At 28.3% G+C, this 288358-nt stretch overlaps 1 protein-coding gene across 1 annotated transcript; it reads right to left on the bottom strand.

Moving 5' to 3' along the window:
- Positions 1 to 83224: 83224 nt before the first annotated feature.
- On the bottom strand, positions 83225 to 211637 carry LOC129984688 (uncharacterized). Its single transcript, XM_056094626.1, has 3 exons — positions 211559 to 211637; positions 87916 to 88178; positions 83225 to 84459 (listed from the first exon to the last, which is right to left on the bottom strand). Exons 2-3 carry the CDS (start codon positions 88114 to 88116, stop codon positions 84172 to 84174), a joined length of 489 nt encoding a protein of 162 aa, XP_055950601.1. The 5' UTR covers positions 88117 to 88178; positions 211559 to 211637; the 3' UTR covers positions 83225 to 84171.
- Between the last annotated feature and the right edge of the window lie 76721 nt (positions 211638 to 288358).

Raw genomic sequence — 288358 nt, forward strand, 5'->3', positions numbered from 1 at the left:
CGCTGCCATCGAGGTCTCAGCAGGTCCATCAACGTGTTAACCTGTTATAATATTTTGAATGTCACAAGATAACTTTGATTTAAACTGTACTTAGTTGTCAAACATTTTTTTTTTTTTTTTAATAAGAGACTGCATAACTTTTAGCCTTCCATTTCTAGAATTAATTGCAGTTGCTTTAAGTTGTTGAAATAAATAAGATTGTATAATGTTAATTACATAATTCTGTGTAAGTTTATTATTTGTATTTCTCTCCTTTCTTAGAATATCAATTTTGTTTTAGGTTCAACAGTCTGTTCACATGACTATTATTTAAGCATTTTCCTATTTTGGCATATATAACAGTACTATTTAATAATGAAAAATTGACTTAAAATGTTGCAGCCATGTCTAAACGTAACTAAAATATATTATTTTAATATTCACCATCTGCGCATTCTTAATATCGACATATGCCGGTAATAGTTCGAATGTATAAAAGTATAACAAAATATTCGGTCATTCAGCGACGTATTTGGTATGTGTCAATATTCAATGGCAAATTCAAACATTCTAAACTTTTGGACATTCATAGTAACGTACATACTATTTAAATCATGGGAAATCGATTCATAAAGAGAAAAGTTTGCATTTTCACTATCGGGAATAAATGTTGCGCTTCAAGACAAATTTTAGCTAAAGTATAATTTTTTAGAAAATGCCTATTAGTTAATTGATTAACATTTAATGGATAATGTAACACAAAAATATTTTTAAAATTTGCATTGACATTTTTGCGAACTATGTGAATTTCTGTTTACCTTGTCATTTGCTGTTTGTGCTCACCATCTTTTTTTATTTTTAAGAGAAATCCGGAAAGTACAAATTAACTGAATAATTTTAATTAGATAAATTTTTGACTCAGTTAATTAGTTTCAGCCTCTAAATAAAATATTTAATGTACAGATTTCGTCACCTTTTCATTCCACATGAGATTTAATGACAGTCGAAATATGTCATTAAGAATCGTCCGTCCCCTTATGTTTCCTTATTTTGAAAAATGAAACAAAAATAATACTTAGATAGACCCCCCTCCTTTTCCCACCTATCAAGAAATGAACTGTTTTACTCAACTAATTTTGCCATATTGCTAGCATATTGTACATTTCTGCATGCTTTATCATCATTATGTTATCATAATTTAAAACACTACTTTCCTTTATTTTGATAAGATGCATTTCATCAAATTATATTGACATCATTATTTGATGTTATTATATTGACATCATTAAAATAATCATCGAAAACGGTTAATATTAATAAGATTAATTCAGCCTTATCAACCATTCTATAATGCATAACATGTTATGAAAACAAATAAATAATTTTAAATTATACTAAAAATCATTTCTTAATTCACAAAATATAATACTTCGCTGAAAAAGAAGTAATAAAATTATCTTTTTATTCGTAAATACATAAGTATTATCTGGGAAATTATTACTTAAACGAACTTTATAAATAGTACTTTATTACCTAAAACCGAATTTATTACTTAGTATTTATGCCTGCAAAATAAGTTAAAGTAATAATTTCGGTTCCATATCTTATAGATATTTCCAAATCTCTGAAAAACTTCACGAGAGTGAAAATTTCTGACGAAGGAGAATTGTATGTATCATGTGGGATATCTTATATTTTAAATGAAATATGTCACCTGATAGCGTAAACGTTCTTTTACAGTCAGTGTATTGCAGAGAAATAGATATTGCTGTGTTGTCATCGATTCAAAACTAATCGATTGCCAACATTCAGAAAGGCTCTCTTCGGTCAGATTCCACGCAAAATGTGATTCTCCAACAGATCTCCATCCTCATCTTGAAGCCAAGACTGATAAATCGGGTTATTATTTATTCAATCAATAGTGTAATGGGAAGCAAATTGTATTTTATGGGTGAATTAGTTTAGTTTAGTTATATTAACTTCTCCTTGTAAAGTAACACTAGGGCTATTTTGGGACGGACCTTGTAATTTTGATCCACGGTCAGATGACGAGGAGGACTTGCTTTTTTGCTTTTGTATAAAAAACGCATTATAGCAATGTTTTATGCTGTTTTTTCTTACAAAATTGAGTAATCCGTTGTATATAAACTTAAATTTAAACATTATAATTGAATAAAAAAGTTTTCTTCTTTTCAAATTCAAACCTAACAATAGTGATGAGATTCATCTAAATATGTTAAGGTATTTTTCAAATGATAGAAATTAAGAAATCTATAAAAACTTTCTGTTATATGAATATATTGCTAAAAAATCTTTTATTTCAAATTATTTTGATTTCATACTTTTTATGATCATTATCGGATATAGGGGACCTTTCCTCAGCGAAGTATTTTTGCATTGTTCGTGAGTACATACCATGCACTCCTGTTTGCAAGAAATAGAAGATTTTAAGCAAGAAAAATCAGGAAACAGTTTTCTTGACCAATCATCCTTTTATTCACATCTACCCACTTTTTGCTTTTATAAAGTTTTTGGATATGCAATTCCATATCACAGTTATCAATATTTTTAAAACACAATAAAAATTATTTTCTTCATAAATTACTAATTTTACGAGAAACTCGCCGAGTTTCAACCTGATCGTTAAAATAAATTTGCTCTACTTTTCCTGGACAGTTACTCATCGCTCACACATCACGTGAGCCTCTCATTTCCTTGACTGCCAAGCAAAATAAGAAATATTTTTTTGCATAACTTTAAAGACAACGGGAATTCGCTGCCGTCTGGGTTTAGGAGAGGGGAGTAATCCCGACAACCATATTTTTTATTCACGGTGCCCTTTTCTGGAGAGCAAAGTCTGCTCTGTATTTGATATTATATATATATATATATATATATATATATATATCGACTCTTTATTAAAAAGTATTAATTAAAGACATAATATTTTCAAATAAATACATTTCATAAAGTTCGAAACAGATTTTAACTTGAACTATGGAAATTTCGTCAAAATATTCTACTTTTATATATATATATATATATATATATATATATATATATATATATATATATATATATATATATATATATATATATATATATATATATATATATATATATATATATATATATATATATATATATATATATATATATATATATATATATTCTTTCTCCTGCTGACATTTTAAAATTTAGTTGTACTGACAACATCACTATCTCGGAAACTAAGATATGAAAGGAAATTGGCCACATTTCCATGAACAAATGTTGGCATAGCAACATTCCACTGATTTCTACCAAGAAATATGGAAATGTTCCTTATAATAATAATCCTTCTTGGAATGCCTCGGGATTTTGCATCTCATTATTATGAGGTAGATATTTTCCATATATATATATGGTTCATTAAAGCTACCTCAAAAACTTCCAGCCTGGATTTGCGGAAAAGGGATTTAGTGATGTAGTCGATGTTTCAATAATTGTCTTCCAATTCATGGTGAAAGTTCAATATTAAATGAAAATTACTGAATAGCATTGGTTTGGATACACATAAAAGAGAGAAATTCGTTAAAACTTTGATAAAAATGAAAATTATTTATGATAGATTCTTTAAAAACTTAGAATTTTGAGTTTGTCTGTATTGATTCGGAATGTTTGATTTATGAATCGTATTCTAAAAATATAGAATCATAAAAAACGAATAAAAATAGCTTATTGGACCATCAGATTAAATAATTTTTTAGAAATTTCATATGTATCTATATTTTTATTGTTAGATTTGTTACGTTTATTTTCTGCTGCTGGAAATGAACTGTCATAGAAATATCCAAAATCCTTCACGCATCTTGATGGTTGGGTTGACGGGGCGCCTAGCCCCGGCAGGGGCTTATCCCCGGTAAGGAGAGACTTCACAGTGCTTTGCTGTCTATACTTTGCCGTGGCCGTCTTCGACGAAATTTGGAGATGACGAGTGTCAGGACTCATTGTGATTGTCTGATATTAGGGTGAAGGGGGGGGGGGATACGCTGCCGTTGGGCTTAGTAAGTTTTTACTGCTCGTGAGCTAGAATTGGCTATTGAGATACAGTATAATTTGAGTTTGAAAAAATAAAAGTTAGGAAGAAAAACTAAGGGGCTGAGATAAATTAAAGTAGTATATTACGGGGTCTTCTAGAGTTTGTAGATGGTTTATATTTAGGGATTTTAGCTATTGCTTCATTTTCATTCTTATCCATGTTTTTAAAGAAGTTAGTGGCTAGATTTTTAATGAATTTTTTAAGAGGGGGATAGTCTAGGCATAAGTACATATTTGTATTGGGCATGTAGTATTTCATATTGCAGAAATTTCTAATTAAGTTATTTTGCTGGCGTTCAATAAGTCTAAGATTAGTCTTGGCAGCATATCCCCACACAGGGCAGGCATAAGTTAATACTGGACGCAAGTAGGCAGAGTAAATAAGCATTTTATTTTGTCTACTCATTTTGGAGTTTCGAGAAATTAAGGGATAAAATTTACGAGTTAGGTCTCGAAACTTTTTAGCTGTGTAAATAAAGTGGGGTTTCCAAGTTAATTTACTATCTAGAATAACACCTAAATATTTGCATTCCTTAGACCACGGGACAGTTTGATTTTTAATTTTAACTGGGGAGAAATTCTTTTTACAGTTATTTTTATTAAAAACTATAGCTTCAGTTTTACTAGCATTTATTTCAATTTTCCATTCGACGAACCAGTCCTCAAGAGATTTAATATGTCGGTTCAAAGCTATGGTAATGAAATTTTGATTTTTGTTTCTAGCTAGTATTGCAGTGTCATCAGCGTACATGCACAACATAGTGTTAAATTGCTTGGGGATATCATTAATAAACAAGGAAAATAAAATTGGCCCTAGTTTAGATCCTTGAGGTACACCTGCAAGAATAGGTTTTACTTCCGAAAATTCATTGTTTATCTTGATTTTAAAGGATCTGTAACTGAGGTAAGAAATTATAATTTTGATAAGGTGTGGGGGTATGTTGTAATTAATTAGCTTGTATATAAGACCATCTTGCCAAACTCTGTCAAAAGCTTTCTGAATGTCAAGGAAAACCGCTGCAGTTTTTTGTTTATTTTCAAAACCTTCTTCAATGAATTCTACTGCTCTAATTAATTGGTGGGTTGTAGATAGGTTACGGCGAAATCCAAATTGTTCAGGTGTTAGTATATTATGTTCTTCTAGGTAATTATTTAATCTATTGAGAATTATCTGTTCAGCAATTTTGCTGACAGAAGAGAGTAGGGATATGGGTCTATAACTGCAGGGATCAGTTGGGTCTTTTCCTGGTTTTAATATGGGGATAACTGCAGCTGTTTTCCATGACATGGGAAAATATCCTAATTTGAGAATGCTATGAATTATATTAATTAAAAATTTTAGGTAATTGTCCGGAAGTGTTTTTAACATTTTGTTGTTAATACTGTCAAGGCCAGGGGCTTTTTTGATATTAAGTTTTTTAATATGATCCTTTAATTCATCAGTTGAGGGAGGGGGAATATCAATAAATTTTTGTGGCAATGAGTCGAGAAAGCCTTTGACTGTATTATTTACATTATGTTCTGTGGTGAAATTGCTCAATTCATTAAGTTGAAATTGTTTCTCAAGGCTAGCCGCCAGGCAGTTTGCTTTTTCTTTATCAGTTATTGCAATACCAGCAGGGCCTTTAAGGACCGGAATTTTTTGTTTTTTACTTTTAAAAGTTTTGACAAGTTTCCAGATTGATCCGTCTTCTGTGTTAACACTAATTAATTTGTGTATAAATTCATTGCTTTGAATTTTATTGTTAAGTTTTTCAATTTCCTTATTAATTTGGTTCATTAGTCTCTTGAAGACTGGGTCTCTGGTTTTTTGAAAATTTTTCCTGGCAAAGTTCCTGTCCCTGATTAGGTCTCTAATTTTAGGGTCAATAAAATTTTGACTATTTATAATGGGGGTGGAGGCTAGATTTTTTGCATTAATAATTTGCGATTCGAAGATGTTTACAAAATGGTCAAGTTTATCTGGGTTTGTAAATTCATCAATGTTTGGGGTTTCTGATTGACTGAGGGTTAATTTAAAATTATTCCAGTTTGTTTTAAATTTATTAAGATTATTGGGCAGGGAATATTTAAAGAAAAAATTTAATAAGATGGGATTATGGTCAGAGCTAAGTTCAGGTAAGGAGTGAATTTCATATGGGTACAGGAAGTCTTTAATTAAGGTGAGGTCTATTGTATTGGCTGACTGAGGCCCAAATCTAGTGGGGGTGGACGGTGCTATAATGTCTAATCCGGCCTGAAGGGCGAATGATTTTAGGGAATTACCTTTTGGGCAGTTACGCTTACAATCCCAGCTAACGTGGTGAGCGTTAAAGTCTCCGCAAATTATTTGATTAGGTCCTGTTTGCATCAGGTTATCCTTCACGCATCTGTTCCTTACCTTTCTTTTATATATAAGAATTTTAACATTGCGATTTATTCGCTTTATGATTGGTAGATATCGAGTCTCCAGACCTATGATATTTTATGTTTATTTTGCCAGTATTGATTGAAATATGAAATACAAATTATTGTTACGTCGTAATAAGTATTTACATTGCGTCCGAAAGTGAAATGGTGATAAAAAAAGGAAAAGTAAAGCCTTAATTAACAGCAAATGAGTTTAATACAGTATTTATTGTTAATATTACTTTTAGGCACATCGTCTGTGGCAACACTTAATGAATAGCTTTTCGATTTGTTTGTGTTTTTCAAATACCGGAAATTTTTCGTCTCTCGGTAAAAATCGTTTGAATACCTAAGCAGAATACATATTAACCCTACATTGTCTTTTTGAATAATATTGGTGTGATGAAAGATAAAAGAAGAAGAAAAAATCCTAGGAAAGACCGAGCGGCAATCTGCCAATTTGAAAAGAAAAGTTGTTCTTGAAGCTGCTATGTTGGCGGCAGAAAATGTTAAATTAAAAAAATATCGATTAAAGATTCTAATTTTGTTCTTTATTATAATTAAAAGTTTATTAAATAAAAAAAGTTAAGCTTAAAATTAAAAGTTATTTTCTTCTTTCCTTTTTTTTAAATGTTAATACGAACAGAAAATATTTATTCTTTTGCAATTTTTTATTATCAGTATGCGTTTTAAAAAATCGTCTGAATTCTTAATTTACGAAATCGTCTGCATTCTCACTTTAAAAGAGAGCTGCAATGGAATTTTTCTCAGTTCTCGTAATTCTTTTGGTGCTCTAACGGTTGGTTCCCTTGATAATTTTTTATGTCGGCAATTGTGGAAGAATGGATGTCAGGTAAATGGGATGGAAAACAGTATTTCAAACCTGCAGAATGGATGAAGGGTGAGTGGAATATATATATTTTTTACCGGCTGTTGAAGTTAAGAGAAGATGCTTGTTTGAAATTTTGTATGGAGAATGGCTTGATTGCATCTAAGTGTATATGTCCGGTACATTCTTTCTTTTCTTTTGATTATGTACTTTTCTTGTTATCCACACAATCCTTATGTTCAATGTGCTAGCGAAGCTACTAGGTTCCCGCTCCCGCTGCGAGCGAAGCCGTAGGATGTGTTTTTAAGTTAAAAAATTCTGCCCGGTGTCTTTTACAGATTCCGAAGGCATCTGTAGAAGGCACCGGGCAGTCTGAAAAAAAAAACAATACTTATCAGTAAAAGGTCCTAATTATATGACGGGAAATGGTAACCGTAACTGTTCCGCGGAAGTATTTGTTTATTTTGTCCGCTATCTTTATTGGCGACTTGGCATCGTTGGCGCAGCAAGGGGCACACTAAAATTCACTCTTACCAGTTTTCGACATGGAATCAATAATTTCAGTCAGTCAGACGAAGGAAGATGTAAACGAAAAAGATAATGGATATAGGTATCAAACAAATGTTTAATCGAGCGTGAAAAGTCATTTTGTCAACCAATGAACAACTTGGAGATTGTTCAAAATCACGAATTTGAATTCGTTGATAATTACCGTATACTTGCTCTTTGTATACTTCATATACGAAAAAGTGGAAATGAAATTAGTTCATTTTTTAAAAATAAGGGTACTTATAAAATTTTAATATATCTTTCAATAATTTGTAAATAATAGCTTTAATTATGTTCATACAAGGCATAACACAATGAAATCGGCACTCTACCCCAATAAGAGCCAAATGGTTGAAATTTCTCTCAGATTATGAATTTTTAATGCAAATCGGAAATAGAAAATGTCCATTACATCAAATAAAACGTCTATAAAAGTAATTATGGAATCCGACTTTAAAACTAGAATAAATTTATATTATTTTTATTTCAAAATTTGATTGCTTATAATGCAAAAACTTGGAATAAGACTGCTATAAATATTCAGATCTAAACATGCAGTCTTCATATATCCCTAATTTCGGCGGTATCTCGTTAAAAAGTTCCGCCATTTATCATCCCTGCTAAAAATAAACACGTTTCAGTACGGTTATTTGGCTGCGTTAAATTGCTTCCAGCTCAAATATTTGCTGAAGGAAAGGCTTTTTTGAAAGACTTGGATGTTTAAGAATAACTGATTTGGGAAAATCTTCAAAGGCATTAGCAAAAAGTGATTAAATTTACATTTTTGGACATGCATTTCAGGATTTCCTATCATTACTTTGGGAATATTTAAATCTTTTATCTTCGCATAACGGATAAACTAACTTTAGTTCTGCTCGTGATATTTTCATCCGGAAAATTGTGAATATTTTTCCTTTATTGAATGCGTGTTTTATTATTATTTATTTATCAATATTTCTTTTGAAATGAACAGGTGTATGTAACATAGATTATTAAAAGGCATGGCGTAGTAAGAAAATCAATTTTTTACATGAATATGTCATTATTTGTAAGAACATTCTACGAAGAAAAGAAACGCTGAGATGAAATGTGCGTATGCTGTTTATATTAGGACAAAAAACAGGCTTTATTAGATAATGATACACCTGCGTATACATACAGAGAATTCTAACACAATAAATTAATTTTTACTTTCTCATATAATTTTTAATTTCTTATATACAATGATATTTTTTTATTGTTGTAGATTTTAAGAAATATCAATACTTCAATCTCCTTCATATCTTTTGAATAATGGATTGTCTTTTTGCCAATGAACACGAATTTCAAAAAAGTGTTAAGCTACGGAAATGGAACAAAATTTGCAGAATTCTATCAAATTTCAAACTAAATACATTCAAAGTAATGTATCTGGAGTATAGCTGTGCACACTATACATCCACAGGAATGTATCTGGAGTATACATGTGCACACTATACATTCACAGGAATGTATCTGGAGTGTAGCTGCGCACACTATACATTCACAGGAATGTATCTGGAGTGTAGCTGCGCACACTATACATTCACAGGAATGTATCTGGAGTGTAGCTGCGCACACTATACATTCACAGGAATGTATCTGGAGTGTAGCTGCGCACACTATACATTCACAGGAATGTATCTGGAGTGTAGCTGTGCACACTATACATCCACAGGAATGTATCTGGAGTATACATGTGCACACTATACATTCACAGGAATGTATCTGGAGTGTAGCTGCGCACACTATACATTCACAGGAATGTATCTGGAGTGTAGCTGCGCACACTATACATTCACAATAATGTATAGCGTGCCGAGTATAGCTGTGCAGAAATAACCATACAATGTGCAGAACTGATGTACAAGAATTTTAAAATGAAAAATGAAAAATTATTATACATAATAATAGCTAGAATTACTATGCAGTAAAAATATACACATAATTTAGATTGAAACATCGCATTTGCAAATTTCTTGATGAATGTTTCATAGGTGTAAGTAAAGCATAAAATTAGATTCTAATAGACACAGTACGCAACAAGCGATAGTTGTTGAAGCGAGCAAGACGCCTAGAATATGTGATTATATATAACACCAAAAGGACATTTAAAACATGTCTGTGACATTTTATATTTTTCTTAGAAATTAAACTTTCTTATTAATGAAAATTGACATTGTGCTGTACAAAATTTAGGTAAATTTTTATCGATTCTTTATTTTTATTTTTTAAAATTAATTATTGCAATAATTAAATTGCCTATTTAATTGTTGCAAAAATATCTTTTTTTCTTCAGATTTTTAAATGAGTTGATTCAGCTATTTTTTTAAAAAATATATCCTGTTTTAGTGATTAACAAATTTTTATTTATATTTCTTTTATATACAGCCTTAAAAATCTTATTTTAATTCTCTTAGTGAGGAGCCAGATTTATATAATTTTATGATTATTAGTAACTTTTATTCCGTTTCTCTTAGTCTTAAAATAATTTCATGTAAAATCATTATAAATTTGTAATGATTTGAAGTCAAACTTTCCTGTTACTTTATGCAATTAATTTTGGGATAAAAAACTAGGATACCATATTAATGTTCGCATTAAATAAGATAATCTTCATAAAATATCAAGGAAAGTTTAGTCTCTACTTTCGTATATACTTTCTACTTCTAAATTAATTTATAGCATGTGGTTGGTAATAATTAGATTTATGTATTATTCATTCACATGTTTTTGATAGATTTTAAAAATTCAATTAGCATATTCAAAATTATTCGCTAAAGATTGATGTTACTGCTTTTCGACTTCATAAATTTGTTTTTCTTTATTAATCCTTGTATGCTTTATGTTATTTAAAACACAAGAGATGATGAAAACAGAAATAAAATACAGGACCCATTTCATTGCTATATAGAATCGGTTTCTTTTACATCAAATTGTATTGCAATGTCTATTAAAACTCTATGACGCCATTTATATTCGAACACTTTACCTATTAATCCGTTAGAAAGATCTTTTAATTTAAATTTTAAATAAATGCAATTTGTAGTAATCACGTTGAGTCAAGAACAATGATCACTACATCTAATTGATCTAACAGTGATCACTGCACTAAAGTACAACAGAAATGCTTTAAAACATTTCAATTTTATTAAAAGAAAGGGCACCATGAAAATCAAAACATCATTTATATTATTCATTTTAATTAGATAAATTGACACAATTTACAAAATTGAAAAATTAATCATGCACAATTTATACGCGTTTTGTTAAAGAAATAGTTATGTATCATTTAGAATTATGCTATCATGATTAATGTAATGAATCAATGCAAATGGATTGATCATTGCATTTGTGATCACTATAAGCGACTACTACTGTTAATATTATCGCAAAAATTGTGCAGACTACTCCATAAATTGATAAAAGATCCAATAACATTGGCACCTCAATAATCGTCATGGGCTTTTTGCTTTTTCATATACGAAATATAAAAATAAGAAATATAATCATCATCAAATAGTTCGACCTCGTGAGTCTGATGACTCTCTCTGGGTTGGGAAAACACATTTTTGGAATTATGTCTGTCTGTCTGTTCTTTTCCCTCAGTCTCAGAAAACAATAACTCTAAAACGCTTTCATCTGGGCTCATCAAATTTAGTATACGATTTCTTCACTGAATTTGCAATTTTCTCTGAAATTTTGAACGAAATATCGTGTGTTGAAATTTATCTGTCCGGTTGTCTAATAGTAAATTAACTCGATAACTGTAAAACGATCAGACTTCAATGAATAGTATTTGGTACGCAGATTTAACATTTAAAGTGCAGATATGATTCAAATTTGGCATCACATCCATTACATGCATGTGAATGAGATAATGTGTAAATGGATTGATTTAAATACAGAAAATTAAGCATGTGATTTTGTCACTCTAAATATAACTATATATCGAATGTTGCTTTTAAATGCTTGGAAAAAGAATTCCAAAATTACACATGTGGTGTTCTGGTTCCTACGATAGCAATTAATTGCTAAAATATTTGACAAAGTTCACACGCTAACGGGATTTTTCGTAACTGCTGTTTAACAAAGGGGCATGGTTAATAACATACGTATACATTTATAAGAAAAGCGTTTCCGGGCGACCACTTCCACTGGGTTTAGTTGAGAAAAATGAATATTGACTACAGAAATAATGAAAATTTCTTTCTTGATGGTGAATAAAGATATACAAGAGAATAAATTTAATAATTTAAATGTACAATAATTTTATTATAAGAAATCCCATAAAGTTATATACGTTTTGAAGATAATTTAATCAGGATTTTAAAAAAATAATTTTCAAGGGATATTTACATTGGACCATCACTTTTAATTGAAAATGAGAAACATAGTAATAATGGCATAACTATCCTTATTTATAGCAGTTAATGCATAATTGAATAGCCTTTAACATCAATTACGGTCTTATGACTACGCCCTATGGAGTTCACCGATGCTTTTCGTTTTTCAGATATTATAATAACCACGATATTTTTTTCTTTAATTAATGAGTTAATAATCAGAATGCATAAATTATTTTTAATGCCTCTGCCAATTATAAATAATTCACGAAATCCTTTATAATCAAATCAAAATAAGGAATTCTACAATCTTGCCTAAAATTAAGTTAGAAATTGCAAAATGGTTTGCACTTGCATTTTTAAGAGGGGTATACCATAGAAAGAAATCATAAACAAGGTTTGAAAAACATAGTATTGATTGTCTCGGTAATAAACAATAAAAAACTCTATTTTAAAAAAATAATTTAATTTTTGATAAAATTGATTGGAATTTTATCTCAAAATTAGTATGAAAAATAAGTATATGATTGCAAATGATATTTTAGAATACAGTACACTCCCGATTATCCACGGAATTGGGTGGTGCAGCCGCCGCGGATAACAAAAATCGCGGATAATCCGAAAAAAGCTAAAAACGGGTATAGCAAAAGAGAAAACAGTCATTCCAACTTTGAAAAATCGTTTTATGTACAATAAAACGTAAAATAAACAGCAGGAAATGTTTAACTAACGCTTAATATTTTAGTATATCACTCAAAACGAACCTAAAATGCATTTTGTTAATGAAAACAGAAAAGTGCTTTGTACTTACGAGAGGCGTCACGAATACACAGAAAAATTAATACATATGTACTGTTTTAATACTGTAATGTATTATGTAATTACAAAAGCATAACTGTAAAACTACACCTTTTTGAAGAAATCAGTCATTTGTGTTTGTTTCTTACTTTGGAAGCATTTTCTCTTTGCTTAGAAGGAAAAAAAAAAAAACTTAGTGCTGCAGGCGCGGATAATCCTCTCCACTGATAATCGGGAGTCTACTATATATGTAACTTTATCTGAATAACAAGGGGTAGAACTAAGAGCAGATATATTATTATTATTCATATTACTCAACCTTATTATTATATTATTATTATTAATTATTATTTCATAAATTTTTGTATTATGAAAGTAAATGACACATGTGTATTGATTTGGGAATTAGAATTTTTTTACTTATTTCCTTTTTTATATGAAACATTTTAGTTTTAAAAATTGAGCTTTTCAACAACAAACTTTGCTTGAGCTTTGAATAATTTGAAATTACATTATATGTTTTCATAAATCTGAAATATATTTTATTTATAATAAAACTATATTTTCTTTATAATAAAACTATATTTATATATATTATATATATAAACTATATTATACTATATTTTCATCATAATTAATTTTTTTTATCAAAGTTATTGATTAAATCATCTCATACTCAATCGAATACTTGCACATATTAAAAGTATTGCTTCAATGAAGTTTGAGTTCAGCATACAAAAAAATCTGGAACAAGGGCTGAAAATGAAGGAATAAAAATAACATTGACTGTCCTGAAAAACGCATAATTTGTTAAACAATGCGCACTTTTATTTTGGAAATGTTTGAAAATATTTTTTAATATAATCTATTGGATCCTCATTTTTTCTTTATTTGGATTTTCTTACTATTTTTTCTGATCAATCATCTCTTATCAAAGCAGTTATCAGCAGAAAATGACCAAAAGAAGAATAATAGGGTCTGCTTATCAGTAGATATTTTTGCGGCAAATCACAGAACATTCAGGGACTGATGATAGTCACCCCAAAGCCTATATAATAAGAGGGGAGTTTTTATGACATTCCCCAGGATAATAAAAGGAAAGTAGAGAAAGAACAGAGAGAGGACGAAGCCATCCGAATGTATTGGGAATACTGCATCTCGTGACGATCGAAATTCTTTTTCCACTGAAGGAGAAAATGTCAGTTGTCGAATAATTGAGACAACGCTTAAATCAGTTGATTGCTTGAAGTATATTTAATTCATCGAGCCTTGGAGATATGAATTAGACAAATATTGGTTGACGATTCTTTAAATTTCTGTATAGGCAAGAGTAGATAAATGCTTGTGATTTTCCTGTTTTTTCAATCTTACGTACCTATCCATAAAACTATTTTGAGATGTATGTTTACATCCAGAGATGAATTTTAAGATATATCCAAATAAAGTCTGGGTTATTAATTTCTACTGATAAATTTGATAATAATTTTTCTGTTTGTCATCAGTATGCTGTTGAGTTTGTGCAGGTTGAGGTTCGAACTCGCAACGTTACGGTTCATAGACGAGTAACAAAGCCACTAGACAAAATTGTACACTCTTCTCCGGAAATTGTTATCTGGCTTATAATGTTACCACCACAATAGTCCCCCACCAGTGAGTCGGTAGAGTTTATCGCGCCAGTTATGGCGAGCGACGAACGTGATTATCACGCCAGGCGTTATGGCGGGCGACGGCGAGCGTGTGTGAGTGGTTGCTGCCGGTAGATGGAGCTACGACAACTGAATGAAGGATGCGATTGTTCACAACCAGGGTCACCAATGTGCAGGTTGAGGTTCGAACTCGCAACGTTACGGTTCATAGCCGAGTAACAAAGCCACTAGACAAAAGTGTACACGCTTCTCCGGAAGTTGTTATCTGGCTTATAATGTTACCACCACAAGTTTAGATTATGGGATAGAATTATTTGCTATCGCTTCAGAATTTAAAAAGGAAAGGCCACTCTCATGAATAAACTTTTAATACCTGTCGTTTCATGTAAAACTAAAATTTTCAAGAAATTAAATCTTAAGTTTTTAACCATTTGTATCATCAATCTGTCAATAACATGGTATAAAAGGCAATACTTTAGAGTATAACATCTTCAATTATGGTAAGAACTGTATGCTTTATATAAATAAGAAACCATGAAATTCAATTTGAATTTTGCTGCATTTAAATGAATCGCATACTGCAAACATCTACAATAATGTTTAATTATGTTTCCAATAAATTCCGGCATATGATAAAAGCTTGTTTTTAAGTAAACTTACAAATTGTTCTCACCTCTATATCTAAGATTGTTTTCAGACTTGATTAAGTGATGAAATTTGATGAAGTAAATAATTTACTTTTCAAGCACGTTTATCTGAATCAAAAGTATATATAAGCACACGCAAAAAAAATTCTAAAACTTTTCTTTAACATATTGGCTATAAGTCTTTATTTGAAGAAACCAAACCGTAGCGAATGATATTGTATTCCCTATAAGCCATTATATGGTTTGCTATATCATTGAGATTGCAGAAAGATAAATTGCCACCAAAGGAAAAAAAATGGGCCTGAGGCAGCTGGAGATCCCAATGCTTTCCCAATGTGTCACTTTTGATGAAGTTAGTGGCCAATGGCAGATAATATTTTAATCAGTTCAAGGAACATTTAACACTTCTAATGCAGTAATCCTCTATAGGGTGGCATGAAGAAAAATTCGTGTTTTACAACATAAGATTTTTCTTAACTACTTTATGTAAATTGTTGAAATTGAGAAATATGAAAGCGATATTTTACACATACATTCATGTTTGCCAATCAAGATAATGGAAATGTTGGTATAAAACGGCATGTAACAACATACGTTTTCAGTAATATATCATTATTATTCCTGGAAAATAATATAAACATAGACAGCACATCTATTTTTGACTTCAGGAATTTCGATTCTAATTTGTAGTTCATGCGAATATGAGTTGAAAAGATACTCAGGATAGCAGGAAAACATATCGAGTCCTGAAACTCTAGAGTAGTTACAGTCCTATAATCAGACTGACGAAGCCAGTATATGCATTATATATAAGCCATTGAAATTACGTGTCCAAAGCTGGCCGTGAACTATTAGTAATAGAATTTAAGATCATGTTGAACAGAGTTGAGATGGTAACAAGTTTTAAGGAATAATGATGGTGATAATTCTTGATTACATGTTCTAAAATCAGTAGATTTCGTAACATTCGTAATTTTTTTGAAATTTCACATTATATCAGTGGCGAGTGTTGGTATAATAGGCGAGTTTTGGTTGGTTTGACTAGAATTTTTTTCCCAAATCTGAAATCGGATTCTCCAATTTTCCAAAAAAAAAAAAAAAAAAAAAAAAAAAAAGATGAGACTCAATATTTTCAAAATGAACAAAAATTAAAATACAGTCTTTTCAAAATGCATATGTATAAAGAAACACGAAAAAAACAAACAAATAAAGCCCAAGAATTTTAAAATAAAGAAGCAAACATATATCATAATAACAACTAATATTGCTTGCTATCCGAAGAAAAGATATAGAGTATTTTGAAGGATGTCTAATATTTATAAAGTTTTCGATAAGTGTTGCCTGGATTTAATCAAGGCATGAATTTTGAATTTAATCGATTGTATATAGCAAGCGATAATTATATGAAGAGAATAAAATGTAACTTTGAAAGTACTTTTGAAAGCAATCTGTTGCATTTTATATTAATCACAGCAGAACTATTTTTTCTTGTAGAAATAATCAGGGAGTAAAATATGGGAGAAAAGATCAAATAATAATAATAATAAAATTAGCTGGAAACTTAAAAATTTTATCAATTCCAATTGAAAAAGTATAGATGTTTAAAATTATCAAATTCTATTTATACCACTAGATGGATGTCCACGTTTTTCTAGTAGAATGAAATCTTGCTTCAACTTTCGATAGTAAAATCTATAACTAAGCGGTAACATAAACTTACTCACTGATAGCTATTCAAAGAAGTCTTTAGATGTATATAGTTAATGTGATAAGGAAATGGATATCTGTTGACAATTATGAATGTTGGCGCAATTCTATATTGCTATTCGTTGATTAATGATGAAGGTTGCTAGAATTTAGCCTTTCTTTTTTCTTATTATCCTAAAATTTCCGTAGTTCAATACAAATATAAGTTGGAATTTACTTTAACAAGTTCCTTAAGTTTATAATGGTAATTCAAAAAGGTAAGCAAAGTAGATCATCTAGCAACCTTATTGTTGATTTGATTACTAATACTTGCATTTTTGAGTGTACACCTACAGTTTTGGCAACTTGGCGTTGTTGATATCTTTACGGATATGAACAGGCACATTAAAATGCTGGAACAATTAGGTTTTAACCATGACTAAAAAGAGCCAAGAAAAAAATTTCGCCAAATTATAAAAATATATTCAAGAGTATTATTATTTAATATGAAAAATTTCGAACGTACGAATCACATGCTGTATAGTTTGACGATTGAAATCACTAAATTGGTGGAACTTTTTCTTGTCGATTTTTGGTCGCCGTTACAACTAGTAAGTCCCAAATAAATTTCGATTCATATATATGTAATTTGTTATTATTATCATTATTAATGCCTTCTTATGCTTCCAATGTCTATAACCCGAAAAGACATCTAACTGATTGAATGAATATGTGATGGAAAAAGCTTAACCCTTTAAAGGGCCATTTTTTCCTAGTCATATTATGTTAAAATATTTTTAGGCTTGAAATTAGAATAAGAAAAGGGATTCATTTAGCTTATTAGATAAATTTAATTTGATTAATTAATTAATTTGGTTAATTAATAATTAAGTAATAAATCAAGACACATAATTTTGCCTGAGATAAAGAACTGAAGCATCTAAGTTTCTGAATTACTAAAAAAATTTGTCAGAACTTATGTCAACCTACATAATTTCATACAAAGATTGGTAAATTTGGTGGGAAGCATATGTGGTGAATCGCATATAAGCCAGTAACAGCGCTACTGCCCGAGCAACTGTTTTGGCAAAATCGGAATGTTACTGGACTGCTAACCCAAAGGTCCCAGGTTCTATTCTAACGCGTCTCTTACTGTTTCACATACTTCCCACGGCCCTAGAAAGGGTTAAGCAAACTCGTCAAATCTGACGAGACTCCTAGTCAACCTGATCTATGACGAGCAATATTTGTTGAGTTATAAAATTGAGTTGTACATACAAAACTAAAAAAAAAATTAAATATGTTTAAATTTTAACAAAGATTTACATCATTGGCGACAAATGTGGCCTCTCAGCAGGACGTGAGGCCTTTCTTTTAAACAATGACAGAGTCATCAACTTGAAGCAAAAGGAAGAGTTTTTCTCGTTTTCTAAGAAATATTTTAAAAACATGAAACATTTAAAAAAATGAAATGTATCAGAAATGTATTTGAAAACACAATGAAATATAATAAGTAACAAAATGAAAGAAAAAGAAAAAAAAACAAAGGATAAACAAAATTAAAAATATTTTTCAGAGGAAAATAATTGCAAATGGAATTTGTGAAGAAATAATATTTTAAATTTTTACAACTATTTACATTGAGAACAATCAAATATCGACTTTACTAGAAAATTAACCATATAAGAAGAAAAGCAATGTAGATAATATGCATTTGAATTAAAAAAAAAAGAAACATCGAATAAAAAACATTATTTATATACTTATCAAACAATTGCAGCCTCCAAACAGGACGTTATCTTTGTTCATTAGTGCGGTGCACTTCCTTATTTCTCCATTGTTTGTGGAGCGGGGTTGATACTGGCAGAACTAGGCGGTACCAACACTTGCGAATTGTATAAAAAAGAAGTTGAATGAACAACCGAATGAAGTTTGGAGAAATTGAAGAAAAGACTGAAGCTAACAATAGAAAATTTAGTTTTTTTGACGAACTATTAAGGATTTAGATAGAAATTGACCAGATGGGACTTAGAGATTGGTGAAATTTGTAAAGAAAGTTCAACAATCATCTATATACTTATAATAAAGCTCAATGTGTGTGTGTGTGTGTGTGTTGGCGCTCTACAGGCCAGGTCATTTGACATACAGCTATCAAATTTGGTACATGTATACCTTAGAGGTCGGGAATGTGCACCTGGGGTCCCTTTTTTTGAAATTTTAATTAGAATTTTAATTATTAATTAAAAACTAACTTTCCCGCCAAAAGAATCTTCCATTTTCCCCACCGCCAACTTTTCCGCCAAAAAAATCTTCCATTATCCCCAGCGCCAAACGAGAAAGGCTTCCGTTGTTTTTTTTCTCCCAACAGTCATGAGGCTAGGGTTAAAATTTTTCGGCGGATTATTTCAATCGGTTCTGCTTATTTTCTTAATGTTTGATGCATTTAAAATTAAACATTGTTAATGAATCAATCTTTCAGATTCATTCTGAAGTACTTTTGAATTAAAATAAAACAGAATAAAGGAAATTAAAAATTTCTAATCCGCATAGCGTTACCCCAACTGGCGTAGAAAAAATCACGTATTTGCGTTACGTAACCGGCGAAGAAAATTCACGCATGCGCATTTCTGATTGTTCTGTTCTGATTGTTGCCATGACAACATGTATATGCTTATAGTTTTAAGTACAACGTTTTTTAAGTAGTTTTTTTAAAACCTGTTTTCAACCGTTTATTTTAAACGATTCGTTTTATTTTCTTAGTGTTTGATGCATTTAAATTTAAACATTGTTAATGAATCGATCTGCTCATAATGAATCTAAGAAAATTTTGTTGACCAACTCTTGAGATATTACATAAATTTAAAAAAATATTCTTTAGTGCCCATAAAGTTTAAACGCTGAGTGACTCTATTTTCAGTAATCAGATTATAAAAAAATGCTTTGTTTCAGTAAAAAATATTATTATATTAATTGAAGATAAATTCTTTCCACTTTAATTTAAAGCATAAATTCTACGGGTGCTAACAGAAAATGAGAGAGATACATATTACGTTATGACTGAAGGCCTTTATAATATTATGAATGAATTATATGATAATCAAAATTTGAAGTTTTAAAATATTTTGATGAAGAAGCTATTAAAGTAGAAATTGCATAAAATATTTAATTATTAAAATTTTAACGAACATTAAGATTGGCGAACCGGCTGGTCGCCAAAGGCGGCTAGTTAACAATAAAATGAGCTTTAAAGCTGTAATCCGTCCCAGACAACTTCATTAGTGTTAAGCTTCGAATAAATATGTTTATATTGCAACGAGCTATTAAATTAAATATATTAAGCATATTTATCCCATACTATTAAAGTATGCCTTTGTAGGCATTTGAAGTCTATATCGTTCTCAAAAGCATTAAATATCATACTGATATTAAATTGAAAATTTAGCTGGACTCAGTGTCGTCACTGAACTTGTTTTCTCGATTAAAGTTTTGCAAAGTATTGTATTAAAATTAAGAGGTTTAAAATTGTTACAATGGAGATAAACATAATGACGAAAGAGCCAATTTTCATAATATACAACGTTCTTCTGTGAAAATTCAAGTAGTTGCATTCAGTTAAACATTTAAAATATAGAGAAACTTTTATTGCTTATAAATTTATTATAAATTATAAACTTCGAGTTGAAATTTATTTAAGAGTGCCTCTTCATTTCGCCAAGTCGCCAATCAAGATGGTTGATCAGATAAACAATAAAGCGGTTATTGTCAGTCGTTTTGATTTTTAACATTGGCTATTTGGCATTGCTGGCATCCTTGGCGAAGTGAAAGAGCATCCTAAGCTAGATTTCTGTTCAATTAAAGTTTAATTAACCCAACACTACTTGAACTTTTAGAGTCTTTGATAGTGACTCGTTACCAAATGGCATATATACTCAATTTATTATACATTTATTAGAACTTCAATTACAAATCATGTTCATCTTTAAAACCCTCGACGAAGTCGTTGCCTGGACCAAAAGTAAGAAGACAGAAAGAAAACAACCATGCAAAAAAGTGGAATTAAAACAAACAGAGTTACCATTACATGACCTTTCAAAATTCCATGTGTAATAATTATAGAGCATGATGCATCTCCATCAGTTATTTCATCTGAATTATCACCACAGTTGTTGTGAGTATCACATCGCAAATACTTGTTGATACAAAATTTGTTGCTACATTGATAAGTTGAGTTGTCACATGTGCGTTTTGTCACTGCAGTGAATACTATCTTCATAGAACTATATGAGTCATATATCGGCTTAGATACTGAGATTTTGACGACAGGTTCAGAAAACATGATGGCATTCGATTCCACAGCAGTTCTCGGGCGAAAGGACTGGCAAAAACGCATTGTAGAGGAATTGCTCGAAATTTCCAAGAATTCCCTACAATATAATGGCAAAATTAAATCTTCTATGCTGATTACAATAACATGATTTTCTGGGGCCACTATCGATAAAGAACACGCGTTTTGGTTCTGGTTTAAATATCCTCTTTCAAAATTGAGTATGCCGGATGAATTGGCATATGCTACTTCACCTAGATGCAAAGCATTCGTTTCTTGTCCACATAAAGAATATTCAACATATGAATAGATCTCGCAAATACAGAGAATCGAAATAAATAGTTTCAAAATGCGATGCATATCGCCGAGGCTTTACTATAGATACTAAATCATAAGGTTATCTTCAAATGCAAAACAATCTGCTTTTACCAGATAATCTTTTTTTTAAGTTTTATATGCAATCTATTGCTTTAAAAGATGTGATAAAATTATAGCATGCTGTTTTCAAGTTTTCGTAGTTTATATATATATATATATATATATATATATATAACGCTAACGTACGTGGCACAGAAATTGAACTTATTACTAATTGTCGTATGACAACAGCCAAATATAAATCAAACATCATACAAATTTCAGACTGTTTCATTCACTGAACATTTTTTGCAACTGTACTGAATCAAACGCTTCGCTTAGTTAATTAATGGATCTTCAAAAAATATTATTAGATGTGTTATATAGAGATAGTTCGCCATGTCACCAAAAAGAGCATTCAGTCAGAGGAAAGAAGGTATAAAAGAAATCAAGAAATAGGCTTCAAACAAAAAATTCAATCTAGTTCAAAAATAGGCTTAACCCTTGTCAGATAAATAATCATAGTAAGACTTAAGATTTATGTCCGGAATTTTGCCAAGCACGTCGAAATCGTGGCAATCATCAAACGCTCTAGAATAGTCTGCAAGTCTTGATGTATACCAGAAATACTAACAAATGGATTTTAAAGTTGCAATAAAAAACTGTCACGTTTATATTAGGCAGGAAGTCTCTCCAAAATTGATATCATGTGTTTAAGTCTCATCAAATTACAAGGTGAAATGTTTTTTAAATTCATCTCATATTAATAATTAACAGCTGAAAAACTAAATAATCTTGACGAACAAACTGGTCGCCAAGGGCAGCTAGTTCCATTTAAAGAAAGATCATTGCTTTTATGAAATTAAAGAATAGGATTGATTTTGTAAAATATGAATCAAAATAATCATAAGACAGAAATACGCTTATACCACTGGAGTTCCACTGGAAACAAGGATGAGGAAACATAGTGATGTTGTTCATACTTTATATGAAAAAAGCCATGATTCAAAATATAACCGCAGTTGAAGGTAATCTTAGCTTCACTGAATATTATTAGAAAGTGTTCACTTTAGTTTCACTTTAGTTCATATTAGTTTTATAAATATTACCTCCATCTGCATTCGGCGAAAGTTAGACTATTTCAGCTATATTAAACGATTATCACTGATATAATTCAACTAAATTTCCAGAAAAAAGATAATTTCCTTCAATATTAAATCGCAATGACATGGTGCTAGATTTCTTGTCTAGAGCTGTGTTGGCGTTTGAGTTATATCAATCTGAATCGATTTTCATCCAAGTCATGTGATGAGAAGCTTTGAGAAACGGATTCTTATTGAGGCATCCATTGCTTGAATCTTTAGAGGAAGCCTTTTGAAACGGGACTATAAGTCGAATGAGATCAGAATCTTTCTCCCAGCTATTGTCTCAAATTTAGAAGTTTTCCTTCGGAAGTCATAAGGTTTTCTAATTTTCCTTTCAAAGGTCCTAGTATCCCTAACAGAGACTTTACAGACTTTCTTTTAGACATGTTTTTCCCAACAGTCTGAAAAAATTTTATACAAAAGCAAAATTACACTTGTAGTTACAAAATCCCATACCAAATTTGATTTATTTAAGCCATTGCATTTTCGAGTTATTGAATTTATGTTTCTGAAAGTACAGAATAGTCAAGAATAGTACAAGTAAAAGAATAGTCAATCTCTTGTTAGATTTAGCTTAAAATTTTACAGGTGTATATAATATCGATGTTAAATATGTCTATCAAATTTATTCTATCTATATCTCTTTATTTTATTATCGAGGTCACTAGTATTCGAATAGACGGAGATCCTCTAGAAGGAATTTGCACAAAATTTGATAAAAATATACAGATTTGGTGTAAAGACACATATACCAAATTTCACCTGTCTAGCTCAAAACGATTTTGAGTTATCTTTGTGACAGATAGACGGATACTCAATTTTCAAAAATTGTATTTTACAAACTCAGATTGGTATAGAGGTAGAGATTCGTTAAAACTGGAGTTCGTATTATATATATATATATATATATATATATATATATATATATATATATATATATATATATATATATATATATATATATATATATATATATATATATATATATATATATATATATATATATATATATACCAACTAAAAGGAAATAAAGGACTTCTGTATGCCTCTATATATATATATCCCAACTATATATATATATATATATCCTAACTAAAAGTTTCCAATCGATGTTACCTAAGAAAACAAGGTAAAAAACAATCTATTGTCTTTGATCCTGTCTATAAATTATATGTAAATTATTCTTATATATTATTTACATATCACACATTCAAAATTATAACTCGCGCATTTTCGTTAATGACATCTTGGGGAGACGTTTTATTGCAATCTCATTATCTTCCTCTTCTCTCCGCATTGTTCGGTCGTAGCACCAGAAGAGATGTCCAAATAGTACTTCAGGGGAATAAAGCAATACCTTTCTTCTCTATCTCTTTATTTTCTTTTTCATTTATTTTCTGTCTTTATCCATTCTCATAACCAACGCGCACATATTCCATAGCGAATAATGGATGGCAAGACTGACGAGATATTGCCTTTGAAACAAGAAACGCCTTCTTTTTCTTACAAATAGGCTAGAATTTCTTGAGTTTGTTCTTAAATAGATATGTTGTTTGTTATGCTGTCTTTCTTCAGCAGTATCCTCTAAATATACACATATACAACTTTTTTATGAGTTCCAAGCGATCATAAAAATGTTGCTCTAGAGCATAAGGGTGAGAATATTTTTGCGTTTTGTCTGAATTCTGGTAACTTTGGTTAGCGAAAGACCCTTCGTATAAGTTCTATTAAATCATTATTCATATTCAATCTTAAATCATGCCAATTATTTTGGAAATTGATATATAAAAGTATTTTAAAGAATTGACGTCCAAAAAGTTCTATACTTCCTTTCTAAAGTTCTAACTTTCCAAACAGCTGCTTTTGTACATAGTTGTTAAGCGATCGTTTCTCTGCGCAGACCCATCTAATTTTTGCGATTGAGTTTCCGCCCTTGCATTGTTGTTTTATCCTAACGAGTATTTGCATTTTCGACAGAGGTTAATACTCGTGGTAGCGAATTTATTTCTTACATCCTGTTGCAATTGTTAATGAAATGTGCATACAAATAAGCAAACAGACATAATTCTGTTTTTAGAGTCATGCCATTGAAAAAAAAAATGTAAATATTTATCGAATCTCATGTTTAATTATTTTCCAATTTCAATATTTATTCTCTGTATATTTTGTACACGATAAAGTAGGGAACAAATGACGTAGTAAATTTTTAAGTAATCATGCTTAAAAATAATTAATTTTGTAAAAGTTAAATGAAAAATTCTTTATTATTCAAATTTTATTCAAAAATAAAGGAAATATTGTGAAAAAATATAAAAGATCATATTAAGTATTATCCATCATCATGGATTATTACAAGAGCATTATTAACCAAGTAAAGATTTTCAAAAGATCTAAAAGATTGATATGATAAGTTTTCTTCATTTCGATCTGACGCCAAAGAATTTATTGACAGCACAATCAAAAATCTTTTCTCAGAACTACTACCTAGAATCTATCTTCACATGCTTCAATATGTCGTCCATTATCATAAAGCAATCTTTTTAATACGGAAAAGGCATTCTTTTATCAAAAATAAGACGTGGAAAAATCTTTAAGATGGAGGAAATGAAAGTTAATGCTAGAGAAGGAGCAGACAAAATTCTGATGGAATTTTTGAACTTTGCCCTCTAATCCAGCGTAGATTTGTTTTCTGTCTGGAAGTTTTAACTTTTCAGAAAAGAGCTTTAATTCTAGATTCCCTAGGGGTAAAAAGTGAAGTTAAAACTTCTCTTTATATCGCAAATTGTTTTTTGTTCGTTGCTGGAAGATTTTGATTAGAAATGTTGCTGGCATTTCTAATCATTAGGATATATTAAGTTTTAACTTTTACTATGAAGCGGTTCTTTTAATAACAGTCTTATATTTGAATCTCTACTGAATAGTGATATATTTATTTAAAACATTTCTATCTTCGTCATTTTTTTCGCATTCGTTTGGAATTGGTACTTAATTGATTAACGATGATTTATTAATACAGTTTTGATTTAACAAAAATGAAACTATTAAAAGGAAATTTTAATTACAAAAGACATTGACTTTAATTGCTTTAAATTAAAATGCTAATTCAAAATTAAATTTGTTATTTATTTTTCACAGTTTCTTAAACTTAATTATTCAGATTTACATAACTCTTGTGGAACTGTAAATAATCATGCAATGCAGAGATATGTCTTAATTTCAGTCTGAACAACCTTTTTTTCATTTCATATAACCGTGAAATTTCTTCATTTGGAAGTTAAAGGAAATGACGTTTCAGGTGCCAAACAATTGAAAAAATATTATAGACAGTAGAAAAAAATTGATTTGAACACAATATAGAATGTTTATAGTTTCATTTGAGTATTTAATAATTGCTTAGTATGATTTCACTTTGACATTTTGGCAATGTCCATCCATATTTGAAATTGGTTATCAGTAGTCGCATTCAATTAAGACACTAGTGTGTTCTACACTCAAGAAACTGCCTTGAATGAATTGCAATTCAATAAAGATACTATGAAGCTTGTATATAGTTTATAGTGAAGTGCATTTGACAGTCTCATACATATGAGCATCTAAAAGTAATAAAATTACTTCTGGATTTTCATTTCGTTAGGATATGTCGAGTATATTGTACTAATGCCTGTTTTACATGCAACAGTGACCGAACTAAAAGTGAGCATAGAATAGAGCTTCACATATTAGCTTGCTGAATTAACGCATGAGCGATGCTTGAATCACTAAATGAAGTCATATAACACAATTACTAATTTCGAAATTTAGACTTCCTTCATATTATGTTCAAGAATTTGAAATGATAATGAAATAGACTATGACATGAATGATAGATACCTTATTGGCCAACAGAAGTCACATACTGCAATTATTACATATCAAACTTTAAGCTTCCCTCTTATTGTGCTTAATCTATCAACACTTTAGTAAAATATACTACCACATGGACGTTACCTGAGGAGCAATGTGATGTCACATAAGACAATTAATTCAGATAATAAGCATCATTCTGTGTTCAAACACTTGACTTGTAATTGTATCACACATGAATAACATTGGAGTCACTAAGTGAAGTCACATACAACTATAATTATGTGATGAATATCATGCTCTGTTTTTTTATCGCTTCTATAGAGATATAGTTATTTCTAATCAGTAAAATTGTTTGGAACTTATATTGAAAGTAATTTCTACAAATTATAAAGCACCTGAAACATTACCATAACTATAGATCACTGTACACAAGTAAATGTTGAATACAAGTAAATGTTGATTATTCTATATGAAAAATCAAATAATTCATAAAATTAGACCAAAGTTATTTTTTACAAGAAAAATCTGAAGTTATTTTAAAGGAAAATAATATAAGTGATAAATCATTCTTTTTTGATCTTGAATACACTAAAAATTTACAGTAAAAATATTTGCTTTATATTTTTCTCAAGAAAGAGTTTCCTTTAGTAGCCTCGAGCACGCCATCACCAAGTTTGTGGGTGGATGATTTTTTCCCCTCTTTCTTTATTGGAAAAACATTTCGCCTCCAAATGCAAGAAACATTTTCTCATTCCTAACTTACTTCCTCAACTTACTGACTTTGAAGAATAATATAAAATATTTTCAGCGTTCCACTATTTATGCGAATACATATAAAAACAAATATTTCTATTTATTCACAGATGCGGCGACACATTTGGAATCTGTTTTCGAAAGTCACATTTGAATGGTTTTGCATTCTACTGAATTGCTCCGACTGGCATAGTAAAGTATTAGAATTTTTTGTTACTGGGAGTAAATACATGAAATATAAAGGTAACGGAATAGTGATATTGTATGTATGAAATTCTTCAGATATTTTACATCCTACGTAGCATGCCTTTTACGAAATCATACTGAAGGTTTGAAATATCTTTTTTTATTTATTTTACATGATGCCAGTCTGTGATTGCAAACAATTTAAAACTATAGGAAAGAGGGAACAAAAAGCTTTAATCCTATAATAATATAATGCATATCTTGATTTTCTGAAAGAATTTGTTACATTCAGCATATTTAATAAATTACTAAACTAGAACTAAAATACTAAAATTTTCTTAAAATGTCACTTGGCTATAATGAAATGCAATTCATTTATATTTAGAATCATTGGGATTTCAAGGAAAATATTTTTCCGTTTGGCACGGGTAATTGCTCAGATTTCTAGGTACATTTTTCTTATTTCATTGAAATCAGTTAGCCATTAGTTAGCAACTTTTTCTTTAAATTCCGAGGGGAAATGAATGAAATTGAATTTGATTTAATTCTGTCGGATTTAATTTTGGATTAAAGATTCAATTTAATTCTGACAAAAAGGTGGAAGATTATATCCGAATCACTCTGATCTCTCGAACAATTTCTTTTCTCGTTATACTTTTTATACTTATCTTACGTTACTTACTAATACTATTATTTCATATGAAATAAATTAAGCAAATGAAATAATTTGATCCCCAAACTTGAAATTTTGAAGTGACTTTCAAAAATTTCCATGGCTGATTCTACTCCTTCTTTTTCGATTTTCGTAATTTCCTCAAAAGATTGAAATTTTCTCAAAGAAAATGATTTACAAGAAATTTGAGCTTTGCTTTTGCAAGTTAGTAGAAATAAATTAACATAGACAAAAATTAATGTATTTCACATAATGATAGAATTTAAGATCACGATAATGTAGATAAGAAAATAACGGATCATCTGTTAAACTTTCTATTTTGTACGAGAGTTACTATAGATCCTAATAATTAGAGGAAGAAAAATTTCAGGATTTTGAGAAATGTAAATAGAATTTCAAAATATGGAAGTAATAAAATACTGATCTTCCTATAATCTAAAATGAAATAGGCCATGGCACTGTGATATATATATCTACTTGAATTTCTCTCGATTAGTAGCATGTGTATATTGTGTAATCACACACACACACACACACACACACACACACACACACACACACACACACACACACACACACACACACACACACACACACACACACACACAGACAGCTAAATAGAGTGAAAGTGGAGAGAGAAACCATAAGAAGGAACAAATAAATAAATAAATAAATAAATAAAATAAAATAAAAATAAAGGAAAAATTGTTGTTTTATCAATTTCGATACATGTTTTTGAACAAAAAAAATCGCATCATTTGAAATGGTTAGATATATTATTTTATTATAAGATTTAGAATCTCCGGAATAAATGTAGATATAATTCATCTTCTCTATTTATCTAAATTTCCCGCAAACAAACCAAAAAGGAGAAAAATTAAAACAATCCGCTCTTTAATTGTATTCAGTAGGGATCTAAAAACGGTTTAATGAATTCGAAGAAGAATTTCAAATGTTAGTTCAGCTGTGATGTGCTTTAATATATGTCTCAAAAAACAATAGATACATCGTTGTTATATGTAATGAGAAATTGAATGCAAATGAGGATAGAATAATGCAAATGAGGATAGAATTCCTTATATATCCAGACAAATGATTACACCTTTGCCTTTGGACTTACTGATATAATTTTTTCATGAATTCGCTAAAAAACTTTACTTTCCGTAACAAAAATGGGTCTTAACACTTTCATATTGTAATTAAATAAAATACAGCTTTGGAATAAACCTTCTTATACATAGTATTTATTTTTCTGACTAAAATTTTTGTTAAAAACAATCTAAAGTAGTTAAACATTTTCATTTTATTCAATCCCAGTATTGAATAATATAGACCAGGGGTCGGCAACCTATTGAAACGGAAGAACGAAAAGCAACAATTTACAAAATTTTCCAGTTTTTAAAGTTACTAAAATTTTCGATTAATATTATAGTATTAGTTTACATATATTTGATTTTTGATTGAAAATAAACGGCTTTAAATACGAATAATCTTTATTCATATAAAAACACAATTCATATAGTCACATAAATGGGAGCATTGGTTTTGAAAGTTTGATTCATGCTGGCTTATAGCTTGTTGTTTTAAGTTTCAATCACGACTTTAGATTTTTATTTGTTAGTTGACTTCTAAATTTACTTTTCATTATATTCATGCAAAAGAACGCTTGCTCACACGAATATGTCTACCCGAAGATCGTCAGCACTCCATATGCCAATTTCTTCACTCACTGTAGCATTCTGGAAGACTATTCCATGCGTCGAATATGAGGGCCTCAACTAGCCGAATTTCTTTTAGAGCTGTCCTGCGTTGCGCGATGTGCATGCATTTCTGGACCTCCAACTCTTCCAACTTGCTTTTGAGTTCTGTGAACTTTCCACTCCACAAGTCTTTGGTTTCTCAAATCTAGCAATTGCATTTGAAGCGATCCATCATCAATTCCAAATAGCTTAATGTTGATCTCATTTGTATTTGTGTTGAGAGGATTTACTATGAACGCGAGAGTTCTTTTGTTTGTTTTGAACTGCTCGAATCTCTCAGCGAAATAATCCTTCATGTTTTTTAAAGTTATGCTGAAGTAATTCGTTTCAATAGTTGCATTGTTATCATGGCTATATTGCTTCAGATTTTTAAAATGAAGTAATTTACTGCTCTCCATGTCTTCAACAAAAAGAAGTAATTTTTTTTCGAAACGAACTACTTCTTCAAGCAAGGCGTTGGCTGAGTTGCCCTTTCTTTGCAGTTTTAGATTTAGTTTATTTGGTTTCATTGGGATATCTACCATGAAGTTGAAGAGATTACATACTTAAAAATATATTTTCTTATTTTTTAAAGTGTTTTTATAATAAATTATTAATTTTTCGTATGGAAGCGAGTCACAACTTTACATCAAAAGAGCTGCATGCGACTCGCGAGCGGCAGGTTGCCGACCCATGATATAGATTGATCCATATTGCTAACAAGACTTACATTAGTACATAAATATCATATGCATGCATATAAATATATTTTTATAAATAACATGCATAAGGGTTTAGATCCTAAAGATAAAAATTATAAAAGTGTATTGATATTTTATCCAATAATGATATTTCAAAAATATGCAATTTATATAAAATCGCATGCATTTAAGATATGCTATACATATTTCATCACCTCAGAGATATCTCAATGAATTCCTGTATTATATGTCGTTAAAGTTTAAAATCATTAATGGTTTCAGACCTGACGTAAGAATAGAATATTCAAAATAAGACTTTTCAATAGAGTATTAATAAAAACATGCCAAAAGATTTTTTTTTAATACTGTTTAATGGCATTCATTTTAGCATTACTTGCTAGTTCAGTCACTTGTCATCCAATGCCATTGGAATTCGAAAAGAAGTTATCTAAATTAGTGATACTATATCTTTACGGCAATTAATAATATAACAATTTAATCAAAGAAGAAATTCATGATTACTCTTATATGCCATAGAAAGACATGGATAAAATAATTAGGATTTCGAAATTTTATAACATATAAGTATTTAACACTTTCAACGCTACCGACGGGATATCTCGTCTTTCAGATACTTCCAATTACAGATTTCTTTAGGCTAAAATTTGCCTCTTATGCCAATTTAGATAGTTTGAACTTTCTAGATAGGTTGAAGAAGAAAATTTGTCTCTTATGCCAATTTAGATAATTTGAACTTTCTAGATAGGTTGAGGAAAAACATTTGTTTCTTATGCAAAGATTGAACTCTCTCTAGATTGAACTTTCTTCTTCAACCTATCTAAATCGGCATAAGACACAAATTTTAGTCCACAAAAACCTGTAATTGGAAGTATCTGAAAGACGAGATATCTCGTCGGTAGCGTTGAAAGTGTCAATTTTTAGAGTAAACATATTCGAATAAATATCTCCTATATTTCTTTTGAAAATATTCATTTTGTTCCTTAAAATTTTTTAAGTCGGATATCATAAATCAATTTTTTTTTTAATCATCAGTTATTGCATAAAAATATTGGACACTAAAAATATAAAATGACTGAATTTTAAATGTTGCTAATTTCTAAGAAATTTGTAAGATATTATGTTGAATTTGTAGACAAATTACTTATACTGAGCCACAAAAACTGTTACTTTTATTTACATTCATTTAATGATCATCTTCAAAACACTGGTTATAATCTAACTTTTTGGGGCCAACGTATATCAACTTAATATAAACAAAAAATATTTTTATTATGAAATAAATTACTATAACATGATGTACTATTATAAATGTATGAAACGGATAAAAGTTTCTCCGATTGAAATTAATTGCATTTAATGAAAGAAAATGGCCTTCTTTTTAGAAGGCAATCATCTCTAAAAAAATAACAAAATGTATTTTGCCGAGAAAATAAAACTAATTTTTCTGCCTCATAAAGATGTGCGGCAATGCCATTTTATAAGTAATAGATATTATTATATAATTCATTACTACAATTTAGATTGTAACATAAACGGATATACCCGACATAAACGTATATATTGAAAATATTAAAGATAACTTTAGTAGAGTGCAAAAATACAATTTTTAAAAAAATTCATTCTTGTTTATTTTTTATAAAATCTGTAATTGTGATTTATTATTTCAAATATTATGGGCTTAGGAATCAATTTTTTTTTTATTTCCAATTCTGTTCCAGTTTGCATTCTACTAAATGATGACCGTTCACTACTACTGTGAGACTAAAGAAAAAAAGAAATTAATCGATTTGATAATGAATAAGTTCTAAAACTATTAATTTACTGCCTTGTTCTATAACAAAAATTCGTACAAATTCCACAAATGCAAAAAATTGAAAACTCAAATGCAACAAACTTTAAACATAAAGTAGACATCGAAATTCAATTTTTAAACTAACCATTCAAATTACATAAAAACCTGAAAAAATAAGATTCGATAAAAGACAAGCTTTAGAATTTTCAACTTAAGTATATCTGTTAGTTTTTATGTTCAGAGATTTTTCCAGTACGATTATTTATTCTTCTTAGAGCAAGCAGAACGGAATTGGGATAGCTTGATGGTAGGGCGTCTCTTCGGTTGCGAGTTCGAACCCAGCCGACCGGAGACTCTCCTTCGTGCGGTGGTTGGCACATATAAATCTGTCACAAAGACCTGCATGTCGAGAGTAAGGCCATTGAGGGTACTAGATCAGGGGTGGTCGTTCTCTGATTCAGGTCTGAGTTACGATCAGCGGATGAGTAAGTGGAATGCATGCGTGATGTCCGCCTCGTAAAAAGGGTTGTGACGTGCTTGTAGTTAAGTCGTACTCTTGGCGCTAGCTGGCGCTACTGTAAAAACAAGAGACGCACCCTTCACTTAAAATCATTGATTTCTAAAGGCAGTGAGTTTTTTCTATTACAAGTGTCATTAGAAACAACAACAAACAAAATATAAAGAAAAAAAATTCTAACGAATAAAATATTCAGCTTGTAAAACCCTGAAAAAATTCGAATTAAAACAAATTATTATAGAAAATAAACTTAATAGTGAATGATGTTTGAAAAAAATGGGATATTACATCTTAATCATTTATAGAGGAATAATCAGAATAAAAACTCTAGATTTCATGTTATGCTTTTAAGGCAAAAAAAAAAAAAAAAAAAAAAGAAAAGAAGGGATGTCACGCCGAAAAATTCTTGTTTATGAAAAGTATTTCTTGCAAAAAATTTCCTGAGAAATTAATCGAAATAAATTGTTATAAAGACAGATGTTTTTTTTTTTTTTTTGCTGTTGTTGTTGAATAAGTTTATGTAGTTGATATCCTTGACACAATCCTCTGGTTGAAAAATATGTGCAGTCGTAACAGTTTATGTCACAAGTTTGCTAAAGGATGATAGCATCGAGAAATACTAAAGATCTCCAATCTTTTGGAGTACTTGGCCAGCCATGAAGCAATAAACTTATTTTATCGACCATCACTATTTGAGAACATACTTCATGTTGAGCAAAGCTTGACTTTATTGACTTTTTGTAGAATTCGAAGGATAGCAATTCCAGTAGTTTTTGCTGAAATTTGGTCAGCGTTACATCAATATTCAGCTGAATGTAGGTGAAGGGTATTTCCTTGCGTTTTTAAGGTGAATGGAGATTTCAGTCAGTCTTTTTGATTTGAATTCACTTATGCTGAAAAAACATGTTTTTATATTTGCATATTCCATTTACTTCAGAAAGTTAAATTGCGTTTTCAGGCTGTGATTTATTTGTTATTACCCAGTTTAGAAGTTACGCAAGATATATTTTGGGAGGGATTATAGTAGGTTGTTTAGGGAAATTCTCATTCTTTGTTTATAGTTATAACATTTTAGGTGGTGTTAATGGACGTTAAGACAGTGTATTTTGATTTTCTATTATTTAGTGAGAAGTGGTTAACCCATTCCCTACTTCAATGTGAATTATCTGGCAGATTCAAAATTAACAATAATGACTCCATTCCTATCTCGAAAACAACTTTATATTGGGCTGATATTCATCCAAGAGGCTCTAAATGGGACCAGAACTACCTGATACATATCCTGAATGATATGGAAAAAGTTAGAATAGTAATTCTCAAAATAAACTAAGAACTACACGGTAACTAACAACATTATGAAATTTTCTATTTATCATACACATGACTATTTTATTGCTAGTGAATATTGATGTTTTAGACGATTTTATGCCATTTCAATGTCACCTTGAAGAGGATTCGCCACTCAACGGACAGAACGCCCTCGAAGCTTACATCAATATTCAGATGAATATAAGTCAACAACTGGTTTTTACTTTTGTGAATACAAAGTATAAATCAAATATTGTAATCGGATCTATGAAGATTATCGAATCGCAATCCTTCTGGCTGGTTGACATATCAGTGGCTTACATATGCTGATCTTTTATTGTGAATTTATTTGTACATGTACTATAATTTTCTGATTAAGAAAAAAAGAGATTAATCGAATAAACATTAACTCTCATTGTGATGATAAAAAAAAAGGGAGTGCAAAGAATTAACAACAGGAAAATTCTATAATTGTGATGGCATGATTTACTGAACAATGTATACGGTATAATTCTTCATCACGCTCCATGATCGATGTTAAGTAACATCAGTTAGAAAGCCATTCTTTAATTTAGATTGTCACAAATCAATTGGTGAATGCTATATACGTACGAATGTTTATCTGCCAATAATTTATTTTTTGTCAAAACCAACACTTTCACAACTATTTCAAACATAATTTATTAATCTGTATTTAGAAATTATCATTAGGATATTTTAGCAGTTATTTGTCGATTTTATTATGTATTTTATTGGGCATCAATTGATAATTTTTTCTTTTTTCGTTTCTTAAAATAAAAATTAAATATTTTCATCTATAAAATTATTCCTTCAGTAAATTTATTCCTGTCATTTATTTGCATTTTTTTATTACGAACCCAAACTCTGCGACCCCTTATGAATTGTTCAGCAAACGCCTGTCTTACTAATTATTCATTAGCTGTAAGAAAAATAAATTAATGCAATATTGTTGTGTTCCGATCACGTAATGAAACTTCGCCTTATAATGAATTAATTGTCACTGTTATATGATATTTATTATTATAATTAATGCTAGTAATTATTAAAAAGTGAAATGCACCTTTTATCTAAAATGGAATAACAAGGTAAAATTAGAATAATGAATAGTAAAAATTAATTTATAATCGGAATAAGGTATATAATTTTAATTTTTAATTGCAATCTTATATACTTAATATCCAAGAAATTTAATTAAAAATTCAAATTCCTGCATAAGCGTGGTCTTTGTGTTAATTGTTATAAAAATTAATTTTAATAGATTAATTTTTCTTTCAGAGAAAATGACCCTCTCATAGGCGATGGAGTCGCTTAGAAAAGTTTATGTTAGTATAAAGAGGTTAATTGCCCCTAAAGATAAGAAAATAAAATGAAACTCAACAAGCATATCATGACACCATCTCTTCGGGCATTAATAATGCATTACAATTAACCATTACCTTTGTATGTATATATATATATAGCTATGAAACATTTTATTTCCTTCAATAATATACAAATTCGGATTAATCAGTATTCCGAACCGAATCAGCATATGATCATAGCTAGTCAGCGCCGATCATAATGCTGACTCATTAAAGCCATAAAAATGTAAGTTTGAAAAACGAAACTGTCGATACTATCGATAAAAATAAAATTCCTTTTTATACATCCCCCCCCATATCTATAGTCACTTTTCTTCGTGTGGATATTATTGCAATTTTTTATATGTTGTTTTTTAACAATTACCTGCTGTTTTTTAATATTACTTTTAAATCAGTCTTGATTCTATAAGCATTTTCTAAGCCTATAGAGACAGGAAAATACTTTTAAATAAATAGTTGAAATTTCATAAACTATTATATTTTATGCTCAATAAATGGAATCAATAAATGTAAATTTTTTAAGCTTACATTTTAAAATAGTCTTTTTATTCTATTAGTCATATTTAGTAAAATATTCTTATCGTATTAGCATTTTAAAGCAACAGTGACACGCCCCCCATCACCACTTCTGTAGTTAAAATTTACTGAATTAGAAAACTTTAGACGACTTTATGTCATTTAAAATTTCAGCCTAGGAGGAGGATTCGCTAGTCAACAGTTGCCTGCTTCTTGAGGTAATCGCTCTTTGTGTGATTTCTAAAATGATAAATTTATAATCGCTGTTTCTAACGACGATTCAGAAACTTTTTATAAGTTAAAATAATAGTATGTGAACAATATTTTATTAAATAATAAAATTTTGACTTTAAAGAGTTTAAAAATCAAGAAATTGAATTTTTTACACGGTTATATTTATTGCCTCAAATAATATTACATATAATTATTTATATAAATCAAGGTATTTTTATTATTGAAACTATATACATATTCACTGACAGTTTAAAAAGAAGCTATTTGGTCACAATTACTATGGACATCCTCTAGATTGTGAACATACTGTGCTTTTTTTTTCTTTTTTAATAATCTTTATTATTCGGAACTAGTATATGGAAACTGTAAAGGAGTATATAATCGTCCATTTGTAATCATTGTCCATAAAGTTGATATGAGTTAAGAGATAATATTGGCCAATTTTATTTTGTATAAAATGTTCTTTATATTGTTTTGAGAGAAATCTCTACTATACAAATTTACTAATTAATTTTATACAAAATTATTGCTACTTGGTTTCAAGAAAAAAGAAATAAATATTTATTAGAGCAAAATTTTGTCCTTCCTAACTAGTATTTAATGATAAGTATTTTTATCTATAAAATCTATTAAGAAGTTTGTGCTACTGAAAAACTAAGAAGTTTGTGCTTGCGTTTTCAAATTTTCTCCACCTTTATGAAATAAATCAACAGAAGTCTATGTCTATATCAAAAAGTCGTACATGATAAAATATAATTTTTTGAATTCTTATTTTAAAATTAAGTTTTTTCTTCAGAAGCATAGTGAAATTAAGCAGGGCTCAAAGTAGAATAGTTGTAGAATTAGTCATTATTAAGAATAAATAGTACCTGGATATGGTATTTTTCTTTCTTTTGTTTTAAAAAAGATTAAATTGGTTTTAAAAAAGGGAAATAAAAGCAGTAAGATTTCGTCATAATTGTATTCCTTAAGACTGACAATCGTGGTATCTGTATTCCCACTTTTGCCGTCTTTACGCCATTGGAGCTTATGCTGAAGAAAAAGAGCGAAAATGGTAGTATTTTAACTGGTTTCGAATTTTGTTGTATGTTTTCGGTGATAATGCACGATAATGGTTTACAAGTTACACAGCAATGTTTCAACTGTCGTTTTATATGACATCAAAATTTTTATGCTTTTCATTAAAGATCTTATTTATTGGTAATTCATCAAAGTTATAAAATGTTCTTTTAAATATAAAACAAAAATTTTTATAGATGTCTTTTAGCCCTTTACTGTTAAAAATTATAATAATTCTTTTATTACATCCGGAAATATGTGGTTTCCTATTTCAATTATTTGTACATTGACATCATTTTAATATTCATTTAAAAGTAGATGTTCAACTTCGGAACGATACTTACTTTTTCATAATGCATTTATTTTAAACTAAAATCTACATACATCTTCTATAAAAGACTGTTTATTAAATATTAGTAAGTATATATATATGTAAGTATATGTAAGAGCATATATCAAAGTATATTGTTCTTTTAGTATATGTAAGAACGTCGTATATCTAAGTATATTGTTCTTTTAGTATATGCAAAAACTTCGTTTACATTTCATAAAACGAAAGATATTCACACATTTATTTTTCTTTGTATTCTTTAATTTAATGAAATAATTGAATTTCTTATTTTCCATTTAACATTATTATCATAAAAGGTATATTTAATGAAATAAAAAAATAAATAAGCTAATATGTATAATTACCGAAATGAAGGAAATAATAACCAAAATCAAAAGAATGGTATCTTAGAAAACAGAGTAAGAAAAAAAAATACTTATTCTCTTCAATTCCTTTTTTTAAACGACTCCTTTTAAGAAATTATACTTATATATTATTTACGTCAAATGTTAAAAAGAATACTTAGTGCATGTCCAATCACGATTCGCCTGGGGGATGTTCTCATTATCTTCCTCTTCCAACTGAATTTCTTCGTCGTAATTCAAGATGAGATGTTCGAATATTCCCTTGGGGAAGAAGAGCAGTTCCTGTCGTTCTCTATCGCTTTCTCTTCAGTCCTTTTTTATTTTATGTCTTTAGCAATTCTCTCAACACACATGCATTCCCTAAAAAATAATGGATGGAATGATAGACGAAATGTTGCCTCTGAAATAAAAAACATCTTCTTTGTCTTAAACTTGGCTTCGAATTTTAAGAATTTGCTCTTCGACTGATATGTTGACTGTTATGTTATTTTACTTTTTGTTAGTATGCTCTAAAGAGTTTTAAATTCGAAGGGGTTATGTTCTAACGTTTGAAGAGTTTATAAAATGAACACACTCGAACATAAGAAAAGAGAACATTCTTTGGTTTTATTTGTGATTTGACAGATTTAATACGTGTTGAACTCCTTTATAGTAATTATTAAATTGCAATTATGTTAATTTTTTTAAAATTTTTCCTGAATAAATACATACCGGAGAGCTGACCATTTATTATTTTCTGAATTGTAATTTTTTGAATGCCTTTGAAAAATTAAAAATTTGGAAGCAAGGCTGAAAAACAGAAAAAATCTCCAAAAATAAATTTGGCCTTATAAGAATATGAAGAAAGCATCGTTTGTAAAGATTGAACTTAAGAAATTTGATTAAATGTTTTGAAACTATCTTACACGGCTGCATTAAGTAGCAGAAATCTTATTATTTTAATTATTTTCTACATTTAAATCTCGAGATCAATTATTTCTCCTACTCATTATCAGGTATTGACTCAAATACAAAGTTCAAATCTAATTCAGTTAATGAGAATTGATAACTGGTAATTCAGTTATGAAAGTTAATACTTTCAGTAAGAAAAAAACAAAAGAAGAAAATGAACAATATTTGATAGCTTATGCCTATCAAAAAGACAGTAAAATATTGTGTAGAATTTCTACTATCCTAAAGAGAAATAGGACAATGAAAATGGAAATATTTAAGAGAATCTTAAGTATTGATCTATGTTAAGATTTAAATAAAAAGTTGCATAAGACGCCTGAAATGCTTTCCATGTCTTCAGCCAACTAGGAATGTTTGGTTTTGAATGTATCTTTTGTGTCCATTCTAAGATTAAATTCACAGACTTCTTTTGTAATAAAAAGGCAACGATTTTAGCCCAAAAATATCTCGTGTATTCAGAACCTTACTAAAAAAATAGAATTTTATATAATTTCGAGATTATTTGATAATGTGAAGTTAGCATTTTATTTACGCAGAAATAAGTAGTTCTCAGGATTTAAATTTCCCCCTCAGGATTTAAATTTCCCTAAAAGTTTGCTTCCATTCTCAAATAAAAAAATAAGAAATCAAAACTAAAAATGACAACGTTGGACTGTAGGATGAAGAACATTTAATTCGCTGCTTTCTTCCACTAACACTATCAATTAATACTTCATAGTTAATCATTCTCTTTCCAAGAATACCACCAGTGAACACTAAGATTAATCTAAAGTTGCTTCAACCCTGCTCTAAGAAAGAGAACCACATTATACTCAGACAAAAGGGTCTAAAAACCACAGAAAAGCTCTCCCAGGGGAGCCTGGCAGCTGCTTTCAGAGATAAATCCCTCAACAGAGGTGGAACAGGCATCCTCTTCATTCTTCCACATGGTGAAAAAGTCAATCTTAAAATTAACACAGGTTCGTTTTCCCCAGCAAATTTTCTGTATTCAAAAAAGCCCTAACTTTTTTCCCGGCTAATTCTCAAGCTATGGACCTTGCTGATGGCTATTGAGTGTGCGGATGCGTTGGCCAATGAGGCACTTGCCCAGCCTAGTTCCACCATCCCATTTGCAGATGTGAATGAACGCTGTGGTCAAATGTAGATGTATAAATCAGCCCTCTAGAAAGCCTTTAATCACTGACTTTGATTTCCCTAGAAATGTAACAACTACACTGGCTAGATTAAGAACAAATCACCATACGGGAATGAAGATCCTTCCTGATGGGACAAAACATATATTTACTGAAAAAACTACCCGGAAATTCAGCTCCCACTGAGACTTCGAGTTCCCATCTTTTACCGCAGTTATCTTAAAGCTCGGCTGGTTGTCGCTGATGGATCCACTTCGGGAGATCCTTTACAGTCCTGAAGCAACAAAGTTGACGGCAGTGGTTCTCTGGACCTTTGACAATATCTGATACTTTCTTTCCTCGCTTTTTGCATTTCCATGGACATGAAAACAACAAACGTCAACATCAGTTAATCATTAGTCTACATTAATTTTCCTATTTGCAAATTGCTCTATAGTAATATCTTCAGGATATTATATTGTGTCATTAAGAACATAGAATAATATAGTGCAGATACTGGCAGAATTCTCCAGATACAATTAAAGATGAAAAAGTTAGTAATGCAAAAAGGCTACAATGCTGGTAGAATTTTACTATGGAGTATTCCCTTAAAAACTTGCATTCTTGCCATTCTGGCACTATGATGATTTTCTTTAATGCAGCCTGCAATCCTGTGCTGGTTTGAGGCAGATATGGTTTCCCTAAGATGAATACCGACACTTCTATTTCAATTGAGCCTTTCATTCATTCCGAAAGAATCTGCTATATTACAGCATTTACTAATTTCATTTTCCAGTTTATCCATCATTATTTACATTTTTGAACTTAGTTTTACCATGGTGAAATCAGGTCCACGATGGCACTACATGTCAACATAAAAGCAGCTAGAAAAAGGCTCTTATAGTTAGTTACAAAAATGGTTTTATTTTGTATAAAATTGGGTTTATTAAGAAAAGACACCTATATAGACAAACTTAAAAAGCAAAACTTTATCCAAATCGTTTGAGCCGTTTCCGAGATACACGAAATAAACAAATTTATATATAAGCAAGAATTGCTCGCTTAAAGTTATAAAATAACTGCTAACTCAAAATTTAGGTGATAGCCAATTTTTGTAATTCTGTGATGAAGAAATTTGTTTTTTCTTCACTTTTCATAACACTCTCTCAAACTCGTAATGATTATGTTTCCTAATTGTTCTTTGATTTGACCCCAAGAGAAATAGGCATATAGTGAATCATTTCTTTATTAGCTTCCAGCAGTTTTCAGCTACTGCAATCACAAATATGCAAATATAATACATTGTAACAAAAACCTTTTTCTTTCAGACTCCTAAAAACCTAAAATATTAAAATCCCCTTTTGAAATTTTTGTAGATTCCAGTATACTCTTTGTAAACATTATGTATGACGGCTTGTAGACAAATAAAAACACTATACATTATATAAACTATGTTTGAATACCATTTACTTTAATTATTTTAATTTCAGAAAATTTTATTCTTCTAATTTTATTCAAGACTAAACAAAAAAACATTATAGAGACTTCAGTAAGATATTTTAAGCATTTGTTATTCATTTAAATAAGCATTTTATAAGAGTTAATAGAATTGCAAAAGTTTCCTTGTTTCTAAAAAAACTGATGGAATAAAGTTATTTAACAAAGATCTAAGACTACACAATATATTGATAGCACAATCAAAATTCATTATCCGAAATATTATCTAAAATCCTCCGTATTTTAAGGTTCTATCAGTTATCAAATAGGAATCATTTATAATTGAAAACGCCTCTATAGCTCAAAATTGGAACCTGGAAGAGCTTTTAAAATGTAGCAAATGAAATTTAATGGCATAGAAGGATCAAACGAAGTTATGACAAAATTTCAAAACTTCGCCCGTAATCCAACAAATTTCTCCGTAGGCTGGTATTTTCTGTCTAGAAGTTTTAACTTTTCATGAAAACAATTTTAATTGAAAACGCTGTTGTGACTCAAGTGAAATCAGATTTTCTTCTTGTGTAATAGGCTTCGTCCTTGCGATTGAAATTCTTTCGATTTAAAATTACACCCATAAAGTTTAGATTGATACTTTTGTTGAATAATAATCTTTCATACAAATCTGTATTGCGTAGTGATTCATATTTGAATCATTTTAATATTTGCCATTTATGCCATTAATTTTGAATTTTTAAAAACACTGTTGCGACTTAAGAGAAATCAAATTTTCTTCTGGTGTAATATGCTTCCTTGCGATTGAAATCCTTTCGCTTTGAAATTACACCCATAAAGTTTAGATTAAGACTTTTGTTGAATAACAGTCTTTCATACAAATCAGCATTGCGTAGTGATTCATATTTGAATCATTTTGATATTTGCCATTTATGCCATTTATTTTGAATTTTTAAATATTTGGTAAATAAGAATAGTTATTTGTATCTTTTGATTTAAAAAATGGATATTTTATGGAATACATTTTAATAGAAGAATACACTCCCGAAAAGAAATTATTTTAATTAAAATGTTAATTTAAAATTATATCTGGTAATTATTTTTCATTGATGTTTAAAATTATTTATTTATATTTACATAATTTCGGATGAAAAGTAATAAATCATGACATGCATAGTTAATTTTGATTTCAATTATCTGTATTGTTCATTTGATCATGAAATGACTTGAATGTAGGATTAGAAGTAATTTCCTCAAAACTTTCTCTCATACATTCTAATAAACTGGCCATGCTAGAGAACGCCTTGAATGACATTGGCTAACAATAGTTATGAAACATAAACTTTTTTCGAGATTTTAACATTTTTACTGAATAAATTGCATCATACTTCGCGGATTATTTGGTGATTTACCCGCGGCATATGATTAATAGTATCCGAAAAACGAATTTGTACTTTTGGTATGTTTTTCTAAATCGATTGAAATAAAGATTTGACACAAAACTGCAATAGTAGGCACAAAATCCGATGCCTAATTTGATATATTAAGTCATTGAAAAATTGAATTATCGTGTTTACATGTTTCTGAAAGTACAGGCACACAGTCAGTCAACATATAGTTAGTTTTGGCTCAAATTTTCACAGGTGTCTACAGTATGTTTGTTAAATCTGTGTACCGAATCTTATCTATTTAGCTTTCTTCGTTTTGTAGTTATTGTGTTAACGTATATTTGAACATCCGGACAGACGGACTTCCTCTGAACAGATTTTTTTCAAAGTTTCATGAAATCTGCAAATCTGCGTAGTTTAATTCAGAACGTTTTTGAATTATCTGTGTAACACACGTTTCCAAAAATGTGTTAGACTGAGGATGGTCTAAAACGTGGATATTCATCACAATCTTATATGATTTTTTTTACGTTTACTATACTTTCTCTATACTACTTATATGAGAAAGTTAAAGCAATCAGATCATGTGATCATGATATGATCATTATGGAAGATTAAAGTAATTCAAGGTTTTCATGACAAATAATTTATAAAATCTGCAGGATTATTTAAAATAAATACATCTATTTTATATCACTTTAATATTTATATAATCAATGAGAGATAGCAAAAAAATTAATCCAATGCAAGAGAATGCTTAAGCCTTATTTGAGTGGATGATGATTATTTGTATAATTTTCCTTAATATCGCTGGCAACAGTAATTAAATAATCTATCTCATTCTAAAATTACTATCACTATAGTGAAACGTATCTTACAATTGAATGTACATGCGTATATAAGATTATATAAAATTTTTGTAATTACTTTTTGTTTCTTCTTATCATTAGATGCATCCCTAGAATGCTTGTTTTGCATACAAGATGATAAAACAGAAGATATAACAGTAAAGGCTTGATATATTAATGCATGAACAATGACAACAAATAACCATGCAGATATCACAATCATTATGTTTAGAATTTAAAACTTCCTCCTCATTGCATTCAAATGCTTGACATGTTAGTGAAATGAACTACAGTTTGGACGATATCTGAGTGACCCAGAGAAGTTGGAAATGGGAATTACATTTTTGTAACTTAAAACTTCCTTTTTACTGGGTTGAAACGCTTGATACATTAATGAAACTACCACATGGACGATACTTCAGCTACCAAATGAAGTCACATAGAACAATTATAATATATCGAAATTTCAGATTTTTTTTCTTAATGTGTTCAGCTGTTTTCTTACAGTAAGAAGGATAAAGCTATCTTTATGTGAGTGACCCAGTGAATTCGGAAATGGTAGTTATATTTTTCGAAGTTAAAGAACTTCTTATTGGTTTAAAACACTTGACACATTAATAAAACTTACAACCTCATGGACGAAAACCCAGTCACCGAGTGAAATCATATAGAGGAATTATTAACATAGAAATTTCAGCTTTATTCTTAATGTATTCAACTGCTTTCTTACAATAAGAAGGATAAAGCCGTCTTTATGTGAGAGTGACCTAGTGAAGTTAGAAAGGGCAGTTACGTTTTTCGAACTTATTGGGTTAAAACGTATTGGGGAATTTCCGTCTTATTGGGTTAAAACGTTTGATACATTAATGAAACTGGCTACCTCATGAACGATACTTCATTCACAAATGAAATCTTAACATATCGCAATTTAAGCTTTATTCTTAATATGTTCAACAGTTTTCTTTATTAAGAATTTCCTTCCTTTATTTCGGCCAATTGTGTTGAATAGCCCCGCATTTAAAATAAATTCTGAAAATTAGAATCCTATATATATACACTTGTTATTTTAACAAATATAGTGTATAGTAAATTACACTATGCAATTAACATAGAATTATATATACAATTCTAGTTTTAAAGTTTAAATAATTCATAAAAGTAAAAAGCAGATTTTTTAAACAAATTGAACATTGCATACTATATTACTTAAGGAAAAATATATGAAAGCACCTGATCTTTCTTTGTACTTGAATCACATAATTTTGTTGAATTTTTGTTTTCATGTTATTTTCCAACAATAGTTTCCTTAAGTAGCCACTGGCAATCTATTACAAAATTTGTGGCTGAGTGATTTTTTTCTTACTGTAAAATCATTTTACCTCTTGGTCCTAAGAATTTTTTTTTTCATTCCTCAATATACTACATTTGAAGACATTTTCGATTTTCCAATATTTATTCGAATAGATATAAAAAAATATTTTTTTTATTTATTTATAGAAGGAGTAAAATATTTGGAATCCATTTTCAGAAGTCACATTTGGATGGTTTCGCCATCAGCTGAATTGCATGGATTCACATTTGCAGTGTTAGAAAAATTTTCCGCAATATAACAAGCCAGACTAAAATACAAAAAAAAAGAGAGGAAACGAAATAGGGGGATTTATGTAGGATTTCCTAGAAATATTTTTTATTCTTTAAGCTCATCGAAAAGATTACTGAAATCTTCAATATCTTTCCGAATTTGTTTCATGTAATGTTAAAAACTTAAACAATGTAACACCTATCACAAATAGAAAACAGAGTATTTTAATCTTGTAATTATATAGAAATTATTCCGATTATTTTGGAATATTTGGTTATTTCTCAGCAGATTTGATACGTTTACCTAAAATTTCAAAATTCTATTTTTTTCTATGTAATCCTTTTGTTATAGGAAACATATCTCTCTTACACTGAATTTCGTTAATATTTATGAAGGCATATCACTCAAAGTGCTTGTGTTACAATTTGTGTTCCACATTGAAATTTACTTACAACTATTTTAAGTCGCTTTTTAGGTTTAATTTTTTTTCGAGGAAAGGAAATTTAGGAAGGCTTGGAAATAATTTCATTAAATTTCTAAAATAGCGAACCATTTGATTGAGTTTCTATTAAAGACTAGAAAAAAGAAGAAAAGCAGGAATATCCGATTCAAATCACTAAAATCGCCTTGATCCAAGTGACGAACTTTTCTTTTCTTGTTGTATGTTATTTACATATTTTATATTGTGTAATGCACAACTTAACAGTTATTTTGTACTGAATTTGTATTTTCTTCATACTAAATTAATTATGAATTCAATTACTGAATGCCTTAACTTATCTTTAAAAATTGAAAATGAAGAATTTTTCCCGAAATTAGCTTGCTCCATGTTATTCTTTGAAACTGGTTTTATCATATCCTCTGAAGAATTCAATCTTTTCAATGAGAAGGATTTACTAGAAATTTAGGGATGGTGTTACAAAAATATAAAAAGAATATAACATTTCTAAAATTAAGTATATTTCATGTATTTTAACGATATCTATTAAAATTGACTGCATTGAAAAGGAGAAAGGAAAGATATATAAACTAAGAGATTTCCCCATGGATATGAGACTTATAATGGACTATCCTAGTTAAGAGGTATCACTAACTGACAATTCCGACCCGTCCGTAGGCACACGATGGATCAACACTGGCGGAAGCTGTGGTTGAGTCCTAAGGACCATCAGCGGTTTCGGTTCAACCCTTCCCTTGGGAAGAACATCCCGTCATCATTTGGAGATAGTCAATCCCCACCTTTTTCTGTATCAACCAGGGAGTTGAGAACAAACCACTAGATCAAAAGCTTCTTATCCTCATTTTTGAAGTGCCACCCAGTGAAAGTAGTTAAGAGCTATAGAAATACGTGGCGTTGAAAAAATCTAAACAGAGCAGGCAATGACATATTCATAATATGAGGCAATTACATATTCATAAAATGTGCAAACATGAAATTGTGGCCAGAGGAAAAGAAAATGGCGAGATAATACTTAACAGAAGACAAATATTAATTAACAATATATAGATAGATAACAATATATAGAAAGAAGAATAAAAAGAGGTATTTTCCTTCAATTTATATGAATTTTGCAAAATAAAGAAATCACGTCAGATAAAACTGCAACTAATTAGCTTGACTGTGATATATTGAGTTCCAGAATAATGTTATGGAAATTTTTATATTTATTGAAATAATTGGAGTAAGATAAACCGTGGTTATTAATATTTAGAATCATGCAAAAAAGCTGCTTGATTTAGTTGAATGCAAATATTGACAATTAATCTAGTATGTGGCTCTTGAGAATAAATTAGGATTTAATTGGTCTTTTTCATTTATTTAACTTTCCTGAAAATTAATTTAACTTTGAAAATTCAAAATAATCCATTCATTATTAACATTCAGAAGATTTATTATTATTCTTTTCAATGTGGACGTTCAAATGTAAATGTTACTGTGATATACTTAAATATATATATTCCTATTATCATTAGATGATTCATTCGTATTTATAATGAGACAACAAATGCAACAGGGAATAATAGTATGTTGTAAAAATCTTTGTGTGTTTAATGAAAGAAGATTTGAGTGCAATAATCCGTATGAATTGAAAGAATCCGAATATTAAAGTGTGCTTATGAAAGATTGCTCATGGTAAAATATGCAATTACAAGTAGAAATAAAAGAAGAAAATGCAGATGATTTATACTTTAAAATGAATTTGAAGCATATATTAAAATATATTTCTAGTTTGGTTTGAATTTTTTTTATTTAAATTCTCATTTGAAACGAACAATGATTATGTTGTTTGAACAATTAAATATTCTTGCACTGATGTACTTAAGATTCGTGTTTGATATAATATGTTACAATAGTTTTTCTTCATCTTATAATAGATTTTTTGTTCTCTTGCAATTCGATTCGATTTTATTTGAAAAAATTTCATGTAGGAATATTGAAACTACAAATTTATTTAAAAGAATAATTAGATTTTTTTATTTAGATTATTATTTATTATTAGTTTTGTTATTTAGATTATTACTTATTATTAGATTTATTATTATTATTCAGATTTTATTTAAATAGATTCATTGTAGGTAGATTACAATGACTCTTATGACAGGGCTTAAATATAATGTTAAAGAAATTTTGAATGAATTTGAACGAGTTGTATTCGTGTAGAGAATATAGATAAGATAATTATAAGGAAATTCATTTCTTCAGAACTCGCTTGATAAAATAAAAAGAAAGTTGAAATTAGGGGAATTATAACTCCGTCTTAATCAAAATATTCGTATATTTTTTTAACTGCGAGGTAGAGTGTTACTTTAAAAATTAGAGACTGAAAAGTGATTTTTACTGCTAAACATTGACTACTTTTTTAAATCTATGATGGGTTTCTCTTATCATTTGCATTCTTTCTTTATTCTTTCGAATTTATTCGTTTATTGAAATTTCTATGTAGTGTCATTATAATATTGCTTTAGAGTATATATTTTAGAGAATTATCAAAACATATTTTCAGTGTAGATTGAAATATTGAAATGACATTCACAAACTTCCTAGCCATAACTGTGAAGGGAAGTAGAGAGTTCAGAATGACCATGGCAAAACCTGTGATGAAAGTATGTCCAAAGCGTTTTTAGTTAAAACATTTTCTATGTTTTCCAATCCCTGAAATGTTTCAATGCCAGGAAATGTCACTTTTCTATGTTTCCATACCAGGAAACTCCATATAATGTCACTGTAGTTTTAAGTAAATAAAATGGTCTCCACGTTCAAAAATTAAGGGTGTAACATGATTTCATCATCACCAGATGCACTACTTTTATCCTCCTAATTCTAACCTTTATAAAATTAGAACAATAATTTGTGAAAGGAGGAAACATTTACTTTTCTTTATATCTTGGTATTACTTTTTAATATCTTGACAAATGACATTTTGTTTCACCAACCGATCTACCAACATGATTTTATATTTACACATTCGTCAGTAATCATTACTTCTTATGATCAAAAATTGTAACTGCCATTCCTCATTATATGAAAATAATAAACAGATGTGAAATATAATTTGATTTTTTTTTTACACATTCGTCAGTAATCATTATTTTTTGTAACAAAATTTTGTAATTACCATCCCTTATTGTGTTAAAATAATAAACAGAAATGTAACATAATCTGATTTTGTCACACATTCGTCAGTAAACATTACTGTTTGTAATAAAATTTTGTAATTATCATCCCTAATTGTATCAAAATAATAAACATAAGTAAAATATAATCTTATGCAGAGTGTTGATAATATTTCAGCCCCCTGATTTTTTCTAAATTTCAGTTTGCAACTATTTAAAATAATTTTAAAATACAATGTAAATTTTTAAATCTTTTTTAAATTACTTTTTTTTCGATCTAATAGTAATTATAAATGTTCAGTACAATCTCCAAGATCGGTTTGTGTAGATTTATCAATAAAACTAACAAAATTTACATCAGCACATCGATTTACGATTTAATTATCTTTTTTTGATAGACAAAAGTGAACCACACATTTTTTTAAGTCCAAAAATTATAAATTTTCACTGATATATTAATCTTTATTAATATTTGAAAAAATATATTATTTTTTTATAAAATTAAATGTACTGAAAATATTCTATAAGTCTTTCATTATTAGTTAAAAAAAACTAATTTGACTCCGCATCCTGTATTTAAAAAAATGCATCAAATCATTAATGAATCCAAAGTTATTTAAGTGTTTAAATATATTTTAAATATCAAGAGAATTTTTCGATCGAATACCGTTGGAAATCACAGCAAAAATTCTGTGCAGTTTATTTAGCTTCCAATTAAGTAATCCAACTAGTTTAAAAGACAGGGCTCAACAATCCTCTCTAGGATAGCTTAACAATCTTCTTAAGTATTTATAATTCATTAAATCAATTAGTTCATTGACACTGTTGCCTTGGGCTCTTATTCTCTGATCGTAAATATTTAAATATAAGATTGAGTGAATTAGAAATATAATTATTTGCAGTTAGATATAGTAACATTTTATTTTCTTGAAAAACAATTTTATAGCAAAATACTTACCAGCATAATAAAATCTTGTAGTAACTCTCTTTTGTGATGTGAGAAAAACCACGAATAAATAGCTTAATCGTAAGAAATTTTTGTTGCTACTAAATGCATGTTTAAAAGGACATGCAATTTCTTCATTCTTTTTCGGTTGCTACATTTCATTGCACTGTTGTTGTTTTTTAAATTAAGTACTTTTATTTATGCTATTAAATATATCTCACTATGAATACTAAGCAGTAATTGCATTTTTAAGAGCTGAATTTCTCTCTCTCACTTTTTCTTTCTCTTTTTACTATACACGAAAGAATTTGTCTCCATTTTTCCTAACCATCCCTCAATTTAGATTGTTGAAATAACTGAATTTCCTTTTTATCATGTATGACAATTATCATAATCATTCATGACAATTATCATAATCATTCATGACAATTATCATAATCATTCATGACCATTATCATAAAAATTCATGACAATTATCATAATCATTCATGACAATTATCATAATCATTCATGACCATTATCATAAAAATTCATGACAATTATCATAATCATTCATGACCATTATCATAAACATTCATGACAATTATCATAATCATTCATGACCATTATCATATACATTCATGATAATTATCATAAAATCTGATTACGAAAACTTTGAAAAAACATGTGTCTCAAATGTCAGGGAAGAAAAGAGATACAACCTATTCATCTCATGATATATATAGACTCGCCATTCGCCAGGGGAAGTGGAGAGGTATGTTAGTGGTCTCACAATCTTCTATTCGAATTTCTCCGGCATAACTCGAGATGAGATGTTCGAATATTGCTTTAGGGAAGAAAAGCAATTCCCTGCATTCTCTACTTCTTAGTTTCCTTTTCCATTCAGTTTCTGTATTCAGCGATTCTTGCAACACAAATATACATTCCATAGCCAATAATAGATAGCGAGGCCGACGATGCTGTTGCCTTTGAAACAAGAGACACCACCTTTGTCCTCACAAGTGGCGTGGAGTTTTTTGAATTTGTTTTTCGTCTGATATGTTACCTGCTATGTAGACTTTGTTTTCAAAAATTTGTTTTAAATATATAAATCTATAATTTTTTTAAGAGTTCGAAAGTGTTATAAAACAGTTAATCTTGAACAAATGAAAGAAAACTTTTTATTTGTTTTCTTAGTTGACCTGGATACTTTTATTTTAGGGACGATTCATATTAACTTTCAAACTCACATCTTGTTCACGCATTAATCCATTCTATATAAATATACACCAGAGAATTTAACTGTTGTAGCCGCCCTCGTAACACTAACCACAGAGACAGCGCCCTCTGATGCCTGGAGGCGATGACTCAGTTCAGATCAGGCGATGGCATGTATTGCGTGATTTGATCCATGCTCTTATTTGTATGTCTTTAAATCCTTCTACTTTTAATATGTATAATGTCTGTGTGTAACGAAACCTAAAAATAATTAACTGTTACACTAAATCTTACTTTACTGAATCCCTTATTGACTCCACACTGTTAATATTTTCTTAATTCTATATTTGTGAACACTTTTTTCACTTCTGTGAACACAAACTCAAAATTATTACAGTTGGAAGTAGCAAGAAAGGTCTTTCAAAATAAAAGCTTATTTATACAGAGATAATGACCGTAAAACAAACAATAATCATTGGTGAAATTTCCTCATTAAATAATGAATGAACTGAAAAAAATGAATAAAAATTTCAAAAACATACATTTTTTAATGTATTTACATTCATGTTTTTTTATTTTAATGTTTTCTTCTAATAAATTTAAATCAGTACCTCTACAAGGGAATTAAAATTTAATTTAAGAAATGGCAATTAAATTCTAACAATTTAGCTCTAATATTAAATATATTAAAGTCCTTCATTGTCACCGAGAATAAACAAGTGAACAAATTAAAAAAAAATCTTATAAACTAGGCAGATAATAAGAAAATCTTTCTACAAAATTCCTTTTCTAAAGGGAAAGTAGGATAAAGTAGAAATATAATTTTTAAAGACTATTAAGTTCTAATCTTTTTAGAATTTATCAGTTTAAAGATTTAACTGATGTAGTGAATTAAACACCGAATGTACTCTCAATTTCTTCACCAAACCAGGATATTATTCGATTATGAAAGAATTTTTATAACTATTTTCAGATTAAACTGATGGTTGTGTCCAAATATTAACTATGTGATTATGTGGGGATGGTTTTTTTTATTTGTAAATATCTAATGCATTAAAAATTTTACAAGGAAAATCGATTTTCATTAAAATCTGGAAACTATGGATTACATGATGTTAAGGTTTTATTTGAAATGACTGAAAAACTCTCCAGATTTAAATTTTTCTCTAAAGTATGCTTCCCTTCTAACATAATTACAAAAAAAATGACAAAAAATAACTGTTCCATGGGATAGATGGCGTCCTCTACTTTCACCGATAATACCATCAAGTAAACAAAAACAACATGATAATCATTCGTATGCTTTAGTTGTTCCTATCAACATAAAATATTCTGTAATATCTTTCTGATGTTATTGTGCTGCATTCTGAATATAGTACATTATCATGAATATTTCGCTTCAAAATTGAGGCTTCCCAGATATTAATTAACTGAAAACTGCAGCGAATAGCAATTAATAATGTATGAAGCTGCTTTTTTATAAAGAGGAAACATTTCTTCCATCTTAAAGACATTGGTTTGCCCCCTTATATAATAGTCTGACTTACTAAAGATAATCTTTGATGTTGTGAACAAATATATGCTGATGTACCGGCAGATAGATCTTCTGCATGATTATCCTTTCCATTTTAGGGAACCTTACTTCGTTCCCCATTCAAAAATCATCATTTACGAACAGTTGGAGAAATTCTGATGCAATTTCAAAACCTCTCCCATATTAAAACAAATATTTCTGTAAGTTGTTATTTTCTGTTTGAAAATTTAAATTTTTCATGGAAAACCAGATTCTCTAGTGCATCTACTGAAATTATTATTTCCCTTCCAGTTGCAACCTCTTTTCTCTTCATGACTGAAATCCTTTAAATTTGAAATAATATTCAGAAAGTTTAAATTAAAACTGAAATTTTGCAAGTAATCGATTCGTTTAATAACAATCCTTTGTGTAATTCTGTACTGTATAGTAATTAATATTTGAATCACTTCTATTTTGTCATTTCGCCCGTTTATTTTGTATTTTTAAAGCTTTACTTTAAGTACATTTTCAAAATTTCAACGAGGCAACAAATAATCATGTAGAGTAGGGTGAATTTTCAATTTGAACTTGGAAAGTTATTTATGTCTACTTGACCCAGACAGTATTCCAATTAAATGTTAGGAAAGTTGATATTTTTGGTGTTAGATATTCGTTGAATTATTCATGTTTGTTCAAAACAATTCTATCTGTTATAAATTGATATAACATCATCGTAAGCAACAATGAGAAGGAATATTTTAACACGAATTTTTTTTTTGTTATTTTATACATTTCTAATATGACTTTCTTTGACAACATCTATTAAGAGTCTAACTTCAATAACAGCGAAACATGCACATCAAAGAAAACTGCGTTCGATTCTGATATATATTTTATATGTAGCTATATAAAACTCATGATATTACTTTGTTTAAATTGCGATTGAATATGTTATATATATTATACATATTAACACTTACTTGCATGCAACAGTGAACAAACTGAAGGTTCACCTAGAAAATAATTGGCTAATTATTAAATTGGGTTACCGCATGGACGATGCTATACCTACGCAACTCAAAATTCATTAACGTCGATTATTATTACATATCGAAATTTAAGATTCTAAACACTGTGTTGACATTCTTAGAATGCTATTAAATTAGAATAAAGCATAGTGAATTCCCTAACATGTAAATGAAATTTCACACAAAATTTGTCAGGAATCAAACTATAAACTTGTTTCTTCATCCATTTATGAATAGAGGTAGTCTATTTCCCTAATATATGAAGCATTTCAAAAGAAGAAAAATATTTAATGGACTCCTTTTTAAAAAATTGTTTTGCAGTTATATTGCTATTTTTAAATATTTGTTATATACTGTATTATTATATTTGTTGTGCATATTATATTCTTGTAGATATTAAAATTAATCTAAATGTATTAAATTCTAAGCATTTCAAATTTTTTTTTATTGATTTTCTACCAGAATCTTTTTATTCCCTGTTATATTGCATATTTTATTATTGTAATTTAAATACTTCGCTTCATTAATTCTCTCCTTATTATATTGGAGTGTTTGCCTCCCAAGAGGCCCAATTAATGTGCTACAAATCTGAGGCTTGAGTTGGGGCTGCTGGGTGTTTAATGAATGAAGCTTGTTTTTTATTATGCTTTAATGCTTGACATTTTAATGAAATGGACTATTGCAAGTGCACTACCTAAGGTATTGAGTGAAGTCACATGCGACAATGGCCGTGTATTAAATTAGAAGCATTTTTAGTATTTTATTTCAATGTTTTTTGAGATCATTGATCATAAGGGTGCTTTGATCATTTGTAATCGACAGAATAATTTTAAATAACCATACGTATAAGCAAATTATAGAAGTTTTAATATATTTCAAACCTGCTTGTTACTATAAAAATATGATATATGTATATGTATAAATAATTCTGGATGAGGAAAAAAAGAATTATTTCATAAAAGTGAATCATAGTTTTTTTTTAAAAGCAAATTCAATGTAACATCAAGTCTTTATTTATGAGAAACATGGACATCAGTCTCTTCTGCATTAGAATTCCAGAACTACAAAGAATTTCTCTCCTTATATAATCATCAAGGAAGAGTTTCTTTTTATAGCCACAAGCATGCCATCACGAAGATTGTAATTTTTTTTCTTTTACTAAAATAACATATCTTATGTTTAATACTGGAAATGTTTTCTCAGTCCCTACTTATATCAAGAACTTCAACCTACCTTTGAAGATGTTTTAGGTTTCACAATATTTATTCGAATAGATATGAAAACATATATTTTTATTTATTTATAGAATCTATGAAATATTTGGAATCTATTTTCAAAAGTCACATTTGGATGTTTTCACATTCTGCTGAATTGCGTCGATTGGCGTTTGTAAAATGGTAAACTTTTTTTCGCTAGACTACAAGTGAGGTGAAAATATCAGAAAAATAGAGCCAACGAAATAGTGATATTTATGTACGCTTTTCTTCAAATATTTTATATATTTTAAAGTATGTTGTTAAGAAAACTTCAAATATCTTTTGAATTTCGTTCCGTGTGATGTCAATTCGTGATTGAAAATAATTTAATAGCTACTAGAAATAATAAACAGAATGTTTTAATCCTTTAATTTATATATTGATTACTTATTAGTTAATTAGTAACTAGTTAACATAATTGGTTTGTAATTGGAGATAACATACATTAATTAGAGATAATTGGTTGTTCTTCAAAAAACTTTGTATACCCAAAATATCAAAAGATTAGAATTTTCTGTATAAAATACTTAAAATATGATTTGTTGCAACAGTCATTGAGTTCTTAATTATCTTTCATCATTTTTTTATTCAAAGAAATCGTCAATTTTTTGCATTTTTTTTCTAGACTCTTTGTTCAAGCTATGGTGAAGTCCTCACAGCTTATAGAAAAAAATACTTAAAAACAGGAAAGGGAGAGAAATAGAGTATGAGAAAGTATTTTGTATACTTATATGGTTTTTGGAAGGAATTTGCTGAAGCAACATTTCAATTCCATGGGAGAATTAACAGCCTGCGCGATTCAAAAGTTAAAAGTACATACATACTCGCATACACGCACACGCATAGACATACACATACCTACATACACGCACACATACACACACACACGAGCACACATGCATACAAATATACACGCACACACACATGCATACACGCACACGCACACATACACATACATACTCGCAGACATACAAATACACATACATACGCGCGCACACACACACATACACACACGCACATACTCACATCATACATGCACACACACACGCATACGAGCACACATACATACAAATATACACGCACACACACATACATACAAACACGCACACACGTACACATACATACACGCGCGCACACACATACACTTACATACACGCACACATACACATACATACACGCACACACGCATACATACACGCACACACAAACATACACATACATACACACATACACACACATACATACACACATACACACACATACATACACGCACACACACATCAATTAATTGTTAGGCAAATCTTATTTCAGAACTCTAAGGATTTTTCTGATACTCCTCTTCTAGACGTGGCTAATCCCTGAGATCCCGTATCTATATTTTCCGTTCCTCAATGAATCAATTAGAAATGTCTTTCTCCATAAGCCTTCGAAAGAGGATTTAACGATGAGGAGGAGGAAGAGCCTTCGAAGAGGATGAGGTATCATAATTGGACTAGAAAGTCCAATTATGATTCCTCATATATGTTTTCCTTTCTTGTTAGATTTCATTTACATATTTTAAGTTGTATGTCAATAGAATTATTTTGTCCAAAATGAACTTAAAGAATTAAGTGAATTTCCTTCAGAAACTGAAACCTTAGAATAATTATCTGAAACCAGCGTTTCTAATTATATTCCTATTTTCGCTATTTTCACAATTCTCTCAAAATGGGACTATTTCTGCAATAAAAATGATTCATACTTGTTTACGAGTTGTGACTCTATTACTTGACTATATTCTTTAGGATTATATGATTCATTAAAAAATTAACTCATTGGACTTATTGTTATTCCTTCTTATTTTTAAAAATTCAATGCTGAAATATAAGAATGAATTAGATATAGGATTATACGAAACTTAAAAAATTAGCTATCGTTCATCCTTATAGTAACTACTCTTTTAAGCAAACACCAACCAGTTTAAGAAGAAAGTTACAGTAAAATATTAAGGATTAGAAATTTCTATTGTTAGATATGAATATTTTTTAGAAAATATTTCACTTTTGAACAATGTTTCGATATTTTCTTCACAATGTATTTTTTAAAAATCAAACATTCATACATGTGTTATAAAAAATTGCTTATGGCAAATATTTAACTGCAGATAAGTATTTATAAAATCCTTTTTTTTATTTCACAACATTAAGGAATTTCATATAAATAAATTCCTACTAGTCCCTAATTTCGGTTAATGAAACAATTGAGTTTCCTATTTTTCATTTAACATTATCACAAAAACATCATTAGTAGGATAATAAACATAAATAAAATAATATGACAAATTACCAAAATTCTCAAAAGAAAAATATCCTAGAAAACAGATTAAGAAAAAATATAATTTATTCTGTTTGATACCGTATTTAAATGACTCGGAAATGAATTCTTACAGATTATTTACGACACATGTTAAAAAAAAATCTTACTTATGAATATTCATGATTCGCCTTGGGGGTATTCTGTCACGATCTCATTATCTTCCTCTTCTATACGAATTTTCAGAACGTAACTCGAGATGAGATGTTCGAATATTCCCTTAGGGAAAAAGAACAGCTCTCTTCATACTCTTAACTCTTTGTTTTCTTTCCCGCTTATTTTCTGTCTTCGCCATTCTCACAACACACATACATTCCATATCAAATAATGGATAGCGTGACCAGTGAAGGACTTTGAAAAAAAAAAGACACACTTTCTTTGTCTTACAATTGGCTTCGATTTTTTCAAGTTCGCTCTTCTACTGATATGTTATGTGTTGTGTTGCATTCCTTTTTTAGTTGTATGTCCTATAGAGAATAATCACTAACTCTTTTTAGGAGTTCGAAGAGGATATAAAAATGTTACATTCGGCGGCAAGAAGAATCTTTTTTTTTTTTTTTTTGCTTTTTTATCTGTGATGTGGAGTTTTTATCTGATATTTTTGTTGGAGGAAGACTCCTTCATATTAATTCTTATGATCACGCCAAGGTCATATTTACTTTCTTGCATATAAAGAGAAAATATTGTACTAGTCAAAGAATTCAAATTTTTGGTGAATCCCCTTGGTTTAAACCTCTCTGAGTCTGAGAAACGCATTTTTAGAATTATGTCTATCTGTCCATCTCTTTGACTGGCCGTTGACACTATGATTTATAAATACTATGACCTACATACATGAAATTTGATTTCATCTTTACACCAAACTCGGAGATTTCTATTAAATTTTCAATGAAACCCATCTAGAAGTCTGTCTGTCCGTTCTTGCCGAAAATAAATTAACACGATAATTATAAAAGGAAGACAGCTGTATGAAGACAGATTTAATACATAAATCTGACAAACAGATTTAAATTCAAATATATTAGATATGTATCAAATTTGGAACCAAATCCGTGAAGAGTTGACGTTAGTCAGTGTGTAATTTCATAAGTTTGTAAGCGCGTAACATAATGTTTTAAATATATGCAATTTACTATGCGAATTTGTGACTGAAATTGCGTCTAATTTCAGTTTCAAACAGTCAGAATAAACTATCCAAAATACATATTTGGTTTTCTTGTATAAGCTGCTTTCCAGCTATTAATGCTTTAAAAAAACCCGCCAAGGATAGCACTCTAATAAGCGTTTTTGTAACTACTGTTCACCAATGGCACGCATTTAATAATACATAAATACATTTATTGGAGATTAAATGTTAGAGAGACCATTACTCTTGGTTTAAAATTTTTCCTTTATGAATACATATCATAGAACGTATAAATTAAAGCTTTCTTCATAAATTCTTTTGAAAGAGAATAAACTTGAAATTAAGGGGCAAAAATTTAAAGCAAATACGAAATAGATACTTTCATCGACCAATTCCTCAATAAACATATAAAAAGAAGTGCAAATCCTCATCGCCCAGACTCATCTATTTCAATCGATTTTGCAAACTGTTATTTTGTATGTTTAATTCCACAAATGTACATATAAACTACATGTGAAATCAATGCTCTCTCTTAACTATCGTTCAGTTTATATGCTTATTTCACTACATGTTTTTTCGGAAAAAAAATCTCTTGACAGATTTAGACAGCATGACTAAATAATTGACAGATTCAAAAGTGCAACGTCCCCCACTATAATCTGTAAATAAAAATAAAAATTAGTGAAAACCCTTAATGTCTGAAACGAAATCATGAGTTTCTACGCATTGCTAATTAATCATATGCTGTCATTACTTAAAATAGTATTTTCTTCTGTTTAGATAGTTATTTTATAAAAATTCGTTGACATTTTTCTGTCAATATGAAAATACGATCACCCAAAATGGCCAGTATTCGCACTATTAGATTAATTTGGTCATGTAAATCAACTTTAATAAACCATATCGTATCACAAAAATATATTATTTTAAATTATAATCTCCCAATAATGTTAGAGAATTCTGATTAGTTTGCTATATTTCAAAGACAAAATTAATTTATATGACAAAATTAATTTATGATGAAAATCGACAAGATTGTCCAGTTGTTGATGTTGTGGGCTTTGTCTTATTTTGAAGTATATCTCAAAAATATAGAGGATTGTGTTAGACAATCAGGGTTAATACATCTATAGGCGATGAGAATTCATATGATTTAAAAAATTTCTACATGAGAGCAATGGTTATGGATGGAAAATATCACTCGCAAAATTGTCTGGTTGATTCATTGATTTTATTTATTATTTAAATAATAAATTATTCAATAACAATTACTGGAAAAAAATACCAGCAAACAATATAATAAATATCTTCAGAATTTCCATAACTAAGCAAAGAATAAACTCAAAAAACCTTCATAAAATTTCTTTTTGAAACATGCATTTATTAAAGTGCTGATTATTGTAACTTTTGTTAACATTGTTTTATTTTTAAATCCCGAAATCAATCAGTTCTCAGACTTCGTGTAGATTAATACCTCTACCACAAAATTAAAATTTAATTTAATTAATGACAAGTAAGTTCTGAAAATATGTATTAATGGCATATCGTCGATATGAATAAACAATTAAAAAATTCAAAACTCTTACTGGTCAAGATGCGGGAGAAAAATCACGTATAAAATTCAATCGTTCCTAGTATGAATCAATACAAAATAAATAAAAGTATTCAATAAAATCTCAAAAATTAATTAATGAGAAGATTTAAATAAAAAGTTGAAAGTGAAACAGGAAACACATCCTGTTTTCAATTGAGGGGTATATTAATTGGTTAAGAATGTAAGAATTTGTTCTATTCTTGGATTAAATTTGGCTGTAATATTTTTTTTTACAAAATTAAATGTTAAATGAGCTGGACCCTAATATCCTGTGTACCCAGAAGCTTATAAAAATAAAATAAATAAATAAATAAAAAATTAAAAAAAACATTGCCAGATAAACTTGAGAGTCATTGATGATGGATAGAGACATTTAAAAAAATAATAATCTCAGAATTTAAGTTTTCACATAAATAAGCTTCCACTTCCAAATAACATATAAATAAGTAAAATGCGAAAAATAATCACAATATGACTTTTGGATGGGAAAATTACTTTCGCTGCTTTATTCCACTGACACCACAAAGCAAATCAAAATTCCATTGATAACCATTAGTCAACATGTGTGGCCTATTGCCACAAAATGTTTTACAATATTGTAATCTTGATATTAATTTTCTGCATTCAAAATATAGAACAATATTGTACTGATATCGGTGCAATGCAGGATCTTCCATATCAATCTTGAGAAAGCTGCGATTGCCATTCTATTGACATGTGACTTTACTTTCTTTGATGCAATACAATTTATCCTGATTTCGGGGAAATTTTTGTAAGTCAACAATTCATACAAGACGTCTAAAAATATAATCTTTGTTGCTGTTTGCAAATACATGTTGGTGCACTGTTACTTGCATTTTCTGCATGATAAGAATACCGTTTCTTCCATTCTAGTCTACACTGCCATTTGTTCCCAACTCACGGCGCTTCTGTACAAAGAAATTATTAAATTATTCTTTTGTGCAACCTGCAAATGCATGCTTGCAAGTGGACCGCCTTTTTAAATATTGGAAGCAGTGCTGTTCATTCCATATTCATGGCAGGCCTTCTAACCCTTTCTAGGGCAGTGGGAAGTATGCTTCCCACCAAATTTATCAATATTTGTATGAAATTATGTAGGTTGGCATAAGTTCTGACAATTCATTTTAGTAAGTCAGAAACTTAGAGGCTTCAGTTCTTTATCTCAGACAAAATGATGTGTCGTGATTTGTTACTTAATTATTTATTAGCCAAATTAATTAATAAATCAAATTAAATTTATCTAATAAGCTAAATGAATCCTTTTTCTTATTCTAATTTCTAGCCTAAAAATATTTTAACATAATGTGACTAGAAAAAATGGTCCTTTAAAGGGTTAAAAAATAAAGGCGTCTTTCGAAATAGAATCGTTGATTAAACCAGCAAATTCATGTTGGTATGTCTGCAAGTGGACCACCTGTTTCAACTTACGAATCGTTTTCGTTCGTTCCCAATTCATGGAAAGTCATATATATACATGGAATATATATATATATATATATATATATATATATATATATATATATATATATATATATATATATATATATAGTGGAAACCATCCAACTAATTATATTCGTTTATCTCCGTAGAACCTTTACTAACAACCTTCTCAAACCTCTTTCTTAACAATTGTGTTTTCGATCCTAAATTGTCCTCTGAACCTAATTCTTCAAAAATTTTACCTATCCTAAAAGTTAGTAAAAGTGGTATAGAAACAACTCGTGCATAACTCGTAGCAATTTTCAGTTAGTGCAATAACATATAAACAAATAGAAATACCTGTTTATAAAAAAGGGCTTTAAAAAAATAATTTAAGTATGAAATTCAGATATTCATAAAAATCTCTTTCGAATTTTTAGACGATTTCATTGGCTTTTTTTATCATATTTCATGAGCAATAAAGTAAAGACAAATAAAAGTATAATTAATTATGTAATCTATGAATAAAGAATAAGAACCTCACATTATTTAAATTAAAATTCTTTGTTTTTCAAGAATGAAAAAAAAAAATATAGTGGAATGTTCATGAAAGTTATCTTGAGTAAATTCAAATTATCACGTAACACAAATATTTTATAAGGCCTAAATATCTGGCAGCTTAAAATTTGAATTTCATAGTGTTTTTTGATTTCTATTTCTTAAATATACCGTGAAGAAGTTGTAAATATTTATATTTTGTTTTAAATATGGTTTATGGCTAAAACACAGTTTGTTAACAATTGGCAATACTGAGCTTACAGTATTGAATGACAATAAATATTTTTAAAAAAATTCTGCATTCAGGAATAAAATATGATAATCTAAATCCTAAAACAAAAAAGATGTTCAGTGTTACAGATGAAATGCATAAATTTATTTTTATTTTATGCTATCATTTATTCTTCAACGAACGTAATGTAAATTTACTTAGTAATATTTTCAGTCGGAATCTCATTGACAATAAGGTAGTATTCACTTCTTCTAATATTTTATTAATATTTTTAGTCGGAATTCCATTGTCAATAAAGTATTAATTATCCATGATTATTCACTTCTTCTAATAATTTTGACGATCAAATTGGATATGATACTCCAAAGCTACATACATTGACTAACAGGGAAAAGATTCTCAAAGCATATGACATGACAAATTTTATTCATTAAATTTTAAAGCTGAAAATTCAATTGATACTAAAATCAAGAAATATTACTTAAGTACATCCTCGCTATTCCATGGTAGTATGCCCTCTATATGATGGAATAAATGATCAATTATGAATTGTTTTATAATGGAAAATCTCCTTTTTTAATCAAAACTAGAGTTTGGAAAAATCATTAAAAAATATTAATTTCTTTAAAAAACAATTTAAAAAATCAATAACGTTGTAAAAATTTCCTATAATTCTTCAAAAAGTGATACTATTAATTTTTATTAATTAAGATTTGATACTGTACAATCTATTGAAAGCTTAACTACAAACTCCATAACCGAAATTTTATCTGAAATCCAATATATTTCAAGGTTCTGCCAGTTATTAAATCGGAATACTTTTATGATGGAAAAGCTTCCTTGTGATAAATTTTGAACTTTAAAGAACCGTTAAAGTGTAGCAAATTAAATTTAATGCCAGAGAAGGATCAGACAAAATTCTGGAGAAACCTCTCTTCTTCGCCCACAATCCAACAAATCCTTCCGTAGGCTGTTATTTTCCGTCTAGAAGTTTTAACTTTTCTCGAAAACAATTTTAATTCACGATTCTCTAGTGGTTCGAGTATAGTTCAAATGTCTCTTCACGTCACAAGTTGTTTTCTGCAGATGATTGGAAGCCTCCGCTTCGAATTGGCGTTTCGATGGTTGAGATTATAACTTACATTTTGTCAAGAATTCATTTGTTTAGTCATAATATTTTGTTTCACTCTCTACTGAGTAATGATGTATATTTAAATCCCTTATGTTTTCTTCCATTTATTTCGGATAATTTAAATTATTTACTTGATCATAAAAGTATTGATTTTGATTTTTAAGGAGATGTTTTATAAAAGGAAGCTTACATAAGTAAAACTTATAAATTAATTAATTAAAAATGATGGTTTGATAATAAATATGTTAATTATTTTTCTAAATTTCATTTACTTAAAAAAAAATTAGATTTATATAAATTCAGTGGAACGGTAAATCTTAATGCAAACTTGTGTAAACTTATGATTCATTTGGAAGGTAAGAGAAGATGATGATTTAAATTTTAAATAATTAATAAGATACTTAGAAGTTTTAAAAACAGTTTCTCCAGTTATATATCCTTGCGATCAATGATAGAAAGAAAATATTTGAATATTGTACAAAAGAAGATGAATAGCTTTGTTTCAGTAGATCTAAATTGTCCTGCATGACTTGACTTCATCACAATAGCAATGTCCTTCAATAGTGGACTTTTCTAAAGACATTATAAAGAACATTTTCGCACATTATGGTGAATCGTGATAATGTATGAATGTGAATGAATAATTCCATGCATATTCAAAATGAAAATCAAAATCATACCATCTAAAACTAATTAAATTTTTCTTGCTCTTTAATTTGGTTACAATATTTTGAAAATCGTAGTGACATCTTCTATGCGAACAGCAGTGAAATAATTGAAGATATAAATGTCAAGCAGTTTTGTGAAATGGATTAAAACATGGTCGATGTCCGAGTGATGAAGTGAAGTCACATACATCGATTATTAAGTATCGAACTGAAAGCTTCCTTCGTACTGTTTTGAATAATTTTACATTTTAATGAAATGGTACACTATGACTTCATACACTATGCCCAAGGGAACGTGTGAAGTCACATACTGCAATAATTATCAGTTAAAAGTTATATTTCTTTCGTGTTTAGCCATTAAAGTTGTTCATTAAGTCATTAAAAGTGTTATTTAAAATCGATGAAATTGTTTTGAATAATCTTGCATTTAAATTATATTGCATAGATTAGAATGTATCTTAAACAATCTTTGTTTCAGAAAAGATTTCAGTGTATGTGTAAATGCAGACTATTTTATAAGAAAAAAATTAAATTATTAATAAACTTAGGGCACAGTTTTAATTAAATAAATCAGTTAAAAATCTGATTTCATTTTAGAAAAACTTTGACTTGAAAGATATATAATTCTTTTTCTTTTATTGAATAACATAATTTTTTAGAACTTTTTTCTTTCCATTATACTGAAGCAAGACTTCTTTTAGTAACCTCGGGCATACCATCAACAAGTTTGTGGGAGAGTGATTTTTTGAATTGAAAAAATATTTCACATTTAAAGTAAAAGTAGTATTTTTCTTATTTTTCACTTACTTCTTCTAAATGCATTTTCTGTTTTCCAATATTTATTAGAATAGATACGTAAACAAATATTTCTATTTATTTTAGGAATCAGTGAAATATAGAGAAACCAGTCTCTAATGGGTTTTTTAGAAACCCAGATAAAATATGTTGCAAAAAATGTTATTATTATACAGTATAAAATGTTATATATATTTTTTATTTTTAATTTAATTAAATATTTTATAAAATCTTCAAACTGATAATTTTACAAACAATTTAAAATTACACATGAAGAAAGACACAATTATTAGTTTATTTTATATCCAAATTGCAGAAAAATTATTTGAAAAAAATCTGTTAATTTTGTTTACTTAAGTTTTGATGAAAACACATTTGAATAGATGTATATTTCATACCATCTAATGAGTTCAGATGTTCCTCGGAAACATTTGGTTCTGATTAAAAAATCATAAAGAATGCACCCCAGGAAAAATATGAGATTGGTTTCGAGAACAATTAGCTGATTTTCTTTATTAATCTCATCGTCTAGTTTTCAAGATGTAGCAAATATAATCCAATGGTTCATACATCTCAAATTTCCTTCTCAATTATCTATTCATATCATTAATGAGTTCAGATGTTCCTCGGAAACATTTGGTTCTGTTTCAAAAAAATCATAAAGAATGCTTCCCAAGAAAAATATGAGATTTGTTTTGAGAACAATTAGCTTATTTTTCTTTATTAATCTCATCGTCTAGTTTTCAAGATGTAGCAAATACTATAATCCAAACGTTCATAAATCTCAAATGGCCTTCTCAATTATCTATTCTTAAAAATTACTTAAAACTCTATTCACTATGTACAGTAAATTTACTTTGGGTGTAGATTATTATGCCACTGCGTCGCCTTCTATGTTCTGTTGTCTGGCAAGCAAGTGAAGCAAAGTGTTCCAAGCTAGTTTCATAGTACCCATTATACAGTATAATCTTTACATTGATTTAAGAGCTTAAAGTATGCCTTTTTTTTGAAGAAAAGAATAAAACCAGAAAAAAGTAACATATTTCAGATTTTAAACACTAAAAGTTAAAAACCAAAGCATAAGAGGTAAGAAAATGAAATGCATATAATCTTGGAAACTGTCTCTTTAGAATGAGATTTACAACTGTCCCTCCTAATGGAGGTATATGAAAATCCGTGCCTCTAAAAATTCCAAACAAAATTTCAAGGAGTGAAATCAATAAACTGCTGTTATTTAAGTAGCCCAAAAGAAACCAATCAACCAATCTCATATAAATAACCAATCTCTCTCGTTCATTCGTATTTTTCTCTTTTTTTTAAGTGCCATGCATATGTCATGAAATTTTGTAGGTGTACTGAAGAAAAATGAAATTTGATCCCGAAAGGCAGAGAGTGGAGATTCAGGATTCAGAAAAAGGAATGATTCTTGGTGAGCTGTCAGTTTTCGTAGAGGTATTTTTTTAACATAAACCGCATCAACTGAATGGTTCAAATGTGGTTTCAAGTCCCATTTTGAATCTAGATCAATTAAAAAGTTGGTATACTTATATTGGTTTTTGTAATTTTACTATGAGAATTTTTAAGAAATATTTGGAAGAAAATTAGAAATTTGGAAGAAATATTAAGAAATATATGCAGTTATAAATATTTACATTATAAAGAAATATTCATAGAAGTTAAAAGAAAATAATTCATGTGTTTATGATGGCAGTAAATTCAATATCCATGTAATCCAGTTGAGAATAAATCAGGAACTAACTGATCTTTCCAATAATTTAAATTTCTTGAGAGCCATTTTCTCAAGGGAAATTTAAAGTATTCTCCTCATTACTAATATTTAGTAGATATCCAAATAATGTTTTAAACATGAAACTTCAAATGTAAGTCGAACTGCGATTTATCTGAATATAGATTGCAAAATGCCATTGATGAATCATTAGGATTTATAATGAGGAATTGAATACAAACGGGGATTGAGCATTTTAATAGCAAATAATTTATTTTTGTTAAATCGTAGGTTATTATTCCCAAAGAATGAAAGAGTTCAATCAAAAATACTCTAAATATCTTTAAGTAAATTTACACAAGAAAAATACGATTTAGTAGCAGAAACAAAAGTGCATGAGTACGATTTATAATAAATGAAAATTGATTTCAGATTTCTTTTAAATTTTCTAACGATAAAATTCTTTTTGCAAACAGAAGAATATTTATGTCATTTTGAGTTTTTGATTATTCGTGTATTAGAGTTTCGAGATTCGAGACTAATATAATATTTTGCAATTTTTTTACTTCAAAAAAAGTTTTTTTTCTCTGAGATTCCATTGGATTATGTTTAGAGAGATCCATCTTTGGAGCATTAGATATTGTAAAAGCTCTCATGACATGACTTCGGAAATAAAATGTTAGAAAAAGTTTGAATGGATTTGAAAATGCTTTATTTTACAGGAGAGTATGGAAAATTTCTATGGAAAAGTTTCTATTTTCTAACGACGTTCTTATTGTTGAAAATATAAAGGTACTTCAAATTATCCATGTTATTACATTTCATAACATGCATATTTTGAACAGAAATTGTCTAGAATGCTAGAGTTCCTAAGAAATTAGAAACTGAAAAGATATTTTCAAATCTGAAATAGGAAATCTTAAACATGCAGATCCTTGATGGAAAATTCTCATGAATTGTATTCTCTTTTATACTTTGCTACATGTCCGCGCATCGAATTCTCGCAGTTAAGAATTTATACAAAAGAACATTTACTATACATTCAACAGACATGATTTCAGCTTTACCGAAGGAAGTTACATCTCTGTCATCCGCATAGCCTCAAGCCGTATAAAATTAGAGAAGGAAAAAGTGAAAAGAGGTGACATTTTTTTTCTTTATATCACCGGGCAAAAGATTCTATCCTTAACCTTTGGACTTCGGTATTTTTTTTTATGTCAGAAAACCTTACTTACAGTTACAAAAATGTGCCACAAACACTTCATATTATAATTATATAATACATAAAAGTAAAAGAATATTCTTGCATAGCATTTTTTTCTGCCTAAAATTTCTGTTAAAAACTGTCTAAAACAACTTTTATATATAAATTTTTTTTTAATGTAAACTTGCAAATTTTATATGCATATATGCAAATTTGTTCTATCTATTTTAATTAATCAACTTTTGAGGTATTTATTAGGTTTCCATATCTACCCAAAACCCCGGTTGGGGTGCACTGCGGATGGCCAGATGTGGGAATATCAAGCGACTGTTACATTTCTGCGTTGATTAGAATAGATTGATCAAGAATTCTAGAGAAAAATATAAGGATATATAGATTGTAAGATATATTTCTATTTTTTTTATAAATAAAACAACTAAATATGGGCTTCAGAGATTAAAAAAAATAACTAAATCGCATAGGTAATTTATTCAATATAACCAACGCAATTTAATTATTCATTGGTAATATTAAATAATATTTTTGAATATTTCCAGTATACAAACATATACTAAATAGTTATATAAATTGTATATATTAAACATATACCATAAATATTTCGTAAGCTATTCGAAGAGTTAAATTATCTCAATGATTTCCAGTCACATATGTAAATAATTTCATTAAGTCATCTATGAATTCAAATATTAGTTAAACGCAAGACATTCAGAGTATTATTTATGGATAGAGTAATAAAAAAACTGTGGCGGGTTTCTAAATAATTACATTTAAATTTATGAAGATACAACTGTTAGATATAATTTCTTTCTGAAGAAAACGAACAAATCAATTTTTCGAGAATAAAAATACAGATTTCTGAATTTTCTATTTTATATATATGCGTGGCAGTGCTATTTTATCGTTCTTATATATTATTATCTTCTTGAATTAATGAACTTGAAGTCACATTCTATTGGCATATGAAAAAGTAGAATATTTTTTAAACTGTTGTTTATCATTTATTTGCTCTTTCATTATAATTCATTATTATAAATCTTACGGATCACAAAATAAATTTTCTCTATTGGGTTGCTAGAATGAGATAATAGTATAAAATCCATTAATCGATTAGCTCATGAATTCTAAATATATTAAAATAGACAATTTTTTACTTGTATTCAAGTGGAAAAATTCAGAAATTCAATCTCATCAATTAATAAGAAAACAAAAATCTGATTCTAAAACTGCATTTTTACAAAAATGAAAGTTCGATGAAAACGTGAAAGAACAAGATCCAATGCAAGACAACCTCCAGAACAGGATGCCAACGAAAATTTTCTATTTTTGTAAGTTTGAATTTTCCCTAAAACTTTCAAACAGATAACTTATTTTGAATACTAATAATAGGTCAGGTAAAAAAATGATATGAGTTAATAATTTCTCCAGGTATTTAAAAATTTTAAAAAGAGGGCAGCAAAACCAATCACAGTAAATTATATTTATTTGATTCAATCATTTCATTTAAATTACGATTTATTTGCGGGCGTCCTGGCATAGGGGTAGCACGTCTTCCGCTTGATCTGTGAGTCCCGGTTCGGACATGGTTGTTCTTCTGTGTTCTATGTGTGAATGTGACGCATGAAGCAGCTAAGTCGTACTCTTGGCCCTAATTGGCACTACTGAAAAAACAAGAGAGGCTCACTCGGCTTAAATCGCTTACAGATAACTGTCAGCGGGCTTGTAAAGCGCCATAAGTCACAACGCAAATATTCTTTACCCCTAAATCTTTTCCAAAACGGTATTTCAAATTTTAAAAAAATCTCAGAATAGACATACTACCTTTCATTTAATATTAGTAAAGCAAATAAATAAAGATGCCATGCAGAGAAAAATTTCCCGTTAAACAAAAATATTTAATACTAAAAAGTTCTCAGTAAATTCCTTGAAAAATTAATCGAAATAAATTATTATAACGACGGATGCATATTTTCAGTTGATTAATTCGACGTAGGAGATATCCCTGACACAATCCTTTGGTTGAAAAAATATATTCAGGAATATGGCAGTTAATGGCTCTGGTTTGCTAACGGATAACGTCTAGAGTACTAAAGATTTTCTTCAATCTTTTGGAGTACCCGGTCAACCATGAAGCAATAAACTTATTTTATCGACCATCACTATCCGAGAACACACTTTGTATTAAGTAAAGTTTGACTTTAATACGCTTCTTTGCAGAGCTCGGGGAATAGCAATACAACTATTTTTTGCTGAAATTTATAGGGAAAGTGATTCCTTTGGTCTGCGTCAATCATATTCAGCTGAATGCAGAAAGATATTTCTTTGTGTTTTTAAGACGAATGAAGATTTCAGACAATCTATTTAATTTGAATTCGTATTTTTTCAAAAAATAACATGTTTTTATCTTTCGCATCTTCCAGTTCAAAAAATTATATTGTTGAAATTTATTTTCAGGTTGTGATTTATTTGCTATTTCCCAGGTTATGTGTTAAAAAAGAGCTATTTTGTTGACAGCATTACGCTGTTTAGGGACATCATATTTCATTGCTTATAGCTATAACATTTTAGTTGGTGTTGATGGACGTCATGACAGTGTATTTTGATTTTCGATTATTTGGTGAGAAGTGGTAAACTTATTCCATGATTCAACATGAGTTATCAATATAAATTTCCAGGTTTGCAGATTCACAATCCACTATAATTATTCTATTCCAACCTCGAAAACCGTCTTATATTGGGTTAATCTTCATTTAAGAAGTTTATAAATGGAACCGGAACTCCGGTACGAACCCTAGGGAATGTGGAAGAAGCGATTCTCAAAACCCATTCATCTCTACTCTGAGAATGCCGAGAAACTTCAATACATACAAGAAAATGGACATTATTCGGATTTTACTCCATTAAATACTATGTAATTGTAAATATTTGCTTTTAAAAATTTGTTTCTTGCCAAATCTAATATTTTTTTTGTTACAAAACATTTTACTGTATATTATGTTCTGTCTAATATTGTTTTTTAATAATTGTCATAAATATAATTTTAGGTTTCGTCCATATTGTTATATAATTTAGTGGCTCTAATTCAATAATCTTCGCTCATCCATTTCAGAGAACGTCGAATTTGAAATTAAATATTTTCAGCCATGTAATTATTCCTAATGGTTTGTAAATTGTATTCAATTAAATTTAGTAAAATTATTCAAAATTCCATTCGTTATACTGTTTTTTTCGATTCAAAACAGTATCGCATGTAATTATTCTTTAGCACACTTTTGTATTGATAATTATTTAACGTCTGTAAGAAGAACAAATAAATTTAACCCCTTTCTGTATTTATCAGGTAGTGAATATTTACCTAACAATGCTTTAAATGAACGCATTATTACTAATATATAAGGCTTATGGAAATAATTAAAAAGAGAAAATAGTTTAAATTCGAAATTCAATTTTAAAGGAAAAATAGCCATAATAAGAAGTAAAAAAAATTATTAATTTCCATAATATGCTTCTTCGTTTTTAATTCCTAATTTATCAATATTAAATTTATAAATTTAGGCCATTAATTTATAAATTCAGTTATTTATTACCTTGAGTTTGAAAATGAATTTTTACATAAGCGCGTATATATATATATATATATATATAAATTATGTAAAAATTCATTCATTTCAAAGAGCTAAAAAGGTATATAAAAATAAACACACACACACACACACACATATATATATATATATGTTTATTATTTTATATACCTTTTTAGCTCTTTTTTATGTGTATTTTTCTTTTTGTTAACATTTTATTCAACAGTCTTAAATCAATTAATAATTTCTAAACCAACAGAGAGAAACTTATATTTATAGTTAGAATAATCTTTGAAATGTCATAAGCAATTATATTTTATGCTAATTGAATCAATAAAGGTACTTCTGAAAAAAAAAGCAAAATATTTACATTTTTAAGTATTTATCCTTTTAAAAGTCACAAAATATTTATACTTTTTATATATATTATTTATTAAAGCTTTCTTGTTATATTAGCATTTGATTCAAGACAAATCCGGCGTTTTTTAAAGTATAGCTAAATTTGTTTAAAAATTTACCATTTGTCATGTATATATATATTTTATTGCTAGATAATAAGGATTTTTAAAGGATTTTACGCTTTTTAAAATGTCAGCTTGAGAAGGAACCACCAGTCAACTGATGGAGCTTCTTCGAGGCAGCTGTTTTATTGCCTGTGATTTTCTAAAATAACGAAATTAAAAGCTTAATAACTTGTCAGTTTGTGTCGCAGGAATGAGAATGTTTTTTAATGTATCCGTGTGTCAAGAAAATTCTAATAAACAGACAAATATAAAGGAGGAAATATATAAACAATATGAAAATGATATTTTCTCTAAATTATGTTTATTAATTCAAGCAAAATAAATCATAATCCTTTGTATCAATCGTAGTATTCTTTCAACTAGATATATGCTTCTATTTCCAAATAATTAAAAATTAGCTGCTGGGGCAGTATTAATACAGGCATCTTGTATATTGAAAACAGATTGCGTTCTGTTATTATTTTTAAATAGTTATCTTTATTCAGTTTATATTGTGTAATTCTTATACAGTTCAAATGAAAACATTTATAATAACTTATTTATTAGTTGATGCCTGACTATAGTTAATTAATTTAAAATATATTTTAATTTATTTTGTGGTAAATGAAAACCGTGGCTTCTTTTCTTTTCTTTTGAGAGAGATAGAGAGTGAAAGAGAAATCCATCTTACCCTAGTTTCAAGGAAATGAAACTAAATATTTTATGTAACTAAATCCTATTTTTACGGAACAAGCATTTTTTAGAGGATTCTTTATTCATAAAATATAACATTAATTAATTAAGACATTTTAGTGCTTCTTTCTTGTCGTAATTTTTTTCATCTTTATGCTGCCACTTACAAAACATCTAAACATATATCCACTCATTAATTCGTATACATAATTTAACGGTATATTATCCAAACAATGCTGATAAAACTATAAAAGGAGAGTTCAAAGAATCTTTCATACTGTCCTTCCTCCCCAACTCATGATTGAGATGCTAGTAAAATTTTTATGATATATATTTCTTACTTTTTCATACCATGGAACTTTTCCAATTTTGAAAGAAGCACTTTGGAGGAAAAAGAAAATAAAATGGATATTTCCTTGTCGATGAATTTGCCGAATTAGTTTTTGCGCATGTATATAAGTAAGACTATGAATTACATACATATAAACTATACATAACTATAAACTGTGTGTACTAGCTAAAGGTGAGAAAAATTGAAATTAACTAACGCTGAAACGAATTTTACGAAACTCTTCGGTTATAAATTTTTTGTTGAACAGTTCAATGTCTGTGATATCTTTTAATGACGTAAAAGCTTTCTAAAATTGGATGCGTGGATTGAATCGCGAAATTGCACATCATTATTTAAATGTAAAATGTCGTGTGTAGTTAATTCATTTAGGTTGGAATCTATTTGTCGATATCCCTTCATATTTCTAATATTGTAATTCGCCAATAACAATTCTGTCATTATTGTAAACAGTATATCTTTTATATTGTCTTGAAATAATAGTTTAAAGATGTTTAGCAACATATATCATTATCTTCATAACTTGCATAATTTCTCAGCTCAAATCTAATTTTTAACAGTAAGAATCATTTTACCAATTAGTTTGCAAAAATATTCATATTAATATGGTTGAAGTGTGTATCTCATAGAATGTAACAGTGAAATATTTACTGTGTATAATTCCTAGTGATTAAACGTTATCAGAAATAGTTTTAACCTATTTATTTCGACTAAATAAAAAATATTAAATTAAAAAAGTATGCAGAATACGAAGAAGCAGTCTAAACAGTGAGCAATTAGATATTCCATTTTAAAAGAGCAAATCGCCTTGGTCTGATAATGGAGGCGAAAGCCAGGATTCTGTGTGTGTGTGTGTGTAATGATATATATATATATATATATATATATATATATATATATATATATATATATGTAATGATATTTTAAACTCTAATTTAAACTTAATTGATTTCTTAACTTTTAGCTCAATTCAACCCATATTAACTTCATTCTAAAAAATATTCTCTTATTTCCTGATCCCATTTATCTTTTTCTATCTAATTAATTCAACAAACGCGTTGTAAAATTGCTGAATCGGCTGAAAGACCGACATGTTTCCACACTCCTAGTGACAGGATAAAATATTGCTGATATAAACAAATCCCCTAAAAGATCTCTGTGTTTCATTTACTTGTGAGTGACACGTGATGGAAATCCCTATAAAAATCTCACAGTATATATTCACAGGGATAAAATTTTCATCAGCTTTTCCTCATTTCGGTTTGTGTCGTTCTGCGTTGTGTGTCTGCTCGTCGCTTCTGCTTGTACATAATGCGTACCCCCCCCCCCCGACTGAAATAAAATGATGTCAAAAAATAGAAAGTCGATTGAAAAATCGATCTCTTTGAAACTGCCTTTTGATTCAAAAATTATATATATATATATATTATAATATTAAACTTTCCTTATTATGCAAGAGACGCCTTCACGGAATTTCGAATATATATATATATATATATATATAGATCCAAAATGTCCACCAGAGCAAGCCTTTTCCAGAAAAATATTAAATTTAATAAAATAAGCGACCAAAACAGAATACAAAAACAATATCAACTATCCAGAACAAGAATTATGAGTAATAAAATTCAAAACTTGGAAAATCTATCAGTTATGGGGAAAAATGTCGTGATTAACATGCTTGCGAAGAAAAGGAAGCTTTATGATAAACAGAAGGGTTGGAAACGTTTGCAGTCGTTGACATATTTTATGTCGAGGTTTTCGGCTGTAATGATGACGGTATCTTGTTGCGACGTTGAATGACTTAAAGGACTCCATAACGCTCCAAGTGCGAAGCATCACAGCTGATCAGTTACGATCTGCTGTTGAACACACTGTCCATCGACTTCAAATTTTGCAATTGAATGAGGGTGGTCACATGGAGCACCTTTTCCTACATCATCCTGGACATGATTGACAACTGCTCCTCTTGTGCAGTTTCGTCCTAATCTGTTTTTCTTTCTGCAAACTAAACTTTTTTTTTTCTCAAACAGCGTACTGTTATTTTTTCCAGCCAATAAATGTTAATATTGTTTCTGTATTCCATTTTGGTCGTTTATTATGTTAAATTTAATGTTTTTCCGGAAAAAAGCACCCTCTTATGGACATTTAGGAACTAATACTTTTTTTTTGAAATTTTGTGAGCGCGTCTCGTGTATAGTCTATATACCAAATTTCGTTGCAATCCGTTAACTCGTTTTGTTTGTATGATACTATTTATAGGCGAAGTTTAATTATAACAACCGTGTATATATTAAAAGTTTGTTCACCGATTTTACCACATATTCTTCTGCTCTTACAATTCTTTCATTGAGGATGGGTATATAATTTTTTTTCTACATAAGAATCAAGTGTAATAATTCATTATTTTATAACTGAAAGGCAAATTGGAATGTCAAAACAAGTGAGTGCTAAACTTTTAATTATTAAAATATTTTAACTTGCAAGAATACTTTATTTTAAGTTTTTAATTGCCATTTGTTCAATTCCTTCTCTTCTATAAAACTTATTTTATAGAAAATTTAAGGATTTTATTTTGCAATTGATTTTTAGCAATTCCTATTTATGATCAACGAATTATTCTTATGTATTTATACAAAACTTTGGTCTATATTGCTCTACATTGTACAGGTTTTATATTTCCTTAATTCTTTGAAGAAAAAAAAATTAAAAGAAATGTGGATAAATAATAATATACAAACCATGTCTTCAAATTAGTCGAAATTTGGAGTTCAATTTGTTTGATAGCATTTTGATTGGTCTTAAAAGTGAAAAACTAATTTTACGATGTCAACTTTTAATAATGCATTATATAATCAAATAAAAGACACAACTTACGAAATTAATTTCAAATACAAATATTTAATATGAACATAGATTTAGGAAGAAAAACTGTACAACAATAATTTTCCATAATTGTACACATGATATCACAATACTAGTCATGATGGCTTTTTCAGTGCCGCGCTCTTTATTGCTTGTGCATGGTCACAGTTTTGTACACAACCAGTAAAGCAAAGTGAGAATGCATACTTCTGACTCATATCAGAACATACATAAACATATATATATATATAGGTATATACATTGATACAAATAGTGACTTCATTTGCTTTGCCTTGCGAGTGCATGGATACGACTTGCATGGAACAAACCATGTATATTTTTGTACAGAAGTGATGTTTCTGTTAAAAGTGTGGAATAAACTCGTTATAACACTGATAAAATAATAAATATAAATCAAAAGTTAAATAACATTGTGCAATAAATATTTACATTCTAGAGACCTTTGTCTGGTGCTATTGAAGCTCGGCTTGACTAAGCCTAAAATCATTACGAACAATGGATTTAATTAATGGTGAATGGAGATCTTTAGAATTATTTCTTTCCTCGTTATTATATAGAAATCGGTCGCAATAATGATTTTTCGATGATTAGTTTTTATTATTGCAAGATAGCTGATTTAGAATTCATTACTTTCATTTTCCATATTAAAAATGAAAATAAAAAAAAATCGAAATCTATTAACTAGCATTAATGGCATCTTATTTATTCATGGCAAGGGTGGGGAATTATTTCATTATCTTTTTAGAAACATAAGGGGAAATAAAATAGTTCATTCACTTTCTCTGAATTAAAACATTATTTTTTTAATTCAACTATTTTTTTTTTTTTTATTTTTTTTTTGCGTTTATAAGCATTTTTTCTCCTGAGTGGGAAATAAAAAAAAGTCCATGAAGTGTAATAGTTAACATTAATTAAATTGAATTTTTTTTAAAGAATCGATATCTCTTTCCGAATAGAAACACTGGTTTCCCTTGTTAGCAACAAAGGAAAAAAAAAGATTCATTAATTTTTTAATAACTTTACATTTCGGTATTTTTTCTTCCACAAAATTGTTAATAAAACATGTTTATGATATTTATTTATTTATTGTAACAAAATCTTCGTATTCATTTCAGAATGTAGAAGAGTTTTAAGTTGATCATTAGATATTTAACCATTTACTAACAGAAATGGTAAAAAAAAAATCTCTGTGACAATTTCCGTTAATAAATGTTAAAAAGAAACCCACTAAAATCGTTTATTTCCTTAAAAAAGAATTATTTTTAATATACGTTTTATTTTGATCACCACAACCTAAGCAACACGAAGGATACATTTACTTCATTTCAGACATTAAAGCTATCTTGGAAAAGCATTATAAGATTTTAGTTCAAAACATATTAAGGTGTACGTACACACTTGAAGACTTTTTTTTTAAAAAATCCAGTTTTTTCACATTAGGTTATTAATATATGTTTAAACTCATTTCAGTGAGAAAAAGCCATATTAGACTAATTATTAATTAATTAAACAATATTTAATGAGCTAATTAGCTTATTTTTTGAAACATGATATCTTAAATTCTAATTTGTACAGACGCACAATTCTAGTTGGAAATTATACCTAATATTAGTCTTCATGTTGTCTGCCTCAATCAAGTTATAAGAATATATAGTTTTGTTTTACAATTTTTTCATTAACGATGAATAGAAAAAGCCAGATTTTTTCTGTGATTTTTACTTTTAAGCAGCTATTAAAAATTTATTTCTATAAATATATCTTTGATTGAAGAACCAAACATCCGCTATTTCCTACAGATTATTTTGATATATAAATAACTGTATTTGGTTAATTTCTTGTTGAGTTATAATTGTTTGAATGAAGCAACATAGTGGAAAAATATCATTCTTCATAAAATGAGTTTTAAAAACACCGTAGCTAGAGTTTTCAATGAAAGCACCTCAACAAAAATAATTATAACTCTATAAATATTTGGAATATTGGAAACATCTTGGTATCGTTTGAAAGCTAAAGAATCAGAAAACATTATTAAGCAATAAAAAAATATTAGATATTTTGAACGATTTTCGACGTTTCAAGTGTGTACATACACCTTAAATCATTATTAAAGAAAAAAAATTAATAAATATTCAGAATACACTCATTTGTTGACTTGTATGATAGATTAGGACTATTCCCTACATGCTCACACTAAGCATGTCCGAATTTAATTAAACGACAAGAAGATATTAAAAAAAATTATAACTTAGAATTCTTTAAAATTCTTAGAATTCTAATTCTAAGAATTAGAATTCTTAGAAATTCTTTTTCCCATTTTCTCTTTGTTATATAAAAGGAATAAATTCGTTTATTTTGAAATAATCTTTATTGTATTTGCACTGTATAACTTTAAGTAAATTGCGGATGAATAGTTTGATGGAATAGATAAATTGTCAATGAAATGTATCTTTATCATCCAAAGCTTTTCATAAATAAAAATGTTGCACAGATTTTTATATTCTATAAATGATACATGCAAAATAGTTGTGTTAGCTTATTTTTGTATTTGATCAGTATTGATGAAAATTTGGATGACAGTTATAGACTGAAATAATAATGGTTTTTTTTATTTCTTTTTATTTAAAAACAAATGCTTATAATTCATGCAAATTCTTTTAAGTATATTTATCTCTTAAGTATATTTATCTCTTAAGTATATTTATCTCTTAAGTATATTTTTCTTAAGTATTTATGAGTAAAAATTAGAATTTCTTTACTTTGAAACAATTAATAAAAATTCATCCGAGTTAAAAAACCATCAGCTTTAACTTCCTTTTTAACATACCATATCAAGTCCCATCTCGTAGAATTCGCAACAAAATTACTGAACTAATTATGTATGCGTATAAATAAATATAAGAATATCAAAAATTTAAATTTTTTCATGTTATAAACAATTTAAACACTTCAAATTATATGAAAATTATTTATTGACTTTAGTATATTTAAAAAAAATGATTGATTTAATTGCTTGGAACTCACTCATTAAAATTTGAACAATCCAGAATTTATTTCTTAAGTTATATCTTCATAAATAAAAAGGAATATTTTTTCTCAACTTTTATTTTTTGTAATATTTTACAGTAAGAAATGTCAATGACAAATTTAAAGTTCCCAAATACTGCATAAAAATTAATCCAAATTAATTTTTTTAGTAAAAAAATTAATATTCTGAAGTACTTCAAAATAACCTTAATAAGAGTAATTCGAAATTATTATTAAAGTAATTAAATCATTGATTAAAGTAAATTATATGTGTCATGCTTACATTTCTACAATTAATTTCCCATATATATTCGTAAAATAATCTATAAAATAAATTTTAACGACGTTTTTAATTATAAGTATTAAAAGCAAGAAATTCATTCAAATAACACAACATTTAATAATAGCCTAGCTGAAAAAAATTAAGTAATAAAAGTCCTACCAGGTGAGAGTGACTTTATTTATTAAAATACCCTGCATTTTTTTTCATTCATTTGAAGGCTTGTTTTAATGTCAACAGATTTTTAATTGCATTCCAACGAAGACAGATTATTGTATTATTAAATTTCATTATACTTAAATCATTGTACGAACAAAAAAGTGATTAAAGAAATAATAAAAAAAGACGATTTTAATTAAGGATTGCAAATTCTTTGACATTCATTTTCCTAAATAATATTTATTATGGTCAAATCTCAATTATTTTCTGAACTGAGGGAAAATCGTAATTTAATTTAAAACATATTTGCAGAATTTCCTCATAAACACATTTCCAAAGGCTGAAATACAGATGAATGATTTATGAGACAGAATTATAAATTTTGTCTGCAGCCATGCATATTTCCTGTCTCCGAAAAATTTTATTTTGTATGTTTATTTTGCATAAAATAAATTAAAAAATATATATTTTTGCAAAGAATTGTATTCCACCTTTATTTTTGATTTAAATTATTTTGTCTCCATTTTAAGATAATTTTTGAAATTGGAAAAAAAAAGTTTTCTTTAAATGAAACTGAAAAATACATCGTGATCCAAATACAACATATTGATGCTGCGTAAACACCTTCATCTACTACACAAAAGCTATTTGTTAAAATACAATCATATTTTATACACATATTCTATTGAGTATGGTTTCAATTTCTTAAAAAAAATATTCATATTTTGATCATTAGCAGAAAAGGGATGCAACTAGATTTTGTAAAAGCATTAGCATATTTTTGGAAAAGCATTAGCAATAGTTCATTACAAGAATTTGAACTTCATTTTTTCCCCGCATTCAATCTATTTGGTCCAGTAAAGGTTTCATAGGAAACGTTCCAACCTCTTCAAAACGCAGAAACATTTGCTGAAGATTTGCATATTTTGAATGAAGATTTGAATGACTTGGAATCAAACTTTTCACCTAACGGAACACTTTGAGGGCAACAAAAGCATTGAAATTTATCCGGTCAAAAATTTGACTGGAAATGTGTCATTTAGAATAGTTAGGACCATCATCTATAATATTATTTCAGTAAAAAAATAATCTATGCTTATTATTTAATATTGTTTTTTGTAATATTATTTTATTATTTATAATATTTGTTTTTTTCCTTCTGAAATTGAAACAACATATTGAGGTTAGGGGCATAAAATTTTAGTTGATTATATTTTGCACATAAATACATCCTAATTTGGATCATATTCTCATATATATGAAGATATGAACATACTCATTTATTACTATAATCAGATTTTTATTCACTTTTCGTGAACGAATGTATATTATCATATTTTTACAGGTTGAATAAAAATTCCCGCAATTCAAGATTTTTTTGGAAAAATTTAAAATTGAATTTACGAGTAAATAAAACCATTAGATAAAACTGTATCATACATAACTCAAAACAATGAGAATAATAAATAATTTAAAACATAAAAACATTTCAGATATTTTCTAAGTATCCACCTTCCTTATTCTATAGTATGTCTCAGGCATACTCTCGCTCAAGGTCAATATGCCAAAGCAGTTGGTTTAATTATATATGGTAGCAAATAATCAGGACGTTTAATTTATAAAGATTTACGTTTAATTTATAATGCCGACCGCATTTCATTCATAGCTGCCTTAAAGTATATGCAGGAATACCATTCTTTAACACTTTTTAAAAGACCAGGGGGAAAATGGTGTAAACTGCGAGAAAATATAAATCCCGTGAAACAATATACATAAATAAAAATGCTCTGATGGAGCAAAAAAAATAGTTGTAAGTAACTGAAAAACATTAAAGATGGAATTAAATAGTGGGTAATTTTGTATCAATAAAAGATACATTATTACACAATTACACATATTTAGAACAGATATACACATATTAGAAAAATTAGAGCTTATATTCCTCGTAACAGATTCTACTGAATTTAGTATGAAATGTGAAAGCACAATAATACAGTAAATATATATATATATATATATATATTCATTTAAAGGTTTTCTTTGTCATTGTTTTAAAGGATAATCAATGAAGAATTAATTTGAAAAAAAATATTGAACTAAAAAAAATTGTAAAGCGATATATTGTTTAATAATAACGTTTTCAAATCTTGCTAAATCCGCTCGAATGTGAGAACCTATAAATGCAAAACACTTACAATTCTTCCGAAATAAATATTAATTACTCTTTAATTAAAATAATTTGTAATGTGTCTTGAAACAATGACAGTATTTTGAACATCAAAAAGCTATGCAGTGCCTGCTATTAACAGCATGTAAAGGGCAATTCTATGAAAACAGAACACCAAGAATATTTTTTGTGCTATCTTAAACATCATGAATTGGTTTCTTATATACTCCAAATTCAACATTGTGCAGGTGCATTTACTATTCAAATAAATGCTTCAATAGTTTTAGTGAGTTTAAAAGCGCCACAAGTGATTCATATAGTAAATGCAAAGCTTCTGGAAAATGTAACCATCTTCAGTATTGTTAGCATAAATAAATATAATTTGCTTTCACAGTAAAACGTAAAAATTCTGATATTATTTTAAAAAGCAATAATTATTCATAAATAACCAGGAGTAAAGTGGATAATAGTATAAGTAAGCAAATACTATTTCTAGATGGAAAAAACTGTTATGAAAATCATAATTAATTGGATATGTCCTCATATATTCTATTTACATAATTTAAAAAAAAGGTTCTATATTTGCAACTTCCTAACACAATTTGAATTTTTTTTCTAAAGGGTGTCCCAAAATTTGAATTTGCTACTATACGGGTAATGAAGAGTTGGAAACCCTTTTAAAAAACCAATTGACAAGCTGATAGTTTAGAAATTAGTAAAAATGGAGCGTAACTTGATAGAACAACGTTTTTCCATTAGCGAACAATATTTCAAAAATATTGATATTTTAACGGCCACGGTTCGAAAATTTGAAAATTGGCCCTCTAGGAAGTGTGATTTAACACCATTGGATTTCTTTTTATTTGGTTATTTGAAATCACAGGTCTAGGCCAACAATCAAGTGTGCATTGAAGAAGGAAATTCACCGTTGCACCAACGAAATTTAACCACATTTATGCAAAATGGCCTTGTAAAATTTCGACGGAATTGTACTTAATGTGCCAGCAAAGCCGTGGAAAGAATTTGCCCTACGTGCTACCCTGTCCTCTGTAGTTTATGATTAAATAAAAATATAACAATTTAAAGAAAAAAAATTGTTTCTTTTAAATCCAAATCTTGTGTTAAAACGTAAATATATCGTGTAACGCTTTATAACCCTAACGCTTACTAACCCTAGTTGTCAGATGGTATGTTTAATAGGTTGGCCAACACTTTACAATACAAATGGTGGAAAATTCAAATTTTGCGTTAATTTTGGGACATCCTTTAGTAAGGAACACAATGTAACAAATGCACTGAAGTTATGAAAATTACATGACAGTAAACATAAGAAAGAATGCTTTAAAATTTATAATAAGCTGTACATATCAATAATAAGTAATTTTATGGATCTTATAACAACTACTCTACTTTAAGAAACAGCAATTGCTTTAAAATTTTATAACATAATTTAAATATAAACAATGGAAACTACAAAAGAAATATGTCGCTTGAAATATGCCTTTTTTCTGCATCAATGAATTTATAACACAAAACTCCTGCATCAGAAATTGCAATTAAAAAAAGAGTTAAACTTCATTTGAAATTAAACAACCATAGATAGTATTTAAAAATATTTAGTTCCAAAAAGTGTCACAGTTTCAGTTTAAACTCATGCACATAATATTATCTCCTCTATTATTAGTATAAATTCTATTGTTATGTACCATAAGCTGCCAATTATCATTTTGATAGAAAACAGGTATTCACTTTCGAATACTTTGAAAGAATATGAGTATAAATTCATTTAATTGCACGTATAAAAATACAGCATTTAATAACTCTTCATCAATTACTTGTATAATAGTTGATAAGATTTCTCAATATCTTTATAAATTGATACACATTACAAGCAATTCCTTTAACAAGGATACTGTGAATTCAGTTCGCTATTTTACCAAGTTTGTTCGTTGTTCATTTCAAGATCTTCTCAAAGTTATGTATTTCATAGCGTCACAGAATATTGTTCCCTGGATAAAAATACTTGTTGAAAAGTTTTAACATGATATATGCAGCTTTCTGATGTTCTAAGAAAGTTGTTGGAAATATAAGTGACAGACACGACACATTTTAAACTCTCTTTGATACTCATTAAATTCTACTGAAAGCAAAACAGATATATTTTTTTAAATATTCATGCATATTAGTAGCCTAAGTATTTGTTCGATTATTAAGTGAGGAAAATTCAGTGGAATAAGTATGCTACTTTGTACAAAGTGATTGGACGGGATAGTGAGCCAGTTAGAACTGGTTTGGTGAGGGTGACTGTGGTACAGTGACATCAAAAATCCATCGTATATTAGTCTGATGGAATGCATTTCAAAAAAGGAAATGTAGTCCTCGGGGTTTACATCAAAATGCGTTACATCAAACGCAACACAAGAATTAAACAATTATTAGATATGGCATATCCTTTAATTCCAGTCTAAACAAGCTTCCACCATTTGCAAACAGCGCTAGAGTATTTATCTAATTTTGGTAATAATCTGATGTTCAGAATCTCTAAGTGTTTCATAACCTCTTGAACAAATGCATGTTCTTTTCATCAAACCTTGCTTTCTTCTTCCATGTGATCACTTATGTCCGGTGTTGGTATCGTGGAAGTGATATCTGGTATATGAATGATAGGAGAGAGGGGAAGGTCGTCCTCTATGTTCGTTGGTATTCCTGGAGCACACTTAGGAAGGGATGACCGCCGTCTAGACAGTCTGAAAAAGTGGTCCCTTTGCACAAGGTTGTGAAATAAACGGGTGAGTCGTGCTTCATATCGTTCTGTGCGGATGTACTTGATAACGACGATACTCATTCCCAGAATGTAGAGACCCAAGACTACCTAAAAAAAGGCAAAGAGATTTCAACTTTTATCCGATTTTTTTAACATTTAAATTCCAGGTTTAAATCGTCTAATCTTCCTTAAGGTAACGTTATTTACAAAAGAAATATCAGAATAAATCATCATATTGAAAAAACATCCAATATTTTGAAATATGTTAAATCATCAGTTAGTGACAAATTGAATATTTGCTATTTATTATCACTATTTTGTACCATATGGTTGGAAAAGGGATGATACAAAATTACGATTAAAACTAATTTTTAATATTTCGTAAAAACAATTTCAAGAAAAAAAAGAAGTAATATCGCTGAAAAACAATTTTTTAGGATTTATATGTAAATATATTTTTAAGGATAATACAATTCAAAGTTATTAAGAAATTATTTAAATTCATTCAGTTTTTAATAAAGTAAATATTTAATTAAAATCTTTAAAAAAATTTCAAATTGTTCTCTTTAAATTGTTCAAGTGTCAAATTGTTCTCTAAGTACAAAGGTCTGTAGCGTTCTATTCTATCTGTTAAGCTCTGTCGAATATTAACGATTGTAGAAGAACATGTTGAATGATTTTTTTCACCATGCTTGTAGCACTACACATCACGAAATTTATTGTTAATATGCCCGTCTAAAAATATCATCATGTTATAATTATAAATAAATCTATTCCAAATGCTAGTTATTATTTTTGCTGGAATTAAAACTCTTAAGTAAATTATCATACGATTGTGACTGCACCGAAAATGAATTAAAGTCTTGATATCTCGATAGTACCAAAAGATTGTAAAATACTTTGTGTAGTATTATAAATATTGAGAGATACCTAAGAAATACAGATACAAAAAAAAAAGGAACGCAGGTTCTCAATGGTGACAAAAATAGATTCAAGAACTAATAACTTATAAAACTGATATTTATGATTAATTGCCCAACAAGCAATGGTAAATAGATTTTACTAAAGATTTTATGGTATTTACATCGAAAATAAGTCTTTAGAATTAAAAATAAAAATGAGTATAATTTTAAATCAAAGGTAATATTTGTTAAAATAATAATATTGATGCCTAATTGAATTAATATTTAGATTAAGAAGTAAATAAAATTTATTCATATATATATATATATATATATATATATATATATATATATATATATATATATATATATATATATATATATATATATATATATATATATATATATATATATATATATATATATACGAAAAATAAAATTTATAATTAAAAAGCCTAATTCGCATGCGCATTTAAATATTTTACTCTATGAATATTAATAATAAAACAGAAGTTCTTAATTTTTGCTTGTATTTTGCTTGTAAAGTGTAATGCAAAGTAAATAAAATGAGTAAAAACATATTTAAATGCGTATATGAATGATTTGACTATTAGGACTGGTCATTGAAATACGTAATAACAACAGTTCAAATGTCAAATAGTTATTATATTACTCTAGTCTTCTCTTGTTGATAACAAATGATTAGTTCTAATGAATATATTGAAGAATTCATTTTTATCTTCTGAAGACAGAAAATTTTACATAAAAAACAATGGTCTGAATTTGAAGAAAGAAACTTGTTAATTTGTGGAATCTTTTCCTGGTGAAGTTATTTGCCATTACTCCTTTAAGACATTCTTGCATTTGATTGATATAGGTTTCCTTTGATGGATCAAGATATAAGGTTTCCTTGCAATAGATGCTATTGATGAATTCACTATCATCTTTTAAAGAGAGCAGAGTTTATTGTGAACGTTTCTTGTTGTGGTAAAGAAATTGATTATTTTATGAATTCTTTATCTGAAGAAACCCGGTGCAACTATTTTAAACCATTCGTGTATCAGGTTTAGTGTAGGTCTCCTTAGATTGATCAAGCTAGCAGATTTCTTTATACCAGAAACTATTGGAGAATTCACCATCATCTTTTAAAGAGAGCAGAAGTTTATATTTGTGGGTTTTTTTTTTCTGTTTCAAAGAAAGAAATACATTGTTTTATGAATTATTTATATTCAAAAGTTGTTGCCTACAACACTCTTAAGCCATTCTTGGGTATGGTGGTTTGGATATATCCTCATCCTAAATATCCTCAGGTGGATCATACTAGTATATAAAGATATATCATACTAGTGTATAAAGACCAGGTAGATCATACTAGTATATAAAAATATATCATACTAGTATATAAAGACCAGTTAGATCATACTAGTATATAAAAATATATCATACTATATAAAGACCAGGTAGATCATACTAGTATATAAAAATATATCATACTAGTATATAAAAATATATCATACTAGTATATAAAAATATATTATACGAGTATATAAAAATATATCATACTAGTATATAAAAATATATCATACTAGTATATAAAAATATATTATACGAGTATATAAAAATATATCATACTAGTATATAAAGATACAGGTTGTAACATTCCCCGTTTCTCAGTACTGATAAGACATTTACAGCCAGCTGTGTCGACGCTGTTAAATACTAAACTCCTCGAGATAGCCAGATGGTGGATCTTTTCACCTGGGAGGTCTCGCATCTGTTCATTAGCGACTACAGTGAAAGACCACATGTGGAATTCCTCGTTCAAGAGGTATTGATCGTACCTTCAAAGAGAAAGGGGTGTCCAAACATCTGGATGCTAAATGTTTCTCATTGTGAAAGGACTATGATAACTCCGTGTTCCAGAATAGTCAGTTGTGAAAGGTGCGTCACACAAAGGACCTTCCCACGACCGATTGGTGCCGCTGAGAGAGCATATTGCTGCACCCCGATTGGCCGAAAGAGAGCTCAAATGACCAATGTAAATTAAGAGGTGAAGATTGTCGCCGAAATAAAGTGCGGAGATTTTTTTTAAGAAGAGAGAAGAAACGAATTGCAGGCGGACTGTTGGACTACGCCCACGAGTTCGGAATCCGAGAACCAACTGAGTTTCAAGAAAGCCTTTGACTGTTGTATCTCTTACTACAGGTGTAAATAACTATTTATTTAACCAAGATTAGAACAAGTTGTTCTTTGTATATATAGGGCTGTAAAATAAAGAATTGTCTGTAAATTCTGCTTCGTTATTTGATCAGTCTAGATCAAGACATTACAAGGTATATAAAGATCAGGTGAATCATACTAGTATATAAAGAACGATGCTTTGTCATTTCTATAAGCAAATAGAAATCCATTAAAATATAAAGATCTGTGTACATCTGGACCTGTTTTACAGAAGAAAAAATCAGATGATGTTTCTTCAAGGCTGTGAAATAAAAGGAAGGCTTTTATCATAGAAATAATATGCTTTCCAATAGGCTTATAGAATTTTAAGCTTTTAAATAGATGAATATAAGTCAGTATTAATTTTTAATCCTACATAAAAACTTTTGCATGGAATTATTTAATAAATTTAAAAGTCTTGAGATAATATTTAATTGCTTACCATAACATAAATTATAGCATTTGACTGGCTGTTAGCATGCATTTCCAAGATGGCTGCATGTCCAGGAGATAGAGTCGAAGAGGGTCGCTTAAACAGCGGGGAAAGGTATAAAGGAGGTCCAGGGGATGTGCCCAATAGGATGTCATCTGTGATATTTTGGACTGTATCTGGAAGTTCACTGGCTTCAGTGATTGTTTCCATGGTAACATGGCTGAGAAAATGACTCTACTTTTATGACTCTACGTGTTACACAGGAATCAGACCTGAAAAAAAATACAGAAAAATGAATTTGATGCCGAGAAATTTGGAAATATTATAAATAGGTTCTGTAATACAGAGTAAGCATCTTTTTAACATGAATTTCATTCTTTTTTAACGTTTTTATCAGTAAAATTAACGCCATTAAATAGTGAAGGCTATACTCTTTTCGTTAGTTTATTTTCCAGGTTTTTATCTTATCTTATACATATGTGTAATCTTTTTACATCTATTTTTAATTTATTTGATTATATCTGTTTATTTAATAATTTTCAAAAGATTTTTTGAAAATGATCATTGTCAAAAATGAATTTAATATTTAATACACGAAATTTGTTGGCATTATCTGTTGAATAAAAATTCGAGTAAACGATGAATCACTTCACACTATATTATATATTTAAAACCCACTTTGAAAAAATACGTAAATTAAATTTACTTTCAACTGTAAAGAAATAAATTTCGTTCTATTTCAGCTGGGATTTAAAATGCATTTACTTAAAAATGTTTATAAGAATATATACTCGCTTATGATAATATGGATTTATTATTTCATCAGTTTTCTCTTAACATCCTCATACAAGCACAATAAATTATTAAAAGACACTATTTAATAATATTTAAAGAAGAAATGCTCCTGTAAAAGCTTTAAACAATATTTATACGAAATTATCCGTATAGGGAATAATTTCCTAAATTAACTCTCAATATTTTTTTAATGCATTTTCATAACAAAAGATTTTTAAAACAAATTCTTCCTTCCTTTATTCCTGATAATTTAAAAGGCTTTGTTTTCTTTCAATTTAATTATCTAATCTAAGGATAATGTTTAATTTGAAGATCAAAATAAGTAGCGTTTTCTATGTTTGGGGAGATTTATCATACAAGAGGACTAAAAATTTCTAAATAATCATTATTTAAACCATTAAGTATCTTTTATTTTTTTCATATCTGCACATTTTTGCTATTTCATATGTTTTGATTGAAGTATCTATATCTTTGATTATTATCTATGTTTTTATTCATGATTCTTCAACGCTATTATTACTAATTGAAGCAAATTATTTTGCTATTGAAACTAATTATTTTCTTTACAACTTATATATATATATATATATTAAATATATATATATATATTTTTATAGACATATATATATATATGTCTATAAAAATTGTTTAAAAATTTGGAGATTTTTTCAGTTGTCTTAATTAGAAACGTATTTTTGATATGGAACATGTAATTCGAACAAATGTTGGCAAACATAACTTTTCGAAAATATGGAATTCCAACCTTAATTAAAATAATGTCTCCCGTTTTAAAACTAGACATCTTTAGTGAAGAGCTGGTTTTCAGGCCCTATAAGTTGTGTTCAATTTGAATAAAATCTCTTATGAAAATTTTTGTTTATTATTCTCTCAATATAATACATTTAATTATCGAATGTTGATAGAAATTAAAACCATGACATCTTCGCAACCTTACTCATGTTCTATTCTGTCATGTACATGAACATTCCAATGGAGTCTTTTCAATTACTTCAAAGTATCATATAAATATTATTGAGGTTCATTTGTTTAAGTACCCAACAATCTTGCACGAAAACGTAATTTCCTTTTCTTATTTTTCTCAGAAAATGCAAGTCTTCTTTCTTTGTTTTTAACTGTGGGAAAAAAATCGCGCATTTAAAAAAATTGATACAAAAAATAGAGCAGTTTGAATGATAGGGCAATCATGAAAATTATTGTCAAAATGTAACAAAAAAATTTTTAAGCATATTTAAAAATGAGCAAAATCCATTCATGAAATGAATGCAAATCATAATTGATATCATAAAAACATATTTTTTTATTTTAATATGGTGTGAAAATCATCTTTGATGGGAAATATTTTTTGAAGTTCTTTCGGGAAAATGTTAAAAAAATCATTTTTAATTAATCAACATTAAAAGCTAATCGTTCCGAAGTTCACATCTTCATCCTCAAAATATTTGTACCGTATTTAATAACTATATATCAAATTCTCTGACTAGTAGAGCGCCAACAAAGAAACAGGTGCTACATATACACGTACTCCATTACAATAAATAGGGATAAAATTTCCTTTTTCCCTATTGCAATAATGGTTCAGTTTATTCTACTGATACTAAAGTAGAACCTGTGTATATTCTGTATTACAAATCTTTTGACATAGAACTGCCAAACTTAGCTCATAATACATATTTTGGATATTGAAAATATACATATAGGAGTGACATTTTGTTAAAGCTCTTGTCTTCAGTTCTCTCCTAATGTAAAAAGTTAAAGTACATTTAACATATTGAATACATTTTTAATGCTTAACAATTTAATATGTAATTTTTTTTCTGGACCAATATGTGTTTTCACTACAGGATCATTTGCTGTTTGCAGGTGCCCAATATCGTCAAGTGTCTTTTGTTCCTTCGATCTAGGTGGGGTTGCTCTTCGGTGTTTCCCGCATGGCCTCTGGCTAGGTGAGGCTAAAACTTTGAATCTAGGAGTAATTTTTGCTTTGAAACTCTAATTAAAACTCAAGAGAGATCTCGGCCTTTTCCAGCAATGATCCTTGAAGTTATTGTAGCACGAAACTGATTTTCAAGTCATTTTAAAGTTCACAAAATTGTCTTTTCAATAATATCAATTCAATTGCAGCGAAATGTTTTCCTAAATTTCGGCAATTGTTTAAACGGATTTTTTTGTTGCTTAGTGTTCAACAACAGCATGGCTGCTCTGAAACACAAATCGTTTTTATTTTTTAATCAAATATTATTTGCATTACTTTTTCCGTATTAAAATGTTAGTTTTAATGTCTATCAGAATTTCAGTAAATACATTAATTAGCAAATCATAAGCATCAAGCTATGTATGTGTGAAATTAAAATTACAAATAATATTCCTGGCCAAGTATTTGGTCACCAAAGATTTAGATTTTTATAAATCGTAAAACGTTGATTGTGTTCGTGTATATTTGATCAGAGTACGACCTATTGTTGCATGATTAATCAAGGATTGATAATGTTCTCGCAAACAAAAATATATCTATCGCCTAGCTCGAATAAGAAGTAAAGAACTTCAAGAGTTTCTTCAGAAAAATCCCTTACTAATGAAAGATACAAAAGTTCAGATATAGGTAAGTCAACCAATTGACTCACCGACCCGCCAAGAAGGCACACGGATTTAAATCATAAGGCCGAATGACCGGACCGCCGCAACAACAACACTGGAGGAAACTGTGGTTGAATCCTAAGGGCCATCACCGGCCACGGTACAACCCTCCAAGAAGGAAGTACATCCCGTCATCGATGGGAGGATTCAGATCCCCCACCTATTTGTGTACCCTCCAGGGTGGTGAGATCCAACCACCGTGCCGGAAGTATCTCATCCTCATTTCGAGGTGCCCCACGGTGGTTCTTAGATATAGGTAAATGTAATTGCAAAGAAATAGAAATTCTGTAAAATCAGAATACCTCTTATATAATATAGAGATTCTATATATCATTTTCTAAAAAATCAAATTCTTTATGACACCAAGAATTTATTACTTTTAAAAGAAATTTCACAATAATGAGATTTAAAATAAGACTTAGGAAATGTAATAATACATTAAAACATTTTTACATTATCGCACATTTTCAAAAGACAAAATTTGAGACTTTTGGCTGAATAATAAATGCAAATAAATATGCTGGTATTGATATGGAGATAAAAATGTCATGAATATGAAAGTATATGTAATAAGTATCCCGATATTTTACAAATATGATTCATTGCATTATATATCAAATGATTAGCATATTTTTTTGAGTTGGTTAAATTATTATCGACAAGCTGTACTCTCTGATATATATTTTGTAATGATGAACTCAAAATCTATAATAATTTTCTGATTGGCTCTTGCATCTATAATCTTACTAATTTCATAAGTTAAATTATCAGAATGAATTTATCTCTGTGATCCAGCGACAATCCAAAATTATAAATGCAGGAATTTCAACATTCTTATGATATTCAGTAGATTTTAAGCATATAAATTACCATTGCGAAAACAATTTCATTGATTCATAAACGTTTAATAGACAAAAAGGGTGTGTTAATTTAAAAATAAATTGCACATAATGCATAGATAAATAGCTATAGGACTTAAATAAATTTGCATTCTATTTTGATTTCATTCCTTTGAATAATTTATAAATTCTCGGTCTACAGAAAAACACGGCAATTTAATAAATAAAAGATATTTTCAGCGTAAATGAATAGGTTAAAAATTCATATAAATTTTTATCCTCCACCAATTTATTTTTTCAGAATTGCACTTATTTCTCTTTTCAAGTTAAATGGCGCGGTAATACTTGGGAATAAAGATTTAAAATGCATCAATCACTTTAAATGGACGGGAAATGATACCACATTAGAGAAGGGTTTTTTTTTTATGATTTTGTAAAGTTGAATTACACCATTGATGCTAACTCTTCCTGATAAAATGAGTAGGACATAATGGTTCGTATAGAAGGTGCTCTTTCAATGTGCTGAATTGATTGAATGTAGAATCATTATGCGATATCGATTACAATAAAAAAGATTACAATAAAAAAGAAATTTGAAATTGAGCATTATCATTTCGTATCTATGCAGTGATATAAAATTTTAAGTTAAAAATTATGAAATAGAACTCAGTTATTTTTTTCCTACTGTTAAATTTTTCACTCAATAGAAGCAAAATGATATGTAAATTAAACACACGCAACTTCCAAATAATATCACTATTCCACTATATAGTTTCCCTTTATATAGTTTCCACTGTATAGTTTCCCTCTGACATTGTTATAGAATACGGGAAAACTATTATATAATCCAAAATCCTACAACAGTCTAACACGTTTGAGGACCTGAAAATAAATTAGTGCATCATGGCGTCTTAAAGCGCTACATACAGCACGTTTGGACCTGGAAAGATACTGGTACCATCCTAGAGAACTGTTTCACCGGAACATCTTCTATATTTGGAGAAAAGCTAGACACAAAAAGAGGTCCTGGTTACAGTATTACTCTAACATGTTTAGGAATATAAAAATAACCATAGATTTTAGAACATGATTTCAACCTAAAATGTTTATGGAAATGATATAGAAATATCCTCATATAACGTAGAATCCTATAGCATGTTTTCAGTTTAACGTGTTAGAATTTCGAAAAGACCCTTATATTAATTATAGAATAATTTCTCACGTAGTATATTCAAAGGTCTAGAAAGATAATTGTGCCTAGAACAATGTATCACTTTTAAGTCTGGAAAATCGCATATAAAGCACGTGATGATTGACATATTCTATAACTTAACCCCCTCGAGAATTTGGAAAAAAATGTCATATAAATAAGATCTTAGAACATGGTTCCAATTTAATACTTTCGGATTTGGGAAATTCTCACAGTTCATCTTAACACGTTTGAGGATCAGAGAATTCCATAAAGAATAAAGAGTGTCATATGGAAATTAAATGCAACACATATCTCATTGAAAACTGGAGCAATCTCCGGAATTTTCGTTAAACATTTTAAGCAAAAGATTCGGCTGACAAATAATTGGTAAAAATTGAAACAAATTTGATGGAAATGACACTGAAACTAGATGATTCATAAATGGTACAATACCTATACATTCGGAATGGAGAATGTTTTGATGATAAAAGCGCACAATTATGAGAAAAAAACTCCATAAGTGCTTAGCTTTATAAAATAATAATCATAATTATTTAAATGAAAAACAAAAACACACAATAACTGACAGTTTATGTAAAATAATGTACAGTTTGCAAGAATGGAATCCAAAATAATGCTGAAAATTTGCAGAAGTAAAAAATATCAAAGAGGAAACCAACTTGGATAAATGTGTTCCGTAGCAACATCGAAGAAAATTTTAATCTTTATAAACAAACATGTCTCTGAAAACTGCTTTAAGGTATGTGACTACGTTGAAGATGATTCTTTTTGAAAAACACAGTAAAATATCTATATACTTCAATTTTTGCGTAAAAAAATGAAAGATACATCTATGAAAGCCAAAATAGATCAGTTAAAGGTCCATGTTTTCTAAACACATAATTGAAAAAATAAAGTTTTTTAAATCTATAAATTTTTATAAAGCAATAAAAAAAACATAATGGTTTTTGAAGTTTTGTCGAATGCTTTGTCAAAAATCCTGTAGATAACTTAATAAATTTATTAGATAATTCTTGAACAAAAAAATAATTTATATTTGTACCTATTTTTAAATATAAAGTTTCTGCTGATATAAAATATGTAGTTTTCAAACATTTTTTTACATTCTAAAAAATTAAAGCTACCATAGAATATTTTTAAGTGATCAGTTTGTTTATTCTGTTGTTCAGGCAACGCTGAAATTATCATACCGAATTTGAACATAAAATTGCATTTCATTTAAATTTATCAGAATTTAGCGAGGAAATCTGACTGAAATTTAGAATTTGCGAAATTGAATTAAAAATTTAAAATAGCTGCAAAACGCATTTTATGCAAATTTAAAAACCAATGTAACTTTTCTAAAAAAAGGAAATTAGAAACAAAATTCGAAAGATGTAATGAAGATGAAAATTTAGGAAATATGACTCGCATATTTGATATATATGAAAAAAAATCAAAGTTGAAAATTTGGCAAAATATCTACATTTTATATTAATAATTTTTCTAATTTTAGATATAGAGAAAAATCGTCGTGTAACATGAGTACCTGTTTTCATGAGAGGGAGCTAAACAATCGTTTTGTATTAGGCTATCAATAATTAAATTTAACAAAAAGTAACTTCGAAGACACTGATCGCGAATTTATATATATATATATATATATATATATATATATATATATATATATATATATATATATATATATATATATATATATATATATATATATATATATATATAATGAAATATATGAAAAATAAGGTTTTAAAGTCCTCACGACACATAAAACCTCAAAAATAACTAATGTTCACAGGTATTTTTGCTTTTGCCTTATTCAAAATCTGCATAAACGTATATTTCATTCATTTTTAATTTAATAAATAAGTCTTCATATCAGGTATATTGTCTTCCTCATTTTGCACTCAATGAACGAATGCCTTTTTTATTAATTCTGATATATACTATATAAACGAAAAAAATTATGTAAACCTTTAGTCACAGTCGTCATTTAATTATATATATATATATATATATATAATTTACAAAATTAATTTTATAAAGGTCTATAAAGCAAATAGATTATATATTGAATATCTGCATTTTAGTACCCATTGTGAGTTTACTTGATACCATACTAGAAATATAGAAAGATAATTATCTACAAGAATTTTCGTTTATATTCTTTTATTTTTAACCATCTTTTTTAACTTTTTTTTAACTTTCTTTTTGGGTCAAACTAGAAAATAATTCAAGAAAAGTCTTTGATACAAAATAGTATATACAAAATAGCAAAGGTGGAACGAAAAACATATCGAGGTGGGGATTTTTATAAAAACATTCTATAAATGAAAACAAAAATACAGTACTTTTAAATGTCAATTTATTATGTCAGTGCAAAAAGCATACGGATGTAAATCTTGACAAGATAACAGAAACATATTGCGAATTTAAAAAGCTGGAACATTAAAAAAAATCTGCAAAAGTTTTCAATTTTGCTTCCATGCGTAGGAGGAATAAGTAAACTGACACAACGATAATAATAAAAAATAAAACGCTTTCGCTAGCAAAAATCGAATTGATCTACGTCTCTTCGGTCTGAACCAACAAAACTCCACTTTATCCATGGACCGTGTTCAATTATTGTGACATTTCTCTTCCCCTCCGCCCTCCCATGCCTTGGCATCGATTGGATCGTCCTTCGATCTCTTGTTTCCTTTCTGACTACGCATATTTATCCACCAAAACAAAGTATGGCAATCTGTCTTTTGTTTTCCTTAGTCGCAGCTGTCCGGCAACTGATTAGAAGGATCTAATTACATCATCCCAGTAATCTTTTTGCCGGTTAAGGTAATAGAATTTTTTTTTTAATAACTAACAACGTTCTTGTGGTTTCCAGTACAAGTGTCTTGTATTATTAAAACATATATATATTTTTCTTGGTTGAAACTTGCATGTTATTCATTATTTCATTGCGCAAATAATGCTCTTGTTAAGCAAAATAATCGTTAAAAATGAAAAAAATGAAAAATATTTAATTATATCCTTTGTTATTATCAATTGCAGTTTACGTTGACACGTAATTAAATTGATTAATTGTTTACCTTAAGATGCATATATGTATTTGATAGTTTATTGTCTACTCTAATGGAAAATTTCCAGTTGGTTTAACATCTAATCTATAAAATTGGTTGGACTCAGTCAAAATGATTGTTTGAGAATAACTGTCTACTTTTGGAAAGATCAGATTTCAAAGACTTAAAAATTGTCTATCAAACTATCGTCTATCAAAACTTCATATTAAAAAAATTAAGGAACACAATATTAGTGGACATCTAAAATAGAACTTTTCCAATTCAATTGATTTTTACACATGTATACTATTTTTCAATGACATACATGCTTTCTGTTATGCACATTACAATTTATCAAAAATTATCGATAAATGAGTCCCTGATGATCTGAAGAGAATGAAATTAGGGGTAAAAGTATTCTAAGTTATGTTTTATGTTAGGGGTAAAAATATTCTAAGTTTCGCTCAAGAATGGCGCGAAAAAATAATTTATCTCTCACAGTTACAGTTACAATAAAATGTTTCTGATAATTTTAAGTTACCCTATTTTTTTTATTATTGGAATTTGATTTTCAAAACTTATACCAATGTTACAACGGTACTTGCACTTTAAAAAATGTTGAAACAAGGCAGAGACTAATAAAAAACGAAAAAAACAAAAGCATATTGACCGGGAATGAAGTGAAAACAAAAATATTATATTATGCTCACAAAATTTACTTATTTCTAAACTGTCGCTTGTGAAAGTGGCGACTCATTTAACAATCATGTTCTTATTATACTTTTTGCAATTGTTATTCTACTTCTGCGATATTATATTTGTTTTGCTGCAAATATTGTCAGATCAAAAATTCTAATCAATATTGTTATTCTATTTTTGAAAAATTATGTTTATTTTATTTAAATATTGTCAGATCAAATAATTTAAACTCCAAATAGTTTTGTAACATTTTCTAAAATTTAAAAATTATCCAAAAAACGTATTATATATTATATGAGCATAATGTAATGGAATTTAAAAGCCTTTTGCGTACGGTTAATTCTACCACTTTGAAAAAGGAAACAGTTGGATATAAAAAAAATTGCTACAAGAGATGTGGATAACATAAAAATATTATTATCTGTATAAGCAACCCTTTTATTATATAAATTTATGTTCAATTCTAGCATTTTATTTTTTAAATTCATTAGTGATATGATATTAAAGCCATTTCGGATTAAAAATAAGAAAACATGTTCATTTAATTTCCTGAGATAAAAATTTATTACCATGAAATATCTTTCATTGGAAGCATATTTTCTGCCTCACAAAGTAAAATACTGGCGAGCAAAGTAAAGTCGAGTTTCTAAAAATAACGGATGCATTATAATGGAACATTTATAAGAGCACATCTATAAGATTTTGTCAGTCGATTTTATGACCGATAATTGACTCTTGTCTAGAGGCTACTGGATTGAGGATTATTTGGTTTAAGAGAATGTTCGATGATCATTAGTCTGTTAGGTCTTCAGATCTAATTCTTATTAATTTACTCATAATGAATCTCGGAAAGGTAAATCCAAGCTCACTAATCCTCTTAGAGAACCTGCATCAGTGGTATCAAATATCAGTGAGAATTCCTGAAATGCTTTTGCTCTTTATTATTTTGTGCTTGTGAAATAAATAGCAGTGAAATGAGATCGCATCCCATATTGGACTTATTTCATGTTCTGGTCTGATACACGAGTAATGTATATTTTTGAAGTAATAAACATTACTTAATATAATGAGTGTATATCATGATATTACGCAATTTTATCTGCATGGCATGCATTTTTTAAATTCAGAATGATTCAGTTTGTATATTGTGTTAAGGCATTCATAGGAGTAACAAAGATATTCATGAAAGAATTTTGAGGATTAGATTCTGTTTTTATGTTTTGTTCATCATTTTTAATACAGATAATTCAACTTTTTTATATTAGGTTCATGGTACCGGAATTTCTTCTTTTCCATCATATATATGCCTCAGGGATATTTTTATGTTTTTTTTTTTACATCATCTAATAGTTTACGCATTGAGTTTCTATTCTTGTATTATAATTAGGCATCCATACATAGTTTCTTAAAAATATGCTGATTATATTTCAAAATTGTGTAAAAAAATGTAAATTTGGATACCAGAATGAAATAATTCAATGTAACTCTTCATTAAAAATAAAAATTGTAAACTATATTAGTGGTTTTATTTATAGAGGTTGTGATTTTTTAAAAAGTATTAGTTTACTTTTGTTTTAACTGTTGAAAAGTTTTAATCAATTCTAATCTAATTCTAATTTAATCAATTCTTCTAAAACATATTATTATAGCACTTTAATGAGAAGTATATTTTTTGGAACTTTAATAATGATTTATCCAACCTCTACGAATAAAAGTTTGCAAACTATCATTAACCAATTACGATAAAACTGAGGAATGCCTCCAAATCTGAACAATCAATTCAAAAGTAAATCTGTGGTTGAAAAGAACATTTCTCTTACTTGTGTTCCGTTGCTTTTTTATTCTCTTCACGACTCTCAGTGAACCAATGAATAGCATCTTCCGCGCTTACGAACCTCAAGATTGATCTTAGTAACCTAGCAACGGAAGCTATCGACATTCGAAAGAGGAAGAAGGTACCCCCAAACAATAGCCTGCCTGCTGCTTAATGTCTTAGCAGGATGTTATGGTTGGTCTGTGAGATGATTTGTTCATGGAGAAAAAAACGCACTAAATCATGTACAGCATCTTCCGCATTAGTCGGATTTCGATATTTTAGTACAAATCTCTCTGCCATGCTGAATGTCCCGTAAGAAGATAATACTGATATAAACTCGTAGAGTTTATAGGATTTTAAATGTATGCAATGTTAAATGTCGGTTTTGAAATGTTTAACATTGTAACTGTTAAAAGCATGCATATTATGTGTAAACTACGACATACACAAATAAAATGAACCATTTATATAGAACTATTTAGAGCTATCGATCTCGGCAGGCAGTTATTTCATTAATAATAGCTGATTATTAAGAAATGTTTTTTTTAAAATTTTAATTAAATTCTTTTGAAAAATGAAATTTTAATGTTTTTTATTGATAATAATATCGAGCAACAACACTTTAAACTCTTTTTTTGCCCAATTTCAAATAGATGAATTAAAATTTTCAGCTCTATGGATTAGCTTTTCTTATAACACCTTTCTTATTTTTTCTTTATTTCAGTGCATTTCACAGTAATAAATTAATTGTGTTAGTAGCTATACTTATATGCACTTGCAATGCCACTGTATTGAGCATAGTGAGTGCGCGTTATTGTTATTACTAATAAGAACAAATTTTTAATATATAATAAAAAATCGACTTCTATCCTAAAAATTCGTTGCGAAATGATGTTACCCATTAGTCTCAAATCTTCTTTAATTTTTCAAAATATTTTTCTTTAATTTTCTTATGCTAAATTTTTAAGACTCTTTATATAACAATTAATTGTACTTTAATTAACTAATTAATTTAAAAAAGCATTGTTGCCGAAAAATCCATCCAGCTGTGTGCTGTGGTTCAGTACTAATAACGGTGTTATATGGTAACATGAAATTAAAGTAACAAAACATGGACGAAGCATTCACAAATCAGTGTTCGCAAAAATAAAAAAAATAAAAAATAAAAAGCAACAAATTTTTACTAAAAAATTTTAACAGTAAAACGCGTTTAGATATAACTTGATTGAGATCAGTGCTCCTGACGGAATTTACTCCCGACTACAAATTCCCTCAAGAAAAACTGACTCTTATCTCGTTTGTACACCTTCGCTTTTATAGCTCTATGACAGGGCATCGAATTTTTTTATAACGAAGGAAGGATTTCAAGTACTACTTGAATTATCAAGATCATCTTCGAATTTTCGGACTCCTCCATTCTTATTGACAAATTCATCGCCAAGTTGACAACTTTGCCGCCAAGACCGAGAGTCAGTGACGTGAATCCATTTAACAACCATTACTTTATCTGTGAAAAATCTTCCTAATTAAGAACTGCACTGGAAAAGTAATTTTACAGATTCTTATCACATGTTATTTATTATTCTTAGTTATATAATTTTTTAGAATACATAAATTTAACAGTTCCAGCAGCATTTATTGTTTCAGCATGTTTAGGAAATATTTATGAGAATTTTCATAATTAACATTTTCATAAGTAAATTGAATAATCTTATTGCTTTTTGATTGTTTTATAAGATAAGTATTAAGGTAATGAAGGTGGGCAAACTGTTAAAAAATTATCTATCTATTAATAAGATTTACACTGAAATTCGTCAAAATGTAAAAATAGTTAATAGTTTCTCATATTTAGTATTTGAAATTAAATTATAATTGGTTCTTAAATGTTATAAAACAATTAAAAACTAGAAGAATTATACATTTTTTCTTACAATATTATTTTTCAAGATTTCAACCCTTTATTATTTAAAAAATTAGCAATTTTATGATAACCATTATTTTAGAAGATAATTTCCACTTTGCTGATATTCTGAAGGTTAAATCCGGTGGTCAATGTTTGAAATAACAAAAATATTTTCCCAAAAATTATTCGAAGATTAAAATAATCGTTCTTATTTAGCGCAATAAAAAAATATCGATGATAGAAAAACAGTTTTTTTAAATTCATACTGTTACGGTTTCACATACAACTATAATTAAATTTTCTCTTTTATATTTTGATTTCTTCCCAAATAACAAAAAACTATTTCACTTTTCGCTCTCTATAAGATTGTTTTATGTTTACAGTGGTTATAATTCCTCTTTGCTTTCAACTCAATATATTATAACTTTAATTTTTTATTTGTCATTTTTTATTGATTCTACCTGTAATTTTTTGATTTACTTTTAAGATTTCCCAGATAGATTGATTATATTGAACATTTGTAAAGATTACACTTAAATGTAAAATTATACAGAATTATAAAATTCATATGCTAACCTTCAATTTTGTTTTTATTTGAATCATATAATCGTTACAGTAGAAGCCTTGATATGTAATAAAACAAATTACAGTTAATGCGTTTTTAAATTCTCAGCAATTTACTAGCGCCTAAAAATACAGTCATTAAGTGCATACTTAAGAAGGTATTAAGTATAAGTTCATTGAATTTTACCGCAACCAAAGCCAACTAATATTTATCTGGATGTATTTATACTTATTCGTTAAAAGGAAATGGGATTTTTAAAAGATTATTATAAAAACAAATAAGAAAAAAAAACATCATAAATTATGTTAATCTTGAAACAAAATAATTTACATTTTTCTCCTTTATATCTTAGAAATTACATTCTAAAGAAAGAGAATGGAAACAAAATATGCGTATAAAACTAAAGAAATAAATAACTCACTGCTAACTTTTTAAAATTATTAATAATTTAAAATCTATATTGGAAAATACTGCATCAGCGCAATGGAACAAAAAAAATATTCCAGGAAAATCAATTTCGCTTACAGTAAGCGACTATATCAAGGAAGGAATTCAAATTCTAATGAACTAAATATTTTAATGAAAAAAGGATGAAGTAATCTTCTCTTTGCTTTACTGACATAAAATATAGAAATTCTTTTCTCAAAATTGCTATAATTTTATTAAATAATAATAAAAATTTAATAAAGAAAGATTAAAGTATAAAGAAATTGTGTTGACCTGTTTCGATGGAATTATTTTAGCGAAAAAATAGAATTATTTTCAACGCTTTTGAAATCATAACAATTTAATCCAATTTAAATTATTTTTGAAAAAAACTGTATCAATTTCTTCTGAATGGAAAATTTGCATTCAAATGAAAATTCTGTTTTTAATTTCGTAAGAAGCAATTTTTTCGGTAAGTGTTAAATAAAATTTAAATAGAATATCGATGGATTTTTAAATAAAATCAAAAAGATCATCCATATATATTTATCTTTCTTTGGAGGTAATAATATTATCTGTAATTCTCTCTTTTTGATGAGTTTCAGAAGTTGAGTTCATTAAAGTTTGCGTGTCTCAATTTGCCATCTAAAAACATGATTTCAATAGAATTTCATAATAAAAGCTTTTGAAATTTTTGATGGCTTAATGTAAGTGAATCTGTATATATCTGAATATTTTTCCTCTGATTATATCATTTTTTGTAAAATTCATTGTGTGTAATTCCTAAAAATTTAAATATATTTTTGAATTTTGCATTACTTAAATAAAAACTGAAGAACGAATTTCCAATTTACTTTTTGTTCGTATTTTATCTATATAAGATAATGCATTTATATGACCAGTTTATCTGTTTACGAGACAGGTATGGATTGTTGTTTTCTATTAAAGAAGAGATTTCAATGACACAGTTCTATTCAATTGCTCTTAGAATTTTTGATGCTATAGTGTATTTCGCGTTATCGAATCTAAATATATTCCATTCACTTAAAAACTAGTTTTGAAATTTTCATTTCAAAAATTCAAAATTTTTAAATAATTACGAGAAATTTTGCTTCTTTTAAATGAAAAATAAATTTCATATTTAGTTTTCTGTTGCTGTCTTGCGATTCATTTCAGGCGTTGAGTCATTCTCTTAGCAATTCTATGGAATGGGGACTCGAACGAGCGACATTTAAATTTTTTATTTGTTTTTGCTACTCTGCTACCGTACCGTGAAGGAAGAGACTGAGAGAGGAAGAAAAAATTTTTTTTTGTCGTGTGACTATTTTAAGTCAAATTTTGTGCAGTAGCTTCTGAGGGTAAAGACCCTGAGAATCCGAGGCCAGAAGTCTGACTTCTAGCTCAAATGAAGAATGCACAACCCCGTTTCACAGGGGGGCTCATTCACGCACATCATAGAGAGAACAAAAAGAAGAGATAAACCATGCCCGAACCAGGACTCGATCCCAGAACGTCTAGATCGCGGGGAAAACGCGCTACCCCTAGGTCAGGACGACGGCAGTAAATGAAATGAATATAGGAATGAGTAATGCACCTTAATGAAGAGAATTGATAGAAATATTGTACGACATTGACATGCTTATTGTTCTTCCAGTGCTACGGGCACTGATATCGCCATAAGCATAAAGTAGATTGTTATGTTATCAAATGTGTAAGTTATCTAATGTGAATTAATAAAAATGTGATCTGTCATTCAAATTAATGCATTCAGACTTTCCCTTTAATTTCTGAGATGCGCCGACTCTTATTTTCCCTCACTGGCTAACCGCATTCTGAAATCAAAACTGCTGTTTCTGCAAAATTTCACTCTCAAACTCTATTACTTTCTAATTTTTCAGACGATCTTTTTTATTACATCTTATCTTCTTTTTCGGACTACGTCGATACTTTGTTTGCTTCTAATAAAAAGAAATTTGAAACGCCTCTTGAAGACTGAACCCTTCATCTACTAATAAAGCTATCCTTTCCTAAGAAATCCATTTCATATACAAATACAAAGATGTAGATAGATAGATACATTGATATGACTATATATAATATCACATACTATGTCATATAAATTTCTAGGTTTACATTTTTGTCGATGTGTCTAATATTCTTGGGAAATCAACTCCATGCATCCACATATTAATTGGTTTAGTATTATCAATAGAATGAATTGTTACTAATACATGTCTTTATATTTTCGCCTTATAATATTCATATTTCCCATTCTAGGAATCATTGAGTTTATACTATACTAAATTTTAAATGCGTTTATTAGCATTCATTAGATGAAAATCTTTGTTGGCGTCTTTCATTCTGTTAATAATTACGATAAAAAAGTATTGTGATGAAAAGAGTTGTATTAGAAAGTGAAAAGAGTTGTATTAGAAAGTGAAAAGAGTTGTATATTTCCCATTCTAGGAATCATTGAGTTTATACTATACTAAATTTTAAATGCGTTTATTAGCATTCATTAGATGAAAATCTTTGTTGGCGTCTTTCATTCTGTTAATAATTACGATAAAAAAGTATTGTGATGAAAAGAGTTGTATTAGAAAGTTCAAGGTGTAAAGATATCTCTTCAAAAATTCATTTATATTATTTATGTAAAAATATCATTATATTATTTATAAAAAATTCATTTATATTATTTATGTAAAAATATCATTATATTATTTATAAAAAATTCATTTATATTATTTATAAAAATTCATTTATATTATTTATGTAAAAATATCATTATATTATTTATAAAAAAATCATTTATATTATTTATGTAAAAATATCATTACATTATTTATAAAAAAATCATTTATATTATTGATGTAAAAATATCATTACATTATTTATAAAAAAATTCATTTATATTATTTTAGTAAAAATATAATTATATTATTTATAAAAAATATCATTTATATTATTTATATAAAAAATATCATGTTCCGTGATAATAATATTGAGGATTTTTAATACATTTATGCATTTATCTAGCCTGAAACAAATCTGAATTCATATAATTTAAAATCAAAAGAAGGAACTTTTCAAATACAGGATAAATATAAAGAAACAATTTAAATTACAGAGAAACCTACAATAGAAACAAAATCAGAATTTTTCTATAAAAAAAAGGAAAGAGGGAGAAATCTCAAGGAATGAAAACTCATAAATTATTTCATATATTGAACAAACGACGCTTTTAGAAGTGCTTGCGTTTGAGTAGATGCATGATTCAAAAAATAAAAGCGCCTTATTTTCTCAAGTGCTCAACACAGATATGAATTTCCTTTCTGTAATAAGAGTTTTTTTCCTCAATATAGTGTTTTATGAACAAAAAGAAAATTGCTACTCATTTTTTTACACTAATTAGTAGCAGACGGGAGAAAATGAAACGCATAAAACAATGCATGTTGTTTTTTATGATAATTATGAAATATCAGGAATGAATAAAATGAAAAACAATTGTTTGCTATTAATAGAACCTTTCTTTTCTTTGCGTCTGGACTGTTTATCTGTTCCAGATTCATTTTTAATTGGTATTTGAGAATAAAAAATGATTCTCTATGCAAATTTAAATAAAAAAGTTTATTTTAAATAGGTAAAAAATATTTTTTGAATGTTATGAAACATAATTCAATTAATTAGTTTTTTTAAAAATATTTTTCGATTTTGCTTCTTTAACTTTGAAAGACTTTCTAATTCTCTTTTTATATATATAAAAAAAATAAGTTTTATTCAAATAATATAAGGAAAAAAATATCTGATAGAGGAAAGATAATAAAAAATGTGTTTATTTATGCTTACTTAATAAATGTTATATCTAAATGTTTGCTGCTTCAACGTAGATACAGTGGAGCATTTGAATACATTTGGTTTTCATATAGTATTTAATATAAAAATTAAGGTACTATTTGTAAAGATAATTTCATACGTCAAAATTTATAAATGCTAATCTTGAAGTTTGGAGTCAATAATTCCGGTAACATAAATCTTTAAATGCAATATTTTACTTTTTCTTTTTTTCGTTCTTTGATGTGTTATTATCGATTACGTGAAAAATAGTCTAGATACATTTTAACTTATTTAATGAATTATATTATGGCTTAATTTAATATAAAATAATGAAAACAATTTATTTCTTTTTTTTAATATTTATTTAAAAAATCCCATTGGAATATAAGTTAAGAATTGGTTGAGATAAAAAATATTCTGTATATATTGAAGATATTCTTGAGGTTAAAACAAATAATTGTCAATTACTTGAAAAACCGTCTAAACAGATTTTTAAATTTATTTAAATAATTATTTAATTAACATTTAATAAGAGAAAATGAAAAAAAACTATTTCGTTTCATATATTTAAAAAAATAATGTAATATAAGTTAAGCATTTTCTAGGAGAGAAAAAATATTCTTCATATACTGTAGATATTCTTGAGGTTTAAAAAAGTAAATAAATCATCTTTCACTGTTTTTGAGGTTAAAAAATAAATTTATCCTCTTTCACTGTTTTTGAGGTTAAAAAAATAAAGTTATGCTCTTTCGCAGTTCTTAAGGTAAAAAAAGGTAAATTTATCCTCTTTCACTACTCACGGCGTAATATCTCTTTTAAAATCTCCAATGAAAGTACTTATGTATTATTAATCAAAAACCATTAACGAACAACAGTTACAAAAAATCTTCTGGTGCAACGAAGAAGCAAAAATAAACTCAGTGCAACTTAAAACATTTTATTATTGAAGTTGTGTAGTAACTCAATTCTGCTCTGTTGATTGACTGAGTTCGAAAGATTTGATATATGATTATAACGTTAGTTCTGTTCTAACTTGAGAGAGCTGATTTCGAATCTACTCCAGCAGAACTTCTTTATGGTGAAAGCATTCGTTTACCATCCGATTTCTTTGAGAAAGCCAAGTTTCAACCCCAATCAGAATTTGTGAAAATACTTAAGGCTACCATTGAAAATGTTATATTTCTTTCTCAAACCACTGTAAACAGAAAACTTTTATCTTCAAAGACCTTCAAAATTGTTCGGATGTGTTCGTCCGCACTGACTGCGTTTGCCAGAGCCTGCAATCACCTTATCATGGACCATATTAGGATTTTAAGCGAACTGATAAATTTTTTACATTTCTTGTGTAGGGTAAAAACTTCAATATTTCCGTAGACAGACTGAAACCATGCTTCTCCGATAATGTTTCTTTAGCTGACATCGCACCCAAAATTTTGAAAATTCAAATCGATAAACCCCCAAAAATGATAAAAAAAGAAGATCAGGTTTGCACCATTACTCACTGCTCCCTCAACCAGCCTGACAAGACTAGGCAAGACGTTTACCGGCACATTATCAGTGATATACATTTTTTTTCACAGTATCTCACTTGGAGGAGGGGGTAGTTGTGGTGGCAACTCATCATACTCGGCAAAATCAGATTTAAATGTCAGAGACTACTCAACTCTTGTTTCGAATCTTGAATATTCAATTTACTGCATACATTTCGTTTTTGTTGTGCGTCAGCTAAGAATCTAAATATGTCTCATGTAATCGCATCATCAAGATGGATACATAAACCATATACAACCCACCACTCCCCATTAGCTTATTAAAGTGTGATCTTCGGCGATTAATTGCCGAGATGTTGCTACTAAAAAAGATCAGAAAATCGAATGTGTATATTGGATGTCATTATTCTGACGGATTAAAACCAAGATTTGATATAGAATTGGAATTATAATCACAAAATTACATATCAAAAATCATATATTTAAATAATTTCTCTTTCGAATTATTGCTTCTATATGCTTGTGGAAGTATAGATATCTAGATAGTCAGTCTCTTGAAGGCTTTTGTATAAACTTTTATAATTATCAACACTTTGTATGATAAATCTGTGTAAAAAATTTTACCTATCTAATTTTGTAGCTTCTTTTCGGTTTGTAGTGTCAATTTAGATTAAGATAGACAGTACACAGATAGTCTCCTAAATGGATTTATTCCAAACTTTGGCAAAAAATCTACATAAATTCATATGCAGAGACAGATGGTAAGACAGACAAAATTCCAAAAATTCACTTTTCGGATTCGGGAAGTTTTAAAACGTTAGAATTCAACAAAATCGCGAATTCAAATTTTTCTATGATTACAATACTTTCTTTTTAATAAATACACTTCGTATAGAAGAGAAATGAAAAAGTAAATCTTTTCGAATGAATATGAAACGATATAAAAATAAGCTTGCGAGTTTCCCATAATAAAAGTAATTGCATAAAAAATCCATAAGCTAAATTATTGTGATTGAGTGGTAAGTGATATATTACTGGAGGTAAGCAGACTTGTATAGTGTGGACAAGAATGCCGTGAATTGATTGCTCAGTTGAGCTTATGGTGGTTATTCACGACTGTCAAAACAAAGTGACAGGCGCTGAGGGTATAGACAAGATCATATTACCAATTCTAGTGGGACCCCTTGTCAATCTTGCTGCAGGGTAACTCTTAGCTCAAGAAATGAGAGACAATGGAAGGTTTATCAGATGTCTGTCCATGTATAATCAAACAACTTTTTTTACTTGTTTTTCGCTTTTCTCTTTCTCTTGTTTAATATTTCACATAAAAAATTATTAGCACTAATTTATAAAATATTTTGAATATATATTTTTCTTAATTAATACTTTTTTTCAATTGTTTTAGTCTTTTAACGAATTCTTGTTTTATTTAATGAACAATCTCTATATGGCAGAATTTGGATTTTATAGCATTATAAATATTTTGTTTTGCTAAATCTAGGTAAAATTTTTATTTTGAGTTTCAGATTGTAAAATATTTGGCAAAAAATTAGAAAAATCCTTTCACTCATAAAGGAAAAAGAAAATATTTGTTTCTTAATGAAAAAATAATTATATATATAGTAGAAAAAATAATTATAATATTAGTTAGAAGGCAAACAAAAATTCAAACCAAATACAGTATATGATGGTTTTTTTTTCTTTAATTATTATGCTTTTATTTATTTGGGAAACTTATTTTTCATTTGAATTATTGTTTTTGATTTAAAAAAGTTTCTCGAAATTAACACTTTTGTTTCTATTTTCATACTTTTTTATACCTGGTCAAGAATTAATTGGTGAACTTAAATCGTCATAAATGTAAATAATTTTTAAATTAAAAAACATTATTTCAAATCGTCAGAATCGTTAATTATAATTATCTTTAAGCATAACTTTATATTGTAATAAAGATTATTTAATTGTCCATCACATTTTTTTTATCAACATGGCTATTACTTTTCTATAATTATTTACGTACGAATTGAACATTTATTTCTATTTTTTTATTGTTATAATCAATAACAAAAAATAATAATATCACTTTTATTCAAATATCGTAATTTACAAACGTTTCCTTAAACCCTTTTTGTAAATTAAACAGTTTTAGTTTGGTCGCTTTCAGTTATATAACAATAGGTTATCAACAATTTGTTTCTAAATATGACTGATAGAACTAAGCGATTGTATTGTTTATAGCGCTTTAATTTTTTTCTGAAATAAATTTATTAACAAATTATCTAAAATATCATTCTTTACGTAATTTAGAATATTTACTGAACTGGAATTATGTCTATCTCTAAAGGTTTAGGAATTCTCAATTGGGCCACAGTAAAAAGTACATTGTGTATGGGGTTTTCTTTATATATTAAATATATTCTCTTCCCAATGGCTTTCATTTAGTTACTAAGGAATATTTCATTTAAACTGTCATTCTTGAAAGTGACCTTTCACATTGATTAAAATGATTTAATCATTTTAATCAGAGTGTAAGGTCATTCAAAGATACTAAGCTCCTTTGCAACTGAGGGGAGAGATATGGTGGGAGATAGATTAAGCGGATTTTCCCTGTTAGGAGCGCAATCTATCCGATTATGACATGGTTATTCCGGTCATGACATTAAAGCCCATAATAATATATAGAAACTTTTATGGTTACCTTAGCAATGATGACGGAGAAAAATTAAATGTCAAACGGCACAATTATTTCATCGCATTTATTAGTTATAGAAATTCATATAGAAGGTTTTAGTGAAGGTTCTTGAAGAATTCTTGACGATGTATTAAATATTTAAATTAATAATTATTAATTAGGATTTATATTTCCATTTGCAAAACCAAAACAGTGTTTAAGATGGGAAGATTCCTATTTAATAAAAATAATGTAAATATTCAAACAATTTTATTAATTTGCCTTCTAATTATAATTTGTAAATTTTAATTACATTTTATATAATTGCTTAATATTGATTCAATTGATATGTTTTTTTTTATCTTAAAAATAACATTTTAGATGATAAGAAGTTTTGATGTGTGATATAATATTTAACATTAAAATAATTTTAGGGAAAAATATTAGACATCTTGAGTAATGTTCTGTACATCAGCTTGTAAGAAATTTAATTCCTCTTTATCTGCATTCTTTAAGGATATTTTTAAACTTTCTCACTCCAGAAAAAATAAGTTTAAAGGAATATAATTTTATCTAATACTAAACGTCGATTTAATGCAATATTGCCAATAAATTAATTCCTAAAAAGTGCAATGGCTATTTCTTTGGCTTCAAAACTGACAAGTAATAGACTGTATAACATTAATTTTCACAACCCTTTCTAACATAATATTTCATTTCTTACAAATCCTGCTCATATTTAATATGGCTTCATATACTTGGAAGCAAATCTGCATTTGTATTTTCATCTATAACTACGAAGACGAATAACTTTATTGCTTTTCCAGAAATAACATCATCCATCACATTGAACTGGATTCTGAAAATTCCATTCTTATTATTTCTTCGAACAGAACAACTGTCATTTGTAAGTCTTCATATTGAGAGATTCTCCGAATTCCAGAAACATTTATTCGGAGTGGAAATCTTTCTAAATTTGATCGCTTGATACATTTTGAAATATTGTTACGTCAGAGAAGCAGAAGAACTTTCTTGCTCATAAATGGTTTATTTCTTTTCATGTACCGTTTGATAAATTGTATAATATGGCAGTGTCGGGATCTTTACCCCAAAGCCATTTAAAGTTTGATTCAATCTGTCTAGTGAAGCTTTTTCAAGATGTATCATAAAATGAATTATCATGAAAAAAATTAACGTAGCATTAAAGATGCATGATTTTAGTTTTCTAAAACTAAATGGAGCCATAAAAATTCAAGAAAATCGAGAACAATTTATTCTTTTTCTTACTTCCTCTTGTACGTAATACTGTAATCGGCAAAAAAATGCGAACTTGACATTTAGAAGTATCTCCATGTTTCAGAGCTCCCAGAGTTCGAAACACACATTTTTGCATTATACCGAAATCTGTGAACACAGTAAATCAAAAACACTTTAGGATAGATGGGTGTAATTTGATATATGAACATTACAACAAATTTGTTAATTTTTATCAAATTTTTAATGAAATCCATTCAGAGAAATTCTGATTGGTAGATTGATTCCATTACTACAAAACGAAGAAAGGTCAGATAAATAAAATACGGTGTATGTCGGCATTCATGCATAGGAGTAGCGCGTCTTCCCCGTAGTCTGGGAGTCCCGGGTTCGAGTCCAGGTTTAGGCACGGTTCTTCTTCCGTTGTTCTATCTGTGAGGTGTGAATGTGTCCTCCTGTAAAAATAGGTTGTGCAAGCGAATGAGTGATGCGTGAGTATCAAAGTCGTACTCTTGGCCCTAGTTGGCGCAACTATAAAAACAAGAGATGCTCCTCCTCCGGCTCATATCACTGTCTTCGTTAACAGCGGGCTTGTCCGCGGCAAGTGCCATAAGAAACAACAAATTTGTGTATGTATTAAACATCTAAGATGTCGATTCTTATCAAATTTAGAATCAAATCCGTTAAGAGATAGAACATCTGTTGGTTTGCACATTCGTCTGAATATAAACTCTGCAACTCTTAAACGCAAGAATCTAAATCAACGAAATTAGACATGTGATGTGATTTCAACTGCATTTTTGTGAAAATTTTGATATCAATGAGTTTCAAAAAAGATGTCCAAAATACATATTCGTATGATGGATTAATTAAAAATATTATATTCACACTATGTATCTATATTTTGTAATTATTGTTCGTATTCTTGTAGGAAAGTAAAGCTATACATTTTGTTTGCGGCCTTACACAATATACACAATTTCATGTTGGGAAAGGTTATAAAACCTTTATTGCATAGAATGTGAGAAAGCGTGGAGGAGACTACTCTTTCCTGGTTTTGTTTCTAAATTCGACAAAAGTTATTCCTACGAAATCAAATAGACTATTAATATCAGAAAAGAGTAATCCAGGATAAACAGTCTTCTCGTATGTTAGGTATGTCTAAAAATTACATATTTTGGTGTCATTAATATTACTTTATTCGAAACGCATTCTTTTTTTTCTACATACTGGGTAACTATAAAATAACTCTTTGTATTTGGAGATATCTGAAGCTAAACCAAACCAACGGAATGAAACCAAATTTCAAGCACAGATCATGGAGATTGATTTCAAAAGTAAATAAATAATAACAGACGTTAGTGATACGCGAGATTACAGCAGTTTCGAAATGGAAATGGGTGATCCTTCGAGAAATGAAAAAGGGATTATGCAAGGTTTCAATAATGTAAAGAATGCACAAATATGAAAGATATGCGCTATTAAACTTGCAGAAAATAATATTCGACATATCAATATTAGAATTTCCTGTTAAAAATGTTTGAAGCTCATCTTCTTTTGAGTAGAAGACATCGACATTTGACAGAAGGCATCGACATTTATTTTAAATCTTTTTTTAATTCTTTCTTATTGTTGGTATTTGTGGAATTAATTTCCCAATCTAGATATAAAATTCTGTTTCGATCTGTTGATTATTTACAAATGCAAATGTCTATAATTAACAATTTATTGCCATCTTGTATCTGAGCTACTGTATTCAAATTCAGTATATTTTTCATTAGATTTTATATTGTAATTAAAATCATCCGCTGATGATATGGCGAAGATACCAATTCGATTACGAATAACCATGTTTAAAGTACAAAATTCAGGTTCCAAAAGCATAGCAGTGATGCACACAGAAAAAAACACTGGTAAAAGTCAATAACATACACGTAAGCATCATAAGCATGATAAATTTCAGAATATAACAAAACAGTTCATTGTAAGGAAAATAATTCATTATATGCACACTGACTAGCTTTAGAAGGCTTTCGTACATATATATATATATATATATATATATATATATATATATATATATATATATATATATATATATATATATATATATTTATGTGAAAGGGTAGAGAATTTTTTAAAATAAAAGCGGGATCTCAAGTCTTAATGACGATAACAACAAAATTCTTGTATTTTCTAGAACGTCAGTGATCTGACATCCATTCAGCCTCTCTTAAGGGTATTTGTATTCTCTATTCCTTACTACTAGTCTAACTCCGTTACAAACAAATACAATAAACAATATAGAACTCTGCAATAATATGTTGGATGATAATTTTCTAGAAGAAACATGGATTTCAAGTTTTAATAGATAGAGATATAATAGATAATGATGTAATAGATAGTAATAAATAAATAATAGATAATAATAAATAAAGAGAGAGATATTGCCATAATTCTTGTATTTCCTAGAAAGTTTATTTCTGCCTCTAAATTCGTTTCCAATTCTGATATTAATTCAGTACCCCTTAAGAGTCATTTGTAAATCTCTTTCCTTACTATGAATCTTAGTGACCGCGAAATAATATTATAGTTCAACAAGGATATAATTTGATGAAAATACTATTGTGAAAATATAGTGATGTTTTTCCTTTTTTGTAAACGACACGAATTATTAAATTCCAGTGCAAGAAAATTTTTAAATCAGTTGTGAGAAAAGGTTAATCAATATGGTTTTATTTGGTTTAAAAGAGAAATAAAATAACATTCTACCCGATTTCAAAACAGATTTCGATTGCCATCAGAATAACTAGACAGTTCTAAAAAGATTCACTATCTTCAAAATACTCTACTTTATTCTACAACTTTCGGACTTTTCAAAATTGGTTTCGTCCTGAGAAGATACTGTCTGAACCCTCAAATACTTCTTTTAAACTATTTCACTGAAAACTAAATCTTTTCAAAGACAATTCAATTACTTTTACTTCCAATGCATTTACTTTAGTATTTTATATTTTTCTTTCTGTCGAACAGAACTCTTTTATTCCGTCATACCTCTCATTTGTCGATGTTGTTTTTCCTCTTGTTAAAATATTTTTTTGTAAACTAACGAATTTAACTCATTTCTGTTCGCTTTAATACATGCTTCTGTGAACAAGAAAAGAATTCTTTGTAAGTTCAAACATATAAGTAATAAATAAGAAAGATGATAGAAAATATGGCCAAAATAAAGTAAATTGGGCATGTTTTAAAGCCAAATCCTTTCATAAACTAAGACAATGGCATATAATTTTTCTTTCTTGCACAAGTGCATTCTTTTCAATGTCTTGAAAATAAACTCGAGTATAAAATTTATTCCTAGTCTTTGACATTTTTAAATTTAATTTTTAGAATACTACAATGACTTTATTCTGCATTAGATCGCTAAATAAAGTTTTTTTAATCGTATTAATAAATTCAAAAGTTATATATATCGTTCACCTTTTTAAGGTTTTTTTTTAAAAATGTTATTTTTAAATATTAAGAAAGTGTTCGTTTGCATAATTGTCGTTATTTCAGTAGAAAATAAAAGTCCATGTCATTCTTTGTATTTGATAAGATTTATTTAATCTATATCAAGCAAAGAATTATTTTTTTTAAACTCCACAATACCAGAAATGTGGAATTTAAAAGAATGTTACTTGAAATTACATAGTAATGATCAATAATATTATTACAAATATTTTTACTTCTTAAAAGGGAACCAATTATATAACGTATTATTTACATAATTATTCTCTGTCTACTTTAAGAATTAAAATTTCATTCAGATAACAAAATCTGGTTTAATATTTGTACAAAATTTATTTTTAAATATCAAGCTTCTGATAATATTGAAGTCAAACATTCTTTAAAGGATAATTTCATGAAAAAAAAAAGAAAGTAACCATTGCTTGCGGATGATTTGATGGAATATAATAAATTTAATATCAAGTCTTATGAAACTAATCATGAGTGCAGTTTTATAAAATGACAATAATTCGACCGATAATGAAAATCTTTCGTTTTAAAGGAGTCTCATTCACAAACAATAAGGCATCAAAATAAGTGAATATTAGGAAATATTATTTTTTAACAGACTAGAATTTATTTAATTGATTATTAATGCTTTAACAGTTTTCAATTTACGTATAAAAATATTTCCAATATAATTTTTAAATAATATTATAATAATAATATCTGAAATTCGGATTTTTCTTTACTTTAAAAAGATTATTGTACTGTTACGGTATCTTATCTGGTGAGTATAATATGTATTAAGGCTAAATAATTTGACAAAGGATTATGACGATTTTTTTCTCTACACAAAAAATACACAATAGGAAAACATAGATGTTTATGTTCTATTATGGAAAGAAAATACTTGTGGGAATCAAGAATGCACTATTTAATAGCAAATCGTTTCTATACACTAGCAACAGTACAACTATAGAGCTCGAAAGAGAAAACTAGTGTGTATGCATTCTTTTATACAGACTCCATAATAGAACATAAAATTTTCTATATGGATCTCGACTGCTAGTAGTGAAAAAACCGCCTAGTAGAGAGTAGACCGCCAAAATTATCTTATTTTAGAATTTAATAATTTAATTAATTTTAGGTACTTAATTGTTTTATTAAAAGTATCGAGACATTGAGTTAATAAGCATTAGGTAAATAAACCCTTCCTATAAAAATGTTCAGTAACAAATTCAAATTGCATTGGATTTATCGTCTTATTTCAAGAGGGTTGGTAGAATATTATGAGATGGTATTGGATTCTCCTGTGACTCCTCTTCACAGTCATTTTCCTCAGGCTGTATGTCACCCTCTCTTAGATTCCTCCATGCGTGATAAATTGTTCCTATTTTAATTATTTAATTTTTCTGCCAATTTGCCTCAAAGTTAAACCAGGTTTCATTATCTTCTTTAGAAAGATCTATTGAATTCTTGATAAATCAGAGTCTACTTGTTAATCTGTCATTGTAATAAAAAACCCGTAGCTAACAGCTTGGATATTGAAACTCATCACCACATGGTGATCTCCTCCCTCCTCCTGCATATAAATAATAAACTTATTTAAAGTCTTGAAACCACGAAAATTTTTATTTTCCGAATCTACCCCTTGACATATCTGTGCTTCAAAGTATAGGAAAGAAATCTAAATATGTATTTTAGATTATTTTTTTCCACTGATTGAAATTAAAACTGGACAGAGGACTACAACTGCAATTGCAAGATCGCATACCAAATTTCATTTATTTAAACAATCGTGTATTCGACTTATTGTGTTTTCATTGCTACATTAGTGCAAACTGATATTGAAATATTTGACAGAATTAGTTCAAAATTGAGCATGCGTTTATACTTTAAATGCTAAAAGTATATTTTATGTTGTTGTGACTTATAGCACTTAATAAGCCCGCTGACAGTTATCTGTCAGTGATTTAAGCAGAGTGAACATCTCATGTTTTTCCAGTAACGCCAACTAGAGCCAAAAGTACGACGTAGCTACTTCATGCGTCACGTTTGCTTTCACAACACCTTTTCACAGGAGGGCACATTCGATCTCATGCAGAGAACACAGAAGAAGAAAAACCATGCCCGAACCGGGACTCGAACCCAGGGCTCCCAGATCACGGAGAAGTCGCGCGACGCACTACCCCTAAGCCATAACACCGGCTGCATGTATTCTATATTTTATATAACTCTTTGCATTTTGTAGCTATCATGGTCACTTTTACTCGGACAGTCTGATAGGCAGGCTTCCTCTGACTGGATTCGGTCTAAATTTGATAGTAATTCAAACATCAATTTTTCAATTGTATAACTTATATAGTTCAAAGACAAAAAAAAAAACAGTCTGAGTGACAGGTGGGCATAATTCCATTAGGCATTATTTTTCGGATTTGGAGAGATTTGAAACGTGAAGATTCACCAAAAACTCAAATTTGAATGTTATTACAATTAAATTATTACAATAATTTCCATGTATACTTCGCATTTGAAAAAAACACACCTCTATTTGCTATAAAAATGATGAAAATAGCAATTATTTTAATATTTTCAATAAAGAATTAAGACAGATTAGAAAGTATAAGCCTAGCCTTTAACCAATCAAGAGAACGAGCTCAAATCCCTTAAGCGATGCATGAATTCGAATTGTTGTCGAATTGATTATGATAATTATTTATAGGTGGCTGATTGGCTAATCTGACACATAATGCCGAAATGTGACTGGATAGATTTTGACCAAAGGACCTACACAATCGGAGCGATGGGGGGGGGGGCACAGAATTACGTAGGATGGAATCACTGAGATGTTTAATCGTATTATAACGATATGACTTTATCATGCTTTAATAAGCATTTGTAGAAACTGAAATGCGTGGGTGAAGATATAAATAGCATTATTAATGAAATCCCATATATATTTAATTCAATTTTAATATTGAATTAAATATAAAATATTTAATTCAATTTTAATATTGAATTAAATATAAAAGTGATGGAGTAGAAGTTATTTGGTTATGTATAAGTATTAAGTATCAAACTTCTACGACAAAGTTATTGGATTTCTTGTTGGTCTCTGAAGAAGCAAATATAAATAATTTTTTTATTTGTAACATTATTTTGGCTGATTTTCCATGAAATTAGAACCCATTAGCCATTCTCAATTGTTTGCATTTTGATATCATTTAATTTGTAAAAATTTCTTCAGCTAGGATACCTTATTAATACTAACATAATTGTTACAATATCTTCAGATATTGCCTGGCATTCAGAATATCTAACCGTAAGACACCTTAAAATATCTTGTGCTCACCGAGATAATATTAATATGCTATTGTCTCTCATTTCCATTCTAGTGTTTGATGTTTTCCTATCACTTGTAAGTCCCTTCAGATTTCTATTGTTCACTTTGTATTTTCGCCCTTTATATAATGCCAAAAGTTTCGAGCATGAAAAATCGAAGTGAAATGTCATCGTAACCAGACAGAAACGATCCATGCCGTCTGTAGAGAGAGCGATAACAGTTTCGGTAACCTCTCTGATAAATAGAGGACATGACGAATAAGGATGAATTATAATAACACATCCATTAATAAATGCATCCATAATAGATAAATATATTTTGGATTACATAATTTATTTGGAAGCATAGATTGTGGGAAAAAAATAAAGGATCCAAAATAAAAATTTGTTAATATTGTGAATGCAATGCTAGTTATTAAAATCTAAATGTTTCGGTCAAAGAATAAACCTTCATAGCATCTTAGATATGTATATTATCATAACCAAAGATATGCAGTAGACAACATGTATTTAGATAACCAAAGCAGAAGAATATATTATTTAATATTTTACGTATATTTTCCTATGAATTGCAAGATTGGTATCAGCAAATAATTTGCATTAAATATTTGAGGTACTGGGAATAAGTGCGTATCCTCTATAACATAAATATATATATATATATATATATATATATATATATATATATATATATATATATATATATATATATATATATATATATATATATATATATATATATATATATATATATATATATATATATATATATATATATATATATATATATATATATATATATATATATATATATAAGTAACCAATCTAAAGTAAGAAAAAGTTTGAAAACGAAACTAAAATGAAAACGAAACAAAACAGTTTCGAAATCGCAACTAAAATTTATTACCTATTTAAACTAAAACCAAAAAGGAACTTCATAGTATTTAGAGAGCGCAATTGCAGCTACTTCTAAAACACAGATGAATTGATACAAAAGTATTAGAATCAAGTTAATAGGAAAAACAAAAACCAAATAAAAATTAAACCAAAAAAATTATTAAAAAATATTAAAAAAGAATCCGGCCTGAAGACTTTTTCAAGGGTCACCCTCAGGCAGGGATTCAAATAAAGGGATTTTTTTCTGTGAGGACATACAGACATTAAGTCTAATAATGATTCCTCGTGACCCGAAAATCCCCCGAAATTATGCTCAAGAGATATACCATTTTAACAGAAAGGAAATACAAAATAACAAATTAGAAAAAAACCACAAAGTAAAAATACAATAAAAACAATAACAATAAAAACAAAAACAGCATTAAAATTAAAATTAAAATTAAAAACGAAAAGGCCAAGACATACCATCCAACAGTGAACGAAACTTTAAACAATCGATTGTGATTTCCTGTTTTTGAAAGTTAACGGTTTGGGATTAATCTTTTGGCTTAAATAAAAATAGAAATTTACTTGCATATTGGATCACTCAATAGATGGCGCTGGGTGCCTACCTCTGTTTACATAATTTACCGTTAACTTTCAAAAACAGGAAATCACAATCGATTGTTTAAAGTTTCGTTCACTGTTGGATGGTATGTCTTGGCCTTTTCGTTTTTAATTTTAATTTTAATTTTAATGCTGTTTTTGTTTTTATTGTTATTGTTTTTATTGTATTTTTACTTTGTGGTTTTTTTCTAATTTGTTATTTTGTATTTCCTTTCTGTTAAAATGGTATATCTCTTGAGCATAATTTCGGGGGATTTTCGGGTCACGAGGAATCATTATTAGACTTAATGTCTGTATGTCCTCACAGCAAAAATCCCTTTATTTGAATCCCTGCCTGAGGGTGACCCTTGAAAAAGTCTTCAGGCCGGATTCTTTTTTAATATTTTTTAATAATTTTTTTGGTTTAATTTTTATTTGGTTTTTGTTTTTCCTATTAACTTGATTCTAATACTTTTGTATATATATATATATATATATATATATATATATATATATATATATATTGAAACATTTTCCAAATTGGATTCTGCTCTTAGGACTTCTAGTGATTTATACTCATGTTCATAAATTAAGGATAATGCAAGTTCAGGAAAAGGAACAGTCAGGGGCAAAACAGATGTGACTTATTTGTAAAGCCTATTTATTAAACAAAAGGTAAAGAGCAAAACTGATGCTATATGTTTGGTATCATTAAGAAAAATTGCGATTTTTTACTCCCTGTAACAAATTGAAAAAAAACTATATACAAAAACCAATATTACATGGTTGTTATGATGGTTAATACATAGTTTGTCTCCCAGACAATGTAATATAATCCGTACAACGCCTAGGCATGTTGAGTATCAAATTACCGATCAAATCTTGGAGAATATTACACCACTCATCCAGCAATGCTCTCCGAAGTTCCGGTAGACATGTAGGAGGTGGTTGACGGGCTGCAACTCTTCGGCCAAGTATGTCCAAGCATGCTCTACTGGATTCAATTCCGGTGAGAACGCTGGCCACTCCATGCGGGTGATATCCTCCGATCTAAGGCATTCGTTTACGATGTTTGCACGGTGAGGACGGACGGTGTCCTCCATAAACACAAATTCTGCGTCCATAGCGCCCCTAAAAAGCGTACATGTTGTTCCAGAATGACGTCCCGATAGATTTGGCCTGTTATGGTTCCAATTTGAACATGCAGATCAGTTCTGGAACCCAGAATAACTCCTCCCTAACGGATAACTGACGAGACAAGGACGATTGCTGTGCTCCGTTTGTTTCTTTTGGCAGTTACTGCTAAATACCGGTTCTTATTCCGAGTTGTAACTCAGGGGCGACCTGTGCTGTAACGTCTACTCACATTAACATCAACTTGGAATCGTTGCCAAAGCTTGGATATGACACTCTGGGCTTATTCCAAGTTCCTCGGATACTTCCAGCTGGGTACGCCCACATTCCAGATGGCTGATAATTCTCTCAAGTAAAAAAATAATCCAAATGCGTCCTTTGTGTCATAACTATGCGATTTTGCAGTGAAAGGCATATAAAGCGCTTGCGAACAATTTTACTTCTTTGCCTGTATTCCTTACACATCACTCTCTTACATTCTCGTCATTGTGACGTACTATCGGTGTCATCTGGTGGCTTGCTGCAATTTGCATATGATTTTTGAAGATTTGTGTAGTCATTTTACGGGTGTTATATATAATTTAGAATTCGATTTCCGCGAGATTCTGAATTACTTAATTTATGGACATAAGTGCATATATTCCTGTCATTTAAATCACTATAATCTTTTTCTTAAAAACTTCAGTATCATGGTGACATTGTACTTTCATTCAGGGTAATATTAATATTTTAAGTTTAATTTTAATAAACTAGCACGCTGTACTTTTGAAACACACACACACACACACACACATCTATATATCTATATCTATATCTATATCTATCTATCTATCTATCTATCTATCTATCTATCTATCTATCTATCTATCTATATATATATATATATATATATATATATATATATATATATATATATATATATATATATATATATATATATATATATATATATATATATATATATATATATATATATATATATATATATATATATATATATATATATATATATATATATGTATATATATATATATATATATATATATATATATATATATATATATATATATATATATATATATATATATATATATATATATATATATAAAAGTAAATAATAAGAAAAATTAACATTTAATTTATTAATTAAACCACTTGTTAGAATTTTCCATTTTTATTTATGTGAAATCTCCTAAGTGTATCATTGTTGATTTTATATCAACTGCCACTATCCATTTTCAACAGAAATCTCTGAAACATAATTTCGCTATGAATTATCTCATATTCCTCAATTCCCAACCGCTATATCGATTTCACCAGTTTTTTTCAAATGAAATCTCATGGTCCCTCCATAAATGGTTATCAGTATCCAACATTTCAGAGAAAAATCTCAAAAATGCTACTTTACAGTACATTCTTTATGTAAGAAATTATCAACGAAATACCCTTGTCTCAATTAATGTAATGACTTTGCTAGTTATTATTCAAATGGAAATTTCAGTCATCAATTTTTTACATACGATATCGATGGCTGCATATTCTTCTCCTTCGCCTTTCATTTTCGAGAGATATTTTCAAAACAAATTTTAACAGCAAGGATATCATTTTACATTATCGCTAACCAATTGAAATTATCTCTGTTTATCATACAAGCATAATTGTAAATATTGTAGCGAAAATTGCTCCTTCCGGCCAAGCGCCGATGGCTCAGTCGGCTGAACGTCGCATCTAATCGCGGAACGGAAGGTTGCGGGTTCGAATAGAGCGAGGCGAAGTGACAAAAATTGGTTTTTAATTTCAATTTGCTTTATCTCAGACTTATGCAAATTTATGTTAATTATTCTAATATGTTATTTATGTAAATTCCTAATTTTCTGCGGGCCTTCAAATTCTAGAAGGTTTTTGAACTGTATATAAGTAGTTTCACAATCGGTTAGATTGTTATAAAACTCTTCAGTTGATCTTGAGTGTGTTCATTTCTATTGGACTTACTATATTCACTTCATCTACGTGACAATATCAACTTTTACTACAATATGACACAATTCATAACAGCCGGTTGATATAACAGTTAATACTTTTAATAAAAGCCATAAACTGGTCGCCGAAGTCGGGTAGATCCGTTAATAAATTGCAATAAAAGCTCTGCGCTATCTGAGATTTTTAATAATATTTTACATAATCTATAGTTATTGATCCCTGAATAATTGTTTTTTATCTCATTAAATTATTTATTAATTCAGAATTTATACTAAAGAACAAAATTATTTAAATATTATGAAAAAAATAGTTTTGTTACTTGTTTTGCATCAGAGTATGCTTTAGTTTGATTTAATATCTTATTTGGCTTATCAAAAAATTTTGTGTGGAACAGTGCTTAATCAAGCCTAGGCCTCAAGGCAAAACAATCTTAACAAATTTCAATTTAAACGCTGATGTGTTTTTTTTTTAAAAAAAAGAAAGTTTATCCTCTAGGCTCTAGAGAGATGTCATGAGAGAAAAAAAAATAATCCAATGAAATGATTAAATTTATAAAATATTTTGCCTTTAGTTAGATAAATATTCTGTCAGATAAAAGAGGAAAATATTTCTATAACATTTCAGACAAAAAGTTACGAATTAAAAGAATTATTTCATGAAAAAAAAATATAAAAAAATATACATTAATTAAAAAAAATCACAACTGTCACTTTAACATCTTAGCAAAGTTAGCTGCAGTTTATTTCGATTTCGCTTTCTATTTTGTTTTTATGGTACTGTGACTTCATTTCCATGCAAAATTAATATTTAAATCCAAATAAATTGAAATTAATTTATTGAATGTTTATTTAAAATCCTGTATATGCCATAATTTTGCCTTGTTAAATTTACAGCTTACTAAAAAAACACAGCTGTGTTTTTTTTTGGAACGATTCATTAACAACAAAAAATTGAATATGTTCTATTCAATAATTGAGAAATTTTATAAAATTCCCTTGATTGTCATAACGATTGAAAAGATAGAATAAGAGTCGCATAGTATGCAATTAATTTGATCAACTTTAAAACAATTCCCTTTTCTTTGCTATGGTTTATTTTCAGAAAACAGTAGAGAAGTGTAAAACCTTGAAACCTAGACCTAGGGATGGAAAAGCGATTTTCAAGCCCTAATTTTGAGTGTTTCTAACATTAACCATTTATGTTGCCAGATAGTAACATAGATATAAAGGAATCTACCTTTTACTTCCAGCTTACCGAGAGGTATGTTTCTTATTCCTATTTGTCTCAGACTGAATTATAAAGTACAGACCAGCGTAAAATGCAAAATTTGGGCAAAAATACTATAAATTTTTTCTCCACATATCTGTGCTCTATTTAATTAAAGTGGAATTTAGCAATTCCTCAGATTAACATCAATTAGCATCAGAATTATTAACTGTTGGCTTTAATTATTAATATTGCCACCTTTCGGCAAGCAGTGCTTTGACACATAAACACCGGACCTTCCATTATTTTCTATCCTTTACTAATTCAAAACACAGGAAACATTTATATTATGCTTATTTAAAAATTCAAGCAACAATAATGTATGTCAAATTTTAAATTTTGTAAGTTTTTTTTTAGTAGAGAGTATATTTATAAAAGTTTCTCTATTCAAACTTTTAACAAGGGAATATAAATGACCTCCACTCTTAAAGTTATAGGCTGTTTGGGTTTCGCTTATATTAGATACTTGATGAAAACTATTTTTTTCCAGTGGGTAGGAATCCACATAAATTACTAAAGCCAGCTTGCCGGAACGAGATTGTTCGCCTGTTGACAAATGAGGTAATTTCCTGTTGAAAATTCGGAGACGATACTGATAATTTCCGGCAGCGCAGAAACAGCAAATGAATCAAGTTTGTTTTCCTTTTTCGGCTAAAGAAGTTTTAAAGAAAGTGGCTCAAGCAGATCTCCCATTTTTCAAAGACAACCTGAAGCGGTAATCCATTTGCTGGAAAATGGTTGCCTCACTTCTCAGACAATCAACAAGGCTCTGCCGTGTTTTCTTTATTTTTCTTTCCTGATTAACCAACAGCCTATTCTCTAAGGTACACAAAAGATGTGCAGAACATAAATATAGAATAACGTTCAAGAAGGGGAAAAAGTTTATATAAAGCATGTTCAACAAAAATTTGAAGATTAAGTAAATGAGATCGAAATATTAAGTGTTTATGCTAAAATCTTCATTTTTTACATTACGTGATGGTAAACATTGTAAGATTCTTTCATGCTTAACTTTACACTTATTTCTTAACTATTTTGAACATAATTAAGGTAATATTTGCGTTTCATGCATAAAGTTTGCTTTCTCTGGATTAATGGAAAACAATAAGTGAGTGTCTTGATTTTTGTTTGACAAAATTAATGCGCGAAACTGCTTTAAATAGCGGAATAATATTTTGAAAGAAAAATAATTTTGTATTAGTATTTTCAGTAAATTAAAAAAAAATAATTATTATTTCAAGCTTATGCGGATAACTGAGATTTTGGTAAACATATTACGCTTGAAAAACATTAACTTAACGAGCTGGAACAAAATCAACAAAGTCCAAACCTTTTAAAATGGCAAATAATTTAATAATAATAGTTCTTGATAAAATTATCTATCCCGTATTTTTTAAAACAAGCTATGCATAGTATTTTTATGTAAACCATCGGGTGGGTGTATGACAAAGAATACAGCAAGCTCGATCATGGATAAGAATGACATTTATTGCATAAGAAAACACGAAACCAAAACAACAAAGCATAGCCGAAACTTAAAGAGGCAGCAATTGTAGAACTCAGAAACAAACATTCAAAGAGAAAACCGTTATCAGACATTAGCAATAGCACATCAAAACTTAAAGTGCATTAGAGAGCTCGCTATGCGATCAATACTGCAAAGAGAGAATTGAAACGCATGTAAGCGCCTTTCCGTGGCCACTTGTAGAATATTTCTAGATGGATAATTTTATTCTTAATAAAAATATCGTCATAAATTTTGTATTTCCTGGAATCTTTATCTTTGTCACTAAAGTGCCTAGTTTTATTGCTTAAGTTGAGGTTATTGAGTTGGCATCCATTTAGTATCCATTAGGAAAATCTTTAAAGCTCATTTCTATACTTTGAGACCAACTTTGCGAAGACCTTTCAGATTCTTAATAATTTCATAATCTAATATATTTGATTAATTTTTCTTTTACATACTTAAATTCAGTTTTTTTGTTATATTATTTGCATATATATTTGTTTGTGATAGTATCATCTGCAGTTAAGAATTACAGGAAAGAAAATTAAATCTGTTGACAGTAAAATTTCAAGCTCCTTATGCTGATATATTTATTTATGCATTCTCTTTGTTTCCGTAGATATTTTCTATTCAAGTACTTTTTTTTTCTTCATTCTCTGTTTGTGTCTGATTTTTTTTTCTTTTGTGAATTTGGAAGGATCTTCGAAAAAGGTTATGAGCATTTCAAAATATTTTAACTCCAAAAGGGATAGATGAAATTCAAATACACCCGTGGTCATCTGAGGATTTGGAGAAACGCTGCGTTGTGCAATAAGAAAAATTTTACTTTCTCTCTGTTCGACGATTTAGAAAAAGATGGGAAACTTGTAATTTTCGGACTAGAAATAGTAAGAAGCCATTAAATAAACTTTTCGATTTATTCATTGCAAATATTCGCTTTCTGTAAGCATAATTAAATAGCAGAATAAGTTTGAGTATCTAACATCAATTTATAGAAACTTGTCTTAAAATTATAAAAAAAGTTTTTCGACAGAGAGAATTAAATCCTTATTTCTAGATTTCATAATGTTTATAAAAAATGAGTTAAATATTCTTAGCAATTATGTATTAAAAAGAAAAAAAAGTATATAAAAGTATAAAATAATATAAAAAATATAATATAATATCTTAATATTCTTTAATATTAATAATAATTATAGATTATTAAAAATAGTTCTAAGCTTTAAAGTTGTAAAAAATGATTTAAAAAAATCTTCCTTTATTAAATTATTCTTTTGATTTACTTATTTTGACTAATACAGCTTTAACTGTGAGAAATAACGTTATTTTTTATATTATTCATATTTTCAAAGATAAACACTATGATTCTAAATAAAAGTTTATGGTACGCATATTGCGTATTCTTATTCTATAATTCTTAGAAATAAAAATCAGGTATAGAAGGAAATATGACAAGAAAAATAAGTCACATCCGAAATGTTAGTTCTCTCATTCAAGAAAGCTTGATGATAACTCTCTTATCTAAGCTAATCTTAATCTTTATATCTAAACGAATTCTTTTAAAATTGCGGTTATAGAATTCTCACATATAAAGTAATAAATAATATAAAGCAATAATATTTTATATTATATATTACATAATAGATTAGTAATGTTTGTACATAAATTCTTTCCATTTCTAAATACGAATTCTGCTCTAGTTTTCTTAAAAATGCAATTAACTAAAGTTATAATTAAATAGAAACCATTCTTTTGAAATTTCAAGTTAATTCCGATAACTGCAAAAATTGATATCGCTGTGATCTCTGCCATTAGGAGACGTCCATATTAAACCATAAATTTCGAGATCTGAAATGAATTTTTCAAATTTGTCTATGCCATGTGGCTTGATAAGAAAGATAATAATTATCGCAATTGTTAAATTTCTTACCCCATCCCTATTCTTTAAAAATTGAGATTAATAAAGGTACGGACATCAAGAAATATATTCTTGTCATTTCCAAAAAATTTCGTTAAATTACAATTCATTTTAAATTTCGTTGCTAAACTTTCCAATGTAAATGAGTGAGATTTATCACCAGAATATCCTCAAAGCCTCTGCTTTTTCTCAAATTCTATTAAAACTGCGAGTATCAGAAGTTTTATATATATAAAAAAACAATTCCTTCAAATTTCGCAAGTTCCTCAGAAAATGTAAAAGCTATAGCTATCACAGATGCTTATATAAAGACACATATTCCATGACCACATTTAGCATCAACTCAATAGCGCAATGTGGCGCTGTAAAACTTTTATTCTGTAACTAGGGGCCCATCACAAGCAGGCTTCGTCTAAAGCCTGAACAATGGGGCTCCACCTCGACAACTTGACAAAGATGACATTGGCTGGATTAAATTTCCTGCTAATGGAAGAACACGCCGCCATCCCTTGAGAGTGCTTTTGTGTCCATGAATAAAACATGGAACCCGCCTTGAACAGAAGCCAAAAATTCACCATTCAGCATTTCATTCCTTTTTTCCTCAAATGCCATTCCTGCTTTTCTTGTTTAAAAAAGAATGCTTGTGGTGGTATGGTATCAATATTCGGTTACTTTTAGAACGGCTGTTATTTCTGGGAAAATATTATCGTATTTTTATACAAAAAAAAAATTCAAAGAATAGTAATGCATTTCTTTTTTTGTAATTTTGAATAATTCGAGTGAATTCAATTCTAGAAATACTTAACTTAATGAATTGTTGTTGTTGTTACAAACCAAAGTTACGGATTTGTGGTACAATTTTTGTTTTATTGAAGAGAATATGTTATTGTATTTTAAATAACTTTGAATAATAATGCCATTCTTGTATTCCTTCTTATCAAATAAATAATATATATTTAGCTATTTTTAATATTCCTTCTTTGTTGAATAAAATATCTGGTTTAATAATTTTCTTTTAATTTTAATTTTATTAGAATAAAATATCGTAAAGAAGGGATAAAATAACACGAATTTTTAAGCAATATTTTAGTTTTTGTTATGAAATGTAGAAGAATATATCAAAATATGGTATAGATATTAAAGGTTAAATTTAAATAATTAATTCAGATGTAATTTAGGGAAATATTTAAAAAATTCTATTAAAATTATTATCGTGCCGTATTGTGTGTATATTTTCGAAATTTTAGCGGTATTTTTCTATATAATTCATATAAAAAGCATTTTGAAAATTTCATTCATAAAGGGTTTTTCTATAGCAGCAAACTTTTTTATTTGCATTTATTGGTGAATTCAAATGTATCTTTAATAAGAAGCGAAAAATAAAATAATAGCATTTGAATGCTCATAACAATGCTATTACTCAAACATTCATTTAGTGTAAAATTCCATGGAAAAAACTGCGCTTAAAAACAACATCCCATTTGAATTTGTCCTATTAATATTCTTTTGGGTGTGGTTCGAAATGTCACGAAAGTTTAAAAGATGAGGAATTTTTAATTACATTAATACTAGCTTTTAAAATATTCTCTTTTCATAAACAGAACGTGGATAAGCTTAATAATTCATGTTCAAAATTAATTAAAAATGATCCATCAAGAATTTCAAAAACATAACGAAAGCTCAAAGATATCCATTAATTACTGCAACATAGCTAATGTTTTTAATAAAATTTCAAGTATACTATTCGATTCAATTTCATTTATATTTCAAGCAAAAATTTGTTATCCTATTGCTAGATTTGAAAATTCAATTATAATCTCAATATATAGTGTTACACTTTTTTAAATATGGATTTTTAGGCTTCACTATTGCGAGGGCAAGTCCAAAATGATCTTCATTTTTTCACAAGTAAAGAATTGAGTAAGAATGGCATCTCTAACACATTCTCCTGCAGAAGAAAGTTGGTCAGCAACTGTGGCCAGTGGGTTCTATTTTTCACAAAAGCATCATATTTGTAGTACTTCTTGGAAGATGGTTCGTTTTATTTAGTACAAAAGCAATACCTGCGCAACGCACCTTGGAGGTTAGTAACTAATCAATAGTTCACAAAATACGGAACGTTATATTCCGTAGAAAAGCAATGTCTGCATAATGCACGTTACAAGATAGCGACTAACCCTTAGTGCACTGCATTTAGTCTGTTCTATTTCGTAGAAAAGCAATGTCTGCATATTGCAGTTTGGAAATCAACGGTTAACCATTAACTCATCACATTTGGCTTGTTCTATTTTGCATAAAAACAATGTCCACATAACGTACTTTCGAAGCTAGCAAATAGCCCTTAATTTCCTGTATTAGGCCCATTTTTCTTTGAAGAAAAGCAAAGTTTGCATAATGCGCATTAAAAGGTAGCGACTAACTCTTAGTCACCGCATTTGACCCGTTCAGTTTTGTAGAAAAACAACGTCTGCATAACGCTTTGCAAGGATAAGAGACTAACTATTAATTTAACGCATCTGTAACACCTTATTTTGCATAAAAGAAATGCCTGCATGACGGGCATTGAAGGTATGAGACTAACCATTAACTCACAGCATTGGTCGGTACTATTCAATGCGAAAGCGACATCTTCGTAATACATCTTTTAGGGACCCAAAGTATTGAGCCGAATGGCATTTGAACTGCAGTGAGAGTGCTTCAAGATTTCAAAACGTAAAAGGTTGCGCATAGGTTTGTTGCAAGAAAGACCTTTACATTACTACTGATTGTGGATTTTATCATTTTTTTTTTCTGACAAGAAAAAAATGACTCACTGATCTTCATGGTGTACACTTTTTTCCAGTTAGGAATGTTTACTTCTTAATATCCCAAAGAAAGGTGAAACTATCATTAACTAAAATTGTTGTTGTTGTCACTTATGGCCATTTACAAGTCCGCTGACAGATCTGACAGCGATTTAAACCGAGTGAGCGTATCTTGTTTTTGCACTAGTGCTAACTAGGGCCAAGAATACGACTTCGCTACTTCATGCGTCACATTCGCTTGCACAACCCCTTTTTAAAGTGAGACACATTCACACACCTTGCAGATAGAACACAGAAGAACAACCATGCCCGAATCCGGAACGCCTAGAATCTAAAATTGTTCATTAGAGAATAATAATATATTCTGAATGCACCACGCATGTGCATTCAGAAATTAGTCTTTTAATTAGAGCAGGCGTAATTGTTTTGTTCAACTTTTGACAAACCTTCCTGCAATTTTTTAAAATCATACGATGATAAATCATTCTTTCAGAAATAATTTTTTTCTCCTTGGCTAAATTTCGACTTTCTGTGAAAATTTAAATTTGAAAAAAAATCTACAATTTTATTAGTAAATACAGTAATATTACATAATAAAGTAAACAGATTAAAATGTTTTTAAAAGTTTTGTGATTTTAATAAATATGTATAAATTATTCAAAATACCCAGCTTTAGATAATATAGCAGCCTTAAAAATATATAAAATTTAACATAAAGAGCTTTCTTTTCTTCTTAAATCTTATCTTAGGAATTTGAATGCAAATACAACTTCATATCAAAAATTAACAAGAGGGCACAAAATATGCTCTTACGGGTATATGTTGCATTCATGAATGCTTTCAGCATTCATAAAAAACTGAATTATATTGTTACAAATCTGTAATATATTTTCCCAGCACAATTAGTTCCATCATAACAAAAACACTTTTACGTAGAATTTTATTGGATGGTGAATGCATGTCGGATTAATACCCCCGGGCTTGGCGATTTGGCGACGAATTTGATGACTTTTTTGGCAATTAAGTTATATTAGAATCTTCAAATATTTTGGCAATAGGAGCAATAGGAGGTGAAGTTTGAAGATTCTTCAAAAACTTCCTGTGCCCTGCTCCTGAAGCTATAAAAGGCCGGCAGTCCGAGCTGGAGTTTGCATGCATTGATTCATATAGTTAGTCAGAGATGAGTCAGCGACGAAATAGTTGGATCAGTGCAGGGCAGAGCAAGTGTTGAGTTTAACTCAAGAGATTTGTGGATTAGGAGGGGGCCGTGCGGAGACAAATATTGAAGCAGCTTCGAGTGGCGTGTTGAAAAGCCAGTCGTATAATAGTGAGTCGGCAGTTGAGTGCAGTTAAAATGAGGAGAACAGTGCAAATTAGCAGGTGTTTGGAGAGAAAATGCTTAATTATCTCGTTCTGATCTGTCTTGCCGCTTTATGTAATGTTTTTGGTTGTTTACTATCGATTATTACATATGTCTGTTTCAAATGCTGCTGTGTATCACTGGTGTGCGCCTCTGTTGTATTTTGTTAACTGTCTTCGTATTTATAAACGCTATTATTCATTATTGATGCCGGTTGACTGTGTTATCATACACCCATTACAGTAAACGCGTTGAATCGGCGGAATTTTCGTTGCTGAATTTATTTTCGTAACAATATTAACACATATCATGCAAAAATTCCTAAACTTGATTTAACACGCTTTATGTTTGTAGACAAGAATTTTGAGATAATATTTTTTAGGAGCCCTTTAAAAATTTATCTTTAACAGAACTGTATTATTCATAACAAAACTCATGATAAAGTATACTCATCTGGATATCAACATATCTGCAAAGCATAGCTGGCTAGAGACGAATTGTAATTAAAATACTGTCAAATTTTATGTCAGAGATACAGAAAATTAAAAATAAAATATGTGTTGTATAAGAAATATAATCTATATTGCCTATGTAAGAAATATAAAGACAGAACTCTTGAAACTGAGAATAATTTCATATTGATAAACAGAAAACTACATTTGTAAATCTTAAATGTGAACATTTCCACGAACGGCAGACAAAAGCAGTTCCAAAATTACAGTTTCCATTATAAATCTGTCAGTCCTGCATTTTACAGATGTAGAAAAAAGAAATATTGACTTTTTAATGGACATATAGACTGAAAATACTACATTCTAACAGGAAAAAAACCCGAATTGATAAAAAGAAACTTTTCGAGCCCAGAAAATGGAAACTCAAATGAACCAAAACCATGAGGCAACGTCAACAAACACGAGATATCATTGGCATCTCAACTTGAGTGACATTTCAATTACCATAACCAGACCCGACTATTATCTCGTAACTCTCATTCCGCGGAATCGTAAGAGTTCTCGAAAAAGGATTTGTGCTGCAATTACGTACGAAAAGAAATTAAAAACGTCACATTACACCAGGTAGATACAAAAGTTTTCTTTACAGTCAGAATAAACGATAAAAGCCACTTGTCTGATTTTCAGACCATCTCTCTAACTCGCTTATTGCGTTTCTATGGCAACTAAAGAATAATTCTCCAGTGAGAAGTGAAATTATGCTATACATCATGTGATGCGGGGATGCTCCCATGATTAATATACCTTCTCTATAGATTTTTAAATTCTGAAAATGTATCTTTTGAAAAGTGCAACCCTTGAATCGCAATTCTAGCAACTAGTTTTTACTTCGTCATCTTATGAAATGAGAATAATGTTATCTTAAAAAATAAAATATTCTTTATGTAGTAGAATTCGTTTATATTTTATAACTTGAAAGACTATTATTCCCTTGATATAAATGTATTTGGAAGAAATTCTATAATCCTTGTTGCATTTCTTAAAACAAAAAAAAAACAAATGTTTACTTATACGGAGCTTAGAAATAAAATTTAAGGCATCTTATTACCTCACTGTTTATTTGTTCAAGCTAAAAGTTAAAGTTTCTTTTAAAGAATTGTGGAGGGAAAAGTGTCGAGAATTTTGTTGCTGAATATTTTTTCAGTCTATATTGTGAACGAAAGATAAATTTTGAGCTTATAAAATTTACTTTTGGATTTTTGCACAACGGTGATATGAAATTCTTTTGAATTTAATTTAAACATTGGCTTGTTCAGTGACATAATGCAAAAAGATATGATGTTTATCTAAATATTATAAAATGGATTATGTCATTAATATTCAGGTCTGCTACATTCTAGGATGGAAAGGTTTATAAAAATGGGTAAAGTAAATTTTTCCCCCCAGAAATTTTATAACATGAAATATGTAACGGATTCATTTTACATTTTAGCACTTTTAATACAAGTTAAATTACTTGAATTCCTTATTATGTCACACTGGAATTCGGTTGTCGAAAGGCATATTTTTCATATATGTATAAATTACAAAAATTGTACTTCGGTATACAAGTAGTGTTAACTGCGATAGCTAAATATTTCACTCACTCTTCATGCTCAGTATTTTTTATATTGGGATTTTTTACACAATTATTTACAAGAATATAAATTATCAATAAGTCTTTTCAACAATATATAATTATTTTCAAACATATAAATTTGAATGTCAGCAGATACTCCATAGCTTAGCACTTTACTGTTTAGCCTGAATATTGTCAATGCATAGAATTATCCTATTTTTAAATGTAGCCTTCAAGCCAAAATAAGTTCTAAATACTAAAAAATTACAGTGAATTCATGAACTTATCAAGTCTTCAAAAGAATCTTATTTCAATAAAGATGCCAACACATTCAATTCAACAATTTTTAAAAAAAAAATGGGAGATTAAAGAGAAGATAAACAAAACAATTTTACATGTTAATACAGTAATAATATAGTAAACTTTGTGTCTAAGAGAGGAACAGGTCTTCAGCATCAAAATTTATGGAAAATCCATTTCTAGTGATCAACAATTCGCTTGTAGTGATCAATTTTTATGTTTTGCATGAATATTTTATTAGAACCAATCAAAAGAATTATGCTTATGAATTGAAAAGTCAGCAACAGCAAATTCTTTACCTAATACAATATTGGCTTAAATTCAGATATTACTACAGAAGGAAGAATTACCATGTGCCAATTATTTGAAGAGATAATGGCATGCAGCAAGAGGACAATGACAGTAATAATAAGCCAGAAAATAAATGCATCGATAATTTGAAAAGGTGACGGCAAACATCAGGTGGAATCCAGAAGAAAGATGCACGTATTATTTGAAGAAATGCCAACATAAAGTAGGAGAGCAATGACTGTGAGGAAACGCCGAAAGAGAAATGCACAAATTATTTGAAGATGTGACGACATACAGCAGGAAGATAATGACAATGATAAGAAGCCAGAAGAGAAATGCACGAATTATTTGATGAAATATCAGCATACAGCAGGAGGCAATGACACTGAGGAGAAGCCAGAAGAGAAATGCACGAATTATTCGAAGGGTTGACAGCATACAGTAGGAGGACAATGACGGTGATGAGAAGCCAGAGGAGAATTTTTGAAACACTGCCAGCTCTTCAACCTTTAAGAAGATCAGTCCAATACCAAGTTGAATCATATGGTGAACATTATTTATATAAAAAAATATCTAACGAAGACTCGATAATTCAACAGTCTAGATAACATTATAAAAAAAGCTTAAAAAATGAAATAAGAATCACTTTTTTAAATCATTCTTTCAATCGTTTCCTGTTTTTAATTAAAACTAATGGAAAATACGAAGTATATCGTATGGTCTGTTTTTTTTTCTGGCATCATTACATTCCTGCAGAATTGTATTATTTTTGAATTAGTGAATTAGCAATAAATACATGAGGTGGAATTAATCCACATAATTTCTGCTATGCGGAGACGGAAAAAAATCCAATACAGAGTGTCTAAAATCGAATAACCATAGCTAACCATTTTTTTTTAAAATCCGTAAACTGTGAATGTGAAATGAATATGATCTTTTTTAAATCACTTGAACTTTAGAGACACGATTGTGAGTTGAACACATATTCTTTAGTTATTATTTTTCCCGAATTAATTCTTAGGTATTACGCTTATGTATATAGTTTATTTTTTATTTTGTATATATTTATGTTAAAAATTTTTGTTGATATTTTTTTCCAAGTATCTTTTCACTAACATTTTCGTATTACTTTTCATACATTTTTTTACTTTTATTTTTTTTATGTTTCAAAGTTAAAATAATAATCACTTTCTTATTCTTTTAAATCCATTGCTCTATTTTCAATATAAAGCCCGTTTAAAATCCTATAATTCTAATAGTCTTCATAGATTTTCACAGTCTCATATAGTCTCTAATATTTTTTGACCTTCCTCATTATATAATTTCAAAATTCTTTTTTTTTGTTTTGTTCTAATGAACCATTAAGTGTTGTTTTTGAAATTCGTTCTTTCCGTCATCCAAATACGTATTTTGTATCCAAAAGCGTAAAGTACGATTTATAGCGTTATTTTTTATTATTAGAATGAAATTCAAACGATTTTTGATTCATCAAATCTATCACTTTTATATTTCGACGAATATTGAAGTGATAAAACAAATTCTTTAATTGGATATTATCTACAGAACAGAATTTTCTATTAAACTTCAGTGAATGCAATAAATTTTAGCATGGTGTTATTTTTTTAAATAATGTTAATTAAAACTGACCACACAGAAATTGCAACGGCTGATGCAAACACGTCTAAAATGTCTTCATACATCGATGGATGTCGAATGCGATTATCATTTAATTTTCTTATTATTATTCCTTTTATTTCATTTTATTATTTCTTTATTATTATTATTTCTTTTTTATAGATCATAACAAATTTGGGGAAAATCACAGCTTTCGCTTTTTATCACATAAATTATATATTAATTTATTATTTTTTTCTTGCATGATATTTGTCATTTATTTCTTCATAAAATCTGAAAAATTTAGGCAAAATCTGTCATTTTGCTTTTGAATCATATAACAACTATTTTTTTCTATCTTTGAACTTAACTTAAGATGAATTGAGCTTAAGATTTGAACTTTGAAGTTTCTTTTTTCATAGGATTTTATAAACTTAGGAGTGCAAAATGGTTTATTTCGCTTTTGTATTATAAAATTATCTTTCAAAACTGATAACGCTATTGCTTCAACAACATATTGAAAAGATAATTCTATTGAAAAAAACAAATTAATCGAATATTTCATGTAAGTAATTTAAATGTAAATGCTTACCAATTATTCTCAATTCATCCATTACTTGTATAACTAATGCATAACTTCTCGCAAAAACTTTGTTTAACTTAAGATTTGAAAAATAGAGGGCTGACTTAATTTTAAACAGTAAATAAACTTTAATAAAACTGGAAGCTAGTCGCTTTATAATCCTTATCAAATATTTTCCTTCGGAAGATACTCGCGAGGTTTAATCTCTGTGTTTGTTTACTTAATTTTAAGATAGATAGCAAACACATCAAGAACTACCATCTGTTTCTCAGGAAAATATTACACAAAATGTTTGTCGACAGCAACTTGTCAATTCGGGGAATATTACTTCGCCTAAAGGAAATTTTAAGTTAGAAAGCTGTCATTAAGTAGTTAGTCAGTTGGCGAAGGTTTGCCTTAGGATGTTCATTTTAGTTAAAATGGGTTTCGATATCCTGAATTATTAAATGTCAAAGTACCTGAGAGCTCTTAATGACATCAACAAGATGAAAATATGGAAATATGAGATGAAAGGCAATGCTCTCTAATTAAGTTGTTTATAGATGTATTAAAGAAAGTTGTTTATAGATGTAGAGTTACTTTCATAGACTCTGTTGACATTAAAAGAAATGTGCAAATTTCATGATTTTTTTAAATTGAAATATAAAATTCTAATTCTACTGTAATTCCACTAGAAATATAAAATTTTAATGTAAATGAGATTCCTGAAAGTTTCCGGTGTTGACTCTATGAAAATGTTTTTGATATCATGAAGATATAAAAAAATTAATGATTTAATAAATATAAAACTTTAGAACTGCTTTTGAGGAAGTTTTCAATGAAATAAATTATGATTTAAAAGTCATCAATTATTCTTAGTTGTATACATACAGAAAAATTTAGCATGCTTAATTAGCACAAATATGCTAAATTTGCGAACGTTCTAAGTTACATTAAATTGTATTTATGAAGTGAATATTATAGAATATTTTAATATAAAGGAAATACGTATTAGAATTGTTTTGTTTGCTAATAAATGAATTTGCTATAACCAATTCCACGAATGCAATAAATCAATGATATGTCTACGTCATTGATTTTCATAAAATCATTATAATCAGTTTTATGAGAGGAATTATTAGTTGTTATCTTTCATTTAAAAAAACAGTTCATTCCTCAATAATATTCCCATATTCAAATTATGAAAATTAATGATTCTTCAGCAATTTTTCGAAACCACATACACTATGTTAAGCAGCTATGAATATTTTTTTTCATTAAAGAATCCTACCCTATCACTTCTTTCATCTCTCTACGCACTATATCCCAGGTAGCATATCTTGTTGCACAATATTATACAATATTGTGCAATATTATATTGTATAATTTAATATTTAACAATAGTATGCAATAATGTTAATATTGTTTAATGTCATACTATATTGTACAATATACATGTGCTACTTGGAATATATGTAAGCCAAATCGTCAATACAACTCTAAGATATTTCTTGATTATCCATGTAATATGCAAAGTATTCTTTTAAATTTTCGTACCAGACAAGTTGTGATAATTTTAAAGACAAATGAAAACCTATTTTTTACTTAAATTTTAAAATAAGGATGTCATAGTGTAAATTTACGTAAAACGCATGCATAAATTATAAATTTAGTAGAATTTGCGAAAATTGTATTTCTATACTTATCAAGTTTAATTTTTGTTCTTGCACTGCTTCAGTTCATATCACAAGTTATAAAACGGTCCATATTCAGGATGCCAAATTTCAGTTAAATATTAATGAATCAATTTTAAATATACAAGTATGAAGTTTTCTGCATTGATCCAATGTAAAAAAAAACCCTTCGTATATGAGATTAAATGCAAATTTAGATGTTCTTTTATAAGATAAGTAGTAAGATATTTGGTTAATTCAACCATAGGTTGTAATATTTTTATAATTTACAGTACCTGTTTATTTCTATTTGATAAAAGTTTGAAAGGCGTTTCTCAGTTTATATATATTTCTCACCTGGGTTTGTTTTTCATTGAACCTCGAGACAGAGAATTTGAACGTACTTCCTAACACAAAAATATAGAATTATTTGTTTATATTTTAAATTACAATGCTAAACCATCGATGGACATAGGAAATCTAGAATGATTTCAGATTCAAAGTAGAATTTAGTTAATATTTTAAAATATCATTCATATTTTAAAATATCATTCATAATTTATTATCCAGCCATAGAAAATTCCAAATACTAGAAAGTAAAATATCAAACTAATATTTATAATAAAAAAATACTGATTAATAAATTTACAAATTATATTTTAAATCTTTGGAGTAACAATTTATTTTTAAAATTTGTTATTTTAATATATGTATGTTAGTATAAGGATATGAAAGATAATGTCTCTGAAATATCTGGACTTATTGTCATGATTCTTTAATTTTGAAAGATAAATTTTATATAATTGTACATGATGATTTAAAAAAAATGCCTTATTTTTTCCATTTATATTTATTAAATCTATAATTTTCATAATTGAATTTTTTACTTTCATCTTATCATTAAGATATCATTAATAAAATAAAAAAAAATATATAAAACTCGAAAAAGTGCATGATTTGATATTTGATAGTGGCAACAATATAATTACATTTGATACAACAGAGGTACTATCAGTCTTTGGATTTATTCATCTGTTCATCAGAATTTTGCATAAATTGTTTCTAGAACGTGAAATAATACAGTATTTGAATCAGAATTATTTCTATTGATGCTTTGGATGAAATGAATTGTTTATTTCTGGTGCAGTTCGATAACGAATGCGACGAAGTGATTATTGTTTCTCTGAATCAAATCATTGTCAGATTTGTCAGTAAAATATGGATAGATTTTATCCTATCCTTTATCATGGATTAGTATCGAACAACTTTGTCATGGATTAGTACCGAACTGCTTCAGGGAATCTCAAATCAATAGATTGTTCCATCTGAAGGATTAGCAGGATTGGTACTAATCCCGGTATTCAACTCCATGGAAACAAGCCGAAAAGCTATGTCCCTGGAATCAAGCTATACGGAACATCACCGAAGGACTGTAAACATTGCAAAACCTGTGAAATATCAGATGCGCTTGTATTGTTGCCTCTATTAAATTTCCAGCTATTGTATAATTTAAAGAAAATTTATTGAATAAATGTTTGCACGTGTCAATTATAAAATGTACCTAATGTTGTATAAGATGTCTTAAAAAATTCATTTCAGTTCTTTTTAGTTTATATTTAGCAAATCTATAATCATTCATAATAGGTTTATTTTATTTTTATCATATTCAAACGATATCATCAATCAAATAAAAAAAATACTTAAAATTTGATTGAGTGTATGGTTTGGAAATTCGACAGTGGCAACAATATAACTACATCTAATACAATACAGTCACAATAATCTTTGGATATATTCATCAACATTTTGTATAAATTGTTTCCAGAAACGTGAAATAATGAAGTACTTGAATCAGTACCATTTCTACTGATGCTTTGTAAGGAAAGAATTTTTATTTCTGGAGTAATCCGATAACGAATGCAAAGAAGGGATTACTGCTTCTTTGAAGCAAATTGTTGATAGATCAAATCAAATCTGTGTAGAATAAGATCCAACGTAGCGAGCAAAAACTTTGTCATATATTAGTACCGAACTGCATTAGGGAATCTCAAATCAATAGACCGTTCCACCTGAAACATCAGCAGGATTGGAATTGATCCTGATACTCCACTAATTCCACATCGCTGGAAATAAATCATACCGGACATTGATGACTTCATCGAAGGACTACAAACATTGCGAGTTAATACGTTAATACTTGCTACCTGGTATCTAGCATCTACTAAGTGGGTACTAGGTTACTAATACGTACCAACTAGATGCCTTCATATTGTTGTACGTATTAAATTTTCAGCAAATGCTTAGTTTAAAGAAAACGTATCGATTTCTGTATAAATGTTTGTAAGTGTCGATATTAAAATATGATGACTAACGTGTATTAACGTTATAATGTATAAGTAATTATCAGTTTATTGCCCATTTAAATAATTTCATTTGCTTTCCACTTACGATGCATTTTACCTTTTTTCACCCACCAATATTATTTATTAAAGCAAAATATATTGTAATTTTATTAAAGCAATTTTGTTAACATTTTCATTGCCACTAGGTGTGCCATGAGTTGGTATATACCTACTTCTATTAAAGGAGTCATTTTGACCACTTTCGGTATTTAATTAGAAAAAATATAAATTGGCCTCTCTATTTATTGTAGGAAGAACTTTTATATTTTTAATATGTTTGTTAAAGTGTAGTGTGATGGAAAAGTAGTTCCTCTGTCTTTATTTAGTAAAAAAAAGTGTGTTTTTTTCTATTCTAGGTCTTTAAGACCATCCATTCGTCTACCAAAATATTGACTCACACTTCTTCTTACTTACAACTTATAATAGCTTCTATCTGTCTGACTTTCAGCTTCGGTTTCTTGTTTCCTATATATACACATTTAATTACCGCATACGTATTTCTATATTTGTACCTATATCTATGTGTGTCTCTTTCAAGCCGTTAAATATTTAAATATAAATGTAGGTATTCTCAACAATATTTATTCAAATTTTTAAAATGACCCCTTCAGTAAAAGTAAGTATACTATATAGTTTCCTCCGCGACTAAAAGAAAAAAAAACATAAGATTTGTGATTATACGTTTTATAAATGCAAGTAAAAATTAACAAAAAAATTCTCATAAAATGCGACAGTAATTTTCTTGAAGAAAATTAACGACAAGTTTTCTCAGAGGGTCAGAGGGGTCAAAATGACCCCTTGGTAAAGCTAGTGTTAAATTTCAGAGGAAGAATAAAGTTAAAAAAAATATTGGTCCTATGGGCATATTTAATTTAAATAAAGTTTATTTTACAGGTGGACAAAAATAAATTCATTTTTTTCGTTGGTTAGATAGCTTCCATTGAATTTTAATTAAAAAACATTCTGCTGAAATGAAAAATATGATAATGAGTTTTTAAATATTGGTGAGTGATTATGAAAAAAACAGGTTTTTTTTATGCTTTAGTCTTTGAGACAATTTTTTTCTAAACCTCCTTTGAGAATTTTAATACGGCATTATTTCCTTTCGAAATGGTTTTTATCTACTCTAATCTACTCTTCTTCTTTTCTTTTTCTTTTCAAAAGTGTTGCGTCGAGAAAAGGTCGAGAAAAGGTAGATAAGGGGAAAAAAGAAAAGAAATCAAAATGAGAACAAGGAAAAATAATCACTGAAAAGAATTCTTCACTCAAGTTTTCTTAATTGCTTTATTTTTAGCTCCAATTGTGATTTGTGAATGGCAGAAGAAAATATTCCATATCGAATATTTTAATATATATGTACAAATCAGTTATTTTCAAAAAATCGAATTCTTTCTTGAAGTAATTGATCGTATTCGCTTAAGTATGTGATAAATTAATAATTCCTGGCTTATTATTCCATGAAAAATTGTTAATCCATTAATTAATTAACGAGAAACATTTAAAATGTAAAATAAATAATTTAAATAATACAGGTTATAAAAACCATTATAAAATTCACAGTTAAATCATTTGTTATAATAAGAATTACAGAATTCACACTTAAAATCGCATAACACAATATCTGCAAACGAAAATTTAAGAGAGTATTTATTGCTAATCTTAAATGTTTATTGACGCACTACAGGCTAGACTGTTGATTTCGAAATACAAAATGTGGATATGTTCCAAGTATAAACAGTATTTCTGCAATTGTATTAGTTTTTTAATGTAGTTACGATGAATTTTAAAACACTCTGCATAGAATAAATGCATCACTAGTATTTTAGGATGAAAAAATATGTCGTAAAAATAATTGTTTCGTAATATTTATCGACTTTTTATTTCTGATAATTAAGGATATTGTAGGAATACCAATTAAATTATAGTTTCATTCTTCAAAATCTAACGAAAGACAAATGTTTCATCATCTTAAGAAACATGTAAAGATAAATACAATTATTTTATAGAAATGATGTTTCTAAAGAAACTGTGGAAGCAAATTGCCTTTTTTAAAAAATTTTTATCTCTGGAATGTATTTATTATTATCGATATATTTTAATAATTGAAAAAATGTGATTCTATAAACAGAAATTAAAATGATAGTTTTCAATGTTATAGTCTTTCTTTATTTATCTTTCTTTTAAAAATAATTTGTATAGGAATTGTGATATTTAGTTATGCTTATTATGATGTTAGATTCTAATTATGTTGACGCAAGCTGCATTTTTTTCATTTCAATATTTTCCAAATTAAGTCATGCATATCAAAGGCTTTTGGCGTCATAACTGTTTTAAATTTTAAAATGATTAAGAATGAATTAGATTAACGAAGCATTAATGAGAATCACGGACTAATGAATGTTTTGCTGTTAGCACTAAAATTTAAAGGTTACTTTTTTCTTAATAATTAAGTAATGACAAAATATGCATTAGAAGTACTTTAATGCAATATGGTTTATAATGCTAAGTGATGAAAGTCCAAATGATGAATTAAAAGCAAAAAGTTGAGAAATGTGCACTTTTTCAAATGAAATGGACCCAAACTAGTAAGAAATTGCTTACAATTTCTCGCTAAATTTCAACACAATAAATTCCTTTCATTTAAATAAATTTTTAATAAACCTTTAACACTGCACGAATAAAATCCTTTAATTTAAAATGATGACTTTATAATTTATTAAAGCTTAAAATTACACAAACATGAGATAATTCAATTTCTAATATATAGCAAGCAAATTATATTTAAAAAAGACATGTTAATATGGAATGAATTTAATTAGATTGGTTTATTAATTTTGAAATATTGGGATTAGGAAAGAATATGATTGTCAGCAGAAACTCGCTTTACAAAAATGTGTTTTGGATGCATTAAAGATATCATAAGATTTTGTTATTAAGTATAAGAATTATATTGAAGCTATAAAACCATAAAGTGAATTCGATCGGTGATCTCATCCTCTGGCAAAATGCCAAAATATGTCTTTTTGATCTCACATCCTCAAATTACGTCTAATTTAATAAGTAAAATGTATACAATTAACTTGTACAATAATTAAACATTTCATTCAACAAATACAAAGTTTTCAATTCTTCAATTTCTGTTTTTTTTAAAAATCAAATAACATTTACCTTTTTTATTGTGGAAATTCAAACTGAGGTATTTAAACACTACTTTAGAAAATTGACACAGAAGAAGGTGAGAAATCTTAAAATGGCATCATCATAAAATTTGTATTAAAATAAAATCATTAAAAACCCAATTCAATTAGTATTACAATCTAAATATTTTTTCAATTTTGTATTGTATTTTAGAAAGATATTTTGAATTCAAGTCTGTCTTGTAGCTAGTTACTCAGACATTCACAAAATACTTCCACAAGATATTAATGACACTCTCGGGAAATTCTTTTTAAATCTAATTATGACTAATAAGTAAGTATTATACAATGGATTTTTTCTTTCCTTTTTGTTAGAAAAAAATCTTTAAAAATAATTTTATCTACATATCTAACTGTCAAATCGAAGTATAAAAAAGTAATATTTTGATGAAAAATGATTCCGATGTGAATAAAAAATAAAAAAAAAATCTTCTAGCCAATTTATTTCTTTTTTTACTTTTTTTCCATCTGATCTCTTTCCATTGTTATCTTTCTATTTTATATCTTCCCTTTGAACACTTTTTCTCTCTGAAACACTTTTCTATTTTCTATCTTTTTTTTTGTGGGAGAACAAAAAGGAAAGAAAGAAGGAGAAAGACATTCTTTGTTTTGACGGATTCTATATATTTAGGTCAAGGTTTCTTCCTATTTTTTATTTGTCGCATCACCGTACTCGTCTCGAGAGAGATCAGTAAAAACCCTTATTTTCTTACTGTTATAGATTCTGGTATGTTTATCATTTTCGTCTGGACAGAACAAAAAATGCAGGATGTTATGAGAAGTGAAACATTAAGTTACTATCTTGTTTTAATTATCTTATTTTTTTATCCGGATAAAATATTACAATGTGAGTGCGAATAGTGATATGAATAAAAATGCGAAAAAATAGCAGAGACAATTTCGTTTCTTCGTTAAAAATGTTCTACTTATAAGGAATAAATATAGCTTAACTGACTTGTTCTCAAATATAAATGAAAAATTATTATTATTTGCTAATTATTAAATATATGATTTTTTTGCAAGAAAGTTGTTCTGATATTTGCTTTGGTTACGCTTTAAAATTTTGCTAAAATGAGACATAACGTTAAATGAATTTTTAGATCACATAGCTACTGCCTTATTAGGATGATGCGATAATTATTAATGTTTTCAGCATTTCCTTTATTTTACTAGAAGGTTGTTGGTCTGTTCAGGATATTTTTTCCCCTTTTCATGACAAAATCTCCTCCGCATGTTATTGCTGTGTCATAAATTCAGCACCGCCATTTCTTCTGTAGTTATAGCAATGCTATCCTCTTCTAGCCGTATATTTTTGGACAAAGACACACTCTCTTAAGGCTCCACTGGCATTTACAGAGATAGCGTTCGACAACGCTATCTGGCCTAAACATCTATTCTATATTTAAAAGAATTCTCTTTAAACATTCGCTCAACGAAGACAGATATCCGAAATATAAATCAAAAACTATGCAACGTTCAGGTATCTCCACATCACTCGTTCGATTAAGTATCGCTCGTTAAGAAGGTCATATACTCATAATTTATTTTGCTCGGTATGAAAGATGTTCCTTAAACGAAGTATGGCTATATTCACATTTATCTCGTTTAGATGTTCCTCCACGAAAGCAATAGTTTTTCAAATGAAGCAGTGATAAGATAAGAATTCGGTCTCTCTCATCAAAATTATAGATTTGTGTCTTAATATTTTGCAAAGTCTTTCAGTGAAAGTCTATTAATAATTTTTCTGTTTGTAATATGTTAATTGCAAACCGCAATAAATTAGAGTAGTGAATTTAAGGATGCGATCTTTTTACTGAATTTTTAATTATGTGCCAAATCTTTCATAAGCTAAATGCTCTATCTTGTAAAACAATTAGGGAATCATAAAAATTGCATCGTAAGAACTCTATGAGTATTTTTTTTTATCTTTGAAAACAAAAATTGTCTCAAAAATATTTTTACTAAACGTCTTTGACTAAATGTGCTATACACGAATGATACAATTGACCGGTAAAAAACAGCACCGTCGAAACGTACGTAACGAAATGCAATTGTATTAATTCACAGCACGTATATTGACAGAAAGCCACAATGCCGCTTAGATTATACTTAAAACGTTCCCTCCACGATTAAAATTTTTTATAAAAAACTCCCGTTTGTATTTAGCCACAATTTATAAAGTCACTTTGGCAAAATATGGAATTTTCCACACGTAATTTTAGTTCTCGACTTCTAATATCGTTATTATCAAAATTTTTGAATTTCTTACAGCTCTAGTTTTTGTGGCCAAATTTATCTCCAAAGCAAGGAGCATTCTCAAGGAATGTATTAAGAATAACTAAAAACCTTCTTCCTTAACATACGACAAATTGCACAGGAAAATAATATTAGTGATTTATATCAATATTGATATTTTTTCATTGTTTGATTAAATTTAAATACAATTTTTATGCTCCAGTTTTATATTTACGATACCATCATCCTCCCCACAGCTTTTTATAAACAAATTTGGCACTCGTGAATTAAAAATAAAAAGTAAAAAAAGTGATAATTGCATTCAAAATACTAATTTTGAATGCATTACATAAAAAAAAGGCTGATTAAAAGGAACTATGTTTTTTTCATTTTTGTGTAAGTCATCTAAATAAATATTTTTCAGCAAGCTTTCAGGGAAAAAAAGGAAAATATCCATTTTATCAGCACGTTATTTCAAAGATTCGAAGAATCATACAATTATAAATAAGTTTCAAAAAATAAATTATTTAAATTTTTAGACCACTTTTAACTTTTTCATCCTAAAACATTTCATGCCATTCCAAAAATACGGCAATGAAGTTTTTAAATATTGATAAATAAAAAAAAAATAATAAAATAATTTGGCGCATAGTTTTTGTGATTACACTTTAATAAGATGAAAAACAATTATTAGAAATATTTCCCTATTTAAATAGGATATCTTAAATAAATGCAGTTTACAAGTAAGAGCATTCAAAAAATAGGAGGAAAAAATACAGAAAAATCAACTTTTTAGTCATATTTACATTTCATGACTGAAAGCCTAGTTACAATGCAAATAAAATTATTCATTGCATTTACTAGAATGTATTTTCAATTTAAATGCAGTTTTTAAGGATATGTTATTAGCAGAAATTTAAAAGTTAAAATTCTCAACAAAAAATAAAATTTTCGGAAATTTTATTGAAAGAAAACAGTATCACTTTCTTTATCTTTCTTATTCTGGAAATACAGCGAAAGGCGATTAAAGTTGAAGGAAGAATGTTCAAATAAATTTCAAATTAATGATAATTTTTTATTTGAAAATAACAGTTTTCCAATATTTAATAATTAAATAATGTAGCCTTTAATTTTTCTCTTTCTCGGTATTCTACAACTACATGCAAGTTCTTACGAGATTCTAAACTTAATTTTGGCATCTCAATCTGCTTTATGAAATAGTTAGAAAAGAATTTCTTATAACTCTCTTTCAGTAAATCGAAAGACCGGATATTAAAAGAGCACGGGCTTCCTGGAAATATTTTTTTCTCTTAGCATGATAAAACGAAGCAATTTTGTTTCTTTTCCCTAGTCTTATAAAAATAAAAAAGGAAAGATAGTTCGATTCTTCTTATTTCAAAACAAAAGCTGCCTTTCATTCGTTTCAGAGCTGCATATTTTATTTAAATCATGAAGAGAAAGGAATAATTCAGCTTAAAAAAATATCTTCATTCTATTTTAGTTTCCTCTCGTTTTTCTTCCCTAAACCGACTTAGATATTGCTTACTTATTTTTGAATTTCTTTGTATATTTGCGTGTATAAGGCAGCATGGCATTAGTTTGATTTAGATGTGAAATGGAAGGAACTAGAACATTACCTCTACGTAGTGTTAGATGTAGGTATTTTGCGGCCCTAATCAGTGCATGACTAGGGTCCTCTATATGATTGTTTAGTTTCTAATATATTTTAAATCTTAATTAAATTTAATCCCATATTAACATCATTCTAAAATGGACTCTGATTTCCTAATCCAATTCCCACTAATTTATTAATTTAATTGAACACGCTCTCTATAAATCTGCTCACTTCAACATTTCCCCAAGCAAGAAGTGAAGGGACAAAAATCCTCAATGTTTGCAACATTCTTTTAAAGATACCTAAGTTTCCCTGTCCTAAATATACACCTGTCGAAGAAATCCCCATCAAAATATCATAGTAAAATGATCAAAGGGAAAAATTTCTGTCTCTTTTGCACTTGCATCGCGTATATATATATATATATATATATATGATAAAGGATTAATATTATCCTACCATTTTTAGAATTTCTATTTTTTACAAATTTATTTATTTTGAAACTTAGGAAGGTTTTGATCGCTTTTCTTGCGATCCCCTTTTAACCTTGCAGCTTATTCTCTCTAGTTAAAAAGGCCTCACTGTCTCTATCTGTTACTGAAATGCTCCAAAATTTGAATATAAACTATCATTTTTTGTTAAGATCATATAGTAAAACATCGATATAACTTGATGTTTATTTAAAATCCGTGACCTTATTGTTACAAATCGTCCTATAGGTCGGTAAAAATACAACAAACTCAAGGCTGTATTTAATCATCAAATGTTTTTTATGATAAGGATTTATAATGAAAATCTTTTGATGCCTAATTTATATCTAATTAAATGTGGACAGGCTAGCTAAATAAAATAAAATAAAATAATGCTCTCCATAAAAAAAGTCACACAATTTTACAATAATGTAATTTTCTATATATATATATAATGCACGTCTATTTAAAAGATGATTGTCTATATTTTTTCTGTCATTCAAATTGGGTGGATATAAGACTGAGCATTACCATTAAATAAATTTGTAATACTTCTAGCTATTACCTTATTAGTCTGGTGCTTCTCAAACTATGATTCAACAGCTTCCCATTCTTTCAGAATATCTCTTATTTCACAAAAAGATTGTTGAGCTGCTGACTCTGTTATGCTCTCCTCTAATGATGAAATCTCTACTTTTCTCTTCGATAATAAGATCCTTGTTTTGCTTGTGTTTGGCTTTTATGATGTAGGAAAGATTATTTTAGTATCACTGTGTGAAACCTTGAATTTACCAAATTGCCTGCATTGTTTATGATTCAATTAATTACATATATTATAGTTCCGCTTTTACTTTAAAAAAATCAACAAATAAGCGCTGATCTCAGACTACTAGTCGAGATTTATGTAAGATTCTGAAAGTAATGTTACATGCGTCTCGTTTCTTGTTTTGTGAAGGAAGTTACTTGTTTTATATTTTTTTTATACGAATTATTCGTTATGATAAGTGCTCGTTATACGAATTATTCGCTATGATAAGTGTTCGTTGTGCGAATTATTCGTTATGATAAGGGCTCGTTAAATGAAACTTGATTGGACTGTAAAAGTAAAGAAAAAATATCGAATTTGATATTTTAATGACGCTTCTTGTATCAGACTTTTCTCAATTCGAAAAATTCTTTTTTGGCATTATGTTTGTGTGAGTGCGAACACGATAATTCAAAAAGTTTACGGAGTTTAAGGCCAATTTTGTAGATATTTATTAAATTTTGAATGGAATACATTCAGAGGAAATTTGTCTGCCTAATTGCTTGACTATAAATGAACTCTATAACTATAAAACGTAAAGAGCTCGATTGATAAAATTTGGAACACAGTTTTAACATCTAAAATATAGGTTCTTACCAAATATTGAATCAAATCTAACAAAGTGCGGACCGCCTAACGATCCGTATTTTCGCACACATCTAGTCTCAGTAACTCAAAAACGCAATGTCTCAAATCGATGAATTTCGGAATGTGATTTTGTGATTATACATTACTGTAGTTCAAATTTTGGTTTTAATCAGTCAGCAAATGTTCTCCAAAATATCTACTCGCACACTGGATTGAGTGAAAATTCTAAATTCATGCCAAAGATTTGTATTTTGCTGCTATTGCTAGCTGATGGCATGCTTTATCCAAGGTCCACAACTTTAAAAGTGGAGAATGACCCTTAATGGAAAATATATATGAATGCTTCGAAGAGGTCGTTACCGCTGATTGTGGTATGCACTTATGATGTTTTTTAGATGAAATAGACATCCATTATTAATACACATCATTTATGCTGACCTGAAAAGGGTACTCATTGTCTTTAGTGTCCAATTTGAGAATAAATGGACATAGAAGCGATACATTTGGGGAATAAGCGACCTAAGCAGTTTTTTAATGAATGCAACATAGAAATTTACTTAAGTTCAACACAAGCATGTTCTACAATAAAAATGCAGTATTGCCAGATAACTCTAATCTATGAGAATGCACTACATCACAGTTTTATGTGGAAAAAGATGGCAGAAACATTACAAAAATGGGTTCTAATAACCCCAATGGGGTTGTAATATAAAATGTATTGCCGTTGATGCCGCCAATGCATTGACGGTATCATCATCGAATGCTGAGAATTAAATCGTCCTGTACCGAATTCAGAAGTGAAGACCAGACATGGGTTAATTTTTGTTTTAGTTCATTAACAACTTCGGTGGATAATTTAAAGCAGGAACCTGTCTCCCAATGTAGTCCCAAACATGCTCTGATGGATTCCAGTCTGGATATGGCACTAGCCATTTCATGTGCCCCATACCATGACTCTCAATATAATCCTCAATAAGCTCTCTGTAAACGAGATCTGTCCTTCATCAGAGGAAAATTATTACCAATAGAAGCTTCATATAGATGAATATATGGATCAAAGATCTCGTCTCGATATCTCATATTGTTCAAAGTTCCTTCACAGAGCACATGCTAGTCAATGTGACTACCGAGTGAGAGGTGAACCAACCATTTGTGTAACTGTGACTGATTGGTTCCAAAATTTTGGTCAGTCGTTTAATATTTTAATTATTTTTAATTGTTATATGTACATATATTAAGTAGAGCGTAACTTAGAATTATATCCGTAAAAGGTTTATTTAAAAATGGGCCAAACCTAAAAACTTGTTTGTATAAAAAAAGCAAATCAGAGGTAACCTCAAACTTGTTTCATTGTTTTATCAAATCTTTGAACCATTTCGTTTCTTCTGTTGGAAAGCTTTGTCAAAAATGAAAATCGATTTTTTTTTCTTTTCTTATTAATACAAAAAAAAAGGTTTCTTATGATATGAAGAATATTATAAATTTCAATTCGATAAAAGATGAAAGAGAATGTTATTCAGAGGTTAAATTCCTATTATTTCAAAATGAAAGAAGGGTTCTCTTTCTCTTTTGAAATACAATCTTCATTCTATATTGTTTGCAAAAATTCTTGCACGTAATAATCGCATTAAGGAGTTGGCAAAATAATCAATAGCTAATGTTTATTTTTCATGCTTGTATGGCTAGCAATATGAAAAAAAAAAAAAAAATGAACTGTTCTGAATAAAAAAGAAAATACTGAGAGGTTGAAACAAAAAGATGCTGGAACATTAAAGGCTTACTGTCATGAAACACTTTCAGGAATTTTCTTTTAAGATAACAAAGATTCTAGGGTTTTTTTTTATGATTCATTAAATCGATATATAAAAAAATTATTCTTTATTTTTTGTGGTTTTACCATTATCTTTTATTAAAGCTCTTTAATTAATACTCCTATTCTAATCTTTGTCAGCCTAGATATAATAGAAAAAGTTGAATTTTCATTCATAACGCATTGAAATATTATGTATTGAAGCACATTTTATTGAATATTAATTTAGGAGAAAACTATCTACAGAAGTTAAAATTTGTGAAATTTCTTTTCTAAAATACTTTTAAAAGAAATGCATCGACCGCAAGTATTCTTCAACATATTTTTCTTTACGAAAAAAAAAGGGGGGGGGATTGGCTTCTAAATTTTGCATGAAAAATTCAAATGGAAATTTTGAAAAGAGATATGCATACAATGAGAGTAATCTTTCATTTTAAGTGAATATCGATCTTTGTATATTAAATGAGCAAGATGTTTTTTTATGTTTAAATATGAGAGATTAGATGTATGCCATGACATTTTAGGAAAATTATTTAATTTCGGAAATGTAGTTTTTTCAAGCATATAATCAATTTAAAATATCTAATACGACTTTTAGTAGATAATTTTTTTAAGTGCGTTAAAAAAGAGAGACACATTTTTTTATTATTTAACTTGCTTTACCAACTTTAGTTTATAATTCATCATTATTTGTATAATCGTATTTTTGAAAAGTTCTCAAAATTACAACTAGGTGGCGCCACATATAATATCCAAATTTTATTAAATCGATCGATTAATATCTAATACGTATCTAAAATATTAAATACAGGTTTTCTCATCAAGTACATATTGTAAAATTTTAAAACTCTAATACATTAAGAAATGAGTGTTGAATTCATTATGAAAATTCCATTTTTATGGGCATGAAATTAATTTATCTAAATGAATTTGATAAACAATCAAATTGAATTGAATTCGTAAAGTAGTAACAATTGTTAAGCATTGGAACTGATATATAATAAAAATAAATCTAGTTTTATTTAACAAGTATTTCATTTTAATTAATGAATTATGCAATTATTAAATTTTTTTGTCTGTAGCTTATTTCATTCTAACGAAAACACTTTCTATTTTGGAATTTAAATACTAGATTCATATTTGAAAATTAGACCTCTTTTAACATGATTGGTTGGACTACAAGTAGTTTAAAAGTTTTGAGTCGATGTAGTACATTTAAGATCCATTTTTTAAAAATTTTGCTTAACTAATTAGATTTTATTATAATTCTTTCTACAGTTGCTACTATTTCTGAGCGTTCCAAGAATTTTTCCCTGAGGTTTCCATTGACTTTTAATTTTTCATCTGATATTACATAGAAAATGATACTCCTGTGATAAAGCGAATTATGTACACGATTATGTATAGACCACGATAGGTAGGACTCCACTGAAGTGAATCATTGGACGCTCTGATTTGTCTGTAGTGTAGATATTAATTCATTTCATGTTAAAGTGATTCATAATGTTTTAATTGTATTTCTAATTCAGCATATAGCATCAAATTGGTAATGAGATTCCTGTGCGAACATCAGTCTTCGATACATTAAAATATACAGAATAGACTCGATAAGTGGATAGACTTTGAAATGAAGCATCAGACTTCCTGATTTGTCCTTAGCGTCTGTAGCAATCTATGCTAATGTGCTATGAGCCTGTCAATGCATTACAAGATAAGGCCCTTTATTGGATCAATTTTGCAACTTTGGATTATACACTCATAGTCGATGCATTTGCTGTGGACTGCGTTTGTGAATTGGAGCACTTTGTGATTTGGAGATCTCTGTGATTTAGATCATTAAAAGGATCGATTGATAAGAAAAGTTTTTATTACTCATCCTAAGTTCTTGAGTCTCCATTTGATGAGCCAATATTTAACTGACTTCCCTATTTAACGAAAATTTCTGCAGAGACTCTGAGGTACATTTACATATTTACTCTTTTTAATATGAAATATAATTTATATTTAACGTAGATTTTTCACCTATTTCGTATTTTTCTTAATGTGAATTCTGTTTTACTTTTTGTGAAATTTGCATTAAAATCTATAAAATTCAATGTTGGCTGTTTAATGCGCCATCCCTCTCTTACAGATTAAACCAAATTAGCGTTAAATGCTCAACAATTTTGTTACGACATTGTACAAGATTGAAGGGCGCTTAGATTATCAAACAACATTCTGATAATATAATACAATATCTTGTGTTTATTGTATACTATATTGTTGCTGTACAGAATACTATATATTGCTGTACAGTATACTATATCTTCCCTCCTTTGGCCATTGTGATATTGTTTTTATGTTCATGTATGTTACTACTTTCTGTATGTAATTTTCAATTTTGTCTCTTTAATCCAGACTATTTAATTTAAATATTTTATTTTAGTCAAATTAACTATAATACATACCCTTAATTATTATCCATTTTCTGGCGATGATTGTAAGCCTTTCAATAAATAAATAATGATTCTTTCCCCCGATGACCTTCAAGGTCTTATGCCCATTCGGGTAGGCGGGTCGACGTGGGGGGTTACCAAGATCAATATCTTGCGCTTGTAGGATATGGAATTGTCTAATTGTTATCATTTTATGAAGACATTGTGACTGTTGAATATCCACTTATATAAACTGATTGGAAAATGTTATAAAATGGCATTGAAGACAATACAGTTAAGGATGATGAAGATCGTGAAAAAGGTATTATAAAGTCTTCACGAGAAGAAATGTTAACAATATTTGATACTATATGAAGAAGATCAATTAAAAAAAAGTTTTACAAATAATGTAATTGTAAAACAGTGAATATTTTAATACAAAATATGTTTTTTACATTAAATATGTACAAACCAGGATTGCAGACTTTTTATAGGTAAAGATATACGCTTAAGATAACGAAGTAGATAGGTAACTTTTAATTTCTTTTTAATTTACACGTTCCTATTTCATAAATTTTCTTTATAACGAAGGTTTTAAGAGGAATCATGAGACTTCCTTAAATAAAAGAAGATGAATGTAATTGTAAAACTGTGAATATTTTTATACAAAATATGTTTTTTACATTAAATATGTACAAAAAAGGATTGCAGACTTTTTTATAGGTAAAAATATACGATTGAGCTAACGAAGTAGATAGAAACTTTTAATTTCTTTTTAATTTACAGGTCGTTAAATAAAAGAAGAGTAACGTAATTGTAAAACTGCGAATATTTTTATACAAAATATGTTTTTTACATTAAATATTTACAAACTAGGATTGCAGACTTTTTTATAGGTAAAAATATACGACTGAGCTAACGAAGTAGATAGGAACTTTTAATTTCTTTTTAATTTACAGGTCGTTAAATAAAAGAAGAGTAATGTAATTGTAAAACTGTGAATATTTTCATACAAAATATGTTTTTTACATTAAATATGTACAAACCAGGATTGCAGACTTTTTTATAGGTAAAAATATACGATTGAACTAACGAAGTAGATAGGAACTTTTAATTTCTTTTTAATTTACAGGTCGTTAAATAAAAAAAGAGTAATGTAATTGTAAAACTGTGAATATTTTTATACAAAATAAGTTTTTTACATTAAATATGTACAAACCAGGATTGCAGACTTTTTTATAGGTAAAAATATATGATTGAGCTAACGAAGTAGATAGGAACTTTTAATTTCTTTTTAATTTACAGGTTCCTATTTCATAAATTTTCTTTACAACGAAGGTTTTAAGAGGAACCATAAGACTTCGTTAAATAAAAAAAGATACTGTATTTATTTTACAACTTAATAAATCTAGCATATCGCTCTTCAGAAACTTTAGGTACCAGAGTCTTTACTGTGAATCACATGAAATTTCTTAGTTTTCCTCGGCCATAATTTCACTTTGAACGAAATGCTTGTCTCTGCAAATACGTTATATCTCCGTATATCAATAAAAATGAAGTTGAAAGAATATGTTCGTTGAATTTAAAGTCTGAAAAACTCTTTTCCTTTAACTTCTGTTATGACTAAAGTAAAAGTTTCATTCATTCATGTTTTATTTTTCAGTTTTTCAAGTTGAGGAAGAACTCGCAGCCGAAATATGATATTCAGTTCCATACTTCTGAAATCTAGAGCAAGTTATCTCTGTGAAAACAAAGAACGTGACAGAAATTCCAATCTGTAGCCTTTCGCCGAAAACATGAAATATTATGGGCGTAATAAACATAAATAAATAAACATATCCGTCTGAAAGTACCCAAGAGAAGACTTCGAAAAACTTTATTATAGATGGCTGCGTGTGTTTCACTTGAAGAAGAGTTTTGACATTTCATAGCCAGATCAGAATAAAATAACTCTATTGAAAGAAAGAGCAAGTAATAAATATAAGTGTGCTTTGAATCTTGCCATCAGTATTCAGAAGTGGTAAAGCTATCTTAGAATTTTATTCAGTGCTTGATACATGGAAAAACAAATTGAATCACGTCTGAATTTTTCAGTGATAAATTTTCCAAGTTTCAACTGTTTGGTTTAGATATTCACATTGAGATCGCTGCGATTTCATCCGACGAAAAAATAAGCTAAGGAAATTTTAAAGGTGAAATGAAGTATAGTTTACTGTTTCAAAAGTAGTGAACTGAATACATGCTTTTCACACTATTTTTCAATTTATTTTTTTTATAATTTAATTTATATTTTTGAAAATTATTCATACAAGGAAATACGCTCTTATCTTTACATCTCAGTGAAAAAAATCTGTTTGAATAAAATTTCAAATAAATTATAAGTACAAAGAAATTAAATTCAAGTTTTATTCTCTATAGTATAGGATAATGCTTTGTTGGAAAATATCACTGTACTCTCATGGTTTCATTTCCCAAAATAGCCCAAGAATTGCTTTGAAATTGGCTATAAACATAATTAAATGAATTAATGGCATAATTAAATGGCATTACGTCTACTCACAACATAAATCATCAACATATCCAAACCTTCTTTGCTACTTAAATATGTCATTTGTTTTGAAAGCTCACGGATATAAGAAAATGATTTTTATTTTCTTGTTCGGCTTTCATGTACCTCTTTGAAATATTTTACATGTTCAATTTCTCAACTGCCTTCTTTATAAAGTCGATTTTTCGACTGTCTACCAACCAATCAAAATGAAAAATATTATGCGTTATTATTGAATTTCTTTCAAGTCATGTTAATTCGGATAATGTTATACAAGACAAATAATTGCATATGACAGTTATTACGTATTCTCATAAGAAGCACATTCTTAAGATAATTATGCATAATTATTCAAACCGAATAACGGGGGAAAATAATCGTATGCCATAATCTTTAAAGTCGGTAATAAATTTTTGCTTGAAAGATAATCCTTCAAAATCCCTATCGAATGTTTGCGCTGCAGAAGTTCATTTTTAATGGAACAAGTTTCAAGGCTATCGAAAATTATGATGTTCATTATTTTTTTATTGTTAAAAATGACATTAATTATTAACAGCAGAAAAATCACTAGATTCTAAAAATCTGTTTTTAAACAATCAAACGTCACGTTCAATCATTAATTATCTTTCGAGTGGATTAAATATAGTTTTTAAGACTCTTCTGAATTAGCGTTTAAAAGTTAAGTTAACCATTAATTAGATTTTGGATAGCCAGTAAATTCTTTTCTTCTCATGTAAACTGGGGTTAAAAGAATTATTGACAGGAATTCAGCCAAGTTTTAATTCTGTGTATTAGCCCCTAGCTAAAAAGGTTGTTTTTCTGGTTCCGAAACTAATTCAATTTAATAACACTGACGTAAATTAATACTTTTATTCCTTTGACTAAAAGTAATTTTTATTTTTGGAGAATTAGATTTCAACTCTGCGCTTTCTCAACGAAAACGAAGTTATCTTGGTAAAACTTTTCTGGGAATTTGAACGCAAGTAGTATTAAATTTTTTTATTGAATTTCAGTTCTAAAAATGTAAAGCAATGGCTGCGGGTCATTTGTTTTTCAAGACAGCTCTACACAAATGAAAAAAATTGTCAGAATGCTAAATTGTTAAAAATTTTAGAAGAAATTGTGTACTTTTCTTTTTGAATTTGAGAGATATTTAGGTAAACGATAGATTTTTAAAGTAATGCACACATTTTTGATATCGTCAGAATCAATCCATAACTCTTTCTCAATTATTTCGGTGTCATAATAAATGATGTCAGTTCTGCAAATACCTTTATAAACCATAGTTTTGTAAAATTAAAAATATTAAAATCCTCTATAATATAATTAAATAGCAAACAATAAATCTTAAGAAAATGCAAATATTTCCCATTTTTTAAAAAATCAATTCTGAAAAAAACTGTTTGGTAAAGCATACAATCATAATATAAGCAATAATGGTATTTTTAGATGCCTTTATATTTGTCTAAATATTTAAAATCATTATACTTGCCTAAATAAATTAATAAAATTTTAGAAATTAAGGCAGTTAAATATTATTAATTCTAGAATACTGGAAATGATTTGCAATTATTTCAGTTTTTAGAATTATAAAACACATATAATCTATTTCTAAAACTCGTTACAATTTACTTAATATTGCTTTCCTTAATTTATCAGGTAAGGGTGTATTATGATACATTAGCTCGAAATAATGTTGATAATTTTCACTAAATTTGTGGAGCATTCCCGTTTGTTTTGTGAAAACGAAATATAGCTAAATTTTAAAATAAACTTACAATTATACCTAACCCTCACATTTCTAAAATCATTGAATTATCTCAGAATAGTGGAAATCTCGAATTTCCTCTTCAAAGATAAGAAACAATCTTGCCACTCCAAAATCACATTGACAGCCGTGTTCTTTAGGGGTTGATATACGCAAAAGGACTTAATTAATTTGATGATTACTAAGCAAATGCATGGTCGGTTATTCTTATAAATTTCTTATGCAATTGTGCTTTTAACATAATTAAAGGAAGATTTTAAAATTTTTAATGCTTCAAATAACATATTAAATCTTATAAATGTTTGTAATTTTGTTTTAATTATAATTAAAATGTGTGCTAAATGTGAGTTAAGTTCAAAACCTTTGCTGTTATATTCGTTATTATTAAATCCCTCTAATTATTTATTATTGATTATCAACAGTCTAATGTGAGTAAACTATGGTACCTATTTCTGCTGTATTGAGTTAATAGCCTCGGATAGAGTTGTGAAATATTGCTAGAAATATTCTGAAGAGAATTCGAACTGTCATCAAAAAATCAATTTAGTCATAGAAAAAGACATGTGAAAGAAATCAAGAAAAAGCTGCAAGCGAAAGTTAAATCCAACGCAAAAGTAGGCTTAACTGTCAGAAGTTGGGTAAACGTTAATTTCATATTTTTCAAAACAAATATCTAAAAAAATGGTAGTTTTTATTACCTTAAGACTCAAAAATTACCTTCATAATGATGTCAATTCCATTTCTTATAATTTCTTCTTCTTTATTTCAATGATATTTTTTAATTTATTTTGATACACTACACTTAAAACTTTGTTAAATGTTATATTGGAATTCAAACTAATCCATTAAGGCATTCCGTAGTGAGAGTTTCATGGCAGCTTTTATTTTGTTATATGTATACTTTTTAATTTGTAGTAAACTAATCCAAACGAATTCAAGTGTTTCTGTCCTATATAACAATACGAAATGTTTTTAAATGCATTCCATATCAAATTAAATCCATAATTAAATATACCCATATCATTTATCAGCTTAAAAAATCAATCTAGGCTACCAAATTCGTCGCCAAAAGCAACTAGTTAAACTGCCTAAAATAAATGTCAGCTATCTGAAAACATAAATGATGCTATGTGAACTTTCATTATCATTAACACCTTCAGATCAAACTTTAAAAAAATTACTCATTTCATATTAAAACTACATGCCTTTTTGGTCACTAAAATATTTTTTAATAAATGCTAAAAAAACCTAACAACTTGTTTTCCCTCCTTCAATTTTATTAAAAAAATGTAAGTAAAAGCATTTCAGTCTTCAGGAAAGGCATGCGAAGTTTATGACACAGATTAAATTTCTTCAAATGCAGCAATTTCACATAAAGAACTTGGGCACGAGTTTTATTGTTAGAATTTTTTTTTTTTTTTTTTTCGTTTCAAACAATAAATTCTTTTTTTTACCCCAAGTGTTTACAAGCGTTTGGAGCAAAAAAGAAGAATTCCATTCTTTCAGCTTGCAGAACAATTCGAAAAAAGTAATTACTGTCACGAGATACCATTGTATGATTACTTTTTTTTTTCTTGAGTTTCAAACACAAAACTCCGCTCTCCAGTTGTAATCAATAACTCGCATAAACAAAAATAGAATGAGAATTTCAGTAAAATCAGAAAAATGCGACAGTTCTTGAAATTAGAATAAATAAAAAAATTCGCTTCTGTTCCAACCTTCTGATATCTTTTTCAAAGTACATGTCTAATTTAAAAGTTCTTCGTTGAAATTTGTAGAGAATAGAGAAGAAAAGATTCGAAAATTATAGTCGAATGCTTCGATCAACAAAAATAAAATGGGTGAATTCTTTTATTTGAGTTAATGAAGTATGTCACACCGATTTTTTATGGCTAACATATCAGAAATGAATAAAATTTGTCACCGTATTTAATGCTGGTTTTTTGAAGAAGACATTTAATGAAAGCTGTTCAATTTCTCTTCTATCTATAGAGTATCTCAAGACTTGAATTTTGAGCAATAAAGTATTGGCAAATTTTAAAAAAGATAGCATAACAGCTGAAGGCTCAAGTTTATTAAAATAGAGCAATATATGAACGAAAAATGCGTTTTCATTGTTGAGTAATATTTCAAAATAAAGAAATTTTGTCAGCTAAAGTTTTCTATTTTCATTCAAAATGTGATCTGCTTTATATGTCATACACCCCGAGGAACATTTCAGTTACTTCTAGAGTTTCATTTTGGTGATCAGAATTGGCCGATCAGATGAAATGTTTTAATGCCGTTCTTTTCAGCCCAATTTTCTAAATACGAATAATTTCGTAAATGCGGCACTCGATTTTATCTTTCAAATATAGTCATGGGCGTGTTTGCAAAAACTTTAGATTTCAAAAATTAAAATGGCGTCAATTCTATGATCTATGCGGGAAATTCTGATCACCAAAACGAGAGTTCACTTCAATCACATAAACTTCTTGATTTAAAGCAGCACAAAGGCTATTTTAGGATGGAACTCGTAATTTTGAACAGTGGTCAGATGACGAGGATGACACCTGAGTTGGCAATCCTTCTTTACTCTTTGGCATCAAGCCAGCGGCGGACCGTTTGGTTCTGACGAATTTAACGGGCATCAGACACTTTCATACACAACGGGTTTTCGGCGGAATCGAATCTTGAACCTGAAACCTTCCGCCTCCAATGCTGTGAATGTGATACCAGGCAACTGCGGCCATTCTAATTAGGACGTTAAGAAGTGACGCAATAATTGAACTGCTTCTCGGACTATATAACATTTTAAATCGATTATATTTTGTAGGAAAATTGTGATATGTAACTGCCAGATTCTCATTATTTTAAAATGCTGTATAAAAGGCGTTGTTGAAACATAGTAAAATGGCGCTTGTAACAGTGAGAAACATGACAAATGGATTATGGTATAAGACTTGTTAGAGGACATAGAAGTATGCATTATCATTTTAAAATTCGGAAAACTATGACCAACTGTACCACTGACTTGTCGACGATTGATGACAATAAAAGATTGTCATAAATCATAAATCTTCCATTAAAGATTTGTATCGTGTGCATTGTTCCTTCGTACAGTTTTCGTTTTTAATAAAAGAGAATTGTCCGTTATTATGCTGTCTTTTATTTCCGTTGGTTACAGTTTATTTCAGAAATACACACGACACAAATCTTGCTAGAATTTTGGGACACCCTTTAATATTTAAATAACGTTAGAAATTTGCATCGATTGACCAAACTGACTGTGGTCTGTTCAGTATTGATTTCATTAGCTTTCAAAAGTATGATATTCCATTTATTTGATTGAGAATGACTATGAAGGAACAAATGAAACAGCAAGTCTGCTCTGCGGCAATTTTTTAATACACATCTCTTATGTATTATAATCTTTTTAAAGATATATAAGTACTTTTCATAAAATAAATAGTATAAAGAAAATGAAATATATACATATATATATAAACATAAATGTAGTGTAAATATATAAATACTGCAGTTTTTCTGTTTATTTTTTCAATTAATTTATGACATTTTCCCTTTTGTCACTTTGGTAGTCGAAAATTTGTTTAAAATGCTGCATACTTAAATTTCAAAGTAAATGTAGTATCTCAGTAAAGGCTATCTATTCATGCAATGTTTAATTTATATTAAACCTCACTTATTTGTTCAATTTCATGTATATTCGCTTTTATTTAGTGTTTCTAGATTATTTTATTATTTTATTCATTTTTAAATCTATGGTTTCTTTCATTGTTTTTATTTCATGTAATTATATATTTCTGATTTTTTTTGTGTTATTTCATGCTTTATTTATATTTAAACTTCGACTTTTGAAATTTTAACTTCAATATCTTTCATCCCGAGAGGCATAATTTGTGCAAGAAACAAATGATCTTAAAAAATGCATCATCGCAGCACAAGAGCAAAAGAGACAGTAATTTTTCCCTTCAGTGATTTCAATAAGATATTTTGATAGGGATTTCTTTACCATGTATCGACTAGGAAAATGGAGTCTTAGACATATTTAAAAAAATGCTGTAAGCATTAGGGATTTGCATCTCTTCACTCGGAGCGAAAAAATGCTGAAGTCAGCAGTTTTATAGAGCGCGTGTTAAAAATATTTAAATAGAAGTGGGTGTTGAATCAGGAAATAAGAGAACATTTTAGAATTAAGTTGATATGGGCAAATTTAAGATAAAATTAGAAATTTAATTTGGATTTAAATTAGATTAAGACTATTATTACATTATCAATTCACAAAAGAAAATATTAGATTTGGAAAAAAAGTTTTTCTGATGTAATAATTATCTGAATAGAAATTTGAGGATGATAGTAAATTATTATTATATTCGTTTCTGCATATTTTTTCCATTCTCTAGTATAGCCGATCACTATTCCATAAACATTTCCTAGCTGCTAAAATCTTTACCTTTGAAAGTAATTTCTGGTGCAACTACATAATAAATAAACCATGTTTAAAAAAATGAAAAAAAAATGACATATGAGGCTTATTAAATTTTATATACACCTTATTTCGACATGAAATTTCGTGTAGACGATGCACACTTATAAGTTAACAAAGAATAATATGACATCATTATCACCAGATACGTCTCTGCTTCCATACTCGGGAAAAATGCCATGAAAGCCAAACTTCCGTTGATGCCTAAGACATTTAGGTTTAGTGCGCAGTTAATGTATTCGAACACCTCACTTTCAAAGAAAATGCTACAGAAGGATTACATAATGGAATCTCAAATACGGTAGTAATGAAATCAAATGTTTTTTTTAAATAAAATAATTTTAGATAAAGAAATTGAAGAATCTGTGCCGATTATGCCAAATACAAACCTGATTGAGCAAAAAAGTTAATTACTGGGAATAGTATTATATGTTCTAGAAAAGCATTTATGTCGAATTAGCTGACTTGAATTTTTGGCATATGTTTTATTTAAAGCAATCAAAAATATGAAAAAAGATGAATACCTAAAAATAATTATCCAGGGATTGCTTTACAAATTTTCAGCAACAACAGATTCCCAAATTTGTACTATCTCACTTCGTAACTAATTGTGTTTTCTTCTTGTTGAAGTATGAAATTCATTTTTTTTGTGAATGTTAGAATACAATATATTGCTATTATTACGCTAATACTGCTGATAAATTTATATTTATTGCTATTTATAATAACACCCATGATATAAAATAATAACAAAGGGAAAATTTTATATTGCTAGTTAATTATAAGAGCCAACAAAATGAGAGTAATTAACTGATAACTCTATCGTTAGATATAACATTAGCAAATGCTATAATTTTTCATTCTTAATTATCAGATAATGATATTTATCTTGGTGATAATTTTAATATTTCTCACTATCTGAAAATTATCGTTTGCTGTATAATGACATCTCATTGATGTTTTGAGTCTCAGGAGAGAAAGATATGTAAATAACCATGATAATTTCCGGGTTTAAGTTAATTTTGGTTCTGTGATTTGTAATTTCATTTAATTAAGATATTATAAAAATATTAAATAATTTTATTTCCATATCAAATAACCGTATTAATATAATTTAACTCTAGATTAAAGATAAAGAAATGATGTTTAATTCATGTGAACAATCTGACAGTAATCTCGATTTGAAAGTTACTCCAAACAGGAATTCGCATAAGAGGAATAATTAAGATGCTGAAATAATTATATTACTATCAATTTTTTAACTGATTGTTGAACAAATTGTCTTTTAAACTTATTTAAAGTCATTATTTATTTTGATGCTAAATTTTCAAATGTTGACAGTTAAATTAAAATATTATAACTGAGACACAATCGGCGCATTCAATAGACTATTGTAGAAATGAAATTTCACTTTATACATTCGAATATAATTAGAAAAGTTTTGTTTTTGTGATAGGGTAGTTTCGATCAATATCGATGCGAAGATTAAATTAGCGTAGTAAATCCAAGCTTAAAACGGACAAAGTAGTTTTCTGGAACGATAGGAAAACCATTTGATAAATCATATCCTCTATTGTCTTAAGCGAAAAATTAATTTTTTTCTCTCATAGTGAAAAGTGTTAATTACATAAATAAGGGTAAGCAGTTTCATATTTCGCTCCGTAAAATTTGCATGGATATTAAATTCATGTTTATTGATTTAGGCCATTTTTCCATATCTGTGATCGGTGTTTTATCATTACTTTTGACTTTTATTGAGACTTGGGTTGCAATTGTGAAAGATAATAAACGTATTACTAAAGATTACTAAAAGGGCAGAATCAGAAAATAACAACGTTCTATCATTAATACATGTGTACATTAAATGAAGTTCTTAAAGACTTGTTTAAAATGAATATCTTCGACACCAATCCAAAGTTGTATTCCTTTAATTATACTTGAGCATATACGACCAAGTTTCATTACTTGTGACTTAAATAATTTCAAGGTTCATTACTTGTGGCTTAAATACTTTCAAGGTTCATTATTTGTGACTTAAATACTTTCAAGATTCATTACTTGTGGCTTAAATACTTTCAAGTTTCATTACTTGTGACTTTTTGGATTCATCGCAACGATCAACAGAACGTGTACTGAAAAAGCCTATTCCTCTTCTAATTCAAAAATAATGCCAATCAAATCTAACTGAATATATTGGCCACCATTCAGCATATTATTGTCCAAAATGGAACCAACTATAGTGTCTCTAAAAGTATCGTATGACACATTTATAGAAAGAATTGACATTTATGGTTTAAAGATCAATGTCTTTATCTCTATTAAAGCAACATTCATTTGTCCAAGTTGTATTCCTCAAGAAAGAATAATTTGATTCTACTAAAGTTAGGGCCCAATGGTCGTGAAGTTAGAGCAACGTAGATTGTGTAGTAGTCTACGTACATATTGCATCATGAATGCATAAATGTTATTTATTACTTGGTAATGTTTCTTGCATTGTCGCGTTTGGAATCTTAACAGTTTGAGCCCTAACATGGTTGACAGTTCGTACACTTACGGGAGAGTAACTGGAAAAATAAACTGAAATTGCAATTTCTGAATCATATGCGTAACGCCTCGTCTCGTTCCTTTCTATTAAAGTAAGGAACTTGTCATTTGCAATTGCTAAACCTTTCTGTAAACCCATTTCTAAGAAATATGTCAGAATTCGGGAAACTATAATTGTATTCTTCTACTTTTAGGGTGGTATTACGACTACTCACAGCATAAATCATCAACATATCCAAGCCTTCTTTGCTACTTAAATCTGCCATTCGTTTTGAAAGCTCATGGATACAAGAAAATGACTTTTATTTTCTTGTTCGGCTTTCATATACTTCTTTGAAATATTTTAAATGTTCAATTTCTCATCTACTTTTTTTTATAAAGTCGATTTTTCAAATGTCTACCAACCAATCAAAATGAACAATATTATGCGTTATTATTTAATTTCTTTCAAGTCATGATAATTCGGATAATGTTATACAAGTCAAATAATTGCATATGACAGTTTGTCGCTCAGGAACAAATTTGCATTTCTTAAACTATATATTTTCATCTAAATTTGTGATTATTCCTGCTAAATTTAAAATTGAGCATATCACAGGGGCTTTTGTAGATAGAAATGCAACACTTAGTTTATACATACAAAAGAAACATTTAAAAATGTATATTTTTTACACTATGGGGGACGTTTGAAAATTTAATTTTTTAACTTATTAATATGTAATTCCATAGAAGTTTTTTTATGCAATTGCCTTTTTCATATAATGAAGAAGAACGAAATATATTTCTAGTTGCACTATTTAGCGAAATAAACTGAATATATAGTTTAGCAGTTTTAAATGTATAGAACATACATACAAACACTTATATGATCAAACTACAAAATACAGCAAATGAATAGGTTTTCGATTTGTCATTAAAAATAAATAGGTTAAGGCAGAAATACATTTAAGCTATTTTGAAACGAAAACACTACTCTTTTCATATGTAATGTATTGTAATTCGTATAAATCAAAGGCTCACTATTTTCTTTGTTGACGATGTCCCAACGTTTGAAGTATATATTTTTAACTCAGCCTAATTGTTTATTTATTTCGTTTTTTCAATCTTATTATTCAATTCGTAAAGATTTTTACATCAAGTAATCTATGGGAAGAAGTTCAGCGTGTATTATTACCATGCTAGTAAAAGCGGATATGAAAAATCTGCTCCGAAATGAATGACAGTAGAGCAATTAATTTTATCATGACTTTCATATTGGTATATGTAAAAAAAGTAAAAATTTGTTGAAACTACAAATTTTGTTTTCAATTTCGTAAAGATAATTAATTTTATTTTTATAAATTATGGTTCAGATGGATTTTTAAAACCCATAAATTTTAAAGGTATGAAACCAGTTCGTTAAATAACTTATTCAAAATTGTATTCTTCGAATTTTAAAGTATTAATGGTATCATTGGAATAATTTTAAATTTTTATGTTTTTTTTTTATTTACTGCAAATCTAATTAAAATTATGAAAATCTTTTCATAATGAATACTTAGTTCCTGAGAAAAATGAATGGATGAATGGCCAAATTTGACGGTTCTTGGTCTAATGGAATGTTGTATTTTTTGCATTAAAGTTTTCAGATGATGAATTTGTGAACCATCCTTTAAACATTATCATTTTCAAATTAAAAAAAAATCAACGTAATTGTAAATATTAAAAAAAAATCTTTAAGTTCATAATAAGCAAACGGAATGAAGAAGCTCTTAACTTATTTCCATTTTTTTTTATTTTTCTTTGTACAAAAAATACATCTCTATGCATAGGATCGAATGGAAAAATTATTTAAGGACATCAAAATATTTTTTCGAAGATAAGTATAATATAATTCCAAATAATTATTAAACAAATTTGATGGAAATATTTAATTAAATATACTTATTTAATATTATATGATTTATATAGGGCATGTCATATAACTTTTGCGTATTAATGGTGTGTAGAAAAGCTTGGCAACTTATTGTCTATAAAACTATTGAATACGGAGCTACAATGGGAGATAGCATGTCTTCAGAAATGGGCATTTTTTATGTTAGCATCCTCAAAGGTTTCTCCCATACCCAAGATAAGATACTGCCTGAGCATATGGTATGTGAAAGAAAAGTAAAAAAATAGCTAAATATCAAAGAAATGAATTACCAAGGTCAAAAAAAGTTACCACATGTAAAGGATCTGGTAGACCTTATGACTATGTGTTTGCCGCATTCATCGTTGTATTGTCTCCTTTCGCTTTTTTACAGTATTGGAATTTCTTTCATAGGCTTAACCAAAATACTTCACGAGTGCAGTTAAATTAACTCGTTTTAAGAATTTTTTTTCAAGCTGCAAAATGAAAAAAGAGAAAAAGTGAACATTGATTTCTGTATGACCATAAGGGTCCTTTCAAATAATGAAGTCTGAGGACATTACACCCGTCTAACCTCTTCCCGTAGATGGCATGCACTGCCATGTAGGGAGGGGTGGACATTTTTGAAAAGCATATTTTTCTAAAGCAGACATGTAATTTTGTAAATTGGAAACTCTCAGAATTTTATTTTAAGTAATCAGTTGACTTTTAAAAGCATATTTTTACTTGTTTTAAAATGATTAATATATCTCAGCCAAAGACGATTTTTCTTATAAATATATTATTTATGTTTCAAATGAAAATAAGTTACTTCAGACAAACTTTTTTACTGACTTCTCTGTACGAATTGAAATGTATATTATTTTACTATATTTCATTTAATAGCACAATTTTCCTCCGTTATCTGTAATCATCTTGAAAATATCAATGCAGTTAGACGTCTAGACACCTCTGCAATTAAAAACACTTCTAAAATTTCTTTAATAATCTCAATCATCTTTTTACAAAATGCCAGTTATTTTAATAAAGGAAATTTCAAGAAGTTGTCAAAACATACTAATTTTAAATTTAGCTATCCTTTCTTCACTCTATAATATTAATCAGAATGGAAAATGTTTTTAAAAAATGGCCACGATTTTATCTGGTTATTATATATAATTTAATCGCAAAGAAGCGGCTGTAGTTTAGTGGTTGATTTTATAAGTCAATAGCTGTTTCTTAATTAATAAACGTAGAAATACTGTTCAAAAATCCTCTTAAAATTATTACCACAAAAACTTGTTTAGATTTATTACAGAAATATAAATATTTAATAAAAAAAGTTCAAATTATTGTCCTTAGTAAATATATATGTCACTAGTATCTCACAGGCCTGCTTTTATAACATCATCCTTAATAATTTGACAAATTTTTAAAACTATTAAAAGTGATATATACTTTTAATTTAGCTAAGTCGTTCTCTTGGCCTTAGATGGCGCTACTATAAAAACAAGAGACGCTCCCTCACCGGCTTAAAATCGCTGTCTTTGTAACAGCGGGCTTGTCCAATGGCAAGTGCCATAAGAAATAACAATAACAACATAAGACAGAAAATACAATTAGTTTGTAAAATTTAATTTATGCTAAATAATATGGCGGAAAGGCAAAACAAATTCTATAACATCTTTTCAGGAACAAAGGAGAAAGACAAATAATAAAGTCAAAGAAAAATTGACGAAAAAACTCCTTGCCAGAAAATATATATTACTGTTTAAGAGTTGTGTATTAGAAAAGACCTAATTAGTGAAAAAAAGATCTTTAAGTAGAAGAAACTTTAGGATTTTTTTTGAAAACATACAATTTCTACTTTTAGGGCTACCAAAAAAAAAAAAAAAAAAAAAAAAGAGATAGAATTCATGATTAAATCTCACGACTCTGAAATGGGTAGGAAGGGGCGAAAAATTCAAAAAGAACAAGCCAAAAGTGGGATAATTAAAGAAGTCGATGAGGTCCCCGATGTTCCCTACAGGGATGAACGCGTCCTGCGTCAGAAGAAAAAAAAATGTATTATCGAGGGTTTTCTTTGAGAATAAATTTTTTCGTCTTCTCCCTATTGCTTTTTTTAATATTAACAAAGGCATTATGAAATTTAAACATGTAAATGCAAAAGAATTTTTTGTACATTTAGGATTGTTTAAAAAGATATACGCACTTCAATGGCTCAAAATAGGCCATGATGCCTCGTGATTTTTAAAATACATAATAGCAAATCGAGAATATTAAATTTGTCTCATATAGAAGAAAATCTTGATAATTATCTACATAATTATCATTATATTCATTCTTCCATATAATAATGGCATATATATGTTGCGCAATATTTTATGCTATTAAATTATATTCGCAATATCGTATAAATTTTTAATATAACAATACCGTACAATATTTTACAATATTGAGCGACAGGCTGTGCAGCAGCACTCCTGATAACTGCAAATGATGAGTAAAAATTTTCAATGTTCCTTTTAGATATTTAAGGTGTTTACTGTAATAGCTTCTAAACCATTACAGTAAATTTCCTCAAGAAAAAGTCTTTAAATGACAGAAATAATTATAATATATGACGTTTGAGTCAATGAATGAATTACAGAGATAATTACGAAATCTGAATTTCTATACAGTTCCCCGATTATATAAACTTACAAAAACAAAAATTATATAAACAAGAATATTTATTCAAATATACTTAATACATTAAGAATTAAAAATAGAGAAAGGATACTGTTTAATAAATGCAATTGACTGAGTTATGCATCTGAGAATATCACAATAATAAAACATTTCAATCGCTTCCTTAAAGAATATCAGAGAACCCCAAAGCTTAGATAAGTGAAGGCATTTTGTTGGGCTTAAAGTAATACAATTTAACACATAAATCTATCAGTTTTGAAAAATAAAATTAGAAATTTGTTTCAAATTTGTGGAAAGAACGTTTTACTGAATATTGTTTACAGGACCTTAAAAATTGTATAAACATTTTGATTTTGTAAATTTTGGGTATTGCATTTATTCATTCAAGCAGCATAAAAGTTTTTTCCTGTTGAGAGGTATTATATGTTATTTAAAAAAATTTGCTGCTAAGTCACGATTAGAGTGTATAATCTATGTATATAGGCTTACTAAATAAATGCATTCCGCTCTCTAAATAATTGATAGCATTACTTAAAATATAACATATTTATATATGCTTATATACCATAAATGTCAAAATGTGATTTATAATATTACCCTAGTCACAATTCTGCATTTTATATCGATATTTTGGTTTATATGATGTATTACGACATTTTATGTCATTTTATATCGATATATTGTTATTGTTATAATTTCAACTGAAGCTTTAAATTTTTCTTTTTATGTATATGTTTTACATATTATGACTGTTTACATATAATATATGAAATGAATTACAATAAAAAATATTGAAAGGCGAATTTTTGTAAAATAATTTATGAATAAAAATTTCCTAAATTATGTATGGAGTACTTCAATCTTCTATCAATGAATTTGAAATGCTCTTAATGCGAAGGAAAAAAAATATGAAATAAAATAAATAATAATAATCTCGTTATTTTTTATCAATTACTTAGTCTTCCATTATATTTAAATTACAAAAGAAAATGAAATTGCACATGTATGAAAATATTACTGTTGCGGAAATTCATCCTGGAGGGTGTATGATGAAATGAGACCGAAAAGTTCGACGCATTTATAAATAAGCACTGGAAACAGACATCAAAACACAGCAGAAAAACAGATATAACAAAAACCAGCGCTTGTATAATCAAAGCTTGTTTTCAGCGCCAAAAATTAGAGAGCTTATTCTGAGATTCACATTCAAAATAGTGAGTTAACTGACTCGCTCTAGTTCTCCTATATTTACATAGGTTCCCTGACAGATAAAAACAAAATTAAGAAAATTCTAGGATCTCGAATTCCTGCATTTTCTACACCATTTATTTTTATTGCCAAAACCAAGACCTCTAAATTGTCGTCATTCTTTAAAAAATATCTGGAAACCTCTTTTCCTTATTATGAGAGTATTTGCTCTAGGAAGAAAAAGTGCAGATGCGTAAAAATATTTCAGCACAATGTTTCATTATATTCATGAATGAATCAGCTATTTTTATCGTATTATGAACATCACTCATTTCAAAAACACATTTTACAACATTGCACTTGTTACAGCTTTACGCCGATAGATGGCGTATCTACCGACTAAGAAGTTTTTGTTAATTGTTATTGCATCAAAAAGTTTAGTGTAAGAACGATAATGTGACCTAGACGTGGCACCCAATTGTGAGAGGTGTCCTAATCTGTAACAGTCTACCTGAAGAAGCACAAAACATGTGCGCGAAAATAAAATAAAATGGTGTTCACCAGACAGAAATGAGTTTTATTTGAAGAGAATTACGGCACTATAAAAAAGTCTGTTTTTATTAAGAAACTTAAAAAAAAAATTCTGTTTGGATCTTTCACTAAAAAAATGCAAATGATCATTAAAAATTACACAAAAATTTAGAAGACATTATTCAAGATGCTGTGTTAGATCTCTCTTTTAGTTATTATTTTTACATTCTTCGAATTATGGATTTTTTATGAGTTTCGAAGATAAAATTTTCTACAGAAATTGTCATTCTGGAAAAATAATTCTTCTTTTAAAATGGGGAAAAAAACATATTTTTTCCATGCATAATAAAGAATTTGAAAACAAAGGAAAAAACCTTATTTCGAGGCATATTATGATAGGTTTTATTACTTAATGAAGTCTTTAAAATTCAAGAAAGAACCACTGCTGTTATTTTTCTTTTATATATTTGTATTTTTTTCGATCAAAAATACCGGGAAATAAATGAAATACTGGTAAGAAAAATATTTAAATCGCGCATTGGGTTGGCAACTAAGAAGTTGCGGATTTTTTTAAAAAAAATCAAAGACAATTTTTTCATGGAACTAAATAACTTTATTCTGTAATGTAATCCATTTTGATCAATGGCCTTTTGCCATCTTTCAGGCAGCATCATAATCCCACGTTCATAAAACTTCTGGTTTTTATTAGCAAAAAACTGAATCAGGTACGATTTGACATCATTCTCATTATTGAAATTTTTACCATTCAAGGAGTATTGTAAAGAACGAAACAACAAGTAATCAGATGGTGCAAGGTTAGGACTATATGGTGGATGTGGCAAAACATCCCAACCAAGCTATAATACTTTTTGCCGAGTGATCAAAGATGTGTGTGGCCTTGCATTGTCATGATGGAATACAACACCTTTTCGATTTGTCAATTCGGGCCGCTTTTCTTCAACTTCATTGTTTAATTTCGTTAGTTGTTCAATGTAGACATCAGAATTGATCGTTCGGTTGGGTGCTAAGAGTTCAAAGTAGACAATTCCTTTGTAATCCCACCAAACTGATAACAAAACCTTCCTTTGATGAATATCAGCTTTTGATGTTGTTTGAGTTGGTTCACCTGGCCTGCTCCACGATCTTTTCCGTTTGATATGGTTGTAAACAATCCATTTTTCATAGCCAGTTATCAGTCGTTTTAAAAATGGATCATTTTCATTACGTTTCTTTAGCAAATCGCAGCTGTTAATGCGTTGCGTTAAATGCGTTTCTTTCAGTTCGTGAGGAACCCATGCATCGACTTTTTGAACATAGCCAAGTTGTTTTAAGTGATTTTCAATGCATGTATGTGATACATGAAGCTTCTCTGCAATCTCACGTGTTGTACTGTGACGATCCGAATCAATTATTGCTTTGATTAGGTCGTCATCAACTTCAACTGGACGACCAGAGCGTTTTTCATCTTTGAGTGAAAAATCACCGGAACGAAATTTGGCAAACCAATTTTGACGCTGCCGTTCTTTTAAGGCTTCGTCACTATAAACAGCACATAACTTTTTATGAGCTTGCGATGCGTTTTTCCCTTTGCGGAAATAAAAAAGCAAAATATGACGAAAATGTTCCTTTTGATTTTCCATTTTTCAACGAATGCCAAACGAAAACTACGCAACCGATCAAAAAACGTTTTTTACTGATTGACAGCTGAATTGCCAAACTATCAAATAACAAAATGTGTTTTACATTTGTACTACGCCTGCAAACCTAAAAATTCAACTGAAGCCATCTATGAGTGAAATCCGCAATTACTTAGTTGCCAACCCAATATATATATAGAGAGAGAGGGGGGGGGAGAGAGAGAAAACAGAAATACTTTTCTTTTTTTTTAAATGAGAAGTCTATTTTCCATTTTTTTATATTTTCAAGATCTTAATTAAGTTATACGAAATAATTAATAATTTAAAGTCATATATATTATAGAAATATATTACAGAAACGTAAGTTTTTGCGGGGATGTAAAAACAAAATCAAATATTAGCAATTTCGAAATATTTTTCGTAACTAGGTATACAAATAAATTACTTTTCCTGTTCTTGATTGTTACGACGCAAACATGTTTCTTGCAAATATTTCTAAATGAAACATTTTTTTTTTCATTTTCTAATATATTACCTAAATATGCTTTTAAAGTTTTTCTAGACTATTCTTGTTTCGAGTTTCATCTATTTTGATAAAATATGAGTTTTATATCATTTTTCTTTCTGGGTACTTTATTCATCAGATTTTTAAAGAATGCATTATTCCTTTACTTATTTTCCTATCAAATTCATCTGCAACGAGATAGTTCAAACTTAAAATATTCCTAAGTATTCTTTACATCACTTATAGAATAATATGTACAATTATGTATTGTATGTAAATACACAAAGATATTTAGCCCAGTTTAATTAAAGGCATTCTGATTAAATTTGAATGACAGGACAGCCAAGGCAGTATTGGCTGGAACTATGTTGAGTCTTAAAGACCATCACCGGCCACTCTTCCCGTGGGAAACACGTCCCGTCATCGGAAAGAGGTATCCGACCCTCCAGTATTTCAGTTTCCGGCATAGTGGTGGCAAGAACCAACCACTATGCCAGAAGCTTCTCAACTTTATATGAGGTGCCTCCAAGTGGAAAATGTTTTGCATGTAAATCCCTTTAGGAAGAATGGTATTTTTAGAAATTCTGAATTATTACAAGCATTCTTGTTGCGGAAAGTTCATGCTCGAAAAAAGCACAAAATAAATGTAAAAACGAGTAATGTAGAAATGAAACTGCGTTTCACAATTTTATATACTTCAGCTTTCGCACACGTTTTTCATGCATTAATCATTTCTCTCCATTTTATATATTCTCGTAAAATACTTTATTTTTATCTCAAAGATATTTTTTCTTCGGTCTTCTTTTTATTACAACAACGAGTGGATTTGAAACGCAGTGACTTTCGCATATTTTGATGAAATGACGCCGTTTTAGTAGAATCGATTCAGAAGAAATAGAAAGGGAGAAGGGAAAGTAAGCGAAGTTTGCATCTAAAAATACATTTCCTCAAAGTAAAAGCGTTTCAAAATACGTTATTTTTTCCTCTTATGACTGAAGTTACTGTATCAAAACGAAAACATATAAAATAGAAAGAAAATGTAAGATCTCGAAGTTAAACAAAAGACGTTAGAAGTTTCCTTGCAACAATGTTTTTGTCTAGATTTGTTCTTTTTGTATGCAAGATTTGAATTTTGCATGAAAAGAACAAATACCGTTTTGGGGTTCATAATGTATTTACGTCACTAACTTATACTTATTTTTATGTAATAAAGAATATCCTTTATTAAAAATAGATCCGAAAATTTCAAAAAGTATTTTATTTTCAACAAAATGTGCTATAATTGCATATTGATGGACGCACTATATTTCAAAAAATGCAAAATTATTAATTATGCATCGTTCTTCCTTAGTTGAGAATTAGTTGTTAAACATTTTTAAGTATTTGCATGCGAATTAAATCAGGGGATTTCTGTCTGATTTTTAGATAGCAGTTTATGGTAAAAATATTGAACCATAAAGCAAAAACAGTTGGAAAAATAAAATATAAATATTTTATTTGTTCTTATCCATATTCTCATATTTTGTTTAAATTTATATATTTATGCATTGCTGTATTTCACAGCTACTATTTGCTTCTTTGGAATTTTCTTCTATTTTGAAATAACGGAATACAAAAATTAAAATAATTAGGAAAGATATTATGAAAGAATTTAAATAGTATTTTATGTACGTTGCCCATTTTTCTTTATTTTCTTTCCTATTTTCACATTTTTTTAATGAAAAACTGAACGTATTTAAAATCCTATTTCTACTTTAAATATTTTTAATCTTTTTAATTTAAATGAAATTTAGAAAAGGTAAATTAATTGTGTTCCATTCACTGTATAGTGTGCCACATTGAAAATAACGAAGTTTGTGTCAGAAATATACAAAATAGAATGCAATTTATATAATTTAATAAGTCAATCAAATTTATATAGCAATCAGCTATATAAAATCGTGTAAAGTGACAAAATTCTACAATTCATAATATAATCTATACAATCAGCTTTATTAATCAATTTTATATTCTTTCTTGACTATTTATTAAGCCATTCTGTTCATTCTTTATCGGTCCTTGGCATGTTTAAATTCTCTGTCATACTATCTCGATTTATATGTATATGGCAAATCCAGATCGGAGATAATTTTACTTACTTTTATAAAGAACTTTATGTATAAAAACATGAAAAGTCTTTTAACCATTTTTATCATAATCCTTTGATTTTATTTTGTTGTATAATTACATTTAATAAAGTGTTTATTCTTTGCAATTTTATACAAAAAAAAAAGAAATCTTCGTGGAAGATTAGTAGATAGGTAATATTTATTTTAATTTAAATGCGTATATAACTTTTTCCCTGCTACTTCATAGATTTGGTTGTTTTTTTTTAATCTGCTTATTAGAACTTCTTAACAAATTTAACTATATCAATACAGAAGGCCCACAAATGAAGCTACAGATGATATTGCGAAAATCTTTCCCTTTTCATTAAATGCATTACTTGAATACCCATGGTGCGTACTGTGTTTGTTAGAGACACTCGCTTGAGGGCAGAGATTTTCCAAGGGCACTCAATGAATATCCGAGCATGCATTTATTTAATAATTATTAGCTAAGCGGAAACCTCTTTTTTATGTCAACTCCTTAAAACCCAGTCTGTTATTGCGAAATTTTGAGGGGAGTTGGAATTTTTCTTATATTTTTAAAGAAAAAATCAGATGTTCCAATTCTGAATTAAAACGTTCTTAGGAATGACTGGCTTAAGATAATTTGGTGACCCATAAAAAAACTGATAGTTTATAGTTTAAACGAAAATATCTTCTTAATGCAATAATTGAGGGTAAAAAAACCCTGTAAGTTATTTTTTTCTTATAACAATTTCTAAAAGTGTCATCTTTTTTTTTTTTTTTTTTTTTTGTATATTACTGTTTGCCTATAAGTGAATAATTTTAAGCTTACATTATATAATTATGTAACCTTATGTATGTGTATATTATAATTAACTGTAATGTATAATTATGTATTGTATAATTATATAACTGTATTGTATAATTATGTAATAATTATACAATACTATTCTATCTATCTGTTAAATAAAATTTAAATGATATTTTTGTTGAAACTCCTTCAGTGAAAAGTCCGACAATCTCGATAATGGAAAATAAAGCTTTATTCCATAAGAAATCGCAAATCAGATGCAACAAAACAGAGTCGAAGCACACACAAGCTAGAACTAGCGGAAATCAAAACCAGACATGCAAGCAGGAATCGTAATTAAGCCGCAACAAGAGAACAATAGCGTTCAAATTAGAGAGCTTGCTCCATAATCATCATTCCAATGGGAGAATTCAATAGATGAACTTACTTTCGCGTTTTATCTAGCTTTTATATAGATTTCCTTGACATAGCATGGAATTTTGTTATAGGATTGCTGTATTCTCATCCTAACAGAATTATCGCTATAATTCTCATATTTCCAATACCTATACTTTTGTCATCATTTATCAAGTCACCAAATCTGTTGTTAAGACCGAATACCATCAACCTGGCATTCTTTCAGAATTTCTTAAAAGTACCTGTAAAGCCTGCTTACATTGAAACTAACTTCTCAAGGTAGAGTATCTTCGCTAAAATATATTTCATATTTAATTCGTAACGCAAAATATATAAATCTTTTTTATTACATTTGTATATATATGATTTATTTTTAATGCATTTAGTTAATTGACATAAATATATGCAATTTTAATTTTAGTATAAGATACTCATGCTTATAAAATAGCTCATAATTGATGCTTGTGCAGTAAAAAATTCTTATCACATTACTATGCTTAACATATTTGAAATTATGATTAAATATTTTTTCTTTATAATTAAAATAAAATTAATGCAATAGATTTTTAAGCATCTTTGCGTAATATTCCAATTAGTGATTTGTAATTTCATTGAGAATAATAAATAAATTGATTTTTAAACATTGAACGTGTGAACATTATCAATACCATTTGTAATATTAAAACTCTATTTAAATGGTATTTATATCAAGACAATTACGTTATTTTTGATAATTTTCAAAAATAGAAAAAATGTCAAGAATGTTAAGTACATAATGTTTAATTTAGGCCTAGCATAAACATTTATTTCAAAATCTAATTTTAACTTAAATTAAATACACTCATGTCCAAAATTAAGGTCACAAAAATGTTTCTCAAAGTAATTCTAAATGGATACCAGTAAAATTTAAGCAAATTATATTTTTTACATTGTGAAGGACCGGCAACACGATATTAACCTTTGTTGTGGGAAAAAATGTTGTTTGGCATTAGTTTTTGAGGAACTACTGAAATTAGACCGTTTAGGCATATGGGATTTTTGTCTGCAATTTTGTGAATATTGAATTAAACAAAAAATTTAACATGTTTCCAGTGAGAATGAGTTCTCATAATCAATTAGACGATTCATTGAGATGAAGAACCATTGGCAGGCTTGAAGCTGGGCAGTCTCAAGTGGAGGTGGCTCGATGCTTACAAGTGGCACCGAAAGTGGTATCCAGGTTGTGGAATCAATTCAAAACAATGGTACTGTAAGCAGGAAGGCCGGCCAAGGCACAGAACAAAGATGCCTGCACAGGATCGCTATTTGGCATTAAGCGTACAACGGTATAAGCTGACAACGGCTCCTCAACTTGCTCTTGACCTTGCAACTTGCTGCTGCGTCTGGAATAAGAATTTCCAGACAAACAGCATACAGACGTCTAGCAGAGAGGGCTATTTATGCCCGGCGAAAAGTTGAGTGCGCCCCTTTGACTGCATCCAAAAGAAAAGCCCGATTCTTGTGGTGCCTAACACAGCAGTCTTGGACACAGCAAGAATGGAGGCGTGCTCTTTTCAATGATGAATCTAGATTTACCACACAGAGTGACACTCGTCGAATCTTCATCTGGAGAGAGCTAGAAGCTCGTTATCATCCCTCCTACGTAAAAGAAATCGACAAATTTGATGGCAGAGGAATCCTTGTCTGGGGTGGCATAATGTTGGGCAGTCGTACACCACTGCACGTCTTCGATGCTGGTACTGTCAATGCACATCTCTATAGAGATGAGATCCTTGAAGCCTATGTGAGGTTGTTCCGGGGTGCTTTTAGCCGAAACTTCATATTTATGGACGATAACGCGCGTCCACACAGAGCCCAGATCGTTGATGATTTTCCTGATGAAGAGGATATTGGATGTATAGACTGGCCCTCGAGGTCTCCGGACCACAATCCTATTGAACATGTTTGGGATGGTCTCGGAAGAGTCATTGTACAGCGTAACCCTCATCCTAATACCCTCCAATAGTTAAAAGTAGCACTTTTGGAAGGATGGGCTTTGTTGCCCCAAGCATTTATTGACACCCTCATAAACAGTATGAAAGCTCATTGTGAAGCATGTATAGCAGTGCACGGTGGTCACACTCCATATTAGACAAGCATTTCCAGAGATAAATGCTTTATCTCTGATTCATAATGTAACACTTTTTGATATACCTTGTTACTTAATTACCAATTAAAATCTTTTCCATGTTGTTATGTGTCTATGTTCTTTCTTCCATTGTAGTGTAGTAGCCAAATTTCGTTTCAACACAGTGAACAGTTTTTCATTTTTCTCAGATTTTATATTTGTGACCTCAATTTTGGTCATGAGTATATTTAATACGTTCCATCACATAAACGAAATGCATAAATTGACAATTACTTTAATATCTTTATTAAATATTTTTTCATGCTATTATATTAAAAATGACTGTGCTTACTATATTTATGTGATCTAAATGCAATAAGAATTTTCCGAATATAGAGAGCAACCATCAAATAATTTTCTTCGTCTTCAGGATCTACAGTTAAAATTAATTGACGTAATAAAACCTTATTTCAAATACATACCTTTGCAAGTTTGGGCAGACGAAATGTGCAATAAAATTAGTAAAGAGTGGGGAAGTGTGAAATTTTGACGTGTGGTATAAGGATTAGACCAAATATTTCAGCTGTCGGAAATAAATTATATAAAATTTCGTTCATGCTCAAGCAAGTGAAAATTAATTTCATTCAGTTTTTTTGGTGTTAACTGCCCATTATTACAAAAGAAGGGAAATCATCTTATGGTACCCCCTGCACATTTAACTTTACTTCCATAGGGACAAAGCAATCACATTCTTTTTTAACCCATAGAATTACGTCATCATTCATAACAAGAAACATAATATCGAAAAAAAATCATAATAGATAGAAAAAAAATGAAAAATTTCCAACTGATGCTTTTATATAATTGATAAAGAAGTATTGCCAATTTTTTTCGATGATAAAATGACTTTAAATAATAAAATATATTATTTGCTAACATCTCCCAATTATTCTGTTTTAGTTGTAATCAATATAAGGGGCAATTTAAGAGAAAAATAATTTAAAAGGAAGACTGCTGTCAACACAATTCTTTCTTATTATATAAAACAATGAATAACAACCAGTTCTATAAATAGAAATAAATAGCGAATGAAGGAAAGTTTCATGGAAAACAAAGGACTTTTCGACTTATTTGAAGCATCGAAGAAAGCAAAGAATGAGAAAAAAAAGCGTTAAACTAAAACTAATGAGCAATTGAGGAATTTGCAACTACATTTTGATAAAGAAAAAGAAAAGTAATTACATACTGAATTCCCTTACAGAAACTTCACCGAACCATACTTGAAAATTCCATTCTGTTTTAGTGAATATTAATAGAACATCTTGAAAAATAATAAGTGTATTACCCATCAATAACAGACATTATTTTTTTTATATTTTCGTTGAAATTTCTTTTTCCTATAGTGAGAAAAAGAAGGAAAACTTTTTTTATATTTTTCTCATACTTTCAGATAACATGGCGTGTTGTCTTTTGCTTCCTCACATAGTGAAGATAATTGATTATCCATTTAAATATCTGCCACTTGATCCACTAATTATACGATTCAATACACAGCTACAAAATTTGATGTGTTTTTCACATCGTTCATTTAATTTATAACGACCCTCTTAAATAATTGTGAAATTTTTAAAGTGCATAACAACAAAATATTTCTTAAATAACTAAAAATAAATTTAAATTTTTATATGATATTAAATCGTTCTGCGAGGGTGAAACATCTTTCAATAAAATAGTTAATGTTTTGATTATTTCTGAGCAATTGCATTCATTCATATCAAAAATATTTGGAAATAGTTTCTTTTAGCTTTTATTTATTATTTTTTTTCATCTTAAAATGTATGTTTTTTTTTATTAGGATTTTTCCCCAAAAGAAATTTATTCGTTTTCTTTTTTTATTTTCAAAATATTTGTGACAGATAATTTGTTGACAAATTTTCGTGAAAATTTCTGAGACTTTGTTACTTCGATACTATCCCAGGCAAATATTGGCAAATAATCGCAATATTTTTTGAAATATAATTACGAAATAATTTTTTAAATAATCATAAATAAGTATGATATCTTATACGAATAAAATAGTGCTATTATTCTAAAATAACTTCAACAAAATAATTTTGTTTTAAAACGGTTTCAAAAAATATAAAAACAAACAAATCCAACAGATGTCTTCATAATTTTTAAAAATATTTAAACGTTTGTTTAATTAATGAGTGTTTCGTTATCGTGATTTTGCAAAACTAATTCAGAGCTTTTTGTTTTGCTACTATGGTAATATTTACCTCGAATATTGGCAATCAATTCATTGAAAAATATTAGTTTTATTATAGCCTCCAGACATTCATAAATTAAAATAAAAGTCAATAGACAAAAGAATATTTTCTGAAATCCCCAAATGCACTAAAACAACAAGAAACTTCAAAAATTTAAAATGTTTTTAATTTTCTGTAATTTGAAGCATTTTAAATGTTTCAAAGATTCGATTAAAGTAGAGGCATTGCGGCATCTTTTTCATGATAATTCCATTCAGAAAATAAATTTGCATGAACTATTATCTAAATGTGGATATTGATATATTAATAAAGATTACCTGAATAAAAAGCAAAAAAAAAAAAAAAAACATTGCTACATAATTGTTGATTATTTATTCTTCGAGAGAATAGTGAAAAGGGGTAAGCAATTATATATGGGAAAAAAGATGGCTTTCAAATACTATAAATACCTTATCGATAACATATGACATGTTTTCCTTATACCTATGCAGTATTTCCATTAAGTCAATTATGGAAAATTGCCCACTTGAAATAAATAAATTATCAAAAATCTAAAGAAATAAAAAAAAAATATTGTTGATGTTTGAAAAATTGCAAAACTACAAATTTTTTTTATAGAAATGTATATATTAAGGAATATTCTAAAATGACTGCATTTTCGAAATCATAAGTTAAAAGAATTTTCAGACAGGTACATTTCTTGAAGAAATCTAATATATTTAATCTAGTGCAAAATTTAAAATGATTCAACATTGCTTGTTTGTTAAAGAAATTATTTGGACAATTCATTTAATAAGGGAAAATTATGAAAATCATATGTTTTATTCTCAATTTTTCAAATTGGAAACCAATAAATCAGTTTTTGAAGAAAATAAAAAGGTAATTTTCTCAAAATTCGATACAAATATTGCATTTTCAATTATACCCAACTACATTTTCGTAGCATTCAAAAATAATCATTGATAATGCTTTTAAAAGCAATCTTCGATTACTAGAAAAACTGAAAACCGAAAAATGAAAGGAATGCAGGATATTTGAAACACATTTGTAAGAATGAATAAGTTTGAAGTTATAATAGTTTTCACACAGAAACATACAAAAAAATTCCAATCCCAAAAAGGCCACATTATTCCTTTGAAAATTTAATTTGTTTTCTTGAAAACTGTTGAGAAAATTTCATTTCTTTTCGAATTTAACTTTTCTTGTCACTTTCATATTAAACCATGCTTATATGAAATGTACTTCTGAATACTTAAAGTTCTACTGCATATCTTACGCTGCAGACAGATATGGAAAGAATAATTTCAAACTCCGCCCAGAAGTTTTCTGATTTCAACAAGTTGAGAAGTAGGACATTGCTGAATATTTTAAAGAATGAAGAATTCTTAAAATTTTCAACTCATCGATTCGTAAGCCGCTTACAGTCTCTGCAATGCTGGGATCATTTTCTTTTTAACGAATAACTGTCAACAAAATTTCCTCTTTTCATTTAATTTAAAAATTTCTTGTGTCTTTCATATTAAAAGTTCTCATGGACAAATGTCTATTTCAACAAATCAAAATTTTACTGCATACTATATTATTCAAACAATTTTATCAGAATTATCCAAAAAAAAATTGCTTATAAATTCAAACTGTACAACTTGCAACCACTTTCTAATTTTTAATTCCTCGCATACAAGGTATAAAAAGATAAAGAATTGTAATCTTTAAAATTTTGAATATGAAATTCCGAGGATCTCCATGCTTCAGATCTCTCTGAATTCGAAAAACACATTTTAGGAATTATGTCTCTCTGTCTTTGAACACGATAACTCAAAGCTGTTAAGTTTGAGTTAGTTGAGTTTCATTCATCTAGTTTTCAAGCGAAACGGATGAAATTTTGTATACGTGTGTATGTGTATATTTCTATGTGTGTATATATATGCGTGTGTATATATAGTATATGTATATCACTATATGTGTATATTTCTATCAAATTTTGAACAAAATCGATTCAGAGGAAATATATGTGTTCGACTATCCGAATATGTATCCCGATAATTACCAAACAAAACAAATAGATTTATCAAATTTTGTACAGAAATTTTGCATCTAAAGTGCAAATCTGCATCAAATTTTGAAAGCAAAATCAATTTTCGAGTTGGTTGTCTTTCGAACTGCAATTTTTCACGTATATAAACGAGATAATTCAAATGTGACTTGAACGAATGAAATTTGGTATGTGATTTTGTGACATCAATGGAAAATTTTAGATTTACTCGGCCTGAAAAGAAGACGTACAAAATACATATCCGGTGTTTAGGTGCTTGTGAAATAAACCACATCCTTATGATTAAACGCCAATAATTTCAAGCTAAGAGATTTTCCTAACTGTTTTCTTTCTATATTACAAAAAAATCCTATATTATTATATCCATCTGAATTTCTTAGATATCACTGACAATTTGCTACTCCTATCCTACCTTTAAATTTGATTGATTAAATATCCTTGGTGCGTTCTTTGTTTAGATTTAGGATACAAATACATATTTAAGAACACTGAAAAGATGTTCGATTACACAATTTGCTGAGTAGTTAAGCTAAGCGGAGATATCTTTTATATAACAGCCACTTCAGAACTTGGATTTTTGAAGGGGGACTTATAAAATGGGGTGCCACTAATCCATTAGTTTTTCACTCTATAAGCGAAACTAGTCGATCTTCTACTCATCTTAATTTTAGCTTAGCTACTCTTTCCTGCTGAGTATTCCCATTGTGATTTTCAGTTTATTATTAAATGTAAAATAATAAGAATAAATGATAGTATGTGCAAAATATTGAGAAAATTGTCTTTCAATATTTTGAAGAGACTACGCCATCTGGCCCAAATAAAGACCAGATTTTTGTGAATGAGCGATAGTAGGGTTTAATGAAATTCGAAAGAGAGTACAGTTCGTATTTAATGATGGTAGTATTCCATTATAATGATGATTTGCTGTAAATTGTTTCGCTTGGAATAATGATTAGGTTCATGTTTTAATGTTTCGTCCCATACGTTTTTGAATTTTGTTCCATATGTTCCATCTTTGTCAGTCCAAAATAAAAATAAATTAAAAGTTCACGGAGAATTTTTGGTGTTCTTCCAAGTCCGAAAATAGTTCAGACCTATCACAATGGACATGAGGAGGGTACATCGAGATATAAAGAACAAGACATACAAGATGTAGGAAAATAGGGTCTTATATCACAGCGAAATTCTTCATTTTATATGACATTATTACGAATCTATAATAATGATTTCCCTGCTCAACAAATCTCATAGTAAGAAAGAGAAATGCACATATATTTTGAACAGATGTTGAATTAATACCAGACCTATATCCCCGAGATTGATGACAAAAATAATAAAAAAAATTGGCTACAAATTTGGCGAAAAATACAAGAAAAACAAAAACTTTCGAAATTACAGTAAGGTTTATGATACTGCGGATTAGAAATCAAGATAGGGATCCTTTCAGATCTTTCATTGTTCTCACATGAGAACTATTAAGATGTACACTCGAAAGGCAATCGAGTGAATTTTCTCTGAAAGTGATTCCAGTAAATATTCTCTTTGTTATCTCCAGCGAGCATTCTTTGAGTGGCTTTGTGTTGCTGCGACACAAAACGGAAATCGAGTTTATTTTCTTTTAAAGTGAATCGAGTGAATTTGCTCGTTCTATTTCTTTTTTCTTTGCTGATCTTCAGCGAATAATCGTTAAGCGGCTTTGTGTTGCTACGTTTGTTTTATAATAATTTGCTTTTTGCATATTTTTAGTTTCTACAAATGCTTCTTTTTTGGTGTGCTTTGATTATAGTCTGCTATTTGGGTTTCATGCTTTTTTGTGAAAAAAAAAAGGCATCATTTTCTGTTGTCGAGTTTGCTGAACTTCTCACCACACATTCATGGCCGGAAATTCTATAACAATATTTTGAAGCGTTTATCCTCCCGTAATCTTAAACGAATCGAATTTTAATTTATAGTTATCCATATCTCTAAAATAAAGTTAAAATTAAACTAAGGGCTACTAATTAAATTTATTTCCATTGAAATCTTTATTCCCATCTGAAATCTTTGCAAAGTCATCTATAATTCAAAATTTGCTTCATTCGGGATATACTTTTTTAAATAAAAATGTGTATAGCAATAATTCCTTATTCCGATAAATGTAGTTTAAATTAAGTGTTGTATATGAAGATTAATCAACCATTCTAAATTCCATTCCATCATATGCCTTTGAAGCTTTGCATAAATATTTATCCCAATATGCGACATGAAATCTTTGATGAATCACCGAATGCAGTGAATGAATATTCATTCAACATATAATGATATTTAATCCATACATTCATCAAAATGTCAGTAATTAAGTTTAACTTTGGATACATCAAAAAGTGGCAACAGGTTGTAATGAAATTTAGTACGCTCTTTTTTTCAGTCGGTATGTTCTGGAAATAGCTTTAATAAAGTGAAATTTTAATTTTTACATATTTTCAGGAAAGCACATTTTGTATGTTTTTTTATGAAACAGGCATTAATAAAGGCATAATCAAAGTTAAAATACACTAATTTCATTATTTATAATTTAATATTATTAATAACGATTCATTTAATATTAAAAGTGTTGCAGTTTTTAAGATAGTAAAACAAAAATACTACATGGTATTGAAAGCAAACACTTAAGTTTTAAAATTAAATATTCATCCTAAAAGTGAGAAATATCATTATTACATATCTTTAGCATTAATTAAACATTTCTTAATTTATACGATTTATTTGCATCAAGTAGACGCTTAATTGAACAAAAAAAGCGTGGTTTGGGGTTCTCTATGGTGATAGATGGTATAGATTTAGTTTGTTGTATTGATAACACTGTTGTTGATATAGATCAGACTTTGAGTTCACATGAAAAAGGAATTCCAAATTATTATTCTAATTTCTTCATTATAAACTATGTTAAACCCAAACTCCCGCCATTTTTTGGAAGAATAAAAGATAGTTGTTTCAGATTATGTCTATAATCACTAATACACTTTTTAATCGTATAAAATTTTAGAAATAATTGAAAATTTTTGCAGACTATTACTTGCAGTGAAAAAAATAACTATTTAGAAAATAAGGGTTTAATTTATAAAAAATGAGTTTCATTTATTATTCACAAATTGAACGAAACTATCATTCAGGAATATTCCTGATCAGTAATAGTCACTGGAGTTTAGAAGTAGTGAATTTTGGTTGCAACGAAATAGTTTTCTTATATTATAGTTATTGCAGAGATCTGTAATGAATTGTATTCTTAAAATTTGCTTCCATTCTGTGAAAATAATGAATTGGATTTGTCAAAAATGTGAATTCTACTATAAAGATAATAAGTTTGAAAGGTAATTTGAAGTCACCTAATGCACCAAATTTCATTCTAATAATCAATCAAGTGAAAAAAAATCTCCGAGATATTCTTATCATATGGTATTTTCACATATACATTGTAGTGGTTTTCTCATTCTTTTATTTTCAGCAACCATTTCTAAAAATTTTCTCATCCAGATTTTAACGTCTCTTTCTATCGCCCGAGTATAACACAGAAGAATATGACAAAAACTTCGTTCCTTAAATGATATTATAATCAGGACAATTCAATCTCGATAACCAGTATAAATGGCATCACCAACTTTCTGGCATGTTCTATAATAAAGATGCTATTCCCTCCCCTTTCGCACATAAGTGTGGACCTTGAGTAAGGCAGAGAAAGCTTAGCATGACATTGGTATAAAATATTTACGAAATATTCACTAGAATTTTCGTAACTGTTCAGTAAAAATGTATATACAAGGATCAAAGATACATTTTTACTGAATATATCATATGATACTTGACGAGATTTTTGGCTACTAATCTCTGTTATGCTGTTATTAAAACCTGAAAATTGAATTTTAGTTTTAGATGTCGAAATTTGGCACAGAACTGAGATCACATGTCATGTGTTGCATGCGTTGTTGTGACTTACGGCCTTTTCCAAGCCCGCTGGCAGTTATCTGTTAGCGATTTAAGCCGAATGAGCGTCTTTTATTTTGTCAGGAATGCCAACTAGGATCAAAGGTACGACTTCTCTACTTACACGTCACAGCCTTTTTACGAGACGGACTTCATTCATGCATTCCATTCACTCATCCACAGATCGTAATTTAGACTTGAATCAGAGAGCGATCATTTCTCAATCAGTACCCCAGTGGTATTAATCTCGACATAGAGGACTTTGTGACCACGACAAATTTATATGTGCGCCACGACCACGACAAATTTATATAACACACACGGAGAGTCTTGGGAGTGGTGGGGTTCGAACTCGTAACCGAAGGGATGCGAATTCCACGCCCTACTGACCAGGCTATCCCTGCCTTCAGATGGCATCTTCAACATAATTAGATCTTTGAATTTTTTTGTACCAATCATTTGACAGATTTGGTTCAAAATTTGACTCAGATCTACCATATTTATGTTAATTTGTCAACCAAATTTTATATATCTAGTTCTATTCTTTTTATAAATATCGTGTTAACTTATATTCGGATAGTTTCAGAGCCTTCCTCGAAATTTAATAGAGATCCTCAAATTTGGTGTCAAGATTATATACCAAATTCCATGCATCCATCTCAAAACTTGTTTACTTTTATCACATGCAGATATAAAGTGAAAAATGGATTTTTCTGATTCAGAAAGATCTGAAACTTCAAGATTCATCAGAATATTTAATTCGAATTTTTGGACGATTAAAATAGTTTCTCTAGATTTCGTATGCGAGAAAATAAAGACCGAACAAAAGTAACCAATGCAAAATAATTGCTAGAGCGTCATATGCGTGAAGGGATCCATAATTAGAATTTTTAAAAAGCAACAAGGCTACTTGATAAAATCGAGCATAATTACGATGGCGTCAGCTTCGATGGCTGGAGTTAGGAATTAAAGGCAAAACTGGCTGTGCCTTAATCATCATCTAGATGGGTTCAGCAAATTAAACCGTCAAACCACTGATAGATGGATGAAAATCCAAATTAAGCGCAATAGGAGTAGGTTTTACTGAAGGTCACACAATTCCAGACTGGACGAAAATTCAGGAGTATATTAGTCAGATATATATCAGGAAGATATATATTATTTGCAAAATGTTTCTATTAATTTAGAGTTGAAAATGAATTACAAAAATATTTTCATTATTTATATAATTTTTCTTTTATATTACTCAGAATTTTGAAATGTGAATTCTGTAAGAAAATGTAAAATCTCACAAAACCTAAGTTTTAGCTTATGATTACTGGCTATTTTTTATCTTCCCTAAAGTAATGATTCAGAAATGTAAGTGATGAACTATATATATATAAGTCCAATTTATTCCAATATTAGAATATTCTTTAACCCTCTAAAGGGACATTTTTTCTAGTCATATTATGTTAAAATATTTTTAGGCTTGAATTTAGAATAAGAAAAGGGATTCATTTAGTTTATTACATAAATTTAATTTGAATAATTAATTAATTTGGTTAATTAATAATTAAGAAACAAATCAAGACACAACATTTTGTCTGAGATAAAGAACTGAAGCATCTAAGTTTCTGACTTAAAAATATTAGTCAAAACTTATGCCAAGCTACATAATTTCATACAAAGATTGATAAATTTGGTGGGAAGCATACTTCCCACGACCCAAGAAAGGGTTAAAATAAGATCGATCTAAATCAGTATTTTTTCTCTAAACTCATTTCTGAAAATGAAGTTTCTACACCATATGATTGATTTCTGTTTTTATACTATTTTATTCAATATTGCATGTTCTGTGGTTGTAGGGAAGAAATTTCGTATTTTAATCGATTTTTTTCTCCTTCACTTCGTCATGTACTACTGTTCAGAAATTTGCACACTTAAGAATCCGCAAAGAAAAGATAATATTTTATAATTTTAAAGCTCCTAGTTATCAATTTATATATTAATATAGCTAATAATTGACCTGACTAAGATAGTGCCATCAAGAAATTAATCTAAGAAATAATTATTTTTAGATGCTATAAAAATTTTAACCATGAATTGTAAAATGTATTAATGAAAAAAAATTCAAAATAAAGAATAAAAATAAAAAGATTCAGATGTTATTTTCTTAGTGTAGTAAATAGTAAAAAAATACTTTTCGTTAAAAAAACCAAGCAATATTAGCATTATCATTTCACATCTATTTTTAAACCACAATGAATGCCATTAGGGGGAAAAAACTGAGAAGAATAGGAATCGTGAAAAACCTACAAATGCAAAAGCAAACTAACAAAACAGTTTTATTAATGTATGAAAAAAGAAAAGCTATTCTTTTTATCAGAAATTTTTATGAGAAAAAAAATCCTAAAATCTTGAGATGCAAAAAATTATGATATAATGCCACAATGGGTATCATAAAAATAAACAAAAATTCTGAAACATTTATTAAATAAAAATCAGAAAGCATCATAAAAATGATTACGATTCCAATTTACATAGAGTTTTTTTCTGTTGGTGTTTCATGTTTATGCGAATTTTATTTCCAAGCTACTGATTCAAAAACTTTTTTTTTCTTTTAATACACTATTAAACGGATTTTTTCAAAAAGTGTGCTTGTTATTCATTCAAAGATCTAAAAAGCACTAGAATTATCTGTCTCGTTGTTTTAGAAAATTATTTGAAAGAATAAGAATAGCCGGGTCACATTCACCATAACTTTTTCTTAATATTTAAATTTCATTCAAAGATTTGCTTTCTTTCGGAAAGCTTAATATTTACTTTTTTTTTAGGCTACAGGTTTGGGGAAATTTCAGACAAGCCTTTTGATGGAGAAATGCAAAAGCAAACTTTTTCCGTTTGTTTAAATATATAATGCAAAGATCTGTGGCCTTTTTTGTGAAATTACTATTCTCGTTTTCTGTCATTAGGTTTATTGGTTTCTTTGGAGGAAGTGAACGGAAAAAGGAAATAAAATGGCCATTCATTTATCGACACACTAGTTCAGTAATGGAGTTCTAATACTGATTTCCGCAGAAATTGAACTATTTATAACCACAGTTAATAGTTCTATTAGTGGTGCAATGATAACTACATAATCAAAGAAATAACTTTTTTTCATTAATAATGAAAACATACAAACCGTAATTTGTTTTCAACTTACTTCTCACTTGGTAATGAATAGTATATCAAGTCAAGTCTGATTCCATAATGGGATTTTCCTAATATATCTCTACTTATCCCTATATATAATCGTCTACCGCCGTCTGCAAATCTTGGAGTATTTAAAAATATCCCCATTTTTTGTTCTGAGTCATTACCGGATGTGAAATCTCAACTTTTGTTTCGCGTCTAGTTACCGAGGCAGAGCTTTTTAATGGGCAAATAAACTGATTTATACCAGAAATAAACTTGAGTAAGATCTGAGTAAAAAAATGTCAATGAACATGAACAAAAATAATTTTTTTTCTTAACATTTTTTCCCTGCATTTATTTTATGTTTTATTCTTTATCGCTTTTTGCTTTTGTCAGCGGATCACTATTTGTTTCAATGTTTAATTTTGTTCATTGTTTCAATGTTTTATTTTGTTCACTGTTTCAATGTTTAATTTTGTTCATTGTTTCAATGTTTAATTTTGTTCACTGTTTCAATGTTTAATTTTGTTCATTGTTTCAATGTTTTGTTTTGTTCAATGTTTAATTTATTGTAATGTTTAATTTTGATTTGAATGCTCGTGAACAATATGGATGGATGGGGTCTCATTGCAGCGAAACAAAATTTCTGATACCATTATATATTTAAATCTGAAGTGTATCACAAATGATATTTTTTTTATTTCTTAAACAATCTGTACATAATATTTTATACTACAACTTTCATTCGTTAATCTGTGACAATCATATCCGATATAAGGTTAAAAAGTTAATAACCCGTCTAGACGTCCTCTACTACTCATAAAATATGTTTGTGTGTGTAAACAATCTACAAACCAGACCGTCTGACCTAAAATTACCAAACTTGGCATATATATAATTTGGAGAGTGGAAATGGTCACTCCGGGAAGGGTTTTTTTTTTCTTAAATTTTAATTAAATAAGATTATATGATATATAGAGGTTATTTAGCGACAACTAAAATTATAACAGCACAAAAACTATTTTTACGCCATTTTAAAGTTTAAAACAATTATACCAGTTTAGTTAAATGATTAAATTTTGGTAGTATATAAATATATTTAAAAACATAATTTAAATATATTTTTAAAAAATAATAATATTTAAAAAATAACATTATGAAAATAATTAATTTTAAATATATTTTTTTAAACATATAATTTAAAAATTCTGAAAGAGATTTAATTTTTGAACTAAAATCTAATGAATGAAAATCTTTTCATTGTTCTATGAAATACTTAATCGTGTGATTTTCTTTCGTTTTTAAAATCTTAGGAAGACCGATTCTGTTTGATGTTGCGTGACTTACATATAGAATAAGTAAGTTAAAGTATCGTGAAAATTAGAAGTCTTATGACCAGACTATCGTCTTTTTTATTAGCTTATGACATCATGGAACAGGATTTAATTAATACAGTTTGTATTTGCTGTGAACAGAGCAAGCATAAGAATATTAAAATGACACAATTTGTCTAAATTTGATGCTTTGAAACATTTCTTGGACGAATCATGAGTATTCACTTTTATATAAGAGATTTAATTAAAAGTAAACTTAACCCAGATCACCAGAGACACACATTGTCGCCATACGCTGGTAGTTATAGAATAAAAATACATAACTTAAAAAACAAATCATTTATATGATATGCAATGTATGCTACATGATACATTGTTAATGATAATGCATAACTTAATTCTGTAACAAATTTCTCGCCATATTATTAAATTAATCTGAATCTCTCATATCTTTAAATCAAATTGTTCGTATTTTAGCTCTATCGCTGAGAAAAATTCATTTAATAGAAAGCCTTTAATGATTACAGTTCAAACGCAAAAAAACCTCAAAGCATACAAGAACAAAACCATCACTCGAACACCAAACAGCGAATCATAATAAAATTTCCCAACAGCAACAGAATGATCTGGATAAAATCAACCATAATTACGATGACGTCAGCTCGAGTAAGAAATTAAAGGCAGGACTGGCGGGGCGCTAACGATTGGCTGGCGGATGGACGAATTAAACCCTCAAGGCACTGACGGATGGCTGGAATTCCAAATTAAGTGCAATGCGAACCGGATTTACCGCCAGTGACAGACGCTGAGATCATATGAAACATCAGCAGAGAGCGTTTGGCGATCTTTGGATCTAAATTTGATTATTGATTTTGTGGAGCAGGAATTCATTCGAATGCGTACATGTGCTTCATATTTGAAGAGGGATGGATATATCTGAATCAGTCTAAAAGTAATGGGAGCAAACATTCAGGCAAGACCATGATTCATGGCTGATTAAATTTATTTGCTGACAGAATACACAGAAAAGCTTTCTGAATATCAGCTATTACATGTTTTTGATTGAAAAATATATGCATACTGCTTTGGAAGAGAATGTGTACATGTGCATTTCAAAATCACTGTGAAGCGATGCAGAAATGTCCACAAATTATTCAAACAAAGAGCAAAATTTTGAGCCCATTATGCGTTTGTTTGTTTACATGTTTAGTTGAACTACACTAAAAAAAATTTATATCCCGGTTTTTTGTTGATATTAGGAAAAATATTGTAATTATAAAAATATTGAACTTCAAATTGTCGTTGGATATTGAAGTTTAAGTTAAGGTCTGAATATCAAGAGTCTACCATAAATTGCATCACCTACGACCAACTAAGAACAGTAAAACTCAAACTAATATTGAAATGCCTTTATCTGCACGTAGAGTTATAGCAGTCCAACCTATTAAGAGTTGACATATATCAGAAAACTTTTATACAAACTTTTTTTACGAGACATTTATTCTTCAGATACGAAGTAGAAAGGTTGAGATATAAAGTTGATAAAACATGACAAAAAAAAACTTTTACACATATGTATTAAGTGGAACAAACATTTCTTGACATTAATCAAAATACTTGCTTTGACTATTTTGAAGCTTCGAAATATATTTTTCGTAATACCACCCAGATAGAGTCTGGGATTTAAGGCTGGATCTACAATTTTGAGACTCATTACCAACAATGGTCAGCCGAGTTCACGAGTGGCCTGAAATGCAATGTTTCACGGATCAAATGACGTACCCCCACCCACATTGATATTGTAAAGCAGTTTCGAATTGGGATGTACCTTAAAATTACAAGATAAATCTTGAAATTGCAATTTTATATGTCCACAACATAATCTTTATTGAATTAAAATACATTAAATGATTAAAATAATTTTTTAATAGTGAGATAATATTTTTTTTCTGAAAAGTCTAACAAATATTGAATCTTCGAAGCTCAAGAAGATAATTATTAGAAAGAATTGGTGTGATAAATTTTAATGAAAGTAGACACGGAAATAAATAACGTTTTGGAATGATTCTATTTTAAATCAATTAAACAATTTAAAAATTTGTCAAACTTTAAATAACGATCAGGTTTCAGAGACTGTTTATTATTAAATGATTTTTGTCATTAGATATACACTCTCCGAAACATGTTAATGTATCAGTTTTGTCCAGTGTCATTTTATTATAAGTAATTTTATGAATTTACAATCTTACTTCTATACGCAGCTAATTTTGTGGCACAGAAGAAAGTTTAACAAATATTTTAATGATTACTGAATGGACGCTAAGTCAATAACACAGACGGTCTTATCGATTAGTTAAATACAAAAACGATGATTCCTGAAATTGCCGAAATTTTAGCGATACCTCAAGCAGAACCGAAGATACGATATCCTTCTAGAAGTTTGTTTGTCCGGTCGCGAAGACCACAAAATGTGTGAGAGATAGAGTTCAAGTAGCAGTGAAATCGAGAAAAGCAAGTAGTCAAGCTAATTTTCTTTTTTTGCGTGTTGAACTTTCTCGGTCTCTGTACACGCTTCGTGCTGTTACGATTGCTTAATAAGGATTTGCTTATTAAGCAAATCCTTATTAAGCAATCTAATTCTAAGCCGCCGATGAGTTGCCGATGTCAGCAATTTTGTGTATATTACATCTGCATTTGGTTACCTGAATTTCGTGTTTTCGTACAGAATAAAACGTCTTTTATTGTTATTGAGCCAGTTGGATTATTCATTATGCATATACCGGAAAGAATTTTCGTTTACGATATACAATTTGGCGCGAAATTCCATTTTCTATTTTGAAACCAGAATCGAAAATGTATTTTTATATAATAATAAATTACTAAATACTATATTTACTTTGTTTAAAATTATTTAATATATCTAAGCTATATTTAAAATAAAAAAAAGGCTTAAAATATAAAGGAAGTAATTAATATATTTTTATGCTGCTGTGCGATTAAGCTTTTTTCCTGTTTTAAAATTTCATTCACTCAGAGTGTTTCATATTTAATTTTCAATAAAAATGAATTTAATACTTTATTTCATAATTGTACCTTTCTTGAAAAATTTTATATTTTTGAATCCAATTTATTTTTATAAAATATAAAAATAAAGAAATGCAAAGAAATTCGATATGTACATTGCAGTAAAAATAACATCCATAATTGGAAAGTCTAAAAAATTTTAAATAAAAATACTTTTATTTATAAATCAGCGCAGCAATTATTATTTTTCTTTTTCTCTCAGTTCCTTTCTCTATCAAAAAAAAATCGTTTCAGATAGAATGAAAATTAATTTTTGTTCCAATAAATACTTTGTTATTATGAGCATTAAAGTGTGTTTTGATTTTTAATTTTCTAAAGCCTATATTTCTTTTTAGTATTTAATCTTTCAATCATTCGAAAATGAATAAAAATTCATTTTTCTTCGAATAAAATGTTTTGTTATTATAATTATTAAATATTAAGTGGTTTTTTATACATTTTTCCTTAAATTTTATCAACTATAAGATAATGAAACACGATCATTTTAATTAAAATTTTATTTGCACAAATAAGTTTTTAAAAAAATTCCCAATACAAAAAAAAAAAAAAAAAAAAAAATCCCATACTTTACAATCAATGAATAATTGAATTTTTAATATTTTTGATACTATGCGAATGAAGTTTAGTATTCTTCCCATAAAATTTGAATTATTTCTGTAGTAAATAATTTAAAAATAGAAAATTAATTATTAAAATGGGTATTCATTTATCTAACATCGAATGCTGTGCCATCATAATTTGAAAAATGAATAATAAATATTTTTCCATGAACATAATCATTTAAAAAGAACTCAATTATTTGCTACTTTTTTCAATATTAAAAGCATATAAAATACATGTTATTTCTATCGCTTATTTTTAACATCCTTTACATAAGAAATCTCATTGATTTTTTTAAAAAAATAATTTGTAATATTATTATTCAATTTTATATTTTATCACAAATGAAGAAAAATCTCTATTTATGGGGGGGGAGAAGGAACTCAATTATTCCAACATATCGCTTTACACTTCATTTTTGTTCTATACCAATCGAAATTTCTTTTCTTTACGCAATTTCGAAACTGAAGAAAAACCTCATAAATATTCTCTTTCTTGCTATTACATTTCATTTTTTTTCCTTTTTTCGCCTTTTTCCTTCGCCTTAAACAAAATTTAAATCGATTCAAAGGCTTCTCCTCTTTTGAGCAAACAGCGCACATCGAAGGAAAAGATGAGTGAAAAAAAAGGGAAAAAATGAACAGAAATGTCTCCATAAAAATCGCTTTTTTATTCCGTCAGAAGCCATCGAAGATGGGAGAGGGGTGTCGGAAAAATGTGATGTCCTTGGGAAGCAAATGGAGCTATGAAAAAGCCAAGCAGAAAATCGAAATCGCCAAAATTTAAATAATGGCAAAGCATGTTTTTTGAAAGGAAAAAAAGTGCTAATTTCGGTGCTTTCACTTGACTAGCGGAGTGAATTATTTATTCGGATTTGTGATAGGCAGCTAATTTTATGTATTGTGTTGGCAGGAACCAAAATTTACTGGGCATAACTCATTGCATTCGCCGTAGAATTTTAATCAAACAATGAAGTTTTTTTTCTTTTATTTTGTAGAAATTCGAATAAATATCTTGCTACACAAAAATTCATAAAATTTCTTAGAGAAATTCAGATTTATATTCTGCATTACAGTATTAATATTCGACAATAAAATGAAAAAAGTCAAATCAAATCAAAATTAGGCTTTTATTTGAAAAATAAAACTAGAAATATTCTTTATTTTTTTCCTTTATCTAAGTTAAGAAAGATCGAATATTATAGCATATATATTCCATACTATAATGGATATATACATATGCATAATATGTATTGGTGAAGTGTTGTTAAGGGATACATTAAATCAGAATTTTAATTAGATTCATAATATTTATTTTACTTTTAATGAGTGCTTAATTATATCTTGTACGTATTATTCATTGCGATTTTCTTTAAAGTATTCTTCTCAGCAACTTAAGCATTTAAGATTGTGGGTTGAGCTTTATATTTTCGACAAAAAATCTTTTTCTACATCCTTAAACGTGAACTCTTTCTGTCATTTTGTATTTTCAATATTTCATGATTCAGGATGCCAAATTCTGCGGAACTATGTAAGCAATTTTTCGCAAATACTCTTCTAAATGATGCTTTCTCTGTGGAAAAAAATTTGTAATGTATCGATTAAATGTTTGAATCGTTTGGTATATCAAATGAAATCTTTCGAATCGTTTGGTGTATCGGATAAAATGTATCGATTAACAGATAAGTAAGTTGTGAAAAACTTAGAATTTGGTATTATCATTTAGAATACACAGCTATACAAAAAGTCAGAAATCTAGTAAGTTAGTGGTGAAAATTCTGAAGTATAATTTTACGTTTCGAAATACGTAAGAAATTAATTAAAGCGTAAATAATGAGGTAAAAATTTAAAAAAGGTAAAAGAATAAAAATAAATTTAAAAAAATCACACACAAAAATCACAATCACAGAAATTTCTTAGGAAATAGCACACACACAAATTGATAGATTAAGGCCTTTCATGAAACAAAATCTGAACTATTTTCGAAAGAAAATCTGAACTATTTTTCAATTATTGTTAGCTATATTAGCAATACAGTTCATACAAAATTAATTGAGAGCACCTACCACTACCACAACAATATTGTTTAAGTGACGACAACAAGTATAGATTGCAGAAGGTAGATTTGCTGCCAAATCTTCTGTAAACTTTATATAATCCGAAATTGAGTCTACCAGTGTTACAGAGAATCTCATCTAGGTTAGAAAATATCTCAAAAAAGCATTTCTCGTATATGTATGTATATATATATATATATTATAAGAAGCTGTCTGTAAAAATTGCTTTCAAGATCTCTGCTAGAGGCTAAAAAGGGATACTTGATTTTGTCAAGAATAAAATGTATTCAAGGGATAGAAAATGAATTTAACAAAAGACAAAATAAAAATCAGAAACCGAAAAAATATTAAGGTGCCAATACATTTTTAGAGGTGGTAAAAGAAGGATTCTTTTCGACGCTTTTATTTGAATGTCGGCGCGAAGTTTTATTTTGGTCAGCCAAAAATTAATTTAAGTGCAATCTAATTAATCTAAGTACAATAAATTATTTTTTTTATAATAAGTATCATTAAAAATTGCAAAGAAGTAGGTTTTTTATATACAAAATGCATACCACTGGTTGGATGATCTATCAATTTCGGAATTATTATCTAAGACCAGTTGGTCTAAATATTCGGATAATCTGAATTTGAGTAGCTAGAACTAAAGTTGCGACCTAATAGCCATTATCGATCACAGTATAGTTCCACTAAGTCATGTAGACTGTACATTCTTCTAGAATGTAGTCCTGTAATGGAACAAGAGGTACTCGACCCTACAGCCTTAATGTACCCATCTGGGAAGCTTACCGAATATTTCGTATCTCCGTATTTGAAATGTCTTCTCCGGATGGGGTTCTTAGGACAGGTAGGCTCAAATGAAATCATAACAATACGAGTGGAATAGCACTCGTGAACAGTGACTTCCAATGACTGTTTCTTCAACTACCCCTTGATAAGCCATTTTATTTTGGCGAACTCATGATGGTTTATTCCGTGTTTATCTCTACTTGCAGTTAATATTCTTTCATGAGTTTGATATTTTAAAATATTAAATTTGCTTCATGGTATTTGAACAAACCATCTCTTAAAACTGTAGCTCTGATGAATACAGGCCCATAGCTCATTATGTTGATATTTCTATCTGTAATTTCCTATATATGCCTACTTTTATACTTCTTATATCTCTTGAAACATTGAATTTTGAAATATTTGTACATACATTCGAATAAATAGGAAGAGATATTTAAACAATATTAGATTAAAGATATTCTAACATAAAAAAGTACATTATTTAAAATTTTAATGTATATTCCTATATTTATGGATTTTTATTTCCTTTCCATATTTACAGCTTTTCAATTAAAAGAATAGTCTCAGTTATTCATGTAAATATTAAAACACTAAAAAGTCTCACACTATTAGTAATACATTACGTGGTCTCAATTATGTAACTATATTTAATAGAAATTTAAAGAAACAATTTTCTGATATTTAGAGGAACAGCACCATTGAATTGTCTATCTTTAATAATTTAATAATTTATTTATTCATGCATAATTATAATTTACACATATTTTCTTGACTTGTATAGAATTAACCGATTTTAAATCTTACTCAAACATTAGTTTAATTTACATAGACAGGGAATGTTTAAAAAAATGGTTTATCGTGCATATCAAGGAAATTGATTAATCGAATGCAGCTAATGTTGTTCCTCATTAATTAAAATATAATCCTTATGGACATGTAATATGTTTGCCAATTTAGATTAATCATTTTTTTAATTTTTCGCTTAATTATTAACATGTTTCTAAAAATTCCTTATTAGGAAGTTAATCAAAGTTTCGTATATCTCATTATTTAAAAAAATATTACACTTATTTTATATCCATTTAATTTTTTTTCTTCCATGTATAAACTTTCTTTCGAATTATTCCTAACTTTGCTGCGTACTTTTTTTTTTTTAATCTTATAACGATCTTAATTTGTTTTGCTTTCTTTTCCTTAGAATTAGGAAATGTATGCGTGAACTAAATTTTTAATAATGAATATATATGTAATCATAGAATTTAATTGTAAAAACAATCAGAAAGTACCTAATTTTCTCTACAGTACAGTTCTACTGAGAAAAGTTATTAGTTTTGTTATATAAATGGATATAAATACTGATTATCAAAATATTGGTATTTTAATGCAAACTGTCTACTCTAAATAATTTTTAAGATCACAAAATCGATAAATTATTTTTTGGAATGTTAATTCAAAATTACTTACTGTTGATTTTCTTCTTTTATAATGAAATATTTTCTTAAGTGGTGAATATTTATTCAGTACTTGAATTTGGAGTGTAATCTTATGATTGCAATTAAATTTTTGATTTTTTTTATTAAATTAAATTTTGAATTTTTAAAAATTTTGGTTTCAATCGGTTGAAAAAAAATCATATTTGCTTTTCTTTACAATATTATGAAACACACAACTTTCATCCGTGGAACTTGTAGCTTTCGCAACTTTACTTAAGTTACACAATTTTATGGCGGTGTGCGTATGTGAAAATTTTAATTAGTATTTTAGAAAGTTTTAGTAAAGTCATTACAACTGCTTTATGAGTTGTATTTGTATCTCGTCATTCAAGGAACAAAATTTCATATATGAAAAACTGTTTCTTCTTTGTTAAACGTCACATGTGGGATCTTTGTATTTCCATCTTGGTGATAACATCTAGTACCATTGGTTTAACCAATAAAATAATAGAACCATGTGTGAAAATGTTTATGGTTTTTTTTTATTGTTTAGAAAGCATGTGCAAGTTGTACTTGAGCATAGGACCTTTTTCATTGAAATGATGGTACATATGTTGAAAAATATGGAAAACTATTCTCAATTTTCGCTGAACTAAAATAAGTATCAAAATTCTGCATTCTGAAATTGAACCATTTTACAAGTTCGTCTCTATAGTATATAGTACTTTTAGACTAGAATAAAGACTTTTAGTTTTTAGTTTAGATTTAGGTTTTGATGTATGTTATGCTTCCCATTTCAACAATGTGAATAATTCACTTAAAAAAACTATTGTTTTTTTTCCATTTCAGTCGTCTCTCACTTTTGAATTGATAATCTTAGAAATATAAAATGTTGAATTATTTCTATATAAGTAGTTTACTTGATGCTTGAATCGAATAATCTTCTAATGAAATGAAGCTTTATAATTTACAAAAATGTAAATTAAAGTTAAAATTTTCGCAATTTAAATGAACATTAAAATTAAATTGTAGGAACTTCATTCAAACGAAACTTGCTTTTGAAACATTTTCGAGCTTTCATTGCTTGAGAAAAATTGATTTTCCAGAATGAGAAATAAAGGCACTGAAAATTTCTTTGCCTTCCTTTTTGTCCACCAACATTTCTGTATTTATTCTTATTTTTCATTTCTTTGCAAATTTAATTTCTCTTTCTTGGGTTTTCTTTAAAACACTTTTTCTTGAACTTCTTTTCTGGAGCATATATTAAATGATGTAATTCATATTTTTAAAATCTTTATAAATTTTATTTTATCTGTTAACTATTGTATTTATATGATAAAAAGTTTCTAACAAGAGAATACTCTCTCTTAAAAAAAGTTAGTTTTCTTTTCTCGGAAGCAATTGCGCTTGTGATTATTTGTTTCTTCTATTCTCAAGACAAATCGAAATAGGTTTGACTTGTGTTAACTTTAACGCACTCGATACGCTTTTCTGTTTATTTAAAAGTATCTATAGAAACAATGGGTATCTTTATTGCGCACATTCTAATATTATTTTATTTAATTAAATATTTCAAACCTCTCATTAAAAATTTTGCAGAATCTATAGTATTATTAGTACATTTTGAAGTCCAGATATCTTACTTATTGTAATTTGAATGTGAAGTATGAATATAAAATAATTGAATTTGTTGTAGGTTTTGATTTTTATTTAAATGATTATGCATAATGCAATATTTAAAAAGATAATTATTTTGCTTAATTTTCGATAATGTCTTAAATTAAAGTGTGCATACTTACATTTTAAATCTGGTATAATATTTTAAAAAAGTAGGAAAAAAAGTAGTTTGAAAAAGGGTATTTTTATGTAATTAACCTCCACGTAACTGTTTGGGCCCCATGGCAAAAAGGAGATGAAGTGAAGATAGAGGGACAGTTGGGGTGTAGGTCTGATATCATTTAGAGTGTATGTTTGTAGGAACTCAAAGGGGAACTAAGAGAAACGTGTTTAATTTAAAAATAGTTATTCGTCATTTAATCCACACATTATAATAAACTTGTGTTGCCAAGAAAAGTGTTATTAATTGTGTCAATACATAATTGGGGTCAGATATTATACTACTCATTTTTTCATTCGATCCAGCTGATTTTTACGTAGTTTCAAGAAAAGAACTAACAAAGAAGTTTCTTTAATAATAATAAAAAAATGTCATATATTCAAAACCATGTCTTTTTCCATTAAGCAAAAATTCAATATAGTACGGGGAAAAACTATTATAATGCAGTTCGATATTTGCATAAAAATTCCAATATCTGCTATGGTTTGAGAAATCGATGAAATATAAAATATTATATTAAGGAAAGCGTGAAAAGAACAGGAAAGGGCAGGAAAGAATTTGGATAAAATGCATTTAGAGTAAAATAGTAATCTGTATGCTTGCCTGTCTAATTTCATGCGATCAAATATCTTCAGCAACCCTATTTTGAGATGAATATAACTTGTATTGCACCCTGCACTTGAAATATTTTTCAAAAATTAAATTAAATTCAGGAAGATGGATATTGGACACCTCTGGAAAGTATATTAACAAATTCAATCTCTGTTTATACCTAGTATAAATTCCTATGTTAAGAGCACCATTTTCAAATTAAATTCAATAATATGAATTTAACAAACAATTCCCTTTATTATTAAAAAGATCGTCCGGATATGGCAGGAATAGAATCATAAATAAACAAGAAGTAAAAGCAAAAACTGTGTAGCTTTAAAAGAGTAGCTCAATTCAAATGTTGATAATTGAGATAAATTATCAACACTTTCAAGTTAGGCAAATCTGAAATATGCCTTTTTTCTATTGCGCTGCTATTATTTCAAAATTTCACGACTTAGAAGAAAAATAAATTTATATTACACACTAGCAACCACAATCATAAAATTTTACATCGGATACTTTAAAATGGGATTAATATTTATCTTGACACCAAACTCTTGCATTTAATTGTATACAGTTTGGACATATATAAGTGTTATGTATTTGCATATATAATGAACATAGATAGATAGTTTTCAGAAAGTCTTAATTTTCGCGGTGACTTTTACTTTGCTTTAGTTCTTTGCATGCTCCTACAACTTTTTATATCTGCTTGTTTGGATGTTGAAGATTTTTTATAATAACTCATGGATGTTTTTGTCGCCAATAAAAGCAATAAAATAGTAGAGCTTGTTTGGATACCAATGAAATAATTGACAAAACATGCTGGATCCCTCCTTGCACAAAATTAATAGGTTGCCTTTTACAATTTTCTCTCATTATAACATTGTTTATAACAATTTGGGTTGAATATAATATGGGCCTTAATTTTTTACCTTATGACTATTAATTTATTCCAAATCACTTAGAAGTACTTGGGTGCTCTGATTTAGTAGAAACTGATTAGCAAAATCTTTGTCCAGAAAATTGATCAGGTTGACACTTTCAATCCTTCCTAAAACGTTTTATTTATTCTAAATTTTAATGAAATGATATTTTAATTAAAATTTGACAAGCCTTGCATGCGGTCTATGCACATATCCAAGGGATTGGTAATAAAATGAATAATTGACTGCAAAAAATAGGCTATGAAAAGTCAAACATTACGAATGTAAACGCTTCAAACTACTTGCTTTCATTGTCCATTCTTCTGCTTGACGATCAATCCTATAAATAGCTTTTTTATTTATAGATTTCTTTATTGAAAATAATGCAGTATATTTCTTACTAGCCGCCTTTGGCGACCAGCGGGTTCGCCAGTATTACCGCTCGCTACAATTTTCAATTAAATATTTTAATTAACCGGTCTCTTAATAGATTCTCAAACAAAACATTTTTAATCTTCAAATTTTGATAGTCATACCAAACTTATACTGTTGTTTAGATCGTTTCGTTCAATTTACTATATATATTTTGCTAATTTGTTGTCATTTCCGGTAGAACTTCAACTTTAATTTAAAGTGGAAATGATGAAATTGCAATTAATATAAAGATATTTTTTAATAAAACCAGGCGTTTTATTTAATTTATCATCTTTATTGTTATTTATTTATTATTATTATTATTGAATATGAGTATTGCAAACAGAATCGCTCGGTATTTAAGTCTTATGTGAACTACAAAATATTTTTCATAATTTATGTAATATCTCAAACAATAATTCAAAAAAAATTTCTCAGATTCAGCATAAAATTCAGTTTATAGTTTTGCTTTCAAAAGGATTGAAATGAAATCAATAATAAAAATTTGTTCCCGCCTATAAATATATTTCAAAAATTATGATGTCTGAACTTAATGCAGTAAGGTCTCATATTCTGAGAAATATTCTGGACACACCAAATTTTAAATAAATAAATGAATGTTTCTATTTTCCACGATCAACTAAGACTTATTTTTGAATTTTGAATGTTAAAAATTTAGAAAGACTCAACATTTTCATAATCTTAGGCCAATTAATCTTGAGAAACCTACGTGATGATTGGCGTATTTTCTTTGAAACGATGGAAATTCTAAAATTATCCTTTTTTTATTGAATAGTGATATTCAAATTTTCATAAATCAGTCAGTTTAAGTGATTGATTTAGTTGATTGGAAATTAACTCTTTTTATTTAAAATATTAGTGTTTCAAGAAAATTTTGTTATTCGTGATTTCCACAGCAGAAGCTTTATGTAAAATCAAAAATTCGTTATTTATTAGAGCATTTATTGAATCAAGTTATATAAAATATAATCATTTTCCATTTAGACCATTTTAGCAGATCTGTGTCTTACTAAAGGTTTAAAAATTAGCTGTGTGGCCCTCATTTGATTGGATATCCTGTTCATATTAAACAAAACTTGCCTTAAAATAAAACTGATTTATTAGATTAATAATATAGAGAGTGTAAAAGATCATAAAATAATTTTTCTAAAATTTATTTTTTTTAGAAAAAATAATATTTCATATTTGTTTTATTTCCTACAGACACGTGCCGAAAATTATATTTTTGCAGATTTCATTTCCAAAAAGATTTAATTTATTTTTAATTGGAGCTTTAATCAATGTGATGGCAACACTTTGAAAAAAGCTAATTTTTTCCCTTGAATGCAAAACGTGCTCGAATTTTTATTTTGCACGAAAAAAATTGTTGAAAAATATAGTTAAAATATTTATTTAAAAATTCATTAAAATTAGAAATTTAATTTTAAGGTTAAAAAATTGGTATCATTTAAAAGATAAATTTTTGATCTTTAACTTGATGTAAAAATCTTTTTTGTGCGGTAATATTTTCAGAATGTTATAGCAGAAACACGCCAAAATTTCGCTTAATTTTTAAATAAATAAAATTCTAATTGAAAATTCGAAAAAATAACCCTCAGGTGAACATTCCCGGCCTCCAAGGTATAGACGTGCCGAATTTGGTAGGTAGCTGTAGGTTGAATGGTCTGGCTTGTAGAGCGCCAACACACACACACACACACACACACACACACACACACACACACACACACACACACACACACACACACACACACACACACACACACATTGAGCTTTATTATAAGTATAGATGATGGTAAAGTTGTATTTCGGCTTAAAACAACATTGGTATTGGATGCGCTTATAATTCGATAATTATAATCAATCAATTAATTAATTAACATAATAAATTAAGTTTTCTACATTCGTTATAATTGAATCCAACAGATTCTCTTTTGATAGTAACTGTTAATTCAACGCCGTTTGCCATGGCAAATGTGCAATGGCAAACGTGCGTAACTCTATCAATTGCTCGAGTTCAATTATACAATCCCAAGAAGCCAAAGCAACCATAATTTACCTCGGGAGGGCAGATGTATATCGAGTTGGCTAACTACACAGTCACAATGACAAGGGAATTAACAGAATGTCTGATTGGTCTAAAGCGGTGTTTGTCAGGACAGACCTTCTGAGTTTGATTATCTCTCAACAGAAATATTCAGGTAATATCAATCAAATAGAGAATCTAAAACAAACTAAATCATATGTATGGAGAAAATAATTTTATTTAATTAACATTTTGCCGATCCAAAGAATGTATTAACGGGGGATGGAGTTTGATTAAATGCCAATTGTTACATATAGAATAAATAATATATAATAAATATAGCATAATGATTTACAATAGGTAATTAAAATGAATTATTATTTAATAATACATTATATTACATTAGTGACGTATAGGGAAAAGAAAGCATCATATTCATTTTGTTGTAATTACTAATTAATAATAAAAATGGATATTAATCTTATATTCATACCATATGTCAGATCTTTAGATCTAGAGTGACTAAATTTGGAGCAAGCATATTTTAGAGAGTGAAAAAAGTGTATTTCGGTCCAATTTTTCAATTTTAATCAGAAATTTTAATTATAAAAACTAGGTGACATTTAGACATTTTTCCGTGATAATTCCAGTAAATATTACAAAAGAAAACTGACGTTTATACCATTTTAGTTTTCAAAGGTCTTTTTAATTGTAGAATTTAATTAACGGTCATTGAAAGTTTAAAAAATGTTTAATTGAAACCATTTTTATCATTTACAATAAATATTTGATCGCAGGCTATTTTTAATTTTTTTAAAATATGGAAGACGGTTTTCCTTTATTAACGTGTAATTCACAATAGAAACATTAAAGCCTTTTTCTGTGATAACTCAAAAAATTATTACAGAGCAATACTGACCTTTAACACCATTTCAGCTTTTAACGGTCTTTTTAATAATAAAAATTTATTACCAGTCGTTGAAAATTTTGAAAGAAGTTAAAATTAAAACTTTTTTTTCATTGTATTCAATAAATATTTGATTGTAAGATTTCTTTAAGTGTTAAAAGATATGAAAGAAGGTTTCTCTTTATTATGTATGTAATTCACAAGATCAAAAAGTAAAGTTAAAATTCTGTGCAAGTTAAAATATTACGTTCAAAATAGTCATTACCGTGGACTTTATAAAGGTAGTTTGAAATAAATACAGAAAATGTTAAATTATTAAAACAACGTGCTTTTAATATATGTCTCAAATTGAAGCTTAAAACTATTTTTCTAAGGAAATTTCAAACATTAAGATCTTTTTAAGAAGTTTAATTGACATAAACACAATCAATCTTCCTGGGGAATAAACTGCTCGCCAAGGGCGACCAACAACAATTGAAAAAATGTTCAGGTTTCTGAATTTTGAAAGCTATATGTGTAAAATATTCTTGCATACATTAATGAATATGTATTAATTGAGTGCCAATTAATTACGTGAAAAAATATTTTTGTATGTATTATGTTATGTATCGATTGAGAATAAAATTCTATAAGTGAAACCTACTAAAATTATATACAAAAATATATTGAACAAAAAGGATCTTAAGAAAAATATTTCATTTAAAAAAATTGTAAAAGAAAATGTAAGAAAACGAGCGTAATCGTGAACTTTTATGTTCCGTGTAAATAATATTTACAAAAAGTTTCCTATTAAATTATTCAGGAATTACTTATCAAATTTTAATTCTCAAATAAAATAAGAAATATATTAAATTACGATATTTACTTCTCAATTTTATTTATATAAAATTATGTTACTAAATTAGTTACACATTTTCAAAAATAAATAAACGCCAAAGAAATATATCATCTATATCGTTACTCAGATTTTCTCTTGCAATTGTTATTACCGTAATCAACCTTTTGTAAAGGATTAAATTAAATATTATAATAATATTTTACTCGAAACCAAGCATTTTAAATGTCATTAAAACCAGAAATTAATTCTATATAATGAGAGTTCGGATATAGTTATATGTATCAGATTTCTGAGCTCTAGACCATTTGCCGATAAGTTTTGAGTAATTAAAATATCAAATAAATTGTTTTGAGCTTATTTATAATGTATAAGTAATAATCGGTTTATTAAATTTGTTACATTACAAAACGATATTAATTCCTTGGATGTCGCATAACTTAACTCTTTTAATTTATATAAGTAATTTTTAAGATACTTGTTGTAGAATAATTCACTAGTACAAAACACATTGTTCCTGTTTAAAGTATTCTAGAGAAAATAATAAATGGATATAAGAAACCAAATCTCGGTAGAATGCTTTTCGAAACCAGCAAACAGAGTGCCTCAAGAGAAAGAAGAAGACCTTTAGAAACGATTTAAAAGGTTTTGTGCGTCATATGCTTATTATTTAATGAAAAAAAGAAAGCTGTTTCAATAATTAACGGTTTCGATGTTCATATTAATTAATTGGATGACATCTTACGTCTCGGAATATGCTACCTTGCCAATTCAATTAATAATATTAATTGAATATATGTTTGCAGAATAATGTTGAACATATGTATGATAGAATAATATGTTGTAGATTATGTTTAGTTTTGGAATTCAGTTATACTATCATTGAAAGATTTAATTTTAGCTAATAAGTTTGAGAAATTATAATTCCATGACAATACTATGTGATTAATTGATAAGCATTAATTGTAACAGTTTAAAAAGGTTTCGGTTCTCATTCTGTTGCATATGATTCTAGTGACAATATGACCTTCGCCTTGAGCTTTCTCCTATTCGGAGGACATATATATATATATAAAGATATAACCAATATAAAATGAGTTAAGAAATATGTTCTAACGTAAGTATTTTGTCAGCTTTGCTTCACTCAAAGATTCACCTTCATTAATGATTGTAGTAAAATGAAATGGTCAGTGAAGGTGCATCTTTGAGTGAAGCAAAGCTGACAAAATACTTACATTAGCACATATTTCATAACATCACTATTACGATATTTTCACGTTATTGTACAATAATTGGAATACTGGATAGCAGAATGAAAATATTGTACACCTTCTACCAATAAGGAAGTAACGCTATATCATACCTAACTAAATCAATATGTTGCACAATATTGCAAGATATTACTACATTTATTATTTAACAAAACTACGCACCATTGCGAATAGTGTTTAATATCAGACAGTGCTATACAATGCACGTATGCTACTGGGGTGCATAAATTCTTCTTTACAGGCCCAGTACACAATACTCGGATTTTTATCTCTAGATTAGTGAAATCCCTAGATTTGAAGTCTCAAGCGTATCACAAAACCCATTTTATTGATACAACTTAGATTTTGCTTATAAAATTTGTAAAATGCATGGCATTCCTTTTAAAGTCTTTGACATCTTACAAGTCAGTCAAATATATATTGTTAAATGACAAAAAGAATCCATGCCTCAATGGAAAAATTCGTTTGGTGACATAAATGCAATCCCTTACATATTCATCGGTAAATTCTGATTCTACTACACATACTGCATTACTATGGCTGATTTTATTTGTATCAATCATTAATTATTTTATCTGATATACGAAAATAAATGAGATATTTATTCAACTTCAGAAAGAGATACGGAGGAATAAGCATTTGTAAAATACGCCCTATAAATTTATGCATAACATCGAAGAAACTTTCTATTCTTTTTGTTGTTATCTGGCCAGTTCAGTGATAAAAATTTACTTTTTACTATACACATTCAGAAATGAAAAAAATAAATTATAATTAAAAACAATTCAATTGTTTTCAAAAGAGAAATAATATAATTTTAATACATCATTATGCATATGATTGTTTAATGTATCAACATACAATGGGACGCAAGAACTTTTACTACTCAACATTGTTAAAAAACCTACTTTTAATTTAATTATTAATTTATCTAACGAAAAGAGAAGTTTTATTTAATATCTGAATACTTTTCTACTCGAATAAATATTATTTCCCAAATAATTCTATGCATCTGAGCTATCACCATTTTCACCATGTGAGTGAATACTACTATTTCTCGTAGAATATTTTTATACAATATATATTTTATATTATACTTGATATAATATTTTTAGAGTAACAATAGTGGTTGAATAAATATATCTTTCCATATTATTATTCACTTTTTTAGTGATGATATTAAAATGTTGTATTCACTTTAAAAAAAAATCAAGTGGAATATTATCACCGAAACTTTCACGAATATTTTCCAAGAAAGATCTTATATCCATTTCCCCGCTTAAAAATTGGATCTTGCATAATGTCGCCAATGCTTTTCATAATGTATTTTTGAGCAATTCTTATGAAATATACATTTTTTTGGTGTGATGCATTTTTACTGAATCTATCGAGCGAATATTTATTTTTGGCGCATTTTCTTCAGATTGATTGAAGCTCAAATGTGACACGAAACTACAATTGTAGTCACAAGATCACATACGGACTATCACTAAGTTAAGTCATTGAATTTACATATATGCTAAGATATAGATAGAAAGACGGACAACTTCAATTTGATATCAATCAAAATTTTAATTGCTAAATTTGTGTACCAAAATTCAGCGATTTAGTGATGCGTTTTTTATCTTCCGAGCTCACTTGTCCGTCAAGCCAAACTGCCTTTGTAATAAGACAAACTTCCTGTCTTTGAATGGAATTTGTTAAAAGCTTACTAAAAACCTGCAAATTTTGTTTAAAATCCCTATAACACATTTCATCTGTCTGGCTCAAAGCCTGTTTGAATTACCCTTTTCCCAGACTGACAAGCATAATACAAAAAAATTTCGAACTCGAATTTTTTGACGGTATCAGTATTTTCTATATATCTCGTATACAAGAAATCATTTATTTTCTGTTTTTGCATTTACAAAAGAGTGATATGAGCCAAAATTATCTTTCATGCAACAGTACGTAAGACTCAATTGATTTCCGTTTTCAGATCTACGTTCAGTTAAAATGCAGAGTTCAGTAAAATACAAGATCTTTCCTCCTCTGCTGTTAGCGCTCATATTCTGACTTAGCGCTCATATTCTGACTTAGCGCTCATATTCTGACAAAGCCAAAATTTAAAAATGAATCTACCACTCGCCCGGTGAAAATCAAATTCTGATCCTCCGACCAATTCTTTAAACCTTTATACACCACTTACTACTGTAATTCCTCCACTTACAGCATTAATTAATATATACTAGGTAGCACCCGCATGATTATAGGAATTTCAAGAAAATTTTATGGACAAAAAAAGAATCTGTGGAGTCATATATTTTCCACGTTAATGTTTGCTGGTTAAAATTCGCATTTCCGAATACTATACGGGTTCCAGAATTCTATTACTATAATTTACTTTTTCAAAATCGTTAAGCAATTTCCATGACAAAGCATTATCAATGAAATTCGTATCATAATAGGATATTAAATTTATAAACTCCACTCAAATTAAATTTCCTCGAACTCGGGAAATATCAAACAAAAAAATTCAATTAGTTTGTTAATTTATCAGATGGTGTGTGTTTTCGAAGTTTAATACCTCAATATAAAAATTATAATGCTGAATTCGCTTGTAAACAGTTTTTTCCTCATTTCACTAAAAAACTGAGATGACTAAAACCCGAAATTTCTTATACTCATTAATATTTCAGCTCTCCTAAATTAAGCAATATATAGACATTTCTAAAAATCTTATTTAAAATAAATCCCGATTCATATTTTTGCCAAAAATATACAATTTCTAATGAAATTTAATAACAAACAAAAAATACATTAACTTTAAAATACTTTTTATTTTATGTAAGTTTTTGCATTTACTATGTGAACCAAAGCTACGTTTCATAAAAATTTATACATTGTATTTTACGGTTCTCCGTATTATATTGGTTATCTTCAACTAATAAGCATAATAATAATTATTATTATCTGTTTTAAAGAACATTGAAACATCCATTTCTATTTTAAATATCTCATCATCACCAAGTTAAATAGTTTATTGGCATTCAATTGCAAAACAAGCTTTGCAATTTGAAAATCCTTATTTTAAATCACTATTTTAAAACTAATATTTACATTTTGATACCAGCGTATCATTATATCTGTGATATTTCACTGAAATAAAAATAAAACAACTTACATCTCTTACAAATATTATATCAGTTGCCTTCAATTGATAAGTTCATCAGTTTTAAAGACCGAACTAAATTCGAAAATAACTTTATTGGTTTTATAATCAAAGCATCGAAACTGCTTCTAGCAACAATTAATATCGGTCAAGGCCATCATCTACTCCATAGCAAAAAGGAAACGGACTTACCGAACGATGCTAGAGCAACAGGATGGTGTCAGCAAACGATCTTCGACCAAAGGAAATTCCTATGTGGCAAGAACAGGAGGACCGTGACTGAGTGGAATGCCAGCCAGTGCACCGTCTGCTGGCGGTCACAGTTTGCGCCGGTTTATCGGAGAACCGAAAAATCGATAACTCAGACCCAGACCTTGATTTCATTGCGTGCGTTTGCTTAAGAGCTCAGAAACTAGGTTCCTAGGACAGGCATTCTTCAAGGGGGGTGGATGGCACTTGTTTCCTGTACCATTGAATTTTATTTGGAAGAGTAATTGATTTCGACCGTAAAAAATTTAAAATAGTTAATTACATATCAAGTAGTAAAAAAATACAAATACAACAATAAATGTCGATTGAAAAGATCTTATAGTAAATGAGTCATCAAATAACCTTTTCATTTATTTCTGCTAATTTTTTTAAAAAAATAGAAAGAATTATATTTATGTTATTATATGACATATCTATTGAACCATTTGCTGAATGATATTATCATTGTATAGTTCGATTCAAATTATTTAATGTGCGATAAGAATAAAATTTTTGAAATTTATCATGGTATATTTTGCAATTGATTTTTATTTTGACGTCTGATTTCAGTGGTTAAAGTGTTATGCCAAGTGGCAAAAGTATAAAGTTTCAAAACTAGATGTAAGGAGTGAAAATCTTTAGTTAGTAATTCAAAAATTCAGTTTTTTAATATTCTATCTGATTATTAAAATAAGAATAATAAATATTGCATTGAATAATTTGATGTATTTTGAAAGAAAATGTTAAACGTATTGCGGTACTTTGATCGATGAACATCAAATGAAATTTTAATAGCGAATTTAATTTCAGATACATGTATAAATTTAAATTTTGATATTTTAACTAAGCAAAATATTGATACAGATTATTTATCTTGGACATGGGATGCACATTTAGTGCAAGAGACAGAAAAAATTATCAAATTATTCGAATATTATAATTTTATTTCGTGATAATATGTCTGCTGGAAAAAAACTATTATGTGCTACTATTATATCCCAGGATCTGAACAGCATTTTAATGCACATAACTCAGTTTTCTCATATTTGTCTCTGTATTTTCTTTAACTACGTAAGTAAAATATCTTCATATTTTAAAACATGAATGACTGCAAACCGAGTTTTTGTTCAATTTCAACTCATGTATAGCTGGATATTAGAATAAAGATTTTGGCTCTATGAAGACGACTAAACTGTTAACACTTTCAATGCTACCGACGAGATATCTCGTCTTTCAGATACTTCCAATTACAGGTTTCTGTGGGTTAAAATTTGTCCCTTATGCCTGTTTAGATAAGTTAAACTTTCTTCTACAGATATGTTTTAGAAATTTCAACCTATCTAATTTGTCATAAAAGATAAATTTTAGCGCAGAGAAACCTGTAATTGAAAGTGCCTGAAAGACGAAATATCTCGTCGGTAGCGTTGGAAGTGTTAAATAGTTACAGTAGAGTTACAGTTAATAGCTTTCAGGGCGATACATTTAATTTATGTCAGTCTGCCAATTAATATTCATGAAAATAATTGGAAGGATAATCTTCAGCAATAAATCTATTCTAATTCATGAGCCAAAATGGAATAAACGTTAATGAAGATGCTTACTACACTAATATCGAACAATCAATAATCATACCTTTTTCATCCAAGATAAACTTGTATCCTATGTAGAAGTGGTATTAAATGGAAATGTAATGTCTGATCACTTTTTATCAAACATTTGCTTTTTCTATAATTCTAAGCATTACACGTTATGTAGCTTCTTACTTGATGAAGTCATCCTATTTTCAAATATTTAAATGAGACGCAGTATAACCAAAAAACCGTACATAATAACACCCTCCATTTTATTTATTCATTTCTTTATTCTTAATTTTATGACCATTGCTTCAAAATGCCCAAGTATACCTTTGACATTTGAACAGTTTCCCAGGGTTTCTTTGTTTTTAATTTTCGACTAGTCGTCTTTAGAGGTCAACTGACTAGCCGAAAATATTGATTTTTGCCTGACTTTAATTAAATTTTTTAATACATAATTGATGATCTGATTCCCACAGAAAAGTATTTTTAATATCAACAAGCGATGGACATTAAGATTGTGTTAGCGTAATAGTCTTACGCGTCTTATATTTATAGTGTACATAAACCTTCCTAATGGAGTCAAGTTCCATAATATAACAGTACTTCTCTTACGTATATCTATTTAAATAATTTCCATTCTAACTGCAATTTGTCGTTTGCGAAAATATAATTTCACTTCCTTGATCCTTATGTAAACTGCGTATATAACACACAGAATTAATTCTTTTTTTTTTCTAGCTTACCTTAATGGAAAAAAATCAGGTGATTATTCTTTGGATGAAAAAATTCGAACAATTTGAATTTTATCAAACAAATAATTTGAATGAAATTATCAAAAAACAGGAGAACTAATATCATTAAATTAGAATAAATTGAATTAGTATATTCAAGATTTCATCTTTATTTAAAACATATTTTTTTAATTGTTTTTCAGTAGATTGTAATTATTGTTACCAATCTATTATACAATAAGCAATCAGTATTTTAGTTTATTTAATATGCAAAAAATTGATATATTGTAATGTCTCATTTTTTATAATATATTTCAGAAAATAGTTCGCATTTTAATGAAAAGAAATATCTTAATACTTATAAAAAATTTTGCAATAAACGGCATAGCATACTATGTCGTTTGCAAAATATTTAAATAAATATAAAAAATAAGATCTAAAATTTAATTACTTGTAAAAATAGTACATATTTTTTAAATAAATAAATAATATGTTAAAATTTATATTACACCTCAAAAGTTGATTCGAAATTATTTTTTTAAAATAAATTCTGAGATAAAAAATTTAAAAAAATATTAAATTAATGAAAATATTCTTGTAAGCATGGAATAATTTTTTTTAAAAAAATAGTAATAAACACTAAAAATGTTTCATAACAGTTTAAAATTTAAATATCTCAGTTCTTAAGTACATGATTATGACTAGCAGTCAAAGAAGACAATTATGATTAATTATGACATATTTAATTTTATTACAATTTTGTAAATATAATGATTCATTTTCTTTTCTTTTTCGTGAACAATTCAAAAAAGATTTCTTATAAAAGAAATTGTACAAAACAGTTTTAGATATATTTAATATTTTGATTGCACCGAGAAAAATCAATTTGTATTTTTTTATAAAAAAGGACCTCGAACAAATACATTGTAAGATGACAGCATTTATCATCTGCCCACTTTAAAATTGCAAAATTTTAACGCACAAAAACAGCATTGAACTATTATTCTATTTACATAAAATGAATACCAATTTATTCCACCATGAAAATTAAATTTAAAAGGCGAAAATATGACCCTGTTATACCGATAATTTGTTGAATGCTTTTTGTTGTCAATAATATTTTTAAAAAAACTAATGCAATATATTTATTCAATGATATTTATGCATACAATCAATTTTCCAACAAATCTATTTTTTTAACAAAATTTCAAAATCTTTTCGTTTGTGTTTACATATTTAGTAGTTCTACAACCTTCGATTTGATTTGCATACAGCTTTATAAGTGCTTAATCATTGTAGAGAAACTCGACCAATCGAAAACGGATATGCGGGTAGATTACAAACATTCGGTCGGAAGCCGGTATAAACTGATCAAAACAGATACGTGCATCAGACTTTTCCATGCCTCATATCTTAAACTTTAAACAGTATCAATAAAATATAATACAAATTTTACATAGAATAAATGAATATTTAAAAACTGCGAAATCTGTAATTTAAACAGAATTTTGAAAGGATATAGTACGCTGGCTTATAACAACGTTGAAGTTTGAGAAATGCAATTATGTGTATATTTAAATTTACAACTCATTAAACGTATTAAATGTAAGTTTTGTATACCAAATAATAATTTGCAGTTCTCTAACATTAAATTGAAAACTCCGCTTATTATGCTGTGTTGGTTTGGGGTTTTAATTAATAGAAAATGATAAAGAATGTCACATTTAACAACTTATATATATATATATATATATATATATATATTATATTATATTATATAAGCCGGTTTAAATTGGCTTATCAAGAAAAAAAAATTGCCTCGAGAGAAAAAAATATTAGAACTGGATAAATTTTGAGATGGACAGAAACCATCGCTTTTCTAATTGTTAGTGATTGCGAAATATGAAAACATGATGTTTTTCTGTCGGATTGATACCAAATTAATACTTAAAAATTAATGTTCTTGACAGAACTTGAATTATGCAATAGTAGATTTCATTTTTTTATTGTTTTTTTACCTTTCCTACTATTTAAATCTACTATTCACCTCACCACCACTCCCTTTGGCTTTTGATGTCTTATTTATTAGATTTAATAAGTGATTGTAAATAAATTTCCGTTTTTGTGAGACAGATATCATCATGTGACGATTCTAAAGTAAATTTATTACTAAATGTTAATTGTATTTGATTTTGTAAAAAGGCTGTAAAGAATAGTAAATTGTTACATATTTTGTTAGATATAGCTTGACATATATGAAGCAACGCATGTGAAATCAGAATTGCTTTAGATTATACAAGTTTATTTTTATAAATTAAGAAATGCTTCGAGTCGATGTTTTAAAGATTTAGTTACATTCCACTTTTTCGAAACACAAAACACTCCAACAACCATCCATAGAGAAATATAGAATTAATGCGCCCGAATCCAATGCAAATAGTTTATGACTAAATTATTTTTTTTTTCTCCATTACTCACCAAACGCTCCAAAATTTTCTCTTTGTCAGCAACTGCTCCTATGTATTTGACGTTGAATTTGAGCTGTCAAATCGTGAAAAATAATATATAATGCTCGAACAATATCATATCAGAAAAACTAACCTTGAAAAATATCTGTTTTTATAAAAGTTTTCTTACATAAAAATTAGTTATTTATTTAATAAGGAATTTATGTTACGCACTTTATTTGTCCTGTATGTTGTTTAAAGTACTATTAAATTTTTTTTTTTACTTTTATAACAATTTTTTTTTTTGCTGTAATATTTTTGTTTCGTTTTAATTTATGTATGTGATGTCGATAGCAAAAAAAATTTGGTGTTTCGTGTGTTGTCACAACATTTTATTTAATAAGAAAAATTAGGGAAGAAATCTATCATACCAACAGTTTAATACTATTTGAAACATTAAAGGACAAACTATTTTCATTGTTCGGTAGTGTAGAAACCAAATAATTCGATAAATTTCAAAAACGTATTATTATATATATATTATATAAACACAATTTTCCATTTTTTTTTGTTTTAAATAAACAAGAATAATGCATTATTTTTTTTCTAAGGAGTTGCAAGACGAACAAATTAAGTAAAAAATTACTCTTCAGATCTTTAATTTTCCTGAGTTCAAAAGTAAATCATAGACTTTGAGTTAAGAGTATTTCTCAGTTTATATGTAAATGAATACACATAGATAACATTTTCTGTGGAGTATCAAATCTAATAAAAATTAAATATGAAGCCTTACATCTGAAAATCTATATCAAATCTTCGATTTAATTGCTTAATATAGTGATTATCTGTTAGTTTTTACTTGTATATATGAGCGCTATAACTCAAAAGCCCAATGAGCTAGATTAATTAAACTTCATTTTTGATTTTTGAGTTAAAATTAAGAGAAGATATCAGAATTTTGATTGAATCTATCAGAATGTACTCTATATATTCGTCTGTAGGTGGATATTACAAATAAAATCTTAAAAGGCAGGACAAATGAAATTGGTTTGAGTATTTATTTTAAGAATGAAAGTGTTCATAAAATTTGGTATCAAATTGATAAGTGTGAAAAATAATTGCGTTTTCCAATCTTTTCATTTTTGCCCAATTTACGTAAACGCAAAATATGCTACATTATAGATGTGTAGATATAGAAAGTCAAGGAGCAGTGTAGGCACATTTGTTAGTTAAGAAATACCTAAAACAGCTATGAAATTCAATGATAGAATATATATAATAAGCAAGAAATGATACAATAAGCATATTATATAAAAAACAATTAAAACATTTACCGTTCATTTTTTCATAAAGTGTATCTTCCTGAAAGTTGATTATATATTGCATATCCATAATTATTTCTTTCGAATTCTTCTGGTTTTGCATTCATTGCATTAATTGCAAACAATTAATGCATTAATTGCAAAGAATTAATTCTTGTTAGGAGAATAATTTTCTACAACGTCTTAAAGTTATAGATCGAATTCCATTATAAGACGGCCCAATGTTAAAAATTCGTTTTCTCTTCCTATATAATATTTTCTATTCAGTCTTGGCAATGGACTTCTTTTTCTGTTAATTGAAAGGAAAATTTCAAAGTTAATACTAAGAGCATGAACATTTTTGAATATGAATACAATTTCAAAGAAATCTGATTTTTTTAATTTGTTTTTTATTTGTTTTATTGTCTTTGTTGCTCTTTCATTATTTTTATTATTCCGAAAGTAATGATTATTCTGTAATATTTATTCCATCTTCTTAAAGAGTATTCGTATGTTAAAGATATTTTTGATAAGAAAGCCTACTCTTGGAGCAAGATTTTTCATAAGACATGACGAGGGCACAAAAATGATCCCCATGCATTGCATAAAGCTATTCAAAAGAAATGATAATTGTACAAAAACGACAAGCATTTATTTGACAAAGTAATTCATAAGATATAACTTTTCGTCATAAATGCCGGTCATCTATGCTGTATTTATTAGATATATTGGCAATTGTTGCAAATGCATTTTTTAATATACTTTTTATCATATATAGTAAATATTTTTCTAGTCATTGATTGGTCCAATTACGACATAAAAATATCAAGTGGGAAATTCTAGTCGGCTGCTCAAATAAAATTTAAAAAAAAAAATGCATTAAGGATAGTATGATTCACAACACTTCTGTTATAGCAATTCAAAAGGCTTATCATGTTTAAAAATTTATCTGCATTATTCGGAGAGATATATTATGCTTTTTATATTACAAAATATCACATATATTCGGTAATTTTCTTTTATATAAGAATATAAAGAGTGCACATCATATGAAAAACTGTAAATAGAATGTGATGAGGGAAACAAAAAGAAGTGAAATATAACGATATAAGTTTTTCAATAGGCCTTAATTATCAAAATTTTAGCATATAAGTAGTAAAAAAATGTTTGGTATGCTTAAAAAAAAAATTAAAAATTGCCTATGCGAGCGTTTACAACTGATAAGTGTTCATACAAATTCAATTCTTGTTGGTTCACGTTGCCGTTTCTCTTTCTTGTATTTAACTATAACTTTTTCAGTGAAGCGAGAGGGGAAACTTGAGTTCTGTACTGTTAGTTTCTTTGTAGATAAATTCAAAATAGAATCTACATTTCTGTACGTAAATTTACATGGAAATGACAGTTAAATGTGTGATTCTGTATTATTAGTATCTTCGTGGGTCAACTCAAAGCATGAGGGATATTCACCCACATAGCAATGTTATGGCAAACTTAACTGAAACCGTACTTCTTCTCAGTCACAATCCAAATGTTAAAGGTATCCTTTAACAGGGATTTTTTTTTAAAATGTCAATCGATATCAATTCTGCATTAAGTTTCTAATTATTATATTTTGGAAGAAACGTATTACAATGCGAGACAGAAAGTACTTGATTTTTCATTCAAACTTATTTGATGCATTTTTATAAAAGCGAAATGGAGTCTGGAAATTAAAAAAAAAATGTATTTGGAATGCAAATATGAGTCGATTCTTTCAAAAGTATTTTCATTTCTCTGTTAGATATGGATAGAACATTAATATTTTACTCTGAAGTATAAAGTTTTATATTTAGGTATTCTCTAATAAAGAATAGTCAATCTATTGTACAGGGTGTTTATAAAGTCCCGGACCCATTTTGATGTTTAATAACTCATAAAATAATAAAGATAGATTTAAATTAATAACATAAATGGTTAAAAAGTTTCATGACCCTTGTCAATGAACTTCCACGTGTGCCCCCTTCATCGCACGGAGAATATCAAGTCGATAGTCAATTTCACGCCAGGTAGCGATAAGCATGTCGGCATCCACAGAGCCATTTGCGCACTTTATGGCGATTAACAATGCCAGAAACACGAAAGGATGCTTCATCGGAGAACATTATGCTCTTCAGAAAATCAGCAGCATCTTCTATCCTCCTTAGCATATCTGTTGCAAAGGCCATCCTCCTAGGTCTATCGTTCGGTTCCAAAACTTGAACAATTTGAACTTTGTATGCATGCAGTCTTAATTTTTTCTTAATAACCTTGTACACCGTCGAGATTGGCATATCCAATTCTGTTGCCGCTGATCTCACAGATATTCTAGGATTGTGTAAAAATGTCTCTCTGACACGCTCAACATCAAAATCACTTGTGCAAGGACGTCTGGAACTTTTCTTATCTTCGATACTTCCAATTTCTAGAAAATTCTTTTTCCACCACAAGATGCTGTTTTTGGATGGAGGATCTTTTTGGTAAATTCTTCTGAAATTTCTCTGTGCTTGCACTATCGATTTCATTTCTATGAACCACCATAAAATCTGTGCTTTCTCTTGTGGTGTATGCATTCTCCTTAATATCCGCTCGAATAAAACATCACATACAAAAGTACTACATAGAACAAACACATCAAAAGTAAACATAACATTGCAATAGTTGACAAAAACAAAAGAGAGAAAAATGCAATTAATAAGCAGACAATATTTAGAAAAGTACAGATATTTAGACTGGAAAATGAAATTATCTGAAATTAACCACACGCGCAGACGATATTTACAAAAGTAAAAATATTCAAACCTGAAAAGGAAAATATATGAGTTATTCCATCAATAAATGTCATAAGTGTGTTTATATCTTTATTATTTTATGAGTTATTAAACATCAAAATGGGTCCGGGACTTTATAAACACCCTGTATATTACATTGGTGGTAATAAGGCAGATTCTGCACATTTTGTAAATTACTTGGGAAATTAATTTTCTTTGTATTTACCATAAAAAATGCACACATCTTGTATTTTTTCACGAATTGTGTATTTTGATTACATACTGAATACATACGTAATTTTGAAGAAAAATGAATCAATATTGTATATTACATTGAAAAAAAAATGAAACGTAAAAAAATGGCAATTTTATATCCCGAAAGTATATTGCCTTATTGAATGCTGGGACCACTGCTGAAAATAGTGACAGCTCTGCAAAAATAATCCCTACAAAATATGTCTCAAAATCTCCTATGGTGCCACGTTCCATCATGAGAAGTGAGATCATCAAAGAATCCCTTAAATACAAATATGCAGAGGGAAATCGAAAACACATTTTCTTATGTTTCGACTTTTCATCTTCATTCATCGACTTTCCATCGTGATCGCTCCATTGTGGAGTTCTTCAATGCGTGGAAGTAGGATTTGAAGAGATATATTATTCGAATTGTATTGTAATGAGAACTGTATTTAGACAGTGAAAAAAAAATAGACTGTAAAAATTATAAAAAGATTAAGGTGATACCACCCTTTTTATATATGATATATACATTTTTACATCTTAAATATAAATATTGAATGCAAAAGAAAAAATTGTTTGATGACAATATCGATTTTATGCTTTTTATTTTCATATTCTGCAGTAACTTTTGAAAGTTAAATGAATTTATTTAATAAAATGAACAGTTATTGAAATATGATAATTTTGTCGTTGTACATAATTGAAATATAAATTTGTGTAATATATACAACAGTTGAAGTAATAAAGTCAGTTAGTATTAATTGTTCATACCAACCTGAATAATTAATTATAACAGGTTAAACTCAATAATTGTAACATATATGTCATTAAATGAAGTAGCTTTTAGATCCTTCTTTTAGCGAACCAGGACTTTAAATATTCAATTGAAAACCCCGATTTTAAATTTTGCATTACCTAGAGATTTACATTATAGATAAGAATTTAAATTTATCGAAAATTTTACTAAGAATTTATTGTTAAGAAGTCAATACATAACCAAAAGAAACGAATAATACAGCATTCGAACAATTTAAAGTATTTATAAGTATAGCATTAATGACCTAGTTAATTGTATTAAATTTTAATATTAAATGACATCGTAAATTGCATTAAATTTCAATATTAAATGACAATATTAATTGCATTACATTTTAATATTAAATACAGGAAATGAAGTCGGTGTAGTATAATATTTTTGCGTTAATATATTTTAAGCAAGAGTTCGGATTTTTTATTTCTAATTAATTTAAGGGAAATTCCCATTTTAGTAACTTAAGCATGAATTGCCAGGTTTGAGCATGCAACACATTGTTATAATTATAATGAAATTTAATAGAAATAGCTTAACAAATCGTCCTTTGTTCATTGATTATTGTCATAAATCATAATTTTGACATTTCATCTTAATGATCTGGCATTGCACACAAAAACTAATTGTACAGAACTCAAAATATAGTCTTTGTTAAAATATATGATTTTCTTTCAGATAGTATGGAATATACATACAATGTATTTAATTTTTGTGTTTGATGATAAAAAAATTTAATTTAAAAACGTTTCTCGAATTGATCATAATATAAAATATTGGAATTTTTTTTTGGCTGATTGATAAATTAAACTCTTTATATAGTTAAAAGATTAATCTCTTGAAGGACGCGACATTTATTCAAGCTTGAGTTTAAAGAGTTGTGAGCATTTGCGAATAAATTAAGAAGCATAAAAAAGTTAAGTAATTAGGAATTAATTGATAAATAATAAAACTGGGAACTCTGTATTTTTTCAGAATAAATGTATTTTTCTGTTATTTTAATTTAAGTAAATGAATTGAATAATCAAAGAAAAATCTTATTTAAAAAGAAAAAAATTATCTTCCTTTTGTTTCACTGCGCCATCACTGACTTTCGTCATTTTTTTTTTCCCTGAACCATTAGCACTTTTCGTTTTTTCTATCTTTTCTGTTTCCCTCTTTCTTTCTTTTTCTTTTTTTTCTTATTTTAAAATTCTTCACTGTTTAATAAATGCAGGTACACTAAGCTGCAAAACTGTCTCTGTAAAAACTGATGATTGGGAAAAAGTTACTAAATTAAATTCCATGACAGCGAGCTTAGTAATAAAAATATGAAAATATTTGAAATGATTTAATATTTATGGAAATATTACAGAATAGATTAATCCCTAAGATGAGATTAAATTCCTTTATAATCGATTTTTTTTCTGAACTACATATATGCATTGAGAAATATTTCTAAATTATGAAAAAAGATATTGTTGAATTAATCGCCTTAAGTGACCAACTGATTTACCGGGAATATTAATTATACGTGATTTCAGACAAATCGTTTATATCTAAGTTTATGTCCATGATTCTGACAAACTCTTTGATAATTAACACCATGTTATAATTCATACTTAAGTTTCATTTGTAGAAAGTGAACTTTTCTAAAGGAGAAATCCCAAAGCATCATAACGGCATTAAAAACGTAAATATTCAATTCAACAATCTTCTAAATTTCTCGATATTGTAATTTCAGCTTTTGTTTGTTTATTTGTCTGTAAACTACATAATTATTTAACAAAATCTTCTTTTTTAGCTTTCAACAATGGAAAATGTAAGCTATAAAAGATTTATCAAACACTGAAAGTCATTTGAATTTTATGACATGCAATCTATTATTAGAAATTAAGCCAGAAAATTATAAAAATTTTCAGACTATAGGAAAAGTTTACAGAACTGATAATTGGTAGAATTGAAAATACAAATCTTTAAATTTTTAGATGTTATAAAATTCGTCTTTATACGAGAGCATTTTCAGCAATTACCACGTATTAGAATGTAGTTTAATTTTTAGTTAATTAAAATTATAGTTAAAATTTCAAAAAAACTCGTTCCTGGGTGAGCATTCGTCCAAGATATCTAAGTGTCAGATTTAGTAACTTTAGTACAAACGGTTTTACCTGTACAGAGAAAACACGCAAGCACGCACGCACGCACGCACACACACACACACACACACACACACTTTCATCTATATTATTGGTAGGAAGGGCTGTTATGACTCTTTCTACAATAAATACATTTCTATTTTAGGAATGAATGTGAAACTATTTGAAATAAAATTTTTGTTAAATTTTTATTATAATTTTTAATGTAAACAAGCGATCCATAGCATTCTGGTTATTTATTTCACTCACAAACTTCGCATGCTTCTTATTTATATAAGACGTCCAGAATTTCTCAGTTAATTAAGTACATTACATAGACATGGCCGAAGAAAAGCTGCTCTCAATCTTTCCACGAATACTCCTGATTATTAGATATAAAAAGGACAATTACCATACTTTTATGTTCCATCATGCATATACCATCTTATCCTTCTGACAGAAGACATTGTCTTTCTGTAAGAGTTCATCTCCGTTTGGGAAAACAGACACCATTTGTATAGCAAATTCATTTAATCTACCACATTCATGGTATTGTCTACGACAGTCGCAAACTTCCACAACGTTGAAGGTTGCCATCAATTTACTTTCAGTAACATAGGTCCAATAGTTTTTTCCTTCCTTTTAATGAGTTCTGATCCTAACATTGATGTAATAGAGAAGAAATCAAGCGTCATTAGATCAGTCATTTCCCCACTTTCCTATAATAATTCTTATATGGCTAATGCAAGAGTATATGAAGACTACTTGCCCCGCCTATTCTCTTTGATAAGGATTGGAGCTTCTTCCGCCTACTACCCATTCAATCCATCCCCAATTCCGAAAGCATCACCTTTAGAAAAATATCGGGCAATGACGATCTACCGTTTGACGAATTCTTTTAAATATTACCCTTTATTATAAATATATTTTAAAAAGTACTCTGATTAACAACTGTGACTCCTATACAACTATTCTTAACCATTCATGCATATAATTTAAAATATTAATTTCGTTCCACTACCGTTTTTATTCTTCAGAATATGTTTAATAAACAATAAGAATAATTTAATAAAGCTTTGGTTTTAATTACCACATTGATTATAAAATAGTAAGTTATCAGGGTAAATAATAGTGTTCATGAGAAATTAACTTACATCTTAGAGCTTTAATGCTAGAATAAAAATAAAAACAATGAGAGATTATTGGAAATATTACGAATTTCTTTTTCTTTGACAATTTAGAAAATTCGGTAACCACTTTTTGCTTTTATTTAATTTCAATTCATAACTAATAGTTATTAACTATAACAGATCCTAGATGAAACAAAAAAAATTTTTGAAATTTCCTTTACTTCAGTTTTTTAGTCTTCTAAACACTTAGATGTAAGATAATATTTAATATAATAATCTAGGATAAAACTATACACTATATAATCTCGACCAGCCTAGACATGTAAGCCTTATATGAATGATAATTACAAGAATTGCAGTGGTCAGTTACAAAATAACCAATATCAGTACATGCTCCAACTCCTCACATTGAAGGTATGTCTCATCATTACAAATGCGACCACCATTACAACACTCACTAGACCAGCAATCATGAAAACAGCGAGAACCCGCTTATTTACCCGATGACTTCTCGCTCTCATAAATTAAAGGTCCTCTAAAGAAATATAATTAATTATATTCATGTATTCAGCATCACTTTTGAATAAAATTGATTATTTTCATGCATTGAAAATAACTTGCACTTTTGATTACAATCGGTTATTTTTATACATTCAGATTCACTTTTAAAACGGCATTTCGAAAAATAGATTGCATTTAAAATACAGTAAATTCATTTCATTCGCAGTAATATGAAGCGTTATATTTAGAATTTAATATAAATAAATAGTATCGTAAGAATTTTAAAGGGAATTATTTTTAACGCTATAAATATTTTAAAAATCTTCAAGAACCTATTGATTATTAGAAGAGTAGAAAATTTAATCGAATTATTTTTCTGGCTCATAAAATAAATCTCACTCAACTTTTTCAACTACAGTTTTCTAGAAGGAAAAATCATAATTTCTCAAAGAAAAGCCGCGATGCAACATTTTGCTTGCATTTGGATTATTTTCTTTTCTTCTTTTGCATTTACTAAGTAATATTATTTAAGAATAATACACTGTACATAAAAAGGAAAAATAGCACTGACTTCAAAAATATATAAAATATGTGCTCTTAAAAGATTGGACAATGTATCAAAAACAATATTTTAACTGAAGGAAATTTGAGATTTTAAAATAGCCATTCATATAAACGAAATGTTTTAGTATTATTTATTTCCAAATAGAAAGATGATTCATATTTTTCCCCAAGATTCCTTTTCAGTGTTTTTTACCATTTTAAGAAAGTGTTTTCATTGTACTTATTTAATCTTTAAAGTGGACATTTTCTCGATTCAGTAGGAGTTATTTATCTTCAAAATAAAATTTTGAAGAACTGTTTGAAACAAATGTCTCAATAAAATTGATAATAATTATTTGGATTACTTTAAATAATATCCGTTTAAAAAAAATCATAAATTTGCTACTGAAAAAGTAATTTTTGAGCTAAAATTGTAAATAAATTGATAATTCTTATTTTTCCTTTTAAAGTAAATATATTTTTTTTTTATGCATGATACTGGAAAATGCTTCCTATTTTACTTTGTCTTCATTATTATTTAATATTTATATTTCTATGGAATATCTTTAGTCATATTCTTCTTATTTACCTGTTTCCTTGAGAATCAACTTCATAATGGATAAAATTCTTTCATTAAGAATCTATAAAACATTTTGAGCAAATATTTTATGTTTGGAAGCTATTTTAGATATTAAAATGTTCCTTAAACTTTCTATGTACTATAATTGATTTAGTTTCAGTATTATTGAACGTTCTCTCCAACATTATTATTCGTTTTTACCGCTTCCCTTTCTATACATTAAGTATAATGTAGCTGATCTAAGTTATAATCTTAAACATACATAAACAAAATGAATAAGAACCATGTTTATATTGTTAGTAAGGATAAAATTTGAATTTTTGTTAAAGAATTAGAATTTATTTTGAAGATATATAGAATCGGTTAATGTCTTGATGGAGTGTCTGTCCTCCACTTACTTTAAACATGTTCATAACTTCATTTAGGGTTACCAAATATATCCTTTTGATTTACTTCTGAATACCCAACTGTTTATATTTATCATTGATTTGCGCGATTTAATATATAATTATTTTTCCTTTGCTGTTATCAGTTTAAATTATTTACAAATTTCAGTTCGTTTGAGAAGATTGATCTTTAATTTCTTTTAGCACTTTTATTGTATATAGTAAGTTATCGATATGTTTCATTACATTATAATCATAATTTTAAATTACATTTTGAGATTTTTGGACATTTTTATGAAGAGAGGTGTCATTTTTGTTTTGGAGTTTGAAAATAAAGGGATAACTTTCAAAAATGGAATCTTGTATTCTTATTTTTTGCATGTTGGACAGCTTTACAAAAACACAAGGATTCCCATTGGTTTGCAGTTAATATAACTGGGTGAATTTATGGAATTCTTTATACTGTAGTTAGATGTCTTCCATTACAAGTAGAGATTGCAATACCGGACCAAAAGTTCAATACAGGTATTCGGTATTTTTTGGATCTTAATACCTGGATACCGGTTTTAATACCGGTATAAGAAATTTTAGAAAAAGAAAGAAAACACAAGCGTTTCTTTGTTTTATTTGCCAGTTTTATTAGAGAGTGTAAATATCACAAAAAATAATTTGTAACTTATAAAGTATAACAGTATATAAAGAATCACAAAAAAAGTGAAGGAACATTTTATTTATTTAAATCACAAAAAAAGTGTAAATATTACTATTCAGTCTGTGGTACTATTACAAATTTTCGAAATGTGATCTTAAAAAACATAATGCATCAATTGTACTGTCATTAATCCTGAAAATTAATTTTGTGTAAAAATTGCCAGTTGTCGAAAACGCCCTTTAAGCATCTACGCTAGTTGGTGGTACCGTTAGCAATGCTCGATGTATTTTTTCCAAGTATTTACCTCTAAATCCATCATCTTCACATTAATCGATTACTCGTCGGATGGTTTTGGATATAGATGATTTCTGTATTGTATTTTGGTTCGTTGAATTTTTTTTTATTTATCGCTAATTCTAATTTTTGTTCAAGAGACAATTCCTTATCACTATCGACATTAGTGCATCATAATCTTCGATAACTGAACCGAATTATTCTGAATGTGGATAGGTTTGAGGGTAAAAAATTTTAAGAAAATTTACTTTAAACTTAATCAGATTTGAATTGGTTATTTTCTTTTCTTCGTTTTCATATTCATTTTTAAAATCAATATAATTATGTAAATACCGTCAGACATTTTCTATTTCGGTATGCATTTCTTCTGTGCGATTTTTCAATGTAATATATAATTCCTCAGATAGTGATGTGTACTGTTCTTTCAGTGACTGCAACATGAAATTTATTGTTGCCTTAGCTGTTAATAAATTAGAATCTCACCGACATAATGCCTGAATAGTCAGTTTTATTGGAAGTAGAGCTGATATAGTTCTGGATATTAAGTCGAATTCACTATCTGAAAAATTAATTTACAGGTTTAAGTCGATTATTGGATATTTGGATTGGATTTCTCAGTTCCACAAATCGTTCCATTATTAGGAATAAACTGTTCCAACGTGTTTTAGACTCTAATATTAACATATACTCTGTTTTATTTTCAGTTAGTATAATTTTTAGTAATATATCCTTTTTTACAGGGAACGTTTAAATATTTTAACAATTTTTCGAAATTTATAAATTATAGGATGCAATTCTTAATGGGTTAATATTTCATCCTCATTAGCAATATCTTCTTCAACAATTACATTGTCATTATTTTCATTGTCAATATCACTCTCACTCTTACTCTTTTCAAAGTTGGAATCCGAAATTTCTATATCTACAGTATTTGGATTCTTCTGTTCTTTATTTTTTTGGTATAATACATCTATTACTCCTAATTGAATTCCATGTGTATAGCACAACTGCTGATTTGCACCAATCAACTTTTCAACTTTTTTCATAACTGTTGCTCCATTAGTCGTTATGGATACAATATCTTCTTTCAGGGATAATCCATGTTTCGCTAATTTAGATATAAGCAATTAATTAAACCATTAAGTAGCTAATTAATTTCGCTCTTTAGGGAGACATAAAAACAAAAACGTATACTATTTTGCTATGTTTGCGATCCCTGAACATATAGTGGAGACAGTTTTAAAAATTTCTAGTAAATACCGAAAAAACGGTATTTAAACTTGTTAATACCGGTATTACAAAATTGTACAAATGGCGCAAAATACCGGTATTGGGTATCCCGGTATTGCAATCCCTAATTACAAGTTATTTACCAGATGTTGCATTTACAGTTACATGAATTTTATTGATATTCTACCCATATCTAATGAAGGATTGCTTAATTTCCCCCCCCTATATGCTTCTTTTTTTTAATTTTAGATAATTCCAAAGTTTAAAATTAAAATATTTTTATTATCAATTTTAACTTCAAAAAGAAATTTGGCATAAGGAATTATTTTTGTACATCCTCAGTTAGCTAATTATACACAGCATATACTATGCTCTTTTAGTTTATTCATTATTCTATTTCCAAGAATATTAATGGAATATATCTCTCATTTCTAAGAATATTCGAGTTCAGGTACCTCAGAATACTTGAACGCATAAGTTTATCTTTTAAAGTTAATATTTTTTTTTAATATCTTGAAAATAGAAACGGTAACTCATGCTTTAAAGAATTGTTGTGATATCCCCGCTTATATGATGACATTTAAACAAATGTATCTTTGGAGAGGTCTTAAATATTTTTAGACAGCATCCTTTCCCCAAACCCTTCTGGGCGAATGTGTCTAACGAACAAACCACGTGCCGCTGGTTTTCAATAAATTCTATTAAACGAAAAGGGTAGGAAATTTCGCAATGATATTCAGTAATTATCATTGTCATCAACGGTTGTTTCATAAGCTGGCGTTTTGGTTAATAATTTTGCCGTAACCTATGTTGAAACTGCAGAGACAGCTGAGAGCTTGACTGCCGCCCTTTTATAATTATCGGAATTCGAGAAGGGTCTGGACCAATCAGGCGTGTATCAATTTATATTGGATGAATCGTTAAAATTCTTAGTTTCAAGCAATATCTATTTTGCCACCAAAGTTGCCAAATTCCTCGCTAAATGATCTCCAAGTTTGTCATCAAGCTCTGAGATCGCTGACACGGCACCCGATCAGCACCCAACAGAGCTGATCGTAAAACGGTCTTTCCCGTGATTGAAATAACGTGCTGAGAAGCAGCATTACAGGTTTGTAACAATATGTTCAATAAATGTTTTTTGTTCAAGAAAGATATACTTTTTTTCTTAATGATAAAAAAAATCACAGCTGGTACCAGGTGATTATTGGGGTATTATTACCAATTTCCAACCAATTATTGATGCACGGGGTCTGATGGTCCATTTAGCTTCCAGAAACGATAGTCTCCGTTTGATTTTGACATATAATTTTTGAAAAGTGACTTCTAAGTCTAGAGAAAGAACTCTGCTATTCTCACCATGTTATTCATTACTCGTTTTATGAATACATATATAAATGTAATTTTATTCACACACAAACTGTGATATGTCTAAATGAAGGAAGACACATTTAATTTCTTTTATTATAATGCACATTTATTTTATGTTAGTATCGGTTATGAATTATATTTATTTCGTCAACATTATTTAAAATATTAAACACTTGAGACGATATAAAACGACAAATTTTGCAGTTCTGAATTTTGTATTGAAAAAATGCCTTTAGTGAATTTCGTTGATGTCTAGAAAGAATATTTATTTTATAAAACTGATTATCTCATTTTATCTAAATTTTCGAAATACATTATAGATCATATATTCTGGCAATGAATTCTTTTTAACGGACACTCCATTTTTTTTGTTTCAAGTCCATCAACCACATAAAGAAATTTAAATAAAATATTTTTTATGACGTAATATATATTTTTGATAGCCTGATCATAATTAGGATTTCTGTTTGAGATTGATTTAATAATATTTTATTAGGCTCAAACAGAAAAAAATATATCTTCATATACAAATAACTTCATGAATTGGATGTAAAATAAATCTCTCATACACTTAAGTCATTTATTTTATTTTCAAATATAGTAAATGGTATAACTAAAAATTTATGAATTTAATAACTATCAATAGAAACAATATATCAATAGAAAATATTTTCCGAAAAGCGAATAACATATAAGTTATATGACATATATAAATATAATTATTTTTAATCAGTTTAAAAGTAGATTTTCCATTTAAAATTTTATGCTTCCATTTTCAAATATTTATTAAATTTTCACACAAAGAAAATAGAAATTTTATTCAGAAAAAAGAAGACGTTCCTTCAATTATTCATTATATAATTCTAGCTTCTAAAAGATTTAATTCAAGAATTTTTGAATTTATATAACGTCACTGAATTTTTAAGAAAACAACAACTTTTTAATGAATTCCATTCTGTATGAATATCGATTGTAACGTTGTTGAAACATTAGTCCAAGAAAAACTACGATAAAACTAAATCTGCATTAAAATGTCAGGCATTTATTAAGCTGTAGGATTGAAAATGAATATTTGATGACCGTATTTCAATTTTCACTTGAGAGAATTAATAATAATTTTGATTAAAATATAGCGAGGGCCATTGAAATGGAAATGATAAGATTTTCTTTCATTAAGAGATTTGGTTTTTGCATATCTGTAACGTAAAAAGAAATAGACATATGAAATTAGTTTTAGATTAATTTAACATGAATGGCAAATAGAAATCAACATGTAATTTCATTTCCTTTCCTTTGTTTATAATTTTCTTTCATTAATTTATGCTCGCGTTTCATTAGGTCGGTAGATTATGGATTAATCCAGATTTTTTATTTAATTAACACCAACTGCATTCAATTAGAGAATAAGATATTTTTCTAACTCTATTTTCTAATTCACGAATTCTATTTTTTTTAATTTGAATTAATAGTTTTTTTCTGTAAGGCAATTGCCAATAGATTACCCACCAGAAATTTTATACACTTTTATAATTTTGAATTGATCTGTTTTTTTTTTTTTTACATTTTTGTATAAGTAGTACTGAGAAAGTATAGTAATAATCAAAACATTCGTCGAGATTTTGACGAATCTGCGCGTGTTAGACCTTCCTTAGTTCAAAAAACATATTTTTTAAACTTTTCCGTCTGTCTGTGACAAAGGTAACTCAAAGACGCCTTAACCTAGATGATTGAAATTTGGTATACGGTCTTTACATCACATTTGCATATGTCTATCGAATTTGGAATAAATTCTGTTCAATGTAAATCCGTCTGTCCGGCGGTTCGAATATAAATTAACACAATAATAACAAAATAAAGAGAGCTAGATATATAAAATTCGGAACATAGATTGAACTTCTATAGTCTAGACCTTTATCAAAATTTGAGCCGGTCTGTACTTTCAGAAATAAATAAATGGGATAGTTTAAAAATTCTATGATTTAAATATATCAATTTAGTATGGGATTTTGTGACTACAATTGCAGTTTTGTGCCAAATTTTTGTTTCAATCAGTTACGTAAAACATGCCTCAGACACAAATACAATTTTTGGATATTATTAACATGTTATTGATTAATTACCAAATAACTAATGACACGATATATTGAAAAAAAAATGTTAAAGTTAATATTGTACGCTAGCGACGAGTAAGGCGTTCTCTGTCATGGCAAATTTATTAGAAAATATGCGAGAATGTTTAGGAGAGACCACTCCAGCTGCTTCGGCATTGTAGACACTCATGTCTTATCCATAGTCAACAGATCAAGAAAAATGTCCAAGATCACATTTTTTAAGCTCTATCTACTCTGAAAGGCTGAAATCATCATTTTAATGAAACTACGGTGACTCTCGAGACCTTTTGATGATACTGCGAGTTTTGCTTGCTCTTTTCTGAAGAGTGAATAATTAAATACAGACAGTGCGTGTTTTCTTCGTTAAAGATGCTCGTCTATATGGGTTATAGGAACACGGATGTTGATGTTCCTTGCGAACTCTCAAAGGATGACCCAAAAATGTTTAAATGTCATCCGGAAATTGATCTTTTTTTTTGTATAAATCCCTTAAGAAAATGGCTTTCTTTGTATAGTGAAAAAAAATAAGTGTACTTCTCTGTACTCTTTTCCATAGATATGCAGGCATCAAATTTTGACACATTAACGAGAGCACTTATCAAATTTCGTCTATCATATCTTTCTATTTTTTGATTCAACGCGATTACATGAATGTGAATATGCAGACCCTTGACGTATTTAGTTCAAAATTTGATATGTTTACACCTTAAATACTAAAACTAAGCATGACATTTGCAGAAATCTACAGATTTACAGAAATCTACAGAAGTTCAAGTGCTGAATTAATGAAGTGAATGTTTGTTTAAAATGTTTTATTTGAACTTGGGTAGTTTTGAAACACGGAAAAAAGACGTAGATTTACAATTGTAGTCCCAAAATCTCAATCCAAATTTCATTTATTCGAATCATCATTTTTTTAAGTATCGCCTTTACATGTTTCGCAAAGCACAGACCAATACACAGCCAAACCTTGACGGATTTGATTCCTGATTTGGCGGGTTTCTACAACTGATATGTTCTTTCTAATGACACTTGTCATGGACAAGTCCTCTGACTTTAGGAGCCAGTGATTTTAAGCCAAGAGTGAGTCTTGTGTTTTCAGTAGCGCTATCTAGAGCCAAGAGTACGACTCAGTTACATACATATCAGAACTCTTTATACGGGGCGAATTTCGTTGATGCATTTCATTCACAGACCGTAATTTAGACATGAATCAAAGAACGATCACCCCTGATCCAGTAACCCCATTGGTATAACTATCGATAAGGAGGACTTTGTAACCACGGCAGATTTATACGTGCCCCAGCCACCATACACACGGAGAGTCTTCGACAGGCGGGGTTCGTACTCGCAACCCAAGGGAAGCGAATCCAATGCTCTACCAACCAGGATAACCCGGCCCACATCTTATATGTTAAATCTTGCATCATTTCGTGTTGGCTCATATGCTATATTTTGCTTCCTTGTTTAGTTATCGTCTTAACTTATATCCTGAATGTCTTCCACATAATAGACTTTATTAAAAATTTGGCAGAAATCTACATATTTATTTTAGAGGTCATGTATCAAATTCCATCCAATTTGCCTAAATTGTTTCTGAATTATCATTTCACAGATACACGGGCATAATTCCAAAAAATTTATTTTTCAAAATCAGGGAGTTTGAAACAAGTCTGTTAATTTTTTTTTGCAATTTTAATAATTTCTCTTATTTAACTTCGGATTCAAGAATTAAAAATAGAACAAAATGAAATAGAAAAAATGAATTATAGAAAAGTTATAAAATTGATTAGAAGCATTTGAATTTCAAACAAAGTCCAAGATTTTAACTCTTCAGAAAATAATGTTTTCGTACCAAGTGTTGGTACAGGGATATATTTGGGGATACTGAGAGATGGAAAAGATGAATCAAAGGTTGTGAAAGTAAATGAAAGTTGGAAATCGGTTGTCTAATTAATTGAATTTCATAGTTACAACACTCATTACCCCTTCCCCTCCTCCATGAATAAACACACTACAGACGATTATACTTTTGATGCATTTGCTTCAAAATTCAATTGAAATCTAAACTTCAAATCCTACTAAAACTACATACTGATTTTCATCAATCTGCGTAATTGAACTTTTGAATAAATGAATTTTTGAGTAAATAAGTTTTTGAGTAACTGAACTTCTGAGTAATTGAACTTTTGAGTAATCTCACTCCCTGATCATGATGAATGTAAAAACGAACTTCATTCATAAAAATTTCGGGTCTTTGGATTTCGGTGCAAAGGTTAGAAAGGATATATCATGCATGTGGTTCATTGCAAATGTGAATATTCACAGATTTGCCTTGGACAGAACGTATATTCCAAAATTTGAAATAGTATTTTGTCAAAGTCACTTAGGTCTGGATTTTCAAAAATCTCCCCGGAAACATGGAGATTCTCATTATTAAATTCTTTGAAGGCAACAGAAAATTTTTGTGAAAAATTTCATGCTCAAGAAAATAAAAATATCCTTCTACAAAAATCTGCAATCATTTGTAGACCCACAATGGTCTGATAGTAATATCGGTTTCAAAATCGAAAAATTACGAATTTCAAAACACATACTACTATATATAGGTATAAATGAACTTATACAAAATTTCCTGTTATGGTATAAAAATTTGAAGAATGGATGCCGGTTCTGAGGACATCCTAATCATCTGATCATCGTTAAAAATTAATTCTAATATAGTAATCATGCAGCTTCATAATGGGATATATCCAAGCTAAACCAATTTCTAATATTGGAAATAATGGGAAAATGAATCATGGGAATACATGGGAAAATGAATCATGGGAATACATGGGAAAATGAATCATGTTCCATTGAGGACTATTTTTAAAAATATAGAATCATAAATTTTTTAAATATAGGGTTTCTATTTGAATGAAATTATGTATAAATACTTTAACGCTATAATTACTCATTTAAGATTTCTAATCCCTCTTTTTTTTAACTTATTCCTTAAATGTAATTTGACCAAATTCTCCTCAAACATTTTGAAGGAAATACTTTGCTTATGACTTGACATAGATTTTCACATAATTGTGTTAGGCATATTTTTGATAACAAAGATTTATACTTCTAATTTTTTTAATAATTTCCCCTTTTTTTATGGGCCAAAATGAACTGAAAAGAATTTACACGATTGAATGGTTGCAGTTTTAGATATTTCGGAGATAAAGAGTAAGATTCATGTTTTCATCGAGTATTCATTTCGTTCCTCTTTTTGGTGTATAATAAATATCCTTAATATGGTCTGAAAACTTAAAAGCAAAATGTTGTTTTTTATGACTTCAAAACATAACGAATAAAAATAGACAATCAATATTAAAGGGTGTTAATTGAGAAGGAATTGAAGAAAAGGCATTATATACATTCAATAGAGGAAAAAAATATGGAACTGAACCTGTGTAGCTCTTTTAGATAAAGCAGCCCACGTCGCAAAATATATGGGTAATGTATCGATGAAAGAAGTTTTGAATTGACTTTAAAGAACACTCATCAACCGAAAATTGTCTATGAGTTCGGTCAGTGGAAATTCAACGGGTTTCCACGAGAAAAACGACTAATCGATAAACAGCAAATTTGTTTAAGGTTTTAATGCTACTTGTCCGTCGAGCGAACGTTTTGTCCTCTCCTAATCCAATCTTATTGTCCCACAGAAATTCGTTTTATAAATATTACCAAACCACTAATAAATATTGAAGGATTTGGCAAGATTTATGTGCAAAATGTATGCCAAACTGGATTTTTTCCGAAGAATTTATTTAATATTATGTTAGCTAATTGTTAGTAGTCAACGAGTGGAGAGTATTACGAATGTGGTGACTGAATCAAAGCGTACTCTAAATACTAACTAAAACGTTCCTGCCTGTACCAAATAACCAAATGTAGACGCCCATGTCAGGGAGCATTGACTTTCGATAGAAATCAAACATGCAGCCTCTTATATGCTTGAGATTAGTTTGAATATCCCTACGTCAAGCGAGGGAGAAATTACAATAAAAATCCCCCAACAGTTCTTTTTTGGCTGTCAACATTAATATATAGCATGAAATATTAGAAAAAAATATATAACTCTTTTAAATTAGACAGATATAATGGGGTATAGTAGAAAATTGGAATAATGAATGTTTTCGCTGAGATGATAATTAATGAAGCGTTACGCAATATTTTAACTTATTCTGAAATAAATTTAATTTTGATTGGTTGCCAGCTTAATAACCTCTTGAGATATATTATTCTAAAATAAGCATTATATGAAATTAGATACCACACTTTCAATTAAATCGTAATTATTTTAAAACATTACGTTCAGCAAAATCAACTTGAAATTTGATCTATCTTTTATTTTACTTAATAATAAAGGATAAATTGTTAAAATAACGATTTTTTTATTGTCTTTTATTAGCTAAGTATTATTAAGAAATATTACTTATATCAAAATGCTGAATATAAAAAAAATCTGTATATAAAAGATAGCAAACGAAAACTAATCCAAATGGGCAAAAAAAATTGACACAGAGATGACAAGTTGTCTATCCCTAACCTTTTTCTACAATGTATTGTATTTCTTTTTTTTATTTCAAAAGTGTCTTATTTTTGTAATGATGACATCATCTTAGTTCAGAAAGAAAGTTGTCCGTGTAACACAACTCTTCAATGCCGAATGCAGACAACTTGGACAGCTTCTCTCTCAGAATAAAATGGTTTCGTTTCTTCAATTTTTATCTTTCACTTCAAGCTAAAAGAGTTTTTTTCAGCACAGTTTACAAGACAAAAAATAAGCCTACAAAAATTTAAAAATAAAATGTTTGAGGAAATGTAGTATGCAGTATCAAGTTATAATGTCCTAGAAAACCAATTTAGATGTCGAAGTAAAACAATGAAAGTAAGATTATCCATTATCAAATTAGATTAATTGAGTAAGAATTCTAAAAAAAATGTTAGAAATTTATAGACGAGTGCGATCTTAAAATCTGAAAAAAATTAATACAATTAATCTTACATTTATTACGTTTCTGTAGCAAAAAAACTCTTGTTTTTTATCTACTTTTTTAAATTGTCTTGTATTTTATTTACATATATGGAATTTTGTACTTAATCATTTACAGTGAATTAACAGCAACGTAAAAAAATAGAATTAATTGATTAAGTATCTCTTATAAAACAGATGAACTGATATTCAACAAATTTCCTGATGCAAAAATCGTCAGACGTTGCATGATATAAAAATTCTGCTGTTGATGGAACTAAACTAGATTATATATATATATATATATATATATATATATATATATATATATATATATATATATAATCTTTTAGTGGGTGTATGGTATGAAAACAATCCCCGGCATCAATAGAAAACAACAACGACGTTTATTTAACACAAGGACACTAATACAAAGACAATAAATATGTACAGCTGAGACGAACACACAGCATCCCACTACAACAGATAGCTGCCACAAGTAGTAATACGGTAGTAACAACGACCACAGCGTACAAAGCGGCCAGACAGAATTCAGCAGAAGAGGGAATCTACAGTATCTCTGAACTGCTAAAATTCTCCACTGTCTCCTCGCTTTAGCTGTATCCAACAGCCGACTCACTACTACAGCATTGGCTACGCCACACAAGACAAGATGATGCTTCTACAGTAAACGCCAGGATTCGGCACACGGCTCAGTTCAGCACACACAGCACTTGAGCTCCACACAACGCTGTACTATTCCGACTTTGCTTCGTTATCCTCTCTTGAAAGTTTTTACAGCTCCCGGGAGGCGGGCCGAGGAAGTTCGGGACCAATCAGGTGTATCTTGGTTCCTATTGGATGGATCACTAAAATTCTTGAAGTTTCCAGTAATATCTATTTTGTAGCCAAATTCGTTGCCAAGTTGCCAAATTGTCACCAAGCTCTCAGATCACTGATGCGGCACCCGATCAGCATCTAACAGGGCGTATCGTAAAACGGTCTTTTAATTATTATTCAACGACCACACATCGAATTAAATGCTTCCCTGAGCAGCGTTCTCAGGTTCAAAAAGCGATCTTCACAGATAGTTCTAATGTATGCTGAACAGGTGCAAGAAAAATGACTTCCGATCTTGGCGACAAATGTTTGAAGATGAGAACTTGCCGATGAATATAAGAACAAAATTAAAATATTTGAGAATTTCTAGAATATTTTGAGTAGGAGAGAAGTTATTCTACCTTTCTAGAAGCTTCTTTGCCTTGTCACTAAATATATAAGTGTCAAGAGACACAACTGAAATCAGTGACATGAGGCTAGAGAAGGAAAATACGAAGACTCCTTGTGCTATTGTTATTGTTTCATAGGGCTTAGCTATTCGTGAACTACTATTTATAACAAGCGCTGTTCTCGTATATGCTTCGGTTGTGTGTGCTTTCTTTTTTATGTAAAACAAACAAACTTTATTCAATAATCAGCCTGTTTCCCTTTTCATAGCCCTATCATATAGCCCTAGATTTTAGATGTTTGAATTATTTTCCATAACAATTTTTTCTATATTTATAAGCATAGAAATCTGGTGATATAAGGCTCTATCTTTTTAATATTTTTGAAAGCCCACCAAAACTTATTCTTTTACTGAGTAGCTCGAATTAAAATTGAGGTATTCGAAATTAAAAGAGCTAATTACGAATGTTTTCATTAGTAAAGATATATCCAACAGCACTGAGTTTCCATGATGCCAGAACTTGTTAAAGTATATTCAGTACCTTTTTGGGTTAAGTTAGAGATAAATACAACAAGAAATCCTTTTGGAGGAAATTATCTTAAATATTATTCCTTCCACAGGAAACCTGCAAAGATAAAATTACTTTTTATTCATAAAATATGATCCTAAATAGGTTTGTACTTATATTCCAGACTCAATTTGAGATTTCTTTCATCTCGGCTTAAAAGTAATCCTCTTAAATTCTTATGATTCTAACGTATATCATCTTTGAAGATAAGAAAATATTTGTGTTTGATCATCACAGAAATATGCAATTAAATAACTTTTGCACAATTCTTTATTCTATGATAGAGGCAGTTTTCTCTGGCAATATCTGTTTTTTTGCTTTGCATATAATAAAAAGGCATAATATAATATTTTATAGTATGCTATGACTGGTATATGACTTTCTGTAAATGATGTTCTGTCTATGACTTTCTGTAAATGATGTTCTGTCTATGACTTTCTGTAAATGATGTTCTGTCTATGACTTTCTGTAAATGATGTTCTGTCTATGACTTTCTGTAAATGATAACGATCTTTACTATTAGCTTTTCAAAATGCAGAAATGTATTCGTATGTTGATAAAAGCTCAGTTGCTTATATTTCGAATAATTCTCCATTTTGGGATAAAATTTCCAAAAAAGAAGCATTTCCACTATTTGGATCATTTTTTTAGAAATGAAACCGAATTCATTAAAAAAAGTAATTCTAATATGGTACCTTCCTGATATTCTCAATTTGTATCATTATTGTATTTATAATTATTTTGGAAGATGCTCACAATAAAATAAAGACATTTATTCATTACTATTTAAACTTTATTCTTTGAATGAAAAGGATATATTTATCGTAATGAAATATATATATATATATATATATATATATATATATATATATATATATATATATATATATATATATATATATATCTGTTTTTTTAACATTTTATGTACTGGGAAATTGTCTTACGTTACTCGACAGTCTATCCCATATTACAGCAAACATACGTTTGTATTTTTGCTTTCTTACAATTATTGAATGAAGCTCTTTGACAAAAGTAATGCTTAATGAAATAAATTAAAAAGTTATCTTTCCTTAGATTAGGCTGGTTTCAGCAAATATTTCCTTATAGAAATCTATTTTTTCTTTTGGCGTTTTCATAAAGCATTTCATTTTCATATATTATCAAAGGAAATTTCCTCTCTCGACTTGTTCATATGCTTCTCTAATATGTCTTCATTGTTTTGAGCTTCATTGTTCAATAGAAAAAAACGAATGAACTTCACATTTGTTTACTTCGACTAATTCAATTCCACATTAGATAAAAGCTCCAATTTGGACTTAATGACTACATTAAAGTTGCGTTTTTTGGTTATACTGTTTAAATGTAAATAGTTGACGGAGAGATTTCCAATTGACAGATTTAGGTCACAATTTAATTCAGAATCTACAAATTGGATGTAACTACGACTTTCAGAAAATTAAAGTTTCTTCCGTATTAAATTTATTATATTCATAAATAAGCAAACACAGAAATAAATTTTCAAAAATCTGGCTTTAAGTTTTTTGGACCTTTTCCGTTGATAAATCAAGAACGATTTTTTATATATATATATTTTCAGTGTTCTATTAAAAAGAAAATTTTTTGTAGAACAATATCCCTTTTTATAGTGCTAATTAAATATGAATACATGTTACTTATTCTACTTTTTATCATTTTATTTTTCTGTCGACAGATATTAAATCTGTTTCCAGAAATTCGAAATGTATTTTTTTTCTTGTTGAGTTGAAAATTTCAACTCAATTCCAATTCATTGCTTTTAGAATAATACTTTTTGTATTCTCGTATATAAAGTGTAGAAGTTTGTTATCGTCAAAAAATTCGAATTCCAAATTTTGACAAATCTCCATATTCCACCATACAAAAATCTCCAAATCTCCATATTTTGACAAATCTCCTCGAGTTCGGAAAGTCATTCTTTTAATTTTATATGTCTGATTGTCTGTATTTTTATATGCCTGCCTGCTTATGTGTTCGTGAACACAGTGACTCACTATTTTAAGATAGACAGACGAAAATTTAGTCTACGGACAAATTTATAGATATCTATCAAATTTTGAACTATGTCCACTTAGAGAACGCATATCTGTGTAGCTGTTCAAGTAAAGTGAATTCCATAATTACAAAACGTGTGCAGCGAGACAGATAAAATATGATACGCAGGTTTATCTTCTAAAATGTACATTCCTAAAAATTTTGAACTGTACCTAATTAAGGGTTGACGGCCTACCTACATGTATTTTCGAACCCATGTAAATGCACTAATTCCTAAATACAATAACATAAAACAATTAAATTCGATGCACATACTTGTGACTACAACTGCATTTCGGCGACAAATTTTAGTTTCAATTTATTGGAAAGAAGGCTTCCAAATACATATTCCTGCAATAGAGTTCAGCAAAAATGTTAGTTTCACGTCAAAATATATTTCGCAATTATTGCAACTATATATTTCGCAACTATCGCAACAACAAAATATATTTCGCAACTTTCCCCTACCCCCTATTTAAAATTTATAATTTTATGTAGGGGATAGGGGAAACTCATTTATTGTAGAGTATGCGAGGAAATTTCAGACTTTCAGATTTCTTTTTCCACTGGTTTAAAGTAGATTTAATAGAGTTTGGGAAGATTGTTATCTTTTTCTTCACTGTAAATTTCGATGAGTGAAAATATTGAGATTAAAGTGCCTAGTTAAAAAATTAACTTTTTTTAAAACTAAAATTTTAAGTTTCAAACATATTATGAAAATGTCTTTTCATAAACGAAAACTGAAATAAATAGTTTCGCTTTTTCTACTTCTATTCAAAATATTTCTTCTCATTTTCTGTTCAACTAATACTACATCTCTATTATTATAGTTTATAGAACTCTATAGCAATTTCTAGAGGTTAAATAATTTATTTAATAATGGTATTTACGATAGATATTTTGTTCCCTTTAAAATGCCATTCCTACATTATTATTTCTTTAGTATCTTGTCATAAATTATGGTAAACTATGGCAAATTATGGTAAACTTTTACAAGTGAAAAAAACAAAATTCTCCGTTCAAACTATGAAAATATTATATAAAGAAATATTGGTAATTTATAACTTGTAGCAATCCATATTTCAGATTCTATATTTAACACAAACGTGCCTGTGAGTTGAAGATAATATGTAATTGTACCAGACCATTTAAATTATTAGATGACACCTTCTATACTACAGTTAAAATATAGCAAAGAAGGGGTCATTTAATTAGTTATATGGCCCGGATATCAGGGGTGAGTCATGGCATTGAACGTGTTAAACAAAGGATTATCAATAAATAACGAAATACACTCATACGATATTGCTAAATTTAATTCTTTAAAAAAAATGTTTGTTTTTGTTTCACTTTTCTCTAAGTAAAATAAATATCATTTGTAATTTTCATTTCACTATAGTTGTAAAAGAGAATAAGTTTGGCATTCGTTAGAGATTCAATAATAAGTTTTATCTGTACAAAAAAAGACATAATTTTCTATCATTCGTTAAAAAAAGTCATCATGACAATTTATTTATTCGTGCACCTACTGATATCCATTGGGCGTTATATTTTTTCTTATCATTAGTAACTCCCAATGACGCTATCCCAACAATAAAACTTTTAATGTCTTTTATTTGAATCGGGTTCTGCCGGTCGGAAAATAGAAATCCTGCTGCCTTAAAAATTCCATCGATTGAATTACTTGAGAATGTGGAACGTCAAGGCAGAGCAATTTGCTAGCCTTTTCATCCTTTGTGGGGTTTTAACGATGTCCATAAAGATTTAATGCTCAACTTAGTTCCACTATCTGTTAAATCAATATTTAAAACTTTCCAACAAAATTGTCATAAAAGATATTGTAAAAGAATAAAAAAAACTGAACAAAAAAAAACTGGTGATTTTCTATTTTTTCTTTGTGAAAAAGAAAAAGACAAATTTGCATGAAACTTTTAGAATTTTCTTTCATGTTGCATAGTAATAACAATTATTATTATAAGTATTGTTAATTAAGGAGTATTTAATTTAGAAGAATAGTTCATTTCGCTCAGTTAGTTTTTATGTTATAAAACAATATGAATGCATGAAATGAAATTATTGCAATTATATCACCATTGACTATTTTTATGCCTCTCTAATACTACGCATTTCTTAAAAGAATAGTTTTATCCCTTCAGATTCCGTGGTTGTTTTTAACTAAAATTCGTATATTACAACTAAGATGGAAATTTAAATAACTATATTTTCAGTTGATCCAAATCAACATTATTTTGTTCATCAAAAAGTGGCTATAAAACCATTTTTTAAGAGATACGTATTACTATAGAGATGTAAAAAATGTAAAAGTTTATATATAATAATTTTATTTTATGCAATTTATTATAGTTTTAATAGCATAAAAACCAACTGAGCGAAATAAAATATTTTTCAAAATAAAATACTCGTTAATTAACATGATAGATCCCAAAATTTGAAATCATTACTCATCCTTGTATGTACTGTGATGTTCTATAAGTGATCATAGACCTTAAACTTTTTTTAAGACCTTTTCTATATAAAGACGACGAATCTAACTTAAGATAAATGTCGGAATTTTTGAGTGATTTTTATAAGATTTTATATAATCTGTATAATCTTTCTATATGTACAGCACTGCTTTTTAAGTGATCAGTGACCCGTTGAAAGCGTTTCTTCTATACTCAGACGACAAATCCAATCTAACTTCTTTGAAGTTTGTAATGATTTTTATAAGAATCTATGTAATTACCCAACCTATAAGAACCGCACTGTTGTTTAAGTGATAATAAGCCCTTTGTAAATTTTTTTTTCTGTACTAAGACGGTTAACCCGAGTTAATAGACTACCTGAATTTTTTGTGGGATTTTTATAAGATTCTATGTATAGTGTACATGGTGTCTCAAAAACAATGACCGCGGCTTATTTTCCTTAAATATTAATCATAGAAATGTGCTGTAGATTACAAAGTTTCGTAAATAAAGGTGTAAAATGTTATGAAATCGATTAGAATTTTCAGGGAATTCAAAAACTTCAAACAATTCAAAATTTAAATTTTTATACGGACCCCGTGCAAAAAAGTTCCCAGTGAGTAAAATGTGCCCCATCCTTTAATAAGGTCATGTACAAAATTTCAGAATTTTATCATAAAAATTCTCAAAGATATGTTAAAACAAAGTTGTTGAAGGGTCAATCACAAATTAAAATGAAAATGTTTACAGCTTCAGCGCAGATGACGCAACGTAGGAATGCATCATAAGGAAATAAAATATGATTCATATCTTTAGTAACCAAAACCGTTTAAAAATTTAAATTTTGTATTTTTTCAGTTTAATCCCCTGAAAATTTTAATCGATTTCATAACATTTTGCACCTTTTTAAACACAAATTTGTAATTTACAGTATATGTCTATGGTTAATATTTAAGAAATAAAAGCCGCGGTCAAGGCTGCATGTCATTTATGTTGCTTTGAAATAAATATATAAATTAATTATGATCAAAATTATATGTTAATTGGCATCATTTAACATATAATTTTGTTTTATGATTTTTCTCTTCTTTTATATGACCTAGTGTATTATTATATTTTGAATGTTGGAATCATGGAGAAGCCTTATATCACATAATCAAACGAGGAGCAAAGAGCCTTTTGATGCACCAATTTAATCTCAAAAGGAATTGCTACCGACTAATGATCGTTTTCTAAGAGAACTCTTCTTATTTTTCGGTGTGTTTTTTTTATATTGGTTGATGCAATAAAAATGTTTGTAGTTGCAATATTGCATCAATCTTATTAGTTTTCAGTGCTGGATTGTCGTACGAAAAAAAAATCTTTATTTCATGCTTAGAGTATTTAAGCAGGATATTAACCAAAGATATTATTATATATTGAATATTCATTTTTGGAGAAACATTATATCAGATGATTAAACGTGCAGCAAAGATACGTTTGTTGTAGTAATGTGTATCAAACGATCTCAAAAGAAGTTGCTACAGAATGAAGATTATTTTTTAAGATAACTCTTCTTTTTTTGTGTGTGTTTGCTGACGATGACGATGCAACAAAAATGTTGGCAGTTGCGTTATTGTATCACTCTTATTAGATTTGAGTGCTGTGTTTGGAAATTTGTTTATTTCTTGTTTTACAATGTTTAAACTGGATATTAACCCTATATTATTATATGTTAATTTTTGGAGAAACATTGTATCACATGATCAAATTTACAGCAAACAAACGTTTGATGTACCTATGTGCATGAAACGATCTCAAAAGGAATTGTTACAGGATGAAGATCGTTTGCTAAGATAATTCTTTTTTTTTTTTTTTTTTATGATGATGCAGCAAAAATGTTGGCAGTTGCAAATTGCATCATTCTTATTAGCTTTGAGTGTTCAACGGAAAAAATACTTATTTCTTGTTTTAGATTATTTAAGCAAGAAACATTTTTTATAAGAATGGCTACAAAAATAGCATGGAACTGTTTTTGAATGGAAATGACAATGTTGCGTGAAATGATTGATTCCTATTTCAGCGTATCTATATAGCTATTTGTCACACTAAAGTGCTTCTGATATATCATGAATCATAATTCAACAATAACTACATCTGACAGTGATTAATCGTTTCGAGGGTATTTTATTTGAAGCTTTTCATTCGTCATCTCTACGATTTCACAAGTCGTATTTATCACATTAAGAATGTAATGATTATAGCTTCCTGTATGATCAATTTCAGTGATATGCAACAGGTGAAGGCATTAATTCTGTCCATTAATCAGAAACTACTTTTTAAATTTGGTAATTGATATTTAGGAATAAATATTTCAATATAAAAGAAAATAATAAAGGAATCTACACTTAGAGATGCAAAAGTGGTTGCTCTTTTTATATTTTTATACTTTTAAACACATGAATTTCATAGACATCCTATGTTTCGATTTTATTATAAACTGATATAATATTTAAATACCATGAGTGTGGCTATCTTAATAAAAAATAACTTATGTGCGATAGAGCTCAAAAACAAATGGGTTCTTGATAAAAACGTTTCCTAAAAATAAAATTAAAAGGTTTTTTTTGTTGTTTTTTTAGAATGTGCTCAAAATAGCATGATCAGGTTCTATGGTTCTGGTGATTTAGCTCTATCATAAGTCTAAGGAACAAAGGCTTGCGGATTCAAAACTCAATGCAATTGAAATTTGCTGCGCATGCTGGCCTTGGAGCTTGTTAAATCCATTGTTTGTTTGTTTGTTTCTTATGGCACTAAGCCTGAGGGGGACGTCTCTTATTTTTTTATAGCAGCGCCAACTAGGGCCTAGAGTACGACTTTGCCACTTCACGCATCATTCATTCGCTTGCACAACCCCTTTTTACAGGAGGGCACATTCACACATCTCACAGATAAAACAACAGAAGAACAACCATGCCCAAACCGGGACTCGAACCCGGGACGCCCAGATCACGGGGAAGACGTGCTACCCCTATGTCAGGACGCCGGCGTTAAATCCATTGTAGATCCAGTATTGTTTCAATGTTGAGATGAGAAAATTTAAACCGGATATAATAAAAACTACTAAAGCTAGCTCAAATAAAAATAGTCCAAAAATACTGAATGGTATGATTGGCCTTCGGAGTTCAACTTGGAAAAACTCAAGAAGGGTTTAAATTATAATTAAAATGCATTCCCTTAAAAAAATAAAATACTGTCATTTTCAAATTTTAAAAATATTTATAGATTTTCGATTTCTATTTAGTATTTTGTGTAAATGTAATTACTTTCTTATAATCTTCTTCTATTAAAATAGCAGATTCTTTTCTTAAAACATGGATTGTGATGAATGAGAAGCAATTTTATACCATACTGTAATAATTGTATAATTACAATCAAAGCAATCTTCTTGGAAGCCAAAAATTATTATTTTATTCTTGATCATTGTTCTATTGAAAATAACAATTCTTACATGTGATAATTTGTATTCGATAAGAATAATTATGACTACTATGCATATAACATTGCAAAAAATCTCAAGTATTTGTAATTTTTTTTAATTGAAAGCTATGTTGTTGCTGAAAATGGGCATTTCGATTTATTGTCACTAAAACAAACCTTTTAGAACCCAATTAATGAACTTATTATACATATTAATTCCTTATACATTTGGAACCATTTAATTAATAAGGTAAGTGATTTTAAAGACTTCTTAGTATTAAAAGAATAATGTAATTGTTTTCTATGCGTAAAATAAAATAATAATTTTAAAAATAATTTCAATTAATGCAATATTGAAAAACTATTATTAAACTAAACACAAATGACAATAAATATTAGTTTACTTTAAAAAATACTATTTCTCTAAAAGTAATATTTACTTGATTTGAAATGAGTATGTGATAAATGGGATATATCAATTCATACCTACATAATACGTGTCCAATGAATTGCATGAGTTTAATTTTTCTTCCTTCGTTTATCTAACTGAAGATTAAACGACGCAGATTCAAAGTAGAACATATGCAGATGGCATTCCTTGAAATTGCAATCATCTAACATGCTCAGTTATATGTTACGTAAGTACCTGATATCATATGGTTTGATTACATTCTTTGTCGAGGAAAGCATAGAAACTTGCACGCAAATAATATATTACTCAAGTAGCAAATTCAAAATCTTACATTAAGTAACATTCAAATGAAGGAACTTTTGAAATATATTCTAAACTCAGAAGATGATTAAAGAAAAAGACAGATGAATAGAATTACAAAAGGTTTATTCTTTTATATTTTGTACTGATATTTGCTGATGCTACAAGAATAAAATGGTTTTTTTTTTCTAACATACTTTTCTGAGATATTGCATCTTTTATATCAGAATTCAGAAAGAGTTTTTTTTAATATATTTTATTTTTTTAAATGCAAATCTTTTCAAACAAGAAATGACTTTATTTTATTCTTTTGCATTCCATTTTTCAACTTGACCTACTTCAAAACTAGAATATTTCATTTCTATCAACAGAAATTGTTTCGCTTCAAAGTCGAAAGATCATATTTCAAAATATGAAATTCGTATTAAAAATATATATACTTTTAGAGCATCTCGAAAAAGTGAAGTAAGTTTTTATTTCTCTAAATTGTGAACCTATACATATATTTCCAATTACAAGGTTTCAATGAATAAGGTAGTAAATTATATGGCATCATGTTGGATTTCTTGGAGATTGAAAATTAAATGTTAAAAATTATATTTTTAATACTAATTACACTATACTAATACAATTTTATACTAATGAAATAATTTTTCTTTGCTAATTACACACTGTATGTTCATTTTTATTGGTATACAACTGTAGCATAGATTTTATAAAGAACGGAAGAGAAACTTGAGAAATTGAGCATTTAAGATTTTCAGAGAATGCTAGTATATCGATCAAGCATTTTTCAGATTCTCTGTCAGTCCTACAAGCCATACAATCATCTCACAATTGTAATAAGGAAATATGGACGATAAAAGAAAAGATAAAAAGTGTAAAAACTAACAAGTGGATAGAGTTAAATTGGGTTAAAGCCCATATTGGGATATATGGTAATGAAAAGGCGGATCAATATGCAAAGTTGGCGGCACAGAAAGAGGGTGTTGATATGGTTGTCCCCAAATCAAATGGTGTCTTAAAATGGGAATTAAGAGAAGAAATAAAGCTGCAACGATTTGTCAGATGGTATATGTCCAAAAACGGAAGATTAACTTTCGATTTTATTCCTAATCCAGAAATAAAAATAAGAAGATACCATCCACTGATAATTCAAATTATATCAGGGCACGAGAGATTTCCTGTATATTTCCAAAGATTTGGAATAATGCAGGAAAATAAATGCATTTGTGGAGGGATCGGTACTGTTTACCCCTATTTAAAGAAATGTATTGAAATCTCGGAGTTAAGAAGAAAATTTGAAAATTTTAAATAATGACTTAAGTACAGTACTGATCGTACCAGGTAATCTTAAAACTTGAAGGACATGATGTCAAAAATTGTCAGTTTTTTACCAACTTTTTGAGAGTTTGTAGATAAGGAAGAAGGACAGTAATTGAATACTTTGTGGCCAATTACCTCGAAGAGAATGACAGTTTGACGAATCGGTGAATGCAAGGATGGACAATGCTTAAGATAGCAGTCGGCCACAGCAAATCCCGTAGATACTGCTACGTTCAGTGGTGGCGGGGTGGTAGGCTGTACGCAAGAAGAAGTATATCGATCAAGCAAATAAAATTATTTGTTCGCACTTGTATGCGTTGTGATAGAATGGCATATATTATTCGCAAGAAACTTTTACATATGGGAACAGTTTATATTGCATGTAATCCTAAAGCTAATCTGATTGTAAAAAAGTGCAAATGTCTTTTTCTAAATTCTCTGCAGCTTAGGAAATGTGTTCTAGGAACGATTATTGCTTACAAATACAGGATTCTTATTTTCCTGTAGCAAGGTAGGGAGAATATGTGCATGCAATGCGGAAATTGACTTTCAACAGAGAGTTTCAATGTAATAAATGGCATTTATAAAGTATTCGTGAAATATGTGGACGGATATAACAATTGCATCGATAACTACGCTATCGACTTTAAGAATTTTATTACTGTACCTTACCTAAGATAAAATCAAGTCCTTCTTTTCTGAAAAATGCAATTTGGACAAACGAATGTTATTATTAAAAACATTAGCAATCAAAACTGTTGACTCGTTAAAAACTCCTTCGTAAAAGAGGCTCATCATCATTGGCAAATATGGTACATTTTCTGAAACATTTTTTTTTTTTTGTTCTATTTTGTGTTGAATGATGACTGAATGAATACTTGTGATGAATGAATATTATACTGAATAATGACCGATATATCAAATAATTTCGTTTTCCATTATGCATGAACTAAGGGATGAATTGGCTTAGGCAATATAATCTTTGTAGATTTCTGCTGACCATTTCAAATCTCAAGTGATTAACTAAATCAAAAATGCGAAAGTGTCGTTGAAAAAATACAACTTTGTATAAGGTTTGAAGATGTTCATTTTGAACAAGAATTTAAGTACTTCAATTAAAGCATTATCTGGTCAGTGTTTCAAAAATGTAATGAAAGTTATTCAATGCGCTATTGTTTTCTGAATCTGTCATTTTAATAACTTTTCATGATTTGTATATTATCCTTGAAAATTACAACGAATTTCTTGCTCAAACACCGATCAGAAATATAAAAGAATGGTCTAAATCAATAAATTTGCTTTTTAAAGTCTCAGTGAATTTTTATGTACTTCTACATGAATGTTAGAAAAACCAATTTATTTATTGATATGATGCTACTCTGAAACTTTAAAATATTAGAAAGAATTAATTAGTTTTAATTTAACATATATTTCAACATTTTTATTAGCATGTTCCAATATATTTAAATATCAAACATTCTGATTGGTTATATATGAGTACTAAAAGAAATAGATATGCTTGTTGTAGCGGTTTGTTGTAGTTTGTTGTTTGTTGCTTGTGTCATTTTTTTATTTTTCAATAGCTCTCAAAATTGAAGGTTCAGAAGGTTAGGAATTGATGTTTTTTTCAAACTTTTTTAATAAAAATTGGCAAAATTGATTCAAAGGTGGCGGTCGGGAGCTCTTTGTAACAACTTTTTTCTGATAGGAAATGGGCATTGGAATAGCGTTTTTGAGATTCCTCTCGAAAAGAATGTGGTGAAAGGTGATTGTTGATGACATATTCGTTTCTAAGCCTTCTTATGAACTATAAATTGACAAAATTGGATCAGCTGTTGGATTTGAGAGACTGGTTCTTTTCATTTCGAGATTAATTTAAATATATAGATTATAATAATCATTTGAAAATAAATAGATCACTCATCGTTCTCACTTCTAATTCCAAGTACTTTTTTTCTTATTTTTTAAAACAATTAATTACAAATTCTAAAAATTCATAAATAAACAATATTTATTATTTCCAAAAATTCATAAAACAATCAATTTCATTCCCTTAAGTCATTGAAAATAAATCTTTAAATTCTTTTTGGACAGAAAACGTAACTTATTTTAAAGTAGCTTAAAATGTTTCATCAGATCACAAAAATTCACTTCAAAGAGCTAGAGCACGAAAGAACTTTCTATCAAAATATAATATAATCCTCCAATTTTTTTTTTCTTTTGGGATTGGTATTTGCAATGATTCTTGAGATCCTAAAAGTAATGGAACTCAGACCAGATATTTCTCAAAGAAAAGGTCATGTTAACTCTTCAAAGTCTGGATGGATTTTATCCTTTTTAAATACATCCAGTTCCACGGTCAAGCCCTTCGGCTTTCTTAGTTCTCTTCTTCCTTCTGACAGGAAAAGAAGCTTCCCAGGATTTATAAAAAAAATATCGTCTTCAGAACCGTCTTCTACCACCATATATCGTGCATGTACTTGAAGAAAATTGGAAGCGAGTGAATAGATTTATTTTCCAGTTTCTGGGAATATGTTTCACACAATATAAAGCGTTTGTGGCTTAAGATTTTTTGCATAAGGAAACATACTTAACTTTCTTTCCTTTAAGCAAAATATTTCAAATACAAAATATTTGATAGTCTGATCTTTGAAACTGGTTTTAAAAACTGCCTTATATCGAAATAAAAATAGCCATTATAAATTTCCTAAAAAATAAATATTTTCAACACATTTCGGGAAAAAGATAAATTTTAAAAAGTTTATGATATATCTAATAACTGTGAATTAATAAAGTAAAAATTTAAAGAATCAAATGAATATTTTAATAAAAAATAATAAGCCGGTAAAATATTTCGTATGAATGAGAAACAATAGATATAATAACCTTCCTTGCTGTTGCAATATGGGTTAAGTTTTTTTATACATAAAAATGTTTCAGATAAAAACAATGAATATCTGACATTTAATACTCGTTTTAGCGAAGTAATTATAAAGTTTAAGCTAGTAAAATTTATTTTATTTCATAGTCTGGAATTTTTTCCAATATCGATTTTTGCCATCCAGTATATATATAATATATATATATATAGCAGTCGTTATAAAAGAACAAGAAAGAAAAAATAATATCCAAATTAAGAACTCAAGTTTTCAAAAGATTATACTCGAAAATATTTTATGAAAGGAGTTGAAAGCCAACGTAAAAAGCTTTCATTCAACTTTTAAATCCAAAGATTTCGTAACATTAGATTTCTTATAAATTGCGTCATATATGAATTTACTTTTATTTGTACAAAATGTTTCTGATAAAATATTTTTAAGCCTAGTTTTTATTTTACTTTTGTTTCAGCAATGACGTAAAAATTTTCTTATGCCAAGCTAATACTTAAGTAAAAAAGATCGTATACAAAAAAATTTTGACAAGTAACTTTGGAAAATACATTGTATCGACGACAGAACTTGACAGACATATATTTATGAAATAATGTAAATGATTTTGAAAAGAAAAAAAAATAATCTAAAGAGCAATATTGTTATTTAAATGCGGATGTGTGGATTCAAATAGTAAATAAAGAGAATAAATCTAAAAATTGTCTTTATTAAGACAATATCAGATGGCACAGAATTTTAACATAAATATATTCGCTGTTGATTGCAAGCGCGCATTAAAGAATTAAAGTTCTTCATTGAAGCACAAGATAATTATTTTTAAATCAGAAATGTTACATGCAAGCACTCAGGAATTGAATAACAGGTATGCGACCATCAATAGGTAGTAGAAGGGTATTTAATATTATAAACAATATAAGCATACAAAAAAATCAGTTAATAGAAAAAACAAGCAATGCATTTATTGAAATTTTAATATGATTTATAACTAAAGACAGTTTAAAATTTGGAAGAAAATTCATTAAATTTAAAGCAATTAGCTTTAATTTCAAGAAGTAAATTCACAAACGATTTTTCCAAGAAAAACTTTTTTAAACAATTAATCACTTTTTAAGAAACAAATCTAAGATGCTTCTATTAGAGGTGAAATTCCTTTTCACATACATTATTAACGTAATTCAGATCTAATTTATATTGAATAAAATTAAAACAATGCCGTTCGTGACATATAAAAAAAATGAAATTTATTTCATCTAATGTATGAAAATAAAGCTATTTCCCAAATAAAATTTATTGTATTTCATGATTTTTTTTTTATTTTTTTAGGCGAAATGGTCTATGGAAACTACCTTTCTCAATGATCCTTTAATATTTCTTATTTATTGTAATTAGCAACTTCCCGTTTGGCGAATAGCTGATTCATCATGTTATTCTCAATTTCGATTAAATCTCTTAAGTATTATATAATATTTATGCTTAACTCGATACATTTTTTATATTCTTGAAAATTCTCTTCATGTAAATTGTACGTACAATAAGTAGAATAATTTTTTGTCAGCTTCCAACAATTGACTAAAATGACACAATTAAATATTTGAAGAGAAAATGGAAACGGGTTAAATTTCATTCCAACAGTGAAACATATTTCTCAAAAATTATAGAATTTAAAAAAACTAGCAAAATTTTGGAAAACTATGTAAAAAATTAAACAGAAATTGTAAAAGTGAAATATTTTGATACTTTAAAATAGTGCCTTCAAACATATTTCCAATCTGGTGTGAAAAAATACCGAGGTCTTGTTTAATTTTTAACTAACTGAAATTTTAAAAAGAATATTATCACCATCGTATTAAAAAGCATATCTCCTCATTCCAAGTATCTCAGAGTCAAAATTGGTACATTTTTTAATCTTCCACTACCAACACATACATACTCTCATTCACATACAGGAATTATAGAGATTTATATTAGTAATTTTAAATGACTACTAACAATTTCAAGGGCCAAGTTCGCGTTTGCACAATGTCTTATTAATTGAAATAACTGGCAAAACAAATACTGAAGCCTCTATCCGCAATCGTTTAACTAATTTCGCTAATTTCTAATCCTTATGTTAGTCGATAATACATTTGTATGTCATTAATGGTTACTTGCTTCCAACCGCCATTTTTTTTAAAAAAAATCACAAAAATACAAATAATGTGGAAAAAAAATTGACATTGTTTTCCCAACTACTTATATAAAACAACTACTATATATAGCTAATACGCAGATTTTTCAAATTTTTATTTCATATGAAAGCTTATAATACTTATATACGTCATCAACTGACGAGTGATTTCTCAACTTCCTTATTAATCAGAAATTGCAGACTAAAGCATAGGCACCATAAAATTTCAAAAACCTCAACAATTGGGCCAATTTTGCAAATTTTTTACCCAACTGATAATGTCAATTTGTAAGTATAGGTAGCCAATATAAATGCTACATTAATATTAAGTAATCATAATTTAAAATATTTTTTCGGGTTTCATAAGATATATTTTATAAAAAAAAATGCTGAAGATTATATTAATTGGTTATCATTAATTACCACTATGATTATTTTATTGTTATCAATCAATTATATTGTACTAAATCTAATAAAAATAAAAAACTAAATAAAAATATAATAACAATAATATAAATTAAAATAACTATATTTGTTTTCTTTTTATAGTTCCATAATTATGATATAGCATTCTGATTGTCCAGCTATACTATAAATTTTCAATTTGGCTACAGAAATGAGCAAATTCGGTCTATTCGTTCAGATTAAATATTTTATATGCCTTTTATTCAGAAATAATTTTTGAATTAAAGTGGAATGGATAGATTTATTTTCGATTTCTCTAGAAAATGCAGAACGTTGATGAGCTGAAAACCACTGATGATATATCTAGAGCTCATGGGCTTTCACATGATATTAATAAAGTCGAAATCAGCTTAGAGCTTTTGATTGGCCAAATTTTATTACAGGATTTCTCTACAGTGAATGTATTATAAAGCAGTCGATTTCTCTCTAAAACGGAGGATGGTGGAACTGCCATCATTGATATATTTAGAGATTTTTAAGCTTTCATATGAAATTTAAATTATCAAAATGGATCCAGTATTTCTGAGTGGTGAACTATATAGCAGAATTTCCACATAGAGTTTTTCTCGAGTTCTTTTTAAAATGAATATGTAAATGAAAGAACAGAATTGGCGGAATATCAAGAAGTAATGAATTTTCAAATGAAATTTAAATTATCAAAATCATTTCAGTGGTTTTGAGCGATGAATTCTGTAGTAGGATTACATCATAAAGAACGCATTATGAAATTGAGTTTTTTTTTATTTATTTCTTCCGAGATTTGCCTATAGAGAATATGTTGTGAGGCAGTACTTCCTACAGTTTCCTCGAAAATTGGAATGAAATGAATGACCACCTTAGACGATTATTCATAGAGCTCGTGCTTTCTTATGAACATTTCATCATTTTTTAACATTTATTTCAACATTTTCATATGTTTGTGGTATCATAATGCCGCATTTTTAAAAAACCATAAACGTAATTTTCAATGAAAAAATTTAAAACAAATAATAAGAAAAAGGTATTTTGCGACAGTATTTACTTCTTTATTGATGATATTTCCTTTCTTAATCAATTAAAAATGTTTAGTTATAATGATTGAAAGATCAGTTTGTAATAATTAAAATGCACAATGCTAGTTTCAATTCAGTCCTGACTGATGAATCAATGCCATGAATTATATTGATTCAAAAATTTTCTATTTTGTGAATCAATTTTCAAAAGAAATTTAAAATAGATAGCTTCAAAATGGGAATAAAATGAATGTTTAGAAAAATACTAAAATTCCTTACCAGAAACATGAACGTCAAAAGAAAAAAAACTCCATAAGAATGCGAGTTATCAATAGAAATGTCGATGCATATTGGAATTTTAATCTCTTTAATAATACATTTTAATTAATTAATACTTGGAAATATATTTCCCTGCGATTTTTGTAACTTATTTTTTCTTATTATTGGTTTCATAATCGCGCTCTTATGTCTGTGCTTGTAAGTATGATGATATTTCGCAATTAATAATTATAAATATTATTTAATCTTAAAATCTGCCTTTTCATAATTAACTTTCTGTTGCAGTTATATATAAGAAATCTGAATTTAACTAATATAAATCGATTAATTTGTAAAAAAGAGTTGATAATTAAAAAAATATTTTATTGATATCACAAACAAAGAGCGGCACTGAATTTCAGAACTCTAGTATATCTGTAAATAAGTAAAGCATAAATACCAATAATCCATCTTTATAAATATGACCGAATCAAATCAAATCAAAATTCTTAAAAGCAATAAGTTATCATTATTTGTATTTCTTTTAGGATTAAAAAAATTCTACTGTTTAAAATGTTGTCTCAAATGCTATCTCAAACCTCAAAGGCAAAATATATATTCTTGTTAATGGCACATCAAAACATATTTTCTGCTTTAATATCTTTGAATGTTATAAAAACAGTATGATTTTCTTAAACCAAAAAATTCTGGAGTTAGTGAATTTATATTACACGTTAATCATTTTGTACCTTTAAAGAAATCTTCTACAACTGTATTAATTTTCGTTTACCTGAAATCTTAGAGATTGAAATTCATATATTAAAAAAATAATAATCAAAACATGTTTTCACAACTAACATATAAAGAGATAAAAAAACAGCTCGTAATACTACTTTAATTTATTCTTATTTCCGAAATTAAAGTTATTGAGTTTAATTAATAGCAGTTGGTATCATTAAAAAGGTATCATTAGCATGATATCAAAATAATTTTAACGAGTTCAAAGACGGTTTTATGCAGTGTAAAGGGATTATCTTTAATTAATAAACTTGGAAGAAGCATTATGTCAAAATATTATATATATTATATCAAAATAAAATATTAGAAACACTTATTTTAAATTATTTGAATTACGCAATTCAGTTTTTTAAATATATAGATAATCATCCAAAGACAATTTTTTCAAGCTCCAATGGGTCATAATAAAAGTGTAGGGAACAAAAAATTATTACAAAAAAGTTAAAAACAAAAATAGCCACTTACTTTTTGACATAATGGCCTGACAAGTCGGGTATTTGTCAAATCGGAGGCTCATTGTCATTTTGCTCAATACCGTCACCAGTTTTTTGAAATTGTTTTGAGCTGCTCATTAATATGAAAGTTTTTTTAAAGAAAACTAAAAAAGGAATTTGGAGCAGGAGTAACTAAAAATTCACTCTCCAAAATTACAATTTTGGCATTCCGGCGTCCTGGCATAGGGGTACCGCGTCTTCCCCGTGATCTGGGCGTCCCGGGTGCGAGTCCCGGTTTGGGCATGGTTGTTCTTCTGTTGTTCTATCTGTGAGATGTGTGAATGTGCCCTCCTGTAAAAAGGGGTTGTGCAAGCGAATGAATGATACGTGAGTGGCAAAGTCGTACTCTTGGCCCTAGTTGGCGCTGCTATAAAAAATAAGAAACGTTCCCCTCAGGCTTAAATCGCTGTCTTCGTAACAGCGGGCTTGTCAGTGGCAAGTGCCATAAGAAACAAACAAACAAACAAACAATTTTGGCATACTGGACGACCAGCTCGTTGCGCCTGGATTATAATAATGTGAACAATTAAATCATTGAGCATGAAACTTGTGTTACGATAGATTTGCTTTCTCCTTCACTTGTCAGTGAGAATGGGTTTTAGAGTCCAAGTTATTATCATTTCTTCCCTAAATTCAGTTATTGGCTCAGAAACCAAAGTTTCTAGACCATCGGGAGCTTGGAATTCGAAAGCTAAGGCCATTCTCTCATTACTGACGGTAACATTCTTCAAATTGGGTAACAGAGGCGGTGGCACATCAATATGACAAATGCCTGAATATTCATCTCGATAATGTAGTTAAATAATCAGGTTTGTAGATAGTTTTTGGTAAAAAATTCGCTATGTTCTTTTCTCTCTCTCTCTCTCTCTGTCTCTCTCTTTTTTTTTTTTTTTTTTTTTTGTCCAATGGAACTTTGCAAATAAAAGACTCTTTTAATACTATTGAAAAAGATTTTTTATCAGTTTGCAATATTAACACAATATCACATCATAGTATTTTCTATTCCTTATACTTTTATTTAAAATGTGGTAAAATATAAGACGAAGCAATTCCATTGACCATTGTCGTATTTATCTTAGAAGAATACAAATAATAACTATATATATTATCCTGATATCACAAGCTCAAATTATTAAGAAAAATATTCAGAAATTAATTTTGGGAAATTTATGCATCTTACTCAATGAAATTTTAAAGAAAAATCAAACAAATCTTTTGAGACAATCTCTGAGAATCTTTTGAAAACAATCTTTGAAAAATAAGGTAAATTAAAATGAAGGATAATATTCTACTTTTATAACAATTCGACAAATATCTACTTATTTCTTTTATTTCACAAATAATTTAAAGGAAACTGAAAAATCATTATCATATTTATAGAAAAAACGCTATTGAAAATTTTTTTCAGAACTTTTTAGAACAATCTCAAGTATGATTTTATCCGCTTATCAAGTGATCAATTTAAATACTTTCAAGTCTAAATTCTTCTAGAAGAATATAATGGATTTTCTGAAAGTTTGCAGAGTTTTGATAGTTTAAAAAAAATCGTAAGATGTGTAAGTAAATAAACTTTCGTCCCCCCTCTCCTAATTCTCTGAAGATGAAAGCCACTTATAGTAATCATGTCACTTAAACGTTAGAAAATGATCTTCATCCTGTCCGTTGTCCTAAAGAGAAGACGTAGGATTATAAGGGACTTTATAATGATTATTAAATTTTTCTTTAACCTTACTTGATGATTAATTTCATTTTTGATAAGAGTTTATAATAATTGAGGAATTCATTATTATACTACCTTTCTTTTTAAAATATAATGGAAATTTAAAAAAATTAGACGCAAGAATTTTGTTTTGGAAAATAATTGATGAATATTCACTGTAAATCAGCACTTATAATTTTTATTATCTGCTGATTTTCATTTTTCATTATCTGCTGCGGTATTTTTATTATTTGCTGATTTTTTAAATTTTTATAAAGGCTTTAATATTCTATGTAATCAATTATACATTAAGATGAATATAAAAAAGGCGAAAGAAAATAAAGTGATTAAATGAAAAAAAGTCCTTTAAATGGTGATTCTTATAATCTGTAATAAGTGGTAACTGCAAATTAAAAAAAAAAAATCCGACATATTAAGTGATTAAAATTGTCAGAATTTAAGTAAAACTCACTATATTTTATTCACTATAACATGATATTCAAAAGTAAATAGATACATACACAGAAATGAAATCTAGAGTGCAAAAATCTGCAGTGCTTTGAAACCAAATGTGTGAACTCCTAAGAATATAATTTAAATTGCAATAGAAAAATAATTTTGCACTAATGATAACAATCTACGCTAATTCAAGTTGAAGATTCATAAGTAGTTTTACTCAGCAAAAATTAAAACCTCTGAACTGAGTTTTAAAAAAAACTTGTTTAAAATTACGATGAATCATCAGGAAAGTTTTAGATGAAAATTCCTTGTCAATCAATTAAATAGTGAATTTTTCAGTCTTTCTTACTATCCGTGTTTCCATATATTTCAAAGATAATTTCATTATTAATGTTGTCATTTCCTTTTAATAAAAATATTAAAAATGTTTAAATATATTTTTTTTTTAATTTGCCTACTAATTCCAATTAAAAAAGCTTCGCTTAATTTTGTACACTCTTTCTCTGTCTTTAATAAATTTTTATCTGTTTATTGGTGTTCAGTTGTTTCTCAAAATGGTTTAGTTGTATTCAATTTTTCGAGAAGCAGTGAGAATCGAAATTTTCTTCGTGAAATCGACATTAAATTTCAGACGATATAGAGATTTTGCGTGTTAATATTTTATACAAAACATGTTCTTTGTATAACAGTATTACACATTTTTATAAAATTGCTTTAATTTGCTTGTGCTTCTTATATGAATAAAATATACTTTTACTTATTTGAATATGAAGTTTGTATCACTTAACAATTGAATTTTTATACCTGATAACTATATGGAATCTTTATTTCGAAATTCCTCTACAAATCTTGCAGATTCTGACATATTTTTGAGAATAATCCATAAAAATTAATTAAATATCATTTTCAATAAAACTTTGGACGATGCTTTCATTCTTATCACAATCCTAAATATCAGCTGTTATCAAATGATATGATGGAAACTGGTCATATTATTTGAAAACAGTTGATCTTGTAAATAAAGGAATTAATTTTTTATCTTCTGAAATTTGACTTGGTTCATTTTAGATTTTCAAGGAAACTCTACTATTACATATATCGTAAAGAAATATATTTATTGTACTAGATAATAATATATATAATATTTTATTGCAAATTGCGCTAAACATTTAAATAAAAGTTTACCAGAATTGTGTTTATCTAATGCATTCTTCCCACCAGAGAGGATTTAAATACGAGGATAAAAAGCTTCTGGCATGGTGTTGGTTCTAGCCACTAGGATGTGTACAGAAATAGAAGGGGTCAGCTATTCCTTATGATGAAGGATCATGCTTCCTACGGGAAGGATTGTGCTTTGACCGGTGGTGGCCCTTAAGATTCAACCATAGTTCCTGCTAATGCTTTAGTGGTGGTCCAGTCAGTCAGATTTATTCGTATGCCTTAGCGGTTATTTGTGTAGTTATCTAACGCATTCTTAAATAATTTACTTCTATTATATATCGAATTTTCTATTATTGTCACTATTTTAATTTTTAATTTCTTTTATCAACGGATGTTTGCAATAAATAAATATTGTATCTGTGTTTTATTCATTATTATTGTTACCTTAATTAGTATAAAAATTTTTATCAGAAGCTAAATGAAATACAAAGTTAACTAAGCAATGAAATGTTAAGCTCATTGGAAACAAGTTCCAAAACCGATTCAAGGTTCTGTTGGTCGAAATGAAATGCTCGATTTAGAATTTAGACAACAAGGTGTCCCGCTATTATATTATATATATCTAATCTGTAGTCAACTGAAAATAACACAGTTTTATATTAGTTTTATGGAAAATAAACAAAAAAAAATGAACAGATTTAGGCATATATAGCATCGAAATTGCTATAGTCTGAAAAATTTCCTAATTAAATAAAGTATATACAGCTAATGATTTCAATAGATCTCATTCATTTACAATTGCACTGAGATTTTATATCGTTAGTATAACAAATACCGACATTTGATTTATCCTTTTTATTACTCGATGGAATGATTCTGAAAATAAGGATAAATAATTTAATAATAGATAATGGAAATGACATTTAATTTGCTAAAAATTTGTTAGCCCAAGCAAAAAAAAAAAATAAATAAATAAATAAATAAATAAAAAGTTCTCTAAATTATGCCATCTCCTTTCAGTAGTCAATGAATAGTGCAATTAAATAAAAGGGTGATTATTTTAAATCCTTCAATAGAGATTCAAATTTGCATAAAAAATTTCCCTTATTTATCAGATTAGTTTGTTCAGTGTTGGATAGTTAAATCCTTGAGATCGTTTGCATTTATTATTTGATTACATTTAAATGTTGGTTTCGCTGAAAATAAATTAAGGAACAGTGGGAAGGCTTACAGATTTAAGCATTGAGTTATTAATTAAGATAATAAAATTATAAACATTGTTTCTGTTCAAAATAATACATTGTTTTGCTATCTGAAAATGAGTTCATCAATTACATTAATAAATTTTTATTAATACTGGAAATGATACAAAATTCTTAGAATAAATAAAAAATCATTTGTTAATCTAAAACCCGTTGTTCACTTAACCATCTCTCATTATTCTTTTTTAAATATCATCGTTATTTAGCCTTCTGACTTTTTAAGATTTTAAGAATTTTCTCTTTTACATTGTCATTTTTCCTTTTTTTTTAATTCTTACTATATCTACTATTCTTCTTCTTTTGCATACTTAATTCAAGTTCAAATTAATTATCAATTTAAATTATCAAGTGTTTTTGAGAGATTTTAAATCTGTTCTCAAAAAAATATCCAAAAAATTTAGAAAAAATAATTTACAAAAGGTAATTACTAAACGATATATTTTAATCAAAATCTGTTAAAAAAGAAAATATTAACTTTTAAATTAATTAATCATAGTATATTAGAGCAAAAGGCAATATATATATTCAGGCTTAAATGCCAAAATCCACTTAATTAAAAATTAAACTATAATCACGGATATTATTTAACTTTTCTTCGTATTTACATGTGAAGAATATATAATGAGTCAAAATTAATTAACTTATAAAAAGTTCTTTATTTAATGAATTACAAAAATTAATTAAATAATTAATATTCATTCCATCTACGTCAAGGGGAATTAAATTCTGAATAGTAGCTTTTGCAACAGTTATATAATACATATGATTAGTGTTTAATTTAAATGTAATCTTTTCGATTAAAAAAATCACCTTTTCATTTTCAAATAATTATTAATTTTAATGCATAGCAAAAAAATAAAAAAAAAATAAAAAACTAATTTTTTGAAAGGTCATCATATAATTTAAACTGCAAAATATTATTTAAGAATTTCTATCTCATGAGATTTTTAATCTAAACTAGCTGATTCTGTCTCCTAAAGAATAAAATTTGTGTTGTATATGAATTACCGTGTTTTTTAACTAATAAATATTAAATAAATTCAAAAAAAATTCTTCTTATGCACATTTTAATTGAAAACAGCAGAAATTTATTTCAGTTTTAAGATTGAAAATGAGTAATTTATGACTTTGTTTCTTTAAGTTCATAAATTATTTGACCTACAGGAATAAAGACAAGAAGGTGACACTTCATTTGTGTCTATTTCTTCTTCCAAAAATCAACCACAAAGGCAAAAATCCTAATTTTGATCGCTGAGATCTCTACACTGAGTGTCGCGAACTTTCTTTTCTTTAACCCTCTCGATTCCAGCGGGGCGGTTTGGGGCGGTTTGAGAATTTACCCTATGACATCCACGTGGGGCGGTTTGGGGCGGCTGTAAGCCGTTTTAGGGGTGATGGGTATTAAAAGAGGCTACTCTACAGAACACTCCAGGAGGCCCTCGTTATCTTTGACAATCGCGGCTTTTTCACAGTAGTTTCCCCTGTGCCTTAGGGCGGTAGGGGTTGAGGAGGAATTCACTAAATGGGTTGTTGGCGTACATTTTGTATTTTGAAAGGGTTTTAGTTTCTGTTTTCACGTGTTGTTAGCTCAAAATTGGAAAGATTTTATGGCCATTTATAAAAGAAATTTTCCACTGAAGTTCTCTGGTAACGATGAATGATATATAAGGATACCGACAAGTTGTTTATTTTTCGGACAAGCATCAGAAGCCCTTTTCAGTAGTAAGACTATTGTAATGATATAAAGACAAACAATTACATTGTCAATGCGGCCTATTCACATCGCAGTTTTCTCACAAAATGGGTAGAGACAGTTGTCACTATGGAAGGAAGTCGTTTTACACTCCAAGCATCTTATTCTTTCATCAAAGGACTGTCGGAAATTCTGAGGCCGTGTACAAACTACCGCTTTTAAAATAGAATTTTAAAAAAAAAGATTGGATGTATCGCCCTCTTCAAAGAATGAGATAAGTTATATAAATACTGAGTTCCTTTTTAGAATGCCATTCTGAAAATTTTTCTTCAGTTGTGAATTTCTGAATCTTTATTTTATGTACTGTGAATCGGGTGTTTGGATTATCAGAGTAATTTTTCTATTGAAACGCTTATTATTTCTTCATTATGAGTAAAAGAAATCGTGAACACACTGAAGAAGAAATTAAAGCAATTTTACTTGATTCTGATGAAAGTGACAGTGATCTATCAACGAAGATGATGGTTGGCCAAAAAATGATACTTTAGCTCATCTCTCGTTTATTCTAAGCAAAGAAGCAGGAGATGAAACTAACGAGGGTCAGATGAACGAGAGAGATAGAGATGAGGAGTCAAAAAATGCTATATAATGTACATATTATCAAAAATTTGCAAATGATTCCCTCGTGTGGAAATTTAATATGAAGCTTTCGTTCAAAAATTTATCTTGTCTTAACAATACTATAGAAAACTTCACATAACATTTTAAAATCAGAAATTCAGCTTGAAAAATTCAACATGATAGTTCATACTAAAAATGTAATATTTATGATTAATGTAATTTAAAATGTGTTAAATCTACATATTTAGTTTATGAAGAATGTAATGTTTTAGTAAAATGTTCAGGCTGAAAACTGAAGGAATGTATTTTCGAAATATATTTCGCTGAGTAATTTTTCCCCCGAATTTTATTTCATTATTAAATGAAGTTTTAAAAATATGTTATCTCATCTATCGAAACAATTCGATAGATGAGATATATAACGTTTGACGTAATATATTCCCTTGGTTAGAAAAAAAATTTAATAGTTATATTTTAAAAGATTAGTAAAAATGAGTGGCAAAATAAAGATATTTTTGGAATTTATATTTACCCCACATTCTTTTTCGATTATTTAATGTAAAAGCAAGAATCCGTAAGGTTTTGGAAAAAAAAAATGTGAAAACTTCTTTAAAAATTTAATTAAAGTTCTAAAACTTTTCTCTTAGTATCACTATCGAAAATGCAAAGTAATCTTTTATATTTAAAAATTCAATAAAGATAATCGTTTATACTAAAAAAATGCTAAAGACAATAAAAAAAAATCTTAGCTGAGTGTTGAAAGAACATATTATTTTCGAAACATCTTTCAAAAAGAGCAATAACATTTTTTTTATCCAACGATTGTTTTTATTTCGGTATTAAATGAAGATTTAAAACATTATCTTGTTTATCACTGGAAAGCATTGACATCTATACTATGTAAAAAAATGTACTAATTGCATTGATATATGTATAATTTATGTTTTACATTACTATGTAAAAAATTTTTACATGGTAATATATGACATATTATTTAATTTTGGCAATAAAAAAAGTGCAAAAGCCTATTGAGAATTAAATGGAACATAAAGATGTTTTTGAAATTGCTAGTAAAGCCAGTTTTTATTTAAATGGTTTGGAAGCCTAACATGAAACTTACAAAAAAAAATTTAATTATAGAATAAATTTCAAATTTTTTGTAAAAAAATATACCTTACAAAGATGAGCGAAACACTTCACACTAAAAAATATAAATACATTAGAATAAAACTCTTAAGCTGATGGAAAATGAATCTCGTTGTCGAAAACCGCAAGGCAATTATTCAAGGTAGAGCGTCGACAGTTTTATTACTTCAGAGTGCGGGGGGTAACTGCCCCTCAGCTAGGAAGAGTCCATGTCTTTCAGAGACACGTTGAGAAAGTCTGGATGTTAAAGGGAGTGCCACTTGAAAAGTGCTTGGATGTTAAAGAGTTAATATTATTTTTATATATATTGTTTCAATTGCTTAGTATTAGATAGATTTAATTTTAAGGATGGATTTCTTTAAAATATTATTATTAAAATTATTAATTAAAATTTTATTAAAAATTATTAATTAATTATTAATTAAAATTTTATTAAAAATTATTAATTAATTATTAATTAAAATTTTATTAAAAATTATTAATTAATTATTTATTAATTTAATTATTAATTAAATTATTAATATATTATAATACTTATTATTACATTATAATTATTATTTTTTATTATGTTTAAAATTCATAATTGAATCATTATTTTTATAAGCAGGAGCATTTGATTTAAGATATAGCCGTGTTTTAGTATGATGCATAAAATAACCAAGCCTAGAGAATGATTAATACTAATTTTGTATTTTAGTAATTAAGATGTCTCTAAACTGTCTTAAAATTTCATCAAATCCAGGGGATGACTTTTCTTTCAGAATTTGGAATTTGTATCCAGGAATATATGTAGCAATAGAATATGTACAAAGAATGAAGATCCACCATAATCCATCCCACCAAAAGTATAGTATATTTATTTTGAAATTATTTTGATGCGAAGTTTTTGCTCACATTTCTAAGAAATTACATTAATTCTTGATAAAGCTTATTCAATACATAATTAAACATAATTCATTTTCATTTGGCGAAAGAAAGTATCTTGTTTAGATTATTTGAGAAGAAATTCAATTTGCTCGTTTTATTGATATGAGGAATGTTTTGAGAGTTATTTTCTATTTCATTTTGTCGGACGGAGTATGTACTAGTAGTTTATAATATGGTAAGTATATGTCTCATAACAACTATTATGTGCGTTTATCTAAAACAAATATCTCTAGAAAAATAAGACTAATAAGAAATGGGCCAAAAATTGGATACAACACTGACAGGTAGTCTTCCACTACCATTTTTCTATGACACATGACATTTTTTTCTTTTGCTTCAAAGGAGTCTTACTTTTGAAATGATGACATCCTCTTAGCTCAAAAGGAGAAAGTTGTCTGCGAAATAACAGTTCACAGTTGAACATGAAATACAGACATCTTAGACATTTTCTTTCAAAAAAAGCATTTCCTTTAACCATAAAACATCATAGGAGCAGTAAAAATTGGGGAATCAAAATTGCACTTCGAGCAGCACACAGAGAGGCATCCACTTACGTTCACAGAGTTCTGATTAGAAACAGATATTAGTGGTACCTTCGTAAGATGAGATTATGATACGAATATTGACCTGATTTTTGTAAAGTAGAGAACACAAGATCGATTAATATAATATCTATAGATAAGGGAATAATAATATAGATAATATAGTTCATAATATCTATAGATAAGGGAATAATAATATAGATAATATAGTTCATAATATCTATAGATAAGGGAATGATACTATAGATAATATAGTTCATAATATCTATAGATAAGGGAATGATACTATAGATAATATAGTTCATAATATCTATAGATAAGGGAAAGAATAACAAAGGTGAATGTGCATGTCTCTGTATCTAATAAAATGGAAATTTAATGGATAGAAATAAAACGTTTTATCTTACGTTGAAACAGGGTGGTGTTAATTTACATTTAATAGATGAAATGCTGAAAATCACAGATCTCACTTTATTGCAGACCAGTTTTTATAACATGTAAAAAAAAGTACTGAGTGGACAAATTGCTCAACTGATTTGAATCTAATTAAAATTGTTTAATATAAAAGAAACTATAGGAATTAGTCAAATAATATTTGAAAGAAATTTTAATTAACTAATACTGTAAAATTACATCCAGAAATTAAACATGGGATTGAAGCATGCACGCAAGGGAACCGCACATCGACTGAAGAAAACTTGAAAAAGTCCGTTTTCTGGTTTAAGGAGTTGCCTGTTAATATTCGCCAAGTCGCCAAAAGCAGAGTGGGTCATTCTATTTGGCGACGCCTTACAGTTCTGGCGACTGGAAAAAAAATCGCTACAAAACACTTTAAGAAGATAGATTGTTGCTTGGTCAAGATCTTCCCCGGCGATTCCAGAGCGAAATACTACCATTGCGTATGAATGGGTGTCTATTGATTCGGAACTTGCAGAATCATTTCGTAAAATTCATGTGTCAAACATATGTTTAACAAATTTAGCTGTTCAGAAAGAACAAACCATTTTGTTGGCACCGTATGAAACTGAATACAAAATATCGTATGAAACTGAATACAAAATACCGTATGAAACTGAATACAAAATACCGTATGAAACTGAATACAAAATACCGTATGAAACTGAATACAAAATACCGTATGAAACTGAATACAAAATACCGTATGAAACTGAATACACCGTATGAAATTGAATACAAAGAAATTTAACTTGGTTAAATTCTTACATCCAGATACTGAAGATTTTGAACTCTCCCACATCACTCTAAATAGTTTATTAAATATTAAGTTAAATGAAATATTTCTGTCATGCAATATTTTAATTTTATACATTATCTTGCATAACAACACAGAAAAATTCATTCAAATCTTTCTCAACAAGATAGCTAATGAGTAATTACTTCCTCACAAAAATGAATGACCCTTAAATTTTCTGGCAACTATGTACACCGATGACTCAGCAATTTCAAAGTAGGTTTAGCTTTAGCTTGGCCATTGGAAAAAATAAAGATATCCCAGATGGCGAAATCGTTTGAATACGAATGATGTTTCATTAATGAATTCAGTTATTGGATACAAAAACTATGATATATTTAGTAGCTAGAAAATTATGTAAAAGACATGATTGTGTTTATCCAGATATCTTGGAGTTATTTTTTCGCATTTGTTCACATAGAACAGTTTGCATTATAGTGTAACATTGTTGATTGTTTCTTTGATATTGGATTATCTAATTAAAAAACAAAATCCTTTTTATGGCAAAAAAATTTTGAGAAACTTACTCTGCCACGATATGGATCATCGTCCATCTCTTTTAAACGTGTATTTTTAATCTAAAAACATGCATACGATGCATTTATATCCATACGTTTATTGCAATAAAAAAGTAACTTTTTGGACGAAAACATATATGATCGATTTATTTGTTATTTACAAGTAAGGCACAAGGCGATGGAGTAATTTGTAGGTAGAGGTGTGACCATCTGACACTGCCTAAGTCGATTTCTTTTTCTATTGTTTTTCCGTTGTGACATATTTCGGTGAATTTCTATGCCCGACTGTTGTCCGTTAATAGAACTTCAAGAACAAAAATGCATTCTGTGTATTATGCTTTTCGAAAGAAAATAACATATAATGTTTGATTATTCAAATGTGTCATTGCTTCAAGTCAGAATTATATAAATATGCATTCTGGAAAGCATTAGCGTTGATATTCATTAAAAGTTTTCTTATATAATTAATAAAAATATTTCACAGAAAATAACTTGCTTTTACAAATATCATTTGTCAATTCTATTTGTATGCGCGTTATTCTGCAGAAAGAATATAAGTTTCATACTAGGAAAATAAAAAGTTACTTCATAAAAGAAGTTCATACGCAAAAGTAAAAATGTGGAAATCAAGCAAAAAATTTTCAAATAAATAATGATTAAATACATAATATTTGTTAAATATTATAAATAAGAAACTTCAAAAATTAATTTCAAAATTTCATTAAAAATGCGTAGACATACAACAAAAACTTGAGAGATATATAATATTTTAAAATATTTATTAATTGTATATATTTTATTAAATAATTTGGAGTATCGGTTATACAAATACTTCTTTTGAGATTAGAATTAAATCATTAATTAATTCCAGAGTTTTAGCATTTAGAAAGCAATTAATTTTTAAATAAGTATATAGTATAATAATGAGTATATATAATGATTTCATATTATAATAATGAGCATTTTTCAAGTACTTAATTAAGTAATGTTTTGCAGCGTATTGAATGAATTATTATGACATATTTCATGTTACATCATTACATAACTATAAATATTTAAAACGTTAATTGCCATACAATAATGTGTGAAGTAGCAAAATCTTAAAAATTAGAATTTTAAGAAAATAACACTAAGAAATTTTGCATGGCTAGAATAACTTATTTCTTGATTGATTTTAGAATGAATTAATATTTAGTATTTAAATTTTCCTTATTTTAATATCATTTTCCGAGTTACGAGTCGCTCGTTATTAGGAAGCATAAATGTAATGAGGTGGAAAGAAAATAATCGTTAAAAGTAGAGTAACATCAAATAAGTCATTAAGATTTGTATTAAAAAAATAAATATTATCTTTTGAAAAAACTCAGTGCATGCACCACAAATTTAATACAAATGTATTTAAAAAATGTAAAGTTTTTATGTCTTCAAAAATAAAATTTCTTATATATTGGCAAATGACTCTAATGAATGTTGCTTTGTGGAGGAAATTAAATCCATGTGTAAATATATCTTAGTAATGGTTTTTTTTAAACAGATTAAAATAAAAAAAAATAAAAAGAAATTCAAAGGCTTTTGGAATACTCATTATGGTAAAAGAAAATTCATTTTTCCATTTGGTATGGATTATCTGTATCTTCCATTTTACGGTTCCTTGTATATATTCTCTGACATTTAAATTTGAGTAAATTTATTTTTTGTTAATTTTTTCTTCTTTAATCTGAGTTTACTTTTAATTATAAAAAATATCTTTTATTAGTACGTTTTTTTTAATTTCTTTTTTCAATGTAGTTCATTTTCTGATTTTTTTCTTTAAGGGAGTTTGAACTTCAAAATAAATTTACATTTAAATTAAAATAATTTAAACTACAAATTACAAATACAAATACCCTTAATACAAAATTCGTCAATATATCTTTTTTTTTTTACAGTTTTGCTCAAAGAAAGAAAATTAAATGCATATTTTAATTCATGAATGTACAAAACCTGTCAAAATATTTGGATTTAAATTAATTTGTGTCGATACATTTTTTGTTCACTTTACTCATAATTCTGAAAATATTTTTTTTAAATTCTTCCAAATATTTCCAAAAGGATATAGTTTGAAGTAAAGAAATCCGAAAAATAAAATATTGTTCCTTATTTTATTTTTTGTGATAAAGATTTTTAATTTTTTTTTTCTTTCGGCTTTCTTTTCTTTTAAATGTCTGTCTGGAAAAAGTAATCAAAGAAAAAAATTATGACTCAAGAAGAAAAAAAGATTTCTTAAATCAGTTGTATCAGTTTGATAAATTTCTGATTGATAAGTTTAAAAAAATTAAATTGTTTCGGTCTTAATGGCAAAAGAGGCAAATATACTTTGAATTATGTAAAAACAACATGTCGGAACTACCAAAAAGCTTTAGTACGTAGAATGCTTTAATCTCATTAAAGATTATTTCTGTTGAAATCAAAAGTTTTTCATCCCTTACATTTCATAAAACCTGTTCGTAAAATAATTTCTTTCAAGATATTTTATAAAGACATACCTCGACACAAAATTCATATTTTTCATAAATTATCAAGATTAATATTCAAATAAAAAATTAAATTGCATTTTCATAAGAAATAACGTTAATGTTTATATCAAGTTGAAACAAATGTTAATGATATTTTTAAGCCTTTTCAAGTTGCATTTTTTAAACCTGTTTTAAAGACCAAAAATAAGTTTAAGAAGAATTGGGAATTCACTTCCATAACACATACTCATTGGAAGAATACTTTCTGCAGACGATACTTGTTATAATTCTAGAAATTTCTTTTCCTAGCAGATTGAAGCTGATCAGAAAAGGCTGAAAAGCTTAATCAGATATCTAGATGTAATAAAAAAAGATACAACTCTTCGAGACTCTGACGAATAAACAAGGCATTATTTTGTGAAGCACCTGTTTTGACTTTCATTACTTTCAGGATTTTAGGAATCACTTCGTAAGTCAGATAAAACCAAAATTGTTAGAGGATTATGCTTTGATACAAAGTTTTTATTCTTTCGTGCCTTCCATTGCTTCAAAAGATTTCTTCTGATTTAAAGCTGAATAAAATACATATTTTGTCACCTCGCTGGATTAAAGCTCATTAAAGTTCAATTTGACAAGTATTAAATTTGATCATAGTAAATATGAATAACTTTGAATACAACAAATATAAAAAAAATAACTTTAAATACAACAAATATGCAAGAAAATTAAATAACCTTGAATATAACAAATAAATAAGGAACTATGTAATAAATGAGTATGCATAAAAATGTGTATGTATAAAACAGAATGTTTAACTTTTTAAAAGTGACCTATCAGAACCGTAATTGCATGCTTGATAAATGCTTAACAATAAACTAATTATTTTTAGTATATGTATGTGTTGGTGTATTATTTTAAATGCATATAGGTTTAAATGCATAATATGTAAGTTCTGAGTTTTATACTTTTAAATAAAGGATTTTATCATCCTGTTGATTAATTAGATATTAAAAAATAACCTAAAAGGCATAGAAAGTTTGGAGCTGATTTTAAAACTATAATTTTCCTAATGCGATGTTTTATCAAAGGTTTTTACATCAAATAAATTAATTCAAAATCAAAGCATAGGCTATCCTTTCTTCAAGCTAATTTTATAAAAGTATAGAATATAAAATTCTTAATTTTAAATTTTTGATTAAAAATGGGGAAATTTAATTTAATCGTAATTGTCAAATTTTATTTATTTATGGATCCATTTTTATAATAGCAAAATACAATGATTAAAAACTTTATCGGCATGACTTGATTAATAAATCTGCATAAATTTGCTATATATATATATAAATTAATATATATAACATTATAAATAATTTGATGATATAATTTGCGAATAATCATCATGATATATTACAATGTTATCATGATATATTACAATGTCATCATGATATATTACAATATCATCATGATATATTACAATATCATCATGATATATTACAATGTCATCATGATATATTACAAAGAATCATGATATATTACAATGTTATCATGACATATTACAATGAACCATGATATATTACAACGAATGTTTTACGGAAGTTAAGGTGGGTTTACACTCGGCCAATTATAAGCCGACCAGTAAAACAGCGCATGTGCAGAAAGGGGCTGATTTATGTTTGCCACAATTTCATAAAAAAGATTCAGACATTCCATACTTGACTATAAATTGCCGTTTTTTCAATTCGTATCCCATTAAAATGATTGATATTTACTCAAAAAAACATATTAAAATAAAAAAAAAGGTCAATATACCTAAATTTAGAAAACTATAAAAAAATGGCAAATAAAATGAAAAGAAATAAATACAACCTAGAGTCAAAAAGAACAAAGAGAAAAAAATGTTGGAATTAATCTATAATAAATGATCACTTTTTTCACACCAAATATAAGGTCAAATGCCACAAACGCATACGGAGTACAAAAAAAAAAAAAAAAAAAAAAAAAAAAAGTACAGCGATATGTTGTTGTCCTATGGACCAAACAGGATTCTTCAACCTTTCTATGCATGCGCTGCCTAATGGTCGTTTTACAACTGACCGAATGTAAACCCATCTTTATGCTATTATGACCTTAGATGCAAATCTGTTGAGGGAGCTAAAATACTATGCCAAAATCAATGACCAATAGTGTTAAAAAGCCTGAGAAAATTAATGAAAAATTTAAGAACTCGAATTTTTTAATGTTTAGCTTAACAGTAGAGGATAGAAATGCTCTATTGACTAATACGTCGCCTAATTACTCGCATGTTCTTCGTTACAATACTAAGGGAGTATTTCATTGACATAATTTCTTGAGTTTAATGGCTTAGAAGGAAAGGTATATTATCAAGCAAATGCAATTTAGTAAAACAGAATAATTGTATCACCTACATGTTTTAAATATCACATATGACCTCATTTGAGCAACTCATTTCACCTCATTGAGCATGAACAATATGTTTTTCAATATTTTATTTTCTTTTTCTTTTCATCTAGTTGTCGAACTCAACAGTAGAACCATTTTGGAATTAATAATTTAAACACGGAATCATTAAATGTATTATTTTTATAATGTTTGCACACATTTTGATTAGATATGAGCTATATTTCCAGTTGCACAATGCTTTGAGTAAGCCAACTTATTTTATATTCCTCCTTGCATAAAAAATTGAAACAAGATCTTTTAAGGAGTCATTTTTATTCAAAGAAACATTTCAGCCATTTCTATTAAAAAGCATTTTTGATTCCTTTCAACGTTTTGTTATATTTTTCTATGAAATAATAAAAATATAGCAAACATGAGAAATGTTATATTAAATAGGTGTATCAATTTTCGAAGATTGATTTAAATCATGAATTGTCGATTCGTTATTAAAAATAACTGTCTCGTATTTGAAATTATTATTTGGTAATAAATACTGGAAAAAATGGCACATTTTTGCCTGATCGTTTTTTAAATTTTTTTAATACTTTTAATTCCAGTAATAAGTTTTAGTTTGTATGAGTAAAAGTGGAATGTTTTGTACAATTTAAATTTCCATAGAACATTGTTTAAGTTAATGGTGATATTATTTTGCATTTGATAACATTACGTAATTATGTATATTTACACTATAGTATTATATGTATTTACCTTTCATAATTAAGTTTAAATACATTCCTTAATTATATTTATACACATTCTGTAATTATGTGAACTTAAAATCCACAATTATGTTTATTTACGTTGCAGTTATGTGTATTTACAGTTTCAGAATTTAAAACATTTCTTTGAAGTTTCATGAAAAAGATTTTAAAATGATATCCCTAACAAAAGTAGATCCCCTGAATTTAGCAAATGTAACAGAAATAGATATTAGCAAGTAATTTAATTTTTTTTTTTTCATTTTTAAGATCTAAATACTAATTGGAAATTCCGGGACTTAAGAAATACGTTATTACCGCAGAACTGATTAAGAAATATTAAATGTTGTTTTGGTAGAGAACTGATGATTTGCTGTGTACCAACATTGTTATAGAAACAAGGTAAATAAAAATTATTTATGACATACTATGCTGAATAGCTGAATAGCTTAAAATAGTTCGACCCAGTATAACAATAAATATTATTTAATAGCTTAGACTGAAACACAATTAAAGTTATTTCAAAGAAAGTTAAAGTTAAAGTTACAAAATAAAAGTTATTTCAATACTTATAATTATTCAATTTCCTTTTTTTTAAGATTTTTAAGAAATTTGAATTGTAAAAATTCTTAACTTTTGAAAGCTGCTAAAATGCTGTACATCGGACATGTACAGCATTTTAGCTTTCAGACTTAAACGAAGAATCCTTATAATGAAAAAAAAATAGTTTTGAAGTCTCAAACTGTAAGAAGTGCCTGAAAACTATTTCATCCCCAATGATATTTAATAAATTTAGCTAGCATCTGCTTTTGATGCACAGCAGATCATTGGTTTCATGCCTGTTATTCTGATATAACAGTGGTATGATTCTGGTCATGAATTACGGTTTACACATTTTTACTCTTTTAGAAAAAACGCTTTGCAATAATTCATTGTATTTTTACGATAATATATGGCATTCAGAATATTGTACATTATCGCAGATATATCATAAAATAAATTTTGCAAATAAGGAAATTCCATCGTGTCATACACCTACTTGGCCGGTTTGTGTGTGTGTGTGTTTGTTTGTGTGTGTGTGTGTGTTTGTTTGTTTGTGTGTGTGTGTGTGTTTGTTTGTTTGTGTGTGTGTGTGTGTGTGTGTGTGTGTGTGTGTGTGTGTGTGTGTGTGTGTGTGTGTGTGTGTATCAGCATCAAGATTTGAAGGAACACGATAATTTTCTGGAATATTTTCAATCAAGATCAGATGGATCTGCGACTACTCATCGAACTCCCATAGCTCACAAATTATACTGGGATGTATCAAATGTGTATGTGACCTGCATGGATTCCAAATCTCATGAGATCCAGATGTACAAAATGAGATCCAGATGTACGCTCTTTATATCAATCCGTTTTAATCATTCTTACAAGTAACACACAGACATAATTCTAAAAATATATATTTTGGACTTAAGAACGTCGAAAACGAGAATATTCGTCAAATTCTGAAGGTCGTACTTTTTTGTCATTCCGATACTTATTCCTTGTATTCTTCGTATATGAGAAAATGAAATATGAAATATAATAAATTATGAACTCAATCTGTGACTTGTAACTGAAAGTAAGAATTAAACATTAAGTCGCTGACAGTCCGGGTTTGTAAAGTGCCATAAGTAACAACAACATTAAGCATTTAGAGAAGAAAATATAAAAATTATTGTCTTAATTTGATAAATGTAACTTAACTTAAGAAATCACAAATATGACAGACGATTTTTTTCGAACGAAATAATCAAGAAGTGGTGAATAAATGTCGAATATAATTATTGTTGAGTCACAATTCACGATCTCATTCAAATCAAGGGCTCCATCATAAAGGAGATAGTATGTAAGTAAAATAAAATTATGATCCACCATTTTATTTAAATATTAATGAAACCACGATTTTCTTTATTCTTCTGCGATGGAAAAACCACTTTCTGTTGAGAAAAGGATTGTAATTAACTTTAATTGTTCTTATGACGATATTTTTAAAGGCCGCCATCTCTAACTGCCTTGATAATTTATGTGACGCTCAATAACAATAAAAAACATTATGATAATTAGAAATAGTTAGGTTTTCAGCACATTAGAACACATTAGAATTCAGCACATTATTTTCTTCTTTGTTTATTAAGTAAGGATTTAAATACATTAATAAAAGCAGAACCATTGAAAGTAACGCAAGAAAAGAGGTAACAAATACTTAGACAAAGACTTAACAATGACGGAAATGTAAATTTTCATATGCTTTGATCCTACCTCATCATCTATGAAGGAATAATTTGCGTTAATAGAATTTGCGCTTAAATTGATCTTAAAAATTCCTTTTAAGATCCGATTATCATAAGAATGTTTTAATCCTATATATAATCATAAGATGTAATATTTCTCTAGAAACAGTATTTGAAAAGAGAATAATATGGATGATTCCATAAATAAAAGAAAACTATCAGAACTTCGAATTTTAAAGAAAAGAAATCGAGAAACTATACGCAACAAATAGGTATTAAGATATGAATGAACATAAAAATAAACTGGTTGAATATTAGTTTGCGTGGGATAACAACACAAACTAACTGGCAGTTTTAGTCGGATATTCAAGAAGTATCATCTATATATTGAATGTCATCAGCAGCAAACCAACACATACAACAATTTCACTAATCCTTCTGATGGTTTTATTGAATTAGTAACAAATTATCTTGGATATTATAGTTTGGGATTATTGCAGGAAGAAGACTAAAAGGTGCAAACATATCAATCGTACTCAAAAGGTATATCTGGAGATTAATTAGCCTAAAAAATATATGCTGAACTTTCTTGTGCTTCCATAACAATTCCATTTGTTGTTTGATTAGAAAATATTACTTTTTCGATGGTATTCGGGAGCTGAAGATTATCCTTAGAAATTGGGGAATTAATACATTCGCTGTCCCGATTCATATTTGACATTCAGACTGTTTATCTAGTTAGATTACACCTTCTTTGCCATCACTGAACTATAGTAGAAAAGGTGACATCTAATAAGATAGATAGATTGGTACAATTATATATTATCAGTAACGCAAAGGTGTTCATTGTGGCATCCAACGTATCATGTACGAAAATTTTTAATCTAATTCGTTACCAAAAATTAAGTGAATGTTAAGTAATCTCACCTTTTGTACATGTTTTATGTACAGATTATTCGTATTTATAATTAAGAAAAAAATTAATTTTAATATAACGTTTAGCATATCTTACAAAAATATGCACAAGAAAAATTATAATCATTAATATAAATATACTTTTAAAGAACCCTAAAAGAAATCTAAATGTGCACAAAATAAAATGCATTGGTTAACATAATTAGCTATATCTATTGTTATTTTTACATAACATAAGAACTAAACATTTGAAATATGACCACATGCTTATTTCTCTATATATTAAAATGGAAAGTATTAATATTTCTTTTAACTTGTTTATTTTTACTATAAATAAAGCATTTAATTAATGAGCTTATATTTTATTCTCCCATAATAATCTGTTTTAACTCTTCGATAGAAAATTTTCAGTACTAATCTTGCATAAAATGGAAAGCCGTTTACATTAAATCTTAATGGACATCATTAAATTCTAATAAAGGAAGAAGAAACACCGAGAAAACTGCTAGAGTGCACAGCTCTTGTGATGGAATAATTCAATAAATGCATTTTTCCTGCATCCTGCTCAAGAGAACCCGATTCAGAATAAAGAATATTAAACTTTTATTTCCATTAAAATGCCATCAATTTGCAAATAATCAAAGAAAGAAACCATATGAAATGAACGCCATTTAGAGATAGTATAAAGTAATATATCAGAATGCATTTTTCAAAAAATATGTCGTTAAAAAATTGTTTGCTTTTTTTAGAAAAATTAATATTATTTTTCTCTAGGATAATTCATCGATTTTTTTGAGAAAAAGAGTTGTTTTGTTAACGTATTTATGTTCAATCAAAAAAAGGATTGTTTTCTTTTACGAAAGTGAATTGTTACCTTTATGGTAAAATAAATTATATTCTATTAAAACAAATAAGAGTAAAAATATTGATTCATTTTATTATGTTCATTTGACTTTTTTAAAGATTTCAATTGGAGTTTGGATAACTGACTTTGTAACTTTTTTCAGTAACTTTTATTTGTGAAGGGTTCTTTAAGTTCTTTATTAAATCGCAAATAGTATTGGAAGTACACATTTTGTCGATAAAGAGTTGCGATGAAAAAAAAAAATGAAAAGTCTATTTTCGAATAAAGAATGTGTGAAACAATTTACTAGAAAGAGCAATGTTCATTCATTTGTGAATTTCGAACAAAAAATTATAAATTGAGCATTCATCATTTAATTCTCATGGCATATATAACACAAATAATTTTTAAAAAAGTTAAAAGATAGAGAAACTGGGTATAAACAAAATTCTTGACCAATAATTATTTATTTAGCACTTAAGTATTTTTTGGATCATCCTTTTTATTGATTAAAATTGACAATATTTAGTATGGGAATACAAATTTAATAATTTAAAGTAAAAGATATAAAGCTTTTCTGAAAAAAAAAAACCTAATATATTTATTTTTTTATTTACTGTTAGTTTTTCAAGGAATTTCAAATTAATTTGTCTTCTGTTAGTTTTATTTAATGACTCCTCATAATAAAAAAAATTATAAAAATACCCATTTGAAATATAATTCTAAAAAATAAAATTCTTTGTTTTACTTGTTTTGTACTTTTAGTTTTATTTTAATTTATAATTGCATATATTTTTAAATATCGAAATAATTTCCCCCAGATTCAGTACTAGGATAAATCACTTATACGGAAGCAAAATTTTAATTTAAGTTTATTTATTAATTTTCCTTTGCATTTTCCTTTAGGTTACTTTCATACATTAAAATTTCGAAATTCTTACAAATCAGGATATTATTATAAATTTATCATAAATACCATTCCTTGCAAACATCAAACAAATCAAATAAAATTAAATTATGTAAAAACTTGCAAAACTCTTTTTTTCTGAGACATCTAATTACGAACTTATTTTAAAGAATAGCAAAGTTCACATTCAAAAGTTATTTTAAACCACAATAAAACAATAAATAAACAAATTAAATAACTACAGAACTCTAATACACAGTAATTATTACCTCCATAGTTTATTAATGAATTTAGACGACAAATAGAATGAATTTATAATTAAATTGAGTTAATCAAGAAATTTCTCAAACGTATTTTATCACCTACTGTTTGTGTAAAAAAACCTATTATAGAGCTCGTTTTATGGATGAAAGGTAATTTCATTTCAGCAAGTTTCCTCAAGAAATCTAATATTTAAGATAACTTCTTTTCAAAAGCTATCTTAAAGTATTCGGTTCTAACGTATTCTCTAGAGATCTCTAACACTTGTCAACAAATCTGGCCATTACTTAACAATGCGAATGTGGATATATGTTAATAATTAAACCATTTTAATTAACTTTTCACACTCGTTACTCGATCTTCTTCAAACAGACAACTTAAGATCCAATTTTTGAAAATAATTCAAGTTAATTGAGAAGACTCATAAGATTTGAATAAGATGGTGAAAAATGAAATTCATGTGTTTGTAAGTATTTAATACTCATTTTTTTTCTATTTATTCTAGAGATGTCATGCTTTAAGCTTGGTTAATAGTGCATTGATTTTTATAACTTGTTATAAAAGTGCCACCAATGGAATTTCATGTTTATACTTGAAATATCGTATATATATATATATATATATATATATATATATATATATATATATATATATATATATATATATATATATATATATAAATATGTAAACATAATTTTTGAAGCAGAATCGTGGCTGAAGACAGTGAAGACACTTTGAAATTTTAACCTCGTTTTATTCCATCTCTAGAGGCATGATTTATGCACAATAAGAGCTAATAGTTCACCAGCAATACAAGAGTAGAAGAGCGTAAAAAAAGGGGATACATTAATTATTTCTGGTTTTATATACCATGAGATTCCGATCGGGATTTCTTTACTCGTGTCGATTTCGGTAGAGGAATCTAGGTATCTTTTAGAAGAATTTGTTTAGGTGAGCAATTTTTTATGCCTTCACTCGAAGAGTGTGAATTGGTGACCTAATCAATTTTTACAAAGCTTCAGTTGAATTAATTAAATAGAAAAAGTGGAATGGGATCAGGAAATAAGTGAAAATTTTAGGATGAAGTCAAGGAGCTGATTCAAGATAAAACTTTAGAAATTTATTAGGGTTTAATTTATATTTTAAAATATTATTACATACATAGATACACACAGACACTCTTACCTCATAATATATATATATATATATATATATATATATATATATATATATATATATATATATATATATGCCACATTATTTGAAATAGACATTTATATAAATTTGGTGATTAACTTATTATTTAGTTGCATATGTCTTACAGTAGTATAATATCATTGATATGTACAAGCGTGCAAAATTTCAAAACTCGTTAAGAAAAATGCATTCACAAGCCTGAAATATATGAAAATGAATAAATTATGGGGGGAAGAAACCTCTCTCCATTTATAATCAAAGAAAATAGATACAATTATAATACCATTAATAAATCACCAATTTATTTATTTCTGGTTTGCTATTACAAACTGTCTCTAGATGTCTACATTTATTTTTTGCCAGTTAGATTTAAGAGCCAGAAGAGGCTTGCATATACAAATCGGTACAAACCTGCATATGCGCATAAAAAATTATGCAGCCCATCAGCAAATATGATGTTGTCGGCAGTGCCTATATATGACAGTAGGTGTCTGGCAAAGCTGTTAGATCGGCTTTAGTTTCGATTATGATAGGTATTAATATTTAAGTGATACGTGACATTAAAGCAGACAAACTGCAGATTTAGGAAAACATCTCCGAGATAATGAAAAAATTTGAAATTTTAAGAATGACACGAGCATACAGTAGTTGTTTCTTATGGCACTTGCCGTGGACAAGCCCGCTGTTATGAAGACAACGATTTAAGCAGGTGGGGGAGAGCCTCTTGTTTTTTTAGTAGCGCCAACTAAGGCCAAGAGTACGACTTTGCTACTCACGCATCACTCATTCGCTTGCAGAACCCCATTTCTCAGGAGGGCACATTCACACATCTCATAGATAGAACAACCATGCCCAAACCGGGACTCGAACCCAGGGCGCCCAGTTCACGGGGAAGACACTCTACCCCTATGCCAGGACGTTGGACGAGCATACACTGAATATCAGATAACCGGTAAAACATCAAATCTCCGACAATTGTGCAGCCGGAAGAAACCTAGAAAAAACGGGACCATCGACAACTGATGAGAATCTTTAAAGGAGATAGATATTCAATCCTTCTTGAAATTTCCACTGATTTCAACGCTAAGTCATCAAAAAGTGCTAGTGTGCGAAGCATTTAATGCGCCATTCAATTTTATGGAATTTTGAATTCGAAAACCTATTTATGTAGCAATTTGACTACACGTCACTAAGCTTTACGCCTTGCCTGTGACGATTTTCAATGTTGATGACTCGAAACACGTTGCCTTGTCTGATGAATCTAGTTTCTAATTGTATAGAATGAATTGATTTATATGGGTATGGGGACAATCTCATGAATCTATAGACTTTATATGTCACCATGGAGTGTTCAATCTAATGCAACCTCTGGGATAATATGGAGTACGTGCAATTAAAGTGATTTATCTCTTGATTCTCCATCTACATATAATAACAAGTGTTACTTTATCTTACGCAAAGTATAATATTATATTTATTGAAATAAAATAATTTTATAAATTCCAGAAATAATTTATGCCAACTAAAGTACATTGTTTTATAAAATCCCTGACAGCTGCGTAACATTACCTGCTTCACTAATTTTCATTTTCTTTTAAAACATATCTTTTGACAGAGGAACTATTATTTCGTAATAATACGGTTTGTTCCAATAGCTGAAAAAATATATCCCGAATTATAGATAAAAATAGATTCATCAAAATGCGCGAAAGGTTGAATTAAATTAAAATTCTTTTAAAAATATATATACAAAATCTCTTATAAAAAGAAATAATAATGAATAAAAAACATTTTATTACCTAAATTTAGTGACGAAAATATTGATAAGGCAACTAACTGCATTTAGAACAAATATTGCTATGCCATTTTTAGATTCTTAATCTTTTAGATTACACTACTTTATCTTCTTTTAAAATTACAAAGCCTAGCACTTTAAAATGCATATTCATGAAAGGTGAATGAATTCATATTCTTTGGTAAAAATACAGTGAGAAATTCAAGGACTCTGTTACAGAAAACGATGTTTATTCCACAAGAAAACACGAAATACAAGCATAAAATGCAGCCGACAAGTGCACAAGAAACTCTTGCAAATATCTACAACACACAGACAGAAAATCTTAACAGAAAACTTTATAGAACTAAAGGAGAAACATAAAAATTTTATTAAACAGCAACAATAGTAGAAATACTCAAAGTGCGCTTAGAGAGTTTGCTGAGTTATCAACAAGTCAAACAAATATTTCTCTTTAGTAGCTTTAGAACTCACGCAACTCGGGATTTCCTTCAGGGCATTAAAAATTCTAAAAGGATCGAAACTCGACTTGTGATAGAGATATCACCAAAAGTCTAGTATTTTCATGAATTTACCTTTTTTTGTAGCCAAATTCGATATCAAGTCCCTAAATGACTGTTGAGTCTATAAACCATTGACTTGTCATCTAATAAACATATCTGTGAAATTATATTCCTTAACAGACGTTAGGAAAGAAATTATTGAAGAGTTTTAACTATGTATTAAATATTAGCTATTATAAAACATATCAGATTTGCAGTCACATTTACAAGATCCTAAAAAAATATTTTGATAATTAATTTTTTTATCTTTTCTCTTAAATCATATTGCATCTTCTTAAAATAATCTGAAGGCTAAAAAATACAAGCAAATTTCTTTTACATCATTTGCCATGTAAAGCCTTATGAGAGAAGGCATACAATCGATATACTTAACGTTCAGTAGTCAATATATTCTTTAATCTTTACTTAATGAGAAATTCGCTTTAATTATGTCCTTACAACTCCGTTGGAAAATTAATTAATATTCACACTTAAGTTTGCGGGATTCAACGGTTATTTTAAAAGGTCGGTTCCAAAGATCTTCGCTTTCTTTTGCAATATTATTTTTATTTAATTATAAATCTTTTACAATATCAGTTTTATCTATATATAAATTCTTTGCAATATTATTTTTATTTATATATAAGAGGAAAGTGTAAGTAAAGAAACAAAAAAGAGAAAGAAAATCAAAATTTATATTGAAAAATATCAGAAAAAGTGATAAACAGCTGTAACAATGATATGATAAAAATGGGACCCCATTTATGACTTTTTTTTAACACGAAATATAAAACTTACTTTTCATCACTTTACTTATTTCTGAAGTCCCGTGAGAGGGAACTATGGTTATTTGCTGTAAATACTTATTACAGACTATTTGAAATATATATTTATTAATTTGGAGCAGAAATACAGATTTCAAAATCTAATCTATACGAATTTAATTATATCCAGAGAAATAGGATCTGGTATATTTTCATGGCTAATTAACTACAGACTTTTCACAAAGAATGAAATGAACTAAAAATAATAGGCTTAATAAACTAATTACTCTTCTTACAATTCAGTAATTTTATTCAGGGTACAAATATAGATATCTTGTATCATCCACCTCTTCGCAGCTTTGAAACTCGTCGTGCAATTAAATTTTTTTCAATTAATTTTGATACAGAAACCAGCAAATATAGAGAAAACGCATCTCTATAAGAAGATTTAGCATAAATTGAAAGTTAGGATTAATTATATTTTGCCTCTAAATGCTTTCTATCTTAATCTATGTTCTGGGGAATTTCCAGAAAAAAAATTGAATCGATTACGCGCCAATTTATAGCTTTTGTTATCACATCTATTTTACACTCTTCTTATTATAATTAGCTATCGAAGATGTATTCCATTAAGAAAAATATTCTGAAAGGAAAACAAAATTAGATTCAGTTGGAAGATAAAATTGGAAAGGAAAATAAAGAAAGAAAAGTGTAAGAAAAGAAATAATATGAGAAAGATAGAAAATAAAATTTTGGGTTGAAAGTTAATAAGGAAAAACATAAACAGCTTTAACAATGAATATTATAAAAATAGAACTCAATATATGACTTTTTTTTACACGAAATACAAACTTTACACTTTCATAACTCGAATTATTTTTGATGTCTCTTGGAGATGCTTATTACAGAATATATGAAGTTTCCATTTAAATAATGCATTTATTTTAGCAAAAATACAGATTATAAACTCTAATCTTCACAAATTTAATACTATTCAGAGAAATATGATGCTTTCATGGATAAATAATTATTGATTCTTTACAAAGTAGGAAATTAAGTAAAAATAATAGATCCAATAGACTAATTACTCTTCTATGTAATTCGGTAATTTTATTCTGGACTCAAATATTGATATCTTCTAGCCTCCACAGTGTTCGTAGTTTGATGCTTGTCATTGAATTAGATTTGTCTAACTAATTTTGATTCAGAAGACAGCAAATATAATGGTAACGCATCTGTATAAGAAGATTTAGCATAAATTGAAAGTTAATTTAGCATAAAGTGAAAATTAACAAAGTAACTTTAAATAGTTCAAAAAATCATACAATTTAAGTATGAATCATACACAACACCTTAAAAATCGCACATGTTGATCGTGAAATGATCAAGATCTTATATAAATAAAATCAACAGTAATATATCATATGAATACTCAAGAAAGATTACACATAAAGATTAAAAAGATTGCTTAATAACATTAAATAATTGAGATTAAAAACACTCTTCAGTTTTTATTGGCAGTTGAAAAAGTGTTTACAAACAAAATTTCCTTTTTCGAGGTGATTTTAACCATGTAGTTAAAACAGAGAATATTTTGTATTATTACACTGCAACTCCTCCACTTTAAAAGTACCATATTTCATGGCTGGAAATGTATGCGAGATATTATTGCATGGATATGCATGTCATTTTATTAAAATTTTTAAAATTTTCTTTTTAAATCTTATAATACATTACTTCTTTTAATGCCAAAACTTGCCCTTTATCAGCGAAAGCTACTTAATTTCTTTTACAATTAATGTAATAAATAATCCATCTAGCTAAGTTTATGGTATGTATAAGGAAATTATTAATAGATCATTTTATTTTCACATTTTTATAAGAAACATTGAAGGTAAACAAGTAATAAGTAATTTATGGCATGCTTAAACATAATTTAAAATATAAACTAATTTTGGGAAAGGGAAATTGTTTCATTTAGAGTTTCTTTGGAGCTATTCAATTTGTTGGTACCTGTCCTTTTTAATGTAATTTTATTTTATTGGTATGAAGAATCTTATGGAAACTTCAGCTAATTTGCTACTGTTTCATTGTCATAAATTATATTTTCATTAAAATTGCTCATTTCGTAAATACAGTAATTGTATTTTATCTATATCTATACTTACAATAAAGCTGAATGTGCATGAGCGTGCACGTGTGTGTGCGTGCGTGCGAGCGTGCGTGTGTATGTGTGATTGAGTGTGGGTGTGTTGGCATTGTACATGCTTGATCTTTTAACTACCAAATTTCGCAAAAGCATACCTTGGAAACCGGGAATGTGCACCTAGCATTTTTTAAATTTTTAATTAGAATCTTAATTAATTAAAAATTAAGCGACATTTTGGCCCTTTTTCAGCTATAACTTCTAAAAATATAAATTATATAAAAAGAATTGTTGACCAAAAAAGATTTTTACGTCAAGTTAAAGTTAACATTATCTTTTCAATGATTTAACTCATAAATTAAATTTCTATTTTGAATGAATTTTTAAAACAATAATTTAATTATATTTTTCAACAATTTATTTCTCAGACATAAAAATAAAATTTAAGCTGCACGAGCTAACGTGCTCTTGCAGCTTAAATTTGATTAAATTAAGGCCACTGCTCTTGCAGTGGCCTTAAATTTGATTTTATATAAGCCTTTATCAACATGTTGCTATCATATTGGAGGATCTCAAATTAAAAAAAAACAACTTAAATTTTACTGCAAATTAAGCCTAGAAATGTGCATTATTCAGCATAATTCTGCATCAAATGGAATAAATATGAAATGTGATATTTTCTAAAATCAGATATACGAGAAAAATTTTCTTTAACGTTCAAAATAGCTATATTATTAATTCAACAATTCTGTTTTATTTAAGGCGAATATTAATCTCCCCGGGATCACCTCGTAATTTAGGATGAGAAGCTAATGGCATGGTGGTTGGCTCCAGCCACTCTGGTGGGTATACGAAAAGGTAGGAGTCTGGCTCCTCCCATCGATGATGGGACGTACTTCCTTAGGGAAGGGCTGTACAATGGCCGATGGTGACTCTTAGGACTCAATCATAGTTCCCGCCAATATTGCTGTAGCAGCGGTCCGGTTATTCAGTTTTTATCCGTGTGCCTTTGGTGAGTCGGAGAGTCAGTGAAATGGCTTAAGGCATACATAATGTTTTAATGTATATGTTACGGCCAAAGCCCGAAATACGGCCAGTTCGCGAATTGGCCGGCCAATTCGCGAACTGGCCAAGAGATTTGGCCAAAGTCCGAAATACTTGCAATTAATGTTGTATTTTCTACTTTGGCTGGCCATTTCGCGAAGTGGCCGGGCATCCTTGGCCAAAGCCCGATGTGATAATCTATACTTATAAATGAAGCTCAATGTATGTTTGTGTGTGTGTGTGTGTGTGTGTGTGTGTGTGTGTGTGTGTGTGTTGGCGCTCTACAGTCCAAACCGTTTGACAGATAGTTATCAAATTTGGCATATATATACCTCGGGGTTCGGAAATGTGCACCCTGGAGCGATTTTTTAAAATTTTTAATTAGAATTTTAATTAAAAATAAAGCGTAATTTCGGCGTTTTATCGCTACAACCAGAAAATATTACAGCACAAAATCGATTTTTGCATCAAATTAAAGCTTTTTTTAATTAAAGCTTAAAATTTAAGTTATAAATTATGCTTAGATTAAATTATGCTAAAATTTAATCTGCACAAGCATGTCAAATTTAAAAAAATATATCTTTTATCAACGTGTTGCCATCACATTGATAGAAGTTTAAATTAAAAAATAAATCAACTATTATTGCAAATTTAATAAACAAAATTGTAATTTTCTGCAGATGTGTGTATAAAATGAAAAAAAAATGAAATAAGATATTTTCTGAAAAGTAAAAGGAGGAAAAGTTTTCTATGAGCTTTGACAATACCTATATTATTAATTCAATAAAACAATTTAATTTAAGGCAAACATAGTTTAATATACTTAGGATAATCATTCTAATCAGCTACTATCAGCTAATTTGGGGCATACATTTGCTAACAAAATAGTCTAAATTAACTAAATAATTATATTTAATATAACTTTAGTCAATAAATGCTCCGATGAATCAGGAATTTTAAATTTTTACATAGGTCCTCTATCCTTTGAATCATATTTAACAAAATATTCTTGAGACACCAATATTTTTAATAAAAATTGTTGAACTCCAACCAACTAAATCAATTACTAAAACTGTCTGATTAATGAAATTTCAATGTCACACTTCTATAAATAAAAACTGGCGATTTTAGACCACTTCACCGACTGTCTCAATGAAGATACGCTAATCCTCTGCAGGGTTTCTAGACGGTGATTGGCCTGTGATTATAAAAATGATGCATAAAAACTTCATAAATCGGTCAGATTTCACTGCTGAACGACTCTGATTTCAGTTTTCATATTTAAAAAAAAAGACATGGTTAGCTTTAATATAAAAAGCTTTTATATTGATTGCAGTTTAACATTTCCACTTTAGTTTAAAGTAGAAATTTTATGGATACTGACAGAACATTAGGGAAAGTAGTACAATGAAACAGAACTGTTTAAGGCCTACATAA

Source organism: Argiope bruennichi, chromosome 9, assembly GCF_947563725.1.
Source record: "Argiope bruennichi chromosome 9, qqArgBrue1.1, whole genome shotgun sequence".
NCBI lineage: Eukaryota > Metazoa > Arthropoda > Arachnida > Araneae > Araneidae > Argiope > Argiope bruennichi.

Bases quoted from the DNA above. Each gene is read 5' to 3' on its own strand.
- LOC129984688 (XM_056094626.1), bottom strand. From the start codon at position 88,116: ATGGAAACAATCACTGAAGCCAGTGAACTTCCAGATACAGTCCAAAAT. The intron at 84,460-87,915 runs GTAAGCAATTAA...GCCTTTTTTTAG, and splicing joins ATGCTATAATTTATGTTATG to GTAGTCTTGGGTCTCTACAT.